The sequence below is a fragment of the Bactrocera dorsalis genome, chromosome 5 (assembly GCF_023373825.1).
Source record: "Bactrocera dorsalis isolate Fly_Bdor chromosome 5, ASM2337382v1, whole genome shotgun sequence".
Taxonomy (NCBI): Eukaryota; Metazoa; Arthropoda; class Insecta; order Diptera; family Tephritidae; genus Bactrocera; species Bactrocera dorsalis.
This window is the reverse complement of record NC_064307.1, coordinates 45,895,514-46,183,871: the sequence shown is the minus strand read 5'-3', so window position 1 is coordinate 46,183,871 and position 288,358 is coordinate 45,895,514. Positions and strand designations below refer to the sequence as shown.

Genomic DNA, 288,358 nt, shown 5'->3' with positions numbered 1-288,358 from the left:
ATAAAATTTTTCAATATAAAAAAGTATTAATAAATTAAGTTATTGTAAAATATGCTCGTATAGAAATTTAATGTTGTTTATTAACTAAGTCAAAATTAACTGGAAAGAAGTAAGGAAAATACATTTGAGGTGACAAATTCTTAAATATTAGGTTGTCAAAAAGTCTTGCGGTATTTTTATTGAATTTTTTTTTTTATTGAAATTGAAATGAATTTTTGATGACTCATGCCCAGCTCTTGACCGATGCTACGGCTGCTACTATGCCAGTCTCTTTCGACCAATTCCTCCTTCCGGAGCGTGGCGCATCTTCGACCACCTCTACACAAGAACGAAAACGTTGAAATCATCGTTGTGCTGTGGAAATGGAAACTGTATCGGGTCCATAAACTGCACAGATTTTATTGGCGGCTTGAGATGCGCGTGAAATGAGCTTCCAAAAAGGTATAGCATGACCCGATGCGACGAATAAAACTAGAACTACGCGCTTTCAGTGCCATCTAGCGAAAATACCGCAAGACTTTTTTGACAACCAATAGATTACCATGATATGTGGTATCTTATAAACTTATATTGAAGGTCAAAGACTCACTTAGTTTTTCAACTGCATTTTGTGTAAACAAAATTTTTATTAAAATCATGGCCAAATCGGAAATATGTGATGGAAATTAACCGAAAGGGCCATATTTACCAGTGTAATGGAAATCAATCTATTCGGGACAAAGGGCTTAAACCATTTCATTTATGTTCAGAGCTAAGCCACATTATGTTTATGCGAAAACTCGAACTAATGAAAACCATGCGTGTTCGAGTTAACAAATTGTTCGAGTCTTCGAATGTTATGTTTTTTGATATATTTATTCGTTTATCAGTTTTTATAACTTTGTTTTTATTTTTGGGTTTTGATCCATTGGTAAATTTTTTTCATTGATTCAACTAAATCGCATTCATCGGAAAAATATAACTTTGTTATTTTATTGCGTTTTGATCCATAGATCAAAGGAGTGTCATTCAGGGGCAAAACCATCGCTGCAATTGAACTATCTTCAGACTTTAATTCATCTTGGTTTGGATACGAAGGTATGTTGTCAAGAAGAAGTAAAGTATTTTCAAGCAATCCGATTTCTTTCAAATATGATTTCACCTTAAAGAATATAATTGTTAAAAGATATTCAGTTTGTAGTGTAATGTAATTGCCTGTGTTATAAAGTAAAAGTAAAACCAATTATTGAACCTAGTTGATGTCATCCAGGCTGGCTTTGTACTGTTTTACTCCCCCGGGAAACAACAACAATTGTTGTGATTTACGTGAGTACCTGCCGAGGCCGTCCCTCATGGTGTTTTCTAGAAGCACATAGATCGATACAATGCGTTGATCAGCGCCCCAAAGTGTAAATGCATTTTGCGTGTATATTTTGGTTCCAATTGGTTTAGGTGGATAGGGACAACTTAGCCGTTTTGGTCGGGTACGAGGCCGATCTAAAACCTCTGCCGTACTTTGGGTCCAGCACCCGGCCGCAATGCGACTTCACATTGAACTGAATTTTTCAACCCTGTCTGCCTTTAGGTTCCAACCACAGCCACCACGAATCTTCACAAAGGGCCAACAAATGTCTTTATACCAGGAATAAATATAAAGCCTAGAATAATCATTTCAAGCTGAGTATTATACCACTATGCTGACATAGTGCCTAGAAAGAAAGACATAGTGCATATATATTTTAGTCGCCTCTTACGACAGCATTATTCTAACCCCTACCCGCAGGGGGAACTCCCCAGGGCAGTTAAAATGTTTAAATACAATTACAAGTATTTTAAACTTGTGTTTTCTAGTAGCATTGGCACATGCCAAAAATGTAATACGCTGTTTTTCAGATTATACTGATCATTTATACATATGTATATAGTATATACTTTATACTACATACACATCGATCGTTGCACAATATCTAGCTGGATACTCAGGTGGACATGTTAACAAACAACAGCACGAATATGTATGTATGTATGTCGTATATGATATATTTCCGCGTATAAAATAATGGAACAATTTTGTTCAAGTTTTAGAACGTGATATTTTGTTCAAGTTTTAAAGTAGCCAGTTGAGAAGAAAAAATGTTCTAGTTTCCGAACGTTGGAGATATCGTGTGCTCGAGTTTTCTCGAGTGTATTTTACATAGTAAAATTAACAATTACGTGTTTAAAATATGGTTATTGTGAGTAATTATGATATGGAAAAATTTAAAATAAATTAAATTTGCATCAAAATAAAATCATAATATTTTGTATTGTTAATGTGATGTTTTGGTAATTGACTGATCTAAAAACAGGATTTATAAATCTGGCCCATTATTTTAAGTTACTTGAAAATGTATAACTTTTAATCATAAATGACATATACAGCCAAATTCGTCGTTTAAAAATTGTTTGCTGCTCTTTCTTCAGAATTTGAAGATGACTTATTTTGATGACAAATACATATGTACATGTATACATATTCACAGTAATTGAGATATATAGTAAAATTTAAAATAATTTAAAAGGAAAATGTTTTAGGCGTCTAATAATTCTCTTTTAGATGAAAAATATGTTAATTCACACCTGGAACCAAGTACTCCTTTTCCATGTTCGTTCCCTTAATTATCTGATAAGCTGTTTTCGATGTAAAGTGTCGTGTCTGAGGTCTTTCCGTGTCTTTGCCGAAACAGTAATCATCTTGACTGTGAACACATATTTGCAAACATAACACAGAAATGATAGCCAACAGGAATCTCATATCTGCAATATAAGTAGGTTAGAGTTTATTATTTTACATATTCAAAAGTATTTTGGGATTAATTTTCAATTTTATTACACTCACACTGAAATAACATAAAAAATAATGGCAAGAAAGTGAAATTGGCAAATTCAGTTCAAATTCGTATACTTTATCATTGAATTCCTAGTATGTATTGATTTCTATATCGTAAAGTGAAAGAATTTTTTGGACAGAAAATTGAAGCAGGTCACAAAGTAAATCTATAGAGCCATACTTAATGGCCTTTTCGTGCTTGGATTGGAAATGTTGACGTGGAAGATTATTTATTCTATACAGCTAACGAAACAATCAATTTTTTGAAGGAAATTTTTAATGAGCATAATCTCTCATAATGGCTTGTTTCATGGCCCCCCAATTGTACGATCTAACACAGCAAAACTATTTTTATGCGGAGAGTGTGCAGATAAACCCGAGATTGCTCATTGGAAGGGAATATTCAACGCGTTATTGTTAACATATGGTTTCAATTGCTGCAAAAAGTGGTCGAAAATTTGGACCCTCGGCGGGAACTTATTCGAGTCATTTGCATTATATGCGTTTTATTTTGTTTTGAAAATCACATGTCTAAAACGATACTATTTATGGTATATAGAATGTCACTGCGAAATATACTTCATAACCTAAATGAGTGTGTAATATAGCTTTGTACATACATATATCCATACTTCACTTTTCTAATCCTGTTTGTATAAGTATTTGAGGATTAGAATGTGAAAGTACAATTCAATTATAATACAAATTCAAATTCATCATTGTAAAATGTGTACTTTACTACAAATCAATTTTAGATTGTTATATCTACACGATGTACTTACTTATCTCGACCGCATTGCAGACGTAGCGAATAGTAGTCAGATAAGTGAAAATCAAGTAAATCATTGATAATTTAGTTAAATGTCATCAATCATGTGATAATCAACTTAAATAATGTAAAATTTGATAATAAACTAGAGATATCAATAAACTATTTTAAACATATTGGTGCACGTGCAAATCAATATACTTAAGTTAAATAAACTTCGAAAGGAATTTTTTGGAATGAAATTAACATGTCACTTAGTTTCAGATTTAAATAAATTAATCTTAGATATACGAGGGCTGTCCGATAAATAACCGACCTAACCATGATGCACGCGACTTTTTCAAATTTTTTTTTTTCTACATAGTCTCCTTGTAACTCTATACACTTCTCCCAGCGATGCTCCCATCTCTGCAACCCTTCCAAATAGTACTTGGCGTCTTTGTCTGCAAAATACGAGTTCACGAAAGAGATTGCCTCCTCATTTGACGAAAATCTTTGACCGCCGAGCGCAGTTTTAAGCTGAGGAAACAAAAAAAATTCGCTTGGTGCTAGATCCGGTGAATAAGGTGGATGGTCAAGCAGTTCGAACCACAATTCGTGGATTTTCGCCATGGCGACTGTTGAGGTGTGAGATGGTGCGTTGTCTTGGTGGAACAAGACTTTCTTTTTTTGCAAATGTGGCCGATTTTTCGAAATTTCTTCCTTTAGCTTGTCCACTAATGATGCGTAGTATGCTCCTGTTATAGTTTTTCCTTTTTCAAGATAGTCGATAAAAATAATTCCATGGCTGTCCCAAAAAACACTCGCCGTCACTTTCCCAGCCGAATACACAGCTTTAGGTTTTTTTGGGGCTGGTTCCCCGTTTTCAATCCACTGTTTAGATTGGTTTTTTGTTTCGGGCGTATAATGATGAATCCAAGTTTCGTCTACAGTTATCAATCGGCGCCAAAAACGGGTTTTATTGCCTCTAAACTGAGCCAACAGAGCGCTGGAAATGTTCATGCGCGCACGTTTGTGGTCTAGCGTAAGCAAACGCGGCACCCAACGCGCGGACAGCTTTCTCATGCCCAAATCTTGGTTTAATATGTGACAAACAGTTTATTTTGACATCTTCATAATCTCAGCTATTTCCCTAACTTTAATCCGACGGTCGTCTAGTACCAATTGATGAACTTTAGCGATGTTATTGTTAGTGGTTACAGTTTATGGACGCCCAGGACGTTCATCATCTTCCAAGCTCCTACGACCACGTTTAAATTCAGCTGCCCAAAATTTTACGGTGGTAAACGATGGTGCAGAGTCACCATACACAGAGTCCAACTCATCTTTGATTTGTGAAGGCGTATTGCCTTTCAAAAATAAAAATTTAATTACAGCTCGATATTCAATTTTTTCCATTTGGGGGAAATCACCGAAATAGATTCACAAAAACGACTGTCAACAGATAATTGCGCAAGATAAATTTCTGAAATTTTGGCGAGTAGCTATTATAATATGCACAATTTGAAGTCGAAACTTTTTTTTCAGATGTGCCACTAGCTTCACGTTGAGGTCGGTTATTTATCGGACAGCCCTCGTATTACTAGGAAATTTTTATAACCTTATGGTTACCAAGGCATGGATATTTTTATAGAAGCAAAGATATATCACGCGAACGACTGAAAAAAGAAATCCAGAAATATGTAGTTCAGTATGAGCTCTAGTTGATTCATTCTTAATCGAAATTGATATTATTGTTCCTCAAATAGATATATTCCCATTCGATGACGATGAAGTTCGAATAGCAATTACCCGCCTGAAGAACAACAAAGCGAAAGGGGCCGATGGGTTACCGGCCGTGCAATTCAAATACGGTGGCGAAGAACTGACAAGATGCGTACATCAGCTTCTTTGCAAGATATGGTCGAATGAAAGCATGCCCGACGATTGGAATACCATACAATCTGCGTTAATTATCGTGCGATAAACCTCCTTAATGTCACAAGGTCTCATCGCGAGTAGTGTGTGAAAGACTGAAGCCCACTGCAAACTGATTGAACCTTTTCAATGTGGCTTTAGACTTGGAACATCTATAAGCGACCAGATTTTCACAATGCGCCAAATCTTGGAAAAGACCCGTGAAAGGAAGATCGACACATACCACCTCATCGTTGATTTTAAAGTCGCCTTCGACTGCACGAAAAGGGACTGCTCCTATACAGCTATGCTAAACTTGGTACCACATAGCTAAAATGGCTTTGTAAGCTGACGTAGAGCAACACCAAAACCTCCGTCTGGATCAGGAAAGACTTCTCCGAGCCGTTCGATACCAAACGAGGTTTCTGACATGGGGACTCCCTATCGTGAGCTGCAGAGCTAAATAGGAAAGGTACAATCTTCTATATATATATAGAGTGAACTGTTGGCGTACGCCGATGATATTAATATCAAAATTCATAAGTACATATATACTGTGTATGTAAAAATTGGATTAATCGTGATGAATTTCATAGAATCTTTTGAAATATACAGGGGTGTTGTGAAATCTGATAGTTGTCGGAATCAGAATTGAAACCGATCAAAAAAAGCAGTAGGTGTCATGAATTCAGACATTATTGGTTTGATATTCGAAACAGAATTTGTATCCGTTTTGGATGTCACGGCAACCAATTTTATCAGTTTTGCTGTCAGAAACAAAACAAGAAGATAGTCGCACACAGATTTGAAATGTAAGTTAAGAAATCAAGTTATTTTATTGTTACGAATTGATTTATCTTTATTTCTATAGGAGAAAACACAAGAATAAAATGAAACTATATGTCTTAATTATTGAGTTTTGGAAAAATACGGATATTTAAGGAGGGAGCCTGCTTCAGAGGCTTAAAAAATCGGTTTGTTTGATGTTTTTTTTTTTGGAGGGAAAGAAATATAATAATTGATTAAAGGGAAATTTCTAGTAGTCCAGTCATTATAGTAAGTTCACCTCGGAATTCGATATACCCATTTATATGTCTGTAAATACTTGTATATTGACACCCTAAAGTTGTCTCAAAACCAAAACCTGAAAAACCGAGTCAAAGTTTTCGCTTTCTGCCCAAGCGCTCATATTTGTATCTGCCAGACGCTCGGTCACTGTTTCCCTTCTAGCTTCGAGTATATTTTGAATTCCCATCTATAACTTTAGGGACATATTATTAGATAATTTTTAAAGAGATGCATTGTTTTTTGCTTAACAATTCAATTTTTTGAACCTTCTAAAGCAGGCGTAGTAACTTAACACCCAAATGCGTCTTTATTCATTCGATAAATATCATCTCTTAAAATCTTTCTTTAATTCGGAACTCATTAGGGGTATTCTCTTGCTCTTGCAAAACCCGGTGCACGGTGCAAGAATTGCAGATTTACAACGGCACAACAACAAACACACGCAGAAAAATATCTGCAAGGGCTGTAAAATATGTCAGACCAAAACCCATGTATATTTGCGTGCAATGTCACGCAAAAATAAAATTGCAACCCTGTTGTAGTTGCCATTTTACATAAAGACATATTACGTCGTTAAATTGTTGAGAAAGGTAAATTTTAATTATATTTTATAATTTCTATTTAAATTATAAAGTTTTGTTACAGTTTTGTTTTGTTAAAAATGTATGCAGAAGGTGCGCCAATTCACAATAGCCATGCACAATAGTCATTTACAATAAATTGACTGAATTAGTCGCTCATATATCACTGCTGGTCAATAGGTTAGACGCACGTTTAATTGCATTACAATTGTTTAAACATTTTTTATTTTAATGATGAATGAAAAAAAGTTGAAATGCAAAAACATGGATAAATTAATGATAATATAAATATAGTATTCAAATATTTATTCACACTCAACAAAATTGTGTTTTTCAAACATTTTCTTAAAGTAACTCAAAAAAGGTACTTTTTCTGGGTCATTAGAATAGACGCACTTGCTTTTAAATTTTTTATAAGAAAACTATTTTTTCTTTTACTTAAATTTTTAGTTTGTGTTAATATTTGATTCATAAGAAATAAAAAAATAATAATTTCAGTAATAAGTACAGCCTGCTTTGTTAGTAATAACTTCATATATCCGGTCATTCACAGAATGATACAGAGAATCTATGTAGCTCAAAGAAATAGCTGCAGTTAATGTTTCCTTATCTCCGTATTGCTTTCCTCCTTCGTATAGTTTCCGTGTTAGTCTGCCCCTAACACTTTCAAATACGTTTAGATCTGGAGAATATGCTGGCCAGGTCATGACATTAATGTTTTGACTCGAAACAAATGACCTTACTACTCAATCGTTATGAATGGGAGCATTGCCTTGTTCAAAAATCCAAGGAATTGGTCAAAAAAGATACCTTAATTTGGGAAATACGGACTCCAACAATGTTTTGAAGCGATCGCCGTTCATCTTCTGATCGATAAAAATCAAGTCAATTGTTGCATAAAACGTGATGGCACCTCACATCATGACTCCACCTTCTCGGCTGTGGTGGCGACTTAAATATAGCTCATCTTTCCGCAAATCGTGATAACAGTATTGAAGGACATCAGAGCCCTCTAAATTAAAACGTTTTTCATCAGTAAAGACAACTGAACGCCAATCATTAAGTCGCGTGCCAGATTGAACAGTCCATGTCATGTATTCTTTCGCGAATCGAAACCGTTTTTCTTTGCGTAGTTCATTCAGAGGTGGTTTTTTCTTGATTTTTAAACGCTATAGGTGTTTTGCATTTCTGATTGTACGCTGAACAGTTAATAGGCTTGCTTTTACTCCGGCTAGTTCCTTAATCTTAGCTGCAGACTTAGTCGAATTTGAAGCAATTCTAACAATTTTGCGTACTGATTGTTCAGACAGCGCTTTCTTTTTTCCTTTAAACTTTTTTCCATATTCCTCTGGATCCTTTAAATATCTATCAACGGTTCTGGAGCTGCGTTTTTATCTGTTTGGCGATGTTTCGATTGGATAGCCCTTGGGAGTGAAAAAAGTCTACTTTTTCACGTTCCAATAAGCTCAGAATAGTAGCTTTTCCCATTATTACTTTAAATATAGCTCGAAAACAATTTATTTGCTTATTTTTAGTAGTTAGAAATATAAAGTGCGTCTATTTCAATGACCAATCGCAAGCGCACGTGATTGCCATAGACATTTCTGGAATCTTCGAATGTACAGTTATTTTTTCGCAAATCAACCAAATATGAGCAAATATTTTTTAGACAAGATTCGAACTTCGACAAGAAAAGCATTTTGGACAATAAGAACAAGCATGATTATAAATATAACAATTTATTAAAAAAAAACATTGGTGCGTCTAACCTAAGACCAGCAGTGTATCACTAGATTCTGCAATGGGTGCTCTTGTGCCCTTGTATATTTCGGTGTAGTATTTTTGCAATCTGCAATCTTGCAAGAGCAAGAGAATACCTCTATTAAAAACTTTAATAGAATTGCTTCCAAATGTATTCATTTGCAAGTTTTGTCACATTAGTAAACAGCTGATTCGAATATTGGTTTTGCGTATGTTCGAAAAGACGAAAATCCAATCAGATTCTGTGACACCATTGATTAACAGAATTGGTTTGCAATTCTGACAGCTAAGCAATTCTGTCTTGGATTCCACAACACCCCTGATAAATAAAGTACGGCTTTTCGTTTTACGTATATATCTATATAATATACATTGGATGATGTATATACATATGTATGTATATTTGGTTCAGTTATAAAAAGTGTTTATCACATCTTAAAAAACAACATTTTCGTATGTAAGCTACTCAGTCAATAACTCGATACACGAAACCTACCTTCTGCCGACGCTGCATCAGCAATATTAGTTAGCTACTACACACTCGTTTTCAGAATATGCTTGCTTTATATTTGCAGTGATTTCCTGTGTGAGAGGAATATCATCTAACGTAACTCGCGCGTCCGATCAATTGCTGACACCGCATCAGCAAATCAGCAAATCAACAAAACCAGCAACGTGACCTAGGACAAATATTGCTTTCATTTAGAAGTCAATTGTAATTAGTCTTAGGACAACATTGAATCCAATTCCGTTACTGTTTGAAAACAACAATAATGTTATAAAATTTTTACTTGTATAAAGAAAAAGCCTTGGAAAAGGGTAAAAGTTTAATAAAACAAAGTACGATGAAACCCATCGGCATAAAAAAAAAATAAATTACGGGCGATCTGAGATCAGAAGGTGAAAGGAGAAGGTGTGCTTATTTTAAAGAGTTAAAACAGTTTTTGTTTTATATCCGCCAAAACTAAGTATCTTATAGAAAACAGTTATATGACAAAGTTGTAGATAATGAAAATATTTTTAATACTTTTGTTTCTACTTCTTTTTTACATAATATCAAAATGAATGTGAAAAAATTGAAATAATAAAGTTTTTGGATTTTTTATTTTTGTCTTGTACCAAAATAATATCCTTTTTCATTAAGACTCGTAGTTTTGACGAAAATTAAGATAAAACGTGTTTAACCTTTGAAAATTCAACTACGCATTTCCTCTTCCTCTTCTCTTGGTTTCATTACTGTATTTTACTCTATACCAGAAATATGTTTCTTTATGAAAACTAACCCAATTTACAGAAGTCACTCATAGTCATCATATTCGGTCTGTTTTTTTATAATATTATCATTTTACGCACCATGGGTTTTACTTGGTACAGCTTTGCATATGCTTGATTTTAACACTTCTGTCCGTTAAGGCCGTTTGCATTTACTCTAAGTAGTTTCGAACATAACCGTTGTGTGAGTGTGCTCGCCGGTTATTATTACAAATATAATTTTATTCTGTACCATGTAATGCTAAAGATAATTGCTTGCACTAAGTCTGTTTGTTATAGCTTTGATTGTTTGCGTACCACTTACGGTGTTCTTCTGCACCAAACATGGTTACAGATAAATAACTTTGTTTTTGCTTAGAAAAGTTTTGACAACAGAATACCACTTGAAGATATCGGGTAGAGAAATGGCGAACCAAAGACGACTATTGTATATTTGTACCACTTCAACTTTTAGAAGCTTATAGCCAAAAGAAACAAGCGATTAGGAAGGAAGACCGTAATGGAATTGATTGACTATATCTATCTTTATGTATATTTGATATAACATTGTAATATAATATATACATTAGGGTGTTTTTTTATCGAACAATAAATTTTTTGCACTCCCGTCACGAAATTTCCTTGGAAATACCCTAAAAAATTCCCTGAAAATTTTAGCTCTTAAGGGGGTATTCTACTCTAAAATTTTGAAAAATTCAATTTTTTCATGTATTTAAAGTTTAGATCCTTAAGAACATATCCTCCAAAGGATTTTTAAAAATTAAAACTATTTTGAGAGCTACAGTTACTTTAGTGACGCAGTACCTAACCCGGTAGGTAGGTAGACTCACTTTTTTAAACGCGTTTTTCTCGAAACTACTTTTTTCCACACGGTACCGGCATTATCTCAAGTTCTATACAACCGATTTACTTGAAAATTTGTGTGAACCTTCTTTATATAATCCTTTATCTTTACATAATCCTTAATCCTTTGTTTTTAATATTTTAAAAAAATTCAGGAATTTCAAAAAAAAGGGTAAAAAATGATTTTTATTTTCAGGCAGTCGCCATTTTTCAAAATTTTTTTTTTCGTGTTCCTTGAGGTAGGGACTATAACAGCATCCTTACTGATTAAGAATTTCTTTTGATTTTTTTTCAGGCCTCCAGGAGGGTCAGGATCAATGTCACCAGGATGTGCCATTTTTTTACACCTGTCTCTCCCCCCTGTCTAATTATTTTAATTTTTAATATTTTTTTGTAAAACTTTTTTTCTGTATTCAATAAAATCACCATTAAAAACGGATAGTAAAAATATTTTTGGTTTTTTTAATGAAATTCAAAAAACTGTCAAAATTTGATTTCTAGAGTAGAATACCCCTTAATATTAACATTAAGAACTGGACCAAGGCCTGTAAAAATTTTGACTTCGAATCTTTTTTATAGCAAATAAAATTTCCTACAAATTTGTCATTTAGATTTTTTCTATAGCTCCTGTCATTTAGGAGACATATATAAAAAAATTCGAAATTCTTGGAAAAATGGGGTTTAGAGCCCCGTATTACCTCGCCGGTGTGAGTGACGGCTTTGTTGCACTGGGCACTTTTGTAGAGTGAACAATTCTGAGAAATATGCGTCTAAAGTCAAAACGATGCCATAAAATATCTCTGATCTGTAGGAATTTAAAGATAAAAACTCACGATTATACACTACAATATGGAGAATTTTTACAGGCTTTGGTCCAGTTCTTAATGTTAATATAATATTAAGGGCTAAACATTTCAGGAAATTTTTTTTAGGGTATTTCCAAGGAAATTTCGTGACGGGACTGAAAAAAATTAATAGTTCAATAAAAAAAGAACACCCTAATCTACACGCATACACTTGTATATACATACGTAAGCATTCTTAAAAAGGAGTCAGCCCAGCTAATTTGAGATTTGAGCTAAATTTTGTCCAATCACTTTCGAAGCACTAATTCCTTTAATTGCTTTTTATCACGATACCAAAAGTAATAAAAACGTATTGATTTACTAAGAAAAAGGGCCAGCTATTAAGCTTACTTACATACGAACATAAATTAATTTCCTACTATTAATAAGGTAGGGAAAATAACATACCTCACAAGCTCAACTCCGGCTAATATTGGAACATACCTGTATATAATTATATGTATAGTTGAATGTTAGACTGTTACTCAGACAACTTACTCAAGTAAAATTCTCTTGAGAGTTTCTACTTTTATTTTTTTTTACTTTTACTCTAACTTTATTAATTAGGGGACTCACAACTTGTCATAACGCATCGTAAAATCATAAATGTTTACATTGGTTAAAGAGTTGTTGTTGGATTACATATAAAAATGTATTTACGTAATTACAATTCTCCTCCAAGTGTATTTTTAGTTTATTTGATTGTATTTTGTATGCATTTTAGTTTATTTGACTTTATTTTGGAAAGTGATTCTGGACAAAATATTTTTAATAAATTGTATTGGCAAAAATAAAAGAAATTATAATAGACTTTTTTTCAAACTATTTTTAATTGTTAAGTCTTTGTAATATAATAAATATTTTTTAAATCTTTGCTATATTACATATATCTTTCGCACTGTTTCAACACATTGAAAGAACTGCAGTTGAACTTCTCTGCAACCTTTTCATAAAATGTATAATTGCAAATGTTTTTATAAAGTCTTTCAAAGATGTGATTTCTGCTAATTTTTGGGTAATCTTAATCTCTTAATCACTTTAAATTGCAACTGTTTTGGAGAAAAAAAGAAAACAATATAACATATGTAAAAATACATATATTCATGATATATATGTATATAATTTGTGTATAAATCGTCAAGTTAAGAACATTTACATTTTTCAAATCAAATAGAAGAAAGAAGCTGAATAAATATTTTTACTGTCAGTCCAAACACAATTGAAAATCCGCCAAGAATATAAACAGCACTAGGTATTACTACATAAGTATGTAAAGGGTGATTTTTTAAGAGCTTGATAACTTTTAAAAAAAAAAAAACGCATAAAATTTGCAAAATCTCATCGGTTCTTTATTTGAAACGTTAGATTGGTTCATGACATTTACTTTTTGAAGATAATTTCATTTAAATGTTGACCGCGGCTGCGTCTTAGGTGGTCCATTCGGAAAGTCCAATTTTGGGCAACTTTTTCGAGCATTTCGGCCGGAATAGCCCGAATTTCTTCGGAAATGTTGTCTTCCAAAGCTGGAATAGTTGCTGGCTTATTTCTGTAGACTTTAGACTTGACGTAGCCCCACAAAAAATAGTCTAAAGGCGTTAAATCGCATGATCTTGGTGGCCAACTTACGGGTCCATTTCTTGAGATGAATTGTTGTCCGAAGTTTTCCCTCAAAATGGCCATAGAATCGCGAGCTGTGTGGCATGTAGCGCCATCTTGTTGAAACCACATGTCAACCAAGTTCAGTTCTTCCATTTTTGGCAACAAAAAGTTTGTTAGCATCGAACGATAGCGATCGCCATTCACCGTAACGTTGCGTCCAACAGCATCTTTGAAAAAATACGGTCCAATGATTCTACCAGCGTACAAACCACACCAAACAGTGCATTTTTCGGGATGCATGGGCAGTTCTTGAACGGCTTCTGGTTGCTCTTCACCCCAAATGCGGCAATTTTGCTTATTTACGTAGCCATTCAACCAGAAATGAGCCTCATCGCTGAACAAAATTTGTCGATAAAAAAGCGGATTTTCTGCCAACTTTTCTAGGGTAATAAAATTCAATGATTTGCAAGCGTTGCTCGTTAGTAAGTCTATTCATGATGAAATGTCAAAGCATACTGAGCATCTTTCTCTTTGACACCATGTCTGAAATCCCACGTGATCTGTCAAATACTAATGCATGAAAATCCTAACCTCAAAAAAATCACCCGTTATGTATGTATATCCCCTAAAGCACGTACTCGTACATACGTAATATCACTGTGGCTGGAAAAATACTATTTCAAAACAAACTATGCATTCAATACAATTATACTATTCAAAATAAGCAGTGTACTATACTTATGTACATAACTGTATATCTACAATTTTGCACTAATCAAGTTCAATTAAGAAGCTGTTTGTGATATTTTTTAAATAAAATTAGTTTTTAGTGAGCATTGCAATAACAATAATTAGTATGAGTATTTGTATTTATTGAATTTTACGTTTGTTTATTATCGTCTAAATAACTCAACGCGCACCTGAATGTTTTCGAATACACATAAATATGTATTTTCAAGTATATTAAAACCAATGAGCTCAGCATTTTATATTTATTTACCAAATACACATATAACTAGTGCTAATGTGAAAATTTCGTTGCGTCATTATATTACAAAAAATTATATTAATTTAATTTCACTTCGAAAGAGGAATGTTTTCACCATTTTAATACCATTTTTATTTATTTAGTTTTTTCTCACTATTGAATTAATTATATTTTCATCACAACACATATTATATTTATTTTATTACCTTTAGAAATAAACGCGCGTTTTATTTGAATGTATCTAAAATTGCTTCGTATTGTAACAAAACGTCCGTATACAAATGTATGTAAATAGCTACTGAGAACATTGGTCAAAAGGAACGCGCTTTTAAAGATTACAAAAAACTTGTTCGCTGTATCGCCAATCAAATAACCAAATACATTTCAGATTAATACTCTCAAAAATGACCTTAGAATATACTACTACATGACTCTCACATATTAGATTCTCTACTATAGCTGATTGAAAATCATATCTGAAAGCTCGCTGTGCATTTATGTTTGTATAATTTCTTTTATAGGTATGTATTATGTATGTGAATGTTTGGGCGACTAATACAATATTTGTAATTAATTTATTATGCATATGAGCTAGGTGGCCCTTATATTCCGTAAAATAATAAATAATACCTGTACATATATTTCTTTTGACGTGTTTCAAAGGTACATTTTGTCACGAAATTATAATGAAAGTTGCTATCGAGTAGTTATCTTTATATTTAGAATTAATAAAATAAGTAGTTACTAGCAAAAAAACTCTTGCCATCAGGTGCTACTTCGGACAGAGAAGTTCGATTTTAGAAGTAAATTCTAGACGACCAAAAACCAAATTCTTCAAGTCACTCATTATTTCCGTCCTGCTATATGATGCAGAGGCTTGGACGACGACAACAACTGATGAATCGACGTTGTTTTCGAGAGTAAAGTTCTGCGAAAGATTTATGGTCCTTTGTGCGTTGGCCACGGCGAATATTGCATTCGATGGAACGATGAGCTGTGTGAGATATAGGACGACATTGACATAATTCAGCGACTTAAAGGACAGCGGCTACGCTGGCTAGGTCATGTCGTCCGAATGGACGAAAACACTCCAGCTTTGAAAGTATTCAACGTAGCACAAGCCGGGGGAAGCAGAGGAAGAGAAAGACCTCCACTCCGTTGGAAAGACAGGGTGGAGAAGGACCTGGTTTCGCTTGGAATATCCAATAGGCGCCACGCATCGAAAAGAAGAAACGACTCGGCTATGATCGCATAAGCGGTGTCTACACCAGTAAAGAAGAAGATGAAGAAGAGTAGAATGAATCAATAACTCTATAAGCGTCATTTCTAACGACGAAATCTACATATTAACCGCCCGATCAAAGGTTAAATAGGAACAGAAGTTTCTTCTTTAGGCTTCTTCTGAAATAATCCATACGTAGGTGTTGAAAGATACGTGGAAAAGCGCCATGCTGCCTACCTATTGCAGCAGTTAGCCAAAAGACCGAAGACTAAGGGATGATGCCGCAAAATTATTTGCTGAAGTGGCCGGATCAGCATTATCATTGTTGTGTGGATGAGGGAGATCCCGGATGAAGAAATCTCACTGCCCAATGAAAATGGGTACAAGCTGCGCTGATTAATATGTCCATGGAAATGCTATTAAGAAATCCAGGTCCGCTACCTTCAGGCACGGATACTGGATGCCATCAGGGCCAAATCAATATGATAGCCTGTGATGACGAGCGGTCAATCCAGCTATACAAGGCCGCAAGGCATCAAGGGTGGGGAAGTGTACCTCGGAACCAGGCTAGTAACAGTGGACAGGAAGGATATCCCAACGCCACCAAAGACAAGGGTATGGATCCCGGCTACGCTATCGCAGACGGACCAGATAATGCAGCCCATCGGAGCCTGTAACTCGAATTGAATGAGATTTGTCAAAACCTTCGGGGGCTCGGCAGCGAAATCTGGTGTGGAGATGATACGAGCCACAGTGCAGATTCTGCTATTGTTGACAAAAGAGTTCAGAAAACTGCTGGCGAAAAGTGGCGGGGAAATTAACTATGTATTCACATAGGTGAAGGTCGTGACCTATAAGTTCGATGACGATGCAGCACACTACTTGGCTTCGGAAGCGGAGTGTGAAGTCGAGAAAGATCTAAAGAAGTCCTCTAGTCAGACTCTCCAATTTATACACTGACTTGCTGAGCGACTCCCAAGAAAAAGCAGGTAAGACAATAGTTAATACGTCTTCTTCAAATTAATCTCTACACAGCCTATTAGCTTCCCTCCCTATAATTAACCGCATGGCAGCAGAACAGCCTCATTCTCATTAAATCACCATAAGTTAACGAAAGTGGTATTTGCGGACTGAAGAAATCGGGTTATAATTTATACATGGCAAATAGCGAAAGTAAGACTAAGACATGTATATTGGCAAATAAAAAACTTTACATACATACATAGGTTCATAGGTGTGGTAATCGAGCAGTAACAAAGTAACCGGCTGGTGTAATGCTATATGCCATATTTAGATGAGGAATTACTAATGCACAACACATTATGGGGCTCTTCTGATATCAAGGAAAGGGGTCAATTGTTCTTTAACTACAAAGGCAATATGACAACATTTAAAACAAAAAACTGGCAGGAAGTTTGAGACATTAAACTTATGTCGGAATAATTAACAAATTGATAAATCCAATACATAATTGATAAACCGCTACATTGAATACATAATTGAGGAGACTGTAGTGAGGGAAGAAAAGTTCCGTAATCACATTGATCTGGCCGATGTACCTGCAAGAGGTGCAAATTCCTATGAGACTGAAACATCTCTGGAGGTAAAACACTACTTCCAGAGCCCCCCTAGACATAGCAGAAGCTTTCAATAACATTCAGTCTGGGCGTCTCTGGGCCTCTCGGGAAAATAATTGAATGCAGATCTGTCCGAAGGGGTACAGCACAAGGCGACCTCTGGATTCTAACAATGAACAAAATGTTGGGGGATCTGGAAAAGTGGCCTACGCTGACGATGTGGCAGTTTATACGACAAACATATTATAAACAAAGCCGAGTACCGGTGGAAACGTTTGGCATGCATGGAATATCGGCTGTACATTCCGACTATTAAATAATATGTGGAATGATATAATAACTATAGTAGGAGTACAAAAAGATCCCTTTCTAATAGGTATGATAGTAGACTGGGAACACCATATAAAGACTATTGTAGAAGCTGTCAGAAGGTAGCAGAGGAGGAGGCGATTAAGCATCTTGTTTGGGATTGTAGGGATGAATACGTTAAATATTTGATAACTTCTCGAGGTTGCTCTGAAAAAACTTTTCGTGAAAACTTGAGCAAGATCTGTAAAGAAGCTCACTGCCCCTCTCCTCCAACGTTTGTGGGTGGTAAGACCCACAACTTCCTCGCCGGTATATGTATATGAAAGTTGAGCGGACAGAATTCGGATTGGAGACTCCATAATCAGATAAGAAGTCAAAGTTTGTGAGGACATTTGAATGTTCAGACTTGTTTTATTTTAAAAATTCAGATTCTCTCGATCTGATAGCATCTTTTGCAGCCATTCATCTTCCGACGATGTCTACGGGCAATCTGTTCAAGATGGCGTTAAGGGTCATGGTTGGGGTACATCTTAGTGCACTACACATGCTGATGAGCGTCGCCCGTTGAACGCTGTCGATTTCTTTGCATATGTGGTATTTTCTAGAGTCTTCCACCGCATAAAGATTTCAAAGAACATATTGGGCTTGACTAAGGTGTCGTAAACCCCACCTTTTGCCAATGTATCCTCTACAGTAGTATGAGACAATCGATTCCTTTTGTGCTCACTGTTCGATATTCGGCATTCATAAAAGCTTCTTATCCAAGATGAGCCCTAGTTACCTCACTGTATTGCAGATTTATGTCTCCTACTTGTGAAAGTGCTGCCACCGGGATTTGGTATCTTCTAGTAAATAAAACCATCTCGGTTATATTTGCGTTGATGGTGAGCTTCCGACTGCCCAATTTGTTACGACGCTGAGATACCTCTGCGTCAACTCGTACACGGTATTCAGGAACTTCACTTTAACCATAAGTGCTACTTCTTTTGCATAGGCAGTCACTCGGCAGCAACGATTCCCAATTTTTTTAAGCAGATCGTTAACGAACAGGACCCATAGAATAGGAAATTGTACTCCACATTATGGGGTTTCCCTCCCGTTTCATTCACTCTGTCGTATAGAAGACTGGAGGAGTAACGACTGCTTCCGGCAGAACGTTATTGAAAGCTCCTTCAATATCAAGAAAGGTCGCAACAGCGAACGATAGTATGCAGAGCAGTAATCAGGTACATGCCTTTACAGTAAGCATGTTGCGTTCTTGATAAATGGTCCCTCGGAATGCGCCTCCTTAGTAGCAGTCCAGCAGTCTCTCCAGAAGTTGTTGTAAGAAAGATGAGAGGCTGATGGGCCTAAGGTCTTTGGCCGTAACGTGAGAGCCCCTCTTTCAGGATGAACGTAACTGTGACTCATCGCCACCTTTTGCCAATGTAACCCAGTCTTATGCAGCTTGCATAGATAGGTGCCAACCAGTTGTATGGCATCTTAACAACCTGCTGCAGCTTCGCAGGTATGATGTCAAGTGCCGTACAGCCAGAAGGTCGATAAGGGCGAGCAGTCATCTTGCAGCACTCCGAGAGATATCCCCCTCGAGGACGAATCGCTCGGGAAGTGAGCATTGTCTTAGATAACTGAAGAGATGGTATTCTTTGCGAGAATACGTCTGAACCTAGAAGACTCATCCTCCACTTTTCGCAGAAGCTTTTCCATGAAGTCCTCTCCGCCTTTCTTAACTCGGATTGTATATTGCAAGTCCCGTCTTCAGGACGCTCTGATTTACGAGAGCTCCATTGTCCACCAGAGAGGGTATCCCCACCCCGTTGGTGTTTTCAGTGGACGGGAGCTCTCCAGTGCAGTTTTAAACGCCGAGATAAAGACTTTGACCCATCCGTACACCATGTCGATAGTGACAAAGAATCTTCCCCCGGCGCGTGGGAGAGTTTGTCGTAGCCGTTACTAGTCAGGCAAGGTTTCTGGATCAGGACGAGATCGGCTTCGTCTTGCTTTAGACGAAGCAGTAAGTTACCGGAGTCCACCTTCGTATGCTGGAGGTTCTACCAAGAGCCTGTATATCTAATCCTACTACTAATCCCGTTTCAAAGCTAAAGTCGTCCAGGAGTTGAACGGCCGTTAAGGCCGAAGGTCATTTAGCGTTACCCAGTATGCGCAGCATCCGTTGATATTGCTGGCTGATAAATTCCTGTGAAGGAACAGGGAACTGGGTATATAAGGTGGTCTAAAGCTTTGCCTATTTATAATCAATTATAGTATCGATCTCTTCACCCAAAGTAATTTTCAATCTCGCCGAAATAATAGTGTAAAGGATTTCTCGCGAAACCGCCTACGTTGAAACTCCACTCTGAATTCAATCACTGAATTGTTAAATAAGAGTCCCAATTTAATGGCGTGTAAGTGTATTCTTTATTTCTAGTTCCAACAGCTGAACGCATTGAGCTTATAACTTTATATCTCAATTGCTTTTTACACGGCATCACTCTAACTAGAACTACACAATCTGTCAGAAGGTTGACCACGATTTTCGCTCCTTGGATAATTTGTTATCGTTAACGCTGTATTGTTCTGGCATCCGTTTAAAATCAAAGGCATGTTGCTAAAAATCATTCCACATTTCTTTTCGATCACAGGAAAACAACCGGCTCAAACCAATTAGAAATAAATAAACCAGAAATTTTTAAAGAAAAACAGAAGGCAAACTTCTTCTTCTTTTTAATTGGCGGAGATACCGCTTATGCGATTATACCCGAGTTAACAACAGCGCGCCAGTCGTTTCTTTGGATATTCCAAGCGAAGCCAGGTCCTTCTCCACTTGGTCCTTCCAATAGAGTGGAGGTCTTCCCCTTCCTCTGCTTTCCTCGGCGGGTATAGCGTCGAATACCTTCAGAGCTGGAGTGTTTTCGTTCATTCGAACAACATGACCTAGCCAGCGTAGTCGCTGTCTTTTAATTTGCTGAACTATGTCAATGTCGTAATATATCTCATACAGCTCATCGTTCCATCGAATGCAATATTCGCCGTGGCCAACGCGCAAAGGACCATAAATCTTTCGCAGAACTTTTCTCTCGAAAACTCGCAACGTCGACTTATCAGTTGTTGTCATCGTTCAAGCCTCTGCATCATATAGCAGGACGGGAATTATGAGTGACTTATAGAGTTTGTCGTAAGAGGCGACTTAAATCCCACATGCACTGTGTCTGACATTCTGGGCTTGCCTTGATAGTCAGCATAGTCCATGTCAGATATAGTGCTATAGCATTCATCGTAAAACATGGTTGTTATACTCTATATATTTTTATTCCTGGTTTTCGACCGTGTTTTCGTTTACGATTTCGTTCGCGAATGGATTTACGATAACACCTGTCAATCATACAGCCGGGTCCTTAAGAATTCCTAGGAGTTCTTAGGTCCCCGACTGGCAGTAGGTCACAGCTAAACCCTGCTGATCTACAGGTCACACCAAAGACTAAAACGTGGTACCACGGGGAGCAGTTTGCCCTTGGAGTTCGCTCCAATCTGCTCATTGGGTTTTTGGCCCTTTGTGGAGATTCGTGGTGGCTGTGGTTTAAACCTAAATGCAGGAAGGGCTTTTGTCCAATGTGGAGTCGCACTGCGGCCGGGTGCCGGACCCAGAGTACGGCAGAGGTTTAGGTAGGCCTCGAACCCGACCAAGGTGGCTAAGGTGTTCTCTTTTGGTTTTCACCCGAACCGATTGGAACCAAGGTATAGATGTATGTGGAGCACTATGCTTTGGTTTCCCATAGTATGGTGTTGTGCATGCACTTGTGCTTTCGGGCGTTGATCGGCGCATTATACTGATCTGCGTGTTTCTAGAAATAGAAAACACCGTGGATTTGAGCCTTCGTAGGCAGATACCCACGTAAAAACACATTGACAGTTGTCAACAGTGACGTGAGAGCCAAGTCGCGAGTGCGCCGACTGTTTGTTTGATGACAGCAGATATTTCGTCTTTCCCTCGTTCACTGCCAGACCCATTTGTTTTGCTTCCTTGTCCAGTCTGGAAAAAGCAGAACTAACGTCGCGAGTCTTGAGGCCGATGATATCAATATCATTGGCATACGCCAGCAGCTATACACTCTTATAAAAATTGTACCTGCTCGATTAAGTTCTGCAGCTGGAACTGTTTTCTCCAGCAGCAGGTTGAAGAAGTCGCAAGTCTGAAACCTCGTTCGGTATCGAACGGCTCGGAGAGGTCCTTTCCGATCCTGACGGAGCTTTGGGTGTTGCTCAACGTCAGTTTACACAGCCGTATTAGTTTTGCGGGGATACCTAATTCAGATATCGCGGCATAGAGGCAGTGTGTCGAATCGCCTTTCACGGGTATTTTCTAAGATTTGGCGCATGGTGGATATCTGGTCGGTTATTGATTTGCCAGGTCTAAAGCCACATTGATAAGGTCCAATCAGTTTTTTGACGGTGGGCTTTAATCTTTCACACAATACGCTCGATAGAACCTTATATGGGATGTTGAGGAGGCTTATCCCGCGGTAGTTGGCGCAGATTGTGGGGTTGTGGTGTGGATTGGGCATAGCACACTTAAATTCTAATAGTTGGGCATGCTTTCGTCCGACCATATTTTACAAAGAAGCTAATGCATGCTCCTTATCAGTTCTTCGCCGCCGTGTTTGAATAGCTCGGCCAGCAATCCATCGGCCCCCGTCGCTTTGTTGTTCTTCAGGCGGGCAATTGCTTTTCGAACTTCTTCTTGGTCGGGCAATGGAACGTCTGCTCCATCGTCATCGATTGGGGAATCGGGTTTGCCTTCTCCTGTCGTTGGGCGTTCACTGCCATTCATCAGGCTGGAGAAGTGTTCCCTCCATAATTTAAGTATGCTCTGGGCATCGGTGACTAGATCACCTTTGGGGCTCTACAAGAGTATGCTCCGGTCTTGAAACTTTCTGTAAGCCGCCGCATTTTTTCGTAAAATTTTCGGGCATTACCCCTATCGGCCAGCTTATCAAGCTCTTCATACTCACGCATTTCGGCCTCTTTCTTTTTCCTTCTGCAAATGCGTCTCGGTTCCCTCTTCAACTCTCGGTATCTATCCCATCCCGCATGTGTTGTGGTCGATCGTAATGTTGCGAGGTAGGCAGGGTGTTTTCTCTCCGCTGCGATACGGCACTCCTCGTCGTACCAGCTGTTTTTTTACATTTTCCGAAAACCAATGGTTTCGGTTGCAGCTGTACATAAGGAGTTTGAAATGTCTTCCCACAGTTTCCTTATACCGAGTTGTTGACGAGTGCTCTCAGAGAGCAGGAGTGCAAGCCGAGTAGAGAATCGTTCGGCTGTCTGTTGTGATTGCAGCTTCTTGACGTCGAACCTTGCTTGTGTTTGTTGACGTGCGTTTTTTGCTGTACAGAGGCGTGTGCGAATCTTGGCTGCAACAAAATAGTGGTCCGAGTCGATGTTAGGACACCGGAGCGCACGCACATCTAAAACACTGGAGACGTGTCTTTCGTCTATCACAACATGATCGATCTGGTTGGTGGTTTTTCGATCCGGAGACAGCCAGGCAGCTTGATGAATCTTCTTATGCTGGAATCTGGTACTACAGATAACCATATTTCGGGCCCCGGCGAAGTCGATCAGCCTCAACCCATTTGGGATGTTTCCTCGTGGAAGCTGAATTTATCGACTGTAGTGGCAAATATAACTTCTTTACCCACCCTGGCGTTAAAGTCGCCAAGCATGATTTTGACATCGTGGCGGGGGCAGCTCTCATAAATGCGCTCCAAGCGCTCATAAAAGTCATCTTTGGTCACATCGTCCTTCTCTTCCGTCGGGGCGTGGTCGCAAATCAGCGATATGTTGAAGAACCTCGCTTTGATTCGGATTGTGGCTAGGCGTTCATTCACTGGAGTGAATGATAGTACTTGCGCTCCTTTATATGGCCGCTGTAGTAAATGCCACAAGGACCTACTCGTCTCTGTCCTTGTCCCGCCCATCGCATTTCTTGGCGATGATGTTACCCTTCACTCTAAAGAGGTCATTCACCAGCTGGGCTGCGCCACCTTCCCAATTAAGGGACCGGACATTCCAGGTGCATGCCCTCAAATCATAATCCTTGTTTCGTTTGCCGTGGTCGTCAACAATAAGGGAGTCTCTAATCCAAGGTTGGTCGTTAGTTTTCATTGGGTGTTTTTTTTTACGTGGCGGGTCCCAAACCCAGCGCACAACCCTAAGTAGGGTACGTTTCGCCTTCTCACCTTAGCTCACCTTCATATGGATGTTCTTAGGCTACCCAGAGGATACTTGGTCAAAGACCGGAAGTCGTGAGCTGCTTGAGCCATATGTGAAAGAATCGTTTCTGGCCACTCCCAAGTGAATGGCGATCAGAGAACTTTCCTAACTTGCGTGAACTTCTACACATGACCGCATCCTCCTTAGAATGCCATAATAAGTACAGAAATCTCAATAAGATTAATGTTGAAGCTGTCTAAATTTATGTGAATACCAACAAAAGTCTAGAAAACATACTAACGCCACGATACAGAGAAGAACTACTTCAATAGCACAGTTTTAACAATGCCAGATAAAATAGTTCATAAATTTAATAAGATACTGTCTTATAGCACAATCAGTGAAAAACGTAAAATCGTGGCCCAAGTCAGCTGGCACAACCTATCTTATGGGCGCGCAATGTAACTGAATAGTGAAAAACGCTACTGCCTTCTCTCTTTGACGTGGGATGACGTGAGAATTCATGACATTTGGATTTTTGACGCAAAACGTGGCAGCTGATTGCTCTCTCACAACGCAGGGTTGCCAATATCGATATACTGCAGTAATTATCAACTTTTATAATTCAACCTGTTCAATATGTTTGAAATTTTCTTAAAATAACTCGAAATCAGAGTCGAATGCTATTATTTATAAATATATAAACTATTTTTAATCGTTTGTTTTCAGTTTTGATATATTATATTGTAAAAAATTGTAATTGAAAACATAGATGTGTACAAAACTATATATTCGTATTGAGCAATGGCAACATTGTTCAAATGAAAACAAACAAAGATGGCAAAAATTGGCCACGTTTTTCACTATTCACACATTTTGCCATGAGGAAGGCAGTAACGTTTTTCACTGGTTGTGCTATTACTTCGCCTGCTTCAATCAATCTTAGATTACTCACACTTGTAAAAATATACACGTGTTAAAACTATTTATTTTTCTCTAGCTTAACTATCTGTCTCCTTTTCTCAGGGCAAGGCTCGCAGCTCTCAACCAAACAACATATGAGAGGCGCCAAAGGCAATGAGTTTAGAATTGTGTGTTGTCTGTCTTCAGAAATGAAGCTATAACGTGGATAGTCTTTAGGTGAAAAATATGGAAATGCAGGCTAGAAACAACCGTTAGGAGAACAAAGCTACCATATTATTATACATGCTGCGAGAAAATACAATTTATTAGAATATTTTTAATCCCCGTGTGAACCTTTTTTCATAGAGCGTGAGCCTATGTTAATGTTTGATTTCTGACATATTAAATTCCTCCTACGAAATTATATGTTGTCCCGATAGAACAACAATTCAAGTAATATAAAAATTAGTAACTGTATCCAAGTATTACCGTGTCGGCTACAGAGACTGCGTAACGAAACTTTAACAGTCAGTGCTGCCCATTTACTATTGTTGAATGTTCATTTATCGAAATAATTTGACATTGAATATTTAATATCAAATGCATATTTTTGTACGAAATAAAATGAGATCGGTATATGTGTACATATATTTATAATGAAGGTTTTTGAAGATTTATGCATTTGTTATAGGTTCTAAAAAATTTCTTAGACAAATAAATTGCAATTCGTTCATACATATAATATAGAAAATAAAAAAAATACATCGAAAGATCCTTATTCGAATTTTTTCTCAAAATAACGGCTAAACATTGAAATGCTAATCACCGTTCAGACGTTGCGGGACGATACGTTTGTAATTGATATTAATCCTGAGGAGACGGTGAGTATTTCTGTATATAATGTTATTAAAAGATATGTATTTTTCATTCGTTTTAATATTTTCAATATTATAAAACTATAATTTCTATATTTATGAGTTGTATTGGTTCCAGCCGATATTCCAAATTCGGGATTAAAATAGGTGTGGGTTGATAGAGAGCATCTTCAGATTAAAGTTGTAAAAATAAATGTAAAATAGAGATATTTCCTAAGCTAAATTAAAAATGGCTAATTGTTCCAGCAGGTTATCAGTTCCACCTTTAATCGCTCAACTCTCTTGCGAGATCCAAAAGGAAACTACTGGTTCCTATAGACCGCAGTACTTCGGAGCATCACATCAGTCAGGTGAATTTCCTGTTCTGTCTGTTCTTATTTTCCAACGTGTTTCGTCCTACGCATCACATCTTAGTTGCTCCTTGCTGTAGGAGTCTACCCCGCAATAATCCAAATATCAACATATTGTGATCAACGCATCTGTGTGTAAGCAGGAAAATCAATAGCTGCGGTCTAAGCAACCGGTTTAAGAAGTCACTCAGATCTTCTGTGATTCGTAAAGATCGCGATTGAGATAATTGTGTCGGCTAGCCTTTAAATTGAACAACACTGTGCAATATCATCCCATTGTCCCATCGCAGGGATGCTACTCTGGCATGTAAGGACATAGATATCCGGTCAAAAGACGTCTACGCCGAATATTTAATGTATATATCCTCAGATATATGTCAGGTGATGTATTTTGTTATGAGAACCATTTGGTATTAAGTGACTTTAACGCGCTCCTGTCAAACGAACGTATGGGGATGGAGCTGGCGGAAAAAAATAGATGATTGCGCACTCCGTAAAATGAATGACTAACCCTCTAGAATTATGGGCATCTCTCGATTGAGAAACCTTCCGACTTTATTTATGTGAACAACTGCAGGGTGGTGTCCTCTCCCCGCTAATGTATAACTTCTATATCTTTCTTCTATCTTCAATCTTACACCAGAATGCATTCTCATTACCTTGTACGGTGACGGTTGACGATATTGACTTCGGGCACTAAAACTCTCTCCTACTAAATCAATAGTGATTCTATTCACCAACTTAGTTGATTTTTAAGTACTTCTAACTTGTTTTTGAGTATGTTTTCTCCATGGAACTATGTTTTACTATATTGAGTTCTCATTTTATTTTCCTATGCTGTTAATATTATAGAGTTTTGCTACATAACAAACGTGGGCGGAGATTTTATAAATATATACGTTATCTGTTTTGACACATAATTTTTGTCTGCAAAGTTGGTAATTTTATGAAAGTTAAAATACTCTCTATACTCTCTCTCACTGTAAAATTGGTTGGTTGCAAGTTTATTATGGTGGAAGTTTGGCTGTATAATATTTCTCCTGGTATATATACAATATAATAACCAATATATTTTTATTGATACCAAAGCAAATTATTGTGTATTTTTTCGAGTATGTACATATATCCTTGCTGTCAGGATATTGATTGAATTGGTTATTTGTAGTATTTGTGGACGGGTCGATGAACAGACGTTCCTGAAGTAGTTCATATAGCAATTGCCGGTCTGAAGAACAACAAAGCGGCGGGGGACGATGGATTGCCGGCCAAGCTTCTCAAACACGGCGGCAACGAAATATGATAAGGAGCATGCATTAGCTTCTTTGTAAAATATGGTCGGACGAAAGCACTCCCGACGACTGGGGTTTAAAGTGTGTTCTGCCTAATCCACATAAAGGGAGACCCCATAATCTGCCCCAATTACCGTGGTGGATAAGCCTCCTCAACATCGCATATAAGGTTGTATCGAGCGTATTGTGTGAAAGATTAAAATCCACCGTCAACAACTGATTGGTCCTTCTCAGTGTGGCTTCAGACCTAGAAAATCAACATCTGACCAGATACTCACCATGCGCTAAATCTTGGTAAAGACCCGTGAAAAGATGATCGACATACACTACCTCTTCGTCGATTTTAAAGCAGCATTTGACAGCGCAAAAAGGAGCTGCCTTTGTGTCGTTATGTCTGAATTTGGTATCTCCGCAAAACTAATTTGGCTGTGTAAACTGACGGCAATATCAAAAGCTCCGTCAGGATCGAGAAGGACCTTTCCTAGTCGTTCGATACCAAACGAGGTTTCAGACAAAGGGACTCCCTATTGTGAGACTTCTTTAATCTTCTGCTGAAAAAATAAATGAGTTTTCGAGAGAGAGGTTCTGCGAAAGATTTATGGTCCTTTGCGCATTGCCAACGGCGAATACCGCAGTCGATGGAATGATGAGCTGTACGAGACGTACGACGGCATTGACATAGTTTAATGAATAAAGAGACAGCGGCTACGCTGGCTAGGTCATGTCGCTCGAATGGACGAAAACACTCCAGCTCTGAAAATATTCGACGCAGTGCCCGCCGGGGGAAGTAGAGAAAGATGAAGACCTCCGTTTCATTGGAAAGTCCAGGTGAAGAAGGACCTGACTACACTAGAAACCTCAAATTGGCGATATACAGCGAAAAGTAAACTCGGCTATAACCGCGTAAGCGGTGTCTATGTCAATATTTATTTTATTAAGATATCGTTAAACTTGAGCGTTCGACTTTGAGGAGTGTATTGGAATGACTGATTTGGTTATTAGTAGTATTTGTGTTTTGGAATTTCGCCTTCTGTGCTTGTGATAATACTTCTTTATGGACTCGGGGCAATTTGAGTTTTAGTAAGAAGCGGTATTTAGCGTATCTATGTATATATATGGCTAAGATATTGCATGTTTCTCTCTCCCACTCTCCCTACAGATTGTTTGTTTGATTGTGGTTCGTACTGGTGGTGTTGTTATATTTCTCAATCTATTGCCTATTTTCTACACATTTCATAAATGTCATTAATCTACTTATGCCATCCATTGGGTGAACTCTTCTTCTTGTTTTCGCTTAGTTTCCATCAGTTTAGATCGTTTTAGTAAAGTAAAAAAACCGTTAGATATCTAGATCGTTTTAGCAAAATAAAAAAAAAAAAACATTTTCTAAAATATACTAATTCACATGCGTTTTAAAGCGTGTGTCCTCTCAACAGCGGCTATGCAACTTTTCGTAAAACTTCTTTTATGAATCGAAGCACTGTCAACGCATATCAAGAACTTGATTTATCTTAAAGCCTCGTGTGGTCGTTGCAGAATTATTTTTGAGATTAGGGCTGCTCACACTATGCCTCACTTTGATTCTTTTGGCTACCAACAACATTAATACTTATTCAGTGCTGGGTAACATTGACCCGCATTCATAGCTATCGCAAATATAGTTTTGAGTCGAAAAATTCTTTGCCTTTGACCTTGACCATTTTGTCGTGTACTTTTTTATATGGATTTTAAGTATTTAAATAAGTTAATTTTATACAAATATCAAGTTTGCACTATATATTAATAAACTTTATGTTCTTTTTTAAATAGATATTTCAATTAAAGGAGAGAATCTATATTGAAAGAGGGACAGAATACTATGTTGAAAATCAAAAACTGATATGTTCTGGTTAGTACCACACAAGGACCTTTCACCTCTTTTCTAAAACAGTCTTTTTCTGGTGAAATAGGTGTAATACTCAGTAACGAGCGCAGTATTAGTTCATACAATATAGACGAAAGCAAGTTCATCGTGATAATACTTAACGGTGGTTTTGAAAACTATTTTCAGAAACCTGATGGAACATGTTTTCTCTCATCCGTTGTATCACCGGTTTCCACTACTCAAAAGGCGGACGAATGCAACAAATTACCAGACCGTATAACAACAATGGGTTCATTCAAAGAAGTATCAGTGGCGCAGGCCACAGAAACAGAAAATAAAGCGATATCATTAAATAGTGGCAATGATGACTCTGTTGGGGAAAGTCAATCTGTAGGTAGTATTGACAACATTAATGGAGCAGCTGCTTTGGAATCTACTGAAAGCATTACAAGCATATTGTCTAGTGGGTCTGGGGTTTTGTTTTTTTCAAGAAGCAGTAATGAATCTGGGGGCTCTGAAAGTAGTCATAGCACTTATTCTAGTAGTGATCTTGCTGGAGTGTTTTCTAATACTTCAATACAATCAAGAGCTGAAATGAATTTACCCCTGGACTCAGAATACGAACATACAATTGAGTCTATGATGGAAATGGGCTTTAGCCGTGAAAATGTTGAAAAAGCAATGTCAGTCAGTTTTAACAATCCAGAAAGAGCCGTCGAATACTTAATTAGCGGTACAACTGAAACATCGGATAGTTTCAGTACAACTACCACAGTTGCTCGAGATAGCATAAAGCTTAAATATAATATTGAAGCAAATAATGATGACGAAAACTGCATCAACGCTAGAGAGTCCGCTCGTATTGGCGATAATGAAAGCAGTCAGGTGTCATCAATCCGGTTTAATAGCATTAGCAAAATATGCAATTGTCAAGAGAGTGGTTGTTGTGGTGGGCCCTGGACTGGAGAAAGTCAACATGCTACATTATGTAATCTTGTTGGTCTCAATCAAAATGGTAACATATTTAATATAAAACTTTGAAATTGTTTTTGTTCACATTTATTCTTTAATTAAAAATAGGTGACGTCGGTAATTTAAAGGATTATAAAACGCAATCCCAAGATGACGAGGAACAGATGAAAGAAAATTCTAAGGAACTTGATGAAAATAGGCAAAAAGAAGTCCAGTCTTACAACCTTGTCAGTGGAGATACTCAAAATAATGAATTAGGGAGTGTTTTGGCTTCGGTCGGAAGTAATACTAGTATATCCTCAAGTGGATCCGGTGTATTTCCTCTTTCCGGCAGAAGTACTAGATCTGAAGGTTCTGAAAATAGCCACAGCACATTTTCAAGTGGTGACCTTGCAGGTGTGTTCTCTAATACTTCAATGAAATCAAGATCCGAATCAAATTTGGCAGTGAGTGAAGAATATAATCGTACTATTGAATCAATGATAGAAATGGGTTTTAGTCGTGAAACCGTTGAACACGCTATGACTGCTTGTTTTAATAATACGGAGAGAGCAATAGAATTTTTAATAAGTGGATTGTCAGATACTTCAGAGATATTTAATAGCAATACAACTAATGAAGCAGATAATAGCACCGATATTGTGGAAAATAGTAATAGAGTCTATGACGAAGAGAGAGCTCGTTTGCCAAATTCCATTGCTGAAGTTGGCTTAAATTTCAGATACAGAGTTGAAGATTATGACGATGATCAACGGCCTCTAGAAAACAATCGTACGGCATTGCGATATGTCACAGGTGAATGTGACTGTACCAAAGCCAAAAAATATTTCACTACTATTTTTTCTTTTCAATGTTTATAGATCCATTTGAAATATTTCGCAATCAACCGCAGTTCTTACTAATGCGTTCGTTAATGTATCACAATCCGGACGCTTTACATGGAGTACTCCAGCAAGTAATTATAAATATTTAACATTAAAATTATGACATTGCATTTTAAAGGCATACACTCAGATTGGGCAAACTAATCCAGCGCTTCTACAACTTATATCGGAAAACCAAGATGCTTTCCTAAGAATGTTAAGTCAAACTTTGGAGGGACGTGCTGATATAAACCGGCAACATCCTCGTCGGATGACAGCAGGGCGACGTGCGCAGCTTGCTGCTGCAGTTCGCGCTGCAGCTGGAGGAGATGGATTGCATGTACGTTCTACTGATATAGACCCTGGTGCAGGCGGTGACGGACTTCTTACACACCAGCGACCTGGAGAAAGTGGTGATGCAGGGGCCGATACAGTACCACATGTCTTTTCGTCTGTACAACCAGATAGAGCGGCAGAACGTCGAGCAGCCGCTGCTGATGCGTACTTACGTGAAAGGGCTGCAGCTGCAGTTGCAGTAGCGACTTTAACTGCAGATACTTCTGATACAATTCATAACGAAATTTATGAAGATGGAGGTGCTACAAGCACAATAGATAACGATAATTTATCTGCCACCAGCCGTCCACAAGGGCATGGAAACATGAAATTTCTACTCACATCACAAGACGAGGAAGCAATTAATCGCGTAAATTTTAAGGTTTCCCCCTAAATACTTTAAACAGCTTACTAATATTTCTTTCTTTGTAGCTTAAATCCCTTGGTTTTTCAGAATCCCTGGCATTGCAAGCATATTTTGCTTGCGAAAAAAACGAGCAATTAGCGGCGAACTTTTTAATATCTTCAGCGTTAAGTGATTAGGACATTTGTTTTGTTTTAAACTACTTAACATTTAGGCTCGTAAGATAAGTAATCTTATTACAGGATTTTAACTAATTATATACTATAATGACTCATTTGTACATTTACTGAATTTATCAACGTGAGTTAATAAAATATCGCTTTAAAATATATCCCTACTCGTAATACATAATGATCTATAATACAATATTCCCCATATTATACAACTTAAAACATGTATTTATTATAATTTCTTATACCACCCCTAACTTTACTTATATTATTAAAACTTTTTTTTATTGTTTCTAACAACTTCAATATATAGTGACAATGATGACTCTGTTGGAGCATACGAGTATTGTTTAGTGGGTCAGGAGTTTTGTTTTATTCCAGAAGCAGTAATGAATCTGGGATCTCTGAAACCTAACTTTACTTATGTACATATATTAATTATAAATTTTTTTGTGCTGTTTCTAACGACTTAATATGGACCTGATAATAATATGCCTTGGTACTAAAAATGGATAATCTAATATAATGTATGTAAATGACGTGTTCAGAACGAAATTGCGCAAGGGTTATTAGATTTTGATCCTCAAGTATGTCGTTTACTAAGAGGGAGTCAATAAAGGTTGAAGTTGATCACGTCCTAAGATTGGTTGGTAAGGTGGTGTATGTCATCAATGTACTGTAACACCGTGGACAAAACAGTCAATCTGGCAGAAATTTACATGTTTTAACAACAATTTTTATTTTTTAATTTTATTTAATTTTTTTTTTTTACGTTTACGACATTAAAAAACTTATTCGAAGTCAGAAGAATCGGAAGAACAGTTGCACGAAAGGTAATTTTCGATTGAAAGTAAGGGTTTCACTTTTTCATCCAATTTACGAGCGTTACTGTTTTTTTTGGTTAGCATGTCAAAAATATTCAATAACCTTACAGTCATTGTGTTGAAAATGTCAAATTTTGCACCGAAAAGTGATGATTTGCGGAAAGCATTAATTTTTTGTTTTCATTTGAGGAAATTGCTTCGAATGCTTGTCGGGGCATATGGTGATCATGCTCTATCAGAAGGAACATGCAAAAGATGGCTTCAAAGGCTTAGAGATAATATTTTGATGTGAGAAATAAAAAACGTGGATCAAAAGTTTGAAGACGCCGTTTGAAAGCTATGGGAAAGATACAATAATGTGGAAAATGGGTACTACATGAATTGATTGAAAGAGAGCTGGAAAACTGAAAAGACACTTGTGAAATTTTGTTTCAAAGACACGAAAGAAAATCAGTTTTCTTAACAAATGACCAATTTGAACCAGGAACTGATCGAAAAACGACCGAAATACACCGCAAAATAATTTTGTTACACGACCGTGCACCTGCATACAAATCAAAATTGGTTCAGGATAATCAAAGTACTTGATTGGAAGCTGCTATCCCACCCGCCTCGTACACTAGACTTGGCCCCTTGCGATTATCATTTCTTTTCATACATAGAACACGCATTGGTTGCGAGCACTTTGTTTCCTACGCAGAAGTCGAAAATTGGGCGTCTAATTGGTTTGCTTCACAAAGCCAATATTTCTATTGGCATGGCATCCACAACTTGTTAGTTGATCAAAATTTGTTAAAAGCAATGATCAAAACTTTGAATATTTTTTTTTACTTTCCCAATCATTATCACAAAAAACCGGCACACTTGGTATTAAAGATTCCAGTATGCCACTGCCACAAACGTGTGGTCCACTCCCTGTCATATAGCCTGAACAGGTTTTAAGATGGCACCATCCATTGCATGTATTATGCCTAACTAAAGTGAAGTCACCAAAGTTTTTGGCGCAGACAAAATTGAAAAATGCCTTCGGGTCTGGTTGTATTCAGTGCCGGCATGAATCAAGATCCCATATCCTTTATTAGCAGGTGTTGCTCCGAGGATTTAAAATTAACTCCTCAGTTTTGGATATACTTCAGTTTGGTGATTCCAAAATACGGATTTCCGACATCCCATTTGATTTAATATCGTTGATATGGATTAATATCCCTAATATTTTAATAAAACTAAGCTGACATGTTTTCGTATCGTTTATGTGATTTACCGGCTTTAGCTTTGATTCCAAGCCTCTAGTTCATGTCAGAATCGTAGTTATTCCACATGAAAGCCAAAGACAGACATCGTTGGCTTTTCAATTTTTGACTGTCATTGCATGCCAGGTGTCAGAAAAGTGCTATATTGAAATGATTATCATATTCTTTGAATGGGTTTGCGATTATATAACAAACACAAAAATGAAATGACGAACAACACATTATACAGCCGGGTCCTTAGGAATTCCTAGGAGTTCTTAGGGTCCCCGACTGGCAGTAGATCACAGGTAACACTGTGGTCTACAGGTCATACCAAAGACTAAAACATGGTACCACGGGGAGCAGTAATGCCCTTGGAGTTCGCTCCAATCTGCTCATTGGGTTCGGCCCTTTGGGGAGATTCGTGGTGGCTGTGGTTTAGACCTAAATGCAGGAAGGGCTTTTGTCCAATGTGGAGTCGCACTGCGGCCGGGTGCCGGACCCAAAGTACGGCAGAGGTTTAGGTAGGCCTCGTACCCGACCAAGGTGGCTAGGGTGTTTTTCCTTTGGTTTTCACCCGAACTGATTGGTACCAAAGTATAAGTGTGGGGCGGCACTTTGCTATGGTTCCCAAAGTATAGTGTTGTGCATGCACTTATGCTTTGGGGCGCTGATCAACGCTTTGATTTTGATCCGTTGTACTTTTTGAGTGCCGTGGATTTAAGTCTACTAGTGGCAGGTATTCACGTTAAAACACATAGACTGTCATTGCGTGCGACAGTCCAATCGGAAGATGAGCCCGTTTCAATTCGATGAAAATAATTTGGATTCATAGAAGAAATTAGCGGATATTCATTTTCCAAATGTAGTTGCTGATATGGCTGGCAAATCCATTGTGTTCAAAGGCTCTTAATTAATTTATTTTTACAGCTTTGTTAGCATCTCTAACTGCATTCATCAATTTGTATGGCACCCAGTCGCCTGACTACAAGTGTTTTATATTAGAATTTAAATCGTTATGTTAATAACAAAAGGTATGCAGGCGATGAGGGCATTTTTTGCATTAATGATGGTGCAGAAATCGGTTGGCAATTTTATGCAACCAGAAGTTTTGTGGACAGCAAATCCATCGCATCTATCCAAGAATTGTGTCAGCGGATGAATCTTGAAGTATTATTTGAACTCAAATTTGCCGATGATGTAAGCAAACGGTTATTTCATCAGTATACAATGAACATTAAAAGAAGAGAAGTGTTTGTCTGAAATCGCATGAAAATGTAAATGTAATGAAATGACGAACAGAGGGTAGAGTTTTTCGTCGTTTAGTTATAATGCGTAGTGCATTCATCCCACTGTAATTTGTATTGTAATCATGTGATATTCTTCTTTTATATTTAACACGGCCTTTTCCACCCATCTTCCGTGGACATTTGTAGTCATATCGTAATTTTGCAACGAAAATACCATTTTGTATTGTATGCAAACGTTATCCGAATTTGCCCACCAAAGTCAATGCTTCTTGTACATTGCGTATACAACCTTATAAAAATAATTTCGGGACTGGAATGTTGCTTCCTTTATATAAATTCTTTAAGTCTTGAAAAGATCTTTCCGAAATTTTTAAGGACGTCCTTTCTGTACCTCATACCTCAGCAACCAATCGACGACTTATGTAATATCTCTCAGTTTGAAAAGGAAGTAGGTATATTCCTATATGTATGTACATAATACATCAATATCATATTCTTTCACTTGCAAAACGTAGGTTGCATTTATATTTCATGATTTGCCAACACTAGTGTTGCAATTTGGAATCACAGTTATATCGTAAAGTTTGACATTTTTGATGGCATTCAAACTCAGAACGTTTTGACATTCGAGCACTATTTGAGTTGTTTACAGAAACTTCAAATATACTTTTCGATCACACAATGGAATTAACTCTCGAACATTTTCGTTGTTCGCTCACGAAGCGCCTCCAAGCAAATGGTTAACTGTCTTTTTGGAGAAACTGGACATGCCATACCATACCTAGAACAGTAAATTTTGAGTGGTATACAACCACACTGCCATTTCAAATCATTGATTTAAACAGTCATCCTCGGTATTGTCCTACTTGGCAATAACTTCTTTTTATTCCCGTACGTAATAAATAAAATAAGAGAGCAACGTTTTTCAACTCCTAAAGAGGCGGTTAATGTATATAGATATTAATGGAGAATATTCTGAAAAACAATATTTTACAGACATCTTAAAATCATACGTATTTAATTCTTACGAACACACAAGAGCATACGGTTCGGATGCGTCCAAATATTGTACTACCTTACTTATTTAAAATTAATTTGACAAATGACATTTCATTTTTACTTACTTATCTCTCATAGAAACCGAACCGAAATTAAGTAAAATTAATTGATACCGTTATATAGATAAGAGTTACTGAATTCGTATTTTCATTGAAATAAGTAGGGTAAAAATAGCTTTGAATGAAACTGGGATACCCTTGCGTTGTCGTTGCGCACGGGTTTGCAAAAATGTCAGAAAGTAATACAGTATCACTTAAATTTAAGGGTTAATATAGGTGACAATATTACTACGTTATGCTATTTCTTATGGTTTTCTATGAAAAAGCTTAGAAAAGCTCAGGAATTCTCGAGTCTGCGTACTGATTTACAATACGCCAGGACGATTCCTATAGAAATTTGTGTAAGCTATTATTAAAACTGATGTGTTTTTTCTGTAGTGTTATATAAAAATAATAACTAAGTGAAATAAAATATATAAATATTCAATTGGTGAATTACATCTTTTGAAGTAAGTATGGGCTTCATTTACAATATTTCATTGAAAACGTGAATTGAAGTTTTTGTGATACTGGCACGATAAATCCTAGTGGCAGAAGGGTATTGATTTATGCCGTATGATTTTTTTTAAAGAAAAAAACTAGTTGCATAAGACATACAGAAAACTTAACTCTTCAAAATTATGATTTAAGTATATCATTAATTATTCAATGAGAATACATATCGCACTATCCACTGAAAATTTATCCGATGTCAGTGTCCACGTATATATGTATGTATGTAGGTGTGAAATTGTTATACGATAACGTAGTGTATCTTTTAATATATGTATATATGTGTATGTATTTACATGTCCTCTTATGTACAGTGAACATACATAATGTATATTATTTGTGTGTATGGTCAGTTTGCATACCTATATACAATAACTACTAGTTTAACTATAATCTGAGCTCAATAAAGTGCTACTACTGCATTAAAATCATCAAAGAAAGATAGAAACAATGAAAACTAAAAAATAAAAATATAGAAAGTTTAGAAAATGTGCAGCTGGAATTTTTTGTTTATTAACGGGTTTTTGGGCTTGTATATTATTTCCTTTTTTTGACTATTTATCATTTTCATCTTATCACATACAACGGTATTCCTTAACATTAAAGGCAGTATAGGCAGAAGAACGAAGTGAAAAAAACTGTTCTACACCCTCCGTTATACTTCAATGTTTCGGAAAACATCGTTTTTATTGCTGAAGTGCACTGATCGAATGTATTTTTAAAAGTAATGGATAAACCGAAATAATTTTTTGTTAAGGTAAATAAGACCATTTCGAGTGATTAGAAATACATAGTATGTTTTTAAATCGTCTTTTATTTTAGATAAGGTGTAGAATATGACGAATTTGTTTTTAACGAGTTAAATAAATAAAGAGAATTGGTAATCAAGCATTACTGATGCAAAAATACAGAAATCGTTAAGTATTTTTTGTTAATATTTAAGTATGTTCATAAATTTTTTATTACACTTACTTTAAAATGGACATACAATTTTTTTAATAACAGTTTCGTAAGTCGGAAACCAAATTGATAAATGCACAGTAGTATAATATCATGGCTATGCTGGCTAGTACAATATCACTTGGCTTTGCGGAAAAATACTGAAGCTAGTATACAGGGTTTGTCCGGAAAGTAATAGCACTGAGTCGATTTAAAAAATTCTTTAAAAACATTCGAAATAGATGCCTTCTGCGTGCAGCGCTGCCAGCGCGAACTCCAAGCATTGAAAGCGTCACGGAGGGCATTCTCCGGAAGTACTTGGAAACATTGCTCAAACTGAACAAAACAGGATTCACATATGGTTCTTTGCGTTGAGGGTTGTCGTAATGAATCCATTTTTCATCACCAGTCAAACGGTTTATTTTTGCTTTTAACGTTTCTTGGATTCAATTAATGTGGTACTCAATTAGATTGCTTCTGAATTTATCACGCTGCTTTCTTGTATTTGGCGACAATCTTCGTCAAATAATATTTCCAGTTTTCCATTTTTTTTTACTTTTTTCCTACCCAGGACGTTCTTCGTCTTCCAAGCTAAAAACCACTATTAAATCGTGCCACTATGTTCACTCAAATATGAAGGCTTTCGGCTGAGATTTTCTTCATATTAAAGTAATGAAGAAGTACTGCGCTGAAAACTACTTTTTCAGCACATATTTGAATGAAAAAGTATTGTTGTATGCACAAATAAATAATTCTTATAAAACATTGATTGCTCTTGAGAGTTTGACTTTTCTGTATACTAACCTATAATAAGGAGCTAATAACACAAAAAAGTGGCGACTCAGTAGCATATACTCGTACTCGTATACATGCAAGTAGGGGTGTAGGAGATAAATACTTTTAAATGAATTTGTTTAATTTATTAGAGAGAATAATTCAATCTCAGATCTAAGTATTTCAATATTTCACAGAATAACATATTTATTTATTAATTTATTTACAGATGGAGTGCATTTTTAGTGCGTGTCATCGATTTACATGGCCAATGTTTTTTTTGCTGGCAATAATATTTCACATAAAAACAACAGGCAAGTATATAGTTATTGGTATAAATATATATGGATATACTTATTATATTTGTACATTTTAATTGGCGTATTTTAACATAATTAATCTGGTATAGATTCTTCTAAATGTTAATAAAAGTAACCAGGTAGATACGACTACCCGGAACTCCAATAAATTTGAAAAATTAGCATTGAAACATGTTTCAAGTAATTTCGTCAATTCGGCTATAAAAGTTATAGACACTCTAACGGAAATCTCTGTTAGCGTTCTCGGGTAATTAACGTATTATTTAACCTTTAGTTGACTTGTAGAGAAGTTGGTCTGAATAAATAAAATGTATGTATAAAAAATTGTGTTAAGTCGTTTCGAACTAGAAAATTTAAGTATAATGGCATTTAATGAAATTTCGTATAATTATTGTTATTATAATGTAAAATATTTGTAATTTTTATATTAACTTCCAGCCTCTCACTCGGATGGACTATTCACATTAACTGATCATGATTCCCCAGCAGTGTCACCTAAATTTCTATCGCGTGGACATTTGTATAAAGTCATAGTTGGTGAAACTATAGAACTTCCTTGCAAGGTTCAAAATCTTGGATCTTTTGTTCTGTTATGGAGAAAAGGTTCTTCCGTTTTAACAGCGGGTCACTTAAAAATAACAAGGGATCAAAGGTTCAAAATTGTGGGGGACTACAATCTTCAAATAGCAAGTGTGAAAACCCAGGATGCTGGTGATTATATTTGCCAACTTGGAGATCAAGAAAATCGGGATCAAGTTCATACTGTGGAAATTTTAGGTATTTATGGCTATTTTTAAATTTAAATCGTTAGTCGTAATACCTTCTATGTTGACAATGATTGAATAATTGGACAACGAGGTTTTTAGCGCACACTTTTAGGTAACGTCACATAACTTTAGCGTCTTTATGTCACAATTTGAAAAGAGGAAACATCCTCGCCTACCGAAATCACACCTGATCCTAAATGACATAAATTAAAATGTCATTAAAATCTTCCACTTTGCTATAAATCAAGCATAAACGAAGATTTTGGCATAAAGTTTACAGTAAAATAAAGTCTACTATCAGAAATCTTTATTTTTTACACAAACAAATTAATTTGGCATACAGGAAGGGATCAATGAAAGGGCTTAATCGAAACTGTAAAGTTTCTCTAGTCTTACTTGAAATGTTTAACAAAACAGTTTTGATAGTTATTAATAAGACATAATATATAAGTATTATATGTATGTACTCGCATATTTATTTATATACATTGGTAATTAATTTCTCCATTTCAGTACCGCCTACACTTCGTGCGTTACCGCACAATGGTCAAGTTACTGCTCGTAAAGGTAGTACCGTTACCTTGGAATGCAAGGCTTCAGGTAATCCAGTACCAACTATTTATTGGTTTAAAAAAGATGTGTTCGCGGGCCCAACTCATTTATCAGATAGTTCAACATTAATATTGGAGAACGTCGATAGACATCATGCTGGAATCTATCAGTGCTCTGCGGATAATGGAGTGAAAGAACGCGTATCAATGGACATACAACTAACTATTCTTTGTAGGTTGACCAAATGGTTAAATAGAGTCAATTTAAGTATATAAGAAAAACAACACTCACAACCATTAAATTTTTATATAAAAGTAAAGAATTTAATGGTTATTTTTAAAGCAAAAAATTATTTTTGCAAAAGCTTGTTACATACAATGTGCGAGTGTTTATGAATTACAATATGTACATATTATTCAAATATAATTGTTTTTTTTTCTTTGTATTTTAAAGCCCCACCTGAAATAACTGTCGAGAAGTCATGGGTTCATGCAGCCGAAGGTCATGATGTAGAACTTGCTTGCATAGTTCATGGAGATGTGAATTCTGAGGTAAAGAGCTTATAAATTACATCTTTTTTAAAGTCCAAATATCTACCAAAAATTATTAATCCCCATTTTTGTTCTATATATTTTGTTAAAAAATAAACTCCAATTCAGTAATCATAATCTTGTGATATGTAAAGTATGATCGTCCCATCTCTTGGTAAACCCCGGTATTGAATTGACAAGGGTGCACGAAAGCCACCGCGAAATAACTGAGAATGTCCAATAAAAGAACGCATTTGTGTGACAAGTTACTCAAAATCCTTCTTTGTGGTTTTTAAGATATGGCACCACTCATTTTTGTCTTAAATAAGAGCACACAAATATCTTGAAGTATGAAAGTGCGAAATAACAATAAACGGTTTTCTTTAAAAACATACACTAAAAATAAATTTTCGAGATTCTTCACATGCATAGAATTTTTAGAAAAAGGCAATCCTGGTATAACGACTGTTAAATGTACTATATGTTAAAGTTTACATAGTGAAAGTCGATCAGTTTTCGCTACTTAAATTATTCTTTCTGACAACCTCTTATGATTCATGAATTATGATCCTGAAGCGTTGACGTCATCAGCGTTCTATTGCTGTGGAATAGTTTATCGTTGCTTTATAAAACAAAAGTTTGCTCGGCATTGTATATTTACATATGATGATATTTTAGCTTCAAGCACTGTCTCTATTTTTTTTTTATGTTTCACACTGTGTCTGGGTTATTTTGAATATTTATAACGAACCTTGATAAGGGAAGACTATGTTACTCTCTATTGCATCCGTTAGATGCCAATTAAGAGGGACCCACCTTTATTGTGGGGGTGACTGTAATATGAGCAATCTGAAAGGTTTATTATTGAGCTTAAGAGAAAAACTTTTCTTTATAATAGTATATCTGTCTATAAAAATAAGGTCAAACATCCATTTGATTTTACACCGCATTTATCGGTCAATATCTGAGTTATCTGTATGAGAGATTTGTGAGAGACCGAGACTCCTGAGATACTGGAGTATAATGGTTTTGTCCACCTGAAGAGTTAGATATTATATACTACTGTTATCAAACTGAAATTTTTGAACTTTTAATTTATACTTCGCGTGTTTTTCGATTCGGCATCTTTCTGTACGGCTGTGTAAACTGACGTTGACCAAGACCAAAAGCTCCGTCAGGATCGGGAAGGACCTCTCCGAGCCGTTCGATACCAAACGAGGTTTCAGACAAGGCGGCTCACTATCGTGCGACTTCTTCTACCTGCTGCTGGAGAAAATAATTCGAGCTGCAGAACTTAATCGAGCAGGTACAATCTTTTATAAGAGTATACAGCTGCTGGCGTTTGCCAATGATATTGATATCATCGGCTTCAACACCCGCGCCGTTAGTTCTGCTTTCTCCAAACTGGACAAGGAAGCAAAGCAAATAGGGCTGGCAGTGAACGAGGGCAAAACGAAATATCTCCTCTCATCAAACAGTTGTCACACTCGCGACTTGGCACTCACGTCACTGTTGACAGTCATAACTTCGAAGTTGTAGATAGTTTCGTATATTTGGGAACCAGTGTAAACACCACCAACGCAGAATAACTCTTGCCATCAGGTGCTACTTCGGACTGAGTAGGCAATTGAGAAGTAAATTAACTGATGAGTTGACGTTGCGAGTTTTCGAGAGAAAAGTTCTGCGAAAGACGTATGGCGTTGGCCACGGCGAATATCGACATTGACATAGTTCAGCGAATTAAAAGACAGGGCTACGCTGGCTAGGTCATATTGTCCGAATGGACGAAAACACTCCAGCTCTGAAAGTATTCGACGCTGTACCCGCCGTGGGAAGCAGAGGAAGAGGAAGACCTCCACTCCGTTGGACCAGGCTACGCTTGGAATATCCAATTGGCGCCAGGTAGTGAAAAGAAGAAACGAATGGCGCGCTGTTGTTAACTCGGCTATAATCGCGTAAGCGGTGTTTGCGCCAATGAAAAAGAAGAAGATCTTTCTGTAAGTTGGTGGTATTGTTAGTGACATCAATGCTAAATTTTACGTCAAACTATTTATTAGTATTTGAGATACGCGTCGTTTTGTGAAATATTATAAATTTTTTATACGATGTCTGAATTTATTGAACAAAGAAAGCATTGGTCATTCGTGATCGTAACTTCTAGCTATTCTGGAAATTTACATGACCACTCCGAAGACATCGTTTTGATTCAATTGATGATATAAAAGCTGAATCGAAGAAGGCTCTGATTGCCATCATGACGGTTGATTTCTGCAAGTGCTATGATGACTGGAAAATTCGTTGGCATAAGTGTATTGAAGTCGGAGGGGACTACTTTGAAGGATATGAAATGGATAAAATTCAATTTAATCACAGTAGTATGCATATACAAATGATTAGCATGCTGAAACGAGTTGAAATCCAAGCGACTGTCTGTCTGTCGTCTGTGCAAACGATAACATGAGTAAAAATTAAGATATCTTAATGAAACTTGGTACACGGTCAGTACCGTTTTTTTCCACTTGGAAAAAGGTCAGGACGAGTCCGAATGTGGGCATAATTGAACTCCAGCCTTTCCCACAAAACGCCATTAACGGAAAACCTATAAAGTGTTACAACTAAGCACTAAAATTAGATATAAAACTGTATTTTGGGACAGAAAAGGGCACTTCTTTGGTCTAAAAATTAAAAAAGAGGTTTAATGTACATATCTTCTAAACTACATAAGGTGCAATAACTAAATTTGTTCAGGACAAATCACTTAAGCACCCTAACCGACACTCTACAAATTGATGAAATAAAACGAAATCTTTCCGTATAACCCAATTTTAAATTCCATCTGATTCTTTCACTTTCCAGAAAGCACCAATAAATGTATCAAGTTAAATCTTTTTCCGAAAGTGCTCAAAATAGGCCATCTTATGACCAAAAATTGTCCAAATCGGACCAAAAGTATTAAGAGCCCAGATGCGGAATATGAGAATCCATGTTCAAATTGCGAACTTTTTATCGTAAATATCGGTCAATCTTGGAGATAAATTATAGAAATTCGGAGAGAAACTGTTTCTAATAATAGAAAAGGGTTGATTCGGATCAATAATTTCTTTAGCCCCCATATACCTAATAAAAAAATTTTCGAACTTCCAATAAACTTTACAACAAAAGTTTGTATTTGTGTTATAATGGATAAGAATATAGCCGATTCATTGTTATTTTCGACTTTAAACCGTTTATGTTGGTCCATATGTGTGATGTTTTACTGAAATTCGATGGACAAATACTCTTAAAAGGTATGTAGTAAAGCATACTGGTTTCTGTTTTCCTCACAACATAATAAATTTAGCGTCTTTGGTTGAGTTTACGTCACATCACGAAGCCAAGTGCAGCAATGAAACTAAATAAGTCGATGGCATATGTAATAATAATAAGATACCAACCACCGGCAACTTTGTTGAATATATCAGTATCTCTCTAAGAAGTATCATTACAAAATATAAATTTATCGATTAAATTGTTGAAATAAATATTTTTTATTTGCGTGAGCCCACAAATTATATATATTAAAATTTAATTCTTGCAGATGCTGTGGTACCAAAACTCTTTTCTATTAGATCCTACCGATAGAAGATCAATGCAGTCAAATGATGACAAATATACGTTAATAATAAGGAAATTTCAACCGTCTGACTTTGGAAATTATAGCTGCGTTGCCGATAACGCACTTGGTAGAACGAAAAAATATATTGAAGTCTCTGGACGTCCGGGTCCTGCAAACTTCATATCACCAGCTTTGAGTGGTTATCTCGATCATTATAATTTAACGTGGACTATTGAATCAATACCCGCACTCGATGAAATTAAACTTTTGTACAGACGACTATTGGTAAGGTTTTTTTTTATTATTATCATATTATGGCTTATGCCAGTTATAGTAGTAAGTAACAATAATAATACTATAATTATTATGTGTAATATAAATATTGGTACTTGCATATTCTATTTAAATTTTGATTTATTATTTCTTCCATCAAAATGTATTAATGTAATTATATCACTTAGATGAATGAAACGTATCAGCATCCAGGAAAATGGCATGAAAATCATATAAATCCAACGTTAATTCGATTTGATAACACTCACTTTATTATGTCACATGTGATAAAAAATTTGGAGCACAATGCAGTGTACGAGGCCATTGTACAAGCCAAGAATAAATATGGATGGAATGAGGTAACAATATGTTTTTCTTGTAAAAACAATGACATTTTTTGTTCATATTTCGAACACGCTCAAAATTGGCGAGAATAGTATTATATGAATACCTATACTTTTCTTTATTTTCTTAACTTCTTGTTAAATACTTACTACTGATTTTCTACTATAATATTATACATTTTATTCATTCATAACGAATCGGTATACAAACTAATCTCTATAAATTTAAAAATTATATTTCAAATTAATTTTACGGTTGGGGCCAATTTAATGCTAGTCATATTTGGAATTTTGTTAAATGTGTATCGATGGGAAACATCCTATTATAATAATATTTTAATTGTCACATCAGTTTTTGTTTTTAATCCCGTTTTTTATATGGACAGGTACGAAGTGTGTTCAAAAAGTATCGCGAATCGTAACTGACAGTTTTCTTCGATTGCAGGGGCGTGGTGCATCATGAGTTCTTGCCACAGGGAAGAACGGTCAATAAGGAATATTACCTGCAAGTTATGCGCAATTTGCGCGAAGCAATCCGCCAGAAACGCCCGGATTTGTGGAAGAACAAAAATTGGCTTTTGCACCACGATAACGCCCCTGCTCACACATCGTTGCTTGTGCGCGACTTTTTGGCCAAAAACAACACACTAATGATGCCGCAGCCACCGTATTCCCCAGATCTGGCCCCCTGTGACTTTTTCTTGTTCCCTAAACTGAAGAGGCCCATGAAAGGACGACGTTACGCTTCTCTTGACGAGATAAAGACGGCATCGAAGGAGGAGCTGAAGAAGATAAAAAAAAATGATTTTTTGAAGTGCTTCGAAGATTGGAAAAACCGTTGGCACAAGTGTATAATATCTCATGGAGATTACTTTGAAGGGGACAAAATAGATATTCATGAAAAAATAAATAATTTTTTAAAAACACAAATTTCGCGATACTTTTTGAACACACCTCGTATAAACGATTTCGAATTTTGCCTTAAAAATATTCACTGCGCTGACCACGCTTTCGACTTCTGAGGTATCGAGAAGAACTTAATTATGATATTTATTTCTTCAATTTTCAAAAGGACTCCGATCAACTCAGTCTTTATACATCTTAACTTAAAATAAGAATTCAGTATGATATCACTGAATAAAATTAATATTTACTCACCCCATAAACTCTCGCCAAAGTTTCAGAATCTTTAAGGAATTGTTTCAATCACACCCACCCCAAATATTGCGGAATTCAGAAAAATTAAATTTCACGGGCAAGGTGGGTCGGAATGGTTGCAGAAGAAGTGGGTTAAAAATAGTACAATGGGACAAGGACTTAACTAATTTGTACCAATGGCGTTATGACATTGTCCCGAAATTCCTATACCACAGTGTGAAATTGGTCGGAAGATAGTGAAAGAATGTTTTGATATCATCGTATTTCACGATAAGCCTGAAAGGGGTTCCAGCATATAATCAGAAATATGAAGTTGAACTCTATAATTACACTTCGATAAAGAAGGAATATACAAAGTACTCGGAATTGTAAATAAAACGCAAAATATTTAAATATTCATCAATATTTATTTAGTCGCCTTCAAAGTAATCTCCATCAATTATGCCAACGATGTTTACAGTCTTCAAAACTTTTTTCACAAGCACTTTTTGGGATGGACTTCAGCTTCTTCGGCGAATTTTGCCTTACCTCTTCGATCGATTGAAAACGGGTTCCATTCCGATAATTGTTGACTTGTGTGTATGTCAAACTCATGAATTCATGTTTAGTCGAGAGTTAAAATGCTGTCCATGCATGTTGGATCGAAATTCGCACGATCAAGCATATCCAAAGAGACTTGTTTTCGGTACTCTTTTTGAAAAAATTCAAACATTTTATCGGGATGAGTCGGGCAAGAACACGTTTAATACCCAAAATATCCGCTAAAATCATTCGAACGGACTCGCGAGAGATGCTGAGCTCTCTTAGAGGTCGAAGGTGTTAAAGAAAAACGTGGCATGAATAGAATATGAATATGATCGCAACAATCGATCGAGAGTATTAGTATACAACTTTTCTATGTTCAACTTCAGGAGCACAGAGTGGTTCAGAGAGGACATAATAAAGTAAGGACATTTTGGTCCCTGTGGTTTAAAAATGGGTCTTCTAAAAGGCTAAGTGCGTCCATCTTTCCTACCTACCTAATTAGGTTGGTTCTAATATGTATAAATATCGTGAACGCAAAGTAATATAACTTAGTGAGTGTAGCACCTATTTTAATACAAAGCTTGGCAACACCTAAAAGTACTCCGTCGGCATTCATATCTGCTAATTGCGAATGTGTAAAATGTGCTGTTACACCTGATCTTAGCCCTTGCTTACGAGTGTTATTTAGTTTTGATACAAACACAAACACAACGTCCAGCTTTACAAATAAATCTCAGTATTAGTTTAGTTGGGTGCATATTTAATATTTATAGCTTTATAAATAATCTTGATAATTCAATGAGTCTATAGTGGGTACACCAAAAAATTCTGCACTTAATTGACTTTATGCTGAAAGGGGACTCAAAAGTCTTCTTATATAATATAATTCCGATTTTCTAAATTTATAAATGTGATTGTTGAATGTTCATCAATAATGTATTTCTAACTCATATATATTAAATATATTCTATGTATATTCTATATATAAATAATTTATATGTTATTATTATTTCATTTATACTATATATAAGTTATTTTTGCTTACAGATTAGTGACATTCATCAATTCTACACCAGAAATCACGACCTTTTGCTTGACATAGATATGGAATACAAAATGGGAATTTCGAATGGAAAAGGGCATTCACATAATTCCAATATTATAAAGGCTGTATTTGCCTATATAATTTTTCACAGTTTGAAAGTTTGTATTTAAGGACTTATTACTTTATTATTCATTAAAAAATGTGCCTTATATTTCAGTTCAATATCTAAATTAATATTTTAAGCATTGTTTTTGTTTTTTACAATACATTTTTTTATAAAAGAGTTTAGAACACTACTTACTGGAAACCGTTCTATGTTGCAAATTATCCATATTATTTATATTTTATATTTCACAATATATTTTTAATAATATAAAAGTTTAGTATACTAGCCACAATAAACCTTTTCATGGGTAAACAATAATCCGCTGTAAAAGTCTTTCCAAAATTTTTTCCTAATCATTAATAGCCAACATTTATTTGTAAAATTTATTAACCGGTTACAATTACCTGCAACTTTTGTGAATTAGATTATGAAACTTAAATCTTTTTATTCTTTGCAAAGCTTGTTGAGCGTCTTTGAGCGTAAAGAGTAAATTTTCCATAATTGATGCATGGCTACAAATGTGTTCAAAAAAACCATTGTATGTAATTTAAATATGTGTGTTTATAATATAAGTTCGAAAAAGGTTAAGGGACGTTTTCTCAATCCCCGGATAATATTATCCTTAGCCGCTGGTAGTTTAACTAGATGATAGTTTTAACTGACAGAACCGTTTTTACCAAGTTGTGGTTATTGTAAATGCGTAAGGAAACAGCGTCACCATGTACGTGTTTGTTTTCGTAGGCGAGGAGACGAAGAGGAAATATGAAGATAATGATAGCGAGCGACAAATGTGGTTCCGTCTGAACGCTGTCTATGCAGCTGATTTTTCTTATACATATACTTTTTAGCTAACAACTGTAATTTCATTTTCTGGTTAGAAATTAACCAAAACTCCTCCAGATAGTTACTTAGCAGATATTGAGAAAACCATTTTTCAAAACATTGCCGTCAAAATCTCGTTAAGCGCTAAACCATATATTGAGAAACGGGCCTTATGATTTATTCTCTCATGTTAATAAAGTATTTTTAAGCGAGTGTGCTAAGTACTGGTAGCTTGGAATTTCGGTACTCTTATTGTGTCAAATTTGTTTTTAGAATTTTAACTCAGAACTTTTTATATTACAACGAAACTTAAATTTTTATATAAAATATGCAATCAATGTATAATATTTTTATATGTAAGTATATAAAAATCATTAATTTATTTTTATTACTGTTCTAATATCTACTTAATATCTGTGGGTTTCATAAAATACTAACTGATATGTCAAATCAAGACATATAGAGCATTTTCGAAGTGTTCAGGAGATAAACCAGCTATGCGTTGTTCTCATAATTCAAAGATGTTTTGTCATTTGTGTAGAACAACAATAAATACTCAGTATTTTACAATTATTACATATTATTATGTAATAGCAGAAAATGGAAAGAACATAATAAAAAATTAAAAACAAATCCTTAAAATGTTGAGTTGAAAGCAATATATATTATAACAAATATTTAGCAAAATAACCAAAAAAATTTTTGAGTGTGGAATACATAGAGAATAAAGTAATTAAAATGTCTCAACATAAAAAAGTATTTACAAATATTACATCAAAAAAGTTCAATCTAATAAGACTGCTACCATTACATAGCACACATGGAATGACACACTTGGAAATACACTTCATAAATTATATTATTTAAAGGTTTTAAAACTAAAAATAGTAACATGACTGATTCCATATGTTCTTATGCATCTGCATTTCTAAAAAACGAACATATTTTTTGGTGCAATTCTTTAAAACACTTCTCATTAAATTGGTCTCTTTAAAAGTTGAAATCTTTGATTTAATACAAACGATGATTTAACACAACTTAGTCCACTATAACTTATTAACTTTAAGTCACCATTATTTTTCATGTTAACTTGTCGTAAATATTAGAAACTTCCGAGCCACAATTGTTGACACCATAAAGGTATTCTTAAATACGTTGTATTTTCAACATGAAAAACATCGCCAACTGTTTAGTATAGTTAATAATATATGAAACTTTTACAAAAAATATTTAATAAGGTTGCCTGATTTATCTCGGTGTTAATGATTGGGAAAAATACAATAAAAACCTAATTTCCAAATAGGCCTTCAATTAAATCTCAGCGATAAAGCCGGTTTTATAGCTTTTGTTCAGTATGAAACATACTCTAATTTTTATTAAAATACAAGTAGGTGTGGCTTTTCAAAATAATATGATTTACAACCTACAAAGAGAAAATCGAAATATATAAAAATAATATTGAAATCAAAATTATTTGACACACATTTCTGTTGTTATTGTTATCATTTTGATCTGTATGCACATATGTACATACATCAGAAACATATCATTGTTAAACCCGTATTCGTATGTAATTGTATGTTTTCTTTCTAGGAGAGACAGAATTAGAAACGTTTAATTAAAAAAATATTTTTTTCTTATGACAAACATATGTATGTATGTAACCTTTACATAATTTCAAATTAAAATAGTCAATCCTTTAGAACAAGGGACATATTGAAGACTTGTTATCTACATCCTAAAGAAGAGCATCTGAGTTTTGTTCCCATAGCGGAAAGTTTATAATACTTACAAAATAATGATAAATGGTGCACTCAGTATGTAGGGACGATCGCAATAATGAAACGAAATTATTTCTCAAAATTCTTTTGGGATCAATAGCTATTTCAGCGGGATTTATTTAAATGATATCAATGAGATTTGCAATGTTATTCTGCGAATTCAAAGAGGAAAACCTGTATGATACCTAAGCCCCTAAAGCGCGAAAACAATTTTAAGAGTTATAATAGAACGCTTTTTCCACTGGCGATGATAAAACACAGCCACATAGGAATTAGTTTAAAAAAATACTAAGGACGAGCCGTTTTCATTTAACAAAACCTTTTTACAAGCATTAATGAAGCTATTAGAAAGATTCCAAATTTAGTCACAGACCTCTCATACATTCATAAGGATCTCCGTCCTTCCGATTGACTGTATACCGTCCATTTCGGTCAGAGGTATATATATAACAACAAAACCAAGTGGAAAAGTTTTTCATAATCACAGCCTTAACTGCGTTCGAGCCCTTCCGTACTGTTTGTGCCTTCCTTCCAAAGATATGAATAACATTTCTGTCCATTTTTACTTGATTTTGAACTAGCCAATACATTTTCATGACTTCGATTCCCTTAAAATTGTAGAATTTTCTTAAATAAGAGACGTTTTCAACGCGCCAAACTTACTACTTAAAATCCAATGCGATTTTTTGTTTATAATTAGGTCACATTCGAAGATATGCCATAAATTCTGTGAGAGATACATAGATAAAAATCATTTACAACTGTCAAATTGCACAAATCAAAATTGTTAAGGTCCTTCTAACCATCCTTCTAAATCAATATAGTTTAATGCTATAAAAATCAGTAATATGTAAAATTGTGGTGTAGGTACCTAATACGAGGATTGAAAACATTTTCTATAATTACTCATTAGAGAAAAAATTTTAACAAAAAATTTAAATCATGTCAAATTTAATATGTGCGCCACTTCAAACTTTGTCAATAAAATGTTAATATCTTTGAGTTTTTTCTTTGTAGTAGAAGGTAATGAAATTCTTAAAATAAGGTTCGGAGTTTGAATTTTTTGTTCGCCTATTAAAATTTGTGTAATTTCCTTTTATTTCATTAATTTCCTTTTAACATCAATCCGAAGACGGCTTAAAGCTTGTAGCGACTAAAATTGTAAAAAAAATGTATATTTGTTTATATGTAAATATTATCTGATTAGTCCTTTTCTCTATATTAGGAATTATTGGTTGACATACTTATATTTAAATAATTTACACCATATTACTTGTTTCTTCAAGCTAAGTGTTTAATTTCGTGTCTGAATAATGATTCATTTAAATTTTAGAACAATCAAGTATTAAGCTAAAAAATTAAGAAAAAAATATTTTCCCACGCTATTTATATGGAAAATGAAATGTTAAGTATAGGCACCTCTTAACATTAATAATAACAGCTCAAAATTTAAGCGGATCATTTTTTTCTTGAGAGTTTTTAGCCTGTTTTTAAGTTGAAAAAGATGCATAAAAGTGACACAGCCTCGTACATAAATGGTAATCATTATTACTATTTAACTACCATTACCATAGGCATGTATGTATATATTTTTAGCACATATGATACTCACATGGGAACGAGTGATAATGGTTAATTTAACTATTTTAGTAGGATTTATGTAAGATTAAACAATTGTTTATTGTACAAAAACATTTAACTGAAATTTGTAAATAAATAAAATTATAGTATTCCAATTAATAAAAATTCCACGGCAGCGACAAGAACTTAATTATAAATTTATAGTCATAGGATTGTGCGAAATATATTTTTAAGAATTAATACTTTTGTAATTAGTATTAATTTGGCGTTGCCTATACCTAAAATACATACAAAGTATGCATTGATTGAGAAAAAATGTTAATAAAAATTTATAAGTATAACTATGTATATTGTGAAGTGCAGCTATTTTAAGGAATCACAAGCATGTCATATTACCACATATTTATTAATAGTATGTATGTATAGTATCTGTGCAATAGTTATAAGCAAATTTAAACGAACCCAAAACGAAAATAATTTGGATTGTTATTTTAATTATGTAGATGTATGTATATTAAAATAACATATACTGAATGTTGTAATTAGTGCATAAAACTATTTGAGCTGCAAAAGTATTAGAAATATGATCAAGATATAACTTAAGTTAAGGATTTAATTGTCATTATTAAGAAGTAGTAATATTAAAAAGCACATAAAGAGCTCACCTTCTCTTCAACTTGAATATTAGTAATTTAAAATAAGAATTAATACATTTAGAAATGCATATACTTTAAAATAGTAAAGTACATACATACGTAGAAAATGGAAAATTCAGCTGCTAATATTAATAAAAATATTTTCAAATAAAAACACCATATCAAAATCAAAACGACTTTTATATTTTATTTACTTATGATTTGCAAAGTGCTATAAAAATATTATATAATTGCTTTATAATAGGATGGAGTCGTGTGAAAAAGTTCACGCAAGTGATGAAAGTTGTCTGAGTGCCATACACTTAGGAGTGACAAGAACGAGACCCGCCTTTTGATGACGACCATGACAAACGTATTAAGGGATACGACTTAAGGCGATGCACCTGGAATTTCTGGTCCCTTAATAGGTAAGTTGCCACTGCCCAGCTGGTTGATGTCCTAAAAATAGAGGCTAATATCCCCGTCGTCTAAGAAATGGACAAACGAAAACTGAGACGAGTAGGTATTTGTTACTACAGTTGCCATATAAATGAGCGCAAATTCGGTGTGGGATTTGTGCTGGAAGAGAGCCTTGTCCTGGCATTCACTCCGGAAGGTGAACGTCTAGCCACTTCTAGCGAAGTTATTAGAAGAAGGTATCTTTGGCACAATGGTCGGAAAGTTCAGCCTCCATGATGAAACATCCCCAAATGGGTTGAGGCTGAGCTCGAAATGTGGTTACCTGTAGTACTAGATTTCAGCATAGGAAGTTTCACCAAGCTTCCTGGCTGTCTCCGGATCGAAAATCCACTAACCAGATCAACGTAGTAGATGTGGTAGACGGAAGACACGATCCAGTCTTCTAGACGTGAGTAAGCTCCGAGGTCCTAACATTGACTCGGACCACTATCTTGTTGCAGCCAAGATACACACCCGCCTCTGTGCAGCAAAAAGAACACGTCCACCATACAATAAAGGTTCGACATCCGGAAGTTGCAATCACAACAGAAATTCTAACGATTTTCTACTCGACTTTCACTGCTCTCTGAGAGCACTAGTCAGCGACGAAATTTCAAGCTTTTTACGTACAGCTGCGAACAAAACCACTGGTTTTCGGAAAATGCAAGAGAACAGCTAGTACGATGAAAAGTGCCGTGTCGCAGTGGAGAGAAAACAGACTGCCTTCCTCGCAAAGTTACAATCGACCAAAACACGAGCGGAATTGTATAGATACCGAGAGTTGAAGAGGAAAGCGAGACCCATTTGCAGACAAAAAAAGAAAGAGGCCGAAATACGTGAGTATGAAGAGTTGACAAGCTGGCTGACAGCGGTAATGCTCAAAAATTCTACGAAAATATGTGGCGACTAACAGAAGGTTTCAAGACCGGAGCATACTCTTGTAGAACCCAAGGAGGTGATCTGGTAAACTATGCTCAAAAGCATAATAAAAATAGGAACCCGATTCCGCAATCGATGACGATGGAGCAGACGTTCCATTGCACGATCATGAAGAAGTACGAATAGCAATTACGCATCTGAAACACAACAAAGCGGCAGGACCGCTGGATTGATAGCCAAGCAAGTACCATGCATCAGCTTCTTTGTAGAATATGGTCGGAATTTAAGTGTGATCTACCCAATTCACCAAAAGGGAGACCCCACAGTCCGGCCAACTACCATGAATTAAGCTTTCTCATCAACGCATACAAGGTTTTATCGAGCGTGCTGTGTGAAAGATTAAAGCCCACCGTCAACAAATTATTTGGACCTTATCAGTGCGGCTTTAGACCTGGAAAATCAACAACAGACCAGATATTCCCCATAAACCAAATCTTGGAAAAGACCCTGAAAAGAGATTCGACTCGTACCACTTTTCGTCGATTTCAAAGCTGCTTTTGACAGTATGAAAAGGAGCTGCCTTTATGCCGCTATATCCAAATTTGGTTTCCCCGCAATATTAATACGGCTGTGTAAACTGACGTTGAGCAATACCAAAACCTCCGTTATGATCGGGAAAGACCCCTCCCAGCCATTCGATATCAAACAAGGTTACAGAAACAGCGACTCCCCTTCGTGCGACTTCTTCAATCTACTCTTGGAGAAAATAATTCGAGCTGCTGAACTAAACAGAGAATGTACATATCATCTTCTATAAGAGTGTACAGCTGCTGACGTATGCCGATGATTTTGATATCATTGGTCTTAGCAACCGCGTCGTTATTTCTGCTTTCTCCAGAATATATAAGTATGTGAAGCAAATGGGTCTGGTGGTGAGCGAGGGCAAGACGAAATATCTCCTATCATCAAACAAACAGTCGTTGCACTCGGCACTATGCTTACACGTCATTGCCTTATAACTTCGAAGTCGTAGATAATTTCGTCTATCTTGGAATAATTTTTAGCACCAATAACAATGTCAGCCTCGAAATCCAATACATAATAACTTTTACCAACGGGGACTTCGGACTGAGTAGGCAATTGAAAAGTAAAGTCCTCTTTCGACGAACAAAAATCAAACTCTATAAGCAACTCATTATTCCCGTCCTGCTATATGGTGCAGAGGCGTAGACGATGACAACTTCTGATGAGTCGACGTTACGAGTTTTCGAGAAAAAGGTTCTGCGGAAGGTAAATGGTCCGTTGCACATTGACCACGGCGAATATTGCATTCAACGGAACGATAAGCTGTATGAGACATACCACGATGTGGTACCACGATGATACCGTCTGCGCTGGATAGATCATGTCGCCTGAATGGACGAAAACACTCCAACTCTGAAAGTATTCGACGCAGTACCCGCCGGGGGAAGCAGAGAAAGAGGAAAACCTCCGCTCAGTTTGAAAGACCAAATGGAGAAGGACCTGGCTATACTTCAAATATCCAATTTGGAGCCAAGCAGTGAGAAGGAAAAACGACTGGCATGCTGTTGTTAACTCAGCTATAACCAGCAGTGGCGTAGCTAGGGGGCGCAACGTCTTGGGAGCGGCAAAACGATCTTCGCTATTTTTTAATATTCAGAAAAATACTTCAATAATAATCTGAACAACAATGAAAAATATAAATTTTTACTCGAATACTCTTCAGTCTTTGAATTTGAGAGAATCGCAAGATTGGACAGTCTAATCTGACTCATGGTCGATCTCAAGTAAGATTTGATCAATTTAAGTTTGCTAAAAGATCTTTCACAAGATGCGACTGATACAGGTAGAGTGAGTAGTATTCTTAAAGCTGTCGCTAACGTCTTGTAGGCTTCCAGTCCCATTGAAGAAATGTATAATAAAACTTTTTCTGGCGAAAATCCAATTTGTTCTTCGTTTTTCTTCGCTCTCTTTAATAAAAGTAGGACGTCTTTGATGTCACTGTATAAATCTTCGTTATCGGTTTTTTCTATGGCTTTTAATAAGATGTCTTGTAAATTTACTATCAATTTCCTCAAAAACCGTATTGTGAGAATTTTGGAACTTCAGAATTTGCGTGGCTTCTTGTTCCTAAATTTTATATACTTAATATCGAAGACATTTTGTAAAAAATTCACTTTTGTTCGAAACACCTCATGAAACTTGTAGGTAGGTAGATAAACGGGGGCGGCAGAACATCCTTGGCCCCGGGCGCCCGAAGTTGTAGCTACGCCACTGTAACCGCGTAAACGTTGTCTACGCCAATAAAGAAGAAGAATTAAAAACTTTATTGTGAAGATTTGTTGAATTTGGCTCCGTTAAAACAGTTTTGCGTTTTTATTTTGTTCAGGGTGTTTTCGGTAAAAATCTGGCAATTAGCGGAAAATGTGGTTGTAGTCCATTTTTATGAGCTATTTTCGAAATTAATGGAAACTCTTGTGAACCATCGCCAGGTCTTCTAGCAGTAATTTTCCAAGAAATTTAGAGGGTGTACGACGTTCTGGAACAGTGTTTTTTTCTCTGAATTCGTTGTGAGTTTCCTCTTGATGGAATCAACTCAGCAACTTCTGCAATATTTCGTGTTTGTGAATAATTATTGGAATTGTAGAAAGCAAGGACCTACAATCATGGCATGCTGTGGAGTCAGGACCATTTAGAGAGAGAGCGAGATAAATAGGGGAAAAAGGAGTAAGCGAAAGTATCAAAAGTCCGAATCGGACTACGTTCATTTCCCCTGATCAACCGTATATAGAATATGTTTTTTAGTATCTTCGCTTATTGAGATGAAAAACCAATATGGTTTTCTCGCAAATTCATCTTAAAAAAAAAACAGATATTAAAACATGGAAGTCAAGATCAGGGTAAGTTATAAAATCCTGGTATACCATTGCACAACCTGTGGTGCTAAAAACATTTTGCTCACTTTAGTGCCAATAGAATTGACATTTTGTTATTCAAAAATTAATCTCCAACGCATTTATTGCAGCCAGCTTATCGCTATACTCAGCGATAGTCATGCGGCACTAAAAGTGAGTCAAATCGCTATTAGTGGTGAAGTGTGTAGGAAGACTGAACCGCCTATCAGTTTGTAACAGTGTACGCCTGATCTGGGTGCCCAGGCATAAAGAGGTAGTCGGCGAACGAGCCCGCTTTGCGGCGACTTTTAGGATAATGGGGCCGAAACCATGCATTGCGGTGGGGTCCCACTCTATAAAAGAGTTGCTCCGCACGGAAAAGATAGTGGGGAGAGAACGGCACTGGCAGCAGGCAAGAGGGTTGAGCCACGCCAAGCTGCTTTTGGGAGATTACAACCTAGTAACGCTCACGAGACGCTAGTCCAACATTTGCATAGCCTTTTGTGCAAACTGCCAGTTATGCGGCATGGAACCGGAAACTCCAGAATACCTGATTTTAAATTGCCCAGAAATTTGAAGAAGCAGCTTCAAGATCATTGCATTCATATACGTGGACAGGTATTACATCACCTCTATCGCACCCATCAATCTACAAGACTTGTTCAGATTGCTGGTTCTTTGTGACCATATATGATATAGATGATGGTACAGTAACAGTTGGCTAACTTTTATCCGCCCACAATTTATTTCTATATAAGTTGCAAGGTGATTATTTAGACAACAATTATCAAATAAGCAATATTCTCTCTGTTTGAGCAATATTGATTTCAATTACATTAGCAATTTTTTATCGACTTCCGCAGTTATCGGTGTTGTTTACTATTATCTATTTGTGTAATAAACTTTAATTTTTGAAATATTAAAATATTATATTCGCAAAATGGAAAGTGAAATTGATTGTGTTGCTAGTTGCCCAGTGGGTTCGACAGCACCGAGAGATTCTATAAGTAGTACTGGATCGTCGCTGTCTATTAGTAGTGCTTCAATATCAACGAAAACTGCACTTAATGAGTGCTCATTGGCCTGGATAAGTTATCTCAGTGCTTTGAATAGTTTATGTACTGCTGGGAGTAAACTAGGAAGTACACTGACGGTAAATCAAAGTTATACATTTATATAATTGATACATTGTGGAATTGTATCGCTGAATTCGGGTTTAAAAAGTAGAAAACTTTAGTATTGCATCCCTCGATAGGCGGATAAAGGATGCTCTTCAGATTAAGAATATATATACATATAGCTCAAAAGACCTATAATTTTAGATATGTTCGAGTTTAAAGATGTAAATTAAAAAATTATTTCGTGTAATTTCTTAATGTTTTACGGATTTTACACTGTTTTTACACATTTATCTAATCTTAAATGGTAAACCAATTGTGTTAATTCGTAATTAAATTTATTTATTTATGCTGTTGGTGTTTTAGCAGGTACCTAGTCCCTGTAAGGATGATAAGGATTAGTTAAATCATCTAACGGGAGTCCCAAGAATCGTTGTATTTCGACGGGGTCGGACCAAGTGTGAGGAGTGTCAAATGAGCAGAGTTGGTGTGGCATGACCATCGGTGGCCAGTGTTATACGTCATATGCCGGACGATTGCCTTGTACGTTGTCAACAACGTTTCTGTGTCCTTTCCCCATGTGCTACCGGTTAGCGACTTGCGTATTTTGTTGCTGCTCTGTACTTTGGCGATAATCGCGATCGAAGGAATAGTAAAAGAGCATAGACTATCAAAAGTTACACTTAAAATTTTAGGATTATTGATAGTCGTAATTTTGACGCCTCGATTGCAATATTAAGGCCAAGTCTGCATCTGAGTGAATTTAATAGGGGGAAGCGTGAAAGGTCGAAGAGATTGCCGTTTACTTTGAACACATCCATTGCCAGACGTCAATATCGTGCAATCATTAGCGTGAACGGTTATATAAACTCCCTCTGGCGGCTGTGGGAGTTTCGAGATATATAAGTGAAATAATAGCGGGGAGGGGACACCACCCTGCGGAACCCCTTGTGAAACTCTTCTCAGTTTTGATTTTTTCCTCGAAATAATACGGATGATTGACGACCGCTTAGGTAGTTCATGGTCCATCTCTTTAATCCTAGAGGGATCGTTGTTTTTTCAATGTAATGCAGTAGCGTCGTGTGACTGACTCTGTTAAACGCTTTTGACAAGTCTGTGCGTTTATAACGCTAAGTGCTGTAGTGGTGCTGTGCACATTTTAGAATCATGTTGGTGGTTTGCTCGCAAGGCCTCAAGTGTCTTCACTACTGGGGGGGAGGAGATTTATCAGACGATAGGATTCCTCAGGTTTACCACTCCGATTTTCCACACATTGGGTATTTGATGAGTAGTCAGTGACAGGTTGAGGACGATGGTGAAGTAGCTTACTCTCGTCGAGTATTCCATCGGGGCCAATGGACTTAAAAATTTTGCTTTGTTGATGACAATAACCTCCTCGCAGCTACGGCTAAGACATCATTTGGCTTTGTCTACCGAAGGGTGCAGTGTAAATTGCCGGCTAATATATCTCGGGCAATTCTTCGGGTCTTCTCTGGAATTGGCTTTCAACTCGGTCATCATCTCTCTTCGGATTAGGCAACGCTCCATTTTGTCTGCTTGTGTTGATTTACCATTTGCCGAATCTCCAAATCCCTTACTCGGAGATCACAGGCATCGGCATGGGGTAAAATTCCGCGCTCATTAGCTAATATAGCTGTTTCGACTAGGAAATTAGGGCGGAATTTTGGTGTTCATTATGCAGAATGTCGAATCGTGTTCCGCCACCTCCAACATCCTACGATCGTTTGACTGGCATTAATGCCAAAGGTGGTGGTATGCGTTCAAGTTCCCTAGTACTCCAATCGATTTTCACCTCGAAATAGCTCACCTGTGTTCGGTTGATATCCAGTAGGACAACATGCAACTGGGAAATGTATATTAGCGGTATTCGGTCGCGCTTCAAAAGAATATCGCTGGTGAATCCAACCCCAGGGGTTTCTTAACTTTTTCTCGTCGAACTACTTTCTGTGTTGGGGGTCTACGGTAGCCCTTTAAGAAAATTACCCTGGTTGATGCAACAACGGGATTTATCAGGACAGAGTATAATAGTTTTGTTCACGCAAGGGTTGTTTATATTCCAAAAAATATTTTTTGTACTGTACAATACTAAAGCAATAGAATCTTTGCATTTCATTTGTTACTAATGTTTATATTTTCTCTAACTAGAATAAATAATACATAAGAAGGCTGTTATGAACAGATAAGTGTAAAAGTTGCAAACATTCATCCATTAATACTCGCCACTGTATATATGTAGCTAAAATAACTATAAACTCAATATTAAGTTTTTGTACGAAAAATGTTTTCATGTGACAAAGTATATTCACGAAATTTAGCAAGGATTATTGTCAAAGGCATCGCTATAATATCCCAGATCAGATTACTATATGATATACATATGTGGTTGCCATAGAAACTGAACGATCAAAATCGATTAAAATACTCGTTAACTTCAAAAGATTAGATTGCTAAAATGCTCAACTAATGTATTCTTAATTAAAATTTGCTATACGACCCCCTCACATTTATTAACAATTGATTGTTAGATAAGGAAATATTACATTTATTGATGTATGTAATACATATGTACTATTAGTTAATTTTTTATATTTTTAATTTTTTAGGTATTGGAACAGTGCGGTTTATTCGGAGAAAAAGCTCCAAAAGGTTATGCCGAGAAAAACTTTTTTCACAATCACCCATCCTCTTATTTAACGCACTACTGGAATGATTTAGCCAGGTGAGTCAAAAAATAAAAGCCTTCAGCAATAGAGACTTAATGTCATTTTTATATCAATTTTCAAAACACAGGCACTTAATCCTATAAAGGGTATTTTTTGTTTGGTAAATGGTAAGAAAAAACCAAACCTTTCGCAGGAAGAAGTTCAAATTAGCATGACTTAAAAATATATAACGTTGTTGTGGAATATATATTTTTATTAAGATATCAGTATTGCAGCGCAAATTCAGGATTTTATAAATTTTAAATATTATTCCAGAAGGAATAATTCGATTAATACAAATAGTAGATTTGATTTAAGGGGCACACCTATTGTAATGGCCTAAAAAAAATGTGATTTTTGGGAATTTTTATTAAAAAAAATTACTTTATCAATTATTTCAAAATTTTAAGAATATATTTATGCATGTTTCAAGAATATACAGTGAAATTTTTGAAGAAAAAAATTAAATATTTTTAAGTTATAGTCGATTTCGAACGGCGCGCAAAAAAAACGGTCCTTCACTGCTGCAGTGATTCCGGCCTTCTCCGTGGATGAAATCTAAAAAAACAAAAATTCTCGTTAAACTAGATAATATTGTCTGTACAATGACCTACGATAAAAAAAATCAAAAATTGGCAATATGGCGGCGTTTTAAAAAAAATAGTCGAATTTTATCCAAAATTTTGGGCGTTTTTGGCCTGCCAAAATTCGATTTTTTTATCAGATCAAAAATCGATAGGTCATTGTAGGAGAACTGAGAACTATATATAGAACATGTAAAAAAATCGATAGTGATCGGATTATTTGTTTTTGAGTAATCACTGCAGCAAATTCGGAAAATGCTGTTTCGAGAAAAACGCGTTTAAAGATAAAATGATCGTTATCTAACTGCCGAGCGGCTACTCTTTTAAATGGCCGTAACTCAAAAACTGTTAACATTGTGGTTGTTAGCAGACCAATTTTTACAAAACCATTTTTTATTACACAAACATATCAACACGTTATTTTTAAAACTGAATCATAAAATACCATCATAATATAAAACTTGTTTTATTATTGAAAATTTGAAAAACAGCTGTCAGTGTTGCTTATTTTTCATTCATTTCAACAGATTTAAATTAGCAATTTTTAACAATGCTGCCAACGAAAATGCAACTAACTCTCTAAAATTTTGAGGATTAATGGGGTTAGCAATGGAGTTATCTTCACTAACTCCTGAATTAATTCGGATTAATGCAGTTCAATTCTATAAAACAGACAACGGCATTTTCCTTTTTTCATTTCACAATAAAAATTACATATGTATATGTTTTGTGATCGTTTACTAACCAATATAAAATACTTAAAATTTCACTGTTCCCACGACAGTCGGGTCTACGTAACCGGAACGGCCAAGGACTGTCAGGATTCTGCCGAAACTACTTGTTCTCTCTATCTCTCTCTGTATATTGCTGAAGGTCCTCGTCTGCGATTTGTGCTGAAGTAAGTTCATTCGCAGATACTGCCGTGGATATTTCTTCGATTCTAGACAAAGTTATCCTTACTTGACAGACTGTAGACATAAGTAGTAATGTGTTGCTCGATTGAGTTCTTGCGCAAAAATATGAATTATTTTCCTGAAGAAATGCAATGTTTCCCAGTTAAGTCCATGTCTTTGCTGGAAACCACCAACATCGTACTCGGATATGATAGCACAATGATAACAAAGCTATCTCCTCAGTTGAAGCGACTGCTTATGAGAGCATTTCACTGAAGTCCCTTGAGTGTAATCGTGGAGGGATACCTACAATTTACATGTAGTTTTTAGAGAATTTCCTGTAAAAATTATGCAGTTTTCGCTCTGTTTTGAGTCATTCGAAACGTGATCGACGGTTCCCCCTGTGTTCTTTAATATTCCTAGAGGCGATTAGGATGTAATCTAAACATTCAAATTTGAAGTTATAATGCCTTTTTGTCGTAATCTCCGTTTCATCGACAGGATATATATAGGAATGGCATTGCAAGCGCGTTAAAACATTTTTTAAAAATTATTTATGAAGCTAAGTGAGTATATGATCCTATATCGCCCTTTTTAAAAACGTAGAAATAACTTTGGTGGTTTGTAATGAACGCTTTTTACCCCCTTTTTCACCCACAGATCTCCACTCCCTTTACGAAGTGTTTTAGCTTCATTTTTGCTTTGGGCTGAGTTTTTGGCTTAAAGGAATTTGTGCGCGTGTCAATTACACTTCTCAACAAATCTGAAGGAAAAATTTGCGACTGATTTGCTAGAGGTCTGAGGTCGATTCAAGGTGTAGGTGTCTTGATTACGAAGTTGAGTTAAAAAATTTTACATCATGTACATTTTCCATCAGCGTACAACACAAAAAATCCTAGTGTTAATATATTTATACTACCATTTTCGTTTTTAGCAACACAAAATTAGCAAGAAACAGCATCTAACATCACAGTCGCAAATTGTCTGTAAACTTGTGTTATCCGAATTCGGCACTTGGTATTACATCAACTAAGAGAATACGTGTTCCTAATTTCATCAATATAGCACCTTCATTAATGAATAAATATACTAACTATGACAACATATTACGAAAGTAGAATTACTATAATCTTTCTATTTAAGTTCTTAAAGTTATTGCGATTCCTATCATAAGATTACATTTGAAATAATTAAACATAATTTACGTTTAGGGAATTTAGGGAACATGAATTATTAAGAGCACCCGCGTCAACTATTTTAAATATGCTCATATTTTATTCCTAAGCAAACAAACATGACTCTGACTGTTTAAATGAGGTAAGCATCCACCCACTCTACCCGGGAAAAACTGACCCATCCTGGTACAACACATTCGTCACCTGCAGTTCGCCCATCAACACATCAACTTTCGCTATACACATTCGATCTACACAAGACGCTCATCGCACGTCAATATTAGAATACAAAGATTCGCGCTTTCAATATTCGTCTTCGACTGATCCTCCGCGCTGCAACGTCAATATCACTCGGTTTGGGAACTATATCCACCCCGCTCCGGACATTTGAATTTCCAAAATAACTTTGTAAAAAATACTTGTGCTAAATAAACCTTCAACTTTACAATAATTTTAGTTTAAATCTTTTTTATTTTTGCTTTCACTCACATTTAAAGTATAGTATGTTAAACCTTCTACATTTCTTATAGAGCAACCGCAGTGGCTACAAGTACCGTCAAATCCCATATCATGGCACTTTTACAAGAGTTTGTTGTATTATCAACTCTTGACCCATCCTCGATTTGCGAAATAGAACAAAAGCGCTTGAGGGATCACAATGAGCTTATAATTATGGAGAATGCACAGGCTATGATAAATATACAACATCAATTCTGCGCCGCGAGTTATGATGCCTTTTCGTCTTTAACTTGCTGTTTCGTATGTCAATCACCTGTAGGTTTCCCTCATGAATCGGATTGTGCCATGATAAAGCAAAGGTATGTACCAAATATTGTTTTGTTATTACAAAAATCGTATTCGCCGATTAATTCATAATTTACTAAAATGTTTACACTGGGAAAAAATATGTTTGTTAATAACTAAGTAAGGATTAAATGCGGACGTAACTGAACATTTTATATTCTCCCAATTTGCAAAATCAGAGGTGGAGAAATATATTAAAATTAAGATACAAAAATAAAATTTCGGTTGAACCAAAGCTATAATACCCTTCACAAATACAAAAGTTTCCTTACATGAATTGTGAGTGGTCGGTTTGTATCGCAGCTATATGGAAAAAATACGTGAAGTTCGATCAAGTCACCTTACAATAATTATAAGCTATATTTTGCATTGCTTATTATCTTTGGCATATGAAAAAAAAAACTAATCGACATATTTTCTCCAGTATAATATGGTTTTGTGTTAAATATGTAATCTGAAATACCCCCATTCTAATGATTTTCCCCAATAAAGTTTACTTTTTCTTTATATAGCACGTAATTTAAAGTCCGTTTGTTATGTAGTGTTATTATAATATAGTGATAAAAAAGCACTTGAAATTGTATTTAAATTCCCCGGGGAAATGATATTATCTCCACTCCGTTGGAAAGATCAGGGGGAGAAGGACCTGCCTTCGCTTGGAATCTCAAAAAATGTATTTAGCTAATTTGGTAGTATTGTCTTTAATTACTATGCCAAATATTAGCGCGATCGGTCAACCAGTTTTAACCAGCAGCTTAAGTCGGTACATCTCAGTAGTGCGTTGCGATTTTTACATTGGATCAAAATATCGGACAAATAATTTGCCTCAAATTTTGTATTTCTAACCAAATTTCGTGTGCGGAATCGTTGCGTTTCAACATTCGCGAAGCTTACGTTGATTAAATTTTATCAAAACGTCAAGTCTACGAGTGGTGCAAAGCCTTCAAAGACGGTCTCGAGTTTGTTGAAACATGTCTCGATCTGGACGACCTTCGACCTCTTCAACTGATGAAAATATTAAAAAAAAAGTGAAGCAAATGGTGTTTGAAACCGTCAGGCAAGTGTTAGAAAGATGGTAAGAGAGCTCGACATCTCTCCCGAGTCCGTTGAAGTGATTTTGGTGATTATATTGGCTATGAAACGCATTTTTGCTCGACTCGTTCCGATAAAGCTGATTCTTCTTCTAAACGGGTCCCGTAATAGGTCTATTGTTGTTGTTTTAACGGCTAGGACTGTCTGCGTAAATAGGTCCCTTTGGTCGTGCTTGATCGTGCGAATTTCGATCTCACATTTTACCGTTACAAATTGCAATAGTTTGAAATGTTCGGGTACAACGGAGTTTATATCAAATATCTTTTTGGTTGCAGTGCAAATGTATTTCGTCGTATTTTTATACTCGTAATATTTTGCAGAGTGTATAATAGTTTGGTTATTTATAACATCCAAAACCAATCGAGGTACAGATAGATACGTCCATGACCATGATGACGAGACTGTCTTTACAAATATCCTTTGCATACTCCTTATGTATATCTTAATATTCCTCCTAGCAGAACTGATCATCGGCTAGCTTGCCCAATTTGTAAGGACCTCAGCACTACGCCTAATTGATTGACAAGGCTGCTTCGAGCCACCTCAAGTTTAATTAAATACAGATCTCAGTTTGAGAATTCTATTTGAAACCTCACATGCCTATAATTAAAAAACTAGGATGTACGAAGCCCATTCCAATTTTCAACAGTGATTATTTTGCAAACATGTAGTGTTATATCAAAAACGTTCCTCGTTTGGCGCCACCTGCTCGCACCGTTAAGACCTGCTCTAGAAACTAGTCCAGATGCCGTTATGATGACGGCAGCGTCGCCCACTGCCCTATCAACATCGACAAGGAGGACACCTATTCGCCTATTTTTAATGTATATACGTATGAACTTGTAGATAATTTCGTCTATTTAGGAACCAGTATAAACACCACCAACAATGTCTGCCTGGAAATCCAACGCAGGATTACTCTTGCCAACAGGTGCTACTTCGGACTGAGTAGGCAATTGAGAAGTAAAGTCCTCTCTCGACGAACAAAATCCAAACTCTATAAGTCACTCATTATTCCCGTCCTGCTATATGGTGCAGAGGCTTGGACGGTGACAATAACTGATGAGTGATGTGACGTTGCGAGTTTTCGAGAGAAAGGTTCTGCGTAAGATTTATGGTCCTTTGCGCATTGGCCACGTCGCATATCGCATTCGATGGAACGATGAGCTGTACGAGATTTACGACGATATTGACATAATTCAGCGAATTAAAAATGACAGCGGCTACGCTGGCTAGGTCATGTTGTCCAAATGGATGAAAACACTCCAGCTCTGAAAGTATTCGACGCAGTACCAGTCGGAGGAAGCAGAGGATGAGGAAGACCTCCACTCCGTTGGAAGGACCAAGTGGAGGAGGACCTGGCTTGGAATATCCAATTGGCGCCACGTAGTGAAAAGAAGAAACGACTGACGCGCTGTTGTTAACTCGGCAATAATCGTGTAAGCAGTGTCTACGTCAGTAAAGAAGAAGACATATGAACTTGTATTTAAAATAATAAATAGGCTTGAAACTGCTTGTCGTCCAATGTACATTGTTTTCAGTCACTGTATCTACAAGAATCTCTCCTTATTTCATTGTCCGTACTCAACCGTATGATTTTCGCAGTGGCCTGGGAAGGGAGTATCCATTAGAAGGTCCTCTTCACTGTTATGGTCTTGCTTTTGAAGATACTCAATGTTATGCACCGACTGTGTAATAATTTTCGGGGAGAAGCTTCTGCCGTAGTTTCGATATCATTACAAAAATATTTCCAAAAGTTTCTTTTCTGCTTTTCCTTACTTTGCCGGATTGCTTAGTAGCACCTCGTGCGGCCCATTTATCAGCGCAAATTATCAGAGAATATTACAAATATATTATACTTTAGGAGTCCAAAAACTTTGCACAAAATAATTTATTTGAAATATTTTATAAAATATTGGCTCCAGTGGCTTCAGTAGGTAGCAGTTATCAATTTACGATATTATGCACAATCCGCTTTGGCAAAGTGTTCTAAACGGTATTGCCACATTTTTTTGATTGTGTTTGATTAGGATACCCACTGATTATCCTACCCAATTTGGTAACGGACTCATCACTTTAACTAAGAACAACGTTGCACTATTTTTTAAATTGATTTAGTTTTTCTGAAAGACCGAAAAAAAGAGTAATCAAAACGTTGTTCCCACAGGATCGTTGTATCGAGAAAGAATCTCCAATCGAGTTGTCAATACCTTTTGTGGGTTGGCCAGTGTAAAGAGGTGAGAATCGCTGTGATGTCATCGTGTGTTCTTGGTGTGGTGCATTGGGATGTGTCAGTGTTGTGCGTTGTAGAGTGGTGTGTTGATGTAGTGGTTGTGTGATTTCGGTAGAAATATGAAATATTATTTTGTTCAACATTCAATTTTAAACCGTAGATTAGATTAGATTATATATTTTTATTCTCATACCCATAAATATCTAGTAAATTATCCGTATAACTTATGTATTTATTAGTAGATTAAACACTGACGCTCGATCTCAAACTCCCTCACCGAACTTTGGTGGAATTAACAAAACAGACACCTCTAGAGGTAGTTGCATTACAGAACAGCGGTCACATTTCCAAAGTTCTTTAACTGGCCAGCAACTAGATCAATCCACAAGTAAGTATAATATTTTTAAACTTCATTTCTATGTATACGACGAAATTTCAATGTCCGAAGAGATACAATAAAATTACAATATTAAAATATAAGTGCTTTCCCTATTTGCAAAAAAAGTTTAATATTACGATCAACTAGTAAAGAAAGATTAAATTTGGGATTAGTTGAAATTCCACAAATTTGGTTTCGTAGCTTACTTTGTCACTTATTTAAAGCATTTTGTAAGTCTTTTTGGTTTGGTGCAGTATAAAAACTCGGGTTAGTGCATTTTTTAGGCGATTGATTAAAGTATAAATATTTGTTTGAATATGTTTTAAAAGCAAAATATAATTTCCCTTTTTAAATCCAGCTAGTTTTGTTATCTGCCGATTATTATGTGGTATAAATCCTTGACACTATAAAATAATTGCGAAACTCGAGAGCAATGTCATACTATTTATATACTACTGCTCTGTTAAGATTTTCTGATGAGAATTTCAGGTGTTAAAAAACCATGTGTACCGTTATGATAATCATCGTATTTGGATAGCTGAATCTGTATTGGCCCAGCGATTTCGCAGTGACCAAACCAAGTCCGAGTACGAGGTGTAGTTGATTTGTACGAATTTCGTAAAAGCAAGGGTTTGGTTTGAAGACTTGTTTTTATGAAATCAGAAGTTAGTTCAGAATTAAAATTTTGTTATTTGTTTAAAAGTCGTCGGATTATTTTTAATCTGTCTAAGAGTAAACGGATGAAGTTATATGTATCTGTTAGTGTGGTTGATAAGTGCGAAAAAGAGCCCTAAGTATGGACTGATAGTGGAGATTCTCCAAACTTCTAGTATATAATTTTTGGTTGCTGAAAGCTTGTAATCGATCCCCATTGCATGCAGGAGTTCTACTCCAAAATATTAAGAGTGCCAGATAAAGAAAAGGTAATAGTGTGACTAAACATAATTTGGGTCTTCTATAGGAAACCTTACCCTTATTTGTAATAATAAAATTCATATATTTTTTATGTTTTTCCGAACCAAGTGTTCTTACAAATCAATGTGACGACTTACTCTTTACATTTTCTAGTTTTTAAAAATCCCATGTTCACTTTAAATCAGCTTCATAGAAACCTTGTCAGGGTGCTCTTCATGTATGAGTTGGATATTTCCACTTGAAGCGTGTACAGGATATATTTACCAATAATCTACGCCCAATATAAATAATAATCTTGATTTATATTGTTCGATATCGCATATCGGCTTATGCCTATTAATGACCATGTGTCGTTTTTAATGTGTACGCCATATTCAACTTGCATTGTTTTTTGTCAATTTCTTGCTTCTGGTGTAGTTGTCGGTATTTTTATATCTCCGATATACTTCAAACTGTTATTTCTGATATTGCTTTCCATGCCCATCTGGTTGACCTGTGCGTAGTTAATTTGGCCTACCTGGCCCTCGCCGGGCTTCAATAGCCGTTTGGCCCAGCTTTCTCTCCTAATTACTAAAAGTTAAAAAAAATGTATATCGGATATGTCCGTAGGTCGGTTATGCATATGCCATCTGATCAGTTTCACTCGAACAAGCCAATTTAAACTGCATGCGTACATCGATTTTTTTTTTTGTAATTTAGTCTGTTATGTGAACATGTTTCCCGAGTCAAACCTTTCAGTTTCGAAAATAGTAACAAATCCTAGGGAATAAAATCTGATTAATACGGTGGCTAAGCTTCGTGTTTGACCAAAAATACAGGATGGGCCATATAAAATTTTAAATTTTAAAAGTCAAAAAAAAGAACGGCTTGATATTTTTCAAAGGTTTAACATTTATTTAAAAGGTTGCTTTATGAAATTTATTTGTGGAAAACAATTTCGGACAAATGACCACCCAATTTTGGAGTACTTTCTCAATGGTTTCAGACCTTATGACAGCTACAGCAGCTTGAATGGTTGGCGTAACATTTATCTTTAACAGCTCCCCACAGAAAATAGTCCAACGGAGTTAAATCGCAGCTTCTGGGAGGCCAATTCACATCACCTCTTTTGCTGATTATGCGATTTTCGAAGATAGGGCGTAAAAGATTGAGTGTAGCGTTTGCTGTATGGCACGTAGCGCCGTCCTGCTGGAACCAAATGTTGTCCAAGTCTTCCTCTTCAATTTGCTTGAAGAAAAATTCGGTTAACATTGCGCGATATCGCTCACCATTGATGGTTACGGCGGTTCCTTCTTCATTTTCGAAGAAAAATGGGCCGATGATTCCACCAGGCCAAAATCCGCACCATACAGTGATTCGTGCTGGGTGCATTGGCTTCTCGACGATTACGTGCGGGTTTTCTGTGCCCCAAATGTGACAACTCTACCTGTTAACGTAACCATCGAGGTGGAAATGAGCCTCGTCCGAAAAGATGATTTTTCGGTAAAATTGACCATCCTCGGGCAAACAATCTTCTGCTCAATCTGCGAACTGTAGACGGCTCGGATGGTCAAGTGGCTTCAGCTATTGCACCAATTGAACTTTTTTCATTGCGAGGTCTTTTTTCAAAATTCGTTGCAAAGTTGTTCGCAGAATGTTTAATTCTTGCGATCGACGGCGAGTTGAGGTGGATGGATTCTCACTAACATTTTCAGCCACAGTCGCAATATTTTCGGTTGAACGCGCGGGAAATGAACGTTGACGTTTTGGTTTATCCACCAACGAGCCAGTTTCACGCACACGCTTGACAAATTGTTGCACAAATTGAACTGATGGCACTTTTTGTCTGTCCATTTTTTTTTTGCCAAATTTCTCACAGTTTGGGTTGAAGACTCACCACTTTGGAAAAAAGTTTTCAATATTTCCCAGTTTTCTTCTAGTGAATAGCGACCCATTTCGTAAATTTTAGACTTTTTACTGAATATCTGTCACTTTCCGAATGGTATTTGACGTTTCCAATGACGAAATATAGATAATTCAAATTTAAAACGTTACTTCACAATAATGCTCTATTAAGATCACAAAATCAAGTCTTTTAGAACGAGCCTAGCGTTGAAACGCTTCATACCCAAAAAATTTACCAAAATAGTTGAGTTGATCCAAAAGAGATCTTGAGATCCTCTGCTAAAGATAGCAGATAGAAAAAAATATCGGTTGGCGCACGCATTTTAAATGGACCTGTCCTGATCAAATTTGTTCTTGTGTGCATACCTAAGAAAAGAGACCTGAAAACTGGTTTGACGTCCCGTACTAGACATTTATTGATGTTGGTTTGTTCATACGTAAATACTAAATAAAGTTGAGAAAATTCAAGCACATTGATATTAATATTTCTACGTAAATCAAATCTGCCGATGATTAGGAAATGTGACTTAAGTTCGCTTGTAATCGATTCAATTATAAGAAGATCCCCATCATGCTTGTAAAAGAAATACGTGTACCAATAATATACGTTTTAAGCACATAGTACATATATGTACATACATATATAGGTTGTCAAATATCCACTTTTTTACCCTTATTCAATGCTTTATAAAAAGTGTTACAGTGATCGGATTTAGTTCAAATTTAGATCACGGTAACTTCATAATACCCCCCACGTAGAAGCCCCCCTCCTTATTTGCGAAGAACTCGGACAGCCACTTTTCAAAAGCCTCCTTTGGGTTCAACTTTACACCAATAAGGGCGTTCGCCATGGAGACGTGGTAATCACTTGGCGATATGTCCGGGCTATATGTTGGATGCGATAAAACCTCCCATCCGAGCTCCCTTAGCTTCTGACGAGTCATCAACGAAGTGTGTGGTCTGGCGTTGAACACTACACCCTTCCTGTTGGCCAATTCTGGACGGTTCTGGTCGATCGCCTGCTTCAAGCGGTTTAGTTGTTCGTAGTAGATGGTACAATTAAGCGTCTGGCCATATGGGAGCAGCTCATAGTGGATGACTCCCTTCTAATTCCACCAAACACACAGCAAAACCTTCGTGGCCGTCAATGCCGGCTTGGCCACTGCTTGGGACGATTCACCGGCCTTCGACCACGACCGTTTTCGCTTGATATTATCGTATTATTGGTCGCAATTTCTATTGGAAACAAAAAATTCATATTTTCTAATAATTTATCTTCTAGTTAAATCAAAAAATTATAAAAAAGTGTCAAATTTTATAATTTTTTTTTAATAAAAAAAATATATAGTTTTTGACCAAACAAATTTTATTTTATGTTGTTTGAAAATATGTTCAAACTTGACTTTTCTTAGTTTAAATAGAAGATAATAAACTTTGCCCCAATTCCATACGACGTTTAATTTTTTTTCTCTCGTGCCCGCCATTTAGAAAAAATCGTAAAAAAATAAAAACCCAGAAATCGCGCGTCAAAGTTTTCGCTTTCTGCCTAAGCGCTCATATTTGTATCTGCCAGACGCTTCGTCACTATTTCCCTTCTAGCTTCGAAGGTGGAAGGGAGATATTTGACAACCTAGTTTATATAAATAATGTAATTAGGAATTTCCTACATTAATTATAGAAAATACCACAAAACTTTATTTTTAAGTTTTATAAACCAAAATTTTGAATTATTTACATATTTTATAGATTCGATGGATCCAACTCGGGGACCTTCGCCGCTGCAGGCTATATTTGAAAACACGAAAGGACCACTACCAAACCCAGGGCATTTGCTAGCAATGAAAAGTCCGTTTGCTAGAGGGGAGAGGTCTCCACTGAATATTCCTTTATTCCCTTTGAACGGTCAACGTAGATGGTCTGAAGCCGCTGCAGGTGAGGTGACAGATGAAAATTCGACCGATGCCGAAAATCAAATGAGACGATGGTCTATGCCATGGGAAGCGGTAAAAACGGATCAAAATACAGTCACATGGTACCAAACTCGAATAATGCCCATAAATAATATCAACTTACTTAATCATAAAACGCCGTGTTCTGATAGAAGCGTATCTAATACACCTGGTACGCTAAAAAATAACAGAGAGATTTATGGAATTTCTATTAACAATTTTCGATTTTCCATTTTAGATCTAAACTGGCAATCTTATGCAACAAGTCACGATGGGTTGACAGAAGCAATTCAGCTGCTTTCCTGTCGACCTTCAAGAGTTTCAGCTCAAGGTTTACAAGGATACACTCCGCAGCACACGAATATTCAAAACATTGAATAATTATTAATCATTGGATATGAGATATCAACATATCTATATGAGTTTTTTAAATATAAGAATTAGAATCAGATCTCTGAGTTTCAAACCAATTTAGGTATTTTTATATTCTAGCCCTTCCAATAGCTACAACAGAGTATAATAGTTTTCATTACCTAACGATTGTATGTAAAACCAAAAACTAATAGAGATAGATATGGTGTTATATGAATATCAAATACATGAAGGAAGCAGTTGAATATCTGTCCATCAGTCCGTGTGAGCGATAACTTCAAAAGGTTGGTATTCCAAATGAGCCATGCCTGTGAAATGCAGCTAATCGAAAAAATACAATAATCATAAATGCTGCCGGACAGCAGACACAGTTCTCGTTAAGAGTGCTGCCGAGTAAAGAGTAAATAAGTTGTAAGTAAGAAGTTGTAAACTCAAATAACGAGTAATAAAGTGTTAAGTTGTTTGAATTAGAAATAAAGATAAATGGATAGCCATTAAATTGGGTCTTTTAATTAACAATCCACTAATCGAACTTGTTACTGATTTCTATATAAATGAAAAAACAGTGTTCTACGTTTGCTGTCTTGACCTGGACTAACTTCAGTTATAAATACATATAGTACATCAAATTCCTGGAACAAAAAATTAGTTATGCAAGATAAATATTTTTCTTACTATTTCAATATTTCAATTAAGCTAATATTTATTCTTTTTCAGAACTTTACTAAGTTTAGTTAAAATGTTGGAAATATTTAAATCAGTCGAAACATATTGTAAACTAATTTCATTTGTCTCTACATTTTCTTGAATAAAATGATATTTTTACGTTTATTACGATTTTTAACTGCACTCGGTAGAATTAAAGTTGTAGTAATTTAACTTCAGATCAACCCAACTCTTTTTTGGAATTACGATTTTTAACTATTTTCAGCCGAAGTTTGATTTTATTTAAAAAAAAGATTTGACGAAAAATCAAAAATATTTAAATTAGTTATTGTTCACAAAAATATGAAAAATTATTAAAATGGACATTAATTTTGATTCATATTACGATGACAAAAATGTTAGGGTCAAAACTAATGTGCTGCGCATGAGAAAATCACAAAAATCCATTCTAACTTCTTAATACAAAGTGAGCCAAAGTTTTATTGACAATTAAATGAATATAAACTATTGTTTTTTACAGATTCATAAATTATTCTTGTTTAAAGGAGGAATCGTTTTGTTTTTAACTATATGAGATGAATAAACCTTACCACTAACTCTTTATTTCCTTGCTATCGGTAGTTATCAATACTGAATTTTAAAAGATTTTAACTTTGGACGGAAATACAAAACAAAAGAGCAATGCTTCAAATTTTTTATTTTATTTATAAAGTATATTAGTATAGCAGATTGTATCGACACTTAATGTTCGAAAAACTTTCCACAATCCCTTCATTTATTTTAATGTTTCCAAATTGTAGTTGTTTTGACCAGTTTTGGTATTTTACTATACGAGCTCAACTGTTTTGTTGCTGCAGCTGCATTATGGTACACGATTCGAAAAACCTCGCCCAGGATAATTCGTCTTTATGCTCCTGTATGTCAAAATTGTTTTTCATCTTTTCTTTCGAGTCGCTAACAGCAGCTACTTTAAATGTGACTTTAATAATGAGAAGATAATGATCGCTTGCAACATCAGCCCCACTCTTATTCTATACGTGACAGAAGCTAGAGGAAGCTAGGAGTACATAAGGTAGTCATGCCACTTACGACTTAAAGCTATCTGATAAATTTGATTCTCACTCACCGGATGACGTGTTATTTTATGGATGAGCTTTTGATTGGCCACTTGGGCATTCATGCCTCAGATCAAAATTAATATATCACCCTTAATCATATCATTCAATACTTTTGTGACGCAGCTGTAAAATATGTACTTTCTTGGCTTCAATATTTTCTAACTTCGTTTAGACAATCCCCTGAGTTATGGTCTTGTTTCGTGCTCTTATACGCAGCCTCATCAAGATGATTCTATTCGAGTGTACTTTCCGTAGTATGAAAGCCGCGGCACGCCGACGGCCTTTTCTCTTTTTTAGTGAGTTAGTTCCCAAGAATTAATTTAGCTCCAGTTGTTGATGTAACGTCACACGAATCTACCCATTTAACCTGTTTGCGCAATCGCGGCGGTTTAGTCGGTTCCAACCGTGAAAGCACATTCCATGTTCTTATTCCTGATCTTTTCTCCATGCAGCAGCTCGCAAATTGATCACTATTATACGCTTTTTTGTTTATTACGATTTCTGTAACCAAGATAGTAAATGAGTAGATGATTGGCCTTCTGCATTCTACTATTCCCTCTAGACTGACAGAAAGTAGGAGTTTTCTCCGCGTTGATGATAAGGTTGGCTTTGTCCGGTAGTCAGTCTCTTTCGCAATAAACAGGGAATATCGCGTGAACGTGAGGTCATCGTTTAGAAGGGATATACTAAGTTTTCGCATCACTAAACCCATTAAGTCCTTTAAAGTCAGCGGTCAATCCTAAAAAGTTTCAAGGCGGCACACCAAATAAAAATAAAACGGAAGTTTTAAATGGCAACAGATTTGCCATACTACGCAATGGTTCAGACGACGAACGACGACGATGCGAAGGGTACCACCACAGTCGTTAATGCCAAACCACCTCCGATATATTTGTGCGAGCGTAGCAGTAATACTCTTGTTGCGAAATTAAGTGAAATTGTTGGCACTAAAATAAAAATTCAGTCCTACACTGAAAAAAGTTTCATGGAATTCGTTAAATGTTTGTCAAATAAAAACAAAAATTATTATTCGTATCAACTGAAGAGCTCTAAGGGCCTAGTTGTTGTAATCAAGGGTATAGAGTCCGCCGTAGGCTCTAGTGAAGTCAAAGAAGCATTGGAAGAATGCGGTTTTGGAATTAAAACAAGTGTAAATATATTTAAAGGAAACAAAGCACCACAGCCAATGTTTAAAATTGAATTGTTGCCGAACTCACATAAACTTAAAAAAAATGATACACATCCAATATATAATTTGAAATATTTGCTGCATCGTAGAGTAACTGTGGAGGAACCACATAAAAGAAACGGTCCGGTACAATCTAGTAACTGCCAAGAATACTCGTATGGGCATACTAAATGATACTGCACTCTACGCAGTGTTTGTGTGGTATGTGGCGATTTACATCCCACTTCATGATCCAAGATTTGATAAAATCACAAAATCAAATGCTGCAAAATTTATTAAGTAAAAAATGAGCTTACTAAATATTTGTATATGGAAAGCACCATTAGCATAACCAACATAAATTAGATATTATCAGATTTCTGTCTGAAAAGAATATAGATGTAATGCTTATTTCAGAAACCCATCTAACAAATAAATATAATTTCAATATACCGTGATTTAGACTATATGTTACAAATCATCTGGATGGAAAAGCGCATGGTGGCACGGCAGTGTTGATTAGAAGTCGTTTAAACCACTATGCTCTAGAATCTCATGCTACACCACAGTAACAAGCTAGAACAATATAACTAAAAAATCGGGGTTGTGACTTAAACCTTACGGCTATATACTGTCCACATCGTTTTAAAAGTACAGAAATCGAATTTGGAGATTACAACGCAAAACATACATACGTACTGGGGCTCACGTCTTATTAATCCGAAAGGACGACAGCAGTATCAAACTGTTATAAACAGGCACAATAACCTTGAAATAATATCTCCTGGTAAGCCGACATATTGGCCTAGTGATCGTAAGAATATACCAGATTTAATTGATTTTGCTGTAATCAAAAATATAGATAAATCGCACATAGTTAATTGTTGATACATGTACTGATATATCTTCTCATCACTGTCCTGTAATAATAAAGTTATGTGAACAACCCATATTCGGTAATCCAAAAGTGGGTCTAACTTCTTATAAAACGAATTGGCTAATATATAAAAAATACGTCAGTAGCCACATTAATATTGAGTACAAAATAAATACAGGAAGAGATATTGACGAAAGCATAAGAGAAGTCAATGATATAATAACCAGCGAAGCTGTCTTAGCAACACAAAACAAAAGCTATAAGCCGCTTGGTTTCAGAAAAATCTCTAATAGAGAAATAGAAATGCTTGTAAACGAAAAAAGGCGTGCAAGACGTGAATGGCAGTTAAATCGTTCCCCTTCCACTCAGCTTCAATTAAAATCTGCTGTACTTAAATTAAAAACGCGCTTAAACATGAGGAAGATTTGAACACCGAAATGTATATAAAGAAGCTGTGTGCAAATTCAAACAAGCAAAATTCCCTTTGGAAAGCCCAAAAGTCTATAAAGCCACCAACTGACTCAAACGTACCTATACGAGACTTGGGTGGAAATTGGGCTCGAAGTGACGAGGAAAAGGCTAATTGCTTTGCAAATCACCTATAAAAGGTATTTCAACCCAATTTGCCAAAGAACAACTTTAAGCTGTCAATCTTCTACCCTGTCTTTCAAAAGTATTAGAAAAAATATTACTAACAAAGAGATAATACAATACCAATGCATCAATTCGGTTTTCGTACGAAACATGGCACAATAGAGCAAGTAAATAGAATTAATTACGAGATAAGGAAAACATTTTGCCAGAGGGAGTACTGTTCAGCAATATTTCTAGATGTAGCTCAGGCGTTTTATAAGGTGTGGCACGAAGGTCTTTTATATAAGGCACAATGGAGTCTTATTTAAAAAATTGAAAATTTATGGTAAAAGTGGGAGATTTCATATCTGATGAACGACAGATAAGGGCTGGTGTACCCCAGGGCAGTGTTTTAGGTCCAACACTATACATCATATATACAGCAGATCTTCCAACAGCTAATAAAGTATTAACTTCAACTTTTGCAGACGACACAGCTATAGTGAGCCGTAAGAAATGCCACATTTTAGCATCAAGAATATTAGCGAAGCATTTAAGTTCTGTCGAAGAAAGGCTAGCGAACTGGCGTAGAAATGTGAATGAAGAGAAATGTTTTCGCTAAGACCAAAGATGTGCCCGGCAGTAAAAATAAACAATGTTTTAGTACGCCAAGCGAACGAAGTAATATATCTTGGTATTCACCTAGATAGAAGGCTCACGTGGAGAAAACACATCTCTAGTAAAATAACATGTATGAAGATTAGAGCCGCAAATTTAAATTGTCTTTTAAATAAAAACTCCAAACTCAGCCTAGACAACAAAGTGCTTTTATATAATGCGGTCATAAAGCCGATTTGGATGTATGGAATTCAACTGTGGGATACGACCTGTGCAACTAATATTGATATATTACAAAGGTTTCAATCAAAAATGCTTAGAACAATTGCATGTTCACCATGGTACATGCGCAACGAAAATATCCATAAAGACTTTGGTATCCCTATAGTGAAGAAAGAAGTAGAAGACAGCAGAATTAAACTCCGAGATCACCCAAACCTTTTGGCTAATGCCTTGGTACATTCCTGCGATCAAACACGACTTAAAAGAAGAGATATGCCTGCGACGTATCACTAAAACAGCTCAATCACTTGCTTGAGCCTGTCTAGTTTTTAAATAGATTTAAGATTTTATAACATATTGTTAGGCTTTAAGAAAAAGCAGATTCAATAAATAAAATTATTTTTGAAAAAAAAGTACGAGTTAAAAAACTAGTGCAACTAAAAGGGGTTATACATTTAACCAAAGTCTCCTTCACCTTTGTTAAGTTTAAACTTGGTATTCTTTGTTGTTCTTAGTATAATGTACTTACATATGTATGTCAACACATGAAATTAATAACAAATATTTTTAGGTTTCTTTGAAATAATATTTAATTGCTGACTTCGGAGTTGTTATTAGTTGAAATAATTTATAAGTTTTTAAAAAGCCATTTAAAGTTAAACTAAAAAATTCACGATTTTTATATCGTCGAAATACTTGTCCGACTTGTGTGCTCTATTGCAACATGATTAAAAAATAAAGTCCATTTCTTGCTAAAATTATTTATTTTTAATTTCTTAAACAGGAAAAACAAAAGCATTGTTATATCGTATAATTTACTTTTTTCCAAAGCCTTGCAGTCAGTAAAAAAACTGAACATACATTAATTTAAATATTCAATGCATTATAAAAATATATAAATTAATATAGCTTGGATTTAATTTCTTTTTCCGAAAAGGAGATAAATCACAATATACTTATCTTACAAAATTATGTAAAAACAATCAATTCAACATCTATTTGATTTTATAGGAAGTCGGGAATGCACTTCATGATTCGTTAAATAATGGGGTCACTGCACGAAGGAAGTTGACTTCGAACTCTTCTTCCGAAAATCTTTCCACTGATGATCTGAAAATACAAATAAAATTTAAGAAACCTTATATTGGTAATACCTCTAACAAAAGATATGCACTTAATTTAATTAAAATATCAGTTATTTGGCCCAACTTAAACGTTTTAAAATCAGGTGGAAAGTCAGATAATCAGGTATATTGTCTAAGTTTCACTAAGATTCCTCACATATTGACAAATTTACGAGTATATGGTAAAAGTCAAGTGAAAATTTGAGAATCTTTACATTAGGCACATGAAGATAGGGGAAATGTACAGGCGATTTTATACTTTGCAAGATATCTGCGCTGAATCAGGCCATCACAAACGAGTACCACTGCAGCTGCCCCCTAAAGACGATCACTAAGGAGCGCAACTGCCCCTGGTGGTCCAATAAACTCTCGGATCTCCGATCTAAGGTACGTAAGCCTTTCAATAAATCCAAGCGTACTGGGAACTGTGAGGATTATAAAAGCAGCCTAACTGCTTATAATAAGGAGATTAGGTCTGCAAAACAAGAAAATTTCAGGAATTTCTGAGAGAACGTCTCTTCAGCAGCAAAAGCAGCTAGACTGCACAAAGCTCTGGCCAAGGGTAAGGCGAACACAGAATTAGCGATTCAAAAAGGCGATGGCACTTATACGACAAATGCGGAGGCAGTCAGGTGGGCCACGGCCTCGTTCGACAAATTCAAGTCTGGCGCGGACGGCATCTTTCCGGCGCTTCTACAACAAGATGAGCAGATCCTACCTCCACACCTTGTACAGCTGATGAGAGATAGCCTGGCGCTGGCGTATATCTCTGAACTCTGGAGGACAGCAAAGGTGATCAGTATAGCGAATGTGGGAAGGAAAGACTATTCGCTGGCTAAATCCTTTAGACCGATCAGTCGAACCTCATTCCTACTAAAAAGTATGGAAAAGATCTTAGACCAGGAAATAAGATCGAAGGCTCTCGTAACTGCACCCTTGCATGCAAATCAGCATGCGTACAGAGCAGGCAGATCGACGAACACTGCCCTGTACCAGCTAACCTCGGAGATACAGAGCTCGCTAGATACGGAGGAGGTGACGTTATGCGCCTTCATAGACATCGAAGGTGCCTTTGACAAAGCGTCCCACGGGAGCGTGGCAAGGGCACTGGAGAAAATAAATGTGACACTTACAGTACGCAGGTGGATAGAGGCTGTACTGCGCACCAGAATAGCTGAAACCACATCAGGAGTTTTACCTAGTGATTGTAGGATATGTACATTAAACATAGTAGGGGCGGGGCTACAGATTCTACTGCATACTTCCATTCCTGGCATCAAATTAAAATTTTGTACCAATCTTAATTTGTGTAGAAATGTTGCTACATCATAAAATTCTGGCATATATTTACCAGAAAATATTAAAAAATATAAGTAGTATTTATTGGCAATAGAATTACATTAAGTCTAAATTTATTAAATCTAAGATTGTATACAATTAAATCAAATAAGATTAGCCTATTATTTTAACCGATTTCACTTACCTCGCTGCATTTCGAATTGTGTCATTTAATTCCTTCGAATTATATATAATGCTTAAAATGCAATTCGCGTATTCAATAGCGGAAACTGCTAAATATCCATTTTGGCTTCCTTCAGACGTCTCGATAATATCTAATAAAGGCCCTCCTGATCGGTGAGCAACCATTATCATACCAGCAGCCATGCATTCAACCACCCCGATTCCAAAGTGTTCATTCCACATTGTATGAATTCCAATTCCGGCTTTTTGATATAACTGCAGAAGATCTTGAAAATGAACGTTAACTTTGAATTCCACTGAGTTTTCAAGTGACAGATGCTTTGCCAAGTCTTGCATGTTCTTAAGACGTTCATAATCGCTTTCATTTCGACATGAACCGACAATGACAAGTTTTACTTTATTCCACAGATCTTCATTTCTAGATAAAATAGTTCGCAGTTCATACATTGCTTGCAATTGTAGTGGATGATCTTTTTCCGGTCGGAATTGACCAATAGATAAAATTAAAATATTATCTGTATTTTCATTGCGTTTCAGCTTTTTAATATTCTTCACTTCGCAGGGCGGGTATACGCGATGAGTTTTAAATGGTACTCCCCATAAATCGCGAATATGATTTTCAGTCCATGTGGAATTAACCATGATAGTATCAGAGCATTGGCCAACCCAGCTGTAGAGCTAAACACGAAAAAATAATTTTTACATATAATTTCGGTTATAATAAGTATATACTGGCAGAATAGAATTACGACTGTATTTATAAGTATGCCATACATTATAAACTTGATAACGCAATGGTCAAAGCAAATACTCTTTATAAATATAATCACACGATGAAAAGTGAAAGCTGTAATATTTAGCTATTATTAACGGAACAGAGTGAAGTCAAATATGTAAAAAAAGGTATGTTCTAGCTATTGATAGAATATACATAAGTTAATTAAATTAAAAACACATCCAATGTAATGATAAAAAGTTTAGATGTCTATAGAATAAGCATCTTAGAAGGTCAGGAAAACTATGAACCATTTTCATTAATTTTTGGCGTTATTTACCAAAAAATGGACCAATGAAATTTTTGACACTAAACCGTTGTATATGCAGCATAAACTCATCTGAATGGTCAAAAGTCAGTGTATTGGGTATATTGGGGCTGGAGGAGAGACTTATGTCACTTTTCATAACAATTATATACATAAGTTTCACCATTTAATTTTGTTACATCAATAGACTTAACATAAGAGTAGTCGGATTAGGTCCCATTCCAATCTTTGGCACTACGCAATTTTTAAATTACAACTTGATATATTACCGTTGTCATGAAAATGAATACTTGACATTCTTAATTTGACAGTTACAGTATTTTTACAGTTTTGAACATAACTGATAACTGAACAACGGACCTATTTTAATTGTTGGATATCGGATTGAAATTTAAATGAAATGAAACGCACAAAAAGTTTAAGCCAGGAAATACAATTATTACATCTATCGCTCGAAAAAATTGAAATAAATATTTTAGGATAATTGAGAGCATACCACATAAATGTTTATTTGTACTGTATAAGCATGTTTATCTTTTATGAGTAACCATTCTCTACTTATTTGTTTTTAAATTTATTTTATTTATGTTACTTATATGTATGCGTTTAAAACCACAAAATTATATATGAAAGTCAAATATGTAGCGCTGCCTTATAATAATATCGGCTAAGTTCGAGTATAGCTGAACATTTTTTACTCTTGTAACTCGAAAGAATCAAAGCCCGGGCAATTTCTTCAGGTGATGATAAAACTTTATACTAAAAACTGTTGGGAAAGAATTAAACATCCATTATACAATGAAATCATGAATAAATTACAGTCGCATTTGGTATGTTCTTGACTTATATTGAAGGCCATAAACATAGATCGACTTTTATTGCTATATTTTAGTTCGCCTCAGCTAAAATTATATGTGATATGAACTCAGTCGAAAAGGCTAAATTTAATATACACATAAACCACATAATTTTTAAGAAAACTTGTCCGTTTAGTTTCATTAAAGTTTCACACATTTTGAAAAACCTGAACGGTTTAAATACAAGTGGAAAGACGGATATCATTTTACGGCGAATATTGGGGGCAAAGAAATCGACGGGCTGATTGAATTAATCTTGATATTGTTAAATTATATTTGAGAACAAATTTTGAAGCAATTTCATATATCAATAATACCCACTGACCGGTACAAAGCTTGCTGGAATAATGAAAACCATTATACGTAGTATATAGGAGTTGGGGTAGCATTGTCCATAACTACATACTATTAATATGCCATACTAATTAAATGTACATAGGGTTTCATTAAAGTACTTCACATAGAATGGCTAAACTTATAGAGTAAAGTCAGTCGAATGTTCGAAAATCCTTATATTAGATATAAAGGGGTAGATCAAGTTTTCGCTTAATTTTATCAATTTTAGACACAAAGATGCATTGTGATATGTTCGAAAATCTTTATGTTAAATTTATAAAAGAAGTATTGACCCAATTCAGCCCATTTTTGACAAAAAAAGGTATTTAAAATTGTGTTAAATGGGAAGTAGGCATGGTTATAGTCTGATTTTACCCATTTTCGCACTGAATCATGATAATATCAGAAGAATGTATATCGAATTTGGTTGAAACCTATCAAGCAGCTCCCGAGATGCATATGTGATTTCACCTTTAAGAGGGCGGTGAACCGACACTTTAAACAGGGTTCATACAAAACCCTCCCCTGCCATCTCGAGGGTGAAATTTAGTGTCTATGGATTTATCGGGTGAAATAACTTTATTGTTTTGGATGATATGAAGATTTTCAAACCACAGGTGACCCTCCTTAATGTAATTCGTTGCTTCAAAAATGCGGCTAAGTTATGGTACTTTATAGGTTTATGATTAATTGCGTTTTTTGGGCGTGGCAGTGGTCCGATTACACCCATCAACGAACTCATCCATAGTTTTTTGTATATGTATGTACCAAGCTTTATTTAAATACCTCCATTTTTACTCAAGTTACAGACTACTCATTTATATAATATCTATCTCAATTAGTTTTAGGTCATACAAATAACCGTTAGGTGACTAAAACAATTATTAACTGTAGCAACATGTTGTAAGAGTATAAAAATAATTGAAATAAGATTTAAATTTAATTTTTAATCTCAAATACTGGATTAATTGAAAACATTGGAGAAATTTTCTAATATCGTCTCAAAATTTCAATTTAATGAAGTGGTAGTGGATATATAAGTGAAAAATACGTACTTTAACAGGTTCCCTGTCCCCATACAAAAATTAATTTTTGACGGTACACGTTCAACACTTATTAGAGCGTATGCAATTCAACTTCGTAGTGACACGTTCGTGTATCATAGCTGATACAAATTTTTTTACCGTTATATCGCTGTCAAGATGTGTGGGATAGTTCAAAAATACATCGATAACCTCTAAAAATGCCTACCGCAATATAATTTCAATAATAAGTGTTGCACGTGTACCGTTAAAAATTAATTTTTGTATGGGGACAGGGATATCATATATCATATGTATCATATATGATACATGGACGCTGTAGACAGGGTACAAGAAAATAATTTTGTATCACATGTGATACATTGGACAGGGAACCTGTTAAATTGTTTATTCTCTCCTCTATCCACCCATACCCATTTTATCTCGGAAATGCTGAGACGATAGTCTGAAGCCCAGCCAAAATATTAAAAATTTAATTTAAGTCAATAAATAAAATTATTAAATTATTAAGATAACTTACAACCGGATGTTCGAAAATCTATATTAGGTATGTAGGGGCTAGGAAATAAAACTAAATATTTTAGTAAACATTTCTCATACGAACCTTAGCGAACAACCAATAGTATATAACCTTCAGCCATGTAATGAATGGATTTCTAACAACGTATGCTTGATTATTGTGGCAATACTCCCGTTGTTGAACACGCCGCAGCATATCCATGCTTATTGTAGGATAGTGCACATAGCATCCAACTTTACAGCCACCAATATAACGGAACAAGGGTAAAGTAAAAGCATATCCAGTTGTGTCTATATAAATATCCGGGGGGAATTTGCAAAGTGCCTCTAATCCTAAAATAATTGATCCAAGACTTTGGCCCAATAACGTAAAATACGGATAAAACTTCGTTTCGACTAACATTCGGCGTTTTAAGTACACAAAACTTGTATTTTGTTCGTCGACATTTATGTTGAAAGTACCTTGCACTTTTTTTAAAATGCTATTTGGTGAACTGTCGATATCTCCTGTGTATATCACAATTTTGATATTGTCATATTTAGCCTATAATAATATACACAAAAAATAATCATTAAAAAAGGTTACACATTCTTATAAAGAAATAAAATAAAAACAAAAAACAATATATTTTTAAATTTATAAATATGCAGCAACAAAAAAAAATAAATTTTACATTTTTTAAATAAAACCTCAAGAAAACATACTGAATTTCTTTAAGAAATTGACATTTTGTAATAAACAATTGCAACATTCTGAAAATACTGCGTTCGTTATAAAGTATAATTAATGTAATGACAGTGTTATTTAGTTATATTTTTATTTTAATTTACCTTACATTAGGCATAATTTTTAGGATACAAATTAAATTCTTATCTTTTTGTGTTATTTTGAGATTTGTATCAGCAAATGTTACGTGTGTATTAATAGAAGACTTCAATTTATTAAGCCTATAAGTTAGATATTTAAATGTTCTTACTTGCAAAGCCCGTACTGCACACCACAGAACTCTCTCTCCGCCACCTCCAGCATTACAGTATGGATGAAAAAATGCAATGTTCACAGTACCTTCAAAAGACCCATTGAGTTTTTTCTTGCAGCTACGCACCCAATTGCGGAGTGTAAATAAAGATGTGGCAAATAATGCCAAAGCCGACAATAGTATTCCAAATCTAGACAAATACTCTAAACTTAATATAAATTCGTTCACATTACTTTATCCCCTTACCTACATTATTGATATCATTGTTTTTATTACATCAAATACTAATTTATCAAAAAACACGTCACCTATAAAAAGAAATCATACCAATGCAGTTTACAAAACATACAATAAACTACCCTTTAACTTTTTTGCTATCTAGGTAGGCTACAGACAATTTATCGATAAATTTATCGAAAGTAATTTAAACACACTGCAAGTCACCTATGGGTTAAGCGACCGGTTAATTATCCAACACTACAGACAGAGCTTTCTGTTAAGGATCCTATGAATTTCTTAAGGCCAATTTAACAATTCTAAGCGAAACTGTTGTGTATGTTCATACTTTTCTTACCGAAAGGTATTTCTTCTTAATTGAAACCATGTCTAATTAATTTAAATCTCCTTTTTATTTTATATTTGATTTTTTGTTCTTTTGCAATAAAGTTTGTACATATATTCAACCACCACTGTGATTGGCAGGCACGTGGACGTAGTGCAAGAGCTTAATCGCAACGTCATTCGGTCCCTCTTAATCGGTGTGAGAAGTCCTGTATAGTTCTCCTTAAACGGGTTGTCGGGATCGCATGCCTTTGATGACTAAAAGCAGTCTTCTCCTAATCCAGGGTATTATACGACTCTCGTGCCGTTTTGGATAATTTCGGCAGTAATTTAACGGAGCCTTCCCAACACCGGATCGCCTTGGGAAGTAACGGCGGCCTTACCGAGTCAAGGAGTTCTGGCATTAAGGACCTTTGTGTTCGCTTCGATGTAGACCAGACCTGGAATGTTACCATGCTTAGCCAAACTTTGTAACCGGCACATAGCTCTGGAGCTAAACTTTGGCTAGGGACAAAAGCTTGCGACAACATTGGAGCTGATGCTAAGGAACTAGTGTCCATTCTTGGCTAATAAAGAATTAGTGGTGACGATCTACCAGAAGACGAGTGTGGGCAGATCTTCAAGAGTAATCATAGCCGAACCTAAGTAACGAAAAGTAACGGAAGTGGCTGACCCTTACATACTTGCATCACAGCAATTTGATAAACTAGACGGTACTCTTCTTTACTGGCGTAGCCACTGCTTACCACTTACCTGGTTATAGCATTACAAAAAGGTTTCTAAGGGTTTCTTTTTTGCTTTTTTCTTCTTTTTTTTACCTGAGAAGATTTTAATAATTATCTGAATCCTCTTCATAATGGAAGGTTTCGCAAGATTAAATTGCTTCCTGTAATTTTTCAATTTCGGGAACCACCATTAGGATTGAATACTTCATGCTATTGGAGCCACTTCAAATACTTGTCGGCAGGCTTCCCTCAACCGTTTAACTGTCTCTTCAGTTCTTGAGTAGTAATTGGAATCATAGGAACACGAGTTTTTATCGATTACACCCGTTTTCCTTTTATTCCTGACTTGTCGCTTTCCTTGGATTGTCCCTCGGTTCAAACTTAAAGTTGGCAGCCCTACTTTTGGCATCTCCTTCCCTTTATTTCTTTGTAGCCATACTTTGACTACCAAGTTCGCTCCCGGCTGAACTGGTATTATAGCTAGGCTTAGCATCAGCTCCAATGTTGGCGCAAGCCTTTGCAACAAGTTGCAGTTATCATCTTCTTCAGTGAGTTCAATTGAAGTGGCCCTATCTCGGTGGATATACCGCATCCAACCAGACGATTATGGTCAGTGGCGTAGCTACAACTTTGGGCGTCCGGGGCCAAGAATGTTCTGCCGCCCCCTCTTTATCTACCTACCTACAAGTTTCATGAGGTGGTTCGAACAAAAGTGAATTTTTACAAAATATCTTCCATATTAAGTATGTAAAATTTAGGAACTAGAAGCCACGCAAATTTTGAAGTTCCAAAACTCTCACAAAACGGTTTTTGAGGAAATTGATAGTAAATTTACAGACATCTTATTAAAAGCCATAGAAAAAACCCATTTTCGCTTTATATCTTGTACACTTTTGACACAATTTGCAGGAATTTTTGCCCGAATTGGAGTTTTTAAATACCATTTTTGAAAATTTCGAGAAATTGAAGTATTTATTACATTCAAAGCATAGGGTAACTATGAGAGTGACACGTCGCGACGACAGAGTAAAAATAAAGATACTGTTGCGATCAAAGCTAAAAAAGTGCATCTTTAAGTTCTATCACTAGAAAAAAGATATAAGACAAATTCAAAGACTGATTGTTATTCAGATTATTACATTGTGAGTATACAACTCTTTATCATTTATAATAAATTAAAAAAAATTTTTGAAGTATTTTTCTGAATATTAAAAAACAGCGAAGATCGTTTTGCCGCCCCAAGACATTGCGACCGGGGCGACGGCCCCCTTCTTGACCCGATTGATTGATTAGGGATCTCCGCAAAGCGTTCAGTAAATGATTCAAGGGATTCGAGCTCTTGTTAACGGTGAAACTCATTAGACTTCCATGGCATCTTGATGCACACGTGCATGTGATCACTTTAGAGCTTTTACCGTCGAATGCTCCGCCGAGAAACCATACAACCAAGCAGAGTTCTGCGTGTCCAATAGGTCATAAAGGGCATACTTGGGTGCACACCGATTATAAAAAATCGTGGAATCGTATGCACACTATCCAAAACACTCATATGCGCACATACCGATCGAATGCTCTTGAATATCGTGTATGGACGGTTAAACATATTAATTGAGTGGAAACAAAACTGTTAAGATATTAAGAATTGTGCGTGTAGACGCTCAAAACAACAATAAGTAATTTATTCAGCAATATGAACGAACTTAATGTTAAGTCGATATATTAGATCAAGTGATAGAACTATGTACGGTTAAGAGATTTATTGGAGTTGTTTCATCCATTATCATTGTTTTTATTTTTTAAAGTGAAATGAAATGGAGTACTTACGCCCAGTATGGAATTGTTTAAGAACATTTTGCGGATGTATTCATTGTTCAGAAGATATTGGAAATCAGGTTAGTTTAGGAATGCAAATGATACGTTGTATCTTTATCAATCACTGTTGCAGTATAACTATGAGCCAAGTGAACGGACTTACCTACTAGCTGATCCTGCGATTCATAATAGTCCAGCTTTAAGGCAAACTAATTCTGAAAATCTTAGCAACGAGTTTGCGCAATCATTACCTAGAAAAGATGAGAATGCATTATGTCGCTTAGTGCAAAGTACGGCTATGTAAGTCAATTTAAATTACCATAATATTTTTTATTAAAAGGTGTTATTATATTTTACAAAATAATCCATATGTAAAGACTGAAACTGCATGGTACAATAACAGTGAAAAACTTAAGAATAGGAACCTGTGGATTTTCGGTTAAATAAGATCGAAATCTGTATTAGAATAGTATCCAACAAATGGGTGTTAAAATGCGTATGAGAAATAGAGGGAGTTACATACTTATAAAGTTGATGGATTTGTATAGTTTTTGCGATGCTTGCATTTAATATCCTAAATTCGAATAATACTTTAAATAGGTCAGTATACTTGAGCTTGAAGGAGAACAGATTATCAAACATAAGCTCAATTTGGATAACTACAGGCGCATGTTCGTTGTGATGCCCTGCTCCTAAGCTAGCCATTAATTTATTGAGCCGGCTATTAGTCTGACGAAAGCTGGACAGTGGAGGACAACGTGTCTATATGTTTCCAACTTATTTTTCTCCCTGACAAGTTGCGTCCTCTAAAATTTTTAGTCTCACTTTTTCCTATTATATGTACACATATGGTCAAATTTATAAGTACATTCCTTTGAGCTGCATTCAAGATTGAATTTTGAATGTTTGGTTGATTTAATTAAATTCGATAGTTGTATTATAGTGAGAAGAAAATGCTGAATCCCTCCTTTGTAGTGGGCGTGGTAATTGATTGTTGATATTCGTGTTTCTAAGTGGTCAAAATAATAAATACAGTGTTAATTATTTTAAGATTTTCAGCAAATCGGACAAGTTATTTTAATGGTTTGCTTTTTTTAAAAACACATTAAAAACTAAAAAATTGTATAGATGGGTAAAAAAAAGCATTGCAGTGCGGAGGAAAAAGAAAACGTCTTAAACCTCAGAAAAGAGGGCCAAAGTCTAAGGTCGACCTAAAAAGACATCAACAACAACGGACAACCGTATCGTCACTCGTAAAAAGGACCCATTGATATCTTCAAGGATCATATTAGCCGATATTGGTAGCATAATATTTTCCCGAATGACCCGACGAAGGCTATGTCGAGCTAATTTACCTGGCAGGATAGCCAGAAGAATACCATAAGAAAAAATAATAATTTAAGATAAGATTACATTTCGCGAAAAATTAAGCAAAATTTGTCTGGCCCAAGTGGTGAGTAAAACTGGGCGCAATATCTTGTGGAGTGACTAAACAAAAATTAATTTGATTGGAATTGATGCCTGACGGAATGTTCGACTTCCGAAAGGTAAAAAATTGCATTCACAGTCTATAAAAAAGACCGTTAAACACGGTGGCGCCAATATAATGGTCTGGGATTGCTTTTCGTGGTATGGTGTATGACCAATACATCGTATGTCAGGCACCATGAATATGTTCAAAAATAAAGATATCTTGGAAAACACGATGCTGCTATACGCTAATATGGAAATTTCAGCAGGATACTGATCCTAAGCATACTCTGAGGTTGATAAAAGATTGATTTCCCGACAATAGTGTGAGTTCTCTTAAATGGCCATATCAATCTCCCGACTTGAATCCGATTAAAAACCTTTGGGGGGAGCTGAAGTAACGGATTTGGGGCCAATCGTTCCAAAATAAAGCTTAGTTATGGCATTTTTGTTGAAAAAACCGGGTATGAGATTCCAATTGGTACGTGCTACAAACTTATCCAGTATGCCTAATCGAATCTCAAAACGAATTGAAAATAATGGCGGATAGATGTACTAGATACTGATGAAAGAAGTAAATAAAAATAAAATAGGAGACAGAAAACTCAAACTAATAAATTTTTTCATTCAAAGATACCTGTGCTTAATATTTTGTCCAGCTATTTTTTTTAGTCGTTTTATTATTTGCTAGAAATTTAAGCACCTACTTCAACTCTTATTACAAATATCTTTATTTTTGTTATTTAAGCCTTATATGAAATGAAATATGATATTATTTCTCTTTAAACTTTAATAAAAAAGAATTTATTAGGCGTTGAACGTTACACGGGCGTATGTACTTATTATTTGGCCATGTGTGTATATACAATATATATGGAATTTGGGTTAGGGTGTTTTTTCTTGCAAGACCATCGTGGTCTGATAAGTTTAATATGGTTGTAGCATGATGCTACAATTAGTGATGGCATGCACTCCTTGACAAGCTTCGAGCTCACTGTTTGTGAGGAGTGGATGCATACCTCTATAAAAGAAATCGCACTTTATTGAAGTCTTTTTGTTGCTACTTAAATAATAAATTTTTGGATTGTTGACTGACGGAAATGTAGAGTCTTCGACAAAAGTTTTTATATGTATATGGTTGGTGTAGATTTTGCTGAGGAGAATATTAGATTCCTTCAGTGAAGAATCAAGAATGTACATACATATGTAGATATGTAACGTCCACTTTCATACTCGTCATCAATAACTTTGATCGACGTCAAATTCGTGTAATCATCAGCGTTTTAAGTAATGAGACCACTTTCGAGATGTAGAACTTACACAGTAACTAACTATTGACTACATATCGCTATTTCCATGAATAGAGTCATAACTCATAAAAAATCATAAAAGTCGATATTTATTTTCAGCTGTCGACTAAAGAAAAGCACTATAAGTTTATTAAATAAACTAATAGCATATGAAATATAATGCTGAGCAAAAGGGGACGAAAAAGGCTGCACTAAAGCTTTTAATTGAACATTAACGTTCTTCGCTTCAAATTTTTACGTTACTTGTAAAAAATATAAAGGAAAAATCAAAAAAATTGTAATTACACTTTCACCAATATCGTTTTAACACAAAATTTCTTTCTGAAAAAAACTTCTCCCGGGTACAACTGAGATGTGTTGTTGTTGTGGTTAAAAAATAATGTGCATAACAAGAGGTTAAATGACGTCACATTTTTATCTTTACTGTTTACATTTTTATCTACGCTTCAGAATGCAATTTTTACTTGGACAATGAACTAGCAAACATTTCTGCATACCCAACTTAAAAATCGTGTTTTTTGAGTCATGTAAATGAGCGATATGTTAAATTTTTTATAGCTTGGCGCTAGCTCAGATGTGAAATAACTTTTATATTGTAGCTTAAAATATAATAATGTTATCAAATACCCAAATTATCCTGTTTTCTTAGGAACATGATTGATGTGGGTGCTATGGATTTACATAATCTTGAAAATGAAGAGTACAATGATCGAATAAAGCTATATTCTCAACGCCTGCAGCAACAATGGAATAGTATTCAACACCCTGAAAAAGGATCCTCAGGTACATATTTTATGGATATGCAGTATTTAATTTAGTATTGTCAGATGTGAAAGTCCTGTAGAACGGACTGTGTTGTATTAAACTTACAATTAAGGAGGGGATTAGGAACACTTCGTGCAAAAGCAGGCGTGTTTTTGTGAATTTTTTGCGACGACACCATTTAAATCTCTTTAATAAAAAACAATGCTTGTATGTTGATATTCTTGTTGTAAGTATGATGTTGGAAGATGTTATGTAAAGTTTTTACGAAGAAAGCAGTGGCAGCAATTATCCGAACGTATCTTGGAAAAACGAGTGTTAAAAATTTAAAAGACTCAGCTTAGTAGTTTTAAAGTAAAAAGAGCATTGACTTTGAAAATAATAGTTGTGTATTCCCTAAAAGTTTTGAAAACTGATGTAAATTCTTCATAAAACAATCGATTTGAATTTTAAGCATAGCGTCCATGAGATATATGTAATTAAGCATTATCATTTGCTTCTTTACTAAGGTAACATTGGAAAGTTTCATATGAAACACATGTAAATAGATGGCCCTGTGCCTATACATATGTCTTTGCATTTTGAAAAATTCTCTCATTTCAAAGAAAGTCATTTACTGTTGTAAAATAACTAATCAGGATTTCTATTTCTTGCGGAATAAAATCTTAGAAAAATATCATAATATATAAAGCAAATCATCATTCGAAAACAACCAAGTTTATTTTTATGTTTACAATTATTTTTTTTTTTAAGTTTCATTATTCATTTGTTCAACCAATATAACAATTAAAAGTTTTTATCCATATACGAGTATGTTATATGTACCTATTCTTTTTAATTTTATAGGATTCCTAAGAGATATACCAAATGCAAACGATCAATTATGTGTGATGAATTCAACAGACGATTTGTTGCAGGTACGCTTTTGCCCATGAAATAGAAGGCAATATGTTATTTAAATCCTAAATATAATTGCATATGTTTTAGAATTTGAGTATGGCTTAATTTATTCCGGAAAAAAACTTGGCATGTATCGTACAATACAGAAGTTTCCTTGGATTATTCGAAATTTTCGACGTCATGTTCATAAACCCAAGTCGTGGCGCCAATAATGATCCGTTTGATAAATCCTCAGTTACGTTATCAAACATGTATTTTGCGTCCTCTAATCGACGTTGCTTTTGCAAAAGATTCATGTCTTTTGGTGTGAATCAATCTTTCCTCATAAAGATAAAAAAAATACTTTCATAACATACAATTTACCATAGTATCCAAGCGTGTCCAAAATATTTCCTTACCTTTAATCCTTATGAATAACGAGAGTATAATCGGTTATATCCAAACATGACCGGTCCTTATTTTATATAAAGTTTTAAAAAATATTTTCATGCTTTTAGCTTGCAAGCGCTTTTTTTTATCATAAGCATTATGTGTTTTTGTTTGCCGTTCAGAAAATTTTGCGTCTATATTAATTCAAATTTATTCAAAATTTATACAAAAATTAATATTTAAAAAAAAAAAATTAACTAAACTACTTGGTTTTTATTTCAGATGTCAAATTTTCTACGTGAAGGTCACGCAGCATTGTTAAATTTGCGAGTCGATCACAACGAAGCGATTGTTGTGCCATTTAGAATACCATAGTGATGTTTTTCTACTAATCTTTCGTTATAAAGAGAAATAATAATAATTATCAAAAATTAAATTCAGATATTTTATATTTAAAATAAATAAGAAAATTAAATACGGTAACTGATTACGGTAACACGGTTCATTGTCGTTGTTGTTGTTGTGGCAAAATTCTAAAGAGTTGACAGGCCTTGGCGGGATCAAAATCTGGATCTGTTCCGGTTATGTAGACCCGACTGTTGTAGGAACGGTACTTGACGAGCAGCTCAGGTTGCAGTTGTTACAACTGATAATCGGTGTTGCGTGTTTATCTTTTATCTTTATGTGACTTAGGAAACCAAGACGTTAATGTATTTAATAAACATGGGAGCATAGATTGCTGAACGTTTTCCAGTCAACTATTGTTAGAATCATGCGTTAATTACCAAAGGTATCTTAAAGTTTCTTTAAAACTTTTATGTATGTGCGATTGCTCAATTAGTTAATTGTAAGTTATAATCATGTGTACTTGAGTAAGCAAAAATCTCCAAAAATTATTAGAAAATTAAGAAGACTGCAATAAGGGGTGGCAAATGTAATTACATTGATTTTAGAAAGAAATATTTATAATAAAGCTGTGTGACAATCGGTAACTCTTCTTTGTGTTGAATTGGGGTGATAAAATTTAATGTGAGGACGAATGGAGTGTTCTGCGTAATTCACATAGAACTTTTGCTTCGCTTTGCCTCACAAATTGTCTTTGGCAGAAAAGTTCGATGTATGCTTCTGTATGATTACGTTTACATTGGAGGGAAACGCAGCCAAGCAGTTATTCTGCAAGCAGATCTGCGGCTAGAATACGTGTGCAGTATTTTTTGACAAGCAGATGATTATTGCAGGCAAACAATTCAAAAGTTCGTTGAAATTAAATAGAAATAGAAGTTAAGAGGAAAATAAGAGAGCAGAAATTGCTTATAGGTTTAGCAATCCGAAGAGATACATTGCTACACATGTAACGGCTACATGTAACGTCACCTGAAATGCAAAATAACGTATCATCAAAAAATTCGAAATTGAGTGTCTTATTGATTACGATTCATTACTTCAAATTACATATGTACATATATAACTGTACATATGTTCAACATTTTCAGGTTCTGCGCTCAGATATAAACCAGTTTTAACCAATATTAAATATTTTTTTCACTCATGTTCCGTGTTTCATTCATGCCACTGTAAATTTCCGAAAATGTTACGTTATTTTGCATTTCAGGTGACGATATGTATGTATATATTTCACACCATCAGAAAGTAAAGAATTCAGCAAATTTTGATTGAATATAAGGGTTTTTTTTGCATTATAGGTCTAAATAAGTTTTCCATAATATTTTAAATAAAAATATATAGGAGTTTTGGTAAAGTAAGTTTAACATTTAAGTTGTTTTTGTACAAAATAAAAGTAAACAACTCAAAAATTAGGTTAAGTGTATTTTTCGCATAAATTTTGATGTTTTGTGAAAAAGGTGTTAAAAAGGTCTTTTTTCCATATGACTCATAGTTTTCGCGTAAATTGCGTTAGATCATTTTTGACCCCTTCGTCGTCCCGATCTCAGATACCCCGTCAATTTCCTTTCCTTTCTCTCATTATTAATTTAAGGGTTAGATATGGCAATTTATAGGTTTTCGATTAAGGGCATATTGTCGCAGTGGTCCTAATATGCCCGTATACTATACAATTTTTACTCAAGTTACACTTTGCACGGACGGACTGACGCACGGACACCAGACACCCACCACACGGATTTCAACTCGTTTCTTCATCCTGATCATTTATATATATGTATATGATTCTTTACATAATATATCTCGACTAGTTTTAGGTGTTACAGACAACCCTTATCTGTAAAGCATACTAGTTTCGTTCACCTAACATGTTGCAAGAGTATAAGGTCTTCTTCGAAACAAAAAGTATTTGATGTCTCGCACTCATTTTATTGAGATAACTGACCGCTATGTTCGGTGTGTATCAAATAACGTAAACATTTTCGGTAACAAATTTAAGTATATCCAAGATTATACGTTCACTTAATTTTAATAGATATTTTACCAATATTTATGTAAGGTATAAATTGCTCTCACTCTTTTTTTCCTTAGCACAGAGGTGTTGAGACCTTCAAGATTTTGAAGAAATCCTACGGACTATCGAACTCTGACCTATACGTACTATTCTTAGGACGATGGTTTTTGGTGGTTACAATTTGGACTGGTAGCCGTGGTATTCCGCTACTTTAGTATGTAGGCGTGTCACTGAGGTTATTGTTACTGTTAAGGCTGCCTCAGTTCTGAATGCTTTGCATCATAAGGGCGTGCACCAACCCTTGCCTCATCAGTGAGACAACCTTGGCCATGAATGTCGACTACGTTTCCGGGAGGTGGATAGCGGCTCTGACTGGGGACATTGACCAACAAAAGACGCGAGAGAAAGTAGTTCGGAATCAACCTCTTCGAAAGGAGACGAGAGTCGGGCGGGCGGGAAGACGGAACCGTCTTCCGGTAGTAGCTGTGCAAGTGGAAGATAGGGGGCAAACGGCAGCGAAAAAACACACTTTTGTGGAAATATTCTTTCAACTCGTGTAGTAATAACAAAATATTTCCTTCGTGCAGCACATCAGTTCTGACTCCAACAGTTTCGTCATTGTATTATAAATCAAAATTATCGATTTTAATATGAAAGAGTAAATATTTCACAAAATATATTTAAATTGTATTGCTGTTTAATTATCTGTTAAAGTTTCAAGTTATTCGTATGGAAATATCAACGAAAGCCGAATAGAAATTAGTTGTTATTTAGAATTATGTTAAGGTGATCAGCATAAATAAGATCCCATAAAATGGAAAAAAAATATAATTTAGTTATTTTCCATGAAGTAATTCTTCAAAAATAACTCGTTTCAACATTAAAAAAAATCGGAAAAATCAGATATTTTTCGGAGGGTCACACTGACAGACGTTCCCTTAACGAAAAATCGTATAGTGTTGTAGTGAATTAGTTTCGCTCGTCTTGTAAGGGTTATGATTGAAATGAGCCATGATTCAATAATAATTCAATTATGTTATGAGTACATCATTTTCAAATCAAATTTTTGTGTTGTCAAAACCACAATAAAAAAATTAATAAAAATAAAATTCGCGTCAAAATTGTTTGTGGACATAAAACTGCAAAATGTCTTTTGATTTTAATTACAAATTTTGGGTTGGCACAAAAAAGGATATTGAAGACATTATAAAAAGGCAAAATATATTAAAAAGAAAAGAGCCAATATCCAATCCGTTGATTACTTATAGAATATTTTCGGAACTATATGTATTATACGTCGAATTGGTCAATAAACTGAGCTATGTTTATAACTATACGTTTCAAGTTCAGAAGCGTAAAGTGGTTAGACCATTAGTCGAAGCTGCCGTTCGACGTTTAATGGAACTTAAAACAGAGCTAAAGAATTTGGAATTAAGTGAATATGTTTACACTGACAAAGCCTTAATTGCACGAAAGCTCAATCCTTATGATTTGGTTATATGGCGTTCTCCGCAATTTTTATATCGTCGTCCACCTGAACTACAAAACATACTGTATGAGAATAGAATTTTTATGAATGAAGAAGAGAAAACTGCCGCCGATAAGAAGGACAAATTAATTTTGAGTGAGGCAGTCAAGCTGATACAAGCTCATGAAAGGGCTAGAAGCGCCCGTGTTTATAAGTCCGCCATCAAATACGATAAAAGAAATCTCAAAGTGTTTCAACGGAGAAAAGTTCATTACTCATTTACTTATAAACCCGATCAACCAATGAGCATACCAGTGAAAAGAACAATGTTCAATGCGGACTTTGTAAAACCAAATGAACACTGCAAGTATTTAGTAGGAGCAGATAAAATTGAGCGAAAATCGAAAGACGGTAAGTAAGTAGGAATTGAAGTAATACTTTTTATTATTATTGAGCCTTGTAAATGTATATATGTATAATTGTAGAGATCGATGAGGATGAGCTTAATAGAATTCGTAACGAAGCAGCACTAAAGATTCAGTTAGCATGGAGGGCTCATAAAAGTAAAAAAATACTTAAGAAAAGACATATTTTTAAACAAACACTGTACGGTATGAGAACGAAAAGAAGGTTAATTAAACCAAACCAGTATATGGATTCTGTTATGGAAACATACAGAAATGAAAAGTTGAAGATAAAACTGGATGAAGATTTCATTCGTTTGATGACTGATGAGCGAACCAGATTGTTGCAAGAAAGATCGCCATGGATAATGGAGGACATATCCGATCATATACGTGCATGGTTCAAGGAATTGTAAGATTAGCATTACAACATTATATAATTAGGTAGTCATATTCTAAAGATGTATAATTGCAGTTACGATAAAGTGGGAGATTTTCATCCATATCCGGATGCCTTAAAATCTGGAACCGTTTTAGTTTTGATCGATGAAACATTTTCTCCAGAGGAGTTTAAAGAAAAGTTGAACGAAATGAATCTGTCCAAAGAAGAAAAGAAAAAAAGAGCAGAGAAAGCAAAACAACAAAGAAAGAAAGAAAAGGACAAAATAAGAAAAGAAAAAATCAAAGAGGCTAAGCGGAGGAAAAAGATGAAGGAACATGGCATTTTTGACATAGCATATGATATGAAGACTAATAAAAATATATGTAAGTTAATTTATTAGTTAACTAATTCATACCTAAATTCTGTCGCATTAACTTTTAAATTTAACCATAAGCTCCTAGTAACAGTTTATTTTAATTTTATTCATCTAACGGTGCTTTTGTGCGTACCTTTTCAATCAACCCCACACCTAAAACTAATCGAAATTGACGCCAAGTTATATAATCAGAATATACAGGTGATTTCCAGTCCACAAAACACTGTTCTTCGAAAAAGTTTTGTAGTTTAGCCACAAATTATAATTAACCTAAAAACTTCAATTTGGACAGGAGTGGTTTAATAATGGTTTAATAATGTCCCATAAGTTTGCTACAAAATAGCACAAGTGGAAACATTCGCTACTTCATCTTCCATAAAACTGTTATGGCGGATCTACCCTACAGAATATAATGGAAACCGTATACTTGTACTACACGACAAAATCGATTAACGGGTTACATGGTTTTCCTCGGGTAAAAAACATCATATTTTCAACAATTTTTTTCTCATATAAAAATGAAATATTTTATTAGATATTATTGTTACAAACAAATTTTTGGAAAAAAATATTTTAAACTCGGCCATTGCGACGCCAATTCCGGTGACCCCTCGGAAAAAAGCTGCATTCGCGTTGGCAGATTAACTCCATGCAGGATCATCTAAAGGGAAAAAGCTTAGAACTTAGACGAAGAATAAAAAAAATTGAAAATTGGATTTTTGACAGACATATGTATTTACAAAAAATTTAAAACTTCAGGGAAATTTCTGCGACATTTTTCTAATCGTAACATAAAAAAAATCCTTCGTCGAAGTCCTTAAGAATTGTATCTCACAGACTTGCGTAAAATTTCACGAAGATCGGTTGAGTAGTTTTCGAAAAATCTTACCAACCGACTTCAAAAACTAAGTTTCGAGAAGGAGGGCATTTTTTATGGTTTTTCAACTCATATAGTGTATACACAGCAGAGAGCTGCATTGGGTATGTTCGAACCTGTTCGATCACCCTCATTAAAAATCGAGCACGAGCGAGCACCACACTCGGCAGCAATGGGTTCGATCGAGTGGCACACCCGGCAGCTGCTTTCTGAGTGTTCAAGTCTGTTTGATCATACTCTCTTCAAAACGATCACAAGCAAGTGTCCACACTCGACACCCGCAGCTAACCCGAAATGTGTTCAACTATTACCACGGATACTCGGACAGAACACGGGTGTAGAAGAAATGTATCAAATTTTTCTGAGCAAAAATATGAGAAATTATTAATGTTGTATACACTTTAACAACCAATACTATTGAAATACAGCATTTAAACTATATGTATGCATGTATCAAAGGAATGACGCATTTTAAAATTAAAAATATATTTGCATAACCATAACATAAGACCAGACAAGCTGTAACTGCCATTCGCAATTTTGCAACCAATAAAATCTTCTTTTTTCGGCCATTATTTTCAATAAATATCATGTAATACGTATCATATAACATTCTTAACACTCACAAAGCAAATTAATCAACTGTTCTGACGATTACACATAAACAAAAAATGCTTTGCACACTCGAGCCTAAACTCGGACACTCGAATATATTGATCCGCAAAACACCCGAACCCAAACAAACACGTATGAACGACACTCGAGTGTTGTGATCAACACGTTCGTCTGCGCACAGTCGCTAACAAGCAATCTTTCTGCTCGTTCAAAGAAAGCAATACAAGCCGGTTTCGGGTAAGTGTTCGAGTGTGCACGGAAATTGTGTATCCGTTGCAGATCTCTGATACACACCTACGATTCTTCTAACGTGTTTATTGTGTGCCATTTATGTATGGCTATAATTAAATATTACATCTTTTTCGAGTGAAACAAATCTTTGATGTTACATAATAACGCCGAACCTTGATTTAGGGATAGCCAAAGACATAGATATCGTTACATCTTACGAAATAACGTTTTTATTTGTAATTATTCTTTCGTCACTAGTATAATGTGTCGTAAAAGGTATAGCAAACCTCTTAAATCTTAACAATTTTAACCAGGTGTCTATGTACTATTCTCTTGCAGTAAATATTGAGAAAACTATAAAGCAATACTCTATTGACTGGAGGATGATTGATGAATATCTCAATAAAAATCATGAAGCAATAAAGGATTGGGTGACGGAAGGAGAACTTGCAATTATACATAGAGAGCTAAGAGCATTGGTGGATGAATATATGCGGTAATCAAATTATAATATTTCTATTATTATTTTTCCTTATTCTGGGGAACTTTTAGCACATTTTTCCGTCATTAAATAAAGATAGATAAATAAAAAAAAAATTTTTTTTCTCTTGAAATTCAAGAAGAATTCTCTGCCCAATTTTCAAAAATATTTCTAACAAATTCGGAAGCAAAGAAAGTGCATCTAGTGAATGGCAATAGTATTGACCCGCTGATCATGATTACTGCAAATTTAAATAAGGGATAATATGTCGACATACTGGGAAACCCCGGACGGAATAAAAATCCGCCTGTATGTAGAAGGTTATCACTTTTGAAACACATTACTGCACCTAGACTCTATAAAAAGTACATATTAATCGATTTATTCCGATATTTCGAAGCAATTATGAAGCCGTAAAATCATGTTACGATGTTGGTCATTTATAGGTAACTAATCTCTTGTGGTGTAGGGAAGTATAAGTTAGTTAGGTAATAATATGAATCAGTAATTTTTTTTAATACCTTGATATTTATTTTAAGTAATAATTATAATTTTCTTAAATTTAGATTGGAATATGAAATACTTCGGAAAGCTCTTTGTATGGACCTAAATAAAAAATATAAACCTCAAAGACACAAAAAAGGTAAATCTAAAAAAAAGAAGAAGAAAAAGAAAAAGGTTAAAGACATGACTGCTGATCGTACACTTGAGTCATTGTATGAGGAGTTGAAAGCAGAAGGCATAATAGAAAAATGCGAGAAGAAGACATTCGAGTCGTTTATTTCGGACTTCAACTTTGTTGCAGATGACACTCGAGACGAAGATCATTTGACGTAAGTTTGCACTTTTTATCAAATGTAAATAAATAGGTGGATTGAGTTGTTAAAAAGTATTTGAGTATTTAGGAATAGCATATTAAAGGTTTTTGGAAACCATCTTGTATTGGTTAACGGAAGACATTCTCCGAAATAGCCTTGAGAGCCGATGTGCATGCTAACGTCTCAAAATGCTTGCCTATTCACAAGAAAGGCGGTGTGAGCCGGGGCGTTGTCGTGGTGAAACCTCCAATCGGGTGCGATGTCTTGTCGGACCCTACTGATCCTTCGTTTGAGTCTCTTAAAGACTTCCTCGTAAAACTTGGCGTTGACGGTTTGTCCAGGAGGAACAAATTCATGATAGACGATGCCTTTCATGACAAAAAAGACAATGAGCATCGTTTTCACTTTGAATTTGCTCCACCACCGAACCTCACCTCTTCTTGCTAAAGCAACATCTGGGTAAGTCTCTGTCCCAGATTTACCGGGTTTCAAACAGAATTTAATCACGTATCTCTGAAATGTTTGTTCTGACTCTCCAGGTGCTCGGAGACAACTGACCAGCCGCTCGTTCGTTAGCTGGGAACGCCCTCTTCCGAATCCAGTCGGTGTGCGCACGCTCGCGGCGGAAGAAAATCAGTCGTATTACTTTTCAGACAATCCCTGTATACCACTGCTTCCTCCAATCGTCAAAACCCTTCATTAACTTGAGTTTTGGGACAGTCTTTAGCTTTGTTTCAACGATTTTCAATTATCTTCTAAAACGACAGCCATTTAAGGTTCTCTTTATAGGATGGTCTGTGAAAAAAATACCCAGAAATTGTAAAAAAAAACGAAAAATATTTAATTATTCTCTCGCCTTCAAAGTATTCTCCGCCAGATGTAATACACTTATGCCAACGATCCAGTCCTTGAAACACTTTTCATGAGCACTTTTTGGGATGGACTTCAGCTCCTTCAGCGAACTTTCTTTTATCTCTTCGATCGACTGAAAATGTATTCTAAGGAGCGGAAATTTAAGTTAGAGGAATAAAATCTGGTGAATACGGTTGTTGATCGATGGTATTTATTGCGTTTTTCACTTTAAAATCGGTTACAATGGTACTCAATTTGAAAAATATCCACCAAAATCATTCGAACGAACTCTTAAGAGATGTCTTTCTTGTCATCTCCCTAACACTTGTCTAGCGATTTTCAGGCACTATATCTTTCACTTTTTTAATATTTTCATTAGTCGAAGAGGTCTCTTGACCCTTTTTGAAGGCTTTGTACCACTCCTAGGATTGTGCTTTTTATAAAACACAAGAAAACCTGACGTAAATTTTTTTATTATCATATTATTATTTAGTGACCTTAGTAAATTCAAAATTTGATTTAAACGTAAAAAGTTAAAATTTTGTTGAGTAGTATAATAACGGGTTTTTCAATACGTATCTACAAAAGTAGAACGATAGGGATAGCAAACGACGCCATATTTTTTCTGGTTCTTTTGACATAAGGCATTTCATCGTGGAAAGATATACGATCCAACAACGAGTCGAAATTATTAAAATTTATTTCCGAATTCGTCAGTCAGTGGCCTCAACTTTAAGAGCTATTAAATGTTACATTTCATAAACTAAAAACTTTATAATTCGCTGTTTTGTTACAAATTTTAATATAAGATTGTTAAAATACAAAATTTAACATTTTATGTTGATTTGCGAAGAAGACAGATCTACAAAAAATACTGTGTTGAAAAATGTACTATAATTTAATTTAATATACATACATATACATATGTACCTTATTATTTTGTATATAAAGCTGCCTTAATTAACGATCTTTTACTTGTTGTCTATATTTCCAGCACATTGGGGCCGGCTAAAGGCGATATTAAAATGGTTGTTCAAGAATGCATGCTTGGATTGGGAGAATTTACTGTAGATAAACCGAAATCTCTTTGTATAGCGGGACCCTTGAATAATGGAAAGAAGTTGCTTTCTCAAATTATTGCATTTGAAATAGGTAAAGTAGGTCGCATGAGTAGTATTTTATTTCATAAACTGAAATTTAATTCGTATACCATACCTATGTATTTTCGATTAGGAAATACTGCATAGGTACGTACCAGAGCCCCATATACCTAATGCAATGTTTTTTGTCACTCGGGTTGACTTAATTTTTTATATCTGTAAAAATTCGTGATTTTTTTATGGATTTTCTATGGATTTAGATTTTTTCTGGACCACTGTGTTTTAAGGTGAAAAATTAAGTAAGGTGGTGTAGACATTGATAATTTCTATGGTATGAACTTCTCAAATGTAAGTGTATAAATATTTAGATATTTTAGATATGTAAGTATTTTAATGGCATTAAGTGAATATGTTCTCTCAGACATTATGGGATTTAATGTGAAGAACCATACAACCAACATAATTAGTTGGTTGAGTTTGTTTTACTATAGCATATATATAGGTATTAATGAATAATGAAATTAAAACTTACTGACTTCGGTAATGCCTTCAGCGCATTAAAATTTTTAGTATGTATCCATTCACTATTCCATCTAATAACGGATATTGATCCATATAGCCACAAAGTATAAAGGTTTTGCTCAACTAACGGTTGTTTGTACCACCTAAAACTAATCGATATACATAGATATAGCGATATACTTAGGCATACCAAAAGATCAGACCTAACGATCGCTTCAAACAAGCTTAGTTCTAGCTTATTTATTACACTTTAATGAATGCATACCTTCTTCTTCTTCATAATTGGCGTAGACACCACTTACGCGATTATAGCCGAGTTAACAGCAGCGCGCCAGTAGTTTCTTTTTTTTGCTACATGGCGCCAATTGGATATTCCAAGCGTAGCCAAGTCCTTCTCCATCTGATCCTTCCAACGGAGTGGAGGTCTTCCTCTTCCTCTGCTTCCCCCGGCGGGTACATTTTCGTCCATATCAATATCGTTGGCATACGCCAGCAGCTGTACAATCTTATAAAAGATTGTACCTCGATTAAATTCTGCAGCTCGAATTATTTTCTCCAGCAGCAGGTTGAAGAAGTCGCACGATAGGGTGTCGCTTTGTCTGAAACCTCGTTTGGTATCGAACGGCTCAGAGAGGTCCTTCCAATCCTGACGGAGCTTTTGGTGTTGGTCAACGTCAGTTTACACAGCCGTATTAGTTTTACGGGGATACCAAATTCAGACATCGCGGCATAGAGGCAGTTCCTTTTCGAGCTGTCGAAAGCAGCTTTGAAATCGACGAAGAGGTGGCGCATGGTGAATATCTGGTCGATTGTTTATTTTCCAGGTCTAAAGCCGTTGTCCGTTCACTGCCATTCAGCAGGCTGGAGAAGTGTTTTCTCCATAATTTAAGTATGCTCTGGGCATCGGTGACTAGATCACCTTTGGGGGTTCTATACGAGTATGCTCCGGTATTGAAACCTTCTGTAAGCCGCCGCATTTTTTCGTAGAGTTTTCGAGCATTACCCCTGTCGGCCAGCTTATCAAGCTCTTCATACTCACGCATTTCGGCCTCTTTCTTTTTCTTTCTGCAAATGCGGTTCCCTCTTCAACTCTCGGTATCTATTCCATCCCGCACGTGTTGTGGTTTTTTCTCCGCTGCAACACGGCACTCCTCGTCGTACCAGCTATTTTTTTTGTATTTTGCATATATGTATGTATATTATATCTCAAAATACCATATGTATGTATGTAAATATATTCAAATGTAAATATATATCAATTGCCACAGATGCTGTTTTTATGAATCTCAGTCCTGAGAAAACACAAGCTTACAGTAATGAAGACTTGAACTATTTGATGCACGTGGTTATGAAAGTTGCAAAAGCGTTCCAACCAACGATAATATTCATACAGGACGTGCACAGAGTGTATTGGAAAAGGATTCCTAAAGAGCAAGAGTATTTGAATCCTCGGTTGCTTCAAAAAGTTATCAGCACGAAGATTTTAAAAGCAATCAAAAAAGAAGATAAAATAATGCTTTTGGGCACAACGGACGCTCCATGGTCAGCAAAACCAAAAATGAGGCGTGTGTTTCAAAAGTCGTTATTGATTCCCAGATGTGATTATGGTACCAGCTTCCTGCTTTGGCTAGAAGTTCTGGCAAATTATGCTGGTGATGATTCTGTCGACGATTACGTTTACTCTGCATTAGCTAAGGTGTTTAAAAACTATAACTCCGGTGATGTCACGGATAATATTGCAGACACTTTGGATGTGCGCCGCCGTATGAAACTGAAATCGAAACCTTTAAGTCCTTTCGAGTTTTTATCAAACTTCATTGGCAGAAATCCACCAATATTTCCTCCAGAAGAGAAGGTAATTAGTAAATTGTCGTAGTAAATCTCACTGAGTTTGAACTGTTGTTTGTATACTCGTAGAACACATTATATTCTAATTAACGAAAAATTTTTTTTTTTTTAGCTAATGGAAAAGTTTCAGAAATGGTACCAGAAAGCAAACAAACTTAGTATAGCAAGAAGAAAGTTTTTCAAGAAAAAGGAAGAGAAAAATAAGAAGAAAAAGTAATCTTATTGCATTTAAGCTTTCAAGATAATACAATATGAGAAATATTTAATATATCTTTAAACCCGAAAATCAATACACAAATCAAAAAATTGGGTAATTGACCGAAAATACTGCATTAGATAAATAATTTTCGGTTAAAAGAAATTTGATTTGTTCTTGAACTTAAGAACTTAAGAAGAAGCGAATAAAACTGTTTTATGATGCGGGCAACGTTCTCAGCAGATGGAAAGCCTAAGACTTGTTTGATATGTACAATTATGTATGTATATGCCCCTTTGCCGTGGTTTCTAGATCATCAAATTCTTCTGAGGTCAAACTGTAATGTCTGTATCATTGGGGATTGTTGGGAACTTAATAAAACAACTATCTTAATTAAAAATCGATATTCTGTTAAATTTATTCCTAAGTTTTAGTGCGTTTACACGAATGTATTATATGAAACAATTGTTTTTAAATATAAAAATAATAAAAAAGGAAAAAAGTCTGTTTTAATACTTTATTTTCAATTTACGATAACAAATTTCTTCAACCAGTAAGAGTGTTTGCAAATTAAGCCATTTCGCAGAAATTTGAAGTTTTTTAGTGACGTTATTTTGTGGTAGAAATTTTAATACTCAATAAGTATGAGCTATATTTTAGATAACTATAAGTTAAACTGAGATGACAAAATAACTGTTAAATAAAAGTTGCTAGAAGATCGCACGTTTTCGACCCAAATTTTGTTCAACAAGAGGTCCATTTCTGGCTTAATAGATACGTAAACAAGCAAAATTGGTGCATTTGGGATCAAAAGCAACCTGAACATTTTCAAGAGCTATCATTTTATCCAGAAAAAAACAACGGTTTAGTGTGGTTTGTGAGCCGGTCCATATTTCTTCAAGAATGATGCTATTGAAAACATAACCGTCAATGGCAACCACCATAATGGGCATGAAACCGACTATTTGATGCCTGAAATTGAAGTTCGTGATCTCGGCGATATATGGTGTCAACTGTACTGCGCTGCTTCCCATATATCCTATCAATCAATGGATTTATTGAGAGAACACTTCAGTGTGGGGATATGTAAGGTCTAAAGTCTATGCGGAATCCCGCTTCGATTCAGGTCTTGGTGCAAGACATCACGCTTGTCATTCGCCAGTTACTAGTCGAAATGTGGCTGATACATAGATAATACTACTATATACTACCATCTATATGATTTATATTAGTTGGATTATAACTATTAGTTAATGAGATCTAGTACTTTTGTCAAGCAACTTGTGTTAGTTTACAAAAAAAATGGATCATAAAGCATTTCATGTGTTATAAAAGCATTGCTTTTTTAGGGAAAATACTGTTCAATTTGGGCTCTGCACAGGGGAAATCCACCATTGAAGAGAGATTTGCTAAGTTGGATAGAGGCGAAATGAGCACTGAGAAAAATGATGCTCTAAAGAGGCGAAAGCTCTGTGCAAAGTGGGTGCCTCGCAATTTCATAATCCAACAAAAACAATGAATAACTGAATCTGAGAAGTGTTTGAGTGCTCTTTCATCGTAATAAAACAGAAAGACGTAAAAGTCGGCTGGAAAGGTTATGACATTCGTCTTTTGGAATGCATGTCAACGACTGATTACTGAGCCAGTTATAATCAATTTCACTGCGTATTTGGTTCTTATATACTATTCCAAATACTTAGCAATTGTATAATTTTTGAGGAAGAATCCTTTAAAAATTGTACGCATACAGTAGAATCGCGAAAAAGTTAACCAAAATGTCCCAAGGGTGTTTTAATTTTCCGAAATATTAACTTTTCCAAAAGGGTTTCGATTTTGAAAAAAAAAACACGGAAATAAACATAATTTTGGTGATATAATACGTTCAATTTATTTGCATGACTGACTTTTACTCTTAACAAAACATAAACTTAGATTTAGTTTGTACTTTTTCACATTATACATACATACATATGTACATATTAATTTGTAAGGGCTGGTTTAAGGGGTAGAGACTTGTTTGTTTCTTTTCTTTTGTGTAATAGCTCCTGACAATTTTCGTACGCATATTAATAAGGTGTGATATCTGATTTTCATCATTATTGTTTTCATACCACTTTATCAAGGTATTGATGCATTCAACTGCTTCGGAAAAACTGACTTTCTGTTGTTGCATATCTTCCTCGACAACTGGTTCTTCATCTTCATTGTCAGACACTTCGAAATCTTCATCATCTTGCGTATTTTGATCGTCGTTCCAATTTTCGATGTCTTCACTGCTGACGTCAACACCACCCACCTTGGACAATAACGATTGTACCTCTCGAAGTGTATCATCGTGAGAACTATTTTATCTAATCAATGTAAGCAATGGAATTTCGTCTTCGCTGTCGTATTGATCATCGTCCCACTGTTTTATATTATTCCAAGCTTTCATAAGCACAGCTCTTGGCAATTCATCCCATGCTAATTTAAGCAGCAAGATGGCATCACGAATTGAATGTCCTTTCAAAATATTCTCAACCGGAATGTTTTCTTGTGCTACAATGTTCCATAACAGTTTAGCCCAGTATTCTAATTTGACCAGTCTTATGGGATTTTGGTCCATGGGCTGCAAAACAGCTGTCACGTTAGGTGGTAAAAGCATTGCCGCAATGTTTCCATCATCTGACTGTAACTTGTCAATTGGCTTATGTACAGTACAATTGTCAATCAGCAATAATGCCCTTGGTGTTAAATTATTTTCAGACAACCTGACAAATATTTTGGCACACTTAAAAATTTTAAACTATAGAAAAAATAAATTTACCTGCTTAATAAAGGAATGATGGAACCAGCGGAAGAATAGCTCTGAAATCATCCCAAGACTTTTGCGAGTTAGCATATTCCAATGGGTTTTCAAACCCCTTGAAGCAACGGGGGTTTGCGGATTTACCAATTATCAATGGTTTCAACTTATGCGCGTTCGCACACAACATAAATGCGATTCTATCCTTTGCTATTTTTCGGCCAGGTGCCGTCTTTTCGTTTGCCGCGACAAATGTGTTATCGGGCAGGAAACGATAAAATAATCCAGATTCATCTGCGTTATAAAGCTGCATGTCCGAAATTTCCATTTCATTCATTTTTGCCCGCAAATTATGAATGAACGGTGTTATTCCTGACTTGTCGCTTGAAAGAATTTCCCCATAAATTTTTAAGTGGCGAATACCGAATCTTTTCTTGAAATTTGCAAGCCATCCATCACTTGCATGAAATTGTTTTCCTGTGTGCAATTTGGCAAATTCGAGCTTGGCTCTTGCCTTTAAAATTGGACCACTCATTGCACAATTACGCTGTCTTTGGCTTAAGAACCATTTATACAACCTTGCCTCAAGAACGGGATATTCCGATTTATGTAAAGTTTTCTTGGTTGCAACTTCATGTGTGTTTGCCACTGCCTCCAAAATTTCATGACGTTTTTTCTTTATTTTTGAGAAGGCCGCCTTAGATACATTATAATCCAACGCCAATCGATCTCCATGAATACCTTCATCGAGTTTTCTTAAAATCTCAGCTTTTTGATGCAAATTTAATCTGATTTGCAATGATTTTCTCTGCTTTGTTGGCATTTTTTAACACACTAACCATAAACAACTCGCAAGTTTAAACGCTCATGACACACTACGTATGTATGTACCTCGCGACACCGACTATAATTTTTTACATAGAAATTCGGGGAATACATAGCAATGAGGGGAATACCTGAGCTTGTTTTTCTTGCCAAACAAACGACTGGGTTTGAAAAAATAGAAAAGCTCAAAAAAGTTAACCCAAAGTTAAGGTTGATCCTTTTAAATCTATCCGAGAGACTAAGGCTTAAAGAAATGAAGTATTTGGGTTTAGCGTATCCATTGGACTCAAACCATTGCTGTCAAAAGGAAGCATAAGAGTACTTTGCCAAAGAACATTTAGAAAATGTGAAAATTTTAGAAAATAGTACTTTAGAGCGATGAAGCAAAGGTGAATTGTATTGGAGCCGAAGGCAAACCATTTGTCCATCGCCCCAGATGTGAAGCGTATAACTTCAGACACATCACAAAAACCGTTAAGCACGGCGATAGTAGCGTGATGACATGGGGAGCGTTTTCCTGCTATAGCGTTGGACCATTGGTGAGAATGGATGGTAGAATAGACTAATTTGCTTACCTCAAGCTTCTCAAAAATACTATGGCATCTTCAGCGTTCGAATCGATGTCAGTAAATTGGTGTTTTATGCATGATCCGAACAACGCAAAGTGTCGATGCAAACTTTCGTCTTCTTTATTGGCGTAGACACCGTTTACGCGGTTATAGCGTGCCAATTGTCCTTCCTTCCCGCTGTTTGGAGCCAATTGGAGATTCCAAGTGTAGCTAGGTCTCTGCTACCCCCGCCGGATACAGCGTCGAATACTTTCAGACCTGGAGTGTTTTCGTCTATTCGAACCGACCGCTGTCTGTTACTTCGCTGAACTATGTCAAGGTCGTCTTATATCTGCTACAGTTCATCGTTCCATCGACTGCCGGTATTCGCCATTGCCAATGCGCAAAGGACCATAAATCTTCCGCAGAACCTTTCTATCGAAAACTCGTAACGTCAACTCATCATTCCGGGAATTATGAGTGACTTATAGAGTTTGGTTTTGGTTCCTCGAGAGAGGACTTTACTTCACAATTGCCTACTCAGCCCGTAGTAGCACATGTTGGTAAGAGTTATTCTGCTTTGGATTGCGAGGCTGACATTGTTGTTGGTGTTAATGCTGATTCCAAAATGGACGAAATTATCTAGGATTTCGATGTTATGACTGTCAACAGTGTCGGGGAAAGAGGATCGACACACCTCCCCTCTTCGTCATTTTCAAAGCTGCTTTTGACAACATATTGAGCTGCCTTTATCTTTTCGTACATATTAGGTTCTATCGAGTCTCCATTTTGTGTATCGGGTAGAGCGCACTTAAATTCCAATCGTTGAGCTTGTATTTATTGATTGCTAAGCAAAAAATCAAAATTGCTGAAGAACTTTGAACTGGAATCGAAGGGGCATGGTACGCAATTCCACACAATAGGTGCCAGCAGTTAGTGGAGAGCTTGCGCCGACGATGCCAAGCAATTTTGAAAAATTGTGAACACACTAAAAAGTATTAACTAAATTAAATTAAATTTTCGTAATTTCCACAGAAGTGGGCCACTGTGCTATTTCTATGTCCAGACCAAAATACACAATAGGAACTTGAATAATTAAAAAGAACTATTAAAAAATATTTTTAACTTACTTCTTCCTAAATTTATGTTATGTTAATACAAAATTTTAATTTGTTTTCTATTTATATTAATAATAAACGTCGTTTGTGTTCTCTGTCCATCACTGTACATAAAAACTGCGAATTCGTTTGGAAAACATTTAATATATTAATTTTTTGTAAAATGTAATTGAAGATAAATTAAATCTAAAAAAATTACTTATAGATCACTATGGCTAAGTATATATGTATTAATTTGGAAAAAGTAGCATTATCGGCTAGTGCTCCAAATATAATCTCTTATGCAATAATACATACATTTAATACGATATACTTTCTTTATTTTTACTACTTATCAAACTAGTTGAAAACTTTTAATTTAGAATTTAGCTATGCATTCACATGGACATACCTATAGTTTAAAGCATTTTCACTAATGTGCTTAGTTAAAAATATATATGTATATGTACAGTACATATGTATGATATTATATATGATACTTGATAAAGGTCGGTTATTCTCTGACTTATATCAGATCCAAACACACATCTATAGATATACATATGTATGTATGTAAGTATAGTACACACATCTGACGAAGTAAAAGCATTTCTCATAGAATAAATTTTACTGCCTTTCTAATTTCCATACTAATTTAAAATTTTAAGTTAAATACATTACAGATACATATCGATAGTGATTTTTGTTAAAAAAAATGTTTTATTTGTATTTTTTAATTTTTGTTCGTTGTTTAAAATATTTCAAATTTTATTTTATGATATTAATTCAAATACATAACTGTGCCATTTCGCTTTTTAGAATGTTTAAAGAATATGTGTGTTTAGCTATAAGTGGACAGGCAAGTGTTAGAGAGATTGCCAGAGAGCTCAACATTTCTCGCGAGTTCGTTCGAATGATTTTGGCGGATATTTTGTGTATGAAACGCGTTCTAGCTCGATTCGTCCTGATAAATGAGGTTTTGGTCATGAGTTTGACAAGCAATCAAGTCAAGACTTATCGAAATGGAACCCGTTTTCGGTCGATCGAATTCGCTGAAGGCCATCGCAAAAAATGCTTATGAAGAGTTTTGAGGACTGGAAAAATCGTTGCCATAAGTGCTCAATATTACATCTTGTATGGGTTACTTTGAAGGTGACAAAATAAATATTGATGAATAATTAAAAAATTTGCATTTTATTTATAATTTCCGGGTACTTATTTGTCATGATATATTTTTTACCATCGGACCTTCGGATTTCAAGAAAAAAATGGCTTACCCACTTTAAAAAAAGTAGATATTTTATTGTGAGAGTTCTTTGGAAAGGTGTTAAAAAGAAAGTTGTAGCTCTGTTTCTTAACTACAATTTTGCCTTACAATTTTTTTCTATGGCACTCGTAATTTTGCCGAAACTTGAGATAACCCTTAAAAATTCAATTCAGATCGCCCGTAAATTACTTTTTCCTTCATTTTTGTTACTTTATAATTTAGGAATTTTTTAAACTAAAGCAAGCTTTTCATGGTTACTCTTTGTTAAATTTTCTCACAAATCCAATATCTTCAGTATTCAATTTATTTGTATTTGCAAATTTACATACCACCTCAAATCCAAAAAAAAACGTAACATCACTTTTCACAAATTTGCAGGCGAAGAAAAAACGATATATTGGGTTGTCAAAGAAGTCTTGCGGTATTTTCACTAGATGGCGCTGAAAGTGCGTAGTTCTAGTTTTATTCGTCGCATCGGGTCATGATATACCTTTTTGGAAAGCTCATTTCATGCACTAACACGTGTTTGATTGATTGTCGTTTCTTTTAAGTCGTTCGTGAGTTATAGCGTCGCAAACATGGAGCAAAATAAAGAGAAAATACGGCATATTTTACAGTACTACAACGATAAAGGCAAAAATGCATCTCAAGCTCCCAAAAAAATTCGTGCAGATTATGGACCCGATACAGTTTCCATTTCCACCGCACAACGATGGTTTCAACGTTTTCGTTCTGGTGTAGAGGTGGTCGAAGATGCGCCACGCTCCGGAAGGCCTGTCGTCGAAAATTGCGATAAAATCGCTGAATTGGTCGAAAGAGACCGGCATAGTAGTCATCAAACCGTTATAAACCATTTGAAGAAGCTTGGAGTCACTAAGAAGGTCGATGTATGGGTGCCACACGAATTGATTCAATAAAAATACCGCAAGACTGTTTTGACAACCCAATATTAGAAGCCACACAAATTGAAACAAAATTTTGAGTTTTGGTTATAAAGTGGTTATATATTGGCTATATCTGATAGCGGAAGCGTACAATTTTATTCACACATATATATAATAAGATGTAGTGAATCGTAAGCAAGAAAAAGCTCAAGTTTTATTTTTTTTTTTGATGATATTGTTTAGCATTTTAGGTGATGATATGCTTGGATTTTGTGCTAAAGTGAACTAATTAATTGTGTTAAAATCTCAAGATTGTCACTGAACTATTTTTAATAAATTCGATTATTAAGAAAAATTAACATAAATTCAAAATCATATACTAAACCACTTTACAAACAAGGAAAACGTATTTCTAATTGTTACAACTTTGTAATAGAATTTACATTTTATTTCTGTTTGTTTGTCATTAATTGTTTTTATTTTTTTTACATACTTATATTCATATATGTACAAATCTTATTTCCAGGGGATTATGAAATAGTTTTATTTATAAACTCTGCCATTTTTGGCAACAAAAATATTGTATTTAATAATTTAATTGATCTATAATTAACCAGCTAGATATATTATTTTTGTTTTTTAAAGGCAGACACTAATCTCCAATGAATTTTAAATACTGGCATATTGTTCTATAATAAATAAATGCGTTAAAAGAGAGACTTAAGTTGAGTGACTCTGATTAGACGGATTTAAAAATTTATTGGAACAGAATACTATGTACAAATAAATTATGCTTTTTTGAGGCATTTGGTTTTCAAAAACAAAACATTATTATAAAGACAAGAATCGAACGTCAATGGTCGAAAGGCCCAATTTTCGACTACTTTTTGCAGCAATTGAAGCCGTATGTCAGCAATAACGTTCGGAATGTTCTCTGCCAAGGCGTCAATCGTCTCGTCCCCACAAAAAATAGTCCGGTGGTGTTGAATCGCAGCATCTTGAAGCCCACGCCACGCGGCCACTAGAAGAGGTAATGCGCTCACCAAAAGTTTTCTTCAACATATTATAATTCAGGCTCAATAGCGTCCCCCATTGATTGTAACCTTTTAGGCGGATTAAATTTTGAAGAAATCTGGTCCAATGATTACCTCTGCCTATAGAGTGATTTTTTGTGAACGGCGTCTCAAAAATGGCTTGTGGATTATAATCATTCCAAATGCAAATTTTTTTTTTATTAATGTACCTATTCAACCAAAAGTAAAATTCATCGTTGAAGAAAAGCGGAAGTAGCGGCTATCTTGTTTTGAGCCCATTCACCGAAAACGCGACGAACTTGATGGGTTTTCGGCTTCAATTGTTCCACAAGTTAGATTTTTCCAACAAACCAAAATTTTCCCAAAAATCTTCCATAAAGTAAATGAGCGCAACTCTAATTGTATAAATCAAGTAACAGCTGTCAAAAAGACCAACTCCGAAAAAAGTAATGCCTCATTGAAAACGACACGGCTAAAAAACATCCGTTATAAAGAGCGGTGAAAGTTTTTTGAATGTTATGCTTTTTGAACACGGCAACAAGTGCAGCGTTCAACAATGTTTAAACCAGTGATAAAGGGATGCCCAAATTATTCCAGTGCGCCTTAAAACTAACGTTTTTTTTACACATTTTGAATTGTAGGCAAATCAGACAAATACTTGTTTTTGAATATTTAAATTAAAACCCTAACATTTGTTATGAGAAAGTATTAAAATATTTGCTTTTTGTATGATTTCATGGTATATTAAAACAACTTAACAACAACAACAAGTGATTTCAACTTGTCAGCCCTTATTTAATAAATGTGTTTAGTCATTTTTACGTTCATATGTATTTTTGGTAAAATTTCCAGCCATTCTAAACCTCTTGAATCGAGTCAATTTTCATTTACGCTCTCACTTCCAATGACATGAGATTTGGACATCACTTCATTTCTCGTTTAAAACATCTACTCAAGGAATTTTATGAGGGAAAGGTAATAACGCATGTGTTTAACACTTCTTGTCTTGAGACGATAACTTCACCAAAGTCTTAAAGTTAGACATTTAATCAATCTAAATAAAAGTTCTGTTAAATGAAACCTTAACGAATGATTCTTATTATAACTGGCGGGTATATGTACATATGTGCGGAAAATACCTTCAATACTCTTTTAAAAAACAAACAAACTACAGTTAATTTGTATTTCATGGAATATTTATGCATATGTATCTATACATACATACATATATACATAAGTATGTCTCAAAATTGTAATTATTAACAAATAGTATATTTATAACTGCATATGCATATACATTACGAATTAATAATAAAAATAACGGTTTAATCGATATTAAAATTAAAATTACGCTCGATGAACTAATATTTTATTTACTTTACTTAAACTTATACTTTATTTCGTTTAAAACGATTTTCTTGTTGTGTTTAATAAAATAAAGCAAACCCGGCCTATCATTTCTTGTCACTATCAATTTTGTTTTTGTCCAGCGAGGAGGACACCATGCCGCCACTATTTGAAGGATATAATTTATCTAAATAGTTGAGTGATTCATTGAGAAAAGTCTGAAATCGAGAGATGGTACCATTAGTATGCTGTCAGCAATCATTTATATTTTTAACGAAGTAGAAAATCGTTACCTGGAAAGCATGCAGTACGGCCATTATAGCGGGAGATCCAAACCCATGAGTAATTAAAGAGAAGTGTGTGAGGTGACGCTGCATAGAAGGTTCCAGTAAATGTTGTGATCTCGTGCCGTATTGTGTTGTGCGGTCTTGGCTAAGTACTTGCATTAGTTCCTTTGTTATCTGAATACATTATACAAAATTAAAATATGTAGTACTTACAAGAATATTTTTAAAAAATTTAACTTTGTAAATGACGGTAAGCCAAAACAAGAAAAAAGCTATAATATCCATCACAGGTGCATTTCTTATAGCCTTGAAGTAGAAGCCCAAAAGTGATCTAGTGACTGATGCCCAGAGCATACAGAAATTATGGAGGGATAACTTCTTCTGTCTGCTGAATGGCAGTGAAAGCATAACACCAGGAGAAGGTTCCCCACTCAATAACGATGGAGCAGACATTCCATTGCCCGAGCACAAAGAAGTTCGAATAGCAATTATCCGTCTGAAGAATAACAAAGCGGCGAGGGCCGATGTATAACCGGCCCAGCTATTCAAATACGACTGTGAAGGACTGATAAGGAGCATGCATCAGCTCCTTTGTAGAATATGGTTGGACGAAAGCATGCCCAACGATTGGAATTTAGGTGTGCTCTACTGTGAGATAAATATCCTCAATATCACATATAAGGTTCTGTCGAGCATACTATGTGAGCGATTAAAGCCAAGTCAAAAAACTGATTGGATCTTATCAGTCTAGCTTTAGGTTTGGAAAATCAGCAACTGACCAGATATTATGCGCCATGCGTCAAATCTTGGAAAGACCTGTGAAAAGAGAATTGACACGCACCACCTCTTCGTCGATTTCAAAGCTGCTTTTGACAGCCGAAAAGGAGCTGCCTTTATGCCGCGATGTCTGAATTTGGTATCCACGCAAAACTAATACGGCTCTGTAAACTGACGTTGAGAAATACCAAGGATCGGGAAGGACCTCTCCGCGCCATTCGATACCAGACAAGGTTTCAGATAAGGCGACTCCCTATCGTGTTTCGTCAATATACTCCTGTAGAAAATAATTCGAGGTGCACTTCTGAATAGAAAAGGTACAATTTTATGCAAGAGTATACAACTGCTCGCGTACGCTGAGGACATCGATAGAGATTGGCCATAACAACTGTGCATTTAGTTTTGCTTTTTCCAGGTTGGACAAAGAAGCGAAGCAAATGGGTTTGGTAGTGACTTGGCTACACTTGGAATCTCCAATTGGGAAAAAACTGTGGGACTACTTCGCGTATAACAGACAGATGGTGGTGGCTAAAGTACATACTTGTATATACGCATGTTTGAATATACATATATTTTGGGTGCTACGTATACTTAGTGGCAAACGGTAAAATAGCCATGGTTTATGTATAAATACTACCAGAACTGAATTATGGTCCAAAGGAACTACTTTTGACATTTCTTCTTCTTAGGATATACACATATGTTTATTAAAATGAAAATGTATCAACATTTAGTTTCTCTAATTGATTTTAAATATATAATTTTATATGAGGGTCATAACAATTAATGCAGTGAAATTAGTTAGTATGGTATAAACTCATCTTAAAATGGATGGTTTCGGAAAACCACTATTTAAGAGATACACTAATCTAACTATATGTCACATTTTAGCCTAGCCGATTCCAATTTATTTTTATTTTCAAAAACTAAGAAAACGAAAAGCTATCTGAAGTTGTAGTCTTACCTGCTGTGAATGAATAAGTAGTTCTTTCCTGCGATATGATTCTTGGGGCTCTGTTTGATGTCTAATGACGTATTCGGCTAGCTGACGAGCTGGAAATTCAGTTTCACAAACGAAATGAAAATCTTTTGCCAGATGAGTAGCTTCGCCCTCTACTAAGGACGTGAGTAATGTGACATTGGCAGCCTTTCGTCTTCCCGCAGGTAAATTTAAACCAATTTTTTCAAGCTTTTCTCTTAGTAGGCGTCCACCGTTCTTGCTCTTAGCTCTATAGGAGTAAAAATATAATAAAATAAATAAGTGAGGAATGTTAATATTCAACCGAATTTTTTTTATTTTCTCAATTTGTAAGTATAGAAGGAAATGTTGTCTGCAGTTGGGAAAACTTTATATAGAAAAATATTGCACGTAAACGTAAAATTCGATATATATCTTTAACTCACCTAATATCACTAAGTTTCATTATTAAAATTCGTTTTACGTCCGGGATATGGATCAACCTAACTAACACATATCACTTTATCTATCTATAATATAAAAATGAATCGCAAAATGTTTTGCTAAGCGCATAACTCAATAACCCTGGACCAATTTGGCAAATTTTTTTAATGTTCGTTGAAGTTCAAAGATTTATCTTACGGCGAGAAAAATTCGAATAATTGCCCTTTTCTTGAGGCTCGAGAACGACTGCACCAATCCTGATGAGATATTCAGAGGTTGTTCGTTGTGGATCAAGGAAGGTTTAGAAATAAAAATATCTTATACTTTTCATGAAAAGTCGGAAAATTGGATAATTCCAAAAAGTAACTTTTTTCCATACAATTGTTTTTTTTTCAATATTTTGATTTGTAAATTATTTGAATCCTTCAATTTCGGTCGCTTATTTTACCGACCACACCCATTTTATTCCTGAAATCCTGGGACGGTATACTAAAGCCGACCCACAAGTACTCCCAGGATGCGATGTGGAATTATGGGTCGCGGTCAATCACCAAGCGATCGTCACGATGTCACAGCACGACTTTTCAAACAACAGTTACGATGTTTGAAGGACTTTATCTTGCAGCAACGTATGGTATATATGGTGCTATTAGATGCTGGATGTACTCTGTTGAGCTGCAAAAAAGAGGTTTGCTGCACGCACACATTCTTCTTTGGATAGTGGATGGTGATTCCACCAGATCAAATTGATGAAATCATTTCTGCGGAAATTCTTGATGTAGAGAAAGATCCAGTATTATACGAAGTGACGAAAACCAATATGATTCATGGACCTTGCCTACACCACTATTCCACTTCGGTTTGTACGTCTAACAATAAATGCACGAAACACTATTCACGTGGTTTTTTTCGGAAACGGAAACTGGAAATAATGAAAATCCCTCTATCGGCATAGCTCACCAGACGACAATGGTAGAACTTAGAGGAGTGAATACCGAAGTCGACAACACATGGATATTACCATATTCGACACTATTGTCTAATTCACATTCAAAATTCATGTCAATGTTGAATACTGCAGTGAAATCGATCAAATACGTTTGCAAATACGCCACCAAAGAAAGCAACATGGTGGGTATTGGCCTTGAACGAGATGAGATCAGCAAGTATCAAACTGCAATAAAACGCTTTGTAGGATATTTACTTTCGCAATTCATGAACGTTTTCCGACTGTTGTGCGCCTCGCAGTTCATTTGGAGAATGACCAAAGAGTGTATTTCAACCCAGAGAATACATTACAGAACAACAAAATTGATCTTGACGAGTTTTTTCTCAACTTGCGTCAGTGATTCTTTTGCGAGAACATTGCAACTTTTTGAGAGGCATGCCTGCAATTACAATTGCTGGAACATAATACTCACTGGAATCACACGATGCGAAAGCTACTTCGCATGACACTGAAGTTTGTACGCTTTTCGCGAAGATTATTTCGACATATCAGCCTTCAAATTCACGTCAGTTATGGGATACGAACAAAAATGACATTGCCGAAGACATTTTACATCGTATTCGCTAAGAATTGGAAAGGGACAAATTTCGGTTGATACTTCCAGTCGTTTGACAATTCACTTCAATGAAATGTGAACTCATCAGGAATGTTTATGCCAACATTGGCCAAATTATCGTAACTACATTTGCTTGAGTACACGTACAATTTTAGCTGCCAAAAATACGAAGCCGTGAATTATCCAGTGGAATTTCTAAAATCTTTGGAGAAGCTTGGTATGCCACCGCATTATTTGTGTCTCAAAGGACCTGTCATTATTATGTTTCGCAATCCTCATGCGCCGAAATTATGTAATGGAACCTTACTGTTTCCACTTGAGTTCTAACGATTTGCCTTTCAGTTCGAACGTATTCAGTTTCCAGTCAAAATTGGATTTGCGATAGTTATATAATATAAATACATTATTTTTTCAATAGATGGCTTTAGTAATCTACAGCTGTCTTTGTCAAGAGTTACTCCTCAGCGATTCGAGCAACCTGTTCCACTTTCTCAAACAAAAGGCAGCAGTTAGAACAAATTCTTTTTTTGCGATAAAAAAAAAAGTTGCTAGAACCCTTTATTTTCGTTATCTATAAATTATAATAATTGATTTAAGCCCTAAGTTTTAAAAATACAAGACAAAATTAATTTGTATTTTCATTTGTTACATACATATTTAACCGTTCACAATAGTAAAACTGATCCAAAATATTCAAAACAAAACTTGGTAGCATTGAAGATAGTGGTATCCCACTTTAATGATATATCCGCTTACTCTCTTGTACGAATTCAACGAAATACGAATTATACGCAAATAAAACGGAAGCCAAGCGGCTGAAAATGTAAATATGTATGTAAGAGTCAATCGCTATTTTGGTTTCAGTGATTCCGTTCCAGTAATCCTCTGATATACAAATTGCCTAAAATACCGATAAAACCACAGAAATCATCAAGGTTGGCGGTCGTTTGGGAATCGCTGCTGAATGTCAACAAAGCCGATTCATTTCTGAAATGGATGGTTAATGGTCACTTACTATAACGACAAGCAAAACGGGCGTGAGTTGGCGCAAATGCTGATCAAGCCAAAATTGCATGTCAGGATTGACTTGGAATCATCTCAATCTCATCAATGAAATTCTTTATTCATGGGAAAGTACATTCGTACGTACTCCATGAGTCACCATTCCGGAAAAAAGTATGGTTTGGTGCGGTCTATGGGCCAGCGGCCGTACTTCTTCCGTTATGATTAAGACCGGGGCGTTACTGTAAATGGGAATCGCTATCGCTTAATGATAACCGAATATTTTGGATGATGTGGACTTGGACAATATGTGGTTTCAACATGACGGCGCCACAAGCCACACAGCTAATGTCACTATCGATTTATTGAAAATCAAGTTTGATGAACGCGGCCAGTCAATTGGCAGCCTCGGTCGTGTGATTTGACGCCGTTAGACTATTTTTTGTGGGATTACGTCAAGTCTATGGCCTATGCCAACAAGTCAGGGACGATTGATAAACTTCGTACGAATATTGAACGTGAAATTGCAGCAGTATCGGCCGATTTATGTTTGAAACCGTCGAAAATTGGGTTCAGCGTCCGCGGTGGCTATGCAAAAGAAGAAGAATATTCAGATCTAAACTACATTATGATTAAAGAAAACATGCCCACTAAATATTCCATCTAAATTCTACCAAATAGTCAGAAATCACTACATTTATACTCAATAGTTTGCGGTCAGATTTCATTCTAAACTATAGTACATATATCAAACGTCTTATATTGTATGTGTAATGGGGTCTTGAAAAGTATATTTCTATGATTTTATTTTTCAATATCTACCCTGGTCCCTGATTTTAATATTTTACAGTGAACAAAATCTGATGGAATTTGTAGTTCTACCGACAAAGATATTATTAAGCACCAAATTTAATACAATTTGTGGAGTAGTTGCTAAAATAAGTGATTTTCCCTAAAAGTGGACAATGCCATGCCTGTTGTCCAGAAATCAATTGGTCATCATTAACATTTTTTTATAAACCCTCTTATTATATTGACTTCTTACGATTTACAAACAACCTTTGCATGAACAAAGCTTTTAGCAACATCTTTCGGAAATATAACAAATTAAGATATGGGTGAGTATATAAGAAAATATTTATGCTACCAACCTTCGAAGAACTCCGCCAAGTAGAGACGCGTTTAGACATTCTGGAGGTGATAACCTTCGTTGAACTTCAGCAATTGTTACTTTGTATTTGGACGTGCTGGATAGAAGGCTAAGTCGTCCCGGAACAGCACAAAATACCTCACTGGGGGAACCAGAGCCAATATTACCAAGCTCTTTCCCACTTTTAATACCTTTAATGAGTTATAAAGAGAAAAAATTTATTTAACATAATCCGCTTTTGATGAACTCATAATATGATCATATTTTTTTGATAAAGAAAAAACTATATTATTTTCTGGCTGTTGGATTAAACTATTTTTTTCGAGAGTTTGAGTCATAAGTAAATATTATTTTTCATAATAATGTAATTTTCGAAGCTGGCCTAAAAATCGTCATATTTTCCTTCAAATTTCGAAATTGAGCGCATAGCAAACTAAATACAAGTATTAAGTATAGTTAGTATGTGTATTAGAACAAGTAAAAATTTGGGCAACATCCACGTTTTCCTCTCATTTCAATTGCATAAAATTTTTAGGCCAAACTTATATGGCCTTATAACAAGGCGTCGAAGTCGCACCTTCGAAAAATATAACAATTTTAAACTACTGGACTAATTTTTGATATCCTTAGGAATGTTGTCTAGTTTTCGAAATGAGGATATAAGAAATAATGAATAGAATTGGAAGCAATTTCTTAAAGACAGATACACTAATTAATTAAATATTGTAAGTCTTCTATTAGCTGAACATAAAATTTTTAAAATAATTACGGGACCTGCAACTTGCCATAACGTATCGGAAAATCATGACATCTTAAACTTTTACATTTCTTTAAAAAAACTCTTGCTGGATGACATACAAAAATGAGTTTACGCAACTACAATTCTCAACGTAATATTATCGGTACGTTATAACTTGTAACTTTATGAGACTCAATGTTACACATGTGGGGGTTATGTGTAACATTCAAAAAACATACCAGAAAAGACGATAGATATTGCTATGTGTAAACTTTGGCAAAAAACTTGTCGAAACTATTAATAAATCTTTAGGCGTGACCTGAATCCCTAGTCACTTCCCTGAGTTTGAATTTAATTTTGTCCTTCAGCGAATTATGTTTTATAGCTTTGATCGACTGAAAACGGTTTCCACGGATTGGCAATTTCAGTTTGAGAAACAAGAAAAATTACACACACGAAAATCCAATTGTTCTTCCACAATTCCGATCGTTTTCGACGGATGTTCTTACGCAAAGGTCTCAATCCGGCCAAATAGAACTCCTTATCGCCTGTACTCCGGAACAAATTCATCATGCACCAAACTACGAGTATCGAAAAAAAAAACAATGAGCATCATCTTTTTGAGCGGGTTTGGTGTGATTCTTTTGGTTTCGGCTCGTTTTATGCTCCATTACGATGATTGTTGATTTGTTTGCATGTCAAACTCTTAAACCCATTACTGATTGGCAGTTATAATGCTCTCCATGAATGTGGGATCGGAGTTTGCACGATCAAACAACCGGTTTACAGTACGGTTTGACCAAGAACGCGTTTTATACCCAAAATATCCACCAAAACCATTTTAACGGACCCGCGAGAGATGTCGAGCTCTCTTCCCGTCTCTCTAATATTTGTTTGTCGATTTTCAAGCACCATATCCTTTTCTAATATTTGCATCAGTTGAAGAGATCTCATTATTTGAAATGATTTGATTTAACCGGGGAATTTACTTACAATTTCGGAATGCTTTGAACAAAAGTCAAAATAAAACACAGCGATTTTTCAAAAGCTTCGGGATTAATTCGCGTATTTACATATGTACTATACAGACGAAAGAACATGGAAAATCGACTCCGACGCGACTCCGAAGTAAGATTAGCTAATATTTTAAAATCAAGTGGACAAATTAAAATCCATATACAACTATTGAACTACTGTTCATAAGAGTATCTACACACATACAATATTTACACCTATATTTGCATGTGTATGTACCATATTTCTGTAGCGGTGAGTATATTTTGATGAAAATTGAACAAGCCGCTTGCGTCACAGGGATGAATACGCCTATGTACGAGTGAAAGTATAAACATATGTGACGATACGTCCATTGTACATATAAATATATATATGGAAAAATGAAATAATATTTGGGGCGTTTGTTTAAATATAATTATGCCAATTAGTAGTGTGCGAAGATCGGTAGGGGTTCTGTTACACAATACCTGTGAAATATGAAGCAAAAAGGAATCTAACTCCAGGTGTGTGTTTGTTCATTCCTCTTTTATTCATACAAATGTCATCCAAGTTTCAGCCACTTTCAAGAGGATAAATAGTATATATGGTACACTAACAACAAAAATACATAAGGAAGAGTGCATGCGACTGCGCTATTGTGAACAATGTGTATCGGATCTTATTCCAATTTCATAATGCGCTCGTGGTTTCATTTCGCTGTTCCGAATTTTACACTGTCGATATTTACGGAAATTTCAGATTGTTTGGTGTTAAATAGCTTATGCTGCTAGTATAGCAGTTTGTTATAATGGTATACATATCTTAAAATCTTTATATAGTTAATCTACTTTTTGCTTTAGCCTTGAACCGAAAACCTTCATTCATTAAAATAATATTTAAACCTGTATACTCGTATATTACTTAAATACATATTAAGAGCGAAGAGAATGACTTTTGTCCTAGAGCACACGTAGACGCAAGACGTTTATATGAACAGATAATAACTGAGTTGTACTATACACCTTGGGAAACGATCATAATAATACTCACTTTTAATTAGAGGTAGATCTGACATAAATGCGACATTGTCATCTATACCGGGATTTTGGACATCATCAACGGCGTTCTGTAGTGCTTGATGCAAGGCTAAGGGATCATGTTCGTGAGCAAGTCTACCACCATGTGTGGCGCCTCCTGATATAGTGCTACCATAATCTGCTCGTCTATCTGTGTATGGGAAACCATGAGACAGCTGCGCCTGGAAACAATATTTTTGAAATTTGAATTTAAGAAATGTACACTTCTGAATTTTTGTCTTATAACTTAGAGGTACATTAGAAACATTGATAACATTTCCATGGACTAGTGCTATTAATGCTATAATTAGCTTACTATATACTATCAACACAACATAATTACTTTTAGTTTTTTGTCAGTTATTATTATAACTCTTTTCTTTATATATATACTGAAAACAGGAATACGAATTGTTGCTAAGCTATTTAAAGAAAAGATAAAAATAGTATGACATCTCTATCATTAAACTGTGTATTTTACAAACCGCTTGACCAAACCTTAATAAAATTTTACACACAGCTTCAACCCATAGATAACTTGTGATAAGTAATGACCTTTAAAATAATATCCTTATATTCTTATTTCCGATATCTTTTTATATTGAAACGAATATAACAGCGCTTGCATACCTTTGTAAGTGCCGCCAGAAAGAAAACAGAACAACTTCAGAAAGCAAACTTGAGCAACTCAACTCTTCGAAAATTTAGTGGAAAAAATGATAACCGGCGACATAGACTGGCAGTAAATCGCACTACTAACTAAAAAAGGAGCATGGACGCAGTTCTACCACAGAGATTTCAATAGGGAGGATAAGAGTCAATAGAATGCGAGCCAAATAGCCTGATGCTGGTTATAACATCGTAGACATCCCTGGACGCAGGGAAAGTAGAGACTGTCCTGAAATAGGTTGATCTTGGAAACCTTGCCCTGTAGCAATGCGAATGCGGTCCCGTGGCAAGCGAAAAAATACATGATAAAAGAGCGAGTTATTTTAGTGGTTACGCAATACGACACCTGTTTACGACCTAAATAAATAAATATAACTGATTTCATAATTGAAACGTCCAACACGCAGTGAAGAAAATATATCAGCCGTAGCTGAGAGTGTACACGAAGATCGTGTAGAGTCCACTTTGCTCCGTTCGTATAAAGCGACTTGGCGCATTTTACGTGGAGATCTTATATTGAAAGCGTACAAAATACAGTTTGTGCCTTGGTGGTCGCTCAACCTTTCCAAGCGAAATCGCTTCCCTCCATTGGCTCTTGAAAAGTTTCAAAAAGATCTGAGGCTTTCCAGCCAAATTTTGTTCAGTGTTGAGTTCCATTTCTGGTTCAATGGGTATATAAACAGACAAACTTGCCCCATTTGCAGAAGAAATTCAAGAGCTGCCATTTCGTACAGAAATATCAACGGTTTGGTTTGGTTTGTGGAACCATCGGTCCATATTTTTTCAAATGATGCGGGTGAGAACGCAACCGTCAATGGCGACCGTTATCGAGGCATGATAGACTTTTTCTGTGGTGATATGTAAAGTCTAAAGTCAATGTGGACAATCCCACTTCGATTCAGGTCTTGGAGCAAAACATCATGTCATTCGCCAATTACCAGTCGAAATAGATTCAACGGATGGGCCATCTGAGACGGAGCCGCGGTCAAGATTTGAAAGAGACAATCTTCAAAAAATAATTGCAAAAGAATGTTCTTTCGAGTGATAATAAACATTCCCCATTAAATTTGAAGTTTCTTTGTTTTTTCTTTAAAAAAGTGAGGAAGCTCGAAATGGATCATATTTTATGATTATACTAACAAGCAATAGTTTTTCATAATATATGTATAATATAAAGAAAAACTACACGGGCTTTGTGGTAGCTTGATTGTCAGAAACTAAATAAAACCATATTTGTCAGATTGTTGCAACGTCGTGAGCATTACTAATACATTGGATTATACTTGTATATTGCCTAGACACAAATCAATGTGAATGAAACTAGCTTTCTCTATATTTTATGAGTTTCGTAACGTTCAGTTTTTGGTTAAATTAAATTCATTTTCTTATTTACATACGTAAGTATGTGTATGAATGTACACATAACGCTACATATTTGCACTTATGTTTGTCTGAATGTATATTTATTTCTAAGTTTTCATATTTGTAAAAGTAAATACCCTCCTTGGCAGTATTTGGTGGAGGAATTTTTCCAAAAAGTAGTAATATCAATGCTTAAGATTAAGGGTTGCTAAAAGTGAATTACCAACCAATCCCGCTTAAGTAGCTGTGATTGTTTTGTCTTTATAAGTGATGCAACGAAGTGGTCTCGAGTCGAGCAAAGTAACTTACCCCAAAGGAAATTCCATAAATAACTTGTTAATAAGTATGAACCTTAAAATGGAGTAGGTAAAAATATTTTAACTATTTTGTTTGGAATGTTTTCTTGCAGCGCAGAATGCAGTAAACAAAAAAGTACAGCGGTCTTTATGGCATGAAAATAAGCTTCACGTCACTGCATAAATATTTAAGAACTTACTTATATATAAATATGTAATGGGTGGTTTTTTATACATGTGGTTTTCAAGAAGAAATAAAACGCATGTAATTTAATGTTACGCCCAACATAGCTTTATTAAAAAAAAATCGGGTAAGTGTCCTCAGCGGCTGGCTCGAATAAATTCCTGCTGAAAGACACCGCTTTTTGCAGTTATTCTCCAATCCTCAGGCAAAATCATTAACTATGAAAGTACAGTACCCATTGAGGTAACATTATAGTCGACTTCAGTCTTGAAGAAATATGGACCAATTATTTCCTCTGCCCACAGATCACATAAAACAGTGATTTTTTGATCATCTCATCAATGGGTTTTGGATTATTAACGGTGGCAAAAAGACCTACTCCGATAAAAGTATGGCCTCACGGAAAACCACATGTCTAAAAAAATGTTATACATGTAAGTATGGATATGTTAATGAAATTTTAAGATCTTGAGTCTATTTATCTATTATTTTGCGCGGAATCCATACGAGTAATAACCTAGTAATGTCATCTGCAGTTTAAAAGTTTTAAAAAGTGGGATGCCGCCACTTTATGGTTTAAGGTACATATTTCACAACCCTCTTCTACTTCTTTACTGGCGTAGACACCGCTTACGCGGTTATAGCCGAGTCAACAACAGCGCGCCAGTCGTTTCTTCTCTTCGCTACGTGGCGCCAATTGGATATTCCAAGCGAGGCCAGGTCCTTCTCCACTTGGTCCTTCCAACGGAGTGGAGGTCTTCCTCTTCCTCTGCTTCCCGCGGCGGGTACTGCGTCGAATACTTTCAGAGCTGGAGTGTTTTCATCCATCCGGACAACATGACCTAGCCAGCGTAGCTGCTGCCTTTTAATTCGCTGAACTATGTCAATGTCGTATATCTTATACAGCTCATCGTTCCATCGAATGCGATATTCGCCGTGGCTAACGCGCAAAGGGCCATAAATCTTTCGCAGAACTTTTCTCTCGAAAACTCGCAACACCGACTCATCGGTTGTTACCATCGTCCAAGCCTCTGCACCATATAGCAGGACAGGAATTATGAGCGACTTGTAGAGTTTGGGTTTTGTTCTTCGAGAGAGGACTTTACTTTTCAATTGCCTACTCAGTCCGAAGTAGCACCTGTTGGCAAGAGTAATCCTGCGTTGGATTTCCAGGCTGACATTGTTGGTGGTGTTTACGCTGGTTCCAAGATAGACGAAATTATCTACAACTTCAAAGTTATGACTGTCAACAGTGACGTGAGAGCCAAGTCGCGAGTGCGACGACTGTTTGTTTGATGACAGGAGATATTTCGTCTTGCCCTCGTTCACTGCCAGACCCATTTGCGTTGCTTCCTTGTTCAGTCTGGAGAAAGCAGAACTAACGGCGCGGGTGTTGAGACCGATGATATCAATATCATCGGCATACGCCAGCAGCTGTACACTCTTATAAAAGATTGTACCTGCTCGATTCAGTTCTGCAGCTCTAATAATTTTCTCCAGCAGCAGATTGAAAAAGTCGCACGATAGGGAGTCGCCTTGTCTGAAACCTCGTTTGGTATCGAACGGCTCGGAGAGGTCCTCCCGATCCTGACGGAGCTTTTCGTGTTGCTCAACGTCAGTTTACACAGCCGTATTAGTTTTGCGGGGATATCAAATTCAGACATCGCGGCTTAAAGGCAGCTTCTTTACGTACTGTCAAAAGCAGCTTTGAAATCGACGAATAGGTGGTGAGTGTCGATTCTCCTTTCACGGGTATTTTCCAAGATTTGGCGCATGGTGAATATCTGGTCGGTTGTTGATTTGCCAGGTCTAAAGCCACACTGATAAGGTCCAATCAGTTTGCTCGATAGAACCTTGTACGCGATGTTGAGGAGGCTTATCCCACGGTAGTTGGCGCAGATCGTGGGGTCTCCTTTTTTATGGATTGGGCATAGCCCACTTAAATTCCAATCGTTGGGCATGCTTTCATCCGACCATATTTTGCAAAGAAGCTGATGCATGCTCCTTATCAGTTCTTCGCCGCCGTGTTTGAATAGCTCGGCCGGCAATCCGTCGGCCCCTGCCGCTTTGTTGTTCTTCAGGCGGGCAACTGCTATTCGAACTTTTTCATGGCCGGGTAATGGAACGTCTGCTCCATCGTCACAACCCACTAAAGCTAAAATATAGCACTGGCGAATTCAGTGGGGGAAATATGGGACAGTTCCCACTCCCCAAGGTGAAAAAAATAAAGTAAGATAAAAAATATAACATAATACAGAAATTTGAAATTTTACTTGTATTTCAGAAACAAAATAAAAGATTCTCCATTTTTTAATATAATAAATCATGCTAAGATACCACTGAAGTTACAAATTGTAGCCAAGTAAATTGTTAATAAATCTCATCAGATCCGTAACTGAAAGTGCTAAATTTGAAACGACACGGCTTGATAGAGAACTTGAAATAAATTACATAACATCAGCTCCATCTGTGATTTGTTTGATTGTAACACTCTCCGCGTTTTATGCTCCAAGTTTTTTAACGTAATAGGCATCAAATATGTAGATATTTTGCTTGTACTCGTAACGCAGGGAAAGATTTCGATCTCTTTATTCAGACACGAAAAAATGGCGAAAATTTCTGCGTGAGAAACTGTGAAGAATACCACAGGGTCTCTGTTGGATACAATCGGCGAAGATTTGAAGACGCGCTTTTATAGAAAAGTATTGGATGGATTTCAACTAACTTTGTTACCTCCAAAATTAGTATGTGCTTTGAAAACCAAAAAAATGGAAACCCTCATTGACGACTTGATAGATAGAATCAAAGGCCTTTTGGATAGTGACAACGTCGTGCGACGTTTGAAGCTCAAAGGTGAACTTGATCACTGATAATGGCATTGGAGGCAGAAGCAAAGGTCAAAGGACAACAAGTTACTAATTAATCCATTGGATTGCAGAACTGCGATGTAGACCTATACCCTATAACTCATAGTTTTCTTCGCATATTCTGCATACTTTCTGTGACGAATGCGACCTCTGAATGCTCTTTTTCGACCGTGGAAACGTGGAAAAACAAATATGCTTCAAGAAAGATTGATCGGCCTGGCGTTGCTGCACACGCTTCATGGCATTGAAGTTACTGCAGAAAAGTTCTCGAAAGACTATGTCACCCGAAGGTCTACGATTTATAATGTGTTTTTTCCTTTTAGTGGGATTTGATATTAGAAGGATGATTTGTAAATTTTCCACCTTTATATTAATCAATTGTTTCAAGTAAGTTTAATGTTGGCTCCTTGTTCGAAGCTCATTTTCGCACCGATAACACAAACTTACTGACACTTAAAACGCAATAACTTCACTTCCAATCGAAATGTTATGAATTTATCTTTGGACAATCGATAAAGATAGCAGATTCTAACGCACCAGTCGACATATAGATGGCGCCACCAGGGGGCGCTACATTCAATGTTTACTTTGGAACGCACCTTGTATATCGGTAAATGTGTGAATTATTTTAATAAAATTGAGGAAGTGTTTTTCTAATAACGGTGCCCTTTTGTGTTTAAATTAGATAAAATCATGTGAAAGTTTGCCCATATAATTTACAAACCTTGTGCGACTAATAGTATTTCCCTGATTTTGATCGTTGCAGGTTTCAAGAGTATGAAAAGCTCGATTTCACCCGGTTTTAGCTCTTCCTTACTTCTTCATTCCAACTTTTATAGTTTATTCATTGAGATTTTAAGGTTTGGAGTTCTACCTAGAACTGATGACTTTTGGCAAAATGGCCAAAATTTAGTTAAATTCTGGGGACGAATTCAACTATTTGTGATATAATTTGTTATTATGACTTTTAATATATTCAGAAGGATTACCGCTGTTTAGAAAGTGGATACTTAACTAATTACCAAATGTCGTTGATAAGTAAAATTACTTTGTTATAAAAGTTAGGCGTTAGCGTAAACATTCTTTCAAAGTTTATTGTGTTATATCATTAAGAAAATATTTGAAGAGCACTTACCACATGGCCTTGTAGCTCCGCTTCTCTATGAGATCTGTGTATACCAAGCTGATCTTGAGTTGTTCGTAAGCCCGCTAATTGGTTATAGTGGTGCAAAGGGGCATGGTGTAGTGATGATAACGGTTGTCCATATGGATCTGTACCCAAATATTCTAAAGCTCCATGGTTCTGTAAATATGCAGGTACCTAATCAATATTAGATTAATTATGTAATGCCAAATTAACTCTCATTTACTATCAGACTACCTTATTATTAATAGTATTTTAATTATTTAAAGTATAAAAAGAATATCTATTTTCACTTCTACTGCCTGAAATATAATACGTATCATGTTTGTACTACAGTGTAATCTAACATTAATTTATACTTTGGTATAATATAATTAGACCACAATAAAGCATAAAAGCAAATGTATAATATAAGTATAACTATGGATATAAATTTTGAATACATTTTCTATATACTGAACAGGGTATATTAAGTTTGCCACGAAGCTTGTAACATCCAAAAGGAAACGTCGGAGAACTTATCTAGCACTTAGTCCTACCATAAATTCTGTTACAAGTTTAGACCATTGAACTTCAAACTATAATACATTTTTATTAATGTTAATTTAGTTCCATAATGTGGACATTAAATAAGCGGTATGCAATTTAGCTTAAAATGATCACATATTCATATTTGAAAAGCCAACTTTATGAGTATGTGATGGCTATTTCTGAGAAACGAAAATTGGTTGGTGAAATTTTAGTTTGAATGAAAAAAAGAAAATTCCTATGTAAAATGTATGGGAACCTGAAAAAAATAGCGACCCCTTAGAGTTAAGCTACAACGCCTGGCTTTAGGGATGATTTTTTGTATGTCAATCACTAACATTTGAGGGGGTAAGAGTTGAAAAATATTCCAACATTTTTTTTGAAGCACCCTACTGACCACAAACTGCAGTTCAATGGAGTCAACGATGATCATCCAGCCGGCCAATTAGTTATGAAACCAGGAATATTACTTTTTAGCTACTACTAAGTGATTTTTGAACCTTGCTGGACGATCCAATGCTTTTCATCGTAAAGATGATTTATCAAACCTTTCCAGCTTTTGACCCAATTTTAACACCTTCCCGGAAGTGAAGAAGCGTAACGTCTTTATGGAAGACTCCTCGCTAAACCATTACAGTAGCTGGATAGTGGTCATGTTGAACCCTTGGATTGACATTTATTGCGTCTTTGGAAGTTTTTGAGTAGATTTTGTGGTTTTGCTTATTAAAAACATCTTTAACAGTGAACTTTTTTGCATGGCCGTTGACCGCGGAATCGGCGTCATGCGCTTGTATGCAGAATTTTTATATTTAAGAAGATATCTTCATGAGATTTGGCACGAACTGTTATCTAAAGCAATAGTACAAACTCCAAAGAAATTGTTCAGATCGAATCATTATTGTATCTGTTGAGTCGAATTTGCTTCAAGTACGTTGTTAGAAGATGACCCGTTGACCGACGGCTTTTATGTGGAGATTATGGCTAATGAGTCTTGAACCTCAACATAATATTCTCTTCTCTAAGTGGATTTCTGAAAATGTGTACGTGAACAGTTTTTATGGATGAATTGGTTCAAACTATTCAAGGACGACCAGTTTTCTTTCTGACACCAACTCTTGACGTTTGGGAAAATGATCAATATTGCGGTAAATAAATATTCGATTTGTGGTCTGAATAGCGAAACTTAGCATAACAGCGGCGCAAAGACAGCGCATTAGAAACTTAAAGTTGATTGGTCTTTACAACCATCACAGATGTTTTATTCTTATGCTAAGTTTTGGCTAATTAGATATACACAAAACTCGTATAACCGAACTCTGCCTAACGACCTGAGATGTTTTGTCCTTTTCTCCCCAAGGATAGCTGCCATACAAACTGATCGATGAAATTGAATGAAAACTTCTTTATTTGACGAGATATCTGCACAAATAAACAACACAACCTTCCATTCAACCTGTCCGAAAAAAAACGGTATAAAGATTTTTCATGAGCACTTTTTGAGATGACTTTCAGCTCCTTCAGTGAATTTTGTTATATATCCCTTCGATCGAATGAAAATGGGCTACACGGAGCGTTAATTTCAGTTTGAGGAACAAGAAAAAACCACATGGAGCCAAATATGGTGAATGCGGTGATTGATCGATGGTATTCATTACGTTTTTGGCTTTAATTCGGTCACAATCGTACCCAGTTTTATCGAGACGAGTCGAGCAAGAACGCGTCTCATACCAAAATATCCAACAAAATCATTCGAACGAACTCACGAGAGATGTCGAGCTCTTTTGCCATTTCTCTAGCACTTGTCTAACTTTCAATCAGCATATCCTTCACTTTTTTAATATTTTCATCAGTTGAAGAGGTCGAAGATCGTCCAGAACGAAGCATGTCTTCAACGAACTCTCAACCGTCTTTGAAGACTTTGTACCATACATAGGCTTGTGTTTTTGGTAAAACTGAATCACCGTAAGCCTTCTGCAACATTCGCAACGATTCCGCACACGAAATTTGGTTAGAAATACAAAATTTGAGAAAAATACTTTGTTCGATATTTTTATCCATTGCAACGCAACGCACCACTGAGGTGTACCGACTTAAACAGCTGCTGTAAATAAACTTGTTGATAGATCGCGCTCATATTTGGCATAGTAATTAAGGAATTTAGCAAAATACCTTTTTTTGAAATATCATTTACCTGGGTAATTTTATGGGAATTTGATTACAATTTCCGAGCGCTTTTTTGTTTTAATGCAATGTATACAGATAAATCTAGTTATGCTTTACATATTGCTAATAAAAGCTCATTTGAGCGTTTTACAGATTGCATTTCGAATGTTGACCTCGGAACTGAGTATAAACCGTGAAACAGTCAGACAAATTTTAACCGACGATTTTGGGATGAAAAAGTTGTGCGCGACAACGCGCCGTGCCACACAGAGAGAGAGTGGCAGAGTTGTAGAATAATTTTCAAATATACGGTTTTTATGGAATCAGTCTCATTATTTAACTGTCATACCTCGTATAATACATATAGCTTACATTTTAACATAAGATTTAAGCGATGAGCTTCGGGGACCAAGTTCTTACTATTATTATGTTATCGGTGAAAATTTGTTTATTAAATGTCACAGGGTTTTATAGAAATTAATATAAAAGGGCGTAGCGTCGTCCATCTTTGGATGAAAAACCTATGTTTCAGAAACTAGTCGACCATCCTTATATTACGGCCTGAAAATGTGCGAAATCGAACTACAACCACTCTTATTTCCGACAAATCACAATTTTAAATTTAATCTGGTTCTCTCACCTCAATCATCAGTGAGCATATTGGAATTCAACTTTGCACAATTAGTTTTTTCTAACGCACTTTTCAAAATTGTCAAAACCCGATATAACTTCTCTAGCTCCAGATATCGGAGATATGCCTATCGTTGACTTTAGACACGTAGCCAGGATATAGTTTCAGTAGAGACCCAAAACTTGGGGGAGGGGGAAAAACGCTAGTTGACAAAAAGTAAACAATCAAAAAAACTGTCATGATAATACGACTGAGTATTTAGCTTGCATCCAGCCATACAATATAGCCTAAACTTTATTTCATCTGCGATTGAACAAAAATTTCAAAATATCTTTTGATGTGTACGCATTTCTTCAATTAACAGATTTCAAATTAATTTTTGTTTAATTCAAATGGTAAAATTTATTTACCTCTTGATAAAATTAAAAAAAAAAACAGTAGCACTGTTTGACCTCTACTACACGGATTACGATTATAATGTTTTATTTTAATGTAGGTACATACATATATGCAAGTTCAATGAACGAACAAAAGTTCAAATCTTTTAATCCATTGTTCTTCGAAAGATTTACAGTTTACGACAGTTTGTACTGTATAATATTGATACACACCATCTAGTTTCTCTTCCCTAACAGTACTTTTTATTTTGGTATTTTAAAAATGAAATGAAAAAATGATGTTTGTTCATGCTGTCTTTGTATTGTGAATTTTGGTTCATTACCAAAATCGTGTAACTTCAGAATGAACAACGGTTGAGTTTTCTACTTCCGGAATAGCCTCCATGCGCGTAGCGATTCACGTTTAATATTTTCAATTGACTCAAAACGGTTTCCCTGAAGCAGAAGATTGAAAAATAGGCGAAAAACTCACGAAGAATCAATGCAATATGCGACGGTGTATTATAGTGGTGCAAAAATCAAGAGTTGTCGGCTCATAATTCACTTTTTTACGAATAGCTTCGCGTAAACTACGCAAAACTCATTCGAAAAGAGTTCGGAATGAACCACACCTCGATAATCGAACAAAACAGTCAACATAACCTTGATTTCTGACATGATTTTGTGGATCGGCTCACCTTTGCCACGATATTCGGCCGATTGATCGTCTGTTTACTTGTCGTTAGCATAGATACAAGACTCATCGCCAGTAAGAATACGTTTCATGAGATCATGGCAATCGGAAAGCACTGTTTCACAAACGTTAACGCGACACTGTTTTTCAAAAAAAAATTTAGTGACGATGACAAACAATTATCACCGAAGGTCTTTTCCAACATTCTGAACCTTTTGGCACCAGAAATTTGATACCGCACACAAAATTTAATGGAACTTCTTTGTTGAATAATTTCACTCATCGTAAAAATCGCCGAATGCTCTTCATGTAAGTACTTCAGTTAGACAAGCGTATACTAAAGACTAATTATTATTTTGATGTGACATTTGGCACAGAGGTCACTGCGAGAATATCTAAACGAATGGATTTTCGCGCGAAATTCAATTAAAAAGTCTTACTATCTTTTGCTCACTGCAAACATTTGTATGAAAATACAGAGGGCGCTAGAGTCCTCGGGAAAGAACAAAGATAATCAATTCCTGATAATATTATTGCTTTGCCGCAATATACCACTGGTATATATAGTGGTTTTGGAAATTCTGGTTGACTTTAAATCGTTTAGTAAATATTGGGTTGTCAAAAAAGTCTTGCGGTATTTTCGTTAGTTGGCGCTGAAAGCGCGTAGTTCTAGTTTTATTCGTCGCATCGGGTCATGCTATACCTTTTTGGAAAGCTCATTTCACGCGCTAACACGTGTTTGATTGATTCTCGTTTCTTCTAAGTCGTTCGTGAGTTATAGCGTCGAAAACATGAAGCAAAATAAAGAGAAAATACGGCATATTACAGTACTACTACGATAAAGGCAAAAATGCATCTCAAGCTGCTAATAAAATTTGTGCAGTTTATGGACTCGATAGAGTTTCCATTTCCACCGCACAACGATGGTTTCAACGTTTTCGTTCTGGTGTAGAAGTGGTCGAAGATGCGCGACGCTCCGGAAAGCCTGTTGTCGAAAATTGCGATAAAATCGCTGAATTGGTCGAAAGCGACCGGCATAGTAGTCATCAAACCGTTATAAACCATTTGAAGAAGCTTGGAGTCACTAAGAAGCTCGATGTATGGGTGCCACACGAATTGATTCAATAAAAATACCGTAAGACTTTTTGGACAACCCAATATATACCTTACATAAGAATTTAAAATTTTTGGTTTCATACGAGAAATATCGCTCAATAGGTAAAAGATATCTTAATAGAAAAATTAATCAATGCAGTATTAAAAGTAATGGAGTCTTTATCTGTAATATAAATTCACAGATTCGTCGAATAATTATTTTTAAATACCTGAAAATATATCACTTATCTTTGAGCCTCATTGCGAGAGTATAACTCTTCGATTATACTCGAAATTAAAAATTGTGTGATGTTTACTCAATTTGATCGTGATGCGATCTATTTTCAAATTGTGCTAAGAGTATTTGTTTGGATCAGTAAAGTATTTTATTAGGAAAGAACTTTTATCTGCAGGAAAAAAATAAGGCGATAAGAAATCCTTTGCCATAAAATTGCGCAACTCTTTATACATAAAATTTTTTTGTTTATTTCTATTACTTAATAGGTAATATGACCTAATTTTAGATACTACCATTGGTTCAAATTGTTTCTTTTGCAAATAATTTCTTTAGATATAAGTTCATGAGTTGTTGCAAGATCCTTTTGATTCAAGATCGATCGGTAGAGATCCAGAGAGCTCTTTACCCCCAGTAAGACTAGCTTCTTCCTAGTTGTGTGGGTTCTTACAGGACATTGCCCTATCGATACATCTCAACACTTCATTATTGATTATCGAGGGCAAGCCTTAAACACTTGGGAGCTCACAATTTCAGATATACTATTGTGCTGGGGAATACAAATAAAAGGCCTTAGCAAATATTATTTCTTATCTTTATATAAGATCGGATGCTGGAGTTTTATAGTAGTTCATGTGCGATCCATTGATCAGCCATCGATCCTAACCTTACCTGACGTCTCATAACCATATTCGAAAGATTTTAGGTGAAAAAACTGTATGTTGTGGAGCTGATTGTGAGATACATAAAAACATACCTACTTTGCTTATTGGAAGTTATTAATCAGTATATGAGTATAGCTATAAATAATAATGCTAATAATAATAATGTAAAATATATGTATATAATAACTTATATAACAATCTTTGTCACTGATTATTAAAACAAGAAAAAACGTAAACTTCGGCTGCACCGAAGCTAATATACCCTTCACAGGTGCATTTCCTTTAGTAACTATGTGTTCAGTTTGTATGGAAGCTATATGCTATAGTAATCCGATCTGAACATTTTTTTCGGAGATTATATTATTACCTTAAGTAGTAATCCACGTCAAATTTCGTGAAGATAGCACATCAAATGCGAAAGTTTTCCATACAAGAACGATCGGAAGTTCGGTTTGTATGACAGCTATATGCTATATTGTGCCAATCGGAACAATTTCTTCGGATATTACATTGTTGTCTTAGAAAATAATCTATACCAAATTTCGTGAAGATATATCGTCAAATGAGGAAGTTTCCCATGCAAGCATTTGATTCCGTTCATTCAGTTTATATGACGCCTATATGCTATAGTTAATCGTTCTGAACTATTTATTCGCATATTACATTATTATCTTATAACCTGAGCCAATTTTTGTGAAGATACATTGTCAAATTTGAAAGTTTTCCACACAAGAACTTGATTCCGATATCGGCAGTTCCGACAAATGTGCAGCTTCTTGAAGACAAAATGACGTTTGCAAAATTTCAAAATGATATCTTAAAAACTGAGGGGCTAGTTCGCATATATACGACAGACACACAAACGGACGGACAGACAGACAGACAGATAGACGGACATGGCTAAATCGACTCAGCTCAACTATTCATTTATATATATATACTTTACAGGGTCTCCGATGCTTCCTTCTGGGTGTTACAAACTTCGTGACAAACTTAATATACCCTGTTCAGGGTACAATAACTACTAAAATTACAGTTACATGTATTACCTGTTGTTGGGGCGGACTTTGAGTTGAATGATGAAACGGTGGAGGAAAGTAGGGCGGTTGGAAATCTGATTGAAGAGATTGGTGATGCATTGTTGCTGCAGATCCGTGTGTACTGCCATGGCTACCGTGTCCAGAAGAAGGTCCTCCACGGCCACTGTGGCCACCCGTGTGTGTAGTGTAAGCAGGACTACTGCTTGATAACCCCAAGCTGCCATGACTAGTGAGGCGTTCCTGAAAAAAGTTTTTATTACTCTTATAGTATGTTGAAATATTTGTTTCATGAAATAAAAATATTATGTACAAAGAACGATTTATTTCTTCCCATATAGAAAAACTCATTAGCTTTAAAAGATCTTACAATTTTCGGATAATGACACCTATGTATAAATGTATGTATATTCGTGGGTAGCTATGTACTAACGGGTGAACCAAGTTGAGGCACTTTAATAGCATTTTTTGATATATCACACGTGGGTCGTGTTAAGTGTCATATTATTTTTGTTCAGTATTGTTTGGCATTTCATCGTGGAAAGACTTACTTCTGAACAACGTTTACAAATCATTTAACTTTATTACGAAAATTCACGTCCTGTAAAGAATGTATTTTTCGCGATTTGCTCAATTTATGATCAACATAATCGGTGTATTGAGCGTACTAGTCCCACCCCTAACAATCATGAGACCCAGCATTCTTTATTGGATAATATTCGACTAAATAGTCCACGTCCGGCACGCTGTTGAGAATGTACTCGAACACCATGGAGAGCCAATTCGGCGCCGTTCGCAGCAACTTGGACTGACGTATGGAACGGAAATACAGCTTGTAAAAAACCGAAGTCGCTCGACCCTCCGAAATGACATTGCTTCGCTCTATGGGCTCTTAAAAAATTCCAAGAAGATCCGACGTATTCGAGCAAATTTTGTTCAGCGATGGGCTCAATTCTGGCTCAATGGGTATGTTAAAAAGCAGAATTGCCACATTTGGGACGAAGAGCAACCTAAAGATAATCAAGAGCTGTCATTTCATCCAGAAAAAACTACGGCTTGATGTATTTTGTGTGCCGGTGAAATCATCGGTTCATATTTCTTCATGATGATGCCGATGAGAACGTAACCGTCAATGTCAACCGTTACTGCACCATGTTAACCGACGATTTTATGCCTGAAATTGAAGCTCGTAATCTTGGCGACATGTGGTTTCAACAAGACGGCGTCACTTCCCACACATCGTATCAATCAATGGATTTATTGAAAGAACACTTCGGCGAGCAGATAAGTTTTGGGCCGGCCAATTGCCCACCAAGATCGTATTACATCACACCGTTATACTTTTTCCTGTGGGTATAAGTAAAGTGTAAGCCCTATGTGGACAATTCCGCCCCGAATAAGGTCTATTTTTAGATTAACTTATATTTATCTTATTTCACGGTACATGTCTATTAAAAATATGTAAATTTAATGCTCAAAAACTTATTTTTTTTTCTTGAATTCAAAATGGAAATTCAATAGTATTTAAAATTAAAATCAGCTACTTGAAGAATCTCAATGACTGCGAATACCGTTTCAAGTCATGTGATGATACCAAAATAACAGAACAATAAATTATGTTATTGCTGTCCTCCTGTTTTACATAAAAAAACATTATTATAATGCCTGTAAGCTTATGAAAAGTGATGTTCCGTTATTTTGCATTTTAGGTGACGACTATTATTTAGTTTTTAAGTTCTATTGCACCAATCATTATTCGCTTGACTTCTATTGTTATCAAATGTACAGAAAGGTAAAAAAGAATGAAAAGTGAAGAATACTCCGTGCTCAAGGCGCCCAATATTTATAGCTGTAACTATTATTACTTTATAATATAAATTAGAAGCAACAACTTTGTATGTGTGAACGTGTCTAATTTTTATGACTTAAGCGAAATCGAAATTATCGGCTGAAATGATCTGTAGAGGGTAGTTAACATATTATCTATCCATATTGGAGAGCAAGCAGCAGAGACGCGCGCTAATTCCCTTCGCCTAATTAAGAAAGAGATTTTGAAAAATTCTAATTTGTCGAGTGTTTTTAAATAAATAACGTAAGAAGATACGATTTCTTGACGTTTTGCACGGTTAAATGTTTTCCGTTATTTATAACCATAGATTTAAATATAAATGTAATTATTTATTTTAATTTTTAAGAGTTTTACCTGCGCATTTATAACTGTGGGCATGTCGATATAGGCTAAAGTCATATTCACATTGTTTATTTTCAATTCAGAAACTTAATTCAACACGTTTCTTTAGTATTTTTTTAGCATATGAATTTTGCTATTGGCACTTAATAAAAAACATTTGCATAAATATGCGATATAAGCTTAATGGATTAATAATTTAATAATATTTTGCTCATAGCCACATTAAATTCTCACACTTATCTCGAGTTACAATAACAAGCACATTAATTGTATAGACCTAATTCTTCGTACAGGAGGAAATAATGCGACACGATTCCACCTTCACGCATTACGCGGCAACTGCGAATAAGAGTGCGTTAAAAATATTTGCCTTCTTACACCGCTTAGCAATGAAACAGGCCAAAGTTGTCCAAACGACGCAAACGCGTATTTTGCATTTGAAAAAAATCAGCAACTTATTCTACGTTATAGCAAAATGTAATGATAGCAGCGTGGTATAAGAACCATAGAAGAATGGTGAGTTGTGAGCTGTGAGTACGCGCAACACACATACAGAGGTACACGACGGCTTGTCTGCTTATCCCGGCAGCACTGGCTTGCCAAAGACCAGAGTCCCAGCTCGTTTGGCGCAATAGTTCGCAGCGTTCATCCACTCGTAATATTCGGGTGTTTCGTGTTGAAATTTAACTACCATTAACTACTAACTGCGTGCGCTGCTACGTGTAACGCGAAAGAGCGGCAAATGTGAATAGAGCACACTCGTACACAAATACATTTTGTGGGCTTTATACACTTATACAATAACACATACATATGTACATATTACTTTGCTACCGTACGGAGATAAAGTGACAAGCAGTAACAAAATGATTCGATATCATTAAACAAATTCGTCAATTTCTCCCGAGGTTAAGCACATAATCCAAATTTTTATTGCTAATATAAGTATAAGTATGTATATCGCTGGCGTAATTATATTTGTAGCCATAAATAATCAATAACGGGGCAAGATTGATCGTGAATTGTTTGAAGGTCAGAGGCTAAAGTATTGTGATACGAGCAGATGTCAGTCTCTGAGTTAGGGCGCTAAGGTTAACCGTGCGATTCTGTAACGTGAGACAGTCTCAAGTCTCTAAATTTGAGATTTTGAGTTAGAGACAATTTTTGAGACTTGAGATGATTTTGCTATTCTGTAAGTGACAGTCTCAAAATCTATTACATTTCATTATTCAGAGATGTTTTTACACTTGAATGAAAATAAATATGTCGATAACAAATATTAAATTTCCTATAGCATAGTCAAAAAACATAATTATCAATAAAAATAAAAATATATGTTGACTTTGTTTCATAATATTTACGAAATTTATGTAAAATTGATTTATTTTTCATATTTTCGTGTTTGAGTTGCTTACAAAATATAAAGAAACGACAATCGATTAATATCTATGATGATCCCTATTCAGTATATTCAAAATGGCAGACAAGAGCTCTTTTTAGTTTTGTGACCTGCTAACTACCAGGTCTCAACATTTTGAGACTAACGCTAGAGACTGTTTAGTGAATAGCAACTAGTCTCAAATTGAGACTTTGTCTCAAAATGTCTCAAATAGAGACTAGAGACTGGTTACAGAATCCCGCTATAAGAATTCGGATAAGATTATATAGTATATACATATTTTAATCTGAATATTAAATGATATAATATGTATAGTGTGTATATATGTAAGTACGAATGTTTAGTGAAATTCCTCATAACTGGTCGCACACCGTTGCAGTGTTTTCGACTGGCTAAGGGGCAATTCGTATATGGGAGTGTGACAAAGGTTAGGTTAGGCTAGTCTGGTAGGCCAAAGAGCCACGCATAGACCAAGTTTGGACCTTTGCGATACCAGATTGAGTTCAGTTACTAGGTCCATGAGGAGTAGTCAATCTTTAGGATGCCTGCGCGTGAGATGAACAGACTCTGTGGCCTCACTATCGATACTTCCTGCAGTGCATCATACCGTGCGGACCGCAAATCTTACAGCGTAGTCTTTCCAATTCGGAACAAGTGCACAAGTGATGTTCCATTGTTTCCCTGGTGCCTTGCTCTAGAAATTTCCTGTAGTTTTTTCGATTTAGCTTCTTTCTGCGGACGTATGTCGCCACCAGACAGTGGCCAATTAGTATTCCGTCTCTTCTATCGTGCACCAATAAAAACTTTATGTACTTCCGTTTTATCACCTTTTGGAACTTATTTTCCGCTTATAGGAATTGCTCTTGTATGAAAATAATAATGAAAACGTTGTGTTCATGCAATTTGTCCGGTTATGAGAGATGTATGGCTATAAGGACTGTTTGTTATGGGTAATTTCACTGATCTCAGCATTTCATTAAGTTTTATATATTAGAGAACTATTTACCCGTTTTTAATCATTTTCCGCACAATGGCACATTATTACCTGGAAAAGATATTTGCGTAAGCTTTTGTTACGATGCTTCCACTGGTAACTAATTTATTCATTTCAAATTGAATAAAACGGTTCAATTGAAAATTGTGTTATGTGAAAACTAGGCGTCGTGGTAGTCTGATTTTACCCGTTTTCACAGCGTAATGTGAAAATGTTAGGATAATGTTAAGCACCGACTTTCGTTGATATTGGTCGAGTAGTTCATGATATATTAATTCTCACCGAAAAGTTAGAATCCATTCCGTGGCATCACTGCAGTGAAGTTTAATGCTTTTGGCGTATTTAACAGATAACATCATTTTCACTGACTTGTGACACGGTGCATTTTCTTGGTGAAACAGTACTTTTTTCTTCTTCAAATGTCGACGATTTAGTCCTTTTTTTCCTTTTTCAAGTTATCAATAAAAAATATTCCATGCGCATCCCAAAATACAGACGTAATAACGTTTCCAGCCGTCTTTTATGTTTTCCGCACTTTAGCGCGTATTCATCGTGTGCAGTTCACTCGGATCACTGCCAATTGGACTTCGGAGGGAGCTGATGGAGCCATGATTTATCTATTACGCTTGAACATCTCCAAAACTGTTCCGAATCATCAACTTGTCGTTGTTTTTGGTCAAAAGGGAGCTCGCGGGGCACCCACTTTGCACAGAGCTTTCTCACACCCAAATATTTGTTAATGATATGACGAACATTGTTCAGTTGATATCTTTAGAGTACCTGTTATCTCGAACATTTTCACTGTACGGTCATCTAAATTATTTTTGGAATGTTTTTGATGTTTTCGTTGGTAACAACTATCTTTGGACGCATTGAACGTCACGTCTTCGGTGCTTATTTCATCAGGTCCAAACTTTGCATATCAATCCTTAATAGTTAATTTTCTGGGACAGTTTCTTGAAACTCGTTATCAAACAAAATTTTTTCTTCAACTGTATTTATTCAAAAAACAATATTTTGTCAACACACGAAATTCCTTTATTTTTATTTTTTTTCTAAATATTTAACAAAATTTTATCACTCAAATAATATAATTCACACATTAATGATCCGGAAGCTGTCAAATTTATACACATGTCTTTTGAAGGTTAGGGTTACCTAAAAACACCATATCGATTCAATTCTTGTAGCGCCATACGGCGAGGGACTTTTCGATTGACCTGTTATTTTGTGAGTTATCTCACTTATAGTAGTTTTCAACATTCAATGTAATATAGTGATGGACGTGGTTAACATCCACGTCTATATCATCATTAAATTAATGGATTTCATATAGAGATTGTGGGAATAAAAGGATGCCAGTTTTCAGAGAAGTCCAGCCATTATTTAATACCTTTAAAAACGAAAACTCTTTCTGAAATCAACAGCATCATTGCCAGGCGGTTTTGTCGAAATTTTAGTAAATTTGACACGGATATTTCCAAACTGGATGTTAAAGATGACGTCATAGAGAAATCATTGAACAATTTTCCATTTTTCGATTTAACGATTACATGTACATTATCCACGCACTACTAAAATGTATTGCAACTTGCTTTTGCGTTCGCATATACATACATACATACATACTTAGTTGTATGATTACTTGCGAAAGTGTAAACTTCGTACCCTTCAGCAAACTCGTATTTAACAATAGCACAAACTGTGTGAAAGGAATAGTGATAATATTATCAAAATGACATTTGACATCCTGTAGGAAAGCATTATGAGCTGTTTTCTTTGAACTCTAGCCAGTCCAGGAAAATATAACATTCACTCACTTCCGCGAATCGGTGCAAGCATTATGTTTTGCAATCATCGATTTTTTATTCATATGGGCATGCAATCTACATATTTACAATATAAGATTTTTGGGAAAAGTTCAAATCGATGTTTGAATTCAATTAACGTAACGTGTATTTCTGAACAAAGTGCCATAATGTCTGTCGCGACATTTTTGTTTTGCACCAAATTCAAAAGATTTATTGAAATGTTGTAATATTTGAACGTTTAGAGAATTATATAATATATTATTTTTATGAGTTTTATTTTTAATACAGACGTTAACGAAAACTGTTGGGTCAAGATCAAGAAACTGACAGAAACCGAGTTTAAAATGGCATATAAAGCACTATGTTAATTAAGGGGGTATTCTACTCCAGAAATCAAATTTTGGGCAGTTTTTTGAATTTTATTTAAAAAAACCAAAAATATTTTTACTATCCAGTTTTTTATGGTGTTTTTATTAATATCTTAAAAATACAGAAAAAAAATTTTACAAAAAAATATTAAAAATTAAAATACAGTGTAATCCGGTTATAATGGACTCCACGGGACCATGTCAAATTGTCCATTATAACCGAGTGTCCATCTAATCAGAATATAAAATTTTTAACTCAAAAAGTAAATTCAATGTGTTTTTTTATTCAAGCAATAAAGTTTATGAATAAAAATACAAAATTAAGAAAATAATAAGTTTTATTAAGTCTTTTGAAAAAAGTTAGTTTTGAGTGAATGCCTTATTGGCAAAATCTTTTTGTAGTTTGATTTCGAGTTTATTGAGCAAATTGATTGCATTTGAACAATGAAAAGCCAACGAACGTCACTTTCAGCCCACCGCAGAAGTTGTTTGACTTCTTTGACTTATTTCCAAGAAAAAATGAACATTTTCTGCTGCAGAGACTGATTGTGTCTCTTGATCGAATTTGGGGAAGTACAAAATTTTGCTTATTGCCAACTGATTGCCAACTTTATTTTGAAATTTGATTTTGAAAGCTTCGGTTATAATGGACAAAATCCGATTTTATTGTCTATTATAACCGGAGTCCATTATAACCGAGTCTATTTTAACCGAGTTTTTTACATATGTTTGAACTGGGACTTGACAAAGAGGTACATAATAACAGAGTTTCCATCTTAAGCGAGTCCATTATAAATGGATTACACTGTAATTAGAGGGGGGGAGAGAGAGAGAAAAAAAATCAAAAGCAATTCTTAATCAGTAAGAATGCTGTCAGAGTCCCTATTTCGGGGAACACGAAAGAAAATTTTTTTGAAAAATGGCGACTGCCTGAAAATAAAAATCATTTTTTACGCTTTTTTTTGAAATTCCTGATTTTTTTTTTAAATATTAAAAACAAAGGATTAAGGATTATATAAAAATAAAAGATAAAGGATTATATAAAGAAGGTTCACACAAAATTTCAAGTAAATCGGTTGTATAGAACTTGAGATAATGCTGGTACCGTGTGGAAAAAAGTAGTTTCGAGAAAAACGCGTTTAAAAAGTGAGTCTACGAGTACCTACCTACCGGGCTAGGTACTGCGTCACTAAAGTAACTGTCCTAAAATCCTTTGTAAGATAAGTTCTTAAGGGTAGGGTTTGTTGGTAGAACTCTCTTTAATTACTATGCCAAAAATAAGCGCGAACAATCAACCAGTTTGTTTACATGAACTGCTTAAGTCGGTACATCGCAATAGTGCGTTGCGATTTTTAAAATGGATAAAAATATTGAACTAAGAATTTTTCTCAAATTTTGTATTTATAAACAAACTTCTTAAACGAAATCGTTGCGAACGTTGAAAAACGTTCACGGTGATTCAGTTTTATCAAAATCACAAGCTTACGAGTTGAGACAAAACCAAAAACACCATGCCACAGCCGCTCAAAAGTCAAGGGGATCCTAAATTTTTGACCATATTGAGACGTTTTCCTGAAAAAATCCGTCGAAAACGGCTGAAACTGTGGAGGAACAATTCATAGATTTTACACGATGATAATGCACTATCACATCGCGCCACGATTGTGACCGAATTAAGTCAAAAGCGCATTGTATACCATCGAGTGGAGTTTTGCTTTTAGGGCATTAGAAGGAGAAGGAACACATTTGTAATATGATGTAGTGACTCGAAACCAATAAAAACCCGATTTCAATTTTTTTCTGTTAATACATTGTTCTGCATTTTAGGTGATATTCATTGAGTAGTTGTTTTAACGACTGGATTGCATTCATTCGTAGTGAATTCATTGTCGCGTAGACATGAAACCTTCCACTATTGGATGCATAACTATTAAATATAACGTTAATAATTTCATATACGTACATGAGTATGTGCATATATGTGTGTGTGATTCAGTGCCTACCTATACAAGTCGCGCCTGATATACAAAAGCGCGCCCGCCTGTTAACTGTACGTTAATAAGGTTGTCAATTTAGTTACAACGTCCAAATCTAAACAACTGCTGGAACGATGGAAATACGTGCTCTTACCTTATTTGGAGTCTATTACGTAAGAAAGGATACCAGCAACATCTTATTAAAATGTTTACGCCATAATACAAAGAAATTATTTATGTCTCTTAAATTTAAAACTTGCCGAGTGACTTATCAAGCCCATCGGCTTATGTTTACCTTTTTTTCAAATGGATGTAAATATGTATGTGTATATATTTGCGTAACAACATAAATTATAATTGTAATATAAAGCAAAAGAAAGAATTACTTAAAAACGGTTGAACCGATTTTGAGGGTACACAAAGCAAGCGTCGCTACGTATACAGTGAGCGCTGTCCAAACCAGAAATTCTGTTACAGAGTGTAATAGTTTTGTTCACCTTACAGCTGTTTGTAGCAGTTGAAACTATCGATAAAACGATAAGGATGTCGAGTGAAATCCGGGTATTTCCTGGCCTTCCGACAATGAGATAATGGGTGAAATCGGTTTATAACCCCGACCACTCTCCATATTAGGTTAGGTTCATCTAGTAGGCCAATAAGTCACGCATAGACCAGTTTTGGTCCTTTGCGATACAAGATGCAGTTCAGTTGCTAGGTCCAAGGGGAGTAGTCATCTTTAAGATTCCTGCGCTTAGTACAGACTCTGCGGCCCCACTATCGATACCTCCTCCAGTTATCATAGGTTTCTCAATGTCAATGTCAATTTGCCATTCTTGGCAATCACTTCTACTAGATGTTGACTCTGGAATTACGTTAGAGGCCAGCTCCGCGGCTTTCGAAATAGCAAATGCCTTAGGCCTCACTCTGGACATTATGCTCCCGTACCAACTCCATCGCCCATTTTCAAGACATCCGTATAGATGTTTAGAGTGTTTACGCCAGCCATTTCTTTCTTTCCCAGTTGAAAAGTGAGATCATGTAGTCGGTGTTCGCCCAACCGCCATTATCCACCGAGCTATGCGCTAGAATTTTATGCAAATTTTCCTTCAGTCAGTAGTCGTCCCGTCGATTTTGTTGCGCAGTGTTCAGCGAAAAGGTCTGTAGGAGGCAGGTTTAGTACTAGTTGTCCACCATACTACTGCACCGTAGAGCAGAATTGGTCTTACAATATCAGTGTAGCACCAGAGCATGAGAGAGGGAGAGAGCCCCCAGATTGTTCCTGAACTACTTAAAGTGCGGTAACTCACTAAATCATTACGACAGAAGTATTAAACTTTACATCCCAGGTGATACGGAAGGGGTTGATAAGACTCATTCGTTTTAGGTGAAATACATTTCAGGAACTAAACGACCAATTTTCGTCAAAATTAGATCACAATATTATCTTCACATTGATATCTAGCGACAATGAGCGAAATCGGGCAACCAAATAAATGTAAATAAATAAAAAAATATATAAATTACATATACATATACATATGTAAGTATATTAGGGTGGGTAAAATAAAAAAAAAACATTATTTATTTTGGTACTCTGGAAAGTAGATTCTTTGACATCTCTACAAAAAGCTCTACAAGTATGTACTCTCAATTTGACGACAGTTTCTCCGCCTTACAATTTTCTATTTTTTTCTTATTATCATATGAAAAATTTATATCTCGCTTCCAACTACATACTTGAAAAAATCCTCGATTTTGCAGGAAATTTGCTCTACAAAAATGGTCATTTATTATTAACAAAAAAATTAATATTTTGTAAATTAAGCAAATTATAACGGGTGATCCAATTAGAACTACTTTTTCAACAGCCTTTCTTTGACAGATTTCGCATGAGTCGTATCAAGCTGTCATGTTACTTTTGTTCAGTAAAGTTCAACAAGAACTGAAGCCACTAGACCTTCCAAGCGAAAAGTTCCAAGAAGATCCAAAGTTTTCGAACCAAATTTTGTTCAGCTATGAAGCCCATTTCTGGCTCAACGGGTATGCAAACAACCAAAATTGCCGCATTTGAGCCACTTCATCCAGAAACCGGTTTGGTGTGGTTTGTGGGTCGGTGGAATCAGCGATCCATATACCCTCGAAAGTAATAGCGGTGAGAACGTAACCGTCAATGGCGACCCTTATCGCGCGATGATAACTAAGATCGTGTTATAGCGCGTCGTTAGACTTTTTACTGTGGGGATATGTAAAATCTAAAGTCTATGCAAACAATCCCGTTTCGATTCAGGCCTTGGAGCAAAACATCACGCGTGTCATTCGCCAGTTATCAATCGAAAATTAGACCCAACGATGGGACCATCTGAGACGCAGCCGTGGCCAACATTTGAAAACGATAATCTTCAAAATATATGTAAGTGCCAAAGAATGTTCTTTTGAATGATATTAAATATTGCCCATTAAATTTGAAGTTTCTATGTTTTTTCTCTAAAAAAGTAGGAAACCTCGAAATAGATCACTTTTTAAGAGAACTTTTCTATTTGATATAGAACTAATTTCTATCTCACAATAAAGCAAAAACATAAACCCGTACGGCAGACGACGTTTCAGTTACAATTAAGAGCTTACACTTGGAGAAACTTTTTTGATGTCTAAGGATCTACTTTTAGAAGCACCAAGGGGGAAACACATTTTTTAGCCACCCTAGCACTAACCATGTGACATTTTATTCCGTTTCAACCTAAAGTTTAAGATTAATAACCTCTTATTACATCATTAAAAACGATTAAGGAATATGTAAATTTTTTGCTCTGACCAATGCCTAAGAATATTGTGCAACCAGAAAACAAAGCTAATTGATTTTTGCCTCTTCAAGAAACTAACTTAATGTGTATAACGGTTACGCTCATTCATTCGCATCAATTTCCGTACATATACATACGCATGTGTGTATATGAATGGGGTTATTCACAAACCTGGCTCATTTAAATAAGCTTCTAAATTAATAGTATGGTCAAATTTATTGATATTTCTTTCTATCTTTAAAGGCAACAACAAAAACATTGTGATAGTGATAGCTATTTGAATATAGTTTTGCACATACAAGTAAATAGCAGATGAAGCATCAATAAAGCAAACAAGGATCGCTTATTTTTCAAGTGTCTTGTATAAACATAAGTTATTTGAAGCTATGTCTCTAAATGAATACACAAAACACAAGGATAAACGCGAGTAAACATTCATAAAGCTTCACATTAGGTTAAGGCAGTTTCTTACGAAATTTAACATACCAAAGAACAAAATAAGAACAGGTGTAGTTTTCTTATGGAAGGTCATCAGTATTCTGTATTTTGTGTCAGATGCCAACAAAATATCTTACAATGACGCGCTTATGATATTTTTATACCCTGAACAGGGTATATTAAGTTTGTCAGGAAATTAGGTACACCCAGAAGGAAATGTCGGGGACTACGAAATATACATATGTAAAAATAGTCAGCGTGACGAGTTCAGTCGCGCACTAGTCTACGTGAGCAGATAATTTCACGTTTTGGGCCGGTCGATTGGACACCAAGATCGTCTGATATCACACTGTTAGACTTTTTCCTGTGGTGATATGTAAAGTCTAAAGTCTATGCGGACAGTCCCGTTACCATTCAAGCCTTGGAGCAAAACATAACGCGTGTCATTCGGCAGTTACTAGTCGAAATGCACGAACGAGTCATCGAAAATTGGACTCAACAGATGGACTATCTGAGACTTAGCCGCGGCCAACATTTGAAAGAGATAATCTTCAAAAAATAAATGCCAGAGAATAATCTTTCGAATGATAGTAAACATTCGCCATTAAATTTGAAGTTTCTGTGTTTTGTTTTTAAGTAGGGAACCTCGAAATGGATCACCCTTTAGTAGCTGCCATACAAACTGAGCGAGCGGAATCAAGTGATTATATGAAAAATTTGTTCATTTTACGACATACTTTTTAGGTAATTTGTCAGTGTATTATGCCAAACAACGCTATAAACCCCGCTAAATCGCACCACTAACGCATAATGTGGCTAAGATTCAAGAGAATCAAGATTTTCTTTTTTGAAAACATTTTTATTTGTTAAGGGTATTCTAGCTTCGATGCAACCGAAGTTAACCGTAAAGCAATATTAATTTATTGCTGATATTTTGCTCTTTTATAACAGATACTCAATTTCAACTTTGAAGAAATAAATAATAATAGTAGGCTTGGATTAAAATATTGTGCTTTTGTCGACAATATTAATGAAACTTTTGATTTTAGCAAATAAAATGTTTTTTTTACGACAGACCTAATATATAAATTTACACATACTTATTTACTTTAATGCTAGTGTGTCTCAAATTAAAATAATTTTGATTGATTACTTTGGATTATCTTGTCATTCACCAACATCAAATGGAATATTTATCAGCTCCAAACCTGTTTATTTTTAAGTTTATAAAAAATCTCTCGACTGTTTTTTTCATTACTTGGCTATACGAAGTGGAAGCTGGTGAATTATATAATTTGGTACCTAAATACCTAAACATTCGATACCTAGTATCTACAAATATACATACAAGTATGTATAGAGCTTTGGCGTGTAAATAGAATTTCGAATTTTATTTGTGCCAAACTCGCAATCAGAAATCGTTTTAACAGAATCCAATAGTATGTTTTTATCTTTTTAGCTCTAATTTTACTTATAAAAGCTAAAGTGAATTTTCTGTTGGTTTAACTTGACCCTTCCACTTGAGATTTATTTTCTTTAACGCTCGGTTCATTATTTATACATGCTTGTGTGCATATGAAGTGTTCGTACGTATCTACGTGTATTACGTTGCTCATATACACACATACCTTCATGTGTGTATTTTTACCGTCTTGTATTCGTATGTTAGATTTCTATTGTTTGGCATGAATATGCTGAAATTCGAAATGAAATTAACACTGGTCAATACTCCCGTAAATTATATTGGAAGCAGAAGGCTTTGAGGTGCTTTACGATATTTTTTTCTCCTCTCCACCAATGTTTAATTGCGCAAATCCAGTTTTAAGCAAAAAAATATTGTACACAGAATTTACACAGCCATATATACAGGCTATGTACCGGTATATATTTACAACAACTACATAGGCAGCTTCTTTATCTATTACACATTCACATTATTAATTTTCGTCATTTCACTTGGCATTCAAATGAAATTTTATCCACTTCCCTATGATCAATTGTCATTAAGAGTTCTTTGACTCTAAACCTGGTTAATTTTATATCATTGCATAAAATAAATATGTCCATGTGCAAATGAACACAACTTTGAATGCTTATAAATATAAGTGAGTACTTAAAAAGGTTTATTTATTTTGTTTGAGCGGCAATATGCTTGTATTAGTAACTGCATACATATGTACATATGTATATACATTTGACAGTAGAAATCTGTTTTTTCTAGTGCTATTCCCCAAAAATGCTAAACTTGTTCGACTCTATTCAAAGCAGTGCTTTAAGGTGGTATGTTCAATTGTCTGGGACCATACTAAATTGGCCAATCCTTACCAATTTCCACTTTATGCTTTGCATTCAACTGGAACTGAGATCCAAATTATTCACTAAGACTTCAATTTCTACTCCAACAGATACTTAAACTTGCAACGATTCATATTACTCTCAATAAAGTCTAACAGTCCAACTCTAGAGCCCGTAACAGCTCTCCACACCATTAAGCTGTCAAGTCCTTCAGATCAAGCTCAGCCTTAGTTTTGCTTCAAACTTTTTCTGTTCCATCTCTATCATAAATGTTGAACTTCGCCTTATCTGGAAATAAAACTTGTTTTACAAAAATACATCCCATTTTCTTTTATTCTTTGGCGAATTCTAAACCAAATTTTTGGTTTTCCTTCTGAAATAAATGGCTTCTTGCATGGTGTTTCTTTGTGGAACCCGTTATCATTTAGAGTTCTATGTATTGCTTTTGGATAGATAATCGGTTGCGATGTCATTGTTATGTATTCGGTATTCGGCTTAACTTTAGTAAAACCACTATTTTCAAAGTTTTCTTTACTTGTATATAGTACACCGTTGCTCGACCCAATTTGGGAAACTAATCCATGTACATACATAAGTAATGTATTGTATGTAGACTTTTGTCAGCAAAGTTTTTTATATTTTCTTCCATAATTTGTTTGTTTTTGTTAAATTAAGATTTTTTTCTTTAGACTCTCTTTATAAGTGTGTTCACCTATAATAGCGCATAGCTTGCAGGTAATATTCTTTACGACCCTTTGATAAGAACTCATGATGCACGACGCTCTTCTGTTTGGGCTCATACGGCAGCTTCCATTGAGATGATAGAACCAGAGAATGTAAAGACATAGAGAAGGTGCAGGTTCGACAGCGAACATTCGTTAGATTTTGTGTAGGGAATTCACCTCACGTCTACAGAAGTCACGCTGTAAAATGTTTACATTTTTAACAGTTCTCCATATATTCAACAAAGAATATGAAGAGAAACAAATATATGAATTTACGGCATATGATGACATGGCGTATATGTCCAAACAGAGAATATGCAGAGAGATAAATATATGTGTGCATGAATATGAATATGAAGACATATGTATGTAAACATATGCATGCATTGAATATGAATATGAAGACATAAACATATGCATGCTGCTCCTTATGATCTCCCAACTTTGTTATATTTTCAGCTTCAATTTTTCAACTTGGGAATCGCAATGCATGCAAATAAGTATGTATGTATGCTTTTGCGTTTTGCCGTCGGCAATTGAATATTGACTTGTACACATAATTATGATATGAGTACAATTTTGTATGAATGCATGCATAGTAATATTTAGTCAATTTGGACTTGCATATTTAATAATTTTCTTTGATTTTTACATAATATATTATACTAATAAATATTTTTGTATTATATTTCCTACTAATAGAAATTAAGTTTATCACAACAATATATGCGTACATATGTACATACATCATATTAACGTATGTCTCTGCACATGCTCATATCATAATCTTATTATCTGCTCATATGACTGCATGTATACGCATGTGCGCGTTCAGAAATTCATATCATGATTTTATCACTTACATATCAATATATTACATGTGCGCGCATTGATCTGTATGTTCATATATTCATATATACTTATATGTGCATATATTTGGACACACTTGCGAACAAATAATGCACAAGCATACAAACATACATATGCGTACACATGTGAATATGTCACGAACAAAAAATTGAAGCATTGTTCTATAAAAACAACAACTGCTCAAATAGAAGAAGCATCACAAGTCAATATGGCAGCCGAATTGGCGAAGCCCAAATGTAGTAAATTCTACAACAAAAACGATTTCATTCATAAACGCAGGCGCATATGCCACAAGCGACCGCGCTTCATTCATATAAACAGACGCCGTAACATCTCCCCGAGCATGCCTTTGCCTACAAGCGTCTTCTCGCGACGATGGCAAAAGCTAAAAATCATAAATTGAACATCTTTCTGATGCTTCTTCACAGAAAGAAGTGACAAAAGTGGCAACAACGGAGTTGTCGATTTATAATATTCAATTCTAAAATATTTTTCCTTAGCTCGCAAAAATCAGCGTCGATATGTATGCAAGTTCATACATATGCATACATATTTACGCTAGTTCGTTGGCGAAGCTGTTACAGCGGCAAGGGAAGCGGTAACAATCGGCAATCGTTTGTTAGTTTCTTTCGCGTCTCGTCGCGTCAGTGCTTCGACAGATTGATGTGCTGAACACATAGAACTCGATAGACTGCAAGCGCCATCTGAATCTGATATTGAAATACACACATTCTTATGGACACAGTTATTTAGACAGCTGCACAACTACACAACTGTGTCCATATGAACGTGTATATTTTAATATTTGACAGATGTCGCTTGCGGTCATCCCCGCTCAATGTGTTCAGCATTTGACCCTTTGACAAAACGCCATTGGTTGACCGTGAAGACGGAGATGCGAAAGATGCGTGCGACACTTGTTGTTATGAATGCATGTACATATGTATGTGGCTCGTATTTGTGTTCGTAAACATACAGGCAAATGTGCCAAAGAAATAATATACATATGTACATATGCATGTGTCATAGAAATTCTTTTGGTACAAATGTGGAAATGATAACGAAATAATGCGAATATGCATATTTCATGAAGGTCATCAATTTTCTTTGAAGAAATGAAGATCATTTTGCACATCTTCACTTTGTAATAGTCGAAATAAATATTAAATAATTTAAAATTAAAAAATAAAAATAAAGAGAAATAAAATTAAAATAATTTTTCCTTATTTTTCCTGATTTTGTAAAAAAAATTAAAATTTTTACCATTTTTCGGAAAAAAATTGTTCATTTGATACAAAATAATCACGCATATGTGACAATGGTTCATTAATTCAATATAAGCATGCATATGTGAAAATCACGCATATGTGACAATCGTTCACATAATATAACATAAGCGTGCATATGTCACTCAGAGAATGCTTTTGTATATTTTGTATATTTTTCTACGAAGCAAATTCTCTTTATTTATTTTCAGGCATTTACATATATTTCTGCCAAAGAACATGCTCAATTCTGCTAAATAGCAGCGAGAATGGTGAATTCCCTACCCAAAATCTATCAGCTCTGTTAGCCGCGCAATCGAACCATCATACAGATTTCGATTTGCACCTTCTCTATGTCTTTACGTTCTCTGATAGAACCTCGGTTTCTATGTCTAATAATCATTATTCGATAATTAGAAATACTTTTCGTAAAAACCTCGTATATAACTAGAGATCTAATAGAGGGAAGTTATAGAGTACAATCGATCTAAGTAAACACAAAACTTGACTTACTTAGTTTTAAAGCAACAAGCATTGTTTTTGTAACAGTAGAACTTTTCTTTGCAATTACCTCTTTTTTGTGGACTGTAAAATATTGGCAGCGTCCGTTATCCATTTACCTAAAATTAGCATAGCTCTAAACACTAGTTATAAGTATAATTATAGATGCTTTGATATTTTTAGTCGCTTGGAACTCGTCAATTTACACAGAGTTTTCAGATCTAATTATTTACATATTAAGGAAATTTTCAACACTTTCCTTTGATGTCTATTGAAAACACTCATCAAAGGACTTTCTGTTATCAACAGCATTTATTTCCATTAAAAAATAGGATTTCATTAACTCAAGAAATTTATTTTTAAATTAACATTGTTTACACCAAAATATTATACCTCGTGAACTAATTGTCTAACAAATAATCAAAAATTATGAAGTTTATATATATGTATGAATGTTTTGGTTAGAAGTTTAAGTTAGAAAGAGCATTTCGAAAAAGAACATTTTTGGGATAGATGAATGAAATTTAATAGTCTTGCGGTATTTTCGCTAGTTGGCGCTGAAAGCGCGTAGTTATAGTTTTATTCGTCGCATCGGGTCATGCTATACCTTTTTGGAAAGCTCATTTCACGCGCTAATACGTGTTTGATTGATTGTCGTTTCTTTTAAGTCGTTCGTGAGTTATAGCGTCGCAAACATTAAGCAAAATAAAGAGAAAGCACGGCATATTTTACAGTACTACTACGATAAAGGCAAAAATGCAGCTCAACCCGCCAATAAAATTTGTGCAGTTTATGGACCCGATACAGTTTCCATTTCCACCGCACAACAATGGTTTCAACGTTTTCGTTCTGGGGTAGAGGTGGTCGAAGATGCGCCACGCTCCGAAAGGCCTGTCGTCGAAAATTGCGATAAAATCGCTGAATTGGTCGAAAGAGACCGGCATAGTAGCAGCCGTAGCATCGGTCAAGCGCTGGGCATGAGTCATTAAAAATTCATTTCAATTTCAATAAAAAAAAAATCAATAAAATTCCGGAAGACTTTTTTGACAACCCATTATGACATTTTTATATATGTACATTTTTATATACATATGTATATATGTGCTATTTGTGACTCGTTTAGTTTAGCTGTAACCGAAAATCGTCAGGTGAGCAAAACTACTACACTTTGAGCAACATGTAGGGAGAGTAGAAAAATAGTCCCAATCAGACTGCAAGGATATAAGCCTGTAAACCTTCCAATTGACTTTATACAAAATTTATTTGTTTCATTGCTCATTGTTCATCATTGATTCATTACTAATGAAGTACACTGAATGTGAGAATGGAAAATTCATCGCTAGATGACGCCCGGAGCGAGGTGCTGCTATACCGACAGATAATTTAGCCAAGTTCTGGCCCGAAGGTGCTAACCTTAGATGAATGTACACAAAATTTACCAGAGCAGAGAATGTTAAAGAAGATAATACAGATGTGTAAATGAATTCATTAACATCATCCGTAGAGAAGGCACAAAAAATAAGAAAAATACAAATATATACAAATATAAAAGTTCACGCAAGTGAGGAAAGTTCTCTAATCGCCATTCACTTGGGAGCGGCCAGAAACGATTCCTTTACATATGGCTCAAGCAGCTCACGACTTCCGGTCATTGCCCAAGTGTCTTCTAGGTAGCTTAAGAAAATCCGTTTGAAGGCGAACTAAAGTGCAAAGGCGAAACATACCCTCCGCAGGGTTGTGCGCTGGGTTTATGACCCACCAGTAAAAAAAACGCACCCAATGAAAAAGAACAGCCTCGGATGAGAAAGCAATTACCCGTCTGAAGAACAACAAGGCGGCGGAAGCCGATGGATTGCCGGTCGAGCTGATCAAACACGGCGGTGAAGAACTGCTTAGGAACATGCATCAGCTTCTTTTTAGAATATGGTCGGATGAAAGCATGCCCGACGATTGGAGATTAAATATGCTTTGCCCAATCCACTAAGAGGGAGAACCCACAATCTGCGCCAATTACTGTGGGATAAGCCTCCTCAACATTGCATATAAGATTCTATCGAGCGTACTGTGTGAAAGACTGAAGTCCACCGTCAACAAACTGATTTGACCTTATCAGTGTGACTTTAGACATGGCAAGTAAACAATAGACCAGATATTCACAATGCGTCAAATCTTGAAAAAGACCAGTGATTTCGAAGCTGCTTTCGACAGCACGCGATGTCTGAATTTGGTATCCCCGCAAAACTAATACGGTTTTGTAAGCCGACGTTGAGGAACACCAAAAGCTCCGTCAAAATCGGGATGGACCTCTCCGAGCCATTCGATACCAAACGAGGTTTCAGACAAGGCGATTGCCTATCGTGCAACTTCTTCAACCTGCTTTTGGAGAAAATAGTTCGAGCTGCAGAACTTAATAGAAAAGGTACCATCTTCTATAAGAGTGTAACGAAGGCAAGACGAAGTATCTCCTGTCATCAAACAAACAGACGTCGCACTCGCGACTAGGCTTCTACATCATTGTTGACAGTCATAACTTTGAAGTAGATAATTTCGTCTATCTTTGAACCAGCGTGAACACCACCAACAATGTCAGCCTAGAAATCCAACACAGGATAACTTTTGCCAACAAGTGCTTCTTCGGACTGAGTAGGCAATTGAGAAGCTCGAGGAACAAAAACCATAAGTCACTTATAATTCCCGTCCTGCTATATGGTGCAGAGGCTTAGACGATGACAACATCTGATGAGTCGACGTTGCTAGTTTTCGAGAAAAACGTTCTGCGAAAGATTTATGGTACTTTGCGCGTTGGCCACGGCGAATATCGCATTCGATGGAACGATGAGCTATATGAGATATAAGCTGTAAACAGTAACTTTTCTTTAGCGTCTCAATAATGGCTTATTAACCTTCCAAATTGTCTCATTCAATCAAAATGAGCTTTTGCCCATCTCGTTTTGGGCCAATTCATCGAACGTGCGAGGCACTTGTTGGTCTTTCGGCATCATTTCTTGCACGAGTTAGGTTTTGCAAGCCCTCAAACCAGGATCTTCTTCCCGAAAGTGGATGAGCACAGCTCCAATTGTTGCGCGCGATGGCGGATGGACTTATTCTTCGCTATTCTAATCCACAATAACGCACAGAAGACTTCTCTGAGAATGCGCATTATCCACTAGAGTAAATGTGGTGCAAAAACGATCCCTTGTTGCTCGAATTCTCGACTCTGCTGGGCGAATATTGCATTCCGGAGCCGAATCATTTATTTGTAAATAAATTTCAGGATTTACAAATGTAAGGAATAAGTCTGTTCATTATGGAATGATAAATTAAATCGAGCATAACTCATGTGAAGACTATCAAAAAAGCCAACTCCGAAAAATGTATTGCCTCATTGAAAATCACACGTCTAAAAAGAGTACAGTGATTTGGGTTAGTTAGGTAGGTATGAGAGTTCATTCCAACTTGGCCCTTCATTACGTCTTTCGCTTTTGATTTGAGAACAAAACTGAGTTCTCAAAGCCGTAAAACTGCGCTTTCGGTCAATTCACAGTCAACAAATTATTTCCGGTCCAAGAAATTGATCATTCCATTTCGTTTTTGTGATCACGAAATTTGTAAACAATCGAGCATGTGTAGGAGCACGGCTTGTAAGTGGCCGAAAACAATGCTCAAACGGTGCCCTGCTTAATTTCAATTGCTTTCATCTCGAGCTATAAATGGATGGCAGGTTCTGAGTCTGCAATAGTTCTGTTAGGTTACAAAACGCATAATCGCAAACGCACCTTTCATATGCATAAACGGATATACGTATGTACATATGTATGTGCATATAGGATATGTATGTATGTATACGAAAACTATATTCATAACAAAAGTAATGAATTAAGCCAAGAATACCTAAGACGAGGATGGTAATCGATTTTAATATATTATGATTTTACTGTGTCGGTCAGACTACGGTTTCACCAACGCATGCAAATTGAACAATTTTTAATGAAGTAGTAAAATTCATTCATAAATGCATTCACTGTCTCCGGCAGCATGTCTAAACCAAATTGTCTGCAGAAGGAAATCTCAGTAAGACACTCAGAGATGCAAAGGCATAACATTTCATATAAACGTATTTCGAGCGCCTCAATGCGTCTCCACACATACATATGTACATATATACATGAATGTGTGTATTCTGTATAAATATGTAGTATGTGTGAGGGTAAACAAGAAAATTCCATCGTGCTACTACATACTGCAGTTCGCTCCTACCTTTTGAGCTCGTTTCAGACCAGAAAGTTTACTAACTCTTTCCAATATGAGTCTACATGCATACATATGTATGTATTTATGCATTCTTGTACTCACAACCATGAAAACGCACATACGCCTATATATGTACATATGTATATGCCTATGCCCGGTGCCCTGGTGGTATACGGTAACCTTTCAAATTGCAAAACAAAAATCTTCCTTATTATGTAAAATATGCATAATAAACTTGAAATAGATGGTACATATTTTTTTAAGTACTGAAATTTAGCGTTTTTCTAAAATTTCCTTTAATAAATAATAATCCCATCTAAATATATGTATATATAAAAAATTCAAAAATCCAAAAGTAATGAGAACTGAAATCGAAAGTCCTAAGCCTCTACTTGTATTTCAGCAGTAAGACTGCTTCGTCGGGAATGTAGTCCGAAGATCGAAGTAATTGTAGCGAAAAGTTAACGAAATAGGCTTTTTCCGAATAAAGTAATCATTATTATAGTTTCCATTTGACCTATTATTGACTGAGGACTGCACATAACAAACAAAACCACAATTTATGTCTTAGGCAGTCAATGAAATGAGAGGATAATTGCTCCATTACCTTCATCTTCATATGATGTTCATCTTACACTCTAGTTTTCTTAAGTTTTGGTTTCAATATGCTTACAGTGGAAAAGTATGGTTCCATTTGATTTGTTGTGTGGAAATCTCTATATTGTCTAAATTTCATGCAAAGTTTGTAATATTGTGCGAGCTTTAACTAAAGAATCACAACCACATACTATTTGTGTTCTTAATATATTGGCAATCGCTTTCCTACTGGGTTATTTCTCATGCGTTCGTGGACGGAAATGCATACGCAAGGCACGAGCCCAACACACGTTTCTGTTTTGAGTGCGATTAATTAAATTTCATTGTAGTTGTTTTAACTGATTCGGCAAATGCATACGAATATGAATGCGATGGCATCCTCCAAAAGCGAATTTATTTTTGTAATTAGAAACGATTCTAAAATACATTTATTTATGAAGGCAGGAAATTACACTTTAGTTTATAGAATTGGATTGTCAAACTAAATAAAAATTGTACATCATCCGCACATATGTACATATGTATGTATACCAGCATTGAAATGAATTTCTAAATACCCATGAAATTAAAATATTTACTTATTATTTCCAATAATTCTGTATATTTGTTTTTTTTCGGTTTCACAAATTATAAATACATATATGCTATATAGTGATTCCAAGTTATTAGATGGAACCTTCCGCAATATCACACCCACTTATCTCACACTCAACGTACTTAGTATTTACGGGCAGATCTCAGGTAAACATACATACATATGTATATGTATACGAATATGTGGGTATTTTGGGCTTCACTTAAAAGTAATTATTTCTGAATTTATGTCACTGAAATTTCCAAAATATATCTATTAAAGAAAAATCGTTCATATGTTTTAAATACTAATGATTATTTATTTGTCTTTTATCGGTTCCACATTATCCAGACTGGGCAGTAGCCCCGAATACTTTCTTGCTACGAAAACGATATTGGAAATACTATATGGATCATTGAGGAGGCCTTGAAAATGTTACAAAGTGAAAAAATATATTAGTAGGTTGAAACCCATTGGAATAGGAAGATAAAACAACAAAAAATAATAGAAAAATAACTAATGGGGATCTGAAAATTGGGGTTTATTCGAAATAAATGAAAAGAAAAAAATTAGAAAAAGCATTAGAAATTAAAAAATTACAGTGTGTTTGTAAAGGAAAATACTTTTTGTACAAGATAAAAATGAAAAACTCAAAACTGAGTTATTTGAATTTTCACATACATTTTTAAGTTAGGTAAAAAACGCGTAATTTTACCGGAATTCGGGATAAAACTAACAATTAGTAAATGTATGTATGTATGTATATGCTTACGTTATTTAATTCACAAGTGTTTGTACAGACAAACTACATAGATAATTTTGTGGAGATATATCTACAGTACTGTGCAATACAAAAGCAACAAATTTATTTCAACCAAAAGATTTGATATACATATGTACATATTCTCTTAAAAAAAGTTTTACAAAAATGTTATGTCTAAATTTTTAGTAAACAATCTCTAAATCTCTCTGGGCAGCGGCACCTTCCCAATTAAGGGACCGGACATTCCAGGTGCATGCCCTCAAATCATAGTCCTTATTTCGTTTGCCACGGTCGTCATCAAAAGGGGGGTCTCTCATCCGAGGCTGTTTCAGCTTTTTCATTGGGGGTGTTTTTTTACGTGGTGGGTCCCAAACCTAGCGCACAACCCTATGCAGGGGATGTTTCGCCTTCTCACTTTAGCTCGCCTTCAAACGGATGTTCTTAGGCTACCCAGAGGATACTTGGTCAGTGATCGGAAGTCGTGAGCTGCTTGAGTCACATGTAAAAGAATCGTTTCTGGCCACTCCCAAGTGAATGGCAATCAGAGAACTTTCCTCACTTGCGTGAACTTCTACACATGACTCCATGAAATAATTCGAGCTGCAGAATTTAATCGAGCAATCTTTTATAAGATTGTACAGCTGCTGCCGTATGCCAATAATATTGATATGGACGAAAATGTACCCGCCAGGGGAAGCAGAGGAAAAGGAAGACCTCCACTCCGTTGGAAGGACGAAGTGGAGACGGACCTGGCTTCGCTTGGAATATCCAATTGGCGCCACGTAGTGAAAAGAAGAAACGGCGCGCGGTTGTTAACTCGGCTATAATCGCGTAAGCGGTGTCTACGCCAATTAAGAAGAAGAAGAATTTATTGCCAGTGTGCAAAACTAAATTAACAGCTAAATAATTTGTATAAGAACCCTTATTAATTTGTCGATTGTGATTTGCAGAATGTGTCTCCATGGCGTTTTTAACGTTTTAAAAAGTTCTTCCTGGTTACGGAAGCATTGACCCGAAACTGTCTGCTTTAAAATACTAAAGCGATTCTCGAATGGGTTCAGATGCGTGTTTCGAGTCGTTATTGTTAAAGAGACGCAATGTTATTGTTCAAATAAGCAATGAAGAGGCATATTCTATTTTACATATGGTACGTAGGTTGTCTATTATATGTAGTGATTTGACAACACTAGTGTTGCAATCTGGCAATTCACAACTTTATCGTAAAGTTTGACATTTTTAATGTTATCATACTCAGAACGTTTAGACATACGAGTGCTTTTTGTGTCGTTTACAGTAACTGAAAATATTAGTGTCGGCAAAAAATGGAATTAAGGGATCGTCTCAGTGTGAGCCTCCGAAAATCACTGATTTTCGCGAATTTCTTTTCTAATGTTGAAAATCGGTCCGACTTTTTTATAAATAAATACATTCATGGCAAATACAAAATGATTTTTTTATATTTATTTATTGGGTGTATAATAATTGAATAAAATTGTTAAAATGAAACGTAAAAAACCGCCCTGTACGATGTCCACAGTTGCGACCGCAATTTTGATCTAAACCAAGTATTTCAATAAGATTTTGAATCTGTACGAAAGTCGTTATTGCACTATGGAAGTTTTTTTTTTGAATTTTGACAAAATGGCGGCGGGCGATAATGCAACAAAAAAAAATCAATTTCTCGAAAATTTCACACTGAGACTCATTTGCATGTTGCATTAACTTAATTTGGGCGATGAAGCTCCCTCGAGGGTCAGTGTTTAGCGATGGTATGATGAATTTATCGAAGTCGTAGATCACTCCAAAACGGATTTCGTGAAGGTCATTCAAAATCAGTTGCTGTTCCGGAAACTGTTGATGCTATGCACAAACTAATATTGACAGAACGTCATGTGACCTATCGTGAGACAGGGGCAACTATAGGGATTAAAGGGATCAGCAAACATTCAATAATGGACATTTTACTACGTTGGATCCCATACAACTTGCCAATCTCTCAAAAAAATGCTCCTGTCGATTGGTCGGGAGAAACATTAAAAAAATACTGTGCTTCGAAACACCTCTATGAAATTGGGACAGGTGACGAATAGTGTAATTACACAAATGAAAAAAAAGCATAGATTGGTCGACTGCATGAATGTTTCAAAATGAGCCGAATCCCACAAAAGTTGTTCTCGCACGAAGCACTTCCAAGCAAATGGTTGCCTGCCATTAGGATAACGCAGAACAGTAAATTTTGAGTGGTACACAACCCCTGGTTGCCAGTTGCCTTTCAAGAAATTACGAAAACCAACCGCCGAAGATAGATCACTCTTCACCACAACAATGCAAACTCGCACACATCGACTGAAACACATGCATTTTTGAGTACTCAAAACTTCGATTTGATGAGTATAGTTCTGGCTTAGGACCCTATGACTTCTTTTATTTCCGCACTAAAGAAATAAACTAAGAGGTTAACGTTTTTCGGCATCTGAAGAGGCGGTTGATGCGTTCAGAACCCATGTTTTAGAGATACCTCAATCAGAGTGGCAAAAGAGCTTCGACAATTGGTTCAAACGCATTCAAAATTATATAGATTTTAATAGAGAATACATTCATAAACAATAAAGCGATTTTCGGTGATTAAAATTTGTTTTTGCTCTTTAATCCCGCAATTTAAAATGCAACCTACGTATCATCATCGTTTTCAAAGTATCTTTATACAAAAAGCGGTATATTATTCCATTAAAAGTACCACTGGAAAAACAACTCAAAGTCATTACGCTACCGGCCCTACGTTTAAAACTTATCTTACAATTCCGTGGATCGAGATGTTTGTTTTTATTACGCCGGACCGTACACATTCCATCAGAATTAATTGTATTAAATTAAGATTCATCGCTAAATAAAACCTTCTTTCATTTATTTATTTTCCAATCGTAATGTGTAGTGGCAATATTTAATCCAGAAAACAAATATCACTTTACTTCGTGCCACAAGCCTTTAACACAGAAAATTAACTGCTAATCAGTTTGCTCTAAGTCATTTTTTACTACTACTTACGATAAACTTTATCTAACTGGAGTTAGCAATTAAAAGTATATGAGCATTTTGTTGCTTTTGTTCTGCACAATACTGAGTCTGTACACATACAAGAATATACAAATTCGGGTCTATCCGAACTTTTTATATTCTTGCAAGTTGTAAAGAGCAAAGCCCGGGAATTCCTTCAAGTTTTTCAAAACTTTAAATGTTGCAGAAGAATTAAACCTACATTATTCGATGAAATCGTGGATAAATTGCAACCAAATCTTCTTGACTTAGATATGTATGTACATGTATCGAAACCCATAAACTTTGACTTAGTGTTATTGCTATATTTTAGTTCGCGTGAGCTAAAATTATGTTAAAACAGGTAAGGAAGGGCTAAGTTTGGGAATAACCAATCATTTTAATCCTTGCAACTTGCAAGGATTAAAGCCAGGGAAGTACCTCCAGATACATAAGGCCTGGGGTCCAGGGCAAGCTTTCACCCGATTTTACTTATTCTAAGCACAAATATACCTATGTACACCGTGGTAAGAATAACACGCTCACTCAATTTTATTAAGATAGCTCAGATATTGGCCGATATATGCGGTAGAAAGTCACCAGGTATTTTAAAATTCTTTATATTAGGTAATTGGGAATAAGGAAAGAATTAACCTTGATTCAACCCATTTATAGCACCTAAACATATTATTATCAGGAAAGGATTTTATTTGAATTTCTATTATATATACTCGTGGCCACTCAAAGCTTACCACTCAAAATGTTCAAGAACTGTGTATATTTGACAACACTTTATAGCGGTACTTTTTGAATTATAGACATTTTTTATTTAGATATAAGTAAATGGCATGTTATTTAGCAAAAATATTGAAAACAAAAAACAAAACACATTCAGCTACAGACAAAATCATTCGAAAGTTAGTGAGCTCCGATGAAACTAATTATTGTGACCTATATATGTATTTATATTAACGGAGAATTCTAAACGAAACTTTTACTATTTATAACCAGCAACTTGAAACCTGAGCGCAGTAGGTAACATACAACGGCGGTTAGGTCTCAAGTTAACTCTTACGGGCTCCACCTGCCAATAAGAATGATTATTGAAACACAACTTTATAGTATTAAAACAGAGAATCTTTTATTAAAAATTAAACTAAAATAACGGATGAATCTGATGCTGTTTAATAAGTTTGTTAATATCAGGTTCCTATTTACTCAAGAACAGTCGCAAGTCGCCACGTTCGGTAACAAGCAATCGATTTCTATTTTTAGTAAGCAGTGTTGTCACAGCACTAAATCCACGTTCACACAAATATGACGATAGGAATGCTATCAAGAATCGTTGAAGGATTGACCACAATCCAGGGTACAATTGCGAGATCGGTTTTTGTAGCCAAAATTCGTGGAACCATTTTTGAACTTGATTTTTATTTCCTCGTTTGTTGTCAATTCTATAAGTTCTTCTTCCAGCTGAGGTGACATTGCTGTGTTGACATTTGAAAACGGATCCAACACCCAGTCAGGTATTTCCAAGTTCAAAATGTCCTGGTATCGTTCGGTGAAGTCAATGTGGAGGTTTTCCAAATGTTGGCAGTAGGCAAACAATTCGTCGTTACTGCATGATACTGATAAATTCGGAAAATTTTGAAACTCACGTCTGCCCAGATTCTTTTTATGTAGAAGCAGTTTGGCTGCGAAAGCAGCAGCGACGTGTTTTGTTTTAATTAAATTTAGATCTGAAATTTATTCGCCTTGCAGTTGTAGATTCATGTCGTTGAACAATTTATACAGGTCTGTCATGTAAGCTATATCATTCTTTGATGTTATGAGCTCTCTTACCGCCCCCCTTGACACCTGCAGCGCCCACAAGGGGGCGTTGTCGCCCACTTTGGGAAACACTGCTCTGAAGACATAATTCTTACAAAGTTTTATTTCGTTTTATTAATTGCTTCTTGAGTTGTACACGAAAGGAAAGAGTCATATGGATTTTAAATTGTCTTATATCAGAAGGAGGTGTGGCTGTTGTTCGATTTCGCCAATTTTCACATTGTAATATAAAAATGTCAGAGAATTTTCATATATCAATTTTGGTTGAAATTGTTTGAGAGGTTTTTGAGATATGTGATTTTACCTAAAAGTGGGCGGTGCCAAGCCCAACATAAAATTTTTTTCCAAAGCTCCACGAAAGCAGTGTCATACCATCTCGCGGGTAAAATTAAAGTCAGTTTCACAGAACCGTTATCTGGTTAAGTAGTTTAAGAGATATGTACATTAAACTACGCCCACTTTAACAACTTTGTTTTCACAGGTGTCACTTTCCACTGCGATCTCCTGTGCCAAATTAGAGTTTTATATCTTAATTAATTTAGTGCTTAATTATGGAAGTGGTCCGATTGCTCCAATCTACGAGCTCCGTCTTACTTTTTTGCCAAGGAATATGGATACAACGTTTCATCAAAATATGTGTCTTAATTTTTACCCAAGTTACAGCTTGCATAATCCGACGGACAGATAAACAGTCACCCCGGATTTCAACTTAGAAGAAAACTTTCAAACTCTGCATCAACTGGTTGCAAGGATATAATTATATCAATATTCATTCTTTTATGTGTGAGGTAACGCTATATAATTTCAATCATGAAAAAGAAGTACTCGTATAAACCAGCATTTAATTGTCAAACAACAACTTTTGAATGTGAATACAGGAATGTATTTACGAAGAAAATATTTTAAAATAAACATTACACCACGATTAATATAAACATATGTAGATAAATACGATTACTTAAGATTGACATAACTTATATCTAAATTATGTATGTACATATATTATATATGTACATATTATATGTATAAAAGCTGCAGATTAATTTTCCAATTAATGACAAATCTTCAAATGAACTGATTTTTTGAGTTCGAAATAGTAAGACAAATATTAAAAGGTCGCAATTGTGTTTGCTGTTTGTCAAAATTGTACATTCCATTTGACAGAAAAATTCAAAAACTACACCAAAGTAAGTTTTTTCACCCTAACTGAACACAAAAATAAAAGTTATCCCTTGGCACACAGCCTTAGTTGCATATGCTCAGAAGTGAACTAAGGCGATTGACTGTGCAAAAGCGTGTGTGCGAATATAATCCACCCCCATTCAATTAGTCAAATTATAAGGTAACCTTTTTTGGTTCTCAGAAAGTGGTTAAGAATTTAAACTACGCAAGGCATCGAAACTTCGTTCTAAGCAGGTACTTCGGCAAAAAAATACAAAAAACTAAAAAAGAGAGCAACGAGGTAAAGTCATCGCCTACAAACGTAATAAATAAGCAGTTACTAAAAAATAAAAAAAGCGAATGTCTTACTAAAAACTATTATACTCTGTTGCGAGAGCATAAAATAAAAAGTGGCGATCGCAAGATTGAGTCGCGTGATGCGTTGCCAAATATAATTTATGGGAATCGAGCGTATACGGTTTGCGTGCAGTGGCATTATGTGGGATGCAAAAGCAAATTGCCGAAAACATTAAAAAAAGTAGAATAAAAAAGGATCGGAATGGACACAGTTTTGTTTGATTGTTTTAAGGAGTATGCAAACCCTTTATTATTAGTGCAATTTTCCCATAAAGCTCTCTCGCATCGCATCAATATGCAAAATTATTCAAATTGCAACTATGGGTAGTCCGATGCATCACACTGACCGCACAAAACACTGGAAAAATTTAACGATGCTCTTGAGTTCAATATTTTGCTCCGTCGCTTTTAATTGAACACAGCAGAACAAAAATATTAATGAACAGAAATAATGACCGCGTTTATATTTTATTACATAATGCATTTCACGAATATGTAAATATGCAACTAAATAATTTTTCTCAAAACTATACATGTTATATGCATGTATGTACGTGTAAAAAAGGCATCTGTACATACATATGTACATTTATACACAAATGGAGGAATTTATTACATAGGTAACAGGCATGACATGGATTATCGGTTGACGTTCAATGCTGACGTGCTTTCGCGTAATCGATGCTCTTTCTGATGTGGTATTAATATGGTTCAATAAATAATAATTTGTGGCGCAGGTGATGGTTCTTCATCCATATATTCGATTTATTTAAATCGATAATTTCAAATTGTCTTTTACTTAAATCCCAAAATGCAGAGTAAACGCCTATCGGTGACAGAAAGGTCATATAGATAATATGCTTAAGAATCGTCTCAGTGTGAAATTTTCGAAAAAAAAAGAATTTTTTGTTGCATTAACGAATAGTATACACATTAATAAACATTTTCTCTAATTTTGAAATCGAAATTCAAATCATTACGGTCATACAGAGTTTCTTGTAGAAAGGGAACAGAGTTCGGAACGGAGCAACTCCAATCTTTAAACGCGTTTTTCTTAGAATGGTGTTTTTGAAAATGGTTTCCACTCTCAAAGGAAGAGCTTTCAAGATATTTAGTCCCAATTTATTCTACCAAAAACTGCCGAAAAAAAGGGTCTAATTCGATACATTTTGTTCAAACCGCTGCCATTTTGTTAAATTAAACAAGAGCGTCCATAGCACGAAAGCGACTTTCCTACAGATTAATAATCTTTTTGACATTTTTGATTTAGATCAAAATTGAGGACGCAATCGTGGGCATCGTTCAGGATCAGGCTGCGAACGGCGCCAAATCGAGTCTTCACGGTTTTCGTGTGCACTCTTAGCTACGGTTGTTATACAAGTGTATTTTCTCCACTGCGTGCTGGACGTGGTCTATTCGGTCTAATATTATCTAATAATGAATGCTGGGTCTCAAGATGGGTGATAATATTGCGAATAGTACGCTCAATAGGCCGATTATATTGACCATAAGTGGAGCCAAACGTGCCGAACAAGCTCTGTTTTGTTTGAAATGGGATGCGGAGACTTCACGTTACAAAGGATTAGGTGGAGACTTTTAAGTCTAAATTCAAAGCCGTTTGATGAATCTATTGTACGGTCTTATAACCTTTATTGATTATTTTATATTTGAAGTTAGTTTTGTGACGACTGTGTAGTTGACGGTAACGTTTTCTTTTACAAGTAGTTTTCCTAATAGCAGTTAAGAAAATGAAAACGTATATTTAGGAAGATTTCTTCTTCTTCTTCTTAATTGGCGTAGACACCGCTTACGCGATTATAGCCGAGTTAACAACCGCGCGCCAGGTCCTTCTCCACTTGGTCCTTCAAACGGAGTGGAGGTCTTCCTCTGCTTTCCCCGTCGGGTACTGCGTCGAATACTTTCTGAGTTGGGGTGTTTTCGTCCATCCGGGCTACATGACCTAGCCAGCGTAGCCGCTGTTTTTTAATTCGCTGAACTACACGTATGTCAATGTCATCGTATATTTCGTACAGCTCATCATTCCATCGAATGCGATATTCGCCGTGGCCAATGCGCAAAGGACCATAAATTTTTCGCAGAACCTTTCTCTCGAAAACTCGTAACGTCGACTCATCGGTTGTGGTCATCATCCAAGCTTCTGCACCATATAGCAGGACGGGAATTATGAGCGACTTATAGAGTTTGGTTTTTGTTACCTCGTCGAAATCTAGTACTTATTAATAGAGTCTTCGGAGCAGCCATTGTATCGGAAATAGCTTTAGCAGGGGCTATGGAGTTCAGTTGCAAGTTCCTTGCACAACTTTTTAATAAATATTTTGTCTTCTTCCAAAATTTGTTAGCGACATCCTTATCTATCTTATAAAACTGAGTAGAACTGTCTTCTTTTCAATACACTTTCAATAATCATCTAGAACCATCCATTCGTTGTGAACAAAAACCTGTCGTAAATCAATACAACATCATGGGGCTTACTTAAATTCGGTGAGGCGGCCAATGTTGATTCTAGCCACATGCCTGGTTTGTAGAAGCTTTAACTACCGAGATGATTCGACCTTAGTCTAACAAAAGTTATGAAAATGTTATGTCTAAATACTATGTCACAGCTTGAGTACGAACAAGACAGCGTCCAGTGAGAAGTTCTTTATAGAACTTATTATGTTAGTGCAGTGAGGTTTGACACTTCTTGACTAATTGTGACCGCGTTGTTAGCGAAGCCGGTATTGCCGCTCTGCTGTCGGATTGAATGCACACCTGTCTGAATAAAGCTGTACTTCGAAACCGTACTTCTACTGCTGCCTTAATTGCAGCCACTTCTTCTTGAAAAATAATCCAGTTTGGACTGAAAGTGAAAAACTGAACATAGCTGATAATTTAATATATTGATATAGTATATTTCCATGTGCTTATATGATGTGATTATGAAAAAGAACATTTTCATATTTTTTGCTAACTTCGATAAGATTTCTGCTTAGCTTTTGAGGCTCAAATTTATTTCGCGTCCTTTTCTACTGAAAAAGTGCTCATTTGTCGGAACCGTCGATATCCCACCCGCATACAGCTACCACACTAACTGAACGATCAGAATTATTGTATGGAAAACTTTTTTATTTCACAAAACTTTTTTATTTTCAAGGCAATGTTATAATATCTGAGCATATTGTGCAGATCGGTCCACTATATCACAAACCGACCAAACAAAAGTCAAAGGGTATTCTGGTTTCGGTGCAAAAAAAGTTAACATTTTTCTTTGTTTCAACACTGTTTGTGTACATTTATTTATAGTAACGCGGAAGCGGGAGCACTGGTGCTCATATACTTAGTCCCAGCGACTCTAGAATAAAATAGTTTATCAAAGCTTCAGAGGTTAAAAGCTTACAATTACCGATATTGAGAAATGCTATTTTTATTAAGCTTAAGTATAGGAAAATGTTAAGTATAATGAGAGTGTGATAAGAACTCAAGATTTGGTAAAATTGATTGATTGATTCTAAATTATAAAATTATACATTTCGGTATTTCCGTTTTATTATTTCATTCAAGATAAAATTGAGGATCACATATTCATAGATTTTATTAATATATATTGATTAAATGCAAAACACACAATACATACTACATACATATCGTCACCTGAAATGCAAAATAACGTAACAACATTTTCGCAAATTTAAAGTGGCACGAATGAAACACTAAATAAAATGGAACATGAGTGAAACAAAATTTTAATATTGGTTAAAACTGGTTTAGATCTGACCGCAGAACCTGAAAATGTTGAACATATGTAATATTATGTGTGTAATTTGAAGTAGTGAAGTGTAATCAAAAAGACACTCAATTTCGGATTTTTTGGTGATACGTTATTTTGCATTTCAGGTGACGATATATACTTAATACATCCTGTTCAGAGTCAATATATAATAAAATGAAGATAAAATGTCATTCAAAAAGAAAATCCTACACACTCCAAAAACGTGTGATGCCTTAAACCAACAAAACCAAAATAAACACTTAGTATTTGAATGGTATATATTTTCCGATATGTGAGTTTATAAAATAAATTCAGATTTGCAAATGTATGTAATATTAAGTGGATAGTAATTGTTTTTGCGTGTATTGAGCTGATCGATTCTCACATGTCTATGCTTATATAAATTTAAGTGTCAATCACTGGCATTTACGTTCATATACTGTTAATTTGCAAGAAATCGTCTACGAGTGATGTGTGCAATGAGTTCTGTTGACAGATAATTGGCTTGCGTAGAAGATTTTACATATGCACATACCATGTACATGTACATATGTATGAGATGTACGAGTACAAGTATGATAGTTTAGTTGAAATTACAAGGCGTCCAGCGATCCTCGTCGTTTCATGCAAGTCTTCATCTTGTGACCGGCACAAGGTGACATGAATTGAAGCGATATATTCAGGTGAAAAGTTAGAACAGATATATCGAACTGAAAGCTTGCACACGGTTCTTTTCAAAAAGCTGTTCATTTCGGAACCGCCAATATCGGACCACTATTGCATATACATACATAGCTGTCATACAAATTGGACGATCAAAATCGGAAAAATGTTTTTTATAACTATCCAAGTTGAGGTAGTTTTTTGTCAGATTACGGTTGAGTCGTATCAAGCTGTCATCTTGTTTTTATGCAGTATTGTTTGGCATTTCAACATGGAAAGACTTATGCCTGAACAACTTTCACAAATCGTTCAACTTTATTACGAGCGCTTTACTCAACTTATGGTCAACATAATCGACATACTGAGCGTACTATTTGCAATGCTATCACCTATGTTGAGACTCATCATTCATTATTGGATGATATTCGACCGAATAGACCACGTCCAGCACGCAGTGAAGAAATTATAGCAGCCTTAGCTGAGAGTGTACACGAAGACCGCGGAGCGTCGGTTCGAAATTGCGGGACAAAGAGCAATCTGAAGAGATTTAAGAGCTGTCATTTCATACAGAAAAAAACGGTTTTGTGTGATTTGTAGGCCGGTGGAATCATCGTCCCATATTTCTTCAAAAACGATGCCGGTGAGAACGTAACCATCAATGGCAACCATTATCACGTCATTATAACCGGCTATTTGATATCGGAAATGGAGCGCGTCATCTCGGCATTCGGTTTCAACAAGAGGGCAACCTCGAAATAGGTCACCCTTTATCCTGTGGCGTAGCTACAACTTTGGGTGCCCGGGGCCAGGATGTTCTGCCACCCCCCTTTATCTACCTACCTACAAGTTTCTTGAGGTGGTTCGAACAAAAGTGAATTTTTACAAAATATTTTCGATATTAAGTGTATAAAATTTAGGAACTAGAAACCTCGCAAATTCTGAAGTTCCAAAATTCACACAAAACGGTTTTTGAGGAAAGTGATAGTAAATTTACAGACATCTTATTAAAAGCCATAGAAAAAACCCATTTTCGCCCTATATCTTGTACACTTTTGACACAATTTGCAGGAATTTTTGCCCGAATTGGAGTTTTTAAATACCTTTTTTGAAAATTTCGAGAAATAAAAGTATTTGTTACATTCAAAGCATAGGGTAACTGTGAGAGTGACACGTCGCGACGACAGAGTAAAAATAAAGATACTGTTGCCATCAAATTTAGAAAAGTGCATATTTAAGTTCTATCACTATTTTTAAGAAAGATATAAGCCAAAAGATATAAGACAAATTCAAAGACTGAAGAGTATTGGAGTAAAAATTAATATTTTTCATTGGTATTCCGATTATTACATTGTGAGTGTACAACTCTTTATCATTTATAATAAATTTCATAAAAAAATTGTTGAAGTATTTTTCTGAATATTAAAAAACAGCGAAGATCGTTTTGCCACGGGACTTTTTGGCCAAAAACAACACACTAATGATGTCGCAGCCACCGTATTCCCCAGATCTGGCCCCCTGTGACTTTTTCTTGTTCCCTAAACTGAAGAGACCCATGAAAGGACGACGTTACGCTTCTCTTGACGAGATAAGGAGGAGCTGAAGAAGATAAAAAAAATGAATTTTTGAAGTGCTTCGAAGATTAGAAAAACCGTTGGCACAAGTTTATAATGTCTCATGGGGATTACTTTGAAGGGGACAAAATAGATATTCATGAATAAATAAATAATTTTTGAAAAAACACACCTCGTACATATATCATCAATACATTTTTTACTTAGCTCAACAAAAAATATATTTTTTGTTAGTTGCCCTGGTTATCTCAGCAGATTTCGATGCTTTCAAGTGTCCAGATTACGAATTTATTCCTGAAAGCCGTGAATGTACTTTTATATATGTACATATTTAGTGCACTCTCAGACTCTATAGCGAAAATATGTATGCAAAAAATTATGCGGAATGTTTTATTAAAATCAAACGTGGAGTTAGCTAGATTAGACATCAGAGAATATTGCTTTAGTAACATTTGTAGAAAATTTCCGAAAATTAATCTGGAAAAGTTGAGGGGTGGAATATTTGATGGTCCTCCCATGCGGCACTTAATGAAAAATACAGATGTTATTATGGTTTAACTGTTCCGGAAATTAGGTAACCCTTTAAGCACCAAATAATGAAAAAAATTCTGCAAAATATGCTGACAAACTTTCAGACTCTTTGAGAAAATATGAGTTCCAAATTAGACTACGAGTATATCCGCAAACATCTGCTTAACTTTTCAGATAATTGGATTGAATTATAGTGAGGAACATAGAGCGCCTCCAGCAGAATCTAGTGATGGAAAAAGAATATCAAGGTAAATTGGATAGCCACACGATGGATAATTATTGATGGTTCTTAAAAAGCTATTGTCATCTGGAAAATTATACAAGAAATGCCCATAAAAGGAGTTTTATTCAAATATAGTATATGCCTTAGACATTTTTCTTTCTGAAATAAGAGGTATATGTCTACATCGCAGTCCTTCAACGTTTCCAATGCAGTGGACGTTAACTTGTTGTCTTTTGACTTTTGCTTCTACCCCCAATGGCACTGCCAGTGATCAAGTTCACCTTTGAACTTCAAACGTCGGCCGACTTTGTCACTATCCAAAAGGCCGTTGAATCTATCCGTCAAGCAGTCAATAAGATCTTCTTTGGTATTCAAGGCACACACTCTTTCTAGAAGCTGCAAACACAGTTGAAATCCATCCAAGCGCGAATGTACATTGAGACCCTGTAGTATTCTTCGCAAATTCTCATGCAAAAATTTTCGCGTTTTGTTGTCGGCCGTAGATTCTTGGGTTTTTTTCGTCAACTTTCAGCTCTGTCATCATTTTATTCGTGTCTAAATAAGTAAATGGATCGAAAATGTTCCCCAGCTTTTTGTCTTTGATTTCGGAACGTTACAAGCAATGTATCTATCATATTTAATGCCTCTGCCAGAACGATCAGATAAACAAAAAATTATTAAAATTATAAATTGAAAATTGCACACGGCTGCGATGAGTATCGTTGCTTTTCCCGCTGTTTCCTTATTTTTCCAGTTACTAATTTTCTATGTTGGAAAAGTTGGAGGATAAACCGCGAAGAATGTATCAATCGAATATATCAAAGATGTAGCTCAGTGGTTCCCAAACTTATTTTGTCTACCGCCCACTTTGAGAATAAATATTTTTTTATATATATTTTATATATATTTTTATATAATATTTTGTGACCTATATATGTATATTATATTAACGGAGAATTCTAAACGAAACTTTTACTATAACCAGCAACTTGAAACCTGAGCGCAGTAGATAACATACAACGGCGCTTAGGTCTCAAGTTAACTCTAATAAGAATGATTATTGAAACACAACTTTATAGTATTAAAAAAGAGAATCTTTTATTAAAAATAAAACTAAAATAATCGATCCATATATAAAAACTAATGTGAAGGATGAATCTGATGCTGTTTAATAAGTTTGTTAATATCAGGTTCCAATTTACTCAAGAACAGTCGCAAGTCGCCACGTTCGGTAACAAGCAAACGATTTCTATTTTTAGTAAGCAGTGTTGTCACAGCACTAAATCCACGTTCACACAAATATGACCATGGGAATGCTATCAAAAATCGTTGAACGACTGACCACAATCCAGGGTTCGGGTGATCGATTTTTGTAGTTAAAATTCTTGGTAACCATTTTTGAACTTGATTTTTATTTCCTCGTTTGTTGTCAATTCTATAAGCTCTTCTTCCAGCTGAGGTGACATTGCTGTGTTGACATTTGAAAACGTATCCAACACCCAGTCTGGTATTTCCAAGTTTAAAATGTCCTGGTATCGTTCGGTGAAGTCAATGTGGAGGTTTTCCAAATGTTGGCAGTAGGCAAACAATTCGTCGTTACTGCATGATACTGATAAATTCGGAAAATTGTGAAACTCACGTCTGCCCAGATTCTTTTTGTGTAGAAGCAGTTTGGCTGCGAAAGCAGCAACGACGTTTTTTGTTTTAATTAAATTTACATAGTTTATCGCCTTGCAGTTGGAGATTCATGTCGTTGAACAATTTATACAGGGCTGTCATGTAAACTATATCATTCTTTGATGTTATGAGCTTGTCTTGAAATTCTGTATCTTTAGTTTCCAAGAACTTTATAACAGAGTCAAACAGGTTGTAGAATCGAGTCAGACAATTGCCTCTTGATAGCCAACGAACTTCAGTATGAAACAACAAACGATTGAAATCCTCGTCATTAGTAACAGAAAGCTGATGAAATAATCTATCATTCAAAGAGCTGTTGCGGATTTTATTGACTGCTTTGATGACATTTTGCAGTGATTGAAATAGTTTTTCACTTAAGTTTCTAGCAACTAAATGTTGTCTATAAATAACGCAATGTACACCAAAGACATCTGGAATTTTATTTTTTAAGTGCGCTATTAAGCCTTTATGGTACCCTATCATAGCCGGAGCGCCATCCGTAGCAATTGAAATAATATTTTTCAAAGAAATCTCTTTCTCATCGCAAAACTTTTCCAATACTCGTATATTGAACATGGTTTCGCCTTTTGTATCGGTCTCTAAATTTCTAGCAAATAATAGTTCTTCACATATTTTCTCATCTTTAATAAACCTCACGTAAGACAACAACAATGCCTCATTAGTTGGTAAAGTGGACTCATCGAGATGAATTGAGAATTGGCGTGTCCTCAGGTGATCGCACAATGATTCTTCAATGTTTTCAGCCATTTCATCAATTCGTCTTTGCACAGAATTATTACTCAAAGGAATTTTTCGGATAATATCTGCGGTCGGTTTATGAAGCACGGTAGTTATTACTTCATTTATTGCTGGCAATATTAACTCTTCTCCGATGTTATGTGTTTTGCCTTTTTGAGTCCGTCGTCATCTTGCTTAGCAGCCGCCAAAAATAGTTTTGCTACACTTGACTGATTATTATGCTTCTTCTCTAGGTCTTGAAAATATGCTACATTCTTGTCTCTCTTATCTGGATGCATTTTATTGAAATGATCTTGCAGTCTTGAAGGCTTCATTGCTTCATTCGAAATGTTTTTAGACGTAGAAGACACAAAGGCGAGGATGGGTTTGTGGGATTTTCAATGAATCCGAATTTAATGTATTCCGCAAAGTATTGCCGTCTCTTCTTTTTTACTTCCGACATTGTTTTGCTTTGAGAAATACGTTTAACTTCGCGAGTAGTGTAAAGAAGGCGTAAGTAATGCTCATCTATTGCGCGCAAAACCACAAATGAATATAAAATAAATATTACATTTTTTATATAGGAATGTTTAAGCACAATTGTTATATAGAAGTCCAAAAATATGAATTCTTATTTTTCTCAGAAATACATTTGTGAAAAAAGGATCTTTCTCCTTTTCTTATTTTCCCCAGAAATACATTTGTAAGAAAGGATAAAGATCCTTTTTTTATTTTCCACATAAAAGATTTAAGGAGTTCAAAAGCTCAAAGCTTGTGCTAAATCAGCTCGAACCTACCTACCTTACACCTTTGCGCAAATGATTATATTATTATTATGATAGCAAATGCCCACATACAGATTTGGCAATGACAATAGCAATACGTTTGACAGTTAGTATTCTATAAATTCTATCCTGTCGGGATGCCCCGTTATGAAACGGAGCAACCGATTGACCTGATTTTCATTTTTTCTATATTCAATAAAATAGGACAGATATATGAACTATGCGGAGAGAAATATAGAACCGAGTTTGAGCAATCTTTTAATTCATATTAGTTAATGTTCACAAGTTGTTGTTGAGAGTCGAGAGCTCATGTAGTCGTTGCCTAAGAGGCTAAATAAAATTACAAATAACCCCCCAGGCCTTTACACAACGCCCCCATTTTCTATCTGGGTCTCTTACCGCCCCCCTTGACACCTGCAGCGCCCACAAGGGGGCGTTATCGCCCACTTTGGGAAACACTGATGTAGCTGAATGCAGCATCTATTTCAAGTACTCTATCAAGCCGTGTCGCTTAAAAGTTAGCACTTTCAGTTATGGATCTGATTGGATTTATAAACAATGTAATCTGCATACGTTGCTACTCTTTGTAACTTCAGTGGTATCTTAGCATTATTTACTATATTCAAAAATGGATTGATTGTGGATTATATTTCTGTTACTTTATATTTTTCCAGAGTAGTGAAATTACTAATAAACTCTTTAGTCCTTGGGAGGCTGACTGCTATAATCGAATTTATGTCATTTGGTTTGAATATCATAATAATAATGAACTTCACTTATGTAGATATTAAAACCCCCTACTTCAAAATACCCAAGGCACTCCTTTTTATATTTGCGGCCTACGACCGCGCTCAAAAAAGTAACCCTGGCCGATCCATCCGAGGGAAATCATCAGCTCTTTCGCTTAGTACTCCTTCTTGAGTTTGGGGATTATGTGCTTGGAAATTGAATTTTTAGTGGTTTCGAGCCTCGCCCTATACAAACACATACATATGTACCATAAATTAAGTTGAACTCTTAGTAAACTGCAAAACATAATAAGCAGTAATTAACTACGCATCCACTCACCATCATGAATTTTTGGTCCTCAAACTGGTGATCACTGGTTCGATGTAGGATATGCATTTGTAAATATGGTTTTAACTTCAAGAACTAATTTGATGAACTTTTACAATTTTAAGAGTGTAAATAATAATTACAGGTACGAAGAATATCCGCTATTAACTTTTATGATACACTAATGGCACTAAAAAAGGCAACTATATGATAATTCATATTGGCAATTAAACGCTGATTGCACATTCCTTTTCAGGATCACTCGGCTACCAATGAAGTAGGAATTTGAATTTGATTTTTTACAAATTACAACTGAAAATCTGGTTTTGCACTTCACACTATTAATGCATTAACGACGGCTTTCACCAAACTGTTTGTATGTATGTACATATTTAAATATAATAACACAAGATAATATCCATATGTGACTGATGTTAGTTGAAACTTTAAAGCTTTACCAATCTATATTGACGACTTGGTTCGGTTCTTATTTTTCTAAAAATGTATATATATGTACATACACAAAGGATTTATGTATTGACTTTCAGTTGCGTATTTCGATTTTGTCACATGCATGTGTTTTACTTGATAATGATTTTTTTGGCGTCCTTTTGGCGAAAAGCGAAAGAAAAAACAAAAACAAAGCGCGACGCACTACAATGGGTTGGCGTAGAATATCAACAGCAACCCGAAAACGACATTTACCCTTGTGCAGTCAGAGACGGTAGTTTTCGACTGAAACTAAATTTTCTGGTTGGACGTAAAGACCTTTAGGGTATATAGGTAAACAACTACTACTTCTGTCGCGACTGCTGCTGATGCCATGGTAGCTGTCGAGCAGAGAACACAGATGCTGTTGCGTTGCTTTCGGCTGCACTGCCTCGGTTGTTGTTTCCATATTGTTTTACTGGCCAGTAGATCTCCTGCTATGTGCAACTTCAACAATGCCACTGGGGTGAACAGTTCGTAGCAGCTTCAAATTGACATACTACAATGAGTCAGATAAGGCACGAGAACAGTTGTCTCGCTTTCGGCCGTTTCAACAAAGTGTACAACTATAGCCCGAAAGCGCATTCGCTCTTTCGGCTGCATGCTTCTGCCTGCGGCAAAATCTCATTTGTCGAAACCATCTCTTTATATTTCCCTGCCTGATGCTATTGCACATACTGTTTTTTACATATGTATGTATGTATATGTTATTTCACCAGGTGCGAATGCTTCACCATAAGACGCTGAGGAACACTCTCTCTCTCTCTTAGCTGATAAAAGAGTACTTCGCTTTATATAAGTGTATAAATAAGAGAAACCTGAAAGCTCAAACAAGTGAGAAATACATACATGTGTACATAAATATGTACCCATATGTATACAATATCCTTTCTTTGCCGTAACACTTTATGCAATAAAAGCGTTGTGCGAATATATATACATACATATGAACTTTAACTTAAAAAAATAATAATAAGAAAAAAATAATTCGAACACTTAGAAGCTTTTACATCATTTTTTACTTTTCTAATTAAATGTTAAATATCTAAAGAATTTTAAATTTCAGAACAGTAGATAATCATATACCATGTAAGTACATGTGTTAAAACCTTTTACTTGGACATTTTCAGAAGGTCCATAAAACGGACCACACCCGGAAAAATGGAAATCAAAGAGGTGGTGTTATCCCCAAAACTGAGGGACTTGACTAAATCAATGCAGCTCGTCATGCTGATCATTTTATACAGCCATGGACGCATAAATAGCGCTCTGGGTTATCAAATAAAAAACAGTTTATCACTTACGGATTTAAAGAAACAAGTGTTTTATTTTAAAAATTATTCACTTTCACTTTCATATTACTAAAACAATAAGTATTTTATTATCGTTAAAAAAATCCGAAAACATCGATATCCTAAAAGTCAGCTAGTACACATAAATAGCACAATCAGATAAGGATTTCAAAAATATTCAAAAATTTTTAAAAATTATTTTATAATAACATAAAATTGCTCACTTCGTTAGTATTTTGTACCATAAACACAATTTTTAATCACTTTTTCACATCGTCGTTGCATGCTGCCCAACACCAAGCCTCCTCAATTCCAGCCCATAAATCATCATTTTTCAAGTTTTTACTTGCTATTTCGGTCCATAAATTTTTTATTGGATTCAGATCCGGGATTTGCGCCAATCCAATATTCCAATTTTTTCATTGTCGAGCCAATGTTTTACTCCCTTGAAGTGTGTTTCGGATCATTATTTTGCATAAATGTTCAGTTAATGGGCATGGATTCAAATATAAATGGCTCCATTATATTTTTAAGTATATCCAAACACTGATACCGGTACATTTTACTGTTTAGGCGAACAATTAGCGCAACGACGTACCATGAAGACACGCCCAGACCATGATACTTCTACTCCCGTTCTTAATGTTTTTTTTTATATACCTAGGGTTAAGGGCTTGACGCGGTATAACTGTTTTTCCATCGATCATAATCACTTTGACTGACCTAAAAGGATCTGATTTGCTCTTCCGTACAATTATTGTGTCAACACTAACATAGGTTTTAAGTGATCTTCGCTTTCTTAATATCTTCGCAAATCAAATTAAAAACACGAGAGAACTTCACACAAAATTCAAAATAGCTTTAATTTCATCTAATTATTTTTCGATCGATTAATCGGTATTGTTAATTATTTTAAGATTTTCAGCAAATCGGACAATTTATTTTAATGGTTTGCTTTTTCGGTTGTATAGTTCCATGTTTAAAACGCATTAAAAACTAAAAAAAATTCTATGGATGGGTAGAAAATAACATTGCATTCCGGAGGAAAAGGAAATCGTCTTAAACCTTAAAAAAGAGAGCCAAAGTCTTAGGAATGTCGCTAAAACATTAGGCCGTTCATTGTATTTCGTGCAGAATGCCCTAAAGATTAAAATGAATGTTGAAAATCGCAGTCGACCAAAAAAGACACCAACAACAACGGACAATTGTCTCGTCACTCTTGGTAAAAAAGACCCATTTAAATCTTCAAGGATAATATCAGCCGATATTTTTAGCATTATATCTTCCTGAATGGCCCGATGAAGGCTACATCGAGCTAATTTACCTATCAGGATACCCAGAAGAATACCAGAATTGCAAAACCAAAAATTTAAGATAAGATTACATTTCGCGAAAAATCATGCAAATTGGTCCGCCTCAAGCGATGAGAAAAATTGGGCGCAATATCTTGTGGAGTGTCGAAACAAAATTGAATTTCTCTGAAAATAATGCCAGATTTCCGTCATCCGAAAGGTAAAAAAAGACCGCTAAACACGGTGGCGGCAACATAATAGTCTGGGGCTGCTTTTCGTGGTATGGTGTAAGTTCTAAAATAAAGATATCTTGGAAAACACGATGCTGCCATATGCTGAGGAAAGTATGCCACTAATATGAAAATTTCAGCAGGATAATGATCCTAAGCATACTACGAGGTTGATAAAAGATTGGTTTCAGGCCAATAGTGGGAGTTCTCTTAAATTGAAATATCAATCTCTCGACTTGAATCCAATTGAAAACCTTTGGGGGGAGTACGTATCAATTAGTACGTGCCAGAAACTTACCTCCAGTATGCCAAAACGAGTCTCAAAAGCAATTGAAAATAATGGCGGATATACTAGATATTGATGAAATAAGTATATAAAAATCAAATAGGAAACAGAAAACTCAAACTGATACATTTTTTCATTCACAGATACCTGATGTACTTATTATTTACTGCAAATATCTTTTTTTTTGTTATTTAAGCCATATATGAAATGAAATATGATATTACTTCTCTTTAAGCAGGAATAAAACAGAATTTATTGGTCATTGAATGTTACGCTGGCGTATGTACTTATTATTTTGACCATGTGTGTATGTAGTTTAAGGGGTTAGGTGTCGTCTAACTACTGCGGTAACCAGTAAATCGGGTTCTATGGTTTTCCAATTACTAATTCTTTCTTCCTCTGAAAAAATTTATGCTTTTTCCAGAAACAACTACAATAAATTCCGCTTTCATCTTCATGTTTGTAAATGGTTTCACACTAGCACTTAATTTAAATAACAACTTTTTAATATATTATTTAAGAAAACGTATTCTGATGAGTTTTTCGAATTTAGTCATCCACTTTGTAGAGGGCCTGCTTCATTCTTCTAAAATTACTTTGCAGAGACTTCTTTTTCTTTTTTACAGGCGTAGACCCGGTTATAGCCGAGTTAACAGCAGCGCACCAATCTTTTCCCAATTTGTTCAGCGATTTCCTCTTCCTCTGCTTTCCCCAGCGGGTACTGAATCGAAAACCTTCAAAGCTGGTGTGTTCTATTCTATCCGCACAACATGACCAGCGAAGCCGCTGTCTTATATTCGCTGAACTACTTAAGTCAATGTCGTCGTATATCTCATACAGCTTATCGTTCCATCGAATGCGATATTCGCCGTGGCCAACGCGCAAAGGACCATAAATCATCAGCAAACCTATTCCCTCAAACACTCCTAAGGCCTACTCACCAAATGCTGCATTGTCCATGGCCTCGTACCATATAACAGGACTGGAATTATTAGGGACTTGTTCATCGAGATAGGGCTTTACTTTTCCATTGTTATGTTGATAAGAGTGATTCTGCGTAGGATTTCAAGGCTGATATTGTTGTTGGTGTTAATACTGGTTCCAAGATAGACGAAATTATCTATGACTTTAAAGTTATGACTGTCAACAGTGACATGCGAGCTAAGTCGCAAATGCGATGACCGTTCGTTTGATGACAGAAGATATTTCGTCTTGTCCTCGTTCATAACCAGACTCATTTGCTTCGCTTTCTTCGGTGCATGTTTTGAACATATTCCTTTTAAACTTTTAAATTTCATTTTTTATAGTGCAAACCGAATAATTTGGAAATTCATACTTCGCAGATATGACCTTTACGGAAAGCTTCTGAGTGGGATCGTTCGAAACCTTTATTTTATTTTCCAATCCTTCAATTTGATTTTTCCCACGCTTTCTTTTTGACTTTTTCAAACGAAATAATATTTAACCGCATGAAAACATTATATTGAACTGATTGAATTGAGTTACATTTCATACAAAGGGAAACAGGAAACAGAAACAGTAAACTTAAAAAAAAGTTGAACTGAAGTGTATAATTTAAGCTTAACATTTTCAACTTCTATAACTCGAAGTTCTCTATAGATCGAACTCTTGAATTGGCAATAGAAGTAAAATTTCACACAAATTTCCTTCTATATCTCTAAGTCTTTTTAACACGAAGTTCGTTTTGTGGATTATGGTAATTCGAGTCAGGGAAGTCCATCTGTATATATTTTCTGCAGATCTTGTATAACAATTATACCTCCGTTGGCTTAACGAAACTATTTACTAATTTAATACAAGTCCGAAATTCTAAGTAGCAAAACTACTGCATTGATAACGATATTTAATTTGGTTTAAAAGTAAAATACTCTGACAACATTGTTCATTTTACCGCTAGTTATCAAGAGAAAATTAAATGACAAGACACCTGAAAGAGAAACGGCTAGACAGTCTCTTAATTTCCATCTTTAACTAAGCGTTTGCGGCACAATCCATATTGGTACAAACAAAAGTTCGAGTTACTCTCCAACCATTCGAGGTTGATTTCAAGCCACGCCCAACTTACTGTTTTCTGTTCAAGAAGGCTGGACGTTTGTGTTAGCTCCGGAGCGTGCTTGCAGCATTTAAAACATTGAAGGCCTACGGAGCCGCACACATACAGGGGAGAAACACTAAACCACTCACGGCCACGGCTACGAGTGATTTCACGCCGGCTACCGATCAATACAAACCGACCCGAACATGAGGTATATAAATATAGGTACGCAGAACTGATGCACACACATACCATACATACACATTTTTTTTTACCAGCCGCTATGTACACAAATGCTTTATGTGCTCGTGGCTGTAGTCGTGTGCACTACAGGCATAGTATTACAGCGATTTTGCCCTTAAGGGAGGTGGTGGCATTGGCTTGCGCTACTGGCGGGGTTGTGGCAATAAGCAGGCAACCTGGGCGTTATTTTCGTTTTGTTTCACTTGTTTTGAGCGATGATTACATCTAAACATCATTCGCAAGCTTCATCTTCTGATTTTCGACAGCGAATCAACAGCGCATAGCTGTTGTTTTTTTACCTCGTGCGTGGACAATACGCAAACAGCCAATTCGCATTCTTAATTTAATATATTTAATCTCTCGTATTTAGATACAATACCACTGGTCTACAGTGGTTTTGCTGTCCTAGATATAAGATCGATTTTAAATATACATATGTATGTATGTATTTGTGCTCACAATTCATGAAACTATCAATAATTTTGTACGATTTGCTCTCGCACATATGTACATATATTTTTAAATTCATATTTCGATTACAAAACTCAAAAATCACGAAACAAAATAACATACATATGTACATATGTATCTATGTATAGATATTTATAATATCAGTTTTGTTTTGAACAAGAATAGATCCCAATAAATATTTTTTTTTAATTTTCATAATTTAGGACCAGCACTAATCTGCAATCATGTGACGATGTCATCGACTTTTTTCGCCAATTTTAGATTGTGGATCGTAGATTATCCGAAAATTCATCCAGATGATTGCGGAGACCAGCCTAACTTGGAACACATATTTGGTCCTCGAGTCTGAAAGTTTGTCAGCACATTTTTCACATTTTCTTCATAATTTAATGCTTTATGGTTACCTGCGAATTTTCGACGAATAACAAGAAACACTTTCAAGCTTCAGTTTCCGGAACAGTCATAACCTCGATCAAATCTGTATCTTTCATTAATTGTTGTATTCGAGGACCATCAAGCTTCGAAAGTTTTCAACGAATGTACATAATTAAAACAGTAATCTTGAATGTCCCTATACGGTGGACATTACGTCACGTTTTAATCACTGAGTTCATTTTGAGAAAATAACTTAGGTCTACATGTTGCATCCACGTTCAGCCAAAGACTTGTTTCATAGGGGATGAGTAAATCAACACATTTTGTAAACTTTAAATGTAGATACATCAACGCTTTGAACAATAATATAGCCGCATTTCGTAAAGATTCTTTAACAAATTGAAAGGCTTTCCATGAGTTTTACCCAACAATCCGTATGGCTCACTACATACATATCTATGTATGTATGTATACTCTATACTGATCCGATTTTGGAAGGATGTGAGTATCACATATATACTATCTATGTATGTGCCTTTCCTTTGCCGTAAAATATTATGTAATGATATGTAAAGCAAGCGAATATATAAACTTTACCATGTAAAAATAATAATAAGAAATAATAATTTAAAAATAATCGCACATATATTTTCTTCGATTTTTTCCTTTGTTATTATTTTGAAAAGCTTAAATCACATTCGCTGAATTCGCTATACAGCCCCAGACTTGAATGTCATTCTGGTTTTCAAAAACATACGTGTAGTACTATATATGTACTTTCAAAACTATGTAATGTTTTTCTAATAATTGAAAGTGAGTTATACAAGTTGCGTTCCGAAGCAAACATGACTTTCTGAATCCAGTGCCCCCTGGTGGCGCCATTTATATGTGGAATTTATCGATTGTCCAGTCAGAATTTCATGGCATTTCATTGATTGGAATTGAAATTATCGCGTTTTAGGTGTGAGTATGTTTGTGTTATCGGTGCGAAAATGAGTTTCGAACAAAGAGCCAACATTAAATTTTGTTTTAAAATTGGTACTTTTACCGAAACATTTCAATTGATGATATTCCGTAGAACAATGCACCAGTGGTTTCAACGTTTTCAGAAAGGTCGTGAGGACATGACGATCAACATATGGGCCAATCAAAACTATGCGTGAATTCATCAAAAATCAGCCGAAATCATCATTGAAATTCATGGAAATGGGATTGAACATCTCCAAAACATCGAACATTTGGGCTTACGAAGAGTGTATGCACGGTTTGTTCCGTACAAATTGACTGACGACCAAAATTTGCTCAGAATCCAACATTCGAAGGACGAATATTTGACCGAAAATCACATTTTAACCATTAACCACTCCCCGTATTCACCTAATATGACACCGTGCGACGTCTTCCTTTTCGAAAAAATGCATTTGCCCATGAAAGGAAAGCGTTATGCAAACGTAGAGGCGATTCAAAAGGCTTGAACCGGTCATACCGGCCAAGGAGCTAAAACACTCATTCGACATGCTTTTGGACTGTGCAAAAAGCTGTATTGAAGCAGAAGGAGACTATTTTGAATAAAATAAATTGATTTTGCCGGAAAAAACAATCTGTTCTGTTAAGTTCAGTTGTTCTGTTTTGTTAAGTCCTGTTTACTTTGGAACACATCTTGTAACTAAAACAAAAAAACATATTTTATTAGTTAATTATGAAAATTAAATGTCAATATTTTGTTGGAATTTCTTTATTTTTTATGACAGTTTTAATACGTGGCATAGAATCCCCTAATCATTTTTTAACAGGTACATCAATGTATCACACATTTTCGAAAATTGAAAACTCTTATTTTTCATTACTTTATTCTTTAGCATACATATGTACATATGTCAAAGGTAGAACTCGACTTGGGCTATTGCATGGTTTGTTGAATGGAGTAATTGCTGTTACGAATAGTACGCTCAGTCGGTCGATTATGTTGACCAAAGAGCGAAGCGTTCAAAGTACATTCTTTTCAGAATGTGAATTTTCGTAATAAAGCTGAATGATTTTTAAACGTTGTTCCATGATGAAATACCAAACAATACGACAGCTTGACAAGTATCAAATGTGATCTGTCAAAAAAATGCTATTGAAAGAAGTTCCTCTCCTTGGTTCACCCGTTAGTTGTACATTTTATCTATTTTATAACTGCACCAATAAATTCAAGATCACCAATTTCATATTAAGAAAAAATCTCCAGATAATTCCCCTTTTCTTGACCTATTACCACTAATTTTTGAACCGTTCTCCGACTTTAAGGCTCACATATGAAGACGAAAGATTTATTTTGAAGAACTCAGATACTTTAAGATACAACTCTTCTGTTATATTGGGAAGTCAAAAAGTCTTTTCGTATTTCTAATCAAACTGCAACTTATTTTTCTTTTTATATTTATAATGAGCTTTAATGTACTAAATATGTACAATTTTGAAATTTTTTCTGCTAGAGACATTATTCCATCAGAGTTTCTCAGCGAAAAACTGCGACAAGTAATTCTCAAGTTCTGCATTGATGGTGGATGCATCAAAACTTCCCAGTGAAGCTTTCCCAGTTTTTGCCGAGTCACCAAAGATGTGTGTGTAGCGTTGTCCTGATGGAAGACGAAGCCCATTCGGTAAGGCTGGAGCAGCGCATAGCGTATGATTCCTTTCCAATCCCACCAAACACTCAGCATTACCTTTCGAGGTGTCAATCATGGCTTTGCGACCATTTGTTGAGCTTCACCACGCTTGGACCCAGGCCCGTAGCCAGCTTTTCATTTCGGGGGGGGCTGAAGTAAAAACATATATAAACTTTAAATTTTCTGTTTATTAAAAAAAAAACAATATAAATTCATATACATATTACTTAAATTATTTGGTAGTTGTAACTTAAATAAGTAATATTTTTCTTTTCTTCTTGCTTGCCATTTCATTAATTACTTCATCTGGATCTATTTTAATATCCCAGTGCACTGCGATAACAGCAAGTGCACTCAGCCGCTCATTGCCCATCACACTGCGTAGTAAAGTTTTTATTATTTTTAAGGTTGAAAAAGTTCTTTCAAAGGAAGCGGTCGTCACTGGAAGAGTTGCTAAAATTGTAAGCAGGTAGTGAATATTTTTAAAATACGTTGCATCGCAATGTTGCAGTAATTTCAACACTTCTATGGTTGGATCTATTGTTGATAAGCTGGCACACCACAATCGATACTCTGATTTTAATGCTGTCATTGATATTTGCTCCTCGAAGTAAATAGTTAAATTTTTTTATTCTTCGGCATTATCAATTGCAGCAAAACCTGGGAGTAGAATTTGAAATGACGAGAGTATATCCTCATTCACTAATAAACGTTCTGTCATGTTTTGAATCAGAGCATCAACGCATGGAATAAATATTGTAACTCTGAAGTGGCTTTCAGGGGTTGTGCAAGGTGGATTAGCACGAGTAGTTTGACGCGAAGTCACTGTAGGCACTACAAGATCTGTGTCAAAAAGATCTTTAGACATTTGTGATGCTGTTTGGAAAATATCGTTGAAAAAACCATCCGTTGTTTCTCTTATCTGGTGCAGAGTTCTTATTAATTCTATGGCTCGGTTCATAGCTGATACAAAATCCATAGATTCTTGGAGTTGCACAGACAGTGGCAGCGTTAAGCTGAACAATTGCTCACAGACGAATAGACTAAGGAAAAATTCGCTTTTCTCAACCGCTGCTAAGAAGGCTGATGCTTTAGACGAAATGGACCATGTCTTACTCGAAATTATTTCCAAACTTAGTACAATGAATTTGAAAAGCTCCACAAAGCTTATAATGCTTTCATGCCTTTCTATAAACCTTGTTTCACAAAGTCGTCTTTTTTTGCTTTCTGGTGCGTGCTTCTGTATAACGTCCTGGAAAGTTGTGTTTGCATTTGAATGGTTTCTAAATAAATTTGCTATTTCATTGACAATACCAAGGCAGTTCCGTATTGAAGGTAATGACATAGTATTAGAAAGCGCAAGGTTCAATCGGTGACTAGCGCAATGAACATATCGTGCTTTTGGATACAGTTGTCTTATCCTGGTTTGCACTCCACTTAAATGCCCTGACATGTTTGCTGCTCCGTCATATCCCTGTCCAACCAACTTCGCCATATCAAGATGGAGATCTGTACAACGCTTAAGTATGACTTTTGATAAGTTTTCAGTCACCGTCTAGTGTAGTTGCGTACGACTGTTATAGGTTTGAGCTCAGTGATAAATCTTTTTTATTTGCGATTTATTTAAAAAATTTCCTTATTTCGGGGGGGGCTTCAGCCCTCTAGCCCCCCCCCTGGCTACGTGCCTGCTTGGACCATGATCTTTTTCGCACATTATTAACATATTTGATCCACTTTTCGTGTCCTGTTACCATTCGCTTCAAAAATGGTTCGATTTCATTTCGTTTCAGCAAAGAATGGCAGATGTTAATTCAGTTCATTAAATTTTTCACCGACATTTCATGCGGTACCCAAATATCGAGCTTCTTTTTGTAGCCAGCCTTTTTTAAATGATTCAAACCCGTTTGATGATGAATGTTAAGTTCCTTAGCGATGTCAAAGCTGCTTATGTGACGGCCCTGGTCAATCTTTTCCATAATTTCATCGACTTTTTCAACGATTGGACGACCAGAGCGAGATGCATCTTTTACATCGAAATTTCCAGAACGGAAGCGCGCGAACCATTGTTGTGCTACACAAACTGATACAGCATCGTCTCTGTAAACTTCACAAATTTTCATTTCTTTTTTTTATATATTATGGATATTTATAATTTTTTTGGTTAAATGAAGCTTAAATCATCACAAATCTATGTGTTTGGTAGCACTGGAGATATACGACTGCAACGACATCTATTGACAAAATACGAAAAAACTTTTTCGACTACACAAGATAGTCTTCTTTTTCCTCCCATTGCCTGGTTTTACTTAATAATCCGATTTTTTTAATACCTTACAGAACGTGTAAAAAAAATTTGCAATATCAAATTATCGTGCTTATGTCAAGGGGGCATAATTTAGTTGGGTTTCACTCTTATTTTATTATTTTCATTTCTTTAAGAACACTTTAGGAACATAAAACGCAAATCTAATACGAAATTTTTAAGAAGAAAAAAGGTCCAAACTGATTTGAACCTCTTCATCACTATCTTGCAGAAGCATGATTCGCTTATGATGCCATACGATCTTGTCCGCTACTGTATATCAGACGCGAGCTAATACTCAATTATTTTTTTCACTAGTATACAAGTATATTTCTGCAATAAGAGAACTCAAAACATCTTCAAAGTGCAGACACAGTTAATATAAAACAACAATATTGAAAAAACGTTTTGATTGGCAATCACAGCGAGTACGCGGATATGCTTAAGCGTGATTCCATATACCAAACACTAAATCTATACATACATATAAATATGTTTGCAAACTAGTTTTACCTTTAATCTCGTTATATGTTCATATGTGAATATGGCATACACATGTATATGTATGTATGTATGTTTCAAAATAAACCTTATGAGAGTGGAAGCGCACTTATTACGGAGAAAATAATTTGAGAAATCACACTAATTTGAAGTTAGCTTGGGAATACCAAATATGTATTTCTCTTTTAATAATCACGATATCAATACTCCAATGAGCGCGGCCTGTAATCTTATCTGCGAAAATCTCATTGAATACGAACTCTCGTACACGAAGTCGATACTTTAGTGGGAGCTATGAAGGCCCGCGGTATATCACGAGTTTAGCTGCCGGGTAAGACAACAATATACTTAAAATCGTATTAAACAGGTACAGGTACGAGCAATCGCAAGAATCCTGACAGTTTACGCCAATAAAAATGCTACTTCTGGCTATTTCGAAAATTTGAAGAACCAACATACATAATACATATGTACATATGTATGGTATGAACCGAAAGTAATTTAAGTACATGTTCTCCGTATGGTAATTGTTTTCAATGTATATTTGCATGTGCATATGTAGATTATGTGTCGGACCTACATACATATGTTTTTTGGTTAAGAAGAGGAAGCGTCGTCATTGTGGAACTTTAATTCGATATAAACCTCCGGCCATCAAGTACCGATCCCCGCGTTACAACCGTCAAGCATTACATTGGGAGAATGGTTGACTAAATCTTGCCTGTAAGTGATGGTCCAAGTACATTCCAGTTACATTTACTTGGCATCGCCTCTGTTGGCGGGGTAGGAACAGTAGGACTGCAGAGTGAAGCAGTAAGACAATTAGACGATACCCGACTTTTTTTTTTGTTAAACACCAAAATTAATTGACCTCTTAACTTAATTTTTTTCAGACATTTACGAGTATTGCAACCACCCTTCTCACACTTTTTTTTAAACTAAGGTACATAGCCCCTAGCAGTTCTTTTTCTCCCCTTCACAGCGACCGACGTATATATTTTGGCCGACTTGGAAATTTTATAAATCACAAAAACAATTTTTGAGTGGTATATTTTTTTACCAAGATATACCCATACCCATATAGCATTATAATTCCACTTGTAACAAAATATGTCACTAGTTATATTATATTATGTAAATACGTTTGCTTCAGTTTCAAACTTTTATTTTGAGCATTTTAACCGTTACCTGCCTTGGCAGTTTGCATACAAGGTTATTTATTTATGAGGTATGTAAAAGAATTTGAATTTCTCTGCAAAGTTGAAAACAAAAATTAAAGCTTAAACTTTTGAGCTCACAATTTTGGGAAATGCTAATAAGCCTTCGCGAAGTTTTCTTGTACTAATCGCAATGCAAATAGTCTATTTACTTGTTCAGTGTGCATCAGGAGATTCCGGTAATCAACTATGATTACAATAAATCATTCTCTTTCTTCTATAATTAGCCAAAAAATAAACATCAATTAGGATGAAGGCTTCCGGAATGGTGTTCCTTTTCACTGCTGTGTTCAAATTCAATATATGTGACCTGGTCTACGAAAAGGAAGCTAACGTGCGAAAACTAGAAAAAAAGAAAAAAAAAAAGAAAAGCATCTCATCTTCCATCCGAATCAACTAAAAAGTGAAAATTGATTTTTTGACAGCTAAGCCACCTTTCCGTAGACCAGGTCACATATTGAGTAAAAAGTCTTTTCGAATTTTGTCCATAGATGTCGTTGAAGTCGTATATCTCCAGGGCTACTAGATAATAAAGAAATTCGTAATATTTTGAAATTTTTTTTACAAAGAAAGGGAAGAATGCCACGCAAGCCACAAATGAAATTTGTGAAGTTTACGGAGACGCTGCTGTATCAGTTTCTGTAGCACAACAATGGTTCGCTCGCTTCCGCTCTGGAAATTTCGATTTACACTGATGGAATAATGTTTCTAGCGGAAAAATGGCAAAAAGTGGTCGACCAAAATGGTACATATTTATTTATTAGTATAAATATAAAAAACAATAAGATGAAATTTTATTAGAAATGCGAAAAGAATTTTTCGACTACCCAATATTTGATAGTGATTACAATTAAGAAATAGTTATAATATCTATTGAGAAATTAGATACAATTCCAAGGAACGAAATTTGAAGCCCAAGAAGTTTCGACTTAGTGACTTCGAAAGAATTTGTAACTGTAAAATATTCGTAGGAAGTTGAGTTCTCCTAGCCAAAGTACTACTATTGAACTGAGACCCATTGATACCAATATGAAAATTAAATGCTTGTAAAAGATTTAAGTACATAACTTACATAGTTAATTAAATACATCCATGCCATGATTTTTTAAAGTATTAAATTCACTTAAGATTATTATCGCGTAAACAATGTACATCAAGCTTGCCACTCTGTTTGAAACTCCCCGAAGGAAGACACGGAGACCTTATAAAATGTATATGTACATATACAAATGATAAAAGTGATGAGTTGAGTCAATTTAGTCTTATCCGTCTGTTTGGATTTACGTGAACTATTCTCTCAGCTTTTTAGATATCGGTGTGAAATTTTGCCCACGATGCTCATTTGTCAGAGCCGCCCATATCAAACCGCTATACTTAGGTTGGGCTTTATATTTCGGGATTTCGGAACCATATTGCTACAATCTGGCAACTCACAACTTCTTCGTAAAGTGTACAATTTTTGATGTTATACAGAATCTGAATGTTTTCATATATTTGTGCTGTTTATAGTAACTTAAAATATTCATTTCGGTAAGAACAATTGAATTAAATCGCAAACATTAACATAGTAACAGTACATCAATGAACTTAACTCAACTTTTGGCGTTGAAGCTCCATCAAGGACCAATGTTTATCGATGGTATGTTGAAACCAATCGAGGTTGTAGGTCACTCCAAGACGAATTTCTTGAAGTTCGCCCAAAATCCGCAAAAAGATCGCCCCAAAATCTTGTTCCAGAATCAACTGTACTGATAAGGCAAGATCGTCATGTGAGCTATCGTGAGATTGAGACAACTATAGGCAATAGTGAACATTTGATTGTAGAATTTTTTTCACGTGGGATCCCACAAAATTAGTTGATCGCTAAATAAAGGGGCGTGTCGATTGTTCGAGAGAAATGTTGAAAGATAACGATAACAGTACTTCGATGCATATTTATAACAGCGTGAGAGATGATAAATCATGGATTTATATGATTGAGCCTGAAAGTAAACAGCAGTCAACTGTATGGGCATTTCACGATGAGCCGAATCCAACACAAATAGTTCGGGCATGAAGCACTTCCAAGCAAATGTTGTCAGTTTTTTTTTGGAGAAAGCAAACATGTCACAACCAAACCACTAGAAAAAAGTTGAACAGTATATTCGGAGTGATATACAGCCATTTTTTTCTTTCTTTATCTTGTCTTTCAAGAAATCAGTAAAATCAACCGCAGAAGACGGATCACTATTCTCCACGAGAATGCGATCTCTTACACATTGACTGAAACAACTGTATTTTTCAGCACTTAAAACAACTATTTCATTATTCATCCATCGTGTAGTCTTGACTTGGCGCCGAATAACTTCTTTTTTAGTTCCATACAAAAAAAATAAACACGGACAACGTTATCGACACTTGAAGAGACGGTTGAATGGCCAAAACGCATTTTCTGGAGATACCATAATCAGAGTGGTAAAAATGCTTGCAAAATTGGTTCAAAAGCAAACAGTAGACCATAATTGGGAATATTTTGAAAAAAAATATAGTTGATTAATATTTGTAATAATATTACATATATGTATTATGGGAGTCACCTTATATGTAGATATGTATACCCACAAAATATGGAAATATTGCGCAGGAATTAAAACTATAGTTAAATGGCAGTTCTAGAGCAAAACGCTTTGTGGCGTTTAATTCCATTCCCACCAATTCGGTGGAATGTCTGAAGGTATGCACTCCAAAGTGTTTAAGTTTTGATCTCCCAAGCGCGAGACAGTCAAGATGAAAATGTTGAGGTGTTTTCACTTCATATGTTCCATTCTTGAAATTCAACGCAGAATCACTCTTGCCAACGGGTGGTACTTCGGATTGAGTAGGCAATTGAAAACTAAGCAAAGACCAAACTCTGCAAGTCCTTCATCATCCCCATCCTGATATACAGTGCAGGAGCATGGAATATAACATCATCTGAGTTCTGAGAGGATTTCATGCAGTACCCGCCGATGGAAGCAGAAGAAGAGGAAGATCTCCACTCCGTTGGAAAGACCAGGTAGAGAAGAACTTGGCTAAACGTGGTATGTCAAATTGGCGCCAAAGTGCGAAAAGAAGGAACGACTACCGCGCTGTTGTTAATTCGACTATAACCGTGTAAGCGGTGTCTATGCCGATAAAGAAGAAGAATCCTATGTCCAACTCGATTAGTTTCAGGTGTTACACAGAACAGCTAGGTGAAAAAACTATTATACTCTGTTGCAATGTATAAAAAGTGTATAAAAAGCTGTGAGGAACATTTATTAGAACAGAGTTAAAAATATAAAAAGGTTCCCTACTTTTTTAAAGAAAAAAATAGAGAAATTTTAAAGTTAATTGGAAATGTTTATTATCATTCGAAAGAACATAGTACTTTGGCATTTACGTATTGAGGATTATCTCTTTCAAATGTTGGCAGCGGTTACGTCTCAGACGGTCCATTCAGTGAGTACCATTTTCGATGACAAGTTCGAGCATTTCGACTGGTACCTGGCGAATAACACGCGTGATGTTTGGTCCAAGGCCTGAATCGAAGCGGGATTGTCCGCATAAACTTAAGACTTCCTAAGACATATCCTCACAGGAAAAAATCTAATGGTGTGATATCACACGATCTTGCTGGCCAATCGTTGGGCTCATAACGTAAAATTATTTGCTTACCGAAGTGTTCTTTCAGAAAATCTATTGATTGATGCAATGTGTGGGAAGTGGTGGCGCCTTGCTGAAACCAAATGTCGCCGAGATCAAGAGCTTCGGTTTTAGGCATCAAATAGTCGATTATAATGACGCGATATTGGTCGCCATTGATGGTTACGTTCTCACCGCTATCAGTTTTGAAGAAATTGGACCGATGATTCCACCGACCCACAAACCACACCAATACGTGGTTTTTCTGCACCGATACTCTATTTATTATGTAGTTGGAAAATATTTATTATTGTATAATATCTAAATAGCTTAGGGAAATGAGTTGCACAGATACTATCCAATTGGAGGTTATAATTGCAATTTGTCGTGTATGTACTACAAACGCCAAATGAGGAAAGAGTTTTAAAAATGCGCCTATGCCGGCGGTTATATAAAGACATTGCGGCGAAGGAGTTCTGTTAACTGCATGCAGCTAAATACCTATCATATACGTACATACATGTATATAAACACTTTTGTGCCTGTGTGTTGAAACATTCTTATATGCCTTATGCCTCTACATGCATACTTGCGAAACCATATACTTCAATGTACACACATACATATATAGAGACCAATATGCTTGCATGGCAGCAATAAAAATCCTTTTGGGTACTGCATCTGTGCATCTTTTTAATCCGTTTGCTCTATTTGCGAATGCGAAAATGAAAAGCAAAGTTCAAGCCACAACTAGTAGGCATCCTCTCGTATCTTTGTATGAACCGAAATCATATAAAAATATGTTGCTAATTTTTTTAGAAACGGTGGCTTTAGCATTCTTTCGTACGATCGGTTTCAGATACGGTTCATGCCTCAGGCTTGAATGCGATCAGCGGAAACATCTGCATCTGCTCTTTATTAATACACGTGAAGCTGCATCTCCCGCTTCCACAAAATCAGGTTTGAATATTTTAATTTAAACATATGTATCTATGTAATATCAACATATTTACAAGTGCGAATACATATGTATGTATGTATGTGACCATTTGCATGTGGTGCCTATTGATTTTGAAACTTACTTATGCTTTTGTATAAATTTTTGGGATATAGCACAACATGTACATTTCATATACTCGTATGTATGTACTACATATATGTATGCAAATATAGTATATAAGTACCTCAAATGTATAATTGTAAATCAAGTAAAACTTTAAAGGAAAGCGCTTTACCGCAGGTGTATTCAAAACATGTACCACATGTATGCTGCGTCTTTATTGTACCATATTTGGCCTTTTAAAATAATATGAATACTGACTTCCAATGTTGGTTATCTGTCACGGCAAAAGCTTATTCTTAGGGATGCGTTTTATGCTCTAAACTTTAGAAGTCATTATCAAATATTCGTTCCTTCGCATCATTTGCATCAGTGGAGCTCTTAGAAGAGCATTTTGACATTTCTCTTCAATAAAGTTTTCCATTTCATCATGGAAAGATATACGATCCAACAACGAGTCTAAAAACTTAAAATTTACTACCGAAATTCGGAGTTAGTGGTTCCAACTTTAAGAGCGCTAGGAACAATTTATAGTCGTCATAATCGTCCTGCCAGATGAACAATTGAACATCTACTGGAAAAAATTTTAATCCACATGCATAGTACCAAATGTTCCCGTGCAAGTGAGACAAAGAAGTGCCCGTGGTGTCGAGAATATTGCTGTCGCTACCGCATCAATTGAGGAAGAATCAAATCAGTCTCTTACTCGTCGTTTTTAAGCGTTGGGCATCTCTGTGGCGTGTTGTTTGCGAAAAGATCTTGGCCTACATCATTACAGAATCAAAATGACGCAAGAACTGAAGTCGGTTGACCATCAGAATCGTCGTATGAGTTGAGCTGAGCAACAAGTTGAAAAATATTTCAATCAAGGATTTCAAGGGTTTTAATCGAAAAATCATCTTCAGCGCTGAGACTCACTTCAGGCTGAATGGCTTTGTTAATAAGCAAAATATGCGTTGTTGGTTAGGCAGCAATCCACACATAGTCCATGAGTCGCCATTGCATCTCCAAAGGGCCGGCGGAGTCATTTGGATGTACATACTTGTTCCGTAATGATCAAAACCGCCACGTTACTGTGAGTGGGAATCGCTACCTCTCAATGATAACTGAATATTTTTGGCCCGAATAGGATGATATGGACTTGGACAATTTGTAGTTTCAACAGGGCGGCGCCACAAGCCACACAGCTAATGTCACAATCGATTTATTGAAAAAACGACGTCCAACGTCTACGAACGTATCCATGGTGGCCATGCAGAAATAATCGAGTTCCATATATTATGGCATCGAATGTGCTTTCACAGGAATAAATTGTATCGCTCTAGTGAAAAACCTGCTACAGCCAAGCGGCTTTGATCTCTTAGTGGATCTAACATCCTATTTCACGCTAAACCTGCAATGGGTTGCAGAACTTAGTGATATTCCTGGCAACTAGGAATCAGATTAAATCGCCAGAGTACAGGTAGAAACCATCTTACAATTAGACTCTGTTAAAGAGCGAATATTTACATATATCTCAGACGACGTGCAGATAAAGCATTGTTCACTTAAAATCTGTACGCACTCTAGGGACTGCTGCTCCATTATTTTACAAATTCTCTGAGTAAAATCAGTTGATCTGAGTACATAGTTAAAATACAGTTATGTATAGGAATTTTCAATGCCCTTGCTTATCAGTTGGCTTTTAAATGTGAAATGGAGTACGCTAATCGAAAATTAATAGTGAACGAATTTATAGCAAATCCGACATGGTCAGGTTCAAAAATTGGAAAAAAATTAAAATTGTCCAAAACAACAGTTTGTAGTGTAATTAAACGGTACAAAAATACTTTGAGCATAGAAAGAGCTAAAAAAATGTGTGTAAAAAGAGGAGCGCGGGATTTAGAATTAGTAAGGAAGATACTAACCTCAATTAAAAAAATCCCGGGCTATCTGATAGTGATCGCGTCAAAAAATTCGGGACAAGTATAAGTAGCGCCAGGCGAATACGTTTAAATACTGGGCTAAATACATACCGTGCAATTAAGTACCCAAACAGATCTGACAAACAGAATATTTTGGCAAAAAGACGCGTACGACTTCTGTACAATCAGATTTTGACGAAGTTCAAAGGCTGTCTTGTAATGGATGACGAAACTTATGTCAAACTCGATTGCAATCAACTTCCTGGACAAAAGTTTTATGTTGCAAACAAGCGTGGGAATGTGGAAGCAAAATATAAAAAAATTGATAAATACGGTCAAAAAGTTATGATTTGGCAAGCAATATGCTCCTGTGGCCTTAAAAGTCGTACTTTCGTAACGTCGACCACAATGGCATCGGATATTTATATAAAAGAGTGTCTTGAGAAAATGTTACTGCCGTTTATTCGACATCACAGAACTTCTGTAAAATTTTGGCCAGATTTGGCGAGCATACATTATTCTTCTACTGCCATGAAGTGGTATAAAAATAACAAGGTGGAAGTAATACCAAAAATCTTTAATCCGCCTAATTGTCCACAGCTTCGCCCAATAGAAAAATATTGGGCGATAGTAAAAAACAATTTGAGGAGAAGTGGTCGGGTAATAAAAAAATATGACTCAATGTTGCCTTTATGGAATAAACATGCAGCTAAAGTAACAAGAAAAACTGTTCGAAAGTTAATGTCCTCTATTAAAAAACATGCTCGCAACTTCCTACATAACAAAGTTGAATAATTATATCTTGTATTAAAATTAAAAGCTTAATAAATTCTCTTCTTTAACGTATTAAAATTTTTAGTTTCCGTTGTTTATCTTTTTAGTTATAATAATATTTTTGCGTACAGATTTTAAGTGAACAATGCTTTATGCATTTAATAAATAAATGTTATAGATAAACCATAGTCTCGATGAAGGCGATCTCCGACTGGCTCAACTAGCATACAAACGACTGTTATTTGAGCCACACATCCCGGCTATTAAAACATAAAATGATATTTTAAATAAACATAATTCAATATAATAAACTCTGTTGTATTTTTTCAAAACGTCAAATTAATTCTGATATACTGTATAAATTTTATTACGAAGACGAAAAAAAACAAAACATCAATACTGCTGCCGCCGTGATATCCCCAGATTCTATGTATATTCCGAATATTAGATTCTCAGTTCAGTATATATACATATGTATAGCGGATAACATGTTTAGCACATTAATTAAATATGTTGGCACAATACAAAATTAGTAACAACTATGTCAAGTACTACTCATTTGTCGGTCCCACCGATATCGGATACCTGCCATGTAAACTGAATGATCAAAAATTGTTCAGACCGGAACACTGAAATAATTCTAAAGAATTTAACCATAGAATATTCCGTTCTTAAAATTTGTCTATATACGACAAAAGCTTTCAAGACTCTTTTGTAAAAACTTGTGCTAATTAACGAAAAAAGCTCATAAAGCGTGATCCATTTCGAGGTTGCCTACTCTTTAAATAAAAATCACATAAACTTCAAATTTAATGGGGAATGTCTATTACCATTCGAAAGAACATTCTTTGGTATTTATTTTTTGAAGATTATCCGCTCCAAATATTGGCCGCGCCTACGCCTCAGATGCTCCATCAGTTAATTCCAATTTTCGATGACTCGTTTGAGCATTTCGGCTGGTAACAGGCGAATGACACGCGTGATGTTTTGCTCCAAGTTTTGAATTGAAGCGGGATTGCCAGCACAGACTTTAGGCTTTAGGTATCCCCACAGGATATATTCTAACGATGTGATATCACACGACCTTGGTGGCCAATCGAACGGCCCAAAACGTGAAATAATCTGCTCACCGAAGTGTTCTCTCAATAAATCCATTGATTGATGCGATGTGTGAATAATGGAGTCGTCTTGTTGAAACCAAAAAATGCCGCCGAGATCACGAGCTTCGATTTTAGGCATCAAATAATTGGTTATCATGGCACATGAACGGTCACCATTACTTTATATGTTAGAATATGTACGTATTTTTTGTTAGAAGTGTTTCAGTAATGTCTGATTTCTCAAACACTGTTATTTTATATATGTTATTTCATTGAAACCCGTGCTAACAGCCGAAATTTGCCGCTTTTTCAAAACTAACATATTTTACCTACATTTTGATATTTACATACTAAGTTGTACTGATTCATCAGATTATTTTAAATTAAAAACTTTTATTTTATAAGTTGCTATATACTATATAGTACGCTTTACTCAGACTTATAAGAACTGCTATTTTCTTGTTCGCAGCTGTAAATACACACGTTCTTATCTAAGGAAATATTTTTAGGCGTCAAACTGTATTTCCGGATAAATGTACGTAGTTCTGTTTCACATTAAGTGATTTAAGCAACTGTGAATCCTGATCCACCCATAAAAGTGCGTTAACAGCAGAACTTTAACGCTTGTACACGCTTCAGTCGCCTAGTCAAAGCGGATGCGCTCCAATATCAAGATTGAAGAGAGTGTTATGCGTGGGCGACCACGTGTAAATACATACACACATAATTGTGTGGTACCACCTGTAGATAGATGTTTTCACATACATATGCATCTTCTGGACTTAGACTAAACTCCTGAGGAAACCATTAATTAAATAACTTGCGTAAACTTTTCATTGTTTACATGTGTATATGTATGTATGTACATACAAATATATGCACTTGCTTTGCAAAACGTCAACGTTATTTTGCGTATGTATTGCGCACCACGCCAGACAGTATGTAATAAAAGTATTTTATAATTTTGTGATATACAGCTGTTGACAGCTAATTAGAAACGCTACTTAGTTTGAAGTAAATGATGTTATTTTCCAATAAATCACTTATTTTTACTGTCTTTTCACTCATTTTATTGAAACTTACGTTAAACTTAAACTCTAATAGTAAAAATTTTAATTAAAAATCTTTTTTGTTTTTAAATTTTAACCAAAATGTGTAGAATCAACGAATTGAGTGCGTCAGCTAATAGAAACGAAAATATTTTATAAGCAAAAATATTGTTATTGAAAAAATTGCTTACTTTCAGTTAGTATTTTGTTATCTAACCCTTTTACTTTAAGGGGTATTCTACTCTAGAAGTCAAATTTTGGCAGTTTTTTGAATTTTATTTAAAAAGAAGCCAAAAATATTGTTACTATCAATTTTTTATGGTCTTTTTATTGATATCTTAAGAATGCAGTTTCGAGAAAAACGCGTTTAAAAAAGTGAGTCTACATACATACATACCTACCGGGCTAGGTACTGAGTCACTAAAGTAGCTGTAGCTCTTAAAATAATTCTAATTTTTAAAATTCCTTTGGAGGATATGTTCTTAAGGGTCTAAACTTTAAATATAATATATAAAAAAAATCGAATTTTTCAAAATTCTAGAGTAGAATACCTCCTTAATACTGCTTCACATCGATTGCGAATTGACGTTATAAGACTCTGACAGCGAATCACAATTGTTGCTTGCCATGCCGTCCTAATTTCATCAAAACGGACATCCATATTAGTGATATTTTTGGTACCTACAGCTTTTTAGACATCAACAGAGATGTGTTCTCTTCAGGTCACTCCAAAACATTCATGGAATTTTCAACAAAAAACTTTGTGTCAACTTTCCCGTATGCTTTGGATAGTTATTTTGTTGGAATTTCCATATAACAGGCAAGCTCCTCCTTAGTCTGTGGCAGAATAATATTTTTTAGATTGTCGAGGTATTTCTCCTTTTTTTATTTTTTTTACAACGTATGGAGCGGACCTATAACATTCCAGGGAAAAAATTCCCACAACAAGATTGATCCTCCGCCGTGCTTCAGTACACGTGAAACATAGCAAGGATCAAGCGTCGCTCCTTGAATAGTACATTTTAATACATTTTATACCATAACCTTGAAACACATCCAGAAAATTCTTTAAACAACTGTTTCTCATTGGCTGTCGCACTTAATTCACCTTATACAAGTATATCGTAACTCATTTACTATTTGGTAAAACATTAACAGAACTTCAACTGCACAACTACAAAACTGACCGAATTTAGTAGTACATACTAGAGTAACACAAACAATACAAAGCTTTTAGGAATATAAATAACGGTATATCAAAACATCTAATCATTATACTCATCAGCCACCTATAATAAAGGGAGCGTTTCTAATAAGTTGTCAACAGCTGTATATTTATATATAAACGCATCGATCGCGAAAATAGCCGCAGAGAGTAAATAGAAATTGTTTGTTAGTTATGCATGATTTTGTAACCAATCTTTATTTGAAAAAGTGTTCTGAGCGACTCTGACTCTCGTTTTATATTTTGTAAAATAAAAGAATCTGATGAAATTTAAAATTTTTAAATAGGGGAAGTAGGCGTGGTTGTAGTCCAATTTCGCCCATTTTTCCACTATATCATCAGAACGGAAGGAAAATACAATTCACCAAATTAGGTTAAGGATGTGCGGCGCCACGCTCGTTGTCCGATTTATTCTTCGGCTCCTACGATGCTTCTGACGTACTTATTTAGAGACTTATCGCGCTTTTAGTAGTTTAGTTATATGGTGAATTGGCGGGGTTACCACTCCTTTTCAGTCATTTTCGCACTGTTGTAAGAAGTGCGAAAACATTTGTGATTAGAAAATTCGTTCGACATTTAGCTTAACATAAATAAAATTCCTTATCATGCGACTTCTTCATTCTATTGAGGTAAAAAATAATATGAACTGTAGAGCGAAATAGAAAATGTACAACCTTCTACAAGAGTGTACAACTGCTGGCATCACTAATGACATTGATATCATTGACTTCAACAACTGTCGTTAGTTCTGCTTTTGCTAAAACAAAATATCTTCTGCCATTAAATAAACAGTCTTCACATTCGCAACTTGACTTACTCGTGACTGTTAACGGTCATAACTTTGCAGTTATAGATAATTTCGTCTATCCTGGAACCACCATTACCACCAACAACAATGACAGCCTTTAAATCTAACGCAGCATCACTCTTGCCAACGGGTACAACTCTGCACTAAGTAGACAATTGAAAAGTAAAGTTCTTTCTCGACGAAAGACCAAAATCTGCAAGTCCCTCATCATTTCCGCCTAGCTTTATGGTGCGGAGACATGGTCAATAGCATCATCTGATAAATCGGCGTTAGAGGGTTCGAGGAAGAGATTTTGCGGACGATTCATTGTTCTCTGCGCATTGGCAACGGCGAATACTGCAGCCAATGGAGCGATGAACTGTACGAGATATACGACGAGATTGACTAACTGAATTAAGAAACTGTAAGATATATATACGAATGATCATACAGTATAAGTGATCAGAGTGACAAGCTGAGCCATAACCGCCTGTCCTTCCGTCTCGCTGTACATACGCGCACTAGCCTCAATTTTTTAAATATCGATCTGAAATTATGCACAAGGTTTTTTCCACTCAAGAAGCTATTAGCGGTTCCAACGTTGACATCGAACTGGTATAGCATACAGCTGCCTTACAAACTTACCGATCGAAATGAAGTTCTTGTAAATCACGTTAAGTAGTCATTTTACATTTAATTTAAATTCTGCAAAAATATGCGTTTCTTCTTCACGGTTAGCCGCTGTGTTATCCATAGTGGGCATAATATGGATGGTTTCAAAGGACTTCAATGAAAGACAATCGCAACCACAAAACCGTTGTCAAAAGCCTTTTTATTATTTTGCTTCAGCAGAAATTGTCAAGGATGTGCTGACCTTCATATCTGTAGAAAATTACAAACTTTTTCATTGGAAAATATTGAAAATGTGAAAGAGTATTTCGTCTAGTTTATTAGTAATCTGCGATATTTTAATTGTATTTTAATTAAATTGTCTCCCAAGTGCCTTCAACTTGCACGTTTAACTAAATTTGCTTTCTCTTGTCATCAAAAATCCCACCTCCATGGCACTATGTTTATTTGAACTTGAGCCGTATAATAAATATCATTGTTTGAGTTCTATCAGTCGTAAAAATGTCGGGTGCACATGCATTCCTCTAAAATCTGAGTACTAAGTTCCATCTACACATTTCTTTCGGTAGATCTGGAAGGTTTGTTAGACCCTCGCTTCTCCTTATTAGCCGTTGTTATTAAATTGTTATAAAAAGCCGAGCTTAAATAATTACTGATGAGATGATGACTCAATTATAAAAGCGTGTAGATAAGTATGCTTGATGTATGGAAGTTTGTGTGTTCACGTTTGCGCAAATTGATACGTTGATTGCTTCACAAATAATTATGTACATATGTACACACACGGCGACATTTTATTGCATATATTTGACTGACACTGGTCACGGTTGTACTAATATTATTATTAAACAAGTGTTTAGGCATTTCAGCAAGCATTCAAAACATACACGAACACCGTCAAGGCGAGAGTAAACACTTTATTGACTTTGCGGATTCTTTAAAAAGTGAGCGTGGCGCTCGGCGGGATGCTATTCAACAGCCATGGGGGTTCGTCGAGCTGCCACCAAGCCGCTTACATTCATACTAAATACTCTATCGATGTAAGTTTATCTCTGCGCGTGTTCATTTGGTTTGCCGACGCATTGTCAGTTGCGCGTTGCATTTGCATTGAGCTCAGTATTTAGAACGAAAAGTGCGCTAACTCTTAGGTTTAACTTGAAAATTTATTGCTGTTAATTTTAATGTAGTCTACTTCGCATGTCTGTCGGTATATTGGTCCAACCATCGGCTGGCCGCCGTTGCCATCTTCACTGCAGCGTCGCGAACTCAAGTGCAGCGCATGCGAACTGAAAGAATCTGTATGAAATTGCTGCGGACAATTGCAGCGCGTGCCGACCCCCACTGACAAATTTGCTTTACAGCCAAAACGAGCTTCGAATACGCGTGAAACATGATATTCGTCCATTAATATAAATCACTTTGCATACAGCATACAATATTCGGAGCGAACTTTTGGCACACGCCTATTTCGCAAAGTATTTTGACATAGATATAATGCGCTGAATGAACTTTTCTTTGACGAAATTAAGAATTTACGAGTATTGAAGCGATCTCGATATTAAGCAGTAGAATGATGCGCCAAGTTGACTTATTGGAATGTATCTTGTATATCTTAATACGTATATAAAACTGACTTTGTGGTAAAAAATGTTTAATTTCTCTCCCGGAAAACTTGCAATTTTTGGAACTATTCATCTTAGTAACGCTTGCAGTCATACTTCATGAAATTTCAATATGTGCATTAAATTAAGTCAAATTTCAAAGGTATCCATTAAAAAACCGGTTATATAATTATGGTTTGGATTATATAAAGCAATATAAATGTGAATGGGCATATTCGCTTTATTTGCACGCATTATTCGTTGTTATTGTGGCGTCATGCTGCAAATGAATACCGAACTAACAAGAAGTCCTGGCGAGTCAAAAACCAGCATGTGGTTTTGTACGTGACAATTTCTTAATTTTATCGCGGTTTTACCACAACATAATTGGATGTACTTAGATGCGCGTTTATGGATATTAACAAGAAAAAAAAGTTAACTGCGACTGCAATGAAGCTTCAACACACTTCACAATTGAATGTCGTATAGCATTAATTGGTATAAAGGATCTCTATCCTGACTTTGATCGGTCAGTTTGTATGCAAATATATGCTATAGTAATGGAATCTGCACAGTTATACCGTTGCTTTGGGCAAATCTCGTCAAATATAAAAAGTGTTCCATACAAGGACATGATTTTGTTATTTCAGTTTGTAAGGCAGTGAGCCGTAGATATCGACGGTTCTGACTTTTAGCGGCTTCTTAAGAGGAAATGGATGGGGCAAAATTTCAGAAAGATATCTAAAAACCTGATTGACTAATTTACATATATATATACTCTACTCTGAATCGGATAGCAGGAAGCTTACGGAGTTTTGTTAATAAAGTCAGAAATATTATTCTTATCGAGTTTATCACTATATATCAAATATATTTCTGGCCTAATAATGAATGAAAAAAAAGGAATATTTATCAACGAAAATGTTTTTTGTTTCTTTTTTTTTCGTTGGATTTGGCTCGTCTTGGAAGACCCACACGGTCGATTGTTGTTTTGTTTCGGGCTCATACGCATAGATCCATGATTCGTCACCTGTGACGATCTTATAAACGTCTTTTGAAGCACCGCGATCGTATTTTTTCAGCATTTCAGTTCACGTACGGCATCGATGTTTTCTCGCACAACGGCTGTTTTTGGACGACCTTCACGGAATTCGTTTTGAGCGAGCGTCGGCCACGATTGAATTCGTTGTAACAGTTTTTCACAGTGCTATAAGATGGTGCTTCATAGCCATACAAAGATTTTAGTTCATCGATGCACTCTTGACGTGATAATCCACGTCGAAAGTTGTGAAAAATGATCGCACGAAAATGTTCACGAGCTAATTCCATTTTTTGGCCGAGATGATTTTTTTAATTCTCTGTAAATAAAACAATTCACGTTTAAATGACAAATTGTTTTGAGTGATGTTATGCTAAAAAATGTCCAACTTTCCAATGGAAATGTCAGATTGCACCTGGCAACACTTAGTGTATAGCAGCCTATGTAACGGGTGATTTTTTTGAGGTTAGGATTTTCATGCATTAGTATTTGACAGATCACGTGGGATTTCAGACATGGTGTCAAAGAGAAAGATGCTCAGTATGCTTTGACATTTCATCATGAATAGACTTACTAACGAGCAACGCTTGCAAATCATTGAATTTTATTACCAAAATCAGTGTTCGGTTCGAAATGTGTTTCGCGCTTTACGTCCGACAAATTTTGTTCAGCGATGAGGCTCATTTCTGGTTGAATGGCTACGTAAATAAGCAAAATTGCCGCATTTGGGGTGAAGAGCAACCAGAAGCCGTTCAAGAACTGCCCATGCATCCCGAAAAATGCACTGTTTGGTGTGGTTTGTACGCTGGTGGAATCATTGGACCGTATTTTTTCAAAGATGCTGTTGGACGCAACGTTACGGTGAATGGCGATCGCTATCGTTCGATGCTAACAAACTTTTTGTTGCCAAAAATGGAAGAACTGAACTTGGTTGACATGTGGTTTCAACAAGATGGCGCTACATGCCACACAGCTCGCGATTCTATGGCCATTTTGAGGGAAAACTTCGGACAACAATTCATCTCAAGAAATGGACCCGTAAGTTGGCCACCAAGATCATGCGATTTAACGCCTTTAGACTATTTTTTGTGGGGCTACGTCAAGTCTAAAGTCTACAGAAATAAGCCAGCAACTATTCCAGCTTTGGAAGACAACATTTCCGAAGAAATTCGGGCTATTCCGGCCGAAATGCTCGAAAAAGTTGCCCAAAATTGGACTTTCCGAATGGACCACCTAAGACGCAGCCGCGGTCAACATTTAAATGAAATTATCTTCAAAAAGTAAATGTCATGAACCAATCTAACGTTTCAAATAAAGAACCGATGAGATTTTGCAAATTTTATGCGTTTTTTTTTTTTTAAAGTTATCAAGCTCTTAAAAAATCACCCTTTATATTGTATTATAGAGAGACAGAGAGAAACCTTTTCTGATAATACTGCGATGATAAGCACAGTGCTTGAGTGCTTCTAGATTTGTATTCTTGAAAGTAAAAGATTCAGATGTAGCTTAGAATTGTGCTATATGGGAAGTAGGCATGGCATACCTACAGACTTTGGTTGAAATTGGTCGAGTAGGTTCTGAGATATGTGTGTTCTATCTAAACTAGATAGGCTCATCGTCCAAATCTCGGATGTAAAATTATATGTATGTATCTAGCTCTATTTATAGACTTATTGCATTTTTAGTAGCTTTTAATAAAGCCATGCATACCAATATGTAAAAATGCCTATAAAACACTTAAATTTTATGGTATTTTGAACAAAAAAATATTGGAATATGGCTTCATTATATGGAACCAAATCCAATCTGACAAGTTACTATGTTCAAAAACAATTTTTACTTTTCACCCTAGGACATTTTCGATGTACTAGTCGTTTAAAACTAAGAAATCTACCTACACTTCCAACGAATATGACTTCTATCGCCATGAAAAACGATGAGGAGTCTGAAGAAAAAATGATCAACCTCCATTGAAAAATGATAAAACGCATTTCTTTGCAATTTACATTAGTATGTCAATACAAATATTTACACAATTGACGATCACTACAAATCAGTAAACAGACTATAATCTCTTTTTACTGAAACAATCAAGCGAAACATATATGTATGTATGTATGTTCAGCAAAAAATTACAGAATACATGTTTTATGTACATAAGCAAAAAACATTATGTGAAGCGAATAAATAAAACAATGTATGAATCTATTTTTTACAGCTTTTTGAAAAATTTAATGTTTTAATGAAACTTTTATAATTCGAAGTCTCTCTAGCTCTAAAACTCTTAATGGCTTATGGTGGTTCGAAGTTCAACTATACTTCTTATACATAATATTTTAAAAATCGATTTTCAGTAGTCGAAGTGGATTAAGAACCGGTTCTTGACATTCGAAAAATCGATTATTTTACGAGAAAACTCGATTCTCGAGTAGAATCGGGATCGAGTTTACCATCCCTACTGGCAGCCATCGGGGCACATATAAAACCTCCGCACAATAACCACCACAAAAAAAATGATTTTTTTTCCATGTAATTTATATGGAAAACAGAAAATTTGAAATAGGCACCTCTTAATATTAATATTAAGAGCTCATCTTTTGAGTGACTTTTTTTTTACACATTTTCGAAAATTTTGAGCCTGTTTTTCAGTTGAAAAAAAAAAGGTTGCCTCAGAATGGCACACTCTAATGTATATATATACCTTGGGACCGTCTCATCAGGCATCTGGGTGTAGTGTGTTGTGTGGAATTTTTCATAAATTTTTGGTGCTGAGAAATATAGAGTTTGTCGATTTATCTGCAATATTCTCCATTCTTATTTCTTCCACAACTGTTTTGGGCGACCCCTACTGGGGCAGCAAGCAAACAGCTTTCTTGCACAAATCACATTATTAGTGTATATGGCATAAACATTTCAAATCCTACAAATTCCAAAATCGGAGCAATCAAGCGCCCAGATACCAAAAGTGTAGACCTTCAATTTTTGGCAGAAAATGTTAGGCATTTTGTGAGATGATTATTGATATTTACAGAGAATATTTTCTTGATTATAATGAGGCTTCCGTTAGAAATAAGTAGGTTGGGTCAATACTTCCCACATATATCTGGTTGAATTGTTCCACAACTACCAAATATGCTAATGTGAGAGTACAAAATATTCGACACGATCAAAGTTGGGGGAAATGTTGTTGGAAGGCTAATCCCGAGGACTGTCTAACAACATTAGTTTCAGAATTCTTAACCATTGAAGCGTTTTCCACAGTAACAGTATATTTACTGTTCCGCAGTGCAGCTTCCTTCAGAAAAGTGACTATCCACTCCGATAGTAGGACAACGATACAAGCTATGGCCTATCTATTTGGGTGAGAAGAATTTTTTTGATTCCTAAAGATCGATTCGATTTAAAAGTATATAATTGGTATAATGCATTTTTATGACATTATGGCATATGTTTAAAACATTGATTTTATACGCAAGATGACAAAAACGTTTTTTTAGATATGTCAAAACATTTGTAATTCATAAAAATTGAGTATTTTAAAACTCATATTTATATCTACATTCGTCTATATGTACTTGTATAATAGCATTATATTTATAATATTTGCTTTGATAATAAATTCTCAGCATTTCCCACCAACGACTGCTAATTTTTCTGGTATTCAAATGTCATAAGCTTGTGGAAATGATTTCATTATGGGATAATGTAATTACCTGCACTATCGCGCTCCGTGACAGCCAAACGTAACACATATACATATGTATGTGTGCATAGTTGCAGTTAGATGTACAAATTGAGCAATATGATGCGATAGGTATCGAAACTGAGCGCCGAGTTGGTTGTAACATCCTTAAAGGCTATTTAAATGCCAATTATGCACGCCTAAAAGGATTTTCGCTTATGAAATATCATACTCCGCAGCGATATCTGCTTATCCAATGTTCTGGTTAGGCTAATAATTCGTTATGTTAATATTACGAGCACTGACATGGCGCTGAGGTAAAATGCTAGTGTGTGGCAGATACGAGTTTCAGTCCGACGGCATCACGTTGCACGGCATTCATTATCAACCACTAAGAGGCAGCAGCTTACCCAGCACGTGACCTTGTTTATATCCTTTGAGAGCATTCAAGAGCCCTATTGCCGTGCTAAGTGATGAATTGTGTTCACCGAACTTGAGGCCGAAGTTATTAGAGAGGATGTCATCGTATTTAAAAGCGAAAAGCCAAGACATGTTAGTGGCAGCGAGCGCCGTTTGGACGTGATGCTTATGTTTTTTTACGATCCGCCGTCGATACGTCAAAAGGCGTGTAAAAACAACGCCGCTTGTTAGTACAAGTATCAAGTACGAGTTGGTTCGACCGCGCCAGCGAAGAAAGAAAACGACAGAGGAGACACCTGAATGGTGGGCCATAATGAAATTCCTTTCATTGTCAGATATTTAATGCAGTTCGTACGGTAGTGTTTATTTTAGGGTTGTATGTTGTACTTTTTATATTACTCGTAGTGAACTTAAAAAGGTTACCACATTCATAAACGGATACATTACGTTAGTCACGTGCTCGTTGTTTGTGCAATATTTAATTAATTTCATAAAAAACGAACAAAACACTTCAAAATTACTACCTGGATATATGCACATATATTCATACGTATAAAATGCTCATGCATATGTTTCTGTGCTCACGTGCATGTGTGTGTTTACATGTATGTACAAATTTGTATTCTTTTTTCCTCGAGAGGAATTCACGTGCTTTGAGTGAGCGCTCTCTGCCCGCATACTCAGATTGCTAATTATTTCAGCACTATAATTTTATACTCTATTTAATTTAAGCCCCTTTACGGGTTTCAACGCAACTGTATTTTGGGTGAAGTTATGAAATATTATCGATATCAACTCAATCCGTCAAAAAATTTCGTTGAGGTGTGGCCAAACTTTAACTTATGTTTTTATGGCTTTCAACTCTCTATACAGAACAGCTAAATAAACTATTATACATATTTATAGTTTAAACTATTTTAATCAGTTATTTTGCACAAATCCATAAAGAGGTTTGTTAAACTCGTAGAATAAAATGCCGAAACTGGACCAGACAGGCTACAATATAAAACAGTAAAAATAAAATTAAGGGACCGTGAGAAGTTTGCGAACGAAGAGAGTCGATAAAATCTACTATGCTATTTTTGAAGCGTTTTGCACACAAATACATATGGTTTATAATAGTTCAAGGTTCCCTACGTTTTTAAAAAGAAAAACCAAAGAAACTTCAAAATTAATGGGGAATTTTTATCATCATTCGAAAGAACATTCTTCGGCATTTAATTTTTAAAGATTATGTCTTTAAATGTTGGCCGCAGCTACGTCTCAGATGGTCGATTTCTTGACTCCAATTTTCAATGACGGTTAGACTTTAGACTTTACATATCCCCACAGGAAAAAGTCTAACGGTGTGATATCATACGATTTTGGTAGTCAATCGACCCAGTTACCTATTTTTTAAATTGAATCAGAATAACCGAGACATGTTTACTGTACTCTTTTCGAAAAAAAAATCAGCTTTATCAGAACGAGTAGAGCAAGAACGCATTTCATACCCAAAACATCCACCAAAATCATTCGGATACTATTGACGATTTTCTAGCACCATGCCCTTTATTTTTTTAATATTTTCATCAGCTGAAGAGGTCGAAGGTCGTCCAGAACGAGGCATGTCTTCAACGATCTCTCGACCGTCTTTGAAGGCTTTGTAACATGCATAGGCTTGTGTTTTTGATAAAACTGAATCACCGTAAGCCTTTTCCAACATTTCCAACGATTCCGCTTACGAAATTTGGTTAGAAACCATAAATTTGAGAAAAATAGTTTATCTATTGTAAAAATCGCAACGCACTACTGAGGTGTACCGGCTTAAGCAGTTGTTATAAACAAACGCTCATATTTGGCATAGTCAGTCCTATCAACTTTGCAAAATACATAATTTTGAAATATCATTTACCTGGGGAATTTAATTATAATTTCCGGATGCTTGTTTGTCACAATGTTTTTTTAGTGTGCTCTATGCTGAAAATGCGGCCAAATTTTGAGTTAACTTAATGAAGTTGAATGGAAATGTGTTTTCGAATTTAGTTTAACGCGAAAATTAACTGTTATCAACTCAGTGCTTCCCATAGCACTACATACATACGAAGGCTGTCCGATAAACAACCGACCTAACCATGATGCACGCGACTTTTTCAAAATTTTTTTTTTATTTTTCTACATAGTCTCCTTGTAACTCCACACACTTCTCCCAGCGATGCTCCCATCTCTGCAACCCTTCCAAATAGTACTTGGCGTCTTTGTCTGCAAAATACGAGTTCACGAAAGAGATTGCCTCCTCATTTGACGAAAATCTCTGGCCGCCGAGCGCAGTTTTAAGTTGAGGAAACAAAAAAAAGTCGCTTGGTGCTAGATCCGGTGAATAAGGTAGATGGTCAAGCAGTTCGAACCGCAATTCGTGGATTTTCGCCATGGCGACTGTTGAGGTGTGAGATGGTGCGTTGTCTTGGTGGAACAAGACTTTCTTTTTTTGCAAATGTGGCCGATTTTTCGAAATTTCTGATGCGTAGTATGCTCCTGTTATAGTTTTTCCTTTTTCAAGATAGTCGATAAAAATAATTCCATGGCTGTCCCAAAAAACACTCGCCATCACTTTCCCAGCCGAATACACAGCTTTAGGTTTTTTTGGGGCTGGTTCCCCCTTTTCAATCCACTGTTTAGATTGGATTTTTGTTTCGGGCGTATAATGATGAATCCAAGTTTCGTCTACAGTTATCAATCGGCGCCAAAACTCGGTCTTATTGCCTCTAAACTGAGCCAACAGAGCGCTGGAAATGTTCATGCGCGCACGTTTGTGGTCTAGCGTAAGCAAACGCGGCACCCAACGCGCGGACAGCTTTCTCATGCCCAAATCTTGGTTTAATATGTGACAAACAGTTTGTTTTGACATCTTCATAATCTCAGCTATTTCCCTAACTTTAATCCGGCGGTCGTCTAGTACCAATTGATGAACTTTAGCGATGTTATCGTTAGTGTTTACAGTTTTTGGACGCCCAGGACGTTCATCATCTTCCAAGCTCCTGCGACCACGTTTAAATTCAACTGCCCAAAATTTTACGGTGGTAAACGATGGTGCAGAGTCACCATACACAGAGTCCAACTCATCTTTGATTTGTGAAGGCGTATTGCCTTTCAAAAATAAAAATTTAATTACAGCTCGATATTCAATTTTTTCCATTTTGGGGAAATCACCGAAATAGACTCACAAAAACGACTGTCAACAGATAATTGCGCAAGATAAATTTCTGAAATTTTGGCGAGTAGCTATTATAATATGCACAATTTGAAATTGAAACTGTTTTTTTTTTTAGTATGTAGGCGCGGTCATAGTTTGATTTCACCTGTTTTCAAACTGAAACTTTCATCTAAAAGTGGGCGACGTTGAAGTTATTTCTTGTTTTCAAATTAATAAAATACAATGTTTGATTGTAATCAAAATCCAATCAAAATCTCATATAATATTGTATGTTGAATTCATTTGAGAGAGTGTGCAATATTCAGCTGCATCTGAGCATAGCACGTTTACACTTCTTTCGTTTATAATGTAACCGGACTTGACTATGTCTTACCTTTTTCAAGTTATCTTATTATTTCAAACGCAAACTAAGCAAAATCCTTAGCATCTCTACATAGTCACTGTCATCTGCAACGAGTAGGCGCTACACTCTGGTTTTTATGGATTATATGACACGCAAGCTTTTATTAAATTTCTGTGTATGGGTGCAAGAAAGAATGACCTATAAGAAAAATTCACTTTGACGTGCAGTTGCAATCTTATAGCCACGGTGGATTACTCGTTGGTTTCATTAAAGCTTTGAGAAACTGATTAATAATTCTTGGCAAAACAAGTAGAATATAAGGCTGTGTTTTGATTACATATCGGCAAACAAGAGCCTTTAAATACACAAACATACTTACATATGTACATACATATGTACATATGTTTATGAAGGCTATGAATTTGTAAAACAGTGCGGTTGAAAGTGTTGAATAGCAAAGAGTAATCAACTGTTGTGGATTTGTCACCCCCAGTTAAGGGCGTTTGATGTATTATTCGGTTCATTTGGTCGACAGGTCTAGACAAACATTATGCGACTACGAGAATACGCTTAATAGGGGAAGGACATAAGTGGCGAATGTACAAACAGACCGCATTCAATGCCACACACTCGCTTTTGTGGACACGGTGAAATCTGCTTTTATTTACCACAGAAAAATAATAATATCTGGACCTATTCTTTAGATATAATATATGTATATGTATGTACATACATATGTATCTCAGAAGTAGCCATATTTGCCACATATAAATTTTTTAGACGTTAGCATAGTTATTATCAATCGGTACTAAAATTTATGCATCTGATATACATACATATATAATATAATATATGAGTTATCTGCGAGTATTAGATTTACAATCAACATTCACTAAAAAGTTAACTGAAATAAATATCTAAATGAATACATATAAAATGTACTGAAGAACCCCAAAAACGCCAAGAAAACCTCATATTATATTAAATTTTTGTACATTTTCTTAGGAAGGAGTGTATTGTAAAAAGTGTTTATAGCAGACAACCACTTCGTTATCTTCTATTTAAATTATTTTATCATATACAGTTGGGGTTAAAATTTAGCCACACAAACCTGATCTTTACTTTGCTATGTAACTCTATTATTCCGCCTAAACGATAACGTTAATGACAAAAATATAACCCCCAAACTAACTTTCGCTTTAAAGCTGAAGGGCATTTGCACTTCAATCGAGACTAAATTTCACAAATGAATTGGCGCTGAGACTACTTACAAGCGTACATATGTATAAGGTACATATGTACATATATATTGTAAATATACCCTGCAGGGCACCAGCAAACTAGTCTGGACATATACTGGTTTACATCTAGAATAACCTAACTGAAATTTAACTAGTTAGGATAAAGCCAGACATACATACATATATCAATCATAGAATATTTCATCAAATGATATTTGATTTAATTCTTACATTTTTATACTTTCACAACATGTTGCTCTAGAGTATAATAGTTTAATAGCAGAAGTGTGGAATGAAACCATTGTCATATAAAGGGTGATCCATTTCAAGATTCCCAACTTTTTTAACCTTTAACTGGTGACATGGTTTTTGTGTAACTTAACTGGTGACGAGCGGCCTAAGAGGCCGTTGCTTTACATGGTCTATAGCTTCGAATCTATATACGATAACTTACTGCAGTCTTTCAAACCATTAAATGAATATATAAAATTATAAAATAAAACTACTCAATAGGCTATAAAGGTGATTTTTAATTATTAACTTTCTAATACAATCTATGTAGAAACTAAAATCAGGGGGTGAAATGATGTTTCACTGACTCCGCTCGGCCTGTGAGACCACTTGTCACCAGTTAAAGGTTAAAGAAAAAACACAGAAACTTCAAATTTAATGTGGAATGATTATTATCAATCTTTGGCATTTATTTTATGAAGATTATCAAATTCAAATATTGACCGTGGCTAAGTCTAAGATGGTCGATCCGTTGAGTTGAATTTTCGATGACTCGTTCGGGCATTTTGACTGCTAACTGGCGAATGACACGCTTGATATTTTGCTTCAAACCCTAAATCGAAGCGGGATACCCATTGATCCAGAAATGGTCCTAATCGCTGAACAAAATTTGTCTCGAAAACTTCGTATTTTTTTGGAACTTTACAAGAGTGCTTAGAGCGAAGCGATGTCGCTTGGAAGCGGCTTCATTTCTTGCACAAGCTGTATTTTGTACGCTTTTAAGTTAAGATCTCGACGAAAAATGTCTCAAGTCCTTCCATACGTCAGTACGAGTTGCTTCGAACGGCGTCGAATCGACTCTCCATGGTCTTCGTGTACACTCTCAGATACAGCTGCTACTTAACGATCTTCTCTCATTAATATCCAATAGCCTTAAAACATTTACAATAACTATATACATCTGTGATGCTAAAATTTAGAACTAAATATCAATGTTTATAGTCCTCACTTATAAATACAATGCTTTAATGGCAAAAAATAACAAATTTATTTAAAAGACCTTTTCAGCATTAATTTCAATTTGGGACAAAAACATTTACTCCAAGTCATACTTGTATATCGAAAAATTCAGAATAACTTTATAATTCTTATCTTGAATCCAGAATTCTAGAGATGGTGCACAATTTCTAACAAATTAGTTCAAGCATATCAATTTTCATAAGGAATCAATAAGTTTTGAATATACATAAATGTTGTTTTTAATCCAGCACTTCAAAATTTCAAAAAGTAGTGGCATAAGTTAAAGGGGGAGTTGGGCATTTAATTTTTTTCCATTTTTTTTTTGTCTGAAATGAATGCAAAATTGACGATCAAGTGTGCAAGGTATGTTCAAAACAAAAAAAGGGGATTTCGTTTTTTGAAATAAAATATTCATTATAGTTACTACATTAATGCTGAAATTTGTGTCGTACATTAGGGGAACATGCCCCTGAACCATAAGAAAAAATTGACAATTGAACTCTGCAAAACTTCCTAATTCCCATTATTTGTTAACACACCTCGTATTATTACACTGTGATAGTCAAAAAAAAAGACAAGACCAAATTCGACGGTTTCCCCCCATTTCGGGTCCTACGAATCGAACTGCATCATTACTTTTTATACTCTCGCAACAAAGTTGCTAAGGAGAGTATTATAGTTTTGTTCACATAACGGTTGTTTGTAAGTCCTAAAACTAAAAGAGTCAGATATAGGGTTATATATACCAAAGTGATCAGGGTGACGAGTAGAGTTGAAATCTGGATGTCTGTCTGTCCGTCCGTCCGTCCGTGCAAGCTGTAACTTGAGTAAAAATTGAGATATCATTATGAAACTTGGTACAAGTATTTCTTGGCTCCATAAGAAGGTTAAGTTCGAAGATGGGCAAAATCGGCCCACTGCCACGCCCACAAAATGGCGGAAACCGAAAACCTATAAAGTGTCATAACTAAGCCATAAATAAAGATATTAAAATGAAATTTGGCACAAAGGATCGCATTAGGGAGGGGCATATTTGGACGTAATTTTTTTCGAAAAGTGAGCGTTGCCGCGCCCCCCGCCCCGTCTTTTGTACATATCTCGGAAACTACTATAGATATGTCAACCAAACTCTATAGAGTCGTTTCCTTCAAGCATTTCCATATACAGTTCAAAAATGGAAGAAATCGGATAATAACCACGCCCACCTCCCATACAAAGGTTATGTTGAAAATCACTAAAAGTGCGTTAACCGACTAACAAAAAACGTCAGAAACACTAAATTTTACGGAAGAAATGACAAAAGAAAGCTGCACTCAGACTTTTTTTTTAAATTGAAAATGGGCTTGGCGTCGCCCACTTATGGACCAAAAACCATATCTCAGGAACTACTTTCTTAACACCTTGATGACATGTACGAAATATGGGTGAAATCGGTTCACAACCACGCCTTCTTCCAATATAACGCTATTTTGAATTCCATCTGATGCCTTCTCTGTATAATATATACATTAGGAACCAATGATGATAGCGGAATAAAACTTTACACAAATATGGTATTTGAGCTGTGGTATCCCTTGTGGAAAAATTGTCGTGATCGGACTATAACTTTTCAAGGTCCCTGATATCGAACACGAAGAACTCAGTGCCTAACCTAACCTAACCTAATTTTTCACCGAAAATGTCGGTAAATCTCTCAGAATTTAATTCTAATTAATTTTACAACAAAATAAAAAAATGTGTAAATAACGGATAATGAAATCTCGATTATCACTTTATCATGCGAGAGTATAAAATGTTCGGTGACACCCGAACTTAGCCCTTCCTTACTTGTTTGGTTTATAATCATGGTTTCATACAAAAATTTTTGTTGAAGTTTTTTATCAAAGTGGCCCATTGTAAGAGAAGGCACATTTTCTTCGGTCTCTTACTTTTTTAATGTTGACTTTTTTGGTAAACTTTCTTTGGCAAAGCTTCTCAGAATAAGTCCGTCTTTAAGTTCTTAGATGACTGTAAACCCCAAAATCAATGTTTTTTGTGTCCTTATAGCCAATATGTCGAAAAAACTGAAATTGAATTCATTTTTTTTAATATTTTTTCCTTCACGTTTCGTCAATATTTTAATTTACCCTTTGATACTTATACATTAAGTGACATCTTGTAATAGTAAGAAACTTAAGCAAAGACAACGTTCTGAGCAAACTAACCATTAGAAAAAAACTTAACAAAATTTGCATTTTTTAAAAAAGCTACACTAACTATGGTTGCAACCTGCATAACTGGTCAAAAAGACTGTGCCTAAAAATGGGTTCGGCATCCCAATGATTTGGATAGATCCACAAGGGCATCATACTGGTAACTGCTACGCGTGCAAGATCAAATTTGCAAGACTCAACAAAAAAAACACAGTTTACAAAAGTGTTCAATCCGCACAGCTACCAGTATCTCACTCAGAAAATGTTCCAATACCAAGACGTCCAAGTCCAACTGACAGATATATTTCGCCAACATTTTCCACCGAGCCTACAGATCTACTCTCAATGTATAACCCAACCGAAGTTGAAAGCCCATGTCGTCACTTAGAGATTTCCCAAGCCCGTTTGAATACGATGGTACGACAGCTGAAATTATCGCAAAGACAAGCGATTTGCCTAGCACATCATCGTCTAAAGATGTGAAGGTGTATGGATACCGCAAAAGACAGCAGGAGCTTTTAGATTTCTTTGAGGTTAATGGCGACAATACTTTTTCGTATTGTAAAAATATTCCTGGTCTTATGCAATACATGAACTGTGAGTACAAACCAGAGCAATGGCGCTTGTTTATTGACTCGTCGAAAAATAGTTTAAAAGCAGGATTGCTGCATGTGAATAACACAATCCAATTGCCATAAGCTCCAATATGGCCCCGATATAAGAAAACTTATGAAAAACGCAAAATTCAGAGAACTTCTAAGGTCAAATGAAAAAATTGCCTGGAACTCCGTTATGACCGTTATAAACCATTGTTTAGGAGTGCACCGGTCTGAAGATTGGAAAAAATATGTGGATGACATGGTGGACGCTTTTGAAGAAATAGGTGTGAATATGTCCTTAAAAATTCATTTCCTTCACCATCACAAGGACCATTTTGAGCAGCAAGTTCCGACTGAAACCGATGAGCATGGAGAAAGATTTCACCAAGTCGCCGCCCCCTTGAGCATTTGTACAGCGGCAAAAAGCTTGACTCGTTGCTTGCTGATTTGTACACAATAGTCATGTATAAAAGGGTAAATTAAAATATTGACGAAACGTGAGGGAAAAAACATTAAAAAAAATGAATTAAATTTCAGTTTTTTCGACATATTGGCTATAAGGACACAAAAAACATTGATTTTGGGGTTTACAGTCATCTAAGAACTTAAAGACGGACTTATTCTGAGAAGCTTTGCCAAAGAAAGTTTACCAAAAAAGTCAACATTAAAAAGTTAGAGACCGAAGAAAATGTGCCTTTCTCTTACAATGGGCCACTTTGATGAAAAACTTCAACAAAAATGTTTGTATGAAACCATGATTTTAACTCAAAAAATTAATTATGCATTTCTTTTCGTAGGACCCGAAATTGGGGGAAACCGTCTAATTTGGTCATTTCTTTTTTTTTTGAAAAAAGCTATCACAGTGTTATTATTAGTTTGTTAAGGGGTCAGTAGGGTAATCTGGCCTGTTTTTTGAAATTTTTATTCTGCACTAGAGCTTTTTTTTCACATATCATGAGGTATATCGTGGAGTGTATAAACAAATTTTTTCGGAATTTTTTGATGACATCTGTCGGAGAAATGACTGGGTGAGTGAGATGCGTTTTTTCACTGGTGAACCCGATTTCTCATGTTTGGATCATCTGAACAAAAACCCAATTTATTCTTAAAAAGTACGTGAATGGTTATCGTCCCTATTAGAATCATGAACAAATTTTGATAAATGAATATGTAAGTAATTAACGTTTTTTTTTTTTTAATTTTCCCCATGTTTTTTTACATAAATTTTGTCACAACGTTATCAATAAATTATATATGGTTATAGAGACGATAGCCAGGCGTTTTGTGAACGTTAAAAAAAATTAAGTAAATCGATTGAGTAGTTTGACCGGAATCATGTCCGCCAGTTTAATAAAGTGTGTTTTGAGAAAAACACGTTTAAAGTTTGTGGTGTGCACTCCGGGCGCTCCGAACGACGAGGGGTATTATAATTTTTGGGTCTTTTTCGAAACCTTCCAATGGTAAAGTGGATTTCTACATTAATTCTAAGGGTATAAGGGAACAGAAAATGCAAAAAAAAAAACAAAAAAAAGTTTAAAAAGATTACCCTACTGACCCCTTAAAGCGTTTTCCCACAACTGACGTTTTCCCCACAAACTCACGTTTTCAAAGACTGTGACACTTATAACTTCGAAGTTTTTATGCCTATTTCTATATAGAATTGAGCTAACGCCGGATGATTAAATTCAAACTTGTTTTTTTCTCCAAAGTGTTCAAATAAATGTAAAATTTAAGATTGGAAACCCCTTTCGACGTTACCTGGGAATAACTATTGTCTGACGAATGAATATTAATCTTTCGATTTTGATAATAGAAACTCTTTTTTACCTCGACGCGTTTGAATAGTTGCTGTCATTGTCATATTTCTTTCTATATGGGACCATTGGTTTTAACAGTGTCGTCACAAAAATATTCACATCATGTCTGTCCTTGCACGAATTAGCGCTACTCCTTTTTTAAATATATTTTTTTAACTATAAAACACTAAAATGAGTAGAATATTGGTAAAGCGCTCCCGATAATACCAATTTATAAATATATACGTAATCAAATAAACCGTTAAAATGGAGCTCTGATTTTGGTTTTATTTGCGTTTATCCCATTTACTTTGATTAGTATTTATATAAGCTTATACACAAGAGAGATAAAACTTGGAACACATTATCCTTCAGTCATATTATTAGCAATCGTCGGTTGCTTTTTAATTGTTAGGAATCAAGCATATACATATGTATGTAACGGTACATACTCACTTCTTATGGCATGCCAATACGTTACATGCTCAATATTACCTGCCAAGCGTTAGCATCCAAAGTTGCCAGGAATGACATGTCCAATTCCTGCAATAAGTGCGATTTATTGAAATTAATAATATTATGTTTAGTATTTGTGCGTTTGAAATTCACCTTCCTTCGGAAGTTGCTTGGGAAATCCAGTGTGAAAATTACTACTGAACTTTGGGGGTTTGTTTTTAAGGTTTTGTGCTTTGCTGGATTTTTTACAAAACGGAATTTCTCGTTAACACATTCACTAACACATATTGATTTGTCGTTTCTACCGTCGGCAATGCTTCTAACCTTATTTATGTATAACTAAGTACTAACAATTACTATTAAATTTTCACAAACATTCAATTGAATCTTCACGTGCATACATATAAAACGGTCACTATTTTCGAAAGCAGTAGAATATTGCCAGTATATTTCGGAATTGAGTTATACAAATTTGAAAAAGGCCCTCATCCGGTGAGTTAATTTCCGTATTGTTTTACCGTTCGGTTCACTTTGTCTTTTCAGAAATTTTTTTACTTATGCATACTCCAGTTGTACTAGATATTCCCTGCAAAATAATGCGCCGAAAAACAACAATAACTTCCGAATCCCCCTTGTGGTTTCGACCACAGACTCCAGCAAACTTGCAAGCGTGATGATATTCCTGGGTGATTGCAGCGAAGACCCAGCCTTTGGCTATGTACTACCTGGGGGAGTACACTTCGCAGCTTCTGTGATCGACTGTGCTATGCCACATTGGGTTGATGTTGTTGCTTCTGCTGCTGCTGCACTTGGTAACCATTTTCATGCGTATGAGCATGAATGCTGACTATCATCGTGCGAGTACACCTACTCGTGCCGTAAGATAGCGAGGGCTTTCCAAAACGGAAATCTCTTGTAGTTGCGTTGCGTATGTACATGTGTACATATGCATGTATACAGGCATAAACATTTGTACATAATGGCCATACATTCATCTGTATGTGTGTATGTTGGGATGGCAGCATGCATGCACTTAACTGCCAGGGGGTACGCAAGTTTTGTAGTGGTCGCGTACTGGCTACATACGTGATTCTCGGCGTTTTCCCCACCCTCACCTGCTGAGGTAGCTAAAATCGTAGAAAAGATAGGAATACGCCGGCCATCTCAAGTAACCAGGTGGAGGAGGTGAAGAGAACCACATATATGTGCTTACATACAGTACATGCATAGATACACATGTACATATGTATAGTATATGCTATATACATTTGTAAATGCTATACTTGTGAGCATTCTCGTAGCTATAGCCACACGAGCGTACATATGCCAAAGGCCATCCTACAAATGGATTTGCATGTAATCTTATGCTCGTTTAAGTGTAACAGTATATGTGTGTGTATATAGTTTAATATATGTTCACATGAATCCTCTACCTTGATTTAATATTTGCAGCTGGAGCTGAAACAGCGCGCAAGCAGGGACTTTGCTTATTTAAGCCTCGAGGCAGGCAAACTTTCATACAAATACCCCTCGCAGTCTCAAGCATCCTTCCGCAACACCACCACGCATACTATACTATATATATTCTCGTAAATATATATATTGTATATACATACATACATACTATGTACCTTTGTATATGCTATATGATTTACATACATATAAAAGTGTACAGCAATGAGAAAAATAATTGCGTTTTTTCTTAAATTTTATCTTTTGGATGGCATCAAACCAAAATGCTTTTATTAAAGAGTTTGTTTTGTATTGTTCACCGTGGTTTCCTTTTTATTATATATCTATTTTCAATTCAGAATACATCGCCTCTTATTAGTTGTTCCAGTTCAGTTGGAACTGCTCTCACTGTTTTTTACCATAATTTCTGAAACTGTCCGAAAATTTACCCAGATGATTACGGTGATAGTTTACTTAATAATCATATTTGCTTCTAGAATCTAACAGTTTGTTATCATTCAAGTTTAGCCAAGTCCTTCTTCATCTGATATTTCCAACAGAGTGGAGGTCTTCTTCTTCCTCTGCCTCTCTCGGCGGGTACTGCGTCGAATGCAATCAGAACTGGGGTGCTTCCATCCATTCGGATGGCATGACCTAGCCGCTGTCGCTTAATTCGCTGAACTACTTATGTCAATTTAATCGTATAGCTTGTAAAGCTCATCGTTCCATCGAATACGATATTCGTCGTTGCCAATGCGCAATGAAGCATTAATCGTCCACAGAACCTTACCTATTAGTTTGGCGGGGATACTAAATTCATACACAGCGGCATAACGGCAGCTCCTTTTCGTGCTGTCAAAAGCAACTTTGAAATCGACGAAGAGAGATTTGGCGCATAGTTAATATCTGGTCAGTTGTTGATTTTTACGGGCTTAAAGGCGCATTGATAAGGTCCAATCTTGTTGGCAGTTTGCTTTAATGCTTCACACAGTACGACCGATGGGAGGAAGCTTATCCCACGGTTGTTGGCGCAGATTGTAGGGTCGCCGTTTTTGTTGATTGGACAGAGGACATATAAATTCCAATCGTCGGACATGCTTTCGCGCGACCGTATTCTACAAAGAAAAGCTCCCTATTCTTTATTCTTCTTATTATTTATTCTTCCTATCAGTTCTTCGCCGGCGTATTTGAATAGTTCGGTCGGCAATCCATCGTCCTCTATAACGGATAATTGCCATTCGAGTGTCTTCATGGCTAGGCAATGGAACGCCCGCTCCATCGTCATCGACTGAGGAGTAAATTGAGAGGTCTCTCACCCGTGGCTGTATTCTTCTTTTCACTAGTAGTGCTTTTTATGTGGCGGGTCCCAGCGCACAATCTTGGGGAGTTTGTCATCATATTGTTCACAATTTCTTCATAATTTTGTACTTTATGGTAACCTAAGAAATTTTCGAAATTAATACTAAACTTTTCCAAGCTTCACCTTACAGAATGGTCATACCTTTAATAAAATCTGTGTCTATCATTAATTGCCGAATTTTGGGAAGCCATCAAATATTCTACGTATACACTTTTCCGGAACTTTTCTACAAATATAATTAAAACAATTTTCTTAAAAAAACTTTTGGAGACATAATTTCTTCTGAAGGCACGGCAATAACTTTTGAAATGCAAAGCGAGATGTTCATTGAGTGAAAGACGAGGTTTTGTGGATTATGCAAAGTTTTCCTGCTCTATGCGTTTCGGGTAATTTTGGAGTAGTCTCTGCATCATGTGAAATATATTTTAGATGGATGCATGGAATATTCGCAATTTGCCAGAATATGTGTTTATGTAAATTAATACAACTACAAGATAGGTACAAAGGTATAGGTATGTAAGCATATATATTTTATATATACCACATTTCATAAGTATGTTTACTTTGATCCGACTCCTATGTACTGTTAAGTCCTACTCCCACTACGTTATGCAGTGCAAGAATAATGCTTTTTCTGCCCGAGAACATTTCGCTTTGGGGATGATTCTGCATCTTTATTCCGCCGCCCTTCGTGAAGCGACATCATTGGTACTGCAGCTGATGAACTTGCGTACATGTGTATATCGACCTACATGGTTATCTACATAGTATGTATATTATACCTATATAACCACATTCGTAAGCACGTAGCGCTGAATTGAACGAACTGCACAAAATGTATGTGTGTATCGGCAACGATTATCCCGAAGCTAAACTTGAGATGGCGAACCTATTCACTTCTGGGGCATTTGTCTACTATTTGCACATATCATGTGAATAGCTGCGGACCTACGCCGGTAGCAGTCAGCGCTGCGTGCTGTTGAAACTCTCCGAAATTCAGCAAACCTTTCAGCGCATGTACAAAAATTTTCTCTTTAATAAAAAGACTCTCTCGAGCCTTTACAAGTACATTTTCAAATATGCAAAGTCAGATTTTAGAAATGATGTGTATGAAACTGCGTCCTTATTCAATCGTTATTCAAACAGTATGGAAAAACCATTCCAAACAAATGTAAGGATATTTTCGTAATATTATAACGGTAAAGTACAGTTTAGTTAATCGCCAACGACGCGGCAGTTCGAATATGAAATAGTATTGTGAAAATAAAGAGTCTACCGGCATCAGAGGAATAATTCATAAATACAAATGTTTATATTAACAATAAAAAAGATATTTAGAGGTTTTAAATAAAAATACAGAAATAAATTTAGTTTATAACAGATTCATTTAATTATATACATATTTTTATATGTGCTGCAGTGAGTGCTTCTAAAGTTCCTTTTTTTATCAAACTCGCCTTCTTTAGTTGGAATAATTATTTGGAAAAAACAGATTTTGGTTTCTTTAAATATTAAATTTTAAATTTATTGATAAATCGGTACATTTTACAAAATAGCGTCCGTGGGGTAGTCGTCAGTGTCGTATTTATAAGACGTTATAACAGGCAATCAGTGTAGTAGTCGATTGGAGCTTCCGCCGCACACATTTCGACCAATTTCACTTTACGTTTATCAAAAATCATTTTGGAGTTTTTTATGTTTGGTCCACCGGCTGTGAAGCATATACACGTGTATTTTGAAGGTTAGATCTGATTTCAAAATATATGGGTTCAATAACCATAAGGTTCCTAAGGATACATTTAATACATTCATTTAACTAGACTATTTTATTTTATATAAAGATTTTTCTTTTATATTCGAAATAAATGTTGTCCTTTTCAAAATAGGTAATATTAGCTAAAACTTTTTTTAACGCTTAAAACAAAATATGTCAACACTTTTAACAAGAAAAGGTTACCGTATACTTCCTAAAAGGTAATTCCCCTTTTAACGTAGCGGCTTATTTCGTTTAAAAAGATTGCTGAGATTGTTGTGTGTTCAGTTTTCATTCGAATAATAATGGCGTCTAAAAAGATGAAAAATAATTATACCAAAGCTAAAAAGAAGGAAAATATTTCCGTGAATCAGGTCAAATTGTAAGATCTCATTCTTCTGAGAAGTAAGCGGGACAAACTTTCGAAAAACATTGTTCCGTAGCATCAAACCTTGTTCTGGCAAGTAAACCTACCGTGAAAGATGTGCAATATTACGATTATTACAAAAAAAAAACGATTATTAAAAAAGGTAACGGCCTGGTAAGGTCCCAAATAAACGAAAATTTCGAAAAATCGTTCAATAAAGATATTCATGAGGATTCCGTAAGAAAAATATGAAAAAATGGGTATCATGCACGTATATAGTCCAGGAAGCCATACATTTACTTTTGGCAAAAGGTCCTATCCTCTCATAAAAGCGAATATTGCATTTTGGCATTAAAGAAAGAAAGAAAGGTGGCGTAAGAGCAGTACAGCCCTCAACCTTTTTCCGGCTGTGAAACAAATTTGTATGCTTTAAATTAAAATTTTTATGTACAGAGACTTTTTCTCCTCATGCTTAGACTGGTTTATTTTCAAATTCAAATTTTCAAGTCCAATTTTTTTAAGAATTAGTTAAGATTGAAATATACTACAAATGTTGCCATTAAAAAGTAATGAAATGTCCAAAGGCAATATTTAGGGGTAGGAGGAGAAAGAGAGGTTATGCTAAAAAAGATTGAAATCTATTTGTGATTCAAAATTTTGCGGATGCCCCGAATAATCTCAAATTGTCTTACAATTTTTTCATTTCTCATTTCACTGAAATACAGTTATCATTAAAATATGATAGAAGAACAATTAAATACCTTTACAAAATTAACTGTCAAGTTAAACTGACTACAGAGCTACTGAGATTTAACTCCGTAGACGTAACATCCAAACACGTTTATCATTTTTAAATGATAAATATTATATTATATACGATATTATGCTAATTCGCTAATATTTCAATTTTTTCGAAAACATTCGCAACTTTATTATGCCTTGAATACAATTTTTTTATAAATCTTATTAGCAAAATTTTTATTATAAAGAGTGATCTATTTCAAGGTTCTCAACTTTTTTAAAGAAAAAACACAGAAACTTCAAATTTAATAGGGAATGATTTTTATCAATCGAAAGAATATTCTTTGGCATTTACGTATTGAAGATAATTTCCTTCCAATGTTGGCCGCCACTACGCCTGAGATGGTCCATCCGTTGTCTCCAATTTTCGATGACTTAAGCATTTCGACTGGTAACTGGCGAATGACACGCGTGCATAATGTTTTGCACCAAGGTCTGAATCTAAGCGAGACTGGAAAAAGCTTAACGGTGTGATATCACAACCCAAAACGTGAAATTATCTGCTCACGGAAGGGTTCTCTCAATAAATCCGTTGATTAAAGCGATGTGTGGGAAATGACGCCAGCTTAGTGAAACCAAATGTCGCCGAGATCACGAGCTTCAAATTCAGGCATCAGATAGTCGGTTATTATGACGCGATAACGGCCAACATTGACGGTTACGTTTTCACTTGCATTATTTTTGAAGAAATATTGACCGATGATTTCACCGGCTCACAAACCACACCAAACCGTTGTTTTTTTCTAGATGAAATGGCAGTTTTAGAATGTCTTCAGGTTGCTGTTCGACCCAAACGCAGCAATTTTGCTTGTTTACATACCTATTGAGAAATGGGTTTCATCGCTTAACAAAATTTGGTTCCAAAACGTCGGATCTTCTTGGAGAGACTTCAGTTCTTGCACAACCTGTAATATGTACGCGTTCAATTTAAGATCTCAACGTAAAATGCGCCAAGACGTTCCATATATCTCTGAGCTACGGCTGCTATATTTTCTTCACTGCATGTTTAACGTGGTTTATTCGGTCGAATGTTATCCAATTTGGTAATGCAAAATTTGAAAGTTGGCGTTTGGTTGTTGAAATAGTGCCACGTTTTTCACTCGACGCCTGAACTTGCAGCTCCAAATTATTTTAGACATTTTACTATTGGAACGGTGTTTCGTTTTGAGCCATCCTTATAAAACAGCATAAAATAATTATGGCACTTCAGGACATTCAGGATCAATCTTCATTTTTGTTACTCTATTGCTGATTGATCATTGTTACAGCGAATGTACATAAGGCGTTTTTCCACACTGACTAGAAAAAGAAGTAGTGTCTTCTGAGCAGCTTTTCATATGTACATACTTATATCGCAGGATGGCTTGGCTTACAGTTTAATCTGACACAAACAATTCACATTCTTGTTTAAGTTTGAGGACTTTGGGAGACATTCCTCATGATTAGGCGATCGGGACCTAGAAAAAAATTGGACCCACGATTAAAAACGTGGACACCCTTTTTACAGGAATTATCAAATACGCACAGAAATTGCAAATCCACTGGAAAGCTTTCTATATTTCTAACTTCAGGGTCGATGGTGACTAGGATCTCTTGAAGAACCAAGCTTCTTTAATTAATTCACTGAAGGATTCTAAATCATATGGAGGTCAACAATACGCACTAAAATTTGCTTACATATTTCAAATTTCCATCAACGTCTCGACAAGTATCAGCCGTAAGGTTGAGTTTTTTTAACTGTTTTCAAAGCATTTTTCAATTTTAGTAGACTAATCGCTTCATGGCATCGATTCTAGCAAAATCTTTATTAGAAAAACTGTGAAGTAAAATGGGTATTTTGGATTTCCGAATTTTTGTGGGATGCTGCTGAAACATGGAATCATTTTTGAACGGCACCAGAACAAGATTCTGCTCGAGGACAGCATTCAGCCGTGTCGATTCAAGGCGAAAGAACTGCATAGTTATTTTTACATTGGATGTGATTTTACGCTCCTTCATATTTACCGCTCATATTACTACTAATGGATTTCCCAACAAGGATGATATGATTTTTATGTGTCGTCTCGGTCATTTTCAATATGTCATGATCTGTATTTTTTTCATTCCAACCTTTCGTGCGCTTTTGCCAATTTATGGTCGTAATTCGTGTGCTCGTAATTCGTAGATGTGTTGAAAATTTCGAGCGTACATTTTCATTACGTAAAGTTCAGGTGGCAATTAGACAAAGAAACGCTCAAAGTAATGAAAATATTGCTGTCGTTCAGACAAGTGTTGCTACAGACCGAGATTTGTCGATTCGAAGACGTTCTCAAGAATTGGAATGTCCAAACTACAATTTGGCGGATTTTGAGAAAGAATTTGTGTTTGCATCCGTATAAAATTGTTCTCACTCAAGAACTGTAGGTATTGGACCACCGTAAATTTCCTGAATTTGCTGACTTTGCCTTGGAACAACTTAAAACCGATAAAGCTTTTTTAAAAAAAGATCTTTTCGATGAGACTCACTTTCATCTGAGTGGTGTGATAAATAAACCCATTTGTAAATTCTGGTGCGAAGAAAATCCACAAATTATTCATGGACAACCATTACATTCACCTAAAATGACAGTTTGGTGTGGCTTTTGGTCTGGTTGAATCATCAGTTCGTACTTCATCAGTTCTTCTCGTACTTTACATGAAATGAAACTGGTGACACCGTTACTGTCAATGAAGAGCTATATAGATCGATGATAACCTACTTTTTATGGACGCAATGGCAAGAATATGATCTTGCCAACATCTGGTTCCAAAAAGACCGGACTACGTGGGGATTCGAATATTTCAAGAAATGTTGACATTGAAGGGCCGCCAAGAAGTTCTGATTTAACACCAAGCCTTAGAGGTCAATATCCAACATGCTATTAATGGCATACGACTTCATTTAGTGGGAAAAGTCGTCGAAAATCGGGTTCGTCGAATTTGTTCCTGAAAAAGAAGTCATGGAGACCATTTGATTGTTGCTATATTCAGAACTGAATTCTATCGATTGTACTTCACAATAAATAAAAGACATTTAAATTTCCTTAACAATTGTGTGTGTTTTATTAAGGAAATCAAACCTGTATCACTCTTATTGGAAAAGGCTGTATTTCGTAGCCCTATCCATGGTAATCTTCCCAAGGAATGTTGTAGTTTTTCGGGCCTGGGAGCATCAGAAGGTAAGGAAACATTTCAAAACAAGAAAAAGTCAACTTTTACAAATATAACAGATTCCCTACAAGAACTTGGTTTTCATCGGGCAGTGTTTGTGACATGTACATGGTGTAAGGGATCTTAACATTTTCTTTATCAAATGAAAAGGTATTCATAGAGGTAGAGGTTATATATGTACATATGTACATCTATACATTAGGGTGGGTTAAAAGAAATAACATTTTTGCAGCTTTGTGCTCGGGAAAATTGGTTGATAGACACTTCTAAAAGATGTTAATGGTTAAAATTTGATTATTTTTAAGAAGATTTTTTTCTTATGAATTTTATAACTCAACAAACAAACATTACTATAAATCGAAAAATCATAGTTTTGTAGGAAATTCACTGCTCCACAAGAATGACCAATTTATTTTTAATTTCTTTTTATTATTTTTTCTTTATTTGTTGATTTTTGACGATAAATAGCTTTTAAACGCTTAACTTATCGAAAAATGATGTAGACCAGTTTTGCAATTGCAATTTCAAATGATGTTTTTTCATTGTAAAATTCAACATTCAAAAGAAAAAAAGCAAATTTGCCTTAAAATAGTCAAACTTCAACCATCAATAACTTTGAAAAAACGAGGGCAAGACGAAATATCTCCTGTCATCAAACAAACAGTCGTCGCACTCGCTATTTGGCTCAAACGTCACAGCTGACAGTCATAACTTCAAAGTAGTAGAAAATTTCGTCTATCTTGGGACTAGTATTAACACCAACAACATCAACAGGCGTTACTTCGGACTGCATAGGCAATTGATTAGTAAATTCCTTTCTCGACGAACAACGACCAAACTCTATGAGTCACTCATTATTCCAGTCCTGCTATATGGTGCAGAGGCATGAACGATGACAAGTTCTGAGGAGGCGACGTTACGAGTTTTCGAGAGAAAGGTTCTGCGGAAGGCCTTTGTGCATTGGCAATGGCGAATTTCGCATTCGATGCAACGATGACGACATTGACATAGTTCAGCGAATTAAGAGACTACGCTGACTAGATTATGTCTTCCGTATGGATAAAAACATTCCAATTCTGAAAGTATTCGGCGCAGTATCCGCCGGGGGAAGCAGAAAAAGAGAAAGAACTTCATTCCGATGGAGAGATCCGGAGAATAAGGACCTGGCTGCACTTGGTATCTCAAATTGGCGCCAAAATGCTAAAAGAAGAAATGATTGGCGCGCTGTTGTTAACAGGGCTTTATCCGCGTAAGCGGTATCTGCGCCAATAAAGAAGAAGAAAAATATACATACATACGCACCATAAGTATGTTTAGATGACTGAATATTATTTCTGATTCCAAAATTTATGTTACCAGTACGAAGTATTCAAAACGCCCCTTCAACATTTGAAAACTATTAATATAAACCCAACAGTTTTTTATGTGGAATGCAATTCCACTTTTTTCTTGTTTGTTCCAAAACACATAATTAACAATTGACCAATAAGTTTAAATGTTGCATTCTGCGACTTCAACGCTTTCTTTTATCGCTGCCTCGGCACACAAGCAGATGGATGCACTTCAATGCCGATGGCTCGGTACTGCCTCCAACAGTTTATCCACAGAAGACGGCACAATCACTTGAATTTACCGATGTATTTATGTATTTGTATATTTTTGAGTCATTAAACTTACTGAAATTTTGAAAAATTGATAATAGATTGGAATTTAATGACTTTTCTATTTTCAGGAGGTACAAAATCTAAAACATTGTAAATACGCATCTACCTCTTTAAGAGCGTGTGTCTTAGCCTCTTTGATTACTGCAGCACCAAAAAAGAACAAAAACAAAAACAAAAAAAAACAGTAGTATGCCATATAATTTATGCTGTTTCGATAATTTGTTCATTTTTACTAATTTATTTTTAATAATTTATTTTGAAAGCGCTTAATTATTCATTATTCTATTGATTACTGCCTACTGCCTAGAGTATGGGCCTACACCGATCAAAGACGTTCAGCTGAGCGAAGACATTGCCAAATTTCTATTCAAACCTAATACGGTAAACAACTTGACCAATACGCAGGCGTGCGCTGTCGGTACAGAGGCTTACATTGCCACGTGATTTGACTTTGTTTATTCTTCATTATAATTTACAGTGGAGGTTGATCGTCGAAGATATGAGTGATATAAATACGGAGACACATACACATGCATAGTTGACTAAAATCGTATATATGTGTGTATGTATGTATATGTAGAGCGTTATATTTGTTGGCCGAATTGCTGCAGTTCATTAATATCTTCAGAAGATCGAATACTCTTTCGGTTGTCGTTGTTATATGTTTTTATTATTATTGTTGTTGTATAGTATACGTTTAAGTTTATGTTGACGCTGATGCTGATGCTGTCGCCGCTGCCGCTGCCAATGCAACGCCGTCCAACACACTAATGTTAGATACATGTGCCCAGAGTGCGCAGGTTATTGCGCTCAGACCTGCCGTCGGCACGCGATGGATGGCTGGATGAATGGCTAGATGGATGGCGATGCTGCAAATCGAGCTGACGATAACCGAAGCGTGTGCGTTGCCACACAAATGACGTGTCTACGGGAATTCCTCGAAAGCGACGCATAATTGCTATTTGCATTAAGGCAACCGTAATAGGGGACCTATATAATTACGGCCGAAGGTGGATATGGCAGGCTAAAAGAGCAATGTGTTTTTGCCCTGCGAATGGGTCGGTGATTTTAATAGTACTTTATAACCGCTAACCGCTCGGCTGTGTTTGCGGGGGCTGCAATCTGCCACATAACCTTAAGAATACCACTCTTTTTACAACGTTGAGGCATTATAACCTTATATAATATTATGTATGTAGATATAAAAAGGTATGCAGATACTTACTACGACATACATACTCGACATATGCGTATGCACGCATGCTCATTTGCTTTGTAGCGTCGATAACAAATTCGTCGGAGACAAGTAGGAATGCCAGAGACAGGCAACATGCACCAAAAAAATGGGCAACAGGTGGGGAGGGCCCGACATATTGCGCTAATGTGCAATTTGAAGTTGCGATACACAGACGCAGTGTCGGGCCAAGTCGGTTTGTCAAACCACTAGGCAGCCTGCGAAGGAGACGGAGGTGGTGCATAAGCTGTTGCCACATGCCTGCGCCTGTGCCGCATTTGCTAAATTCTGATGTGCCTGTCAATGTGGTGCAAACGCTTAATCGTTCCCTTAGAGTTCTCGTTGTGGCAGCCGTAGCTCTGGTGATCGCGTTTCTCTGATCCCGAAAAGGAGGAGTAGCGCACATAGCGTAAGGACTGTCCCATCGAATGCCACAAGCAAAAAGTGGGAGTTGCAATAATTGTTTAATTATAGGATTTGGCGCGCACGGTCTACTCTCTTTTCAGTCCCTCCTTGTTTTGTTCTTTGTTCCACATTGACCGCACATGCTGTTGTTGCATTCTATGCCTGCACATCATTATGAACAGCTAACAGCTAACAGCCATTCGCATTACGATTGTGCAGGAGTAAACGCCAAGGTGGGGTGGCACCGCAAAGCGCGCTCTTATTTATGCATGGCCTGTGTACTCGTATGCACTTGTGCACACACATATACTTACTTATGTATTTGGTCATCAAGTTTATAATGCTTCCACAGCAGCCAGTCAGCAACCGCCTCAGCAGACAGCCGCAGACCCGAGTGCACATCAAGTAACTTTTTTGCTATTTTGTCATATGCAATAAGTAAGAGTTTGCATAATGCCACGCTTTAATTTGGTTCGCGAACGAGTGGATGCCATGCGCCAGCACAATACGCTTCGCTCTGTCTCGCGTTGCCTTCGCACAGTAATTCACGCAAAGAGAAAAAAGCTCGGGAACTAAGGAAATGTCGGCGAAATAATCCTGTCTTCGTTATTAAGAGAATTGTGTATAAAACCATTCAATAATATTGTAGAATGACTTCGGCTGGAAAGTAGAACCAAATATTAACTTCTCTAAATATAAAAGATATTTCAATGTCCAAAATTATAATTTTTTTTAATATATTTCGAACATCAACTACATATATTGTTAAGCTATTTGTTCGAAGATATTAAAACCCATATCGTCGTCTTCTTCTGACTCCTTCGGCTCCTTTTTTGGTTTCTTCATTCAAAGCTAGGGATCAACGGTATCCCGACTCTTACGCATCACTTATGATAATTCTTGATTCAACTGATGACACTGAGTATTTATTCTTAATAAATTATCCGCACCTCTTTGAACTTTTTCGAGAATTGAGAGTAATATTTGAATGCATGTCTAAGAAGTGTATTAAATAAAATCCATACTTAATAGCATTTTTTACCACATATTTTTCTTCTTCTTTATTGGCATAAACAACGCTAACTGGTTATAGCCGAGTTTACAACAGTGCGCCACTGCAAGTGCAGCCAGGTCCTTCTCCACCTAGTTTTTTCAACCGAGTGGGGATCTTTCTCTTCGTTTGCTTCTCTCGCCGGGTACTTCGTCGAATATAACAATAGGAAAACAGGATTTGGTTACCAAACACTTTCAGCCGAGGACATTGTTTAAGTTACATAAATAATGCACGATGACTTAAAAAACACGGACCCAAGGTGCATACGGATATTAACGCCACACTTTCAGAAAAAGCTTACCAATCATCAAAATCGGCAATTATCCATGGCCAATAAGAAAATATTTTTCTTTTACTAGAATAAATTTTTGATACTCACACTGCCAAGCAATCCTCAAAATCAGCCATACCAGACTGGCAGATCCTGAACCCCAAATAATCTTTAACTGTATGAGGTGTATACGTATACTACTGTGATCCAAAAGTAAGCTGAGGTGATTATCGTGGCGTGGTGCTCTATGAATTCCTTCCCACGGGCCAAACTGTCAACAAAAAATATTATTTGAGTGTTATACGTCGTTTGTGTGAATCCATTCGTCTGAAACGCCCGGAATTATTTGCGAAGTACTCTTGGTTTCTTTATCACGATAATGTACCATATCATACTGCATTGGTTCTCCACGACTTTTTTGCAAAAAGTGGACTTATATCGTTCCGCAACAAAATTGTGAATTATAAAAAAAATTCACCTTACTTTTTAATCACAGTTGTATATGCTGATGGAAATTTTTAGTAGCTTGTTTTTAGTAGTAAGTAACTTGTAATAGGTACACTACAGAATTTATCTCGTCTATTTCACATAACTCCACAATAAATAGTACACCGCTGGAATCGTACGATCTTGGAGGGCATTCAATGAATTAAATTGGCATGTAGAGCCATCTTGTTGAAACCCAAGGACGTCCACATTAGCATCCTCAAATTCTGTAACATTATGGCCGGCTTGCTTTTTTAAGAAAATTAGGTCTATGATTACCTCTACCCATAGAGCACACCAAACAGTAACTTCTTAAGTGGGAGGTTTGTGGATTATGGAGATCAAATTACTATTAGTGCAGGAGTGTATAGAATGACTAAACAGTCTATCAGATCGGAGCCAAGTGCACCTTATTTGGGTGCCAGTTCACAAAGGTATACAGGCGGGAATGAACTGGCTTGTGAGTTCGCCTACTCCAACAAAGTGATGAACTAAGGCTACTTGCCGACTTCTACACTGGCCATTATAAGCTCAAAAGCACTTATGTATACATAAAACATGGGGCTTGCTTCTTGTGCGAATGACCGGTTCTACGAATTGGAGCCTGAAACTCCAGAACACATGCTAATTTACTGTACAGCAGTCGCGCAGGATAAAGGTCCTTGGATCCATGTTTCCAAATAGAGATCACATCGTCTCAATAGCACCTAGCAGCATATTGGAATTTATCAATTTGTTTGACTAGGTCAGTCGTTATGACTTAGCAGAGGGCACAATAGACTTCAGTTGGCGGTGCAATCTTCATTTATGTATCTAACCGAATCTAACATCAAAACTAAAAGCAACACCCGTTACTTATATTGATTATAAATATTTGTTTTTTTCAAAAAAGAAAACTCCAGATAAAGTAAGACTAGTTTTCCCAATAATTGCTGCAGACATTAAAAAATCAGCTAGAGTTTTTCTGACAAAAAAGTAATTCTAACAAAATCCGTCGGTCGTGCTGATACATTTTAAATCCAGCGCTGATACTCCCTACATCCCATCGAAATAAGCAAGTATTATTACACTATCACTAAAGAACATACTCACATAAACTTAGCTTGTGCTAAAACATTTACCATCTTAAGGAATTCTGCAATCACCAACATCAGCTGCAACAAGCCTCACCAAAAGCTTGCATTAACATTCTTAAAAAATTTCGGTGAGTAAAGGCGGCATTGTGGTAAGCGTCTTTAAAAATTATGAGTGATATTATGAAGCTTCCTCCGGCTGCGCTTGCCAGCCTGTACGTCCGGTAACATCCTTTAAAGTGTTCGCTGCAGTTGCATTCTGCTCGTTGCCGGTTGCCGATTGCTTAAGGGCAATCGTGTTTGATCTCGCGACTTTGTTATATCGATAGAATAAGACCGCATATAATAGTAGTAATATTTTATTCAGTGTCCACTGTACTGTACTGTTCTAAACTGCTGCCACGTCAGAAGCTATAATCACAGGCAAGAATCTATACTCGGCTTAATGCCGAGACGTAATCGAAGGAAAGAGGCAGGAGGAAAGACATTAGCATAGCGTTGGAGTGTATGTGGCCATCATTTACCAGTTCATTTTAAGATCAACGGCAAATGCATTGTAGAGCAACAAAAGCGGCGTAACAAATGTATTCAACATGCCACTTAAAGGCTCCATTTTCAAGCGCGCAAAGCGTGTATGTGTGTATGTACGAGTATGTAGGTTCAGTTACTCAGATATGGCCTCTAAAACTTGTGACTCTTTGAAACATTAAACAGAATATTGATGCTTCTAAATGTCAAACAAGCTTTTTAATATACTAATTTTAACTATGACCGAAAATCGTCATTGCAATTAAAAATTAAAAATGTTATTGTTTCAGTGTCTTCTTAGAAAACATTTGATTCACGATGCTCGTAATATTTCTACACTTAGAACACACGAAACTTCATTTCGGTTGGTCGTCCTTTTCATTGGCTAACAATTTTATTAGACTGTTTTTTTTTGCTTATCGGTGAACTCCTCAATTCAAATTTAGTAGCGCCCGCAACGCGCGACCCGTCTTTAACTTAAAAGTGGTGGACGTGATAAAAATAATAAATCTGTTGAATATCTGTGGAACAATGCAATTTGACGCTGATGCAAATTTTCGAGATTACACTGTGATTACGTGTGGTTAAGAGCCTGTTCAAAACCTTTATCCAATTTGCTAGTAGTTTGTAACATTTTATTTATTGAAGAAGCCAACGCTTGTACTCACGAGTAGCCATGCCCCTCATGCGTTAAAATATGAACGTGTACAGGAAGATATATGGAAGTTAGTTTGCCGTGTGCCACGTTCCTATGTATGTATTATATACATACAAATATGTATGTATGTATATCTAAAGCACATAATTTGAACATTGAAAATGCAAATTTTTAAGAACGATGTTGAAGCCGATTAATTTTAGAATTTACTGCTTATCAATATTTCATTCAATCAAAAATCTTTTATGTGATTAAAATGTATTTGTGGACATGCATGTGTGTGCATAAAAAGCTGGAAATTTTGTTTTAACTAAGAAACCCAGAATAACTTTTTCAATACCATTAAATTTTCAACTCAGTTTATTAGAATTTAGTAAATAATATTAAAAATTATATTAGTTTTTTATTTTATAAAATTTAAGCACACAAAATTTCTTAAATTTTTCATATCTATTTTAGGGATACGTTATATGGCATCTGGTGGAATTGTAAATGTATTATTCGAATAAGCGACCACAAGTTTATCACATGGTGGAATGGCAAACCTGATTCATTAAAATATATATACGTTACCTTTCGGAATGTTCGATTCAACCATCAAATCTCTGCTACGATTACATTTCGAATTGCTGTTAGCTGTCTGTTATCCTGGCAATCATTCGAGAAATCCAAATCAATCGAAAAATCCACTAGTTCGAGACATACGAAAAAATCTGTTTGAGTCTCAGGCATCGGCAGTACAACTTTTAGCGAGGGAAGCTTTTCTTAATTAATGAATTGTTTAGTGTACTTGAAGACAGAATCTCCGTTTACAAGTTGGTTTACGAGCGAATTAATATGAGCTAAAATACGAGTACATACAGAACGTATCGACTCAAACGTAACAAAAAACTTGTGGAAACATACATATATTAAAGGAGAAAACGAATCAACTGAAATGTTTGTGTACCGCATAATAAAGGAAAAACATTTAAGTCTACTTTTGTAAACTCAGAAATTGTGAAATTGTTCTACGATTATACCGTTCTATGATGGTATCAAATTGCATAAGATGCTTCTTCAAGTTGAGACTGAAATCGACTCCGTAAAAGTATGGAGGAAGACTGACTCATTGAACTAGTTATTCTGAATTCAGAAATAGATAGACTGCACGAACTAGATTTCGGCGAAATTGTTTAATTATCTATTATCATCTGTTGTGAACCATATTTAAGACTTTATCTTTTTCTTTAAGACCTACGCAAAGTTCGCAGTTTTCGCAGTAGAATAATATCGTAAAGTCACTCCAGTAGCATCATTGCAATATAAATATGTATATAGTGTTATATACTGAAAACACACGTCACAATTTTGAATATTGAAACGGGTGATCCAAGTAGAGGTACTTTTTTCTAAAGCCTTTTTTTGACAGATCACACGTGAGACGTGTCAAGCTGTCATATTATTTTTTAGTTCAGTATTGTTTTGCATTTCATCATGGAAAGACTTCCAACTGAACAACGTTTAAAAATCGTTCAACTTCATAACGAAAATTCACGTTTTGTAAAGAACGTGTTTCACGCGCTTCGCTCAACTTATGGTCAACATAATCGGCTTACTGAGCGTACTATTCGCAGCACCATCACAGATCTTGACATCCAGCATTCATTATTGGATTATGTTAGACCGAATAAACAACGTCCAGCACATAATTAAGAAAATAAAGCAGCCGTAGCTTAGAGACGTATGGAATAACTTCCCCCGTTTTACGTCGAGATCTTAAATTGAAGGCGTACAAAATTCAGCTTGTACAAGAATTGATTTCGCTCGGCTTTCCCAAATGAATGAAAAGTTGTAAGAAGATCCGACTTTTTCGAGCCACATTTTTTTCAGCGATGAGGCTCATTTCTGGGTCAATGAGTATGTAAATAAGCAAAATTGTCTCATTTGGAACGACGAGCAGCCGGAAGATATTCAAGATCTGCAATTTCATCCAGGAAAAATAACGAGTCGGAGAAGTCATCGATGCATATTTCTTCAAAAATGATGCCGATGAGAACGTAATTGTCAATGGCTACCGTTATAGCGCCATGATAACCGATTATTTGACTTATTTGATGCCTGAAACTGAAGCTCGAGATCTCGACATTTGGTTTCAATGGATTTGGTGAGATAACACTTCGATGAGCATCTAATTTGACGATGGGCCTTGGAACAAAACGACACGCGTGTCATTCACCAGTTACCAGTCGAAATTCTTAAATGAGTCATCGAAAATTTAAATCAAAGAACCGACCATCTGAGACGTAGCCGCGGCCAACATTTGAAAGAGATGGGTAATTCTTCAATGAATCGTATATAATTATGACCTCAAAAAAGAGTCTCACCGTATTCTGGCGCCGTGCCCCGCACATTCTTAATGCTAAGCTTAAGAAGCTTTCGTTCTTCTGTTTGGCGACTTCGTGAGGTATTTTACCACAGTACCAATATAATGAAGATTTCATACTGTTACAACTTGCAAGGGTTGAAGTCGAGGAAATACCTTCAGGTACATAAGGTTTTAGTTATATGGGGTCTATGGCAAGTTTTCAACGGATTTTATTCATTCCAAGTAAAATGATGCACCGCTATTAGAAAAATGTTCCTCAGTTTTATTAAGATACCTCACATATTAGCAGATATATACCCGAAAGTTCGAACATTTTTGTATAAGGTATTACTATTATCAAAACAGAATCCTCTCCAGGTTTTAACAGGTTTTAATAAGATATGTCACACATGTCAAAGTCAACTTTATGTACTGGGGTGTACTTAAGGGCATCTTGGGATTTGAACATTTTTGGTTAGCTTTGGACAATTTTTGGTGGCAGGGTAATATAAGTAGTTTAAAAGCACTTTTTGTGCAAAGTTTTATCCCGTTGTATTTATTTTCACACTATAACATAAGAATTTGAAAAGCTGAATTTGGTTGAAATCAGTCGAGCAGGGCCCGAGATATGTGGTTTTACCTAAAAGTGGGCGGCGCCACGCCCATTGAGCTATTTTGATCTGACTCTTTCAAAGTTCTCTCGTTTCAACTCGGAGGTCAAATTTAATATTTCTGGCGTATATATGTAGTTATTGATATGTCGAGCTTTTGTAGCTTTTAACAGTACCGTTATATGGGGAGTGAGCGGAGTTATCATCCACATTCATAATTTTAAGGGGGTATTCTGGTCTAGACGCATGAATTTTAGGCATTTTTTAAACTAAGATAAAAAAAAATTAAAAATATTTTTACCATCAATTTTTTTATATGTTTTTTATTGACATTTTAATAATATAAAAAAAAATTGGAAGAAAAAAAAATCAAAATTCGTCGGGATACAGATACGGGCCGGTGGATTGGGGGCTTCAAAAAAACGGTGCGTCCTGGTTGACGTGATTTCAACCTTTGTAGAGATCTAAAACACGAAGATTCTTCATTAGTAAGGATGTCGTTATCGGGTTGACCATTTTCAAAAAAAAAGATGAAAAAAATAACAAAATGGCGTCGACTTGAAAAAAATTGTTTTTTTACCCGATTTTTCGACCTTTTCGAATTCTTTAAAAATACTTCAAATCAAATTTTTTGGAAATCCAAGGCAGATACGATAGAACATTGTATAAAGAAGATACACACGTATACCAAATTTCAAAGGAATAGTAGAACTTGAGATATCATGTCAACCACCTCAAAAAAAGTAGTTTCGAGAAAAACGGGTTTAAAGTTTTGGAGACAATTCTAGTGAACACGGACGCCACGTCACAAAATCGGCTGTATCTCTGAAAATAAGTCGAATTTTGAAAAATCCTTCCAAGATCATAAATTTTGAAAGCGTAAACTTTCAAAATATGCAAAAAAAAATCGATGTTTTCAAAATCCTAGACCAGAATACTCCGTTAAGACTGTCGGTAGTAGTTCTTATAATATTTTCTCTAGTCGAATTCGGTTTATGTAGCTTTAGTGGTTTAGAAGATATGTTCATTAAACCTATTAAGAGGCGAGGCGAGGCCTACTTTTGATACTGCGATTCCCTGTGCTAAATTAGAGTTTTATATCTTAATTTAGTGCTTAGTTCCGATACTTTATCCGTTTTCGATTAATGGCGTTTTGTGAGCGTGTCAGTGGTCCGTTCATTCCATAATATTGTTAAGAAACTTACTTAATTTCATTTCTTTTGAGCAAAATAAACGCTTTAATGTCAGACGGAAGGTTCAAATGGGTACAAATCACCCTATTATCACTAAAAGATTCTCTCTGAGTTTCTATAGCATCCTCAGATGCGCACCGAAGACGCTTTTGCTGCTGGAGCAGGATATCGAAGAAGAGCTGCTTGTATTATAGGATGTTGATGTAGAGGACCTTTGATTTCAACAACATGACTCTACATGTCATACAGCCAAAGAAATAATAAATTTATTGGAGGAAACTTTTGGTGAGCGCATTAACTCGTGTCGTGAGCTTGTGGCGTGGCCTCAGAAATCATGCGACGGACCGTTGGACAATTCTTTGAGGTTAAGTGACGGCGCTTGTCTACGCAGATAAGACCGAGGCTATTGACGCTTTAGAAGTGCATATTCGGTAAGTTATCGGTAACATACCGCCACAATTGCTGGAAAAAGTGGTTGACATTGGGTCTCTGGTCGAGCCAGCCACGACGGTCACTTGATCGATATCATTTTTAAAACATAATTAAATTTTAATTCTTGGCCATAACATTAATTTTATATGCGTTTTATTTCACGTGTATGAAAAACACCCTTTAAAGCAGCACCTCTTCTGAGCAGTCTTAATTCGAGAAAACTGCGAATACATTGCAACTATATTTAATATATCGATTTTTGGCGTCAGGACACACTGTTAACAGAAAAATACTTCTTCGAAAGTTTCTTAAGATATCAGGTTATAAAGTCAAATGGAAGTTCTCAAAAAATTTTAATTCGCAGATGCCTATCCTACGAGAATGTATCCAATAATGGGTAGGTATAAGTTGCCTCAGTGTATAACAATTGTTAGAAACTTAATTAATTTTAAATCTGTAACTCTATCATATTTAACCTCTAAAATAGCCAAAACGCATTTAACTGTTATTTCCCAACTTGGAAGCATATGCAATGGCGATTCATAGCTCATTTCATAAGTGGCGGAGACACGTACGTACATACATATGGATGAATTAACGTGATACCCCTACTGGTTTCTTGTAGATCGCGGTTTCCGAATTAGGCAGATGGCGCTACAGTTCTTTATCTTCATTAAATACATAAGTAAACAGTCGCAAAAGAGAATTCAATTTAAGATTGACAGGTTCATTTGTTAATACCCTTATTTGTAAATACATTGTTGTCGATTGCTCACTTTGTGTTCGGCGGTGCTCTTTTTGCAGTGTGTTTGTAGCCTATGCATTCATAACTTGCACTTATGTTTGTACATAAGTATGAAAGTATGAAAATTCAATCGACCGAGCAGAAGAGGGCGGAAAACAATATAAGGATTATGCTTTTGAGAATACTACAGCTACATTTCCTGCAGCGACCGACAATCAAATTGTCGAAACTGAAAGTATATAAATGTATTTATATATGTGTATCTATACATATGTATACACAAATGTGTTTGCGTTACTGCATTATTATCATTCTTATCCTGTTATGCAGCCGCTGCGGCTGTCGATTGTCCGAAATTGCATAAGGATCCGTTCTTTTAGGAATTTATTACTTCCACTTGATTATGCATACACATATACTTATGTATGGTATACATGTGAAGTAAAGTAGATGTGTTTGTACAATGTTTACATTTATAAGCGCTAAGCACACTCAAATGGAATTATATAAACTGTATCAATGTGTTTTTTACGCACAAATGTTTTTTGCCAACCAAGAAGATAATTCATTTCGTGGGAAGGAAATGAAGAGCATCAATTAGTCGGTAATACTGAAGCTGAGCTACTTTGACAAATATTTTTGCAGTTAAAGCTTTTGGAGGCCCCAGGGTAAATTGAAATAAAATTGAAAAATTAAAACAAAAATATTAGAGGGCTTGTTTCTGAAGTGTTTCAGTAAATATTGTTAACCAATTTCTGCTGGATAAGCGTTGAGTGTCTGTGAAAGCCTAGCCAAAATCGGTCAAGCCGTTTCAGAGGATAACATTTAAAAAATATTATTTGGAAAAGTGCACAGACAATTCAAGAATATTTCCGGTGATCCATTTGATCACCAACTGTGTGCCGTTAATAAAGGGTGGACCATCTAACGTTTTAAATTTGAATTATCTATATTTCGACATTGGAAACGTCAAATACCATTCGGAAAGTGACAGATATTCAGTAAAAAGTCTAAAATTTACGAAATGGGTCACTATTCACTATTCTACAGTTCGCAGATTGGGCAGAAGATCGTTTGACCGAGGATAGTCAATTTTACCGAAAAATCATCTTTTCGGACGAGGCTCATTTCCACCTCGATGGTTACGTTAACAAGCAGAATTGTCGCATTTGGGGCACAGAAAACCCGCACGTAATCGTCGAGAAGCCAATGCACCCAGCACGAATCACTGTATGGTGCGGATTTTGGTCTGGTGGAATCATCGGCCCATTTTTCTTCGAAAATGAAGAAGGAACCGCCGTAACCATCAATGGTGAGCGATATCGCGAACCGAACCGAATTTTTCTTCAAGCAAATTGAAGAGGAAGACTTGGACAACATTTGGTTCCAGCAGGACGGCGCTACGTGCCATACAGCAAACGCTACACTCAATCTTTTTAATACGTGAATCAATATTCAGCTGAACATTGCCAGGTGTTATTTTGAGTATTTTTAAAGAAGGTAAAAATTATATAGGAAAAATTACTTTTTCATTTTTATTTATTGATTTAAATAAAAGACGGCAGGTCGCCTGGAAAAACTATTGTATCTGGAACATGCAGCATCAACTTATTTGTGTATCAAGGTACCTTGATTACTAAACCAGTTATGATTGAAATAATTATTTTGTGTTTCCGAGAAAATGTTATCAGTTAATTAATTTTTGCATGAACCCATCAGAAGTAGTGCGAAAGTTCAATGCATTGCTAGTTTAGTTGCTCTATGATACCATTCCTAATATCTTGAAAATATTACAAAATAATTATGCTGATTAATATTGTTTATAGTCAATTGAAGTGCAGCCAATTAAAAACGCTTTGTTGATCAGCAACAATCAGCGTAATCCGACTAAAATTACTTTTTCAGCTGCCGAAACGTTCACAATGCTGGAAAGGCCTTCGGTGAGAATTACTTGTCGCAAGGAAGTGTTTTTATACCCTGATCAGGGTATATTATCGTTTGCCACGAAGTAGTAACACCCAGAAGGAAGCGTTGGAGATCCTATAAAGTATATACATTTATTGTATAAATGATCAGTATGTTGAGCTGAGTCGATTTAGACATGTCCGTCTGTCCGTCCATTCGTCTGTCTATATACAAACTAGTCCCTCAATTTTTAAGATATCGTTTTGAAATTTCGCTAACGTCATTTGTCTCTTCAAGACTCATTTGTCGGAACTGCCAATATCGGACTACTTTAACATATAGATGCCATACAAACTGAACGATCGGAATCAAGTTCTTGTATGGAAAACTTTCACATTTGACAATGTATCTTCACAAAATTTGGCACAGGTTATTTTCTAAGATAATAATATAAGATACGAAAAAATTTTTCAGCTCGGTTAACTATAGCATATAGATGCCATACAAACTGAACGATCGGAATCAAGTTCTTGTATGGAAAACTTTCACATTTGACAATGTATCTTCACAAAATTTGGCACAGGTTATTTTCTAAGATAATAATGTAATCTCCGCAAAAATTGTTCATATCGGTTAAATACAGCTATAGCTGCCATACAAACCGAACGATCGGAAACAAGTGCTGGTATGGAAAACTTTTGCATTTGACAAGATATATTCACCAAATTTGTTAAAGATTATTTACTTAGGCAACAATGCAATATCGGTAGAAATTGTTCAGATCGGCTCATTATAGCATATAGCTGCCATACAAACCGAACGATCGGAAACAAGTGCTGGTATGGAAAACTTTTGCATTTGAAGTGGTATCTTCACGAAATTTGACATTGATTACTGCTTAAGGTGATAATATAATCTCCGAAATAATTGTTCAGATCGGATTACTATAGCATATATGTAGCTTTCATACAAACTGAACACATAGTTACTAAAACAAATGCACCTGTGAAGGGTATATTAGCTTCGGTGCAGCCGAAGTTAACGTCTTTTCTTGTTTCTTGTTGTTTCTTGTTTATGCGAATCACGTCCTGGATGGCCACCAACATCAAGTGATGATCAACACGTCAAAAAAAGAAATTGGTGCTTGAGAAACGACAGTTAATAGTTCGTTCGATTATCGGAAGTATCAGTGGCAACCATATTGAAAGATCATTTGGGCCTTAGAAAAGTAAAAGTACGATTTTTTCGAAAAACAGCGTTGCGTTAACGTCTGTGAACCAATGCTTTCCGACTATCAGGATGTCATGAAATGTATTATTACTGGTGTTGAGTCTTCGATCTATTCTGACGACCCGGAAGCAGAAGATCAATCGGCCGAATATCGTTACCAAAGTGAGCCGAAGCCGAAACAAACACGTCAAAACAGAGATATCAAGTTAATGTTGACAGATTTCTCCGATTATCGAGGTGTGGTGCACTCCGAATTCCTTCCGACCGGCCAAACTGCATTGAAGCTTCACGAGTTTTTCAATAAATTTTCAACCAATATAATGCCGCAACCACCGTATTCGCCTGAATTGGCTTCGTGCGACTTATGACAATTCAACAAACTCAAACGACAGCTCCGGGAAAACCGTTCTGAATTAATTGAAGATATGTGAATCGCTTTGCATATTGAAGGCTATTCCGGAAATTGACTTTAACAACTGTTTCGAGGATTGAAAAAAACGTTGGCACATATGTAGTATTTATTGGTGCTGTTCGCAATAATTATTGTTAAATTGCCGTGATTATATTGAATTGGAAATTAATCTTTATAAATTCTATACCAATATTTATTTTTCACTGTATATTTCAGGTAATGTAAAATTGGTTTGCTTGTCGAATGGAATACGTGCTCCACCACAAATCGATGCTGGAAAAGGTTACTCGGCGTAGAGGTTGCAGTATCGGGAAGTGTTAGAACTAAGGTCTTCCTCAAATTTCAGTTGATGACGATAATTGTAAAACCCAGAAGGATATGTCGGAGACCCTATGTATGAAGTATGATTAGCGTGACGAGCATGATTTATTTAGAGATGTCGTCTGTCTGTTCATCTGTATATGTATAAATGAACTAATTTTTAGATATCGATTATATCATCATATGTTATTATTTAGATCGGACTAGATCTAGATTTAGCTCTTTATTTTGTACTGCCACTTAATATCACACAAAATATAAAATATATTCCGAAGCAGAAGAAATAAAAAAAAATTAAAAATTGCTTTGTAGGGGTTAGACCAAGGTTTCGACCAATTTCATCCTCATTTAACGCTAAAGCATATTGCCATCAGAAACAAAAAGTTAGGTTAAATTATTAAATTATTAAAATATATACATTTAATTTTTACTGATGTAATTGGAACTAATTTAATTTATTTTACTTTATTCGTATATTAGAATAACGAAAACATATACAGGGTTCTGGGCAATTCATGAACCGATAATATGAGAAATAGAAGTCCGCCCATATTACAATCGATAGACAGCGCGAAGGAAAACCTGAACCAAGTTTTATCAGACATCTCAATTTCAGTAAATCAATACGTATCGTCAGCGTCATCATTTTGATATATAAAAAAGTTCCCATCAACAAAATAAACCGAATATATCTTACACTTACAACCCCTACTTGTTGCCATATTTGATTAGATCCAATTTTTTGAAAAAATTGTTATAATCATCAGTATTGACTTTCTTAGGTGCGTAACTGCCGTCGGTGAATCCGGTGCTCCACTATCACAGCTAAATTGCTTAGTCAAAAAAATATTAGTATTACTTATCTTACTACAAGCTTGGAAATCGTCTTGATTGTTTAGCAGTTGTGATCGAGTGATCTAATTGTGCTATAAATATTGTTATCAATAGCATATTAGAGTCGGTCATACTTAAAAAACTCGTACATTTAATTATAGATGACTGGGTATTCTTTTTATAGCATTCAAATACTATATATTCATAGTGAATGCAGAACTATGTACATTTTTTCTCCAGATATTTCGGGGATGCAGTTACCAAAAACTAAATTGTAAATTATACGGTCGCTTAAACACCCTTACCGCAAAAACTATAAGTGTTTCGATCCCTCTATGTTTTTTACCATACAACAAATGTGTGCCTATATAAAGATGGGGATGTCTACATACATATGTATGTATACTTATGTACACATAAGTATATATTGCAATAAAACCATTTGGTCTGGTGTCAGTGAGAGCATAATTAAGCAATTTTTTACCTCCAATAGCGATGTGTGCAACTCAACAACTGGCAGCATAAATCATCCCGTTGTTCGCACGTTGTGCATACACACACATATACAAATACAATTTTCTAGTCAGTCATTAGTTTGTTTGCTTGTTCGTTTCATTGCTATGCATGACAATTTCAGGAACACCAAATTTAACTTGTGATATGGAAATGCAGAAGAAATTCCCGCCCAGAAATCACACCAAAATGTGGCAACCGATTATTTGCGGAAAACAATCGTTTTTTACGACCGCGTGTATATTTTGAGTATATGTACATACATACATATGTATAAAGGCTTTAGCTATTGACTTAATCTTATAGTCCTACAGAACATGGATAATTGATTTACTTTTATTGAACCAGTCTAATTTTAATAAAACGAAACTGTAAGTATTAGGTGTCGAATACTCATTCGCTTACTCGTATTTACATATACATACATACATATGTATACAAAAATTTGTATACGAATACGTAATGGTGGATTTGGTGAATGGGCGAACATTCTACATCCTCAGCAAATTTTAGTGGATAAGGATAGTGAAAGTGTATGTATACTCCGTGGACATACATACATATGTATATAATAGGCGTATGTGCTAATCGAAAAAACCATGATCAAGCATTAAACTCATACTTCCAACCGACCGGTACAACCTTCAACAAGGAATACTCTTTGTGTTTTATGCGTCGTTTGCGCGAAGCTATTCGTTACCCGGAATTATGGGCCGACAACTCTTGGCTTTTGCACCACGATAAAGCACCGTCGCAACAGCATTGATTCTTCGTGAGTTCTTCGCCAAATTTTTAACCAATATACATACTGTTGCAACCACCGTATTCGCCAAATTTAACTTCAGAAAACCTTAACGACCACTCCGTGAAAACCGCTTAGAGTCAATTGAAGACTATTCTGGGAATTGACTTTACATATACCGCATATATCACACTCACATGAGGTCAATACATAGGCTGCTATATATATCTCTGACGTGGGCAACGCTAAGTGTTGCCAGGTGCAATCTGACATTTCCATTGGAAAGTTTGACATTTGTTAGCATAACATCACTCAGAACGTTTTGTCATTTAATCGTGAAATGTTTTATCTACAGGGAATTAAAAAAAATTCATCTCGGCCAAAAAATGGAATTAACTCGTGAACATTTTCGTGCGATCATTTTTCACAACTTTCGACGTGGATAATCCACGACAAGAGTGCATCGTTGAACTAAAATCTTTGTATGGCTATGAAGCACCATCCCATAGCACTCTAAAAAACTGTTACAACGAATTCAATCGTGGCCGACGCTCGCTCAAAGAGGAATTCCGCGAAGTTCGTCCAAAAACAGCCGTTGTGCCAGAAAACATCGATGCCGTACGTGAACTGATAATGCAAGACCGTCATGTAACATACCTTCAGATAGAGGCATGCCTATGCATTTCTCCCACCAGCATACATTCGATATTGCATGAACACCTGGCCGTAAAAAAGTTTGTTCTCGTTGGATCCCGCACAATTTGACAATCGCTCAAAAGAAGGCTCGTGTGGATTGGTGTAAAGAAATGCTGAAAAAATACGATCGCGGTGCTTCAAAAGACGTTTATAAGTTCGTCACAGGTGAGGAATCATGGATCTATGCGTATGAGCCCGAAACAAAACAGCAATCGACCGTGTGGGTCTTCCAAGACGAGCCAAATCCAACGAAAACAAAAAAAAAACATTTTCGTTGATAAATATGCCTATTTTCATTATTAGGCCAGAAATATATATAGCAGCTCTCGTAGAAATGAGAGAGCGTGTTTTACTAAAACAGTGTATTTTTTGACTAACATAATTTATATTGGGCGAAAACTTGACCTAGCCCACATTTAACAGACACATGTATGTATATGTAGGAAACATCCGGGTGACTTTACTTCATATGTTTAGTGATGGTATGGTAGGTGTCTTAATGAATCTCTGATAACATTTTCTTAGTATGTGAATGTTAATAAATAGTATGTAGTATTGGCAAAAATAGATAAAATAGGGCCGACGTTACCTTCAACTCTCATATTATATACTACATACCCATAAGATTATCGTTCTAACGTTTCTAACAAACCCAATGTGTATGAGTTATATACTATACATAAATTATTAAAAATATATTTTAGCTGTTTCACAAGAGAAAAAAATCATAAAAACGAGCCTTGTTTTACACGAATTAACCTTAATTCCCCTCTCAAGTACGTATAAGAATACAAAAACGACAGGGGCTCAGAGCTTACTTCTCACTTAGATTTATACATACATACGTATGTATTCTTTCGTATCAAATAGTTATGTACCTTCGAAGGTTTTAGCGACTTATGTAACAATATTTTGACAGACGTTCGTTTGACAACATCAAACGTCAATTTAAATTTACAACTTATTATCGTTGCCATAACTGCAAATTCATGTTGACAAACCCTTTAATCGTTTTCGCTACATTTTTTACTCATTTAAATTACCCCACTTCGGATGATGTAACGATTTTGAGCTGCAGAAAACGCAAATTGTCGGATCATAAACACAAATTGAAAAAATTACCATCTGTCAAAATTCACGACACCACTTCACAAAAGCCTGTGTACCTTCAAATGTTGATATACCCAACCTCTCAACTCAGGCAGACCCACAAATGTGTGTATGTGTGCTCAATTGTAATCTCTTGAATCCTTTGTTACAAATAGAGTGTTTAAACAATTTGCTGATTGAATCGGGTGTTCGTTCGTCTTTGCTGCGCTAACCTGTCGACTTTATTGGCTTGTGGATATATGTATGAAGCTATATAGTATATGATACACATGGACAAATATCAAGAACAACGCACAATTAGGCTTGTGAGTATTTATTTATTTTACATTTGTCCCAGTCTACACTTTTTATGGGCGCACCGAGTGCCAAACGTTAAACTAGCCTAATGACAAATGAGTGACTTGAGAATGTGCGAAATGTGTGACCAGATGAGGGTGCGCAATGCGGCCGACGATTCTTTAAAGTTTGAAATGTTGTATCCATTAAATTGCGCTATTACACCCCCAATTAGTTCGAAATTGGCCGCATAACCACGTAGAATGGTTTGCTAATATAGGGTTTGCTTGTTAAAATGCATTGTTGTTGTTGCGTTTCATATACCCGGTTTATTTAAGCATTAGCATAAATTTCACCTACTTCTTTTTATAACATGCGGATGCATTAGGTGGGTCCTTATCTAAACGAAAATCAAAAATATTTCTCTTTTACTTTTTAAAAAGATTTTAATGTTGATTAATAAAGTCACACAAATTATACTAAAGCCAAGCAAGATATGTATAATACCTAGTTGCAAAAAGGCAATTCTTTGTTTTTTTTTTTCTATAAGTGAATTATAATCGTAAGGGTGTTGTCTTTAGACCTGTGTTACTTGATTTATACTAAGCTTGGTTTGCTATTTCATTATGAACAGACTTACTCTGGAACAACATTTGCAAATCGTGCCAATTTATTACTAATACAAGATGGCTACGAATCCCGATTTATACAAAAAAAAAATTGTTCAGCGATAAAGCCCCCTTTTGGTTGAAAGGGTACGTCAATAGGTAAACAAAATTTCGCATTTGGAGTGATTATAATCCACAAACCTGTCGCTTAAAAAATCAGTATTTGTTGTGCTCTATTGGCAGAAGGAATCATTGGTCCATATTTCTTCAAAACTGAACCCGGTCATGACGTCACAGTCGTGGGGAACGCTATAGAACCATAATGGATTTTCGTGGCTGAATTAAAGGATGTTGATGTGGACAACCTTTGGTTCGAAAAGGAAGGAAACTTTGGGTGAGCGCATTATCTCGCACCCTGTGGCGTGGTCTTGACCTTTGGGGTTTTTTTTGTGAGGGTTATATGAAGTTAATAAATTTGAAAGGAAATCATTTGATGTATTAAACATATATCCATATTCCAAGTTTAATGCATTTTAAAAAATAAGTCTAATTTAGGTCGTGGAATTTGATTATTCCTCGAGATAACAACAGCGCGCCTGTTATTTCTTTTTCCGTTATTTGGCGTAGATACCAAGTGCAGCCAGGTACTTCTCCACCTGATCTCTCCAACGGAATAGAGAGATTAGGATTACATTATCCTAAAATTTATTAGACTTTTAAAGCGTATTTATATTTTAAAAGAAATTAGTTTCAGAGTTTCAGTAATCCTTGTAGCACTTAATCATATTGAAGCTTCACGCACAAAATTGTGTTGCCCTAATAATGAAGCAATCACGCGTACGAACGAGTACGCACACATTATACACACACTAATATTCAATATAGTCAATAAAATTTCAAAAAATAAACTGTATTACTGGTTATCAGTTCATTGCATAAATAAAATCTAACCGGTTCATTGAATCGTCTCTGGTTTCTTTTAAAACCTCTTTGATCATAAAAGAATTTCTGATCACAATTTAAGATTTTTCAAACCTTTTTTCGGCCAATGTACATAAATATGTAACATCAGTATTATCAAAATGTAGATTTTAGCATTTAGTGATTATAATAAAAATCGGTTAAAGGAAGCGTACTAACTCATATGGAAAAGGAGACATAAACTAAACCAAAATAGAAATATTAGCATAAAGTCGTCCACCGAAGTAATGGAGATACATATGTATGTGATATGGTGGGTTGTGCCACGCCCATCGTCCAGCTTTGACATTAGCTTTAAAAAGGTAGTTTGTACCGTAGATGTCTGTGGTGTTTTTAGATATTTATTTATTTATCGCTCTTTTAGTTTTTTTTTAACAAAGCCATTTATGTGGAGTGGGCCAGGATATCAGTCGTCTATTTCCACTAACTTGATAGAGGAGCGCAAAGATTGTATTTAGTTTTCATAACTTCGGACATACATACATATGTATGTACATTAAACCTATAAGAGGGCAGGGCCATGCCCACTTTTTGAAAATTTTCACTTCGTATGTTCTTCACTTCTGCGATCTCCTGTACCAAATTCTAGTATTATATCTTAATATAATGCTTAGTTTATTCTTATAAGAACTATTTTTGGAATAATGTGCCTTTAGCGATGAAAGCAAAGGTATTTGAAATGAAAACCAACGAGAATTTTGAGTGGCAAGAAATCAACACTACTTTATCACGTACCCAAGGCTTTGGATCACACCCACAATCTCAGAGACTTATCCTCACCGATCATATAAACAACTGGACATACAAATTAGAAAAAGGACAATCTGCAGAAAAGAATAATGTGGAATATAACGGGATAAAATTTTCCCATCTTATAACTATAAATTGTCCAAATCCAAACAAAACTATTCCAAGCCCCTATGTAACAAATATGTGGACCCGGATTGGTCAATGTATGGGATATACAATTAAAACTCAGAGAAAATCCTCTTCTGATAATAGTACTCTCTCTGAGCCCCCATATATGTACATAATATAAAGATTTTCGAACTTCCATGTGACCATATACCGCATATATCGGTCAACATGTAAGTTATCACAATGGAAATAAGAGAGCGTGATTTACTAATAAAAATGTATCTTTGTTCTTAAAATAAATAAAATTGGTTGCAACCTAGACCTGTGTTACTGGCAAAAACAGATACAATCGAGTCAATATTACCCCCAATTACCACATTTTCCTGAAGTAATTTCCGGAGCTTTGATTCTTGCAAGTTGCAAGAGTATAAAAATGTTTCAATTAGTTGAAGGTCCGTTTCTACCGGGACATACATATGCTGTACAACGCCAAGTGCTTCAACCCGTAATAAAAATAATATTTCAATATAATAAGTAGTTATATGAAGACGAAGAAGCACGAAGAAAATTGTATTAATGGAAACGTTGTCGATTTACTAAGGAATTTTGATTTCATTTTACTATTGGCCTTAAATGCAGCGTCGCACCGCTCGATTCCTATCTTAGGGTATTGGAATGCAAAACTCTTTCGTCAAACAGCGTTGCATGTAATCGGGCTGGTAACTAAAATTTTCGCATTTGGGGTGATTGTAATCCACAAACCTGTCGCTTAAAAATTCGGTGTTTGTTGTGCTCTATTGGCAGAAGGAATCCTTTGTCCATATTTCTTCAAAAATGAACCCGGTCATGACGTCACAGTCCATGGGGAATGCTATATAACCATAATGGATTTCCGTGGCTAAATTAAAGGATGTTGATGTGGACAACTTTTGGTTCGAAAAGGAAGGAAACTTTGGGTGAGCGCATTATCTCGCACCCTGTGGCGTGGTCTTGACCTTTGGGGTTTTTTTTGTGAGGGTTATATGAAGTTATAGCTCATCTCCGATGGCATCGAACTACAGGGTATCTCTAACATTTTAGTTGTAAGCATTACAAACAACCGTTAAATGAAAACTATAACACTTTTTTCAAAGTATTGAGATAATAAACAATATTTTAGTAAAAGTCAATGAAAGTTAGACAATGGGTGTCGGAGCATTGACAACAATTTCTTATTTTGGTGCTGGCTGTGTCTCAATCACATTCATTTGCGCGGTATACTTAGTAAATCTGTAAACAATTAACATAAAATGCAGAATATACTATGTAGAATCTATGTACATATGTGTGTTTATACTCTCGTAGCACGTTGAACCCAGCGCTTGATTCAAACTTTTAATTTGATATTGTTGTTGTTGTTACTCAGGTCAAAAAAAATTATTGAGCCTGTGTTTTACCTAATTTATTCTACAAAACGAGAATATTTACTTTTTAAACAATTACATATAGCGATTTCACTATTTTTGATTTTCGCGGGCTCTTGACGTTAAAAGAGAAGGAAGAGCACGAAGATAGCGTTGCTTGCTTGTAAAAAAAATACAGGAAAGTAAAGAAGAAAAATTTAAAGATTTGGGATGCTGATTGAGCTTACCTGGATATTTACATGCTAAATATCAGGACAAAAAATGAGCTCCACAAATGTCACACAACTCTTGCAGATATATTCTGGAAGGTGAGTTTATTTCCTCTTCGTTATAGCAATTAACAACTACATACATATATACGAGTATAACATTAATTAGGTCGAAAAAAGGCACGGTTTATTGTGGGCTGATACAGGATATTGTAAGCGGGTGTAAGAACAGCAACGAAGTTTACAGTGCCGTGAATTTTGAGGGAACTGTTGATCAACTCTGAAATATTTGAAGAATTTGTTTCCAAAGCTTTCAGAGGCGATAAAAAGAGGAGTCTTTGTAGGCCTTCATATAAAAAAAATTACGGGTTGTGATATTTTCCTGAAGTTACTTAGCAACGAGAAAAAAAGCCTTGAATAGGTTTAAGGCAGTAGTTTCTTAGGAAAGCATGGGATTGACAATAATGACGAACTGATCACTGACATGATTTCAAATGTCTCCATCATCGGATGCACATATTACATTTCTATTTAGAGATATTATGGGAGCTTCTTCGGAAGAACAAAGAGCACGCACGGGTACTGTTACCCCCTTAAACCTAATATGAGAAATCCAAACTTTCGGTCATCGTTCGTCAGTCCATGATAAATTAAGATATTTTTGTCAAACTTAGTATACGTATTCCTGAACACTCTTACAATTTTGAGAGACTTATGGTAACAGTACTAAATCCGTAAATACAAACGAATACCAGATGTGTGTCACCCACTACCAGCACTTTCCCATGTAAGCAACGTAGTATTTTGCGAAACTTAAATTTTTGCATGCAAGGAAGGAGTTCTGCCACTTAATTTGATTACCTTTCTAGTAGGTCCATGCCTTGAAACGCCCCATGTTTCGGTCTAACGACAAAATGCAAAATATGAAAGGTATGAGACACCATTCCCTAATCATGGTAACTTTATATAAACAGATATTTTGAATTGTCAAACTCTCGTGAATGAAACAAAGTGTAAACCAAACTTTTAACAAAACTAAGGGTTTTATTTTAACATGTCGCCTTACAGCTTTCTATATATGTGTACATATAAATATGTATGCTAAGGTAACACAATATCTGAAATATAGCTGAATACAAACTGACCCATCAAAAGCAAATTTAAAATAAAAAATTTGTACCTGCTTCGGTTCAGTCCAACTTAATGTTTTTTCTTGTTTGTATTAACGTTTACCCGAAGAGTTAAACTTAAAAAAATATAATAGTAGAATATCACAGAAACTTATTTCAGTGTAGATTCTATGTAATGTAATAGCTTTTTATTAATAAATTGAAATTTCTTTAATTTTTTTCTTCTCTGTTCGAATGGAACTCTCATTGCAAATAATTTTGATTTTTAAACATTTAACCTATTTGTGTGATGGAGGTAGTAACAGCGCATATTTACATATGTAAGTACCTTTTGGATATACAACATATACATACGTAAATATGTTATCTCTAACATATGGTTTGTACACACCTGTTTGCACAAACTGTGCAATTACATATGATTGTCAAATTATTGCGTTTCTAAGGAAATTTGTCTTAATATTATAATTTATACATTATTTTGTGATTTTTTTTTTATTTTACTGTTTTTTACTTATTTTTAGTGTAAATATTTTTTTATAAAATAGCATTGATTACTTTATACTCAGCTACATTTACAATATACATATATTAAGAAAATATATGGAATAGGAAACTCTGTTACTGTCTTATAACGGCTCTTGGAATTAGTAAAAATGACATTTTCTTTGGTCTCTTTTGTTATCTGAACTGTTGATAAAATATTTTTAGAACGCGAAATCAATGCTAATTTGATCGGTATGAATGTAGATAGTACTACTCGAAATTGTTTTAAAGCTGAGATGATCGCTAATCTGAAATCTGGGAAGGCGGACGCTTCCATCAAAAAGCGTGATAGCCAATGGGAAAATGAGGTTGTGCAGGTAAACAAGGAAAAAGTCTAATTAATATAAAAAATTCCCGTAAGGCACAGACCACAGATACAGCTGTTGGTTAAACTGACCGATCATATTCAAGACAAGCATCTTTATAAAATATGATTTTTCTTTATTAAGTAACCATAAATCGAAGTAAAAGTTGTTTTCCATTTTGCATTTGATTTAAATTTAGTTACACTTAAGTATATTTGCTATAAGAAATGCACCTTTGAAGGGTATATATTATTCAGCGTAACAGATGTTAACATTTTTTCTTCTTTTGATTTAAGGACAGAACCACGTTTCCCGATATTATTGCCCTATCTTATGGAGATCGATTTATACCCCGTCGATATTATTCCCAGCGCTTAAATCAAAATCTTAAGTTTGCAACCAAGAATATGGAAAAAGATGTTCTGAAAGTGGTATGTATTGACATTGAACAAAAATTATTATTTTTTTAACCAAAAAATTCTTATTCAGCATTTTTCAGCTAATTACTGGAGGCAAAATAGCCTGAAGATTGCAATCAATAAGACATTCGAGTTGAAAGAAGATAGAATTCTACAACTTAGTGATCAAGTAGTAAAAGGTTTGGAAGGTCGCTCCAATGTACTTCGACGACTTGATGTACATGGTGATGAATACGATTGGCGGTGTATTCCGCGTTCAAAGCCTCTAGCATTTGCTGAAACCACACACGACTCTCCCGGTTTTGATTCGATGTTCGGTAATCCTGATTAATAGTTTATATTGTCTTAAGAAATGTATATATTCTGCAATATTTTCTAAATACTCACCTATTTGTTAGATCCAAATATGGTGGATTGGTCGGTGAATGGACAGATTGTAGCTTCTTTCGGACAAGACTTGATAATTTGGAAACGTACGGATGATGTTACTATGTTGTTCAATGTAAAAAGTATAAAGTCTTTGGCATTTTCACCGGATGGCAAGACTCTTGCAATTGGATGCAAAATAAATGAATATCCAGGTAAGACGTCCCAAATGACGTGAACATAATTAAAGTTCTAGAAATATTTAATATAAATCAGGTAAACTATTTAATGTATAAGGGGTTATAACATGCATATATGTATGTATGTTGTGACAGAAAGGTACCAACGCAAAATATTTAATTATTCATCAATATTTATATTGTCACCTTTAAAGTAATTCCCACCAGATGTAATACACTTATGCTGACGATTTTTTCAGTCATCGAAACACTTTTCATGATCACTTTTTGGGATGGCTTTCAGCTCCTTCAGCGAATTTTGTTTTATCCCTTCGACCGATTGAAAACGCAATTTCAGTTTGGGCAACAAGAAAAAATCACAGGGTTTTGTTTTGGTTTCGCTTCGTTCTAATTCCCTCCATTCCGATAACTGTTGACTTGTTTGTATGTCAAACTCATAAACTCATGTCTCATCGGCAGTTATATTGCTCTCCAAGAATGTGGAATTCACACTATTAAACATATACCAAGAAGGCCTGTTTACAGTACTCTTTTTGAAAAATTTCAGCTTTATCGGGGCGAGTCGAGAATGAATGCGTTTCATAGCCAAAATATCAACCAAACGCATTCGATTACTACGTACAATTTTCTAGCACCATATCCTTTACTTTTTTAATATTTTCATCAGTTGAAAAGGTCGAAGGTCGTCCAGAACGAGAACGCATGTCTTCAACGATCTCTCGACCGTCTTTGAAGGCTTTTTACCACTCGTAGGCTTGCGCTTTAGAATCACCATAACCATTTTCCAACATTCTCAACGATTCTGCACACACGAAATTTTATTAGAAATCCAAAATTGGAGACAAATTCTTTGTTCAGTCAATTAATGACGTTATTGAAGTATGGAACCCTCTCTTACTTGATTTTAATAAAATTAAGTGATTTGGACCGTAAACATATTCTGTATGTTCTGCTGATGCTCGCCAACATAATTTGTTATTTTCATCCGTTGCTAAAAGCAACTAAAATTGTATTAAATTATACATTAATTATGTTAATGTTAATAATTATTTCTTTCAGTGTTGGAACTGTGGAAAGTTGTTAATTCAACAAAGTCTTTGGTTATAAATGGAAAAGTATTCTCCGCAGACCACTCAGACCTACATTGCTTGATATGGAACCACTCAGGATCACAAATTATATGTGGAACAGGTTTAGGTTGTTTATACGTTCTCTCCGTGCCGGATTTAAAAGTAGTAAGAAAGGTTCGGCGACATAAGTTGCCGATCAACAGAATAAAGCTGTCACCGAATATGAGATACATTGCCAGCGGAGATACAAGTGGAGACATTGTGGTCTATAATTGGAGCTCCTGTGATGTGTATCTGGTAGTTTGTTCAAAACGCAAATTGCACACTCATTTCGATTGGCACCCCTGGAATGGAGATGACTTGGTTATAGGTAAGTACTTAGAATAGTTGTATTAGTAATGTTTTATAGTTATATTACAGTTTTCATTTTTATATTCTCGCAACTTTAAAACATCAAAGTCAAAAATTTTTAATTAAAACTAAAGCTATAATACCCTTCAGAAATACAATGTTTCCATATAAGAACTTTATATAGATCGTTCAGTTTGTATGACAGATACATACATATATACTACTTATATTTAATTTATGATGTTCAGGGTATAATATTTGAATATTTTCTAGAATTAATCGAACGACCAATTGCTAGTATAATTCATCCGGCCTTTGTGGAAAGTATTTTTTTGTTTTATTTACATAAATACATACATTATTTTATTGCTTTATACATAAATATCTCTATATTTTAAGCCGAAACAACACCAGCATCGATCGTAGTTCTACACGTCCCAAGCAAAGAAATAGTGGCATACTACCAGAGGATGGACCGAAGAATTATTATCACCTATATCACCTTTAGTAAAATTACGGCTGAACTTCTTGTGAGTGTTTCCATGGCAGGTAAGTGATATGGCGCTAACTCAGTATGTTATTGGAATATATATTGTTTGTTTTAATATTAACAACACATTTTTGCAAATTATAAAATTAAGATACAAAATTGTTATTTGGTACAACGATTATTAGGAAGGCACACCTGTGGTTTGAAAGTATTTTCAAACTGGAAATGGTGCCCCCCAAAAAAGTTGAATGTATATTTTTCCCAAACACTCAACATATATTAACCACCCCCTCAGGCGGTGTGAAAATAGGTAAATTGGATGATAACCTCAACCACTCGCCATATACCGATAATGCTGAAAAATACTAAAAGTGCGATAAATCAGTAATTAAATACGTCAGAAGCATTAAATTCCACATCTTATATCATATAGGAGGGCCTCAGAGGATTCGTGGACAAAGAGGGTGCCACCGCCCAATGTTAATCCTTTACCTCAGTACTACTTCACCAAATTCGGTGCGTAGCATAACCTTTAACATACATTCTTATGTTCATTTAAAAGATTCCGACTGTAAACACGCTTACTTCCATTGGAACACCTAGCATTTTCAAATGTTATCCTGTTTAATGACCTTATCAAAACCAAGCTTTGCACTAATAGATCAACTCGTTCTGATCCAAAAATTTCCGAATCGGATCATACCTATTTAAGCCCTCAATTACCCAATATGTGGACCCCTTTTTGCCGAAAATATCGGTCAATCCGTGAGATCTTGTGTAGAAATTCGGAAATACGATAATATACATCTAATATACATAGAATTCATCCTGTTCATTTATAGGCATATAATATGTAGGTAGGTGTGCTGCCCTCATTGGCTCAATTAGTGCTGAACGCGACATTTTGATGCACTTCCGTTGGTCTTTATACTTTTGACATCTCGTCGTGATGTTGATGGGGTTTTGAGAGGATTGTCGGTGCCACATCCCTGTCATAGGCCACGTGGTATGAAATAAGAAAGAAGTTACTTCTCTATTCTTCCACTGTCACCACCGTGATAACTGCTGTCCTGTTACCTTTATTTTATTTGTAAAATATGTTCTATCTGCTGCTGTTTAGCACCTTGACCGCGTTCTCTTTCACCCAGGGCTCTCGGATCCTGTCAGATTGGCTGTAGCACTTTTTGAGTGCTGCAGTTTTGTCTGCACGCATCTATGTTTTTGTAGCATTTAGCTGCTCTTTTAATGTTTCATCCCGGTATCCATGGCGTCGTCGGCCGCTTCCGTTTCGTTTACGTCAGCCGCTTTTTCGCCTTGAAATATTTTCCACCTAGCCATGCGTACGCCGAAGCTGATTTTATTATCAGCTTTCGATAAAGTCCCTATCGACTCTTCACATATGGCAACAAGTATTGGTTTATTAGATTAGTTTGGTTTCCTATCTTTAATCAGCTGCCAGTCGTTTATGCCAAGTATAGACTTCTGCAGCTTGATACAACATAATATTTTTATTTCTTCTTCATTCACTGAGGTGCCGACAGCCTGGTCTATGGCAATCTTACCCAGAATAAAAACTGCTCTTTGGTACCGGCTTTTCCTCACTTGGTTCCTTTGTTTTTCTTTCTTTTCTGTTGTTGAAGTCATTATCCCTGTCAAAGCGTTAGTCGTCAATGTGTTAGAGGCTGTTGTTTTTTATTTTCTTTACTTGTGTTCATTCTGTTCGCACTAGTCAGCCGGAAGTGGTTGGTCACTCGTCCGGGCGTCAGAGGGGACCCTTAACGCTCAACTATTCGATTATCGCCATCCAGCCATCAGCACGGCACCTCGACACCTTGGCTTAGGGTGGTATTGGTACGAGTATTTTGACACTTCTAAAAACAGGAGATGAGCGTATAACCAAGAGGTTCATTCATTCATATTCTAATTGTGGGAATTATAAGATATCCCTGTTCCTTTTTGGGTTGCACCTATTACTATTACTTAAGCCACTTCGCCACGGCAAGTCGAACAACGCTAAAGAAGAAGAAAGTAGGAAAGAATAAAAAACATGTGAAGAAAGTTAAAGGCATGACTTTTTTTGTTTTATATTAACGTTTTGTATATTTCTACATATAATGTGATTTATCATTCAAACGAATTTTCGGCAGGAACATTTTGTATCAGCACAATATGAAAACAGTTTTGAATTTGTTTCTTAAAGGCGACGATGGTTGCTGGGATTTCAAAATTCTCGTCATGTCTTCCTTGAATCGTGTTGTAGATTTGCTATGCATTCCGGAAAGTGGAGTTCGTTTCGTGGTGTGGAGCCCTGACGGTACCCGATTGGCGACATCCGGCAATGATGAAACATTAACAATATGGAACTTTTGCGCCGAAAATAAAACTGAATACGGTCCGAGTGTATCGAGGGAAAATACATGTGAATTGAATTCTAAGTTTGGTTCCGTATTCAACTTTTGGAATTGTCTTAAGTAGTTTACTAATCGGAGATGTAATAAGAAAATTTTAACTTGTGTATATATGTATGTACTTGTATGAAAATGTATGTAAGTTTTATTGATATTTGTTTTTCCTATATTTGCACACATATGTATGTACTTATTGGTTATTTCTACTAAGGGTTTTATGGAAAACTGAAGATGGTGTGCTTATATTAATTTTTGTATTTTGTTATTATATTTATTATACTGAATTTGTTCAAAATATTCAAATTAATAACAATTATGTCACCCGAAGTATATACAATTATTTAATAATTACATGTAAATAAAAACAAAAACAAATAAAAGAATATTTTTAAACCACAGCCGAGGACCGTCAAGCAGTAAATATAGTTTGAACAAGAAAAAAAACGTTAACTTTGCTTACATCGAATACAGAATACCCTTCCCAAATAAAAAAGTTTCCCAACTAGAATTTGATTTTGATCGGTCAGTTTGTACGGCGACTATATGCTACAGCGTTTCGATCTCAAAAATTACTTTGAATTTTACGTTGTCTTTTAAAATATTCTTTGCCAAATTTCGTAAATATGCCCGGTCAAATAAAAAAGTTTTTCATACAACAACTTCATTTTATTCGGACAGTTTGTATGACAGCTATATGCTATAGTATTCGGATATGGAAATTAATAATGAACGAATAACACTTGTATTATTATGAAACCAAACATGGGTTGCTCGATATATGAAAACTAGGACCCACGCTTTTCTTAATTAAAATATTAGTGCTTGTTGGTAAAAATTCACTACTTAAATATGAACCTCCGCCATTAGTTTCGGTGTCAATTTCTGAAAAGCTGCAATCGAAGTGACGCCTGATATTAATGAATCTTCCGGCTGATAAGCATCTAATTTTTTATTTCAAAACATTACAAGTTTTTCGTACGGATATCAAGGTGTTTTCACTTTTTAACAATATGAGTTTTGCATACATCTGTTTGCCATTCATATGACAACATCCATACATAATGTTTTTAATTGTATACTTTTAGGAGCACTTTTTTATTTCTGATATTCAAACGTTTGATCGCCTTACCACAGTGCACCTAAAACATCAATTGCAATGCATACAAACAATGCACACCCAACTCCTTTTTTACACGGATTTGAAGTTACACGGTTGAATATATACAGTATACTCTCGAAAAGTAAATCGATTGGTATTTTGGGTAATTTACTTTTTCGAATAATTTACTTTTCCAAATATATACATAAATTATCTGTTTTTATAATATTAAATGCATTTTTAAACTTAAAAAATTCATTCATTTATTTGCTTCAATAAAACATATGGATTTACATGAAAAACATATGTATTTATTATGAAGAGAAAAAATTTTGAATATTCTTTTGTTTTTTTTCTTTTGCAATATATTTTCTGACCATTTACATATGTACATATCTCAAAGTTTATTTACTAAACAGACGCGATAAACAAGAGAGTAAGTGTTTTTGCAACATCGTAAAAAACGCTGCTTGCTTCGTTTCGAATTTTTTATCACATTCTCTGAAAAGTAAATTAAAAAATTTACTTTTTCGAGGTGCATGTGTAATCTTAAAGGTGATTTACTTTTCCGCGATTATTTACTTTCTGAGAATTTACTTTTCGAGAGTATACTGTATTTTGAGACAATAAATAAAAATTTAATCAAAACTTGGTAAGTTTAATCTTTATGAATTTGAATAATCGAAATATATTTCAAAATTGAACAACAACTTACTTAAAGTAATAAATTGTACAGCATAACACGGCAACATACACTTGCCTCTTTTAACCCTAGAATGGTAAACATATTTTTTTGCTCTTTAATGGTAATCTTCGCCTGTGAGGCGACTTTTATAAAAAACCCAAATTTTACCCTTAACAAAACAAAAATTTATTAAAACAAAAACAAAAACGTATATATTACATGCTTGGTAATAAAAATAAACAAAAAACAATTCATTTTTTAAATATCTTAAATATTTTATTGGCAACATTTATGGATCACATATTTTATTAGTAGTATGAATAGATCTTTTACAAAAAAATATAAAAAATTAAAAAACAGTTTGATAAAAAAAAAAAAAACTTCAGTGTCTTGTAGACCTTATATCTAATTAACATATTAAAAAATAATATAAATCTTAAAACATAAAATAAATTCTGCAAGACAAAATAAAATTTGTGGGTTTTCCACCTACTATTTCACATCACAAATAGTAGGGTCAAACAGTTCAACAGTTGACAAGTGATTATTTTTTATCGCACCACTCATGATAAATATACCGATAAGAGCACGAAGCTCTTCTATTGTTACCTGTGATGTAGTGGTATTCTGAATTGTATACTTGGTAGCTGCTTGGTCAATATATTCATTAGTGCGTAAGAGTACTTCATCCCTCAATTCTGTAGTAAAAAACAGTTCAAAACACTTCAAGGGATCTACTATACCCTTGGCTCCTTCTTTTGGCCCTGGCATAATATGAACTATGTTTCTCGAAGGAGTTCTGTTCGATACTTTTGTTGTCGAAGACGGTTCGGAAGACCATATATATTTGTTCTTACCCCTCATAACCGATGCCGATGGCGTAATTATCCAGTTCTCACAAGCCAATTGTTCGCCATTTTGCAACGTGTCTACAGCTTCATGAGCATGAGTCGGTGTGGATTGTATATTGACATCAATTTCATTAGATACATCAATATACTGCATGTCATCGTCGAAATCATCGACGTAAGTGGGATCAGCCACACTATCATCTGAATCGATATCTACACCCAAATCGTCATCAAGTTCACTTCCATCAAGCGATATCTCCTCCAGCCATATGAGTAACTGCACATCAGGAGGAGCCATCTCTAAAAACTATAAAAATTACGCAAAAACTCAAAATTTTAGCAAAAAAAACCAAACAAATGCGCAAACGAATATGTACAAAAAAAGTACCTTTATTGGTAAACTTCGCCTCAGAGGCGACACACGTATCTATATATAACCAACGCAACGCAGCAAATCAAAATACGTCTGTGCCCAAGCTCGTTCAACACTCAACTGAGTTGGCATGACCGCACGCCTTAATACGAGTGAACGATCAGGAAATATTGCAAAAAAAAAAAAAAATTCTTCGCCTCACAGGCGGTGTTTACCATTCTAGGGTTAAGGCATTTGGCCGGCTTAGTAGTAGAATATTTAGGAAACCCTAATAAACTGCCTGGCTTTTGCCCTGAGTCTCTCTCATTCTATAGCATTCCTAATGTAATTTCTGTCATTCTATAAGCTTTCGCTTGCGTATGTATGGGTGAAAATGATAGGATGTTACTTGTAGGTTTCTACAATGGTCTCGTACGTTTGTATATGCGCGATATCTTGGATTTGAGATATCGGTCAGAAATTTTGCACACGGACTTTCCTCATCAAGGACCTGCTAATTTGTCGGATTTACCGATATCGGAAAACTATAGCATATGGATGTGATGTATTAAAAACTTTTTTATTTGTCTAAGTTGCTCCACAAAATTAGGCATAGATTAATGTTCAAAGCATCGCTACAATCTCAGAAGAAAATGTTTACATCGGACAACTAACTATAGCATATGAATGCCCTACAACTGATAGATAAAAATCATAATAAAAATCTTTTTATATCCTAAGGCTATTAAAAATGCACCTTTTAAAGGGAATGATGACTTCGTTGTAGCCGAAGTTACTGGTTTTTTTAAATCTAAATTTCAATAATCTTGTAAAGTATTACACAAAATTAATTTTAGTTATATATATGATAAATATTGTACAACAAATTGTCCATTTTTTTTGTATTAAAAATTTCCAAAAATATTTGAACAGTCGACACTAACAAATTAGAACCATTTTGTTTTTAAGGTGGCTCTAATTTGTGAAAAATTCTAATTTCGGAAGTTTTTATTAATATATTTATTATAAAAAATGGTTAAATTCACTTAGAAAAATTACAAAAAAAATCACAAAAATCATAACAAGTAAGGGAGCGCTACGTTCGGGAGCAACCGAATATTTTATACTATTGCAACTTGCAGGAATATGGTGTAAAACGTCAACCAGATGATCGAGATCCCAGCAATTTTATGTAATATATGCACATAATAAATATAACATATACACTATTCGGTGTAAGGTTTGTTAGAAAAACGAAAGCCGTTATATGTAGTATATGGGAACTGGGGTGGTATCGACGCTTTTTAACTATCGACTGTTATCATACCTTTCATTAAGGTACCTCACATGCCAACACCAATCATATGGAGTAGTGTGCCGGATGTTCGAAAATCATGTTAATAGATACATATATGGGGGCTAAGTCAAGTTTTCACTCAATTGTATATATTTTAGGCACAAACATACACTGTTATGGATATGCCCTGAGGAACGGGCACACCAATTTCCATCAAGAGATCTCAGTTTTTACTCAAGTTACAGCTTGTACGGACGGACGACGGACAGACAGACATATTTCAACTCATCTCTTCATCCTGATCAATTATATATACATAACCCTATATCTATCTCGATTAGTTTTAGGTGATAAATACGTACATACAATCGTTAAGTAAACAAAACTATTATGCTCTGTCGCAACATGTTGCAATAGTATAAAAACCATAAAACAAAAGGCAACAATCCGGTACAATACATATTACATGTTCTTGTTTACTTAAACATATACATACATATATACATATGTATGTATTCATTAAATAAAAAATAGATGGAACATAACCAAACATAGAGATGCACTCCAGTCACATTAACTATGTTTTCCTGTTAGAATATTCAATTCTAATTTCAGAACGTTATTGCAAACTCTAATTCTAATTTCTGGAAATTTTAATTACTGAAGGTTTAATTGGGCATCGACTGTATATATTTTATTAGCTATCTTTATTCGTATTGTCATTGAGGTTTATTATTATTTTTGTAATAACAGTATTTCATATACATATGTGTTGTGTTAAGAAAATTAAAAGTGTTTTTACTCTCTTTTTATCATATCTCTAAATTCTTTTAGAAAGAATACCTATAATTCAATTATTAATCCATTTGTTTTAGATCCGTTCCAGTGTACTTGGTTTTAACAAGAAGAATATTGTGTTTTCAAATAGTACCATAAGTCACGGGCTGTAGAGAAGCACTCCAAAGATTGGCAAAGCGTCGTCTCGATCAAACACAAAATGATGAATTTAGCTCGTGCGTCTTTGAGTCGGGACTGAGGAAAAAGTAAGTGCGTATATTTTTAGGTAATGACTCATAAAAACAAAGAAAAACTAATGATTACCTCTTTATCTTTACCGGGACCATATTCAAGAACCTCTATTAAATCTTCGGAGGCTAAATAGGCTCCTACTGTCCAAGACCAAGCTTTATAATTATCGAGTCCCGTGAGCTTTTCGATTTGTAGCTGTTAAGTCATTTTATTATTGCTATTTATTTACTTTTAACGAATTTTTTCCGGAACGAAACTGATAGCGTGGTTAGCGAAAAACGTCACTCCCTTCCTCAGCACAGTATATTTATCTCTGACAGTATATGTATATACTGAGCATTGTAGAAACATACAAGTAACAAAAGAATCATATGGCTGTCAACAGCTGAGATCACCGGATCAAAAGTTTTTCGGCACAGAGATTTAAATAAAGGGCTTAAAAATAGTAAAGAGGTTCAGTATAGCCGCGTTACCGATATTTTTTGGGTGTTAGGTTCCCCTGGAGGTCTGTTTTCACCCATATAATATATACAATACTAAACAAAACTATTTGTACAAATTTAAACAAAAATAGATATATTCTTTAAATATTTTTAATAAAATAGAAAAGATTTACCGATATTTTGATACAATAAATAAAAATTTAATCAAAACTTGGTAAGTTTAATCTTTATGAATTTGAATAATCGAAATATATTTCAAAATTGAACAAAAACTTACTTAAAGTAATAAATTGTATAGCATAACACGGCAACACACACTTGCCTCTTTTAAGGCATTTGGCCGGTTTAGTAGTAGAATATTTAGGAAACCCTAATAAACTGCCTGGCTTTTGCCCTGAGTCTCTCTCATTCTATAGCATTCCTAATGTAATTTCTGTCATTCTATAAGCTTTCGCTTGCGTATGTATGGGTGAATGTGATAGGATTTCTTACTTGTAGGTTTCTACAATGCTTAGCACCATTGCTGGAATGAACATACATAGTAGTAACTGAGAAATCCCCTTATTCGATAACTCTAACCTACACATTTTGTTCGCATGATATTGCATTAATATTACATTGCCGAAATGTACGAGGTGTGTTTAAAAAGTATCGCGAATTTTGAATTTTCGCGGGTTACGTATATTCGAATTTCGAATTTTTTGTGGCGTTATGTTGGTACTCATGTCTCTCACTTATGCCGACAAGCTCGGCCATTTTGAATGTTCATTTAATTGTTGACAACACACTAATGATGCCGCAGCCACCGTATTCCCCAGATCTGGCCCCCCGTGACTTTTCCTTGTTCCCTAAACTGAAGAGGCCCATGAAAGGACGACATTACGCTTCTCTTGACGATAAAGACGGCATCGAAGGAGGAGCTGAAGAAGATAAAAAAAATGATTTTTTGAAGTGCTTCGAAGATTGGAAAAACCGTTGGCACAAGTGTATAATATCTCATGGGGATTACTTTGAAGGAGACAAAATAGATATTCATGAATAAATAAATAATTTTTGAAAAAAACACAAAATTCGCGATACTTTTTGAACACACCTCGTATATCTCCAGTTCGTCGCAAACAATTGCGCTTGTTATCAAGTAGCGACGAATAATTATGTAGCTATGTAGATAATTTTCTTTATTTCTATTCTAATTTTTCTGTTCTTAATTCTGGATTAACCGATTTCTTTTGTTTTTTGCTTAATCTACCAATTTTTTACCAGTATGAATTATGTGTTTGTGTTTTAAGTTTTAATTCTCAATAAAATGCCATATGAACTTACAATTTGTATGCATACCTGAAATTTTATAGTTTTCAACATTTTTTACACGGTTTTTCGAAGTATATAGTATAGTTCTTTATTTCATCTGACACGGTTTTCAGATGACATGGAACGTATCCCCCGTTTTACTATAGGAAACGCGGTTTTTTTTGCATGGATTTCTGAGGAACGTATCTGTCGCGTAAAAAAAGAGTTGGGTGTTTATCAGAGAACGTATACATATGTATATCATAATTTTCTGCTATAATGTTCATTCGGAATATTTGCTACATTGCAACACGTTTTGAAACACTTAAGCCTGGTATTCGATGCGCAGTGACAAAGAACATCTCGCATCACAAATAAAGTTGATGCTTTTTGCTAAGCCTTCTTAATATTTATACTAAATTTTGCATTAAATTCAGGGATTTTGGCAAAAAAATAGATTCATAATGACAAGAAATAAAAATATTTTCATGAATATAGTTAGTATTTGCATTAGGAATTACGTTTGAAGCGATCTGAGTGTTTTTTGTCAGAACTGAAAAAAATTTATAAAAAATTTAAATACAAAATAGATTCCAAAAAAAAATAATATCTGTTCCAATAAAACTTTCAAGAACCAATTACAAAAAATCAAATAAACAGCCTTTCGTTGTTTAGTTTTATAGTGTTTGTAGTGTTTGACGTCAGATCCTGAGCTGGTCTCCTAACAATTATCAACAAAATGACAGCCAGTCAAAAAATGAGGCTTAGTGCACACAGATATTGAAACTCTGACGCTGATTCATCTGAAAAACAAAAGAAAATGCGTTAAAAAGTAAAAATTATTTAATAAAAATCCATTTTTCAAGCTCAAACCGCTAAGCATTGCTCGCTAAAAGTTATCCATCAAACAATGTTAATAATATGGAAACGCCTGTCCGTACAGCACCAAAACCGCCACCAATTTTTAAGTAATATTATGGGCTTGTCAATCACGATTGAGGAAGCAGCGGGTAAAGACACGTTTATCTACAAGTCAGGAAGAAATGGCTATAGAAAAGTAGTAAGAACACTCACTGATGTTAAAGTAGACTTCCACACATATCAAAGGAAAGAAGAGAGTGCGTGTAAAACAGAGCTAATAGGTCTTCATTATACAACTCCTCTGAAATACATACAATATAATAGTGAACTTGTCAAGCGACCTTGAGCTTAGGGTCAACAACAAACACATTTTCGATGTCAAAAGGCTCTGTCAATAACAACAGCAATATTTTTGGGATTATAGAAAGCAATAGATAGCGAGATGGAGCGATAGCGATAATAAAGTGCAAACCTCTTTCCAAATGACGACGTTTGTGGAAACAGGCCCCTTTAAGAGGGCACCAAAACTGGTAGGTCCCCGATGAAAAACCTCGGTGTTGACAAACATTTGTGAGCAAGATCTTTACCACCAACAAAGTTACCATATGGGCATGGAGAAAAAAAGTTTCAGGACAAACCGCTTTAGAGAAAGCGTTTCGGAAAAACTACGGTATCTTTCGAAGAATCCCCCTTCCAAAAAAACAAACGACAAACAAAACCAAGGCTCTGTCGTGCAGTTGTAAGTCTTGAACCAACCTGAAAATTGTATGACTAGTCTAGTGTCATAGATAGAAATTCAACGATGGCCTATATGGCGGCTACACAATCTACCGCAGGACGTGTATAAGCCAGTTTGGTAATAAATTCACCAATTTGGAGCAAATTCTTTGCTGGTGGTGACTATAATGACATATAGTTACATGTGGTGGGGTAATAGATGTTCTTGATGTTGGTAGCTGTCAAATCAGGAGATCCAGAAAACAGTCTTTGGAATTCGACAAATCAATGAGCCGATATCTAGATGTCCATAATATTAAACAGCAGACGCCATTAGTGCTGGACCAATGCAGAGTAAGCCGAGGGCGGCTTCAAAATACGTTCCTGGTTATCGGGAATAAAATAGGTATGGTCGGATAAGAAAGTTTCTCCAGATCAAGAATATATATAGTTATAGCTGCGGGAACTTACCGTTTCAAGATATTTGCATTTAATGTTGAAAATATAAATATTTAAAGTACGCATTTTTTTGATTTAAAAGTAATTTACACTAACATTTTGTACTTTTATATCAACTAACACTTCACTTATTCCTTTTAACACGTTTATTTGACATTATATAGTGCAAAAATAGTTTAAATTTAATATTTAACTTATTGTTCAACTCTATTTATTTAACAATAACAAAATAGTTCCAAAGTCAAATAATCACTGTTACGATACTAATATATTTTGCAAACGAACAAAAATATCATAGAAAGAACAAGTAAGGAAGGGCTAAGTTCGGGTGCAACCGAACATTTTAAATTCTTGCAACTTGCGAGAATCAAACTCAGGAAAATATTTTAAGGTTTTGAACGTCAACCAGAGGACAAACACAAAAGGTTTATTAGAAAAACGAAAATCGTTATATGTATTATCTATTTTTCCCAATACGACATGTTATAATATTAACATGCATTAACTGATATTCCATAATCATCTAGAGTAGGTTGGCATACACTAATGGTATTATTCGCGCAAAGTTTTGTGCCATTGCTTGTTTGCTAGAAAAACATTCTCTGCAATAAAAAATGAAAATACAACAGTGACACTCTTCTCACCAAATACACTATGGAAATCAGAACAAGACTCTATCATAAATTGCATTAAATGATCTGTCTAAACTTATTTAACACTTTTCTGGGCGACTCACAGCGGTAGTACTAAATTCTGAATTGAGAAAGGGTCGAAGTCTTGAGTACAGTATGAGACATATACATACATACAATTAATGGGGCGTTCGATAGTCGCAAGCGGCATCGTGTCTATGTGTTTTTCGTAGTTCGTGGTGTCACCTAGCGTCAGTTGACAAATATTGTCCATGGTTTACGCCTCGAAATCAAGGAGGTTATCGGGGAAATACTCCGCTTGGGCTACTTGTCACGCAGCCGTTGATTGATTTCAAAAATTTGGTTGGGATCAAGAGTGTGTTAGAAATTCATTCACAAAATATGACTTCGTGAGAGACTATCACAATCCACAACGAAGCGTCCGTAATCTTCTCGACGAAAAACATCTTTCGCAAACGCAAGAGAACAGAAAACGACTCATTTTTATTGTGAAAACGATCATTTTTTGCGGAAAGCAGAACATCACACTTCGTGGGCATAGAGATGACGGATATTCGAAAAAATAAAACGCCCGTGCAAAACGAAGGGAATTTCAGAGCTTTGCTAAGATTCAGAATCGATTTAGGTGACACAACTCTGGAGCATCACCAGTAAAACGATTCAGAACCTACTAATTGAATGCTGCAGGGAGGAGATACTGGACAAAATTTTGCAACGGGTGGCTTGTGCTCAGTTTTACACGATTGTTTTCGTGTTTGATTGAATCTCCAGATCTGTCGGGAAAAGCTCAGGTAATACTTTCATCCTGCCAATTATTACGTAGAAGTAGAATTTCCGTAAAAATTTAACGATTGATGCCTATTGTCTGAACTATCGGATAGTGGTTGTTCCCAAGAAACTAAATTGAAATTTACAGAAGAATAATGTTTCTCGTTACAGATTAGCGTTGTATTCAGATACGTCGATTTTTCTTCTGGCGAAGCATGCAAGTTAACGATAGCCTCCGCATAGAAACCTTACCATAACTGTAAACAAAATCGAATCTTTGCACTCTGCAATTACACTGCCTCATAAATTAGAAATACAATTGACGTTTTTGATTAATTAAGAATTCGATATGCTTTTTCCGTTCTGTATCCAAAAATCCATATCGCTCGCCCTCACAAGAAGGCATAACAATAACAATCGTAAAGAAACCACTTAACGTTCTGTTGGAATTTGCTGTTATAGCTAAAATTGTAATTTAACTCTTTGTTCTGGATTCAATCAAGCTGATGCTTACACTTCAGCTTTAACTTTAAGTAAATAAAACCAAATTGTATAAATACTAGTATTTTAGAAATAAAGATTTGATTTGTATTTGACAATCCACAAGAACCACACGTGTTCTCATTTCATCCGCGCGTTGGCGGATACAAATATATATTTTTTTAAAAATTCCCTCGTTGCGGGAATTAATTTGCATACGAGAAGACTTTGTATCTTTTTTGGACGCATTCGGTCAACTTTCGAAGAATACTCTCGCGGTGGGCACAGAATCAGAAAAAAACGAGGATGAAGATGGATTAATGGTTTACAGGACTGCTGGAAAAAATGACCGAACCGATGAAGAATTGTCTCTAAGTGGATCTGCTATTGGGGGATTGTTCTTGGAAATATGAAAAAAATCAATCTCTGAATGAGGAAATGCGCTTCGATAGGGACTGATGGATGTGTGGTCATGCTGTCAGATATCGGAGCAGTCAACGAAATTCGGAAAGAAGCAAAAAATGCTGTAATGACTCCGTGTTTCTCGTACAAACTCAACAACAGTATTTCAAAGTCAGTGAAAGTACGATTAATCGAAAACGTTGCCAGTGCCATACGAGAAGTCGACAAATTCTTCAAGCACTCATTTCCAAAACGTGTGACTGTATTAGCAAAGATACTTGGTGAAAAAATTGTTCAGTTGTGTGAAACAAGATGGGTAGAGAGGCACGATGCTGTCCTTCAATTTGTTGCGAAGTTACCGCTGATCATCGAAGCTCTGTCAAAAATCAGTGAGCAAAGCAACAATTCTCATATCGGCTTTGTTCAAGTTCGAATTCATCGTCGGGCTCTTCTGTCTCAGCGATATTCTATCGTTCACCCATTCGCTCAGGGTAGTTCTTTAAAAGGAAGCAATTGATTTGGCGAAGGCAACAAAATTGATTGGGACGTTGCTTGCCACGTTGGAAAAAAAGAGGGAAAAAGTTGATGAAATATTCCGATTGATTCATTCCGAAGCCAAGAAAATGGCGGAAAAACTTGATGTTGACGAAGCGAAACCGAGAACATGTGGTCGACAAACGAAACGCGAAAATTACGACGTGAAAACTTGCGAAGATTACTACAGGGTCTCTGTCTACATACCTCTGCTGGATACCATCAAAGAAGATTTGGAAGCTCGTTTTTCATATGAAGTTTTGGATGGTTACCAATTGAGTGTGTTGCTCCCAGAAAAAGCAAGTCTTTTAAAAGAAAACGAAATCGATGATCTAATCGGATGCTTGATAGAAAGATTCGGAAATCTTCTGGGTGATGAAAAAAGCGTACAAAAATTTAAATTCAAAGGTGAATTAAGCTACTGGCAATGTCACTGGCAGCAGCAACAAAAAATTGAAGGCAGTGAAATTTCAACTTCTGCTCTGGAAACATTAAGAAAATGTGATGTCGACATATTCCCAACAATCCACACCTATCTCCGAGTATACTGTACATGACATCGAAATCACCGCCGAAGAAGTCATCGAAAGATTCGCAAAACTTGGCAGTCATCGTTTTCCGTTATGAACACGCAATGTCAAAGGATTTTTCTGTTTGAATTTTTAATACAATGAGCCACTATTTAATGCATGCATATGGTTGACTTTTCGATTATAACCATTTTGTTTACATAAAAATTGTTGTTTGTTGTTTGTTTAAAATTTGTTTCATAATTTATACTGTATTTCTTTCGCAATAACAAATTTGAAACCCAAATCGAAGGATAAATGCAATTTTCCACTTTACAATTTACAGAAAAATTATACCAAATGGATTGGCGAATGAACAAAGTCTTAAATTTAATAAACTTATACAAGCAATTCGAATGCATATTGTAAGAGTTCCTCCTACAAGAGGATTGACTTAGAAAAATGCATGGGCGTAGATTTCAAAGGAGTGTGTGAAAGATATTGCGGGCCGGCTTTAGTATACTATCCCACGATTTCAGGGTTAAGTGGTATGGTTAGATAGAGCTCATGCTCCAGATTAAGAATTATATAATTATAGCCGCCGCAAACTTATAGTTTTCGAGATATGCGCATTTAAAGTTTAAAATTTTGCAAATTTTATTCTGCAATTTCTCGATTTATAGTAACTCTTTCTTTATTATGCACTTTTTATACACTTAACTTCACTATATTGTTTCGACATACTTTTTTACTAATACTTCAGATATATGCTTAAAATAAGCATTTTATTTTTTCTACAAATTTCAATATTCAAATTTCAATACCATAAGTGTTCCGTGTTGTCAAATAATAAGTGTTGCCATATCTACACATTTATCAAACGAATAAAAATTAATAAAAAATGGGATTATACCTTAATTACATAAATCATTACTCCTTTTCTTGACAAATCATGATTTCTGATTGGCCAGGGAGATTTACTCGAAAAAACTTGACACACGCCGGCGTTGGATCGGTCAGAGTAATTTTTTTTTTAAGCGTGGCCGAAGGCCGCCAAAGCAAAGAGAAGACCGCTGCGAATGGCCCGGGATTGGATCGGCTAAGGTTAGTTTGTTTTAAAACGCGGCCGAAGGCTGCCAATGCACAAAAGAAATCTAAAAGTTATGTTAACCCTCTTTAAACCACATTTTCTATAGCGGATATTGTTACAACTAAACAAGGTACCGTTTTTTTTTCTGTTTTGTAATTATTTTCATTTCATTTGTATTCCGCGTTAATTAAAAATTGAAATTGTAACGACTGTAACCGGATGCACGGATGCTATAACTATTAATACTTTACAATGTTATTCGTTAGTTATGTTAATTATTAAAAGCTGGACAATGTTAGAAGCTTCATTATGTTAAGTTTACATTTTTGATCATTTTAAATTCACCACAGTTTTACTCAATGTTTGAATACTTATAACTGTGATCCTTTTATATTAACTTTGCTCAGTTTGACTATTTAAGTACCCGGTTAATTTGAATTAAGGTCATTCGAACTGCGACTAATAAAAATTACGCATCTAAAATTCTAAGCTGCGTTTTATACTTTTCTTTGGAAGCTACTATTAATATAACTTGGACACAAGTAGACAGCATTGGCTCTTGTGGCTGGTTTTATTAATCAAAGTCAAGTAGAATCATCTTAGGGATTAACTACTTTCCTACAATTGGCGCCCAACCAAAATCAAATAAAATTTGCTTAAAATCAAAATAAAATTCAGACGCTTGAAGACAAATTTTGGCTCTTGCGGCTAATTGTAAAAGCAGAAACGAAAATAAAATAACAATAAACCAAAAATTCTTCAACAACAAATGTTCAGCTGTGCATTACTGTGGGCTTCGTTTTGCTGAGAAGATCACCTGATTCGTGTGTTAAATTGTTGCTGAATCAAGTATAGAGTTGCTGTTGTTATCCCTCGAAGGTCCCGCAAAAGGCACACTGTTGTTGCATAGAAAACATTGGCTTTAAAACTAGGCTTGGCTGTACTGCGTTGTTAGTGTTGTTACTTTGCCAAACTACCGTTGCATACTTTTGGGCTTAAGTGCATTGCTGCTATATTTTCCTTTCTTTTGCGTACTGTTACTGATCCTGTTAATAAATCGGACAATATCCACCTCAACAAGTGCATAAGAAAAGTTGATTTCGATTAGCACAAAAGTTTTGATTATTTTTAATGAGCAGGAAAAGGCAAAGGCTTAACACAGAAATGGAGACTAGCGCAGATGTTGCTAACCCTAATGTTAATGTGGATGTTACAGCGGATGTTAACCAATCAAATAACCCTTCTAATGTTACGTTAACAGAAAATCAATTTAGGCAGCTGCTAGGAAATCTACACGTACACGCAGATACTAGGGCTACTTTTAGTAAATGTAGCGTGCGTTTTAATGGCGGGAGGAATACCAGCAAAATTGAAGATTTTATAGCTACCGTCCTAGTATACAAAGATGCAGAAAATATCACGGATGAACGCGCTTTGCTGAGTTTGCCTCTATTGCTAGAAGGTTATGCGTCTTCGTGGTGGCAGGGCGTAAAGCAAGAAGCGGAAACGTTCAACGACGCCATTGCTTTGCTTCGAAAGGCATTTTCTCCCCCGAAACCAGACTGGCGTATTTTTTCTGATCTAAATCAGGAAAAGCAGAAATTTGCTGAATCAACTGATACGTTTATATGCAAGAAGCGACAGTTATTTGCTCAACTTTCCGAAAAACTTAGCGAAAAAACTATGATCGATATCATTTTTTCGCAATTGCTATTAAAAATACGAGAAAAGGTGCCTCGTGAAAGCGTAAGAACTTTTAACGAGTTGCTAGACAAAGCACGGGAGGCAGAATTATTATTGGTTGAAAACAAAGAAATAGACACCAGCAAAATTAGCGAAGCAACAGACAAAATTCCTACTCGTTGTTCTTACTGCAGGAAGAAGAATCATTCCGCAGAAAATTGTTTTAAAAAATTGAAGCAGAGAAAAGAACCACCCAGAAAATGAAAGAAACCGTCTTTAGCTGTTATGATTGCGGTACACCAGGTTACTACAGATCGCACTGCCCAAATTGCAACAAGAAAAACCCACTACGTAGTCCCGAATAGCTCGACTTCAACACAGTTGAAACCACCGTAATAGGTAGGAATGTGCCAACCGTCGACATCAATATAAACGTTTTAAAAGGTGAAGCATATTTATGGATCTTGCACAGCGCACATGGCATTTTAAGGATGACCCTAATACTGTTTTCGAGTTTAAGATCCAAGAAACTCAAATACAAAATTGCGTATCTATAGCAACAACGAGCGCAAGTACACACAACAGCGATTATAAGGCAATAGATGAATTTATATCCTGGTTCGAAAATACCAATAATAGTGACGCTAACTCTGCAGATAGTTATGTAGAATCGTCATACGAATACTCGCCAAATGCAATAAACGACATATTCACAGGTTGTATACCATCAGATTTCGAAACACCAGAACAATTCGACTTATTTCCACCTATGAAAAAACTGAAAAAGAGTAGTAAAGCTGAAGCGAGCGTAGGATCTATTATCGAAATCAGATCCGTTGAAATAAAATTGTGTCCTGATGAAGGTGTGCTTTTAAAGGAAGATGAAATGAGTATTCTGGAGACTATGTTGTATGAGCATAAGAAAATTTTTGAAGATGCCGTACTACCAATACCGCATATTGAACATCACATAAAAATAGAGGCGCATGCACCTATTTCGTCGCAACCTTATCGAATCTCGCCGGCAATGAAAAATAAATTAAAGACTGAATTAGAGGATATGCTAAAAAAGGGCATAATAGAGGAAAGCGAATCACCATGGTCATTTCCGGTTGTACTAATACCGAAAAAAGATGGCGGAGTGAGACTTTGCATGGATTATCGGCGATTAAATGCAATTACCACGACAGGTACATATCCACTACCGCGAATGGATGACTTGCTTCATGCAGCAAAAGCAACACCTTTCATGTCTACGATTGATTTGAAAGCCGGATATTGGCAAATCAAAATGGCAATTGATGACAAGCCGAAAACAGCATTTACAACCTCTTTCGGAATTTTCGTTTTTAATAGAATGCCTTTCGGACTAAAGAATGCTCCAGCCACGCTCCAGCGACTGATCGACAAATTTCGATCCGGATTACCACATATTTTGATACTTGCATATTTAGATGACATAATTATAAGCTCAAATGATTTTCACTCACACATGCAGGACTTACGACAAACACTCTTCAAACTGGAAGACTTTGGCATTTAGTTGAATAGAGTAAAATGCGTTTTCTGCCGAGCGGAGATAAAGTATCTCGGGCACATTTTGACCACAAAAGACGAGAAAACAGACGCTATTATCAAACGACCATACCCGAGAAATCTGAAACAACTTATTTCCTTTCTGCAAACATGCTCTTGGTATCGACGGTTTATTCCTAATTTTGCGGATGTGTCAAAACCTTTGTCTAAGTTGACGAAGAAAAATGTGCAATGGAAATGGACGTCAGACGAAAAGAATGCGTTCGATAACCTTAAAAAATTATTCTCGTCGCCACCGCTGCTGCAACAAGTTGATGAAACCAAACCCTTTGTTTTGCAAACTGACGCAAGCGATTATGCGCTCGGAGCTGTTTTACTGCAGGGGGAGAACGAAGAAGAACACCCAATTGAGTATGCCAGCCGTCTTTTGCTTCCGGCAGAGAGAAATTACTCTACAACGGAACGGGAAGCACTGGCCGTAGTTTGGACCGTAAAGAAATTTCGTGGCTATATTGAGGGAGCAGAAATTACAGTATTGACTGATCACCAACCGCTTAAATGGCTTTTTAGTTTGAAAACTCCTACTGGACGCCTTGCCAGATGGGTTTTGCAACTACAAACGTATAATTTGAAGCTGAGGTACACAGCAGGCAAACAAAACATTGTTGCAGATATGTTATCACGTCCACCGTGTTTGACCGAAAACCATTCTAACATAAATTCTTTTGAGATAGATTTTCCTCGCAAACGCGCTGAAAAATTCAGAAAGGAACAGTTACGGGATGACTGACTGAAGGGCATCGTAGAATCGTTTGAAAAAGACGATGAAAACGTAACCAGACATACTAGTCGTGGATACATTATGGTAAATGGCGTGCTGCACCGATTCTGTTCAGACGAAGATTCAGAAAACGGTCAACTTGTATTACCCAAAACTTTAAGAGAAACGGTTTTAAAGAAATTTCATGCTGATGCAACTGCAGGACATTACGGGATTGATGGTACTATCAGTCGAATCACACCACTTTATTTTTGGCCTGGAATGCGTACGGAAATTGCTTAACATGTAAAATCATCCACTGAATGCAAAAAGTACAAACCAACAAATTTGAAACCAGCAGGTCTACTTCAAACAGTTTCAAGTAACCAATGGTTTGAGATCATCGCTCTTGACTTATTTGGTCCTTTACCTCGTACTGCGAACGGATATTGGATACTAGTCGTAGAAGACTTATGTAGTCGCTGGGTTGAGCTATTCGCACTGAAAGAAAAAATTTGCGCAACCAAAGTTTTAAACGAAGTTGTTTTGAGATTTGGTGTACCTCGTCGTATACACGCAGACAATGGCAGCCAATTCATTTCCGGTGTAATGCAAAAACTTGCTTTCTGTCTGGGAATCAAGCAAACGTTTACACCACTTTATCACCCGGAGGCTAACCCCGTTGAAAGAAAAAACCGTGACCTTAAAAGTCAACTTTCAATATACATCGACAAAGATCATACTTCATGGGATGAATGCTTACCAACCATAAGATTCGCTAAATGTGATAGCACTGGTTTTTCACCAGCCTATCTTACATTCGGCAGAGAATTAAGAAGCCCTCTCGAAGCACACTACGATGTAAAAAGAGTAATCGAAGCAGAAAACTTTATACCACAAATAACTCCTCATTTAACCAAACTTGCCAATACACTCAAATTAGCAGGAGAGGTACAAGAAAAACAGCAAGTCCGAAATAAAACTTACACCGATAAGAAGCGGCGACCGCAGCCTTCATTCAACATTGCTGATACAGTTCTTGTTACAACGCATTTTTTAAGCAAGGGTAGTGAGAAAGTGACGTCGAAATTTGCGACACGAAGAGATGGCCCGTACCGCATCAAAGCAAAAAGAGGTGCATGATTGCAACAATTGATAATCCAGATGAGCCTATTGGAACACACCATGCAACAGCACTGACGCTATATGAAGGACCAAATGCTAAGCCGAAATATCTACACATAAGACGAGGACGACCAAAAGCTGCATGTTCATCTGCAAACACAACGACTAACAATAGCATGGAAAAATCTATGTCACACAACAACAACACAGTAAATGCCCACAGTAATCATACCAACCCATCAATTAAAATTCTACGTCCGCGAAAATAATATTTGCTGACTTCATCATCGGGACGATTTCTGAGACAGAGGGGGAGGATGTAACGACTATAACCGGATGCACGGATGCTATAACTATTAATACTTTACAATGTTATTCGTTAGTTATGTTAATTATTAAAAGCTCGACAATGTTAGAAGCTACATTATGTTAAGTTTACATTTTTGATCATTTTAAATTCACCACAGTTTTACTCAATGTTTGAATACTTATAACTGTGATCCTTTTATATTAACTTTGCTCAGTTTGACTATTTAAGTACCCTGTTAATTTGAATTAAGGTCATTCGAACTGCGACCAATAAAGATTACGCATCTAAAATTCTAAGCTGCGTTTTATACTTTTCTTTGGAAGCTACGATTAATATAACTTGGACACAAGTAGACAGCATTGGCTCTTGTGGCTGGTTTTATTGATCAAAGTCAAGTAGAATCATCTTAGGGATTAACTACTTCCCTACAAGGACAAACTCCTTCCATACCATTAATTTGATCACTATAATACAATTGTCGCTATTTTTTTAATTCGCCGAACTATGTCAATGTCGCCGTATATCTCGTACAGCTCATTGTTCGATCGAATGCGATATTCGCCGTGGCCAACGCGTAAAGGACCATAAATCTTTCGCAGGACTTTTCTCTCGAAAACTCGCAACGTCGACTCATCAGTTATTGACATCATCCAAGCCTCTGCACCATATAGCAGGACGGGAATTATGAGTGACTTATAGAGTTTTTGTTCGTGGAGAGGACTTTGCTTCTCAATTGCCTACTCAGTCCGAAGTAGCACTTGTTGGAAAGAGTTATCCTGCGTTGGATTTCCAGGCTGACATTGTTGGTGGTATTTACGCTGGTTCCAAGATAGACGTAATTATCTACGACTTCAAAGTTATGACTGTCAACAGGGACGTGAGAGCCAAGTCGCGAGTGCGACGACTGTTTGTTTGATGTCAGGAGATATTTCGTCTTGCCCTCGTTCACTGCCAGACCCATTTCCTTTGCGTCCTTGTTCAGTCTAGAGAAAGCAGAACTAACGGCGCGGGTGTTGAGGCCGATGCTATCAATATCATACGCCAGCAGCTGCTCACTCTTATAAAAGATTTGTAGTAATAAGTACTATGTGTATGATAATACATCCTAACTTTAAGTTATTCTAATTATACTTATGTTATATATAAAGAAGTAAACCATTGACGGGTTAATTTAAATATACATAAAAGAGTAAACCGTTGAAGGGTTAATGTAGATATATCCCGTTAACTTAAGATTCGTTTTCAGTTATTGTTGATTCTCTTAAGAAGTTCATTTGTATTCATGTAAACCAGTGTTGTCCAACGTGACTGTGTGCACATTATGCTTGTGTTGGTTATTCTGGCGTCAACTGAGCGCTAAATTCTGTTTTGCTTGCCTACGAAGTTGAATACAGTTGCGCGACCGTGTTTTCACAGACACTTGTCGCGACATGTTGGTGCGAGGTGTCTGGCACTGTCCGTGCGCTGTTGTGCGCATAGGCCGTGGACAACGCTGATGTAAACACATGCTTGGTTGTCATTGTGTTGACATACATATATTCATGTTGCACAAGTTCATGTGTCCATTTTAAAAGATATACATATAAGTAAATATATAGTGTGTAAGCAGAGAAAATTGTGTGTATGTTAGAATAAGTATGTGTAACCGTTCTTCGGTGACAAAGCGAAGCACAGTACAGTTTGAGAAATAAAAGCGTAAAGACGTGCCATCCTAAAGATTGTACCTGCTCGATTAAGTTCTGCAGCTCGAATTATTTTCTACAGCAGCAGGTTGAAGAAGTCTCACGATAAGGAGTCGCCTTATCTGAAACCTCGTTTGGTATCGAACGGCTAGGAGAGGTCCTTCCCGATCCTGACGGAGCTTTTGGTGTTGCCCAACATCAGTTTACACAGCCGTATTAATATTGCGGGGAAACCAAATTCAAACATCGCGACATTTCACGAGTCTTTTCCAAGATTTGGTCGGTTGTTGGTTTTCCAGGTCTAAAGCCACACTGATAAGGTCCAATCAGTTTGTTGACGGTGGGCTTTAATCTTTTACACAATACGCTCGATAGAACCTTATACGCGATGTTGAGGAGGCTTATCCCACGGTAGTTGGCGCAGATTGTGGGGTCACCCTTTTTGTGGATTGGGTAGAGCACACTTAAATTCCAATCGTTGGGCATGCTTTCGTCCGACCATATTATACAAAGAAACTGATGCAAGCTCCTTATCAGTTCTTCACCGCCGTTTTTGAATAGCCGCTTTGTTATTATTCAGGCGATTCAGGTTCTATTCGAACTTCTTCATGGTCGGGCAATGGAACGTCTGCTTCATCGTCCTCGGTTGGGGAATCGGTTTCGCCTTCTCCTGGCGTTGTACGTTCACTGACATTTAGCCGGCTGGAGAAGTGTTCCCTCCATAATTTAAGTATGCTCTGGGAATCGGTGACTAGATCATCTTTGGGGGTTCTACAAGAGTATGCTCCGGTCTTGAAACCTTATGTAAGCCGCCGCATTTTTTCGTAGAATTTTCGAGCATTACCCTATTTCGGCCAGCTTATCAAGCTCTTCATACTCACGCATTTCGGCCTCTTTCTTTTTCTTTCTGCAAATGCGTCTCGCTTCCCTCTTCAACTCTCGGTATCAATCCCATCCCGCATGTGTTGTGGTCGATCGTCTGTCTGTTTTCTCTGCGCTGCGACACGGCGCTCCTCGTCGTACCAGCTGTTCTTTTGCATTTTCCTAAAATCAATGGTTTCGGTTGCAGCTGTACGTAAGAAGTTTGAAATGCCGTCCCACAGTTCCCTTATGCCGAGTTGTTGACGAGTGCTCTCAGAGAATAGGAGTGCAAGCCGAGTAGAAAATCGTTCGTCTGTTGTGATTGCAGCTTCTCGACGTCGAACCTTACTTGTGTTTGTTGTCGTGCGTTTTTTGCTGCACAGAGTCGGGTGCGAATCTTGGCTGAAACAAGGTAGTGGCCCGAGTCGATGTTAGGACCTCGGAGACGTGTCTTCCGTCTATCACAACATGATAGATCTGGTCGGTGGCTTTTCGATTCGGAGACAGCCAGGTAGCTTGAAGTATTTTTTTGTGCTGGAATCTAGTACTACATATTTCGGGCACCGGCGAAGTCGACCAGCCTCAGGATGTTTCGTCGTGAAGGCTGAATTTACCGACCGTAGTGCCAAAGATACCTTCTTTTCCCACCCTGGCGTTAAAGTCGCCAAGCACGATTTTGACATCCTAGCGGGGGCAGCTCTCATAGGTGCGCTAGTTAAGGAACGTATTCCTTATAATAGTAACAAACAGCAAAACAACCTTTTGTTTCAGTAAACAAAATGCAAACAACCTTGAGTTGGAACAATTGAAATGCACTATCAAAAACAACATTGAGTTTGAATACCACGACAACCTTATCTTAAAACAAAGAAAATGTATCTAAGCAAATAATATATATGTAAACAAACCTAAACAAATAATTAATCTGTATGTAGACAAACTATCAACTATTTAGTAATAAGTAAATATACATAGGCTGCTATATATATTTCTGGACTAGGCAACACCATTGGAAAGTTTGACATTTTTTAGCATAACATCACTCAGAACGTTTTGTCATTTAATCGTGAAATGTTTTATTTACAGGGAATTAAAAAAAATTCATCTCGGCCAAAAAATGGAATTAACTCGTGAACATTTTCGTGCGATTAATTTTCACAACTTTCGACGTGGATTATCACGACAAGAGTGCATCGATGAACTAAAATCTTTGTATGGCTATGAAGCACCATCTTATAGGACAGTGAAAAACTGTTACAATGAATTCAATCGTGGCCGACGCTCGCTCAAAGACGAATTCCGCGAAGGTCATCCAAAAACAGCCGTTGTGCCAGAAAACATCGATGCCGTACGTGAACTGATAATGCAAGACCGTCATGTAACATACCTTCAGATAGAGGCATGCCTATGCATTTCTCCCACCAGCATACATTCGATATTGCATGAACACCTGGCCGTAAAAAAAGTTTGTTCTCGTTGGATCCCGCACAATTTGACAATCGCTCAAAAAAAGGCTCGTGTGGATTGGTGTTAAGAAAAGCTGAAAAAAACCGATCGCGGTGCTTCAAAAGACGTTTATAAGATCGTCACAGGTGACGAATCATGGACCTATGCGTATGAGCCCGAAACAAAACAGCAATTGACCGTGTGGGTCTTCCAAGACGAGCCAAATTCAACGAAAGTTGTTCGTGGAAGAAGCACTTCGAAGCAAATGGTGGCCTGTTTCTTCGGCAAAACTGGTCATGTGGCGACTGTTCCGCTTGAGCAACGTAGGACAGTCAATTCTGAGTGATACACTACCATTTGTTTGCCTTGAAATCTTCGGAGAAATTCGAAAAACGAACAAGAGTAGACGAATCATTGTGCACCATGACAATGCGAGCTCCCACACATCGGCTCAAACCAGCGCCTTTTTGACCGGCCAAAACGTCGAATTGATGGGTCATCCGCCGTACAGCCCTGACTTGGCACCCAATGACTTCTTTTTATTCCGACACATCAAGAAAATAATGCGTGGTCAAAGATTTTCGTCGCATTCAAAATCTATGTTTTGGAGGTGTCTCAATCGGAGTGGAAAAAGTGCTTCGAAAATTGGTTTGAGCGCATGCAAAAGTGTATAAATCTTGATGAAAAATATTTTGAAAAACAATAAAACCATTTTCGTTGATAAATATTCATTATTAGGCCAGAAATATATATAGCAGCCTACGTACAGTAAGCTTTTCGGCAACAGCAATCTGGCGCGTCATCGATATACGCATGTTTAAGTTGGTTACCCAAATAATTTAAACATTTAATCTCAATAAAATAATATTTGTAGAAATATTAAGATTTTCTTAATAAATGAAATGTATATTACCACTCAAGTGTACCCGGTACTTTTATTTCGAATATGCGTGAGAACCATTTAAAAGGGTAAAAATAGAGATACATACATGCACATGTATCTATTGGTTACGAAATTATATAGTGATATCTTCATCAGGCGGACGTTTACGTTTAGATGAAGATTCTGTTCCTGAATATTTAGGCATGGAAATGATAGAAACAGCGTTTCATAACGCCTAAATTTTTCAGTAAGGGTTTCAAAATCACGGTCAATCTCCTTGAAACC

General features: G+C 35.7%; 11 protein-coding genes, 1 long non-coding RNA gene and 1 other non-coding gene across 24 annotated transcripts in view; 7 read left to right on the top strand and 6 right to left on the bottom strand.

The window, feature by feature from the left end:
* The window catches only part of LOC105233980 (multiple inositol polyphosphate phosphatase 1), an 18,669-nt gene extending 3,743 nt beyond the window's left edge, over nt 1-14,926 (bottom strand). The window contains exons 1-2 of one of the 4 annotated variants that reach the window (XM_049458583.1): nt 14,677-14,926; nt 2,599-2,775 (exon numbers count right to left, since the gene is read on the bottom strand). In XM_049458583.1, coding sequence (XP_049314540.1) covers nt 2,599-2,773 — 175 coding nt within the window. In that variant the 5' untranslated portion in view covers nt 2,774-2,775; nt 14,677-14,926. Of the gene's footprint in view, nt 1-2,598; nt 2,776-9,419; nt 9,570-14,402; nt 14,440-14,676 lie in introns of those variants that run through there. The other 3 variants (XM_049458582.1, XM_049458584.1, XM_049458585.1) reach the window with 3 other exon arrangements.
* Nucleotides 14,927-24,681: 9,755 nt separating this feature from the next.
* On the top strand, nt 24,682-33,937 carry LOC105233982 (uncharacterized). Of its 2 annotated transcripts, none has more exons than XM_011216165.4 (7): nt 24,682-25,575; nt 29,018-29,096; nt 29,158-30,087; nt 30,153-30,839; nt 30,905-30,999; nt 31,059-31,613; nt 31,676-33,937. In XM_011216165.4, the coding sequence occupies exons 1-7, from the start codon at nt 25,510-25,512 to the stop codon at nt 31,784-31,786; spliced, it is 2,523 nt and encodes an 840-aa protein (XP_011214467.2). In that variant the 5' UTR covers nt 24,682-25,509; the 3' UTR covers nt 31,787-33,937. The 2 variants fall into 2 exon arrangements, with proteins under 2 accessions (XP_011214467.2, XP_011214466.2); XM_011216164.4 differs by having other exon boundaries at nt 31,047-31,613.
* Nucleotides 33,938-36,487: 2,550 nt separating this feature from the next.
* LOC105234000 (limbic system-associated membrane protein) lies at nt 36,488-51,113 on the top strand. The gene is made up of 8 exons (XM_029548403.2): nt 36,488-36,647; nt 38,633-38,717; nt 39,162-39,500; nt 40,004-40,273; nt 40,496-40,593; nt 44,150-44,452; nt 44,629-44,799; nt 47,515-51,113. The coding sequence occupies exons 2-8, from the start codon at nt 38,633-38,635 to the stop codon at nt 47,680-47,682; spliced, it is 1,434 nt and encodes a 477-aa protein (XP_029404263.1). The 5' UTR covers nt 36,488-36,647; the 3' UTR covers nt 47,683-51,113.
* Nucleotides 51,114-57,542: 6,429 nt separating this feature from the next.
* On the top strand, nt 57,543-73,310 carry LOC105233978 (hypothetical protein). 2 transcript variants are annotated; one of them, XM_011216163.4, is made up of 6 exons: nt 57,543-57,843; nt 60,433-60,548; nt 63,714-64,001; nt 67,555-67,700; nt 72,237-72,611; nt 72,678-73,310. In XM_011216163.4, exons 1-6 carry the CDS (start codon nt 57,631-57,633, stop codon nt 72,818-72,820), a joined length of 1,281 nt encoding a protein of 426 aa, XP_011214465.2. In that variant the 5' UTR covers nt 57,543-57,630; the 3' UTR covers nt 72,821-73,310. The 2 variants fall into 2 exon arrangements, with proteins under 2 accessions (XP_011214465.2, XP_011214463.2); XM_011216161.4 differs by having other exon boundaries at nt 67,552-67,700.
* Nucleotides 73,311-78,635: 5,325 nt separating this feature from the next.
* On the bottom strand, nt 78,636-85,843 carry LOC105233977 (GDP-Man:Man(3)GlcNAc(2)-PP-Dol alpha-1,2-mannosyltransferase). Its single transcript, XM_011216160.4, has 5 exons — nt 85,688-85,843; nt 85,435-85,627; nt 84,543-85,001; nt 80,661-81,337; nt 78,636-79,163 (listed from the first exon to the last, which is right to left on the bottom strand). Exons 1-5 carry the CDS (start codon nt 85,699-85,701, stop codon nt 79,082-79,084), a joined length of 1,425 nt encoding a protein of 474 aa, XP_011214462.1. The 5' UTR covers nt 85,702-85,843; the 3' UTR covers nt 78,636-79,081.
* A 2,586-nt stretch (nt 85,844-88,429) lies between these two features.
* LOC105233976 (uncharacterized) lies at nt 88,430-93,851 on the top strand. Its single transcript, XM_011216159.3, has 5 exons — nt 88,430-88,615; nt 88,669-88,835; nt 91,965-92,098; nt 92,924-92,994; nt 93,629-93,851. Exons 1-5 carry the CDS (start codon nt 88,535-88,537, stop codon nt 93,719-93,721), a joined length of 546 nt encoding a protein of 181 aa, XP_011214461.1. The 5' UTR covers nt 88,430-88,534; the 3' UTR covers nt 93,722-93,851.
* A 2,458-nt stretch (nt 93,852-96,309) lies between these two features.
* Nucleotides 96,310-106,424, top strand: LOC105233974 (dynein regulatory complex protein 11). The gene is made up of 8 exons (XM_011216158.3): nt 96,310-97,641; nt 97,716-98,046; nt 98,110-98,399; nt 100,455-100,611; nt 101,163-101,429; nt 103,261-103,418; nt 105,157-105,743; nt 105,849-106,424. Exons 1-8 carry the CDS (start codon nt 96,909-96,911, stop codon nt 105,951-105,953), a joined length of 2,628 nt encoding a protein of 875 aa, XP_011214460.2. The 5' UTR covers nt 96,310-96,908; the 3' UTR covers nt 105,954-106,424.
* Nucleotides 106,425-107,682: 1,258 nt separating this feature from the next.
* Nucleotides 107,683-109,672, bottom strand: LOC125778661 (jerky protein homolog-like). Its single transcript, XM_049457554.1, has one exon. It carries the CDS (start codon nt 109,538-109,540, stop codon nt 108,743-108,745), a length of 798 nt encoding a protein of 265 aa, XP_049313511.1. The 5' UTR covers nt 109,541-109,672; the 3' UTR covers nt 107,683-108,742.
* A 3,645-nt stretch (nt 109,673-113,317) lies between these two features.
* LOC105233973 (transcription factor AP-2-epsilon) lies at nt 113,318-224,119 on the bottom strand. Of its 7 annotated transcripts, none has more exons than XM_049457422.1 (9): nt 223,416-224,119; nt 223,302-223,349; nt 138,673-138,903; nt 131,227-131,412; nt 124,688-124,895; nt 121,904-122,093; nt 117,748-118,012; nt 116,013-116,180; nt 113,318-115,937 (listed from the first exon to the last, which is right to left on the bottom strand). In XM_049457422.1, the coding sequence occupies exons 2-9, from the start codon at nt 223,338-223,340 to the stop codon at nt 115,827-115,829; spliced, it is 1,398 nt and encodes a 465-aa protein (XP_049313379.1). In that variant the 5' UTR covers nt 223,341-223,349; nt 223,416-224,119; the 3' UTR covers nt 113,318-115,826. The 7 variants fall into 7 exon arrangements, with proteins under 7 accessions (XP_049313379.1, XP_049313383.1, XP_049313376.1 ...); XM_049457426.1 differs by having other exon boundaries at nt 131,227-131,394; nt 223,416-224,118; XM_049457419.1 differs by lacking the exons at nt 223,302-223,349; nt 223,416-224,119 and adding an exon at nt 179,886-180,833.
* Nucleotides 224,120-241,870: 17,751 nt separating this feature from the next.
* LOC125778737 (uncharacterized) lies at nt 241,871-246,664 on the top strand. The gene is made up of 2 exons (XR_007422890.1): nt 241,871-246,385; nt 246,444-246,664. It is a non-coding gene; the product is annotated as an uncharacterized LOC125778737 (long non-coding RNA).
* Nucleotides 246,665-258,746: 12,082 nt separating this feature from the next.
* Nucleotides 258,747-264,695, top strand: LOC105233972 (protein cortex). Its single transcript, XM_049457739.1, has 7 exons — nt 258,747-258,976; nt 259,261-259,395; nt 259,454-259,700; nt 259,782-259,964; nt 261,009-261,389; nt 261,770-261,919; nt 264,061-264,695. Exons 1-7 carry the CDS (start codon nt 258,854-258,856, stop codon nt 264,333-264,335), a joined length of 1,494 nt encoding a protein of 497 aa, XP_049313696.1. The 5' UTR covers nt 258,747-258,853; the 3' UTR covers nt 264,336-264,695.
* Nucleotides 264,696-266,419: 1,724 nt separating this feature from the next.
* Nucleotides 266,420-267,497, bottom strand: LOC125778695 (uncharacterized). The gene is made up of 2 exons (XM_049457740.1): nt 267,292-267,497; nt 266,420-267,210 (listed from the first exon to the last, which is right to left on the bottom strand). The coding sequence occupies exon 2, from the start codon at nt 267,199-267,201 to the stop codon at nt 266,545-266,547; it is 657 nt and encodes a 218-aa protein (XP_049313697.1). The 5' UTR covers nt 267,202-267,210; nt 267,292-267,497; the 3' UTR covers nt 266,420-266,544.
* Nucleotides 267,498-269,240: 1,743 nt separating this feature from the next.
* LOC105233971 (uncharacterized) lies at nt 269,241-269,788 on the bottom strand. Its single transcript, XR_007422876.1, has 2 exons — nt 269,654-269,788; nt 269,241-269,584 (listed from the first exon to the last, which is right to left on the bottom strand). It is a non-coding gene; the product is annotated as an uncharacterized LOC105233971 (transcript).
* Nucleotides 269,789-288,358: the final 18,570 nt, after the last annotated feature.

Coding starts and splice junctions, on each gene's coding strand:
- LOC105233982 (XM_011216164.4), top strand. CDS start 25,510: ATGCTAATCACCGTTCAGACGTTGCGGGACGATACGTTTGTAATTGAT. Junction 30,840..30,904: donor GGCATTGCGATATGTCACAG/GTGAATGTGACT, acceptor CAATGTTTATAG/ATCCATTTGAAATATTTCGC. Junction 31,614..31,675: donor ACGAGGAAGCAATTAATCGC/GTAAATTTTAAG, acceptor CTTTCTTTGTAG/CTTAAATCCCTTGGTTTTTC.
- LOC105234000 (XM_029548403.2), top strand. CDS start 38,633: ATGGAGTGCATTTTTAGTGCGTGTCATCGATTTACATGGCCAATGTTT. Junction 40,274..40,495: donor CATACAACTAACTATTCTTT/GTAGGTTGACCA, acceptor TGTATTTTAAAG/CCCCACCTGAAATAACTGTC. Junction 40,594..44,149: donor ATGGAGATGTGAATTCTGAG/GTAAAGAGCTTA, acceptor TAATTCTTGCAG/ATGCTGTGGTACCAAAACTC.
- LOC105233978 (XM_011216161.4), top strand. CDS start 57,631: ATGGAAAGTGAAATTGATTGTGTTGCTAGTTGCCCAGTGGGTTCGACA. Junction 60,549..63,713: donor TACTGGAATGATTTAGCCAG/GTGAGTCAAAAA, acceptor CATTTCTTATAG/AGCAACCGCAGTGGCTACAA. Junction 64,002..67,551: donor TGTGCCATGATAAAGCAAAG/GTATGTACCAAA, acceptor TGTATTTATTAG/TAGATTAAACACTGACGCTC.
- LOC105233977 (XM_011216160.4), bottom strand. Junction 85,002..85,434: donor GTGCAGTACGGGCTTTGCAA/GTAAGAACATTT, acceptor ATATTATTATAG/GCTAAATATGACAATATCAA. Junction 79,164..80,660: donor ACAATTCGAAATGCAGCGAG/GTAAGTGAAATC, acceptor TTGTATTTTCAG/ATCATCAGTGGAAAGATTTT.
- LOC105233976 (XM_011216159.3), top strand. CDS start 88,535: ATGGAGTACTTACGCCCAGTATGGAATTGTTTAAGAACATTTTGCGGA. Junction 88,616..88,668: donor CAGAAGATATTGGAAATCAG/GTTAGTTTAGGA, acceptor TCACTGTTGCAG/TATAACTATGAGCCAAGTGA. Junction 88,836..91,964: donor TTAGTGCAAAGTACGGCTAT/GTAAGTCAATTT, acceptor CTGTTTTCTTAG/GAACATGATTGATGTGGGTG.
- LOC105233974 (XM_011216158.3), top strand. CDS start 96,909: ATGTCTTTTGATTTTAATTACAAATTTTGGGTTGGCACAAAAAAGGAT. Junction 98,047..98,109: donor CGTGCATGGTTCAAGGAATT/GTAAGATTAGCA, acceptor GTATAATTGCAG/TTACGATAAAGTGGGAGATT. Junction 105,744..105,848: donor TATTTCCTCCAGAAGAGAAG/GTAATTAGTAAA, acceptor TTTTTTTTTTAG/CTAATGGAAAAGTTTCAGAA.
- LOC125778661 (XM_049457554.1), bottom strand. CDS start 109,540: ATGCCAACAAAGCAGAGAAAATCATTGCAAATCAGATTAAATTTGCAT.
- LOC105233973 (XM_049457419.1), bottom strand. CDS start 179,942: ATGCATATCCTACATCGAACCAGTGATCACCAGTTTGAGGACCAAAAA. Junction 122,094..124,687: donor AGATCTACCTCTAATTAAAA/GTGAGTATTATT, acceptor AACTCATTAAAG/GTATTAAAAGTGGGAAAGAG. Junction 116,181..117,747: donor TACTTATTCATTCACAGCAG/GTAAGACTACAA, acceptor TAATGTATTCAG/ATAACAAAGGAACTAATGCA.
- LOC105233972 (XM_049457739.1), top strand. CDS start 258,854: ATGAATGTAGATAGTACTACTCGAAATTGTTTTAAAGCTGAGATGATC. Junction 259,396..259,453: donor AAAAAGATGTTCTGAAAGTG/GTATGTATTGAC, acceptor ATTCTTATTCAG/CATTTTTCAGCTAATTACTG. Junction 259,965..261,008: donor CAAAATAAATGAATATCCAG/GTAAGACGTCCC, acceptor TATTTCTTTCAG/TGTTGGAACTGTGGAAAGTT.
- LOC125778695 (XM_049457740.1), bottom strand. CDS start 267,201: ATGGCTCCTCCTGATGTGCAGTTACTCATATGGCTGGAGGAGATATCG.